This window comes from Camelus ferus, chromosome 18 (genome assembly GCF_009834535.1).
Source record: "Camelus ferus isolate YT-003-E chromosome 18, BCGSAC_Cfer_1.0, whole genome shotgun sequence".
NCBI lineage: Eukaryota > Metazoa > Chordata > Mammalia > Artiodactyla > Camelidae > Camelus > Camelus ferus.
In genome coordinates this window covers 11118233-11328892 of record NC_045713.1, presented here as the reverse complement: position 1 = coordinate 11328892, position 210660 = coordinate 11118233, and the positions used below count along the sequence as shown (strand labels likewise).

The 210660-nt window shown below is 55.9% G+C and overlaps 4 protein-coding genes, 2 long non-coding RNA genes, 1 other non-coding gene and 1 pseudogene across 17 annotated transcripts; 3 read left to right on the top strand and 5 right to left on the bottom strand.

Moving 5' to 3' along the window:
- The first annotated feature begins 3451 nt into the window (after window positions 1-3451).
- ACTB (actin beta) lies at window positions 3452-6862 on the top strand. The gene is made up of 6 exons (XM_032459979.1): window positions 3452-3594; window positions 4306-4434; window positions 4580-4819; window positions 5252-5690; window positions 5779-5960; window positions 6116-6862. The coding sequence occupies exons 2-6, from the start codon at window positions 4312-4314 to the stop codon at window positions 6257-6259; spliced, it is 1128 nt and encodes a 375-aa protein (XP_032315870.1). The 5' UTR covers window positions 3452-3594; window positions 4306-4311; the 3' UTR covers window positions 6260-6862.
- Window positions 6863-11005: 4143 nt separating this feature from the next.
- Window positions 11006-11075, bottom strand: TRNAP-AGG. Its single transcript has one exon. It is a non-coding gene; the product is annotated as a tRNA-Pro (tRNA).
- Window positions 11076-15210: 4135 nt separating this feature from the next.
- FBXL18 (F-box and leucine rich repeat protein 18) lies at window positions 15211-46673 on the top strand. Its single transcript, XM_032459978.1, is given in 6 exon segments — window positions 15211-15269; window positions 20024-20239; window positions 23180-24016; window positions 24018-24724; window positions 32723-32941; window positions 45734-46673. Coding segments are annotated over 6 exon segments (2184 nt in total). The 5' UTR covers window positions 15211-15221; the 3' UTR covers window positions 45891-46673.
- Window positions 46674-78014: 31341 nt separating this feature from the next.
- Window positions 78015-93590, bottom strand: LOC116657514. The gene is made up of 3 exons (XR_004312638.1): window positions 93534-93590; window positions 87118-87338; window positions 78015-79491 (listed from the first exon to the last, which is right to left on the bottom strand). It is a non-coding gene; the product is annotated as an uncharacterized LOC116657514 (long non-coding RNA).
- LOC116657513 lies at window positions 91279-93522 on the bottom strand. Its single transcript, XR_004312637.1, has 2 exons — window positions 92997-93522; window positions 91279-92510 (listed from the first exon to the last, which is right to left on the bottom strand). It is a non-coding gene; the product is annotated as an uncharacterized LOC116657513 (long non-coding RNA).
- A 210-nt stretch (window positions 93591-93800) lies between the features above and the next one.
- On the top strand, window positions 93801-179569 carry TNRC18 (trinucleotide repeat containing 18). Of its 8 annotated transcripts, none has more exons than XM_032459970.1 (30): window positions 93801-94194; window positions 96112-96541; window positions 114059-114214; window positions 116483-116608; window positions 117076-118797; window positions 125721-125823; window positions 126102-126307; window positions 126684-126830; window positions 127397-127587; window positions 128898-129324; window positions 130974-131960; window positions 137523-137698; window positions 138265-138401; window positions 138613-138741; window positions 140381-140552; window positions 141916-142300; window positions 145542-145817; window positions 150371-150619; window positions 160469-160890; window positions 164568-164720; window positions 165029-165170; window positions 167097-167214; window positions 167707-167782; window positions 167871-167979; window positions 170523-170639; window positions 171310-171474; window positions 171964-173282; window positions 177263-177499; window positions 177605-177679; window positions 178051-179569. In XM_032459970.1, the coding sequence occupies exons 2-30, from the start codon at window positions 96355-96357 to the stop codon at window positions 178255-178257; spliced, it is 8916 nt and encodes a 2971-aa protein (XP_032315861.1). In that variant the 5' UTR covers window positions 93801-94194; window positions 96112-96354; the 3' UTR covers window positions 178258-179569. The 8 variants fall into 8 exon arrangements, with proteins under 8 accessions (XP_032315861.1, XP_032315862.1, XP_032315858.1 ...); XM_032459971.1 differs by having other exon boundaries at window positions 128895-129324; window positions 141940-142300; XM_032459967.1 differs by having other exon boundaries at window positions 128895-129324.
- LOC102514510 lies at window positions 133316-133774 on the bottom strand (annotated as a pseudogene).
- Window positions 179570-184612: 5043 nt separating the features above from the next.
- On the bottom strand, window positions 184613-208664 carry SLC29A4 (solute carrier family 29 member 4). 4 transcript variants are annotated; one of them, XM_032459965.1, is made up of 11 exons: window positions 208574-208664; window positions 196735-196917; window positions 193512-193640; window positions 193118-193231; window positions 192543-192671; window positions 190741-190815; window positions 189233-189480; window positions 188308-188446; window positions 187979-188166; window positions 186858-187098; window positions 184613-185784 (listed from the first exon to the last, which is right to left on the bottom strand). In XM_032459965.1, the coding sequence occupies exons 2-11, from the start codon at window positions 196904-196906 to the stop codon at window positions 185642-185644; spliced, it is 1578 nt and encodes a 525-aa protein (XP_032315856.1). In that variant the 5' UTR covers window positions 196907-196917; window positions 208574-208664; the 3' UTR covers window positions 184613-185641. The 4 variants fall into 4 exon arrangements, with proteins under 4 accessions (XP_032315856.1, XP_032315855.1, XP_032315854.1 ...); XM_032459964.1 differs by lacking the exon at window positions 208574-208664 and adding an exon at window positions 200551-200777; XM_032459963.1 differs by lacking the exon at window positions 208574-208664 and adding an exon at window positions 197307-200523 and having other exon boundaries at window positions 193512-193637.
- Between the last annotated feature and the right edge of the window lie 1996 nt (window positions 208665-210660).

Here is a 210660-nt window from a genome sequence, read left to right as displayed (position 1 = left end):
CGGACATCAGAACTTGCTCTCTCTTGCTCTCTTGTTGGAGGTCTGTCTCAGGGATCACACCTGCTTTACTCAGGGTATTGCTCAAAACAGTGTCTGGTGCTCTTCCTCTCTGGAAGCACGCCTGGCTGGTTAGTGCTGGGACATAGGAGCAGCATGATCCAGGAAGTTCAGCTCCTGCTGGTGCTCTTGCTGTGTGATCCTGGCTGGGTTGCTTCCCCTCTCTGAGCAGGAAAGCCACTGCTGTTATGGTCGAGAAGGGAGGAAATCATGGTGGGCTGCCTGGAGGGGGGCAGCCCAAAGAGCTGGCCCTGAAGGCTGAGGAAAAATTGGGCAGGTGGCAGAAGAATTCCGGGTCCAGTCCCTCCTAGGACCTTAGGAATCTTGAGGTCCAGAATCTCCTCTTGAGACCATCCTAAGAGCAGGGGAGAAGGGCAGGGGAAAGAGTTGGCTGAGAGAGCAGGCTTGGGGCCTCAGGAACCATTGTTGTGTGACCAGGGCTAGTGGCTGTCCTCTCTGGGCCTCAGGAGATAAATGCTGAGGAGCAAGGTGGGACCCAGGGATTCAGACTTTGCCCCAGTCCCTGGGAACACGCCAGGGGACACATTACCTGGGGAGGGGCAGTGAAAGGCTGCCAGGGGCCCTGCACCTAGAATCCTTCACACTGGATCCTTTTTCCAGTCCAGCCTCAGTTTCCTCATCTGTGAAAAGGGTATGTTTGCTGGATTGTTTCTCCTCATTCATCAGTTGCCCCTTGCTGGGCACCTGCTGTGTGCAGGGTCTCTGTCCTCCTGGAGCCAACAGTCCAAACTCCCTTTCTTAGTCCCACCTCAGTTTCTTCTTCTGAAAAATAGGGCTTGGGGTCCCTGCGGGGCAGAGCAGCAGTGGGGCCAGGATACCCAGAGGTAGGAGGCTGGATGGCCAGTTTTGGAAGAAGGCAGGGAGTGGTCCTTTGGTATGGACTGTGAATGTCCCCTGGCCTGGAGGCCTTGCAGGGAGGGGAACCACAAGATAAAAAAAAAAAAAAAGCACCAGAAAGGCAAGTGCAGTCCCCATTGGCTGAGAGCTGGCTAAGGGCCCCGGGGGCTGTGTGCCTGCCCGGGTGACAGCTCTGAAAACTCCCTGCAAGGGAAAGAGAGTGGGGGAACCTGTTCACTTCCTCTCCCGCAGGTCTCCTCCCTCTTCCTCCGGCCGCTCCACTTCCTCTTTTCCTCCTCCCGCTGGCTTTCTCTCTTCAGCTTCTCCCCTCCCCCCTAGGCTTGTGGCCCAGGCCCCCTCCCAACCCTCCATCTTCCCAGGGTCCTTTCTCAGGGCTGAGGACATCCAGGCCACTTGTTCATTCAACAGATCAGGGTCCTGGGGAGGGTACGGTGGGAGGAGGTGTATGCTGCAGATGCTAAAGGCCTCCCCCAGGGAGGGGCCTTCTGGGATGTGCCCTGAAGGATGCATAGGAGACCACCAGGCTGCTGCAGAGAGCCAGTGTATCCCAGCCTGAGGTCAGTTGGGCTGGTGCTCCTGCTGGCCCCCGGTTGAGTAGAGGTGAGGTGGCAGCTCAGGTCCTGCTTGGGGATCAGACTTGCTCTCCATCTCATGTAGCTGCCTGGAGTCCCCCATCCATGCCTTGCCCTGCAGCCCTGGTCCCAATCTGCCCAGCATCCTACCAGTTTCAGTGAATAGCCAGAAGCAGCCCTCATCAACCAGCAGCGAAAAGGGCCACTCCCCCACCCTCACCCCAGTCCTTAATCACAGGGTTGGCAGGCCTCAAGGTGGCTGGCCAGACGCCCATGACTGAGAGACACAAGGCCAGGGACAGGGCAGTCCGGCCCCCAGGAGGCAGGGAGTGGACAGGGGACTGGGAACATTCTCCCAGGCCTGGGGCGGTGCCGGGGGAGCTGCTGAGAGCATGTGGATCTGGGCGTGTGGGCTCTGCTATGCGCTGGGAGAATGTCACCCTTCCTACCTGGTTGTAGCCTCTGCAACCTTCAAAGTGCCCCGCCACTAGCCTCCTACAGTGGGCTGGACTAAGCTGCCTCGTCCCTGGCCAGATTCCACATCCATATATGGACTACTCCTTTGCTGGTTTCAACACATACTCAGCGAGCACCTACTATGTGTAGCAAAGCCCTGGGCCGACCTGGGGCGCTGGAGAGAGACCTGTGGCGACAGGTCAGGGTCCCCACCTAGACCACCCTTCCCGACTTTCCTTTGTGTGAACATTCAGCTTGTCACCACCTCTGAGAGGGTGTGTGCTCCTCCAGGCTGAGCCAAATGCCCCTCTCGGGTTCCATGGCCCCTGGGCTTCCTTCTGCCACACAGACCACTGTTGGCCACTATCTGGGTGCAGGCTCTACCTGCCAGACTGGAAACCACCCAGAACACTCCGGGGCACCCAGGTCTGGCCCAGTGTTTGATGGAGAGACCCAGGGCAGGAGCGGGTACATGAGAGGGTCTTCTCTGAGGGGAGCTGGGCTTCAGCAACTGTCCCGGCTGCCCCGCCCCCTTCACTCTAACTCCTCTCTGGCACATTGAGTGTCCTTTCTTGGTCCTTGATGGCCTCCAGATGGTCTTGGAGGGCAGTTCAGCTGTGGGGACGACAGACGACGGAGGTGGGCCCTAAGCCCTAGAGCTGTGCTGAGTGGCCCTGCCTGCCGGCTAACGGCCCAGGCCAGGCCTTGGCTGGGTGTGACCAGGCAGCCCGACTCCACGGGAACAGTTTTTCTGTTCTACAGAGCCCACCTCTCCCCAGGCCTGCAGCAGGGGAGGCTTGGAGCCCTCCTCACAGAGGACTTCCAGCCACTGGTCCCTGGGGCCTGCCCTGTCCCTGGGGCCTGTGGTTGGAAGGCCCCTCTGCCTCCCCTATGCCACCCTGTAGCCCTCAGCCCCAGGTCTCTTAGCAATGTGCTCCCTTAGCAGGCGGAGGAGAAGCCCCACTTAGCAAGCTCAACACCCCGAGTCAGAGGCCCCCAAAGCAGACTTTCTGGGTAGTTGGCAAGGCGTGTGACCCTCTGACCCCTCCTTCCCACCAACAGCTGCTTCTTAAGCATGCACCCACAGCTACCGGGACCGTGGCATCCGTGCTGACCCTTGCCCAACGGGGCGCTCACTGCACCGGGGCATCCACACCCGGAGGGTCCCGGGGTTGGGGGGACCCGGAGACAGGCAGGCCGGTGCAGGCCTGGTCATGAGGGCCCGTACCGAGCACTGCTCAGCGGGGCAGCGGCGGCGGCCCAAGGCGCGCCCCCCGCCCGCGGGCCCAGCACCCCAGGGCGGCCAACGCCAAAACTCTGTCCCTCCTCCTCTTCCTCAATCTCGCTCTCGCTCTCTCCCAATCCATCTCCCCCCCTCTTTTTTTTTTTTGTAAAAGGAGGGGAGAGGGGGTAAAAAAATGCTGCACTGTGCGGCGAGGCCGGTGAGTGAGCGGCGCGGGGCCAATCAGCGCTCGCCGTTTCGAAAGTTGCCTTTTATGGCTCGAGCGGCCGCGGCGGCGTCCTATAAAACCCAGCGGCGCGACGCGCAGCCACAGCCGCGACCGCGTCCACTCCGCCAGCACAGGCCCCTCTCCGCTCCGCCTTCGCCGCCGGTCTACACCACCACCAGGTAGGGCCCCGCGCCGGCCGTGCCCTGACCGGCCGCAGGACCCGCGCCTCCTCCGGGCAGGCAGCCCCGGCGCCCCATGGACAGCCGCCGGGGTGCGAGGAGCGGACTCATGCGCTCCGCGCTCGGGGCCGGGGCTGCGCTCCCAGGGTGTTTCCGTCGGGGCCGGGGAGGCCTCGGGTCTTTGTCGGAACGGGCGGGCAGCTCGCTCTGCCCGCGGGACTGCGGGGCAGCGGGGCAGGAAGGTGGGTGGGTGGGTGGGTAGGCGCGGTGGGGCAACCAAGCCGGGTGGGGGCTGGGGACACCGGTGCGCGTGCTTGTGCGCGTGCGCGCTAAGCCCAGGAGGCGAGGGCGGGGCGGTCGGCCGGAAGGGGTGGGGTCGCCGCGGTGCGAAAGCGCCTGCGCGCACTTCCCGCGCCGCCGGCTCCCGCGGGTGTGGCCGCCGCGCGCCCGCCGGGTGGCGCTTTTTGGGCGGGGCGGGGCCGGCGCCCGGTGGGGAGGGGGCGGAGGCCTGGCTTCCTGCCGCGCGCCGCGGGGCCGCCTCCAGCCAGCGTTTGCCTTTTATGGTAATAACGCGGCCGGCCGGCTTCCTTTGTCCCCAATCTCTGCGCGCGCCGACGCCCCCTGGCGGCTCGATGGCGCTGCGCGCCGGAAGTGAGTAGGGCGGGGGCGGCCGCGCCCGACCCCCGGCTCACTGCCCTGCTCTCCGCGCAGTTCGCCATGGATGACGATATTGCTGCGCTCGTGGTCGACAACGGCTCCGGCATGTGCAAGGCCGGCTTCGCAGGCGACGATGCCCCCCGGGCTGTCTTCCCCTCCATCGTGGGTCGCCCCCGGCATCAGGTAGGGCGTCAGCCTCCGGTCGGACTTGGTGGGTGGGGCCTGCCCTCTCGGGAGCAGGCAGACGGGGAGGGGAGGCCTTGGGCTTTCCAGGTGAGGGTCGGTGGGGCTGTGGGGTGATGAAGGCGCCTTGCCCTTCCTTCCGCAGGGCGTCATGGTGGGCATGGGCCAGAAGGACTCCTATGTGGGTGACGAGGCCCAGAGCAAGAGAGGCATCCTGACTCTCAAGTACCCCATTGAGCATGGCATCGTCACCAACTGGGACGACATGGAGAAGATCTGGCACCACACCTTCTACAATGAGCTGCGTGTGGCCCCCGAGGAGCACCCCGTGCTGCTGACTGAGGCTCCCCTGAACCCCAAGGCCAACCGTGAGAAGATGACCCAGGTCAGTGGCCCGCTGGCCTCACCTGGGTGGCCACCCCCTCCTTGTCTCTGCCACACCCTTTCTCACGTGTTCTTTCTTCTGCCATTTTCCTAGGACTTTCTTCTCTGACCTGAGTCTTCTTTGGAACTCTGCAGGTTCTATTTGCTTTTCCCCAGATGGAATCTTTTTTTCGTGTTTGCCTTTCTGAGTAGGTTTAAAGCATAAAGTGCTGTGGGTGTAGGTACTAACACTGGCTTGTGTGACAAAGCCAACGAGGCTGCCATAAAGTGGTCTCAGTGTGTATTCAGTAGGTGCACAATATGTCTGGAGTGAGTCCCTGTCCCGGGATCCCCAGCACACCTAGCCGTGTTCCTTGCACTCTCTGCATGTCCCCAGTCTGGCCTGACTGCTCCTCCTGGCCTCTTGAGTGTGACCTGGCCCATCTCCCTCCAGATCATGTTCGAGACCTTCAACACCCCAGCCATGTACGTGGCCATCCAGGCCGTGCTGTCCCTGTACGCCTCTGGCCGCACCACTGGCATCGTGATGGACTCCGGTGATGGGGTCACTCACACTGTGCCCATCTACGAGGGGTACGCCCTCCCCCACGCCATCCTGCGTCTGGACCTGGCTGGCCGGGACCTGACGGACTACCTCATGAAGATCCTCACGGAGCGTGGCTACAGCTTCACCACCACGGCCGAGCGGGAAATCGTGCGTGACATCAAGGAGAAGCTCTGCTACGTCGCCCTGGACTTCGAGCAGGAGATGGCCACTGCTGCCTCCAGCTCCTCCCTGGAGAAGAGCTACGAGCTGCCTGACGGTCAGGTCATCACCATCGGCAATGAGCGCTTCCGCTGCCCCGAGGCTCTCTTCCAGCCCTCCTTCCTGGGTGAGTGAGGAGGCCTCATGCCCGCCCCCCAGCGAGGGTCACCCTGTGGCCACACTGGATGCTAAGTCTGACTAATGTCTCCCCCCAGGCATGGAATCCTGTGGTATCCATGAGACTACCTTCAACTCCATCATGAAGTGTGATGTCGACATCCGCAAGGACCTCTACGCTAACACGGTGCTGTCCGGTGGGACCACCATGTACCCCGGCATCGCCGACAGGATGCAGAAGGAGATCACTGCCCTGGCCCCCAGCACGATGAAGATCAAGGTGAGTGTCCAGCCTGAGCTGCCCTGGTCATGTGGCGGGTGAGATCCCACCTGGGTGCAGATGGACATTGAGGCAACCATGTTGGCGTGGGTCCCTCAGGTCCCAGGGCTGTGACACCCAGAACCCTCATGCCAACTGTCCTCTTCTCTTCCCAGATCATCGCTCCCCCTGAGCGCAAGTACTCCGTGTGGATTGGTGGCTCCATCCTGGCCTCGCTGTCCACCTTCCAGCAGATGTGGATCAGCAAGCAGGAGTACGATGAGTCCGGCCCCTCCATCGTCCACCGCAAATGCTTCTAGGCGGACTTAGTTACGTTCCACCCTTCTCTTGACAAAACCTAACTTGCGCAGAAAACGAGATGAGATTGGCATGGCTTTATTTGGTGTTTTTTTTTTTTTTTTGAATTTTTTTTGTTTTTGGCGCTTGACTCAGGATTTAAAAACTGGAACGGTGAAGGTGACAGCAGTCGGTTGGATCGAGCATCCCCAAAGTTCTACAATGTGGCCGAGGACTTTGATTGTACATTGTTTTTTTTTTTTTTTAAGTCATTCCAAATATCGTGAGATGCATTGTTACAGGAAGTCCCTTGCCTTCCCAAAAGCAGCCCCGCCTCTCTAAGGAGAAGGGCCAGTCCTCGCCCGAGTCCACACAGGGGAGGGTGATAGCATTGCTTTTGTGTAAATTATGTACTCCAAATTTTTTTTTAATCTTTGCCTTAATACTTGTTTTTGTTTGTTTTTTTTTTGAATGGTCAGCCATCATGACCCCCCTTTTTTGTCCCCCAACTTGAGATGTATGAAGGCTTTTGGTCCCCCTGAGAGCGGGTTGAGGCGCAGAGGCAGCCAGGGCTTACCTGTACACTGACTTGAGACCAGTTCAATAAAGTGCACACCTTAAAGAAACACATGGCTTTGTGGCTGGTGGTGTTGGGAAGAGGCTGGGGCAGTGGGGGTGCTTTGGGGCACTTTTGATCTTAAAGGATCTTGGAGACATGAGGGTTATGTAGGCAGATTCTGGCCTCTTGTTTCTAAATGAATTTCCTGGCTTGACCCTTACACACCTTATTTCTCACCGAGTTCTGAGATCAGATGCTTGAAAGGTGGGGAGCCAGAGTTGTACCCACACGTCAGCTGTTTTGTGTGCTGCTCCCTAATTTTCTGAGCTTGGTGTCCTCCAGGGTTTGGGGCTGGGGCTTCCCTGGCCCTCTCTCTCTCTCCTGTGCCTGCCCTGTTGAGGCCCAGGGGACATGAATAAGGCGTCAGCACTTAATCTGCCCATTCACTGGAGTGACCTAGGAACTGCCCTGGGGTGTCTGTAGGGCCGCCCCTATCCCCTCATCCTGGGCCTGTGGGCAGGGGGATGTTGGGTTGGCAGAGATGGTTGTGGTTGCCTCTGGGAGTACTTGGCCAAGATCTGGATTCTACCTTGTGAGTAGTCAGGGCCCAGTTGGAAGTGTGGATCTGGCCTAGTTCTCCGAAGACCCCTGTGTGGGAGGCAGCCCAGCTCCTCGAGGGTGGGGTCTGCCTGGCATTGCAGGTCAGCTAAGGGGAGGAGAGACCAAGCCTGGTCTCCCTGCTGCTAGATGCTGCAACTAACACTGGCAGAGGCTGGGGGGGAAGGGGGAGAGGCACCCCATTGGGGAGGCCCCTCCTTGCCCCGCCCACCTTATCATCTCCAGAGGGGGAGAGGCACAGAAACCAACCTCCAAATTAATCTCAAAATCCCCCAAATCAAGCCTCTCCCTTCCAGGAACCCCTGCTCCCCCAGGCTCCATTGCACCTCGGTGGGGGCGGTGATGACCAACTGCTGCCCATCTCAGGAAGGGATGCAGACCCTCAGAAAGGCACCCTTAGCCCAGCATCTCACGGGGCTTGTGGTCAACTCCAGGCCTGGAGGAACGTGAGAAATGTTACTGTTAGTACAAGGTGATTAACTCTGTTGTGGGAAGGAGACTACTTGACCTCGTGATGGCTTCCAAAACCAAACAGGAGCCTGCGGTCCCCCGGCTCACCCAGGCAGGTTTTCCTAGGTTAGTACGTGAAACAGCACTGCAGGTGCAGCGCGTGCCCTCCAGAAGTGGTCCTGTTTCGAGAGAATCCCAGGCTGCCTGCCTCTACCTGTGCACGGCAGCAGCACCAAGGATGCTTCGGTGGCTCCGTCCCCTGACCCTGTGCAGCCTTAGAGGTCCAGGAACCAGGGTCTGGGAAGGGGAGTCCCTCCGGGACAGTTTCAGCTCTTTTGGTTTAATTCAGGGGTGGTGGTGAGCCCTGGGTTCTGGGAGCTGCAAGTAAGTTTCCACCTTGGGCTGCTTGCTTATTCATTACAGATTAATAGTTGAGTGCCTACTGTATACTGATGTCTCAGACACAGACACTGCCCTGGAGGAGCTGTCGTTCTGGAACCTCCCTCCCTCCCACCGTTTGTGTTAGGCATTGCGCCAGGGAATGGGACTCAGTGGAGAAGAAACCAGGTGTGTTTCCTGCCCTCATGAGGCACTCAGCTTAATGGGAAGACAGAATAAATACGTAGGCAAACAAATGTACCATACCGACTGTGACAATGAGAAGAAAGAGCGGAGGTCGCGTGTGATACAGGACACGGGGAGTTGGAGAAGTTCATCACGTCGATGTGTCTTGGGTGTAGATATAACATCACAACTCGTCAATGAACCTGAAAAATACTTAAGAAATATGGATTTAAAAAAAGCAATCATCATTTTGCCTCTTTCAAAAAGCAAATAAGGTAATAAAGGACCATAAACTCGGCTGGTGGTGGAGGGGGACAGCCGTCTACTCTTGGGCAAGAGGCTTCTTCAGACGGCTTCCTGTGGGAGGGGTGCTTGAGCTGGTGCAGTCACCTGGCCAGGTGTAGGTGTGGGCGTGTGTGTCTCAGGCAGAGACCTTGACTGACTGAGGACAGAGGCCCAGTGGGAGGGTGTTTGGGGCCATATATCTTGTCTATGTGGCCCCAAGAAGTCACATTCCTGTCCATGTGCTCATCTGAGAAATGGGAACATTAGTAACACTTGCAGGGCTCGCTGAGCCCTTGTAAGAGCACTGGTGAGCAGGAGCTCCATCAATCTTTTCCTTTGAGAGGCTCTGGAGGTGCAGCTGAGGCACACGATTGACCCTTTAGGTCCTGTTCCTTCCCTCCCGGGGCTGCAGCTAGGCTGGTCATCTTAGCCAAGCCAGGCTAAGCCAGAGGATGCTTCATTGCCTCCCAGCTTCCTCTCAGCACCCATTTTACACATTAGGAAACTGAGGCTTGGGGAGGACAGGTCCGCTGGCCCCAGGTTAGCCACCTTATAAGTGAGGAAGCTGGAGTTTGACCCTAATTCTTGGGAAGCCTGACAGATCCACAGGCCAGATACGTCAAGGTTCAGACCAACACGATATCTTCTTGTTTTACAGACATTTGGCATCTCTGCTCTGACCCTCCAGCCACCTCTGCAGTGCGCCCTGCCCTGCCCTGGGACGGGAAGCTCCCTGCTTCCTCAGGTGGCTGGCTCCCCCGTGAGGCTGTCCTGACCACCTGAGGTTCATCCTCTTAATGGTCTGAAATCATCTCTCACCAGAATGTTCCTCCTCTGCAAAGCTCTCCCTGCCTGATGGAACTGCACTCCAACAGGCGCCCAAAGAGGGGGAGGGTCTTGGTCCCAGCGGGGGCTCGGAGCCCGGGGCTGTCTCCTTCCTCCCGACACGTCTTCCTGGAGCTCAGTGGGAAGGACACAGGGAGGCGGCTCGTGGTCGCACTGTTGCAGGATAGTCCTCTTCCTTGTGCGGAAACTGAGGTTCTGAGGCAGTTTGGAGCTGGCAGTGGCAGGATTTGAACACACGCTCTGCCCAGGAATCACCCAAGGGACACGGGCTGGGAGATTCAGAGACCCTTGCCACTGATTGGTGACTTCACTCCACATATTCATCATTCAGCTTATATTTCAGGCAGCCATTCAGTACTAGGGGGAAGGGGGCTCAGACATTGTCCCTGCCCTCAAGAGTTTACATCCTTGCTGTGCTGTCCCCTAGGGGGCCACGAGCCACACGTGGCTATTTAAATTGAAATGAATTACAATTAAGAATCCAGTTCCTCAGCGGCACAAGTCACATTTCAAGGGCCTGGTAGCCACCTGTGGCTAGCGCTTATCCCACTAAACACAGGTATGGAACATACCATCACTGTAGAAAGTTCAAGGGGGTGGCACTGGCCTGGTGGGACGACAGACGTGAACCCCAAACTCACACTGATGGTTCTTGAATTCTCCACTATGATGAACACCTTTAAGGAAAACTTGGAGGGATGGTGCCAGGGGATAACGGAACATGTGACCTGGTCTGGGGGAAGGGAAGGCTTTCTGGGGAAGGGACTTTGGGAGGGTGAGGAGCAACGAGCCGGAGGTGGGGTGAGAGCCCTCCGACAGAGGGAGCAGAACATGCAGAGGCAGAGGGAGCACCTTCAGGAGTGAGTAGCTCAGACAAACATATTTAAAAAGTGATAGACTTTAGGGGAGGGTAGAGTGCCTTCTTAGCATGCATGAGGTCCTGGGTTCAATCCCCAGTACCTCCAATTAAAATATATATAAATAAGTAAAAAAATTTTTTTAAGTAATAGACTTTAATTTTTAGAGCAGTTTTAGGTTCATAGCAAAGTTGAGAGGAAGGCACTGAGATTTCCCATATACCCGCTGCCTTCACACTTGTGTAACCTCCTCCATCCTCAGCATCCCCACCAGAGTGGTACAAGTGTCAGCACTGATGAACTTACATTGATATGTCGCATCACCCAAAGTCCATCATTTACATTATGCTTCACTCTTGGTGTTCACGTTGTATGGGTTTGGAAAAGCATCCGCCTTTACAGTATCATACAGAGTCGTTTCCCTGCTCTGAAAAGCATCTGTGCTCTGCCTAGTCAGCCCTCCCCGGCCGCCCCCCCAACCCCTGGCAACCACTGATTTTTTTTTTTTTTTTAGTATTTTCTTTTCACTCTAAAAATATTTTTTGTCTTTGTTTTTGTTTTGCGGGAGGTCATCAGGTTTATTTTTTTGATGGAGGTACTGGGGATTGAACTCAGGACCTCGTGCTTCCTAAGCACGAACTCTACCACTGAGCTATATCCTGCCTCTGATCTTTTTTTTTTAATTGAAGTATGGTTGATTTACATTGTTTCAGGTGTACAGCAAAGTGATTCAGTTGTACGTATGTATGTATCCTTTTTTTTTTCAGATTGTTTTTCATTGCAGGTTATTATATGATATTGAATACAGTTCCCTGTGCTGCACAGTAGGTCCTTGCTGTTTATCTCTTTTATATATAGTAATGTGTATCTGTTAATCCCAAACTCCTAATTTATCCCTCCCCTCCTCCTTTCTCCTTTGGTAACCATAAGTTTGTTTTCTATGTCTGTGAGATCACTGATCTTTTTCTAGTCTCCATAATTCTGCCTTTTCCAGAATGTTATATAGTTGGAATCACACAGCATGTGCCTTATCAGTTTGGCTTCTTTTACTTACTAATATGCATTTAAGGTTCCTCCATGTCTTTTCATAAGTTGGTAGCTCATTTCTTTTTATTGCTGAGTAATATTCTGTTGTCTGGATGGACCATGGACCACGGTTTATTTTTCCATTCATTTTCTGAAGGACATCTTGGTGGCTTCCAAGTTTTGGCCATTATGAAAAAAGCTGCTGTAGACATCTGTGTGCAGGTTATTTTTCTGTGGGAGGAAGTTTTCACCTCTAGATGGGCAGTTTCGTGAGGTCACTTTGGATGGGCTGGCTGCAGTGGGAGGAGCTTAGGCAAGGTGTGGTTCCTTCAAAAATGCTTCTGGTGGGATGCAGCCCTAGAAGGGGGACAGGGGTACCTTGATGGTGGCCTGAGCATGGAGGCTCTCCTGGTGGGCTTCATCCAAGGCCTTCTCCCTGTCTTGAACACCTTCACCAGGCTCCATCCACCCCTCACTGCAGCCTCCCGATGCCTGGAGGTCTTTTTCCCTCAATACAGTTAAGGAGGCAGAATTGGAGGCCTCTGGATTCTGGCATGGAGACAACATGGACTTGGTGGGGGGAGGGTGTATCTCAAATGGTAGAGTGTGCGCTTAGCATTCATGAGGTCTGGGGTTCAATCCCCAGTACCTCCACTTAAAAATATAAATAAATAAATCTAATTACCTCCTCCTACACCTGCAAAAAAAAAAAAAAGAAAAGAGACAATGTGGAATCAAGCCCCAACTTTGCCACTCGCGGGGACCTGTGTCCTCTTCTGCAAGATGGGGTGATAATAGGGTCTACCTCCACCAGGGTTGGGTGACATTTCCAATGGAGACCCAAGTGGAAAATGTTAGTTACACAAGCAGTGACTTGAGCACGGCAGCCATCATGATTTCTATTAGGAAAGAGCTGCTTTTCTCCAGACCCCACTGTTAGGTGGATCGGAGTGGGTAGGGGATAACAGAGACCACTCGTCTTCGCCTGCATCATATCTAGACTCTACCCCAGGCTCTCGGTGAACCCACGGGGTCCAGCGCTCAGACCTGGCTCTGGTCAGCCAGGCGCTGCAGGGTCGGGCTCTCAGAGCACAAGCCATTGGGGATGCTGTGACGAAGTGTCACCCAAACCTGGGAAAGCCTGTGACAGGGTGAGAACAGTGAGGCATCGGAGCTGACTCCTCACTCCAGTCTCCTTGAGCCCCAACATTTAGTGATTTCCAGCTCCAATGTTCCTTGGAATTGGGGAGGCCCAAGAAACACAGGACTCCTTCCTCCTTAGAACAAGTAATAATAGTTGTGGTTCCAGCTTCTGTGTATTGCATGGCTCCTCTGTGCTGGACACATACGTGTATCATCTCATTTCATCAATCATTTATTTCACAAATGTTTATCAAGGGACTGCTGCTGCTGGGCCCTGTTCTAGCAGGGGAGAGACAGTAAACACGGCTGTCAGAGGAGAAACATACCTGATTATGGATTACAGAGGAAGAGGAGGATGGGGCAGGGAGTCAGGAGGGCTGGAGGAGGGACCTGGGCCAATGTGCAACTCCCCCAGGTGCCTGCCTGAATCAGAGTTGGGCTCCAGCGTTGGGGCTTCAAGAGTAAACAACAGGAACCGCACGAACACGAGTGTCTTGTGCCTGAAGGCGTACCTAACTGTCGACTAAACCGTAAGCCCTTTGAGGCAAGGGCTGTGCCTGGCTGCACGGAGGCCCACCCACAGTAGGAGCTGTCAGAGGCCTCTTGGCACCAGCTGGCTCAACCTGATGAGGGGGGAGGGGAACGAGGCCCAAGGGTGGTTTGCTATGAAGCTGCATATCATAGGTTGAATAGTGTCCCCCAAAGACTCATGTTTACCTGGAGTCTCAGAATGTGACCTTATGTGGAAACAAAGTCTTTGCAGATGTCATTAGTTAAGATGAGGTCATGTTGGCCTGAGGTGGATCTTAAATCCAACATGACTGGTGTCTTTATACGAAGAGGGGAGGCTACACACACGCATGTGCGTCCACACCCCCACACACACACTTGCACACATGCATGTAAAGAGGGAAGATGGCCCCGGAGCCAGAGCTTGGAGTATGCAACCGTAAACCAAGGAACTCCAAATCCAAGGATTGCTGGAAACCACCAAAGGCTAGAAAGACACAAGGAAGGATTTTTTCCTTGAGCCTTTGGAGGGAGCATTGCGCAGTCAACATCTTCATTTCTGACTTCTAGCCTCCAGAATTGTGAAAGAATGAATTTCCAGTGTTTAAGCTCCCCAGTTAGCAGTACTTTACCACTCCCGAGAAACACACTTGCTTGGGTCACCCAGGAGGGAGTAAGCACCAACACTCAAATCCGGTTCTTTCTTTCCCCACGAATTTTTATTAGTAAATTGCAAACGCAGAAGGTTACGGGTGAGATCGTATCATCCACACATTAATGAATCCAGAAAATATTCATTCAGTGTCCATGTCAGGGAGTGTCCTAGGTACAGGGACATACAGTTTATTGGGGAAGGCCAGGAAAAAAAAAAAAAAAAAAAAAAGACATTAGATCGGATGGTGCTAAGAGCTATGGAGAAAAACAGCACAGGATAAGGGCAAGTGTAGGTGTGTACAATTGAGGACGGGGAGGAGGTCATGCTATCGTCTGCAGGGTGCGCAGGGACCGGCTCTCTGACAGGTGGTTTCTGAACACTGCAGGCAGTGCGACGGCACATGCAAAGGCCTGTAGGAGGCGAGTGCTGCGCCAGCAGGAGGAGGCCCGCGTGGCGGGAAAGGGGCGTGCAGAGGGCAGAGAAGTGGGAGATGAGGGCAGAGAGCAAGTACGGGCCACTCCCGGACCTCCCAGGCTCACCCCACGCCCTAGTGGGGCTTGGCGGCGCGCCGCACCCAACATGGCGGCCGCAGGGACCCGCCCGCGGACGAGCGGAAGTGCGTGTCGGCGGGCGCCGGAAGTTGCGGGCGGCCCCGCCTTCTGCCCGGGTCTGTGTGGAGCTGCGGGCGCGCCGGCTTTGAGCATCCCTGGCCCGCCAGGCGGGAGGTCCCAAAGCTGTGGCACCGGAGGCCGAGACTCGGCGCGCCCCCGACATGGCCAGCTCAGGAGAGGTATGGCCAGCACATGTCTCCCCTCTCCTCCCTGTCTGGCTGCCTCGGCTGGGATCGGTCGTCCCCACCTCGATCCCGGTCCCCCTGCGTCCTTTCCGTCCCGCCCCCTGCCCCGGTCCATCCTTCCCTTCCGGACTTCGGCCTGGCTCTGTGCTTCCCACCTTGACCTCTTTCCTGCCTCCGCTCGGTCCTTCCTACTGCGACCCTGGCGTCGGCCTGGTTTGGTCCTTCACGCTCCAACCCCGGCCTCGGCCTTGGCCGGTCCTTCCCATCCCAACCCTGGCCTTGTCCCCTGCCTCTTCCTTACCCCATTCTGCGCCTCAGGACCTGACCTGGTATCTGAAGGCACAAACTCTCTCAGCCTTCCGTTTTCCAGACATTCCCCAGTTCCGAATTCCTGATCATTAGACTTCTCCCCTCTCACCCCCTTCCCCAGAGTTTCCAGGCTGCTCTGGGCCTCTCAGGCCCTTTCCCCATACCCCTGTGCTCAGCCCTTGGAGCTCTGAGACGTTCTTCCTCCCTGCCCGCTTCACATTGCATCCTCTGTCTCTGAATGTTCAGTTTCAGTCCAGCCCACTTTTCTCTGAGCGTGCTTGTGTAACTTGAGGGGGTAGTGGAGGAAAAGCCATTTCAGCTGGAGGACTTATGACTTACCCTGAATTTCTCCCCCAATGCTCTACAAATGTGGTCCGATGGAGAATCCGACTGGGTTCCTGTAATGTGGTGCAAGGTATATTCTCTGCAGACCAGGGAATGGGGGATCTGGACTCTGACTGGGGCCTTTCCTTTTTGTTGCTTCCCACCTACCTCTTTGTGTACCTGTGTGCACTTGTGTTTATGTCTATCATTTGAGACTCAGACCGTTGAGTGTACTTCCTAAGTCTTAGCGGCCTGCCTACCTGTGCTCTAGGGAATAGGAGTGAAGGGGGTATGGCTACGTGGAAGGTGGCTGGGGTTGCTGACAGATCTTTATTTGAAGTAGATTTGGCCCCTTGATTGAGGGGGAGGGTAAGGGGTCCACCCGCATGCTGGTGGTAGGATCGAAGGGTCAGAGTGTCAGCTCCCTGAGGAAGAGTCCTGGTGGGTAGCCTCGCTGTGTTAGCAGATTCTGTTCAGTTGCATGTGCTTGAGGGGAGGGCGTGCTGACTGGTACCTTGGTCTTATGGGGTCCTGGCGCCAGGCCCCTCTGTTCCTAGAAGCACATATTGGGGACCTGGCCAGTGACGCCTCTTGTTGCATCGTGAGTGTCTGTCTCTTGGCTTGAGAGGAGAGAGGGGAGTCTTGTTCAATCCTGGATGTGGAGATCAAACTCCCTTTTTCTGGGATAATCTAATTATGGCTTGACTGAGGTATAGTTTGCATACCATAAAGTTTGCACTTTCATGGTATATAATGCAGTGGTTTAAAAAAAATATATTTGCAACCATTTCCACTTCCAGAATGGGGTGGACTGATTTTAAAAGTCCTTGCTGGCTTTAAAGTTCAGGTGCCCAGAACAAATCCCTGAGTCTCTGAGGAGCTGGGCTCTGCGTTTTTAATAGCACCCTAAATGATTCTTAAGCAGTGCTTCATTGACCCCTAGTTCAATGCCTCTTGGGCATTAAAAGGTGATCTCTGTTCTGGAGCCCTTCCTGGCCTGGTGAGGAGATAAGCAAGCAACAGATCAGTACAACTCACCTGGTGAGGCGGGGGCGTGGGCAGGAGGGTACCTGGGGCAGTACCAGGGGGAGGGGGGGAGGAGGAGGAGGAAGAGGGGTTGAGTGTGGCTGGGGGATGCTGTAAGGGCTTTGCCAGGGAGGGAGCGTTTGAGCTGAAGTTCTGAAAGTAGCAGTTGGCCTTGTGTGGTGGCATGTCTGCTGGTGGGAACAGCTTGCGCCGAGTCTTGGAGGTCTGAGTGCTGTGTATCAGGGGACATTCTGGAAGATGCCAACTCGAGTAGCAAAGGCTTAAGGGGGCAATATGAGAAGCGTCCTTCAGGTTGCTCCAGGGATTAAAAAAATTACAACGTAAAATTCCACATACTTGCCAAAGAGTGGCGCGATGAACCTCTGTGTACCCGTTGCCCAGTTTTAATAGTTAACAGGTGATCAATCTTGGTTCACCTGTGACCTTCCCACCTCCCCCCACCCCTTGGATTATTCAGAGCACATCCCAGACATCTCGTCAGTTGATATGTGAATCCTGTGACTTCTTTCGGTGCCTGACCGGTAAGCAGTTAGTTGGTAAACACCTGGGAGGTTTTTTTTTGGAGGGGGAGTACCTAGGTTTCCATATTTAATTTTGCTTAACTTGTTAAAAAAAATTGTGAAATGTTACACAGCCTAAAAAAGTACGTAAAACACAGTTGATCGAATAACTAAACCTTTTGAACCCCTACTCTTCAGGCCTTTTTCAACTGTCATCCTGTTCTAGCCAGATGGTTCCCCTCTGGGCCGATAAATATCACCTGGCCCTGAAGTGGAATTTCCGAAGACTCCAGGAAGTGCTTGGCTGGGCCTTGCAGGAAGCCCCAGCGGCCCTTTCCTGGTGGTGGTGGGAAGGGCACTATCAGGCTCAGCTGTTCAGGCTGTGCCTTGGGTGATGCCTGCTCTCTGACCTCGGGCTGCTTACCTCATTGTTTTAAAGATGGAGAGTGAGTCTGCCTCGGTTTCCCTGGTAGCTGAGAACACGTCCCCCGAGAGGCAGAGGGAAGCAGTGACAGGTGTTTAGGTGCATGTGGAGGTGGGCGTTGGCTGGACCACATTTTTGTTTCACGGATGAAGAAGCTCTGAGGCCTCTTCCCTCCTTCCTGGTGGGGGCTCCTGGTTTGCTGTTGCCTCTCCAGAGCCTGCTGCCTTTCTTGGGGGGAAGGTGCACTGTCTCAGATGAAGCCTCGGTTCCAGTGGAAAGACTCAACTGTCGCAAACCCAGCATCCTGGGTCCTCCTGGGATCTGCGGTCGGGAGACCAGGGGAACCAGTATCACCTGCCGCCTGGGCAACTGTTCCTCTCCCAGGCCCGCGACCCTGGAGTGCCCATCCCAGCCAGGGGGTGTATGGCCTCAGGACAGCACTGGGGCCCAGCACGTGGGAAGAAATGATTTGGTGGGAGGTGCTGAGACTGGACAGAAGGAGCTGGAACACAACTCCTTTTTTTTTTTTTTAAATTCTTGTAATTTCTAGATGGTTTTAAGAGAAATTCAGTATTCCATAGTGTACCTGTGGAAATTCTGTGATGCTGGAATTTCTTGGAGTGTTTTGTCCTGTGTTCTCTTTGTTCTGCAGTGGCATTCTTACGTTGACAGATCTGTATATTGGGGTCAGAAGAGGGTGAGCCTCAGGCTGCTCAGTGGAATTCAGGCCCAGCCACTCCCTCTTGTCACCAGGAGCTGTGTACACCAAGCTGGCCTGATAAGGGTCTCCCCTGGTTCCAGTTTCTCTCTCTCTCTCTGGAGTCCCTTGGGTTAGGGTGGGGCCTGGGAATCTGATTTTTAACAGGTGCCTGGGGGTGATCCAGATGGTTGGGTCTGGGTAATTTCTCAGGAAAGTCACTTATGGTTGGAAACACTAGATGCAGAATCCAGCGGCCCAGGGCAGCTGTGGACTTGGGTCTGATGACTGCCTTCTGCCCCCATAAAGGTGGGAGGAGGGAGATAGGGTCGAGGGCACATCAGATGGAAGGGGAGAAGGGAAATCACGTCTGCCTGCTGCGTCTTTGGAAGAAGGGAGAGTAGGGAGGGTTGATGCTGTTGAAGAGGTGGGCGGTATTCGTGGACACCTTTTCCTGGCCTGGTGAGGGTTTGGCTGGATGCAGAGCCTGCAGGGTTGTCACAGTCAGAGTTCGCGGGAAACCCCTGGTGCCTGAGTGGGGTGTGCAGACAGGCCCTTCCTCCCCAGACATCACGGTTGTCATGGAAGCAGCGGGGCTCTCCAAGCCTCCACACTTCCATCCCTGCAAATATGTACGAAAGAAGAGGCAGGCAGGGGCTTATAGACATAGTCATTGGAAAAGGCAGTAGAAAGGGTTCTGGGCATATAACTGAGTTCAAGCTCGTACTGCTCACCCCATGACAGGCCAGTTAATCTGAGGAACAAGTATTTGGTGCCAGAAATAGTGACTTTATTCGGAAAACCAGCTGGACTGAGAGGATGGTGGACAGTGTCCCCCAAAAACCGTCTTGCATGAGGTAGAATTCAGACTTCTTTAATACTAAAATGGGTGGGAATAAAGTCAAACATTTCCTGTTTCCGGTAAGCCTCCCAGAGAGGATGTTAATTTCATCCTTCCTGCAGCCTTTCCCAAGTGGTCCTGGTCAGGATGTTTCCTATGCGCTAAACAAAGGTACTTTAGCTTAATGCTCATGTTCTGGGAGGCAGGGTTCCCAGAGATGAGCCATTATGTATAATTTATGCTTATAGGGAGCAAGATTAATTTGTAGCAAAAGCAATAGAATACAAGGTCAAAGTGAAAGAAACAGCTCCAATATGGAGTCAGAGTTGTTTTTCCCTATTACAGGCACGCTCCTTGGAGTGTCAGAGAGGCACCCCCTCAGTGAGGATACCTTAGAGGCAGGAGAATCCCTTTCGTGGGGTATTGGGAAGATACAGGGCTTCCTCCCTCCATGGGCTCTTCCTAGGGCATCCCAGTGCCTTTGGCCTTGGCTTGGGGATTTCCTGTCACACTGACATAGGTCAAGCCCCTCTCTCTCTTGGTTGTACAAGCTGCTGACCCATAGGATGGGAAGCCCACATTAGGGCAGAAAACCTTTTGCAGATTTCTGCAAAAGCAAAATGAAACAATAAGATGCGTGGACGTCTTCTTGGAAATATCAGCACAGGTTTCTAACCAGAAAGTGGTAGGTGGAGATCAGTTGTGCCATCTCTATTGTTTGTTACTAATCTTAAGACTGAAAGATGTCATTGGTCCTGTGCATGCTGCTGCTTGTTTCTAAGGACTTGATAGTTTCACATTCTGTGATGGTTCCTCTCATTGCTAATGACAGGGCTGAAAAGAGCTACTGTTCTGAGGACTTGATACACAGTAACTCATTATTCATCACAGCAGCCCTGGGAGGTGAAGACACTGCTACTATTGGTAAAGACCCTTTATCATTGTTTCTTCTTGGAATTCACCTACCTAAGGGTTTGAAACAGCAAACAGCCTGACATTTGGGGCAGAGTTGGGGGATAGCAGCTTCCAGAGACTGACAGCCTTGGCTAGTGGTCATAAGTTGTTGGAAACCTGCCAGACTTGAGACCTGCAGTAGGAAAAATCCCTTTTAAATTTCAAAAAGTTTTTTGAGATTTCATTTCAGATCTCTTACGTTTGAAGAGAGCTCCTGGTGTGCAGATGGAAAAGGGGCTTTTGAAGAATGGCCTGGGTTCTTGGCCTGCAGCTACGAGTTTTGGTGAAAGCCCCGTCTTTCCCACAGGCTGCAGGGAGGGCTTCTCTTGGCTGAGAGCTGCCCTTGGGGATCCCGTGGGAACTCGGTGTCCCTTGTTTGCAGGACGTGTCCAACGATGGCGATGCGCCCCCGGCTGCAGCCTCAGTGGCAGACGACGCCCACCTGCTGGGCTTCTCAGATGAGATCCTCCTGCACATCCTGAGCCACATCCCCAGCACAGACTTGGTTCTGAACGTCCGGCGCACCTGCCGGAAGCTAGCTGCACTGTGCCTGGACAAGAGCCTCACCCACACGGTGCTGCTGCAGAAGGACTACGAGGTGAGCTGGCGCGGGCGCAGGTGGTGGGGAAAGAGCATAAGTTTTTAATTTTGGTGAAGCCCAATTTATTGGATTTTTGAGTGCATGCTTTTTGTATTCTGTTGAAGAAATCATGAAACCTGGAATCATGATTTTCTCCTGTGTTGTCCTCTTCTTTTTTCTTTTTAAATAACATTATCTTAGTTTCAGGTGTACAACATAATGGTTTCATGTTTGTATACACTGCAAAATGATCTCCACGTCAGTCAACATCTGTCACCTTATATAGTTACAACATTTTTCTTCTTGTGATGAGAACTTTTAAGAGCTTCTCATACAACTTTCAAACATGCAATATGGTCACGAGGCCCTACATTACATCCTCAGGACTTACTTATTTTATAACTGGTACTTTGTACTTTTTGACCTCCCCTCCCCCCATTAGTTCTCTAGATCTATGAGCTCGATTTAAAATTTTTTTCTTTTTTATTGAAGTATAGTTGACTTACACCATTATTATTAGTTTCAGGTATACAATATAGTGATTTGATATTTTTATTGGTAACACACCATCGAAAGTTCTCTATTTCCTGGCAACGCTTGTTATCTCTTGTCATCTTTTTTTTTTTTTTTAATGGAGGTACTGGGGATTGAACCCAGGACCTCATGCATGCTAAGCAGGTGCTCTACCCCTGAGCTGTACCCTCCCCTCCCCCGCCCGGTCTTCTTGAAGATGGCCGTCCTGACAGGTGTGAGGTGATGTCTCACTGTGGTTTTGATTTGCATCTCCCTGAGTCATCAGTGATGTTGAGCATCTTCTCATGTGCCTGTTGTCCATGTGGATGTTTCTTTGGAAAAATATCTATCAAATCCTCTACCCACTTTTTAATTGGATTGTTTTTTGCTGTTGAGTTGTGTGAGTTCTTTGTGTCTTTTAGATATTAGCGCTTTATCAGATATGTCTTCTTCCGTTTGGTAGGCTGCCTTTCACTTCACTGATGATTTCCTCTGCTGGGCAGAAGCTCTTTAGTTGGGTGTAGTTACATGTGTTTCTTTGTGCTTTTGTTGTTTTTGGTGTCAGATTTTAAAAAATTATCACCAAGACCAAGGTCAAAGAGCTTAATGCTTATGTTTTCTTCTAGGAGTCTTGTGGTTTCTGATCTTACATTCAAGTCTTTAATCCATTTTGGGTGAATTCTTGTGTGTGGTGTAAGATAGGGGTCCAGTTTCATTCTTTTGCATGTGGCTGTCCAGTTTTTCCAGCACCCTCCTATGTTGAGTTATGGAAGTGTATAGTTTAAGGTCTTACAGTCAGTCTGTGATCCTTTTGTGTTCCTCTCCGTGTGTGCTGTGGGGTCAGGGTGAGGCTCACTTTTTTGCACATTTACTTGTCACTCCTAGCACCATTTACTGAAAAGATGATCCTGTCATTGAATTTTCTGCAACCTTGGTTGAAAAATCAATTGAGGACATATCTTTAAAGATAAACAGAGACCTGGGCAGAAACTCAAATTTTAGGAGACTGGTTCCCACTGTTGTTTCCGGTTGTGAAGTGGTGCCTTTGACACGCAGCACGAGGCCCCTGGGGGCTCTGGCTCTTTCTGCAAGAGCGCTGTGCTCCTTCCTCACAAGGGCGCTGTGCTCGCCCCCTAAAGCGCCGAGGTCAGGCTTCCTGCCCACGGGGGTTCTTTCCTGGAGAGGAAGGGGCAGGTGCCAGAGCAGTCTGTCTGGAGATTTAGAACACGTGTGCTTTGCCAGCACCGTTCCCATGCGTGTTGGCCGTAGAGAAGGGGTCAGATGCACGAGCCTCGCGGATGTGTACAGATGCTCGATGCTGTGTTGTTTGTAGGTCGTGGCCGCCAGGCCCCTGACTGGCCGTGCGTGGCCCCTCGGCAGCCCAGGCCAGGTTTTTGAGGCACATCTGACGATGTAAAAGTGCATGTGATGTGAAGGAAAACAACAACCAAAAAGCAAGCTTCCAGGGTGTGATTCCACTGGGTGATGTTAAAAAACCCTGCGTGACATGAAACTTACCATCTCAACCGTTTTTAAGAATACAGTTCCGTAGCCTGAAGGGCATTCACAATGGTACACAACTGTCACCGCTATTTCTGAAACTTTTTTTAAATCACGCTAAATAGAAACTCTGAAACTGTTAAGCAGCAAGTCCTATTCCCCTTTCCCCAGCCTCTGGGAGCCTCTGTTCTCCTTTCTGGTTCTGATTTGGCCTATTCTGGATATTTCATATATGTGGAATCATGCAATATGTGATCTTTTAATTTTTTTTTTTTGGCGGGGGAGGTAATTAGGTTTACTTCTTTATTTTTAGAGGACGTACTGGGTATTGAACCCAGGACCTTGTGTATGCTAAGCACGCGCTCTACCCCTGAGCTGTACCCTCCGCCCCACAGTACGTGATCTCTGTGAGTGACTTTTCTGAGGGAGCATCATGCCCTCAGGGTTCGTCCCCATCGTAGCCGTGCAGGGACTTAGTCCCCTTCCCTGCTGAGGAGAGTCTCCCTGTGCGGGTGGGCCCCATTTCCTTTATCTGTTCATCTGCTGATGGACTGCTGGGCTGTTTCCACCTTTCGGTTACTGTGAACAGTGCTGCCGAGAACCAGGGTACAGGTGTCTGTCTGAGTCCCTGCCATCAGTTCCCTTGGGTACGCACCTGGCCGTGGAATTGTGGGGTCACGTGGTGACTCCATGTTTAGCTTTTCAAGGAAGCACCAGACTTTTTCACTGGGTCCATCTTCCATTCCCACTTGGCCGGGGCTCTTGACTGTTGGCTGAAGGTAAGCGCGTGGCGGGGGACAGAGGCGCCAGCTCTGCCCTCCAGTGTCCCTCCTCAGCTGGGCCCCTCGCGACTCCCTGCCCATGGTGGGGGAGGGTGCGACCTGAGGGGGTGAGATGGAGGAGACACCAGTGCCTTCAGCCCGCCTCCCCATCCCCATCCTACAGGCCAGCGAGGACAAGGTCAAGCAGCTGGTGAAGGAGATCGGTCGGGAGATCCAGCAGCTCAGCTTGGCCGGCTGCTACTGGCTGTCAGGCTCCACCGTCGAACACGTGGCCCGCTGCCGCGGCCTGGTGAAGGTGAACCTCTCGGGCTGCCACCTGACCTCCCTGCGCCTCTCCAAGGTGCTCTCGGCCCTGCAGCACCTGCGCTCCCTGGCCATTGACGTGAGCCCCGGCTTTGACGCTGGCCAGCTGAGCGGTGAGTGCAAGGCCACTCTGAGCCGCGTGCGGGAGCTCAAACAGACACTGTACACGCCCTCGTACGGCGTGGTCCCCTGCTGCACCAGCCTCGAGAAGCTGCTGCTCTACTTCGAAATCCTGGACCGCACACGTGAGGGCGCCGTGCTCTCGGGCCAGCTGATGGTGGGCCAGAGCAACGTGCCGCACTACCAGAACCTGCGGGTCTTCTACGCCCGCCTGGCCCCCGGCTACATCAACCAGGAGGTGGTGCGCCTGTACCTGGCCGTGCTCAGCGACCGCACGCCCGAGAACCTCCATGCCTTCCTCATCTCCGTGCCCGGCAGCTTCGCCGAGAGCGGGGCCACCAAGAACCTCCTGGACTCCATGGCCCGCAACGTGGCGCTGGACGCCCTGCAGCTGCCCAAGTCCTGGCTCAACGGCTCGTCCCTCCTGCAGCACATGAAGTTTAGTAACCCTTTCTACTTCAGCTTCAGCCGCTGCGCCCTGTCTGGCGGCCACCTGATCCAGCGCGTCATCAACGGCGGGAGGGACCTGCAGAGCTTGGCCAGCCTGAACCTCAGTGGCTGCGTGCACTGCCTGGCCCCCTGACTCCCTGCTCCGCAAGGCAGAGGACGACATTGACAGCGGCATCCTGGAGACGTTGGTGGTGTCCTGCTGCAACCTGCGCCACCTCAACCTCTCGGCCGCGCACCACCACAGTGCCGAGGGCGCCGGCAGGCACCTGTGCCAGCTGCTGGCCCGGCTGCGCCACCTGCGCTCCCTGTCCCTGCCTGTCTGCTCCGTTGCCGACTCAGCGCCGCGGGCCGACCGCGCGCCCGTCCAGCCCGCCATGCACGCTGTGCCCCGTGGCTTTGGCAAGAAGGTCCGCATCGGCGTGCAGTCCTGTCCCCACCCCTTCTCCGGGCAGGCGGGCCCGCAGCCGTCCTCCGTGTTCTGGTCGCTGCTGAAGGACGTGCCCTTCCTGGAGCGCCTGGAGCTGATTGGGTCCAACTTCTCCTCTGCCATGCCGCGCAACGAGCCTGCCATCCGCAACTCCCTCCCACCCTGCAGCCGGGCGCAGAGCGTCGGGGACTCGGAGGTGGCCGCCATTGGCCAGCTGGCCTTCCTGCGGCACCTGACGCTGGCCCAGCTGCCCAGCATTCTGACGGGCTCCGGGCTGGTGAGCATCGGCCTGCAGTGCCAGCAGCTCCAGTCCCTCTCGCTCGCCAACCTGGGCATGATGGGGAAAGTGGTCTACATGTCCGCCCTCTCGGACATGCTGAAGCATTGCAGGCGGCTGAAGGACCTCAGGTAAGGGGGCCTGGCAGCTCCTCTGTGGCCTCTACTGGCCCACTGGGGGCCCTAGGGGCAGCGGGGGCTGGGGGGAGTGAGTGAGGGGCACGGCCTTTCATTCAGCAAGCATTTGCTTACCTGCTGCGCGTCTGCCGAGACTAACCGGGTCCTGAGTCTCGGGAGTGGGGGCCTGACAGGAGACCGTGCAGTAGCAGGGCACAGAGGGGCAGAGGGCTCGGGGGCAGTGGTTGGTGGAGCCTGGGCAGTGTGTGCAGAAGGCGGTGCTGTGTGACCGTGGCTGTCTGAATGCTTGCGCTGGGCAATGCTGCCGGGTCCATAATCTTGTTTAGTCCTTGTGACCATCCCACAGGGTCAACTTGCTCTTGCATAGAGCAGAGTTGGTGAGTGAGGGAGCCAGGAGTGGAAACCAGGGCTTCTACCCAACTTGGCACCTCTTGAAGGTTGGGCCGGAGTCATCCAGGAGATGGGGGCCCAAGGCTTTCTGGAAAAGTAGGCAGCCTGTACAGAAGCCCCAGAGGCTCACAGATACGCCATGTACTCAAAACCCACATGGTTCTGAGGGGAGAGGGGGCACATCAGGTGAGGTGGAGGTGGTGAGGGACTTCAGCCCGCAGAGGGAGGGGCTGAGTTCCAGTTTGGAAAAGTCCCTCTGGGGTCCCAGCTGGGCTGGAGGGGCCAGGATGGAGGAGATGGAGGGATGGGCTCAGAAGAGGGGCTGTTGCCTGTTGAGATGGGACAGTGGCTGGAGCAGGACGGCCGGGCTGACCTGAGTCTGGGGGAGGGGAAGCTGTAGACCTTGGGCAGCTCCCCCGCCAGGCCGCTGTCCGGGGGCCACTGGCAGGGTCCAGAGCCCAGATACGAAGATGCTTCAGCAGGATTGTGCCATGGAGTGAGGGCCCAGCATCTAAAGGGTGAGCCTTCATTAACTGAAGACATTTGATAATCTTGGCAGATCTGATCTTAAAAAACTGCATTGTTGCCCAGAAACTCTGCAAAATGTTGTGGGGGCCTTTGACCTCAGCTCTACGAGGGCTTCAGGTGGGGGAGGAAGTGGCGGCTGGGCTTCGATCAATTAGCTGGTCTCGTAGGCTGGAGCTAGTGGGATGGGTGGGTGGGGGAGGCATTGGGGCCCAGGACATGTGTGCATCCTTGTTCTCGCATCGGTCAGCTCTCACTCTGTCTTCGGCCCAGGGCTTTCAGGCCCTCTCTGGTTTGACCTGCACACCAGCCAGGAGGCCGGCCCCTTCATGCACCTGCTTCCCAGGGAGGCAGTGGACGCTTGAGAGAGGGGCTGAGATACCCCCAGGCTGAGTCCAGAGCTTGCTCTTAGACCTCTAGCCACACGCAGTGGAGATGAGTGCTTCCTTTTCAGACCTCCATTCTCTCCCTCAGAAGGTGTCACGTGACAGGAAATGAACCAGCCAGCAGCGTGCTTCCCTGCTCCAGCCCGGAACCTTCCCAAGCCCTGCTGCACCCAGCACAGCACACAGGCTGCTTCCCAAGTTCCTTCTGGTCTTGGGGCGAGGGCCCGGGACCCAGCCCTAGCCTTCCACCTGGCCTGGGCCCTCTCCTGCCACATGGAGCCGGGGAGTCACCTACCCGCCAGGAGCAGGGAGGGGCTCTCACTGCAGCCCCTTCACCACACTTTGCAGGATGGGCCCAGGCCTCCCATTTTGGAAGATGCTGTCCTCCTCCCTGTCCTTCTCTCAGCGCCCTCTTTTTGCTGGTTTACTTCTACCCAGAGCTTCCTCCCACCTTGTCCCTCTTGTGCCTTCACTGTCACATCAGTGGCCTTTCTGGAGGGAAGGGTGATAAGTACGTGGTTGGTGGGCCATGCCTAACTTGAAGCTGCAGGTGGATCACAAAGTACATTCAGCAAACAAAAAACTACTAGGTCTGCTATCCTGTTACCTTGTTGGAGTCTCTCGATCAGGAATTGCATGTTCCTTAGTTTGGGGAGCTGAGTGAGTGTTTCAGTTAGAATTTAACTAAATTCAGAGCCAGGGTTTCTGGATCTGTCATGTTTGGCCTCCATTTTTTAGCTTTCTTGCCAACCCATTAGACCTTGGACCTTGTCTAACCATACTGTGGTCAAACTACTTGGTCATCATTGAGGAGTGTTTGATAAAAAGCAATCAGTAACAGTAAAATAACGTAATACATTCACGTAAACAGTTGGAGTGCTCAAAGGCAGATAATGAAAACTGGCCTCTCTCCCAGCATCCTCTCTGCCTCATATCCACAGTCTCATATTAAGTGTCTGCTGCCTGCAGAACCACCCGGAGACTCACCTGGGCTGCTGGGTTCGTTGCACCGGGCCCGTACTCGTCCCCTTCAGGGCTGTTCTGCCCGTAGAGAGGGAAGTGGGCGTGGCGCATGAGCTGGTTCTTGTCCCTGCATCTCATCCTCCTGCAGAAGGTGGGCCCTAACCCTGCCTCTGCCTTTGGGGTGGAGGGAGGTCCCATGGGGCAGGACCCACAGCAGGGGCCCTGGAGTCAGAAGGCCTGGGTGGACCTTGGGCTGTATGTGCCCAGGTCCTTTATCTGTGAAGTATGGCTGTTGAGACCAACAGGACTCGTTCTTACGAGGCACTGAGAGCAGGGCTCGGCACCTGTAACACACGTCATAGTTCTTTATCCAGTCACCAAATATCTGAGTACCTCTTAGGCCAGGCTCTGTTCTGGGCACCCAGGACATGGGACAAAGCAAAGATCCTTGTCCTTGGGGAGCTTACATCCTAGTAGGGAGAAGTGACCAACAGTAAACGTAGGAAATGAAGTGTATGGTGTGTTAGAGGTAAGAAATGCTGGGGAAGAAAAGCAGAGCAGGGTGTGAGGGATGCCTAGTGCGGGGGGCAGCTGGGATACGTTTTGTGAAGAAGCTGAGTTCTTTGAGCAAAGAATTCAAGGAGCCAAGTTAGAAAGCAGAACCTGGGGGAAGAATGTTCCAGGCCAGGCGGATAGAGCCGGTCAGCCAGTGCAGTGTCCATGAGACACAGGGGGCGACTTACATTTAAATGAATTACCATGAGATGAAACCAAGTATCCAGTTCCGCAGTGGCATCAGCCACCTGTCAGGTGCTCACTAACTGCACGTGCTGGGGCCACTTCCCTGGACAGAGACATGTGGAACACTCCTGTCTGCATGGGAGGTTCTGTTGGACAGAGCTGAATAGCGCCAAGGCCCTAAGATGGGTGTGCTGGGGTCTCTCAGGAGCAGCCAGGGGCCTGGGCAGCTGAAATGACACTTCTGAGAAAAGAAGGGAGGCAGGTCGCGCTGCTGTGTTGAAAACAGGCTGGGGGCAGGGCAGCCCAGGCCTGTGTCAGACATTCAGTGAGTGACCTGGTGACAGTGGGCTTTGTGGTGTGGCCAGAAACGCCAGACTTTGGCTTCACGGAGAATTTGCTGGTTGATCGGGTGCATGGGGTGGGCAGGCAGGCAAGGTGGGTCCTGATGGTGCTGAGACTTCTGGCCCAAGCAGTTGAACTGATGTGCTGCCATCAGCCGAGAGAGGACCACAGGGGTGAGGCTGTGCACGTGCAAGTTGGAGGAGCCTGTACCCTCCAGGGGGAGCTGTCTTGCAGCCAGTGCACGGACTGGAGGGACCCCCCCCAGCAGGAGCTGGTCAGGATGGGGAGGAATCAGCAGAGGAGACTGAGAGGAGCTCTCAGGGAAGGAGGAGGCAGGGGATGGACCTGTTCTGGAAGCTACAGGAAGAGACGCAGTGGCTGCCGCTGTTGGCTTGTGTCTGCACGCATGACGGCTGCCAGGTGCTCTGCCCCTGCTTATAGGTGTTTGCTCTTTTAACACCCCCGAGAGTGTAGTTATTGTCCCACTTTGCAGAGAGGAAAGTGGGGCCCAGAGGGTTGATGAACTTGCTCAGGTGACACAGCTGGTCTTCAGGTAGCTGGGAGTGCATCCTGCCTCACGGGTCTGTTGGATGGTGAGTGGGGTAACCTGGCAGCACTGAGTGGTCGCCGAGTGGCATCCGGATCTGGGATGTGGTCCTTGTGGCCCAGGTCTTCCCCGGGAGCAGGGCCGGGCAAGCAGCGTGAGTTTTGAGGCCTACAGCGCCTACAGGGCTCAGGAGAAATGGGTTTTATGGGCCGGGCTGAGAATCCGACCGCCCGCCACACATAATAGCCCCTCTGTGCACGCCGGCTGCTGAGACCATGTCTGATCAGAGCCGGGTACTGCCTGTTCAGAACAAACACCAGTTTCTAGAACTTGGCCAAATGGCCCCGTTCCTCTAGATTCCTGCCTTCTGGGGCAAACAGAGCCTGGGAGGAGGCTGGAGTGAAAGGAGCAGGTGGTGCCATCTGCCAGGGGCAGGTGCTTGGGAGAGGCTGGCACACCGCTGCCAGGGCTCGCCTCCCCGGGCGGCACCTGTACTTCCCCGCGGGATGTTCCTGAGCTGGCGGCCCTCAGGAACCCAGGTTGGCTGGCCACTGCCCCTGCTGTCCCTGTCAGTGAGGTCGGTGAATCAAGTTCTGTGCCAGCCGGGGCTCCTGGTGGGCGCTGCCTCTGCACAGTCAGGGCGGCCCCTGCAGGAGGCGGAGTCGGGATACATCATCCTGCTGGGGCGTCGCTAGGCTCTGGATTCTGGCCACACCTCGACAGGGAGAGTATTTCATGTTGGACAGAGAAGGGCACCTTCTTTCCCAAGACTGAAGGGAGGGGGAACGTTACCCTGAGTCACCCTGGGCCGCCCCTGACCTCGGATCCAGGGCAGCATCCGGGCGGAAGCAAGAGGCCTTCTTGGAGCCGGGCCCTGGAGGCTGTCCCAGGGCTGCCCCCAAGGCCCGGGTGCTGCTCAGAGCGGGGCCTGCCAGGTGGGCAGGCAGATGAGCGGGGTGGCCCCGAGCACCTGCCTGTGCCCACAGAGCCGTGGGGAGACCAAGTTATCTCGGGGTGCGGGCTTTGGGGACCAGATCCTTCCTGGTTGGGCTAGAGGACCCCCCCCCCCAGGACAAAGCCAGTCCTGGTGGATGCCTCTTCGTCCCCCTCTGCCCTAAACGCGACACTGCTGGTCACTCGCGTCAGATCAGCTCTGCCAGCCCACCACGTGGAGCAGGGGAAGTTGTGGATGTGCCAGCCTTGCCCCCGCCTCCACAGCTGGTGGAATGGACAGGACGCACCCCCCAGGACTACCCCACCCTGAATGCCTGTGACGGGGTTCCTTAGAGGACAAGAATCTGGAGGTGCCTGACAAGTCGAAAGAAATGTTTAAAAGCAGCTCCCCGGCTCTCCCCCACCTCTCTGCCTACTTGGGTAGCAGGATTCCCCAGCAGGTCGCACAGACCTGTGTCGCCCCCTAGTGACCAAGGTGCTGCGGGGCTGTCTCTTCCACCGGCCCGCGCCAGCGCTGCCTCCTCGCTGCTCTGGGTCCGATGGGTGGGGACTGGGCAGCTCGGCAGCCCCGGGCCAGGGCTTTTGCCCCCTCCGGGTTTCCCACTTCCACGTCTACAAAGGGATGCTCACTGGAGGGTTTTAAAAAAATACAGAACTGAATAATGTGTTCGAACATTTTCTCAAGAAACGTGCTTCTCTGAACATTTGGCTCGAGTGGCTCAGGGCCTCCTTGCCCGTGGCTGCGGTGAATCGGGCCCCCACACGGGCCCTCAGCCTGTTGGGCCCCGCTCTCGGATCTCTTACCTTCCTGGTTTGTTCAGGGATCAGATTCACTGAGTGGCACCCGGGGGTGAGGCACCTCTGACCACCTCGGCTGCTCCAGGGCCTTTGCCCTGGTGTCTGTGCCCGAGAAGCCCAGCCAGGGGGCTTCCTTCCTGCCACCCCTGGAACTCCTGTGGGGAGAGAACGTGAGGCTTTTCAAAATCCCACCCCAGGAGGACCTGGTCCCTCTATGATTATCATTAGGAGCTTCCCAGAACTTCTGCTCCACGCAGTTAAAATAAAATAAAGCAGCCTCACTGCCGCATCTGCGTGACTGGGGGCTCCCGTCCAGGAGGCACAGAATAGACATCTGTCATCGTAGACCTGGTTTTAAGCCCCTTCCCCCTGTGCTGTGACTTGTTGGTGTCCCTGGGGGTCAGGGCGATGCAGGCTGGAGCGCAAGGCCCAGGGCTCTCGCTTGGACCTGTGGACGGCCCCTCCCCTGCTCCAGGTCGCCCTCTCCCGGGGTATTGCTGCGCTCAGAGCACTTGGCTGTCCTTTCACCCAGGGGGTGACTCTGTCCCCAGCGCAGGCCTGCTGCCTTTCTGGGGTGGGTGTGGGCCTTTTCTTGCTCACTCTGGAAGCTTCTCTCCTTTTATGACGAGAGCCCAGAGCTTCAGACCACCTTCTCAGGTGCGTCCCAGGAAGTTACCAAGCTGGTGTCATCAGTTTACGGTGGGAAACAGGCCTCATGGGGTTCCCTGTGGGTCTTGCACATAGAGGGAGGTCTTGCCGGCTGCCCCATGCGCCCAAAGGGTATGTGTCTGTCCCGTGGGCAGGACCGAGGCTGTCAGAGAGACCCATGGTCCCAGGTCTGACACCAGGTGTGTACCAGGAGTGACTTGTGCAGTGCCTGGGCCTTGGGTGGTGGCCAGGCTCAGAAGAGACTCAGAATGTCAAGGGAAGAGGACAGTGTCACCCCGGCATGTGGCAGTGTCCCCACAGTGCAGGCCACAGCCAGGCCAAGCACTGTCCTGTGCTTGGCCTCCAGGGTCTGGTTGCTTGTGAGGGAGGCACGAAGTCCTTCAGTGGCCTTGGTGGCTCATTGAGAGAGAACCTTACCTGGTGCCCGGTGGCCGCCCTTTAAAGTGGCCGCATTTTCAGGCGTCAGGCTCAGGCGCAGCTCCCTGCAGTGCTGTTTCCCGCAGACGTCCCCTGGTCTCCATCCAAGGCAGCCCCCTTCCCCGCCCACCCAGCGCCGGGGCGCCTTCTGCCCACTTTGGGTGGACGTCTCCACCCGGCCTCTCCTGCGTGTGCCACCGGCCTTGAAACTGCTCTGGCCAGGTGACCGGGGACTCCCCACAGCAGTCAGACCGGGTGTTTGAGGGCGTCGAGTGACGCATGTGCGTGTCTGAGAGGGGCTGAAGGATGTGAGGGCTGTGAAACAGACACGCTTCCCTGTCTGGTTCTGACCTCCAGGGGTAGCTCCTGTCTTCCTGTGCTTCCTTCTGGGAAGATTTTGGGTGGACAGGCTACGCGTTGGCCTCTGTCTGTAAGACCGTCTTGGGCTTTCTGCGTAACTTACGTGGAACCGTGCTCTGCCAGTGCCTCAGCTCCCACCCCTCGCTCTGTTAGAGTCCTGGGGTGTCCCTGACCGACGACCACAGCCTGGGTGACTGAAAACAACAGAGTCATCCTCTCATAGTTAGGAGGCCAGATGTCCAAGGTCAAGTGTCAGCCAGGTTCGTTCCTTCTGGAAACTCTGGGTGGGAGCCTGTTCCAGGCCTGTCCCCCCGCTTCTGGCGGCCGCTGGCAGTGCTGCGTGTTCCTTGCCTTATGGCCATGTCAGTCCAGTCTGCCTGTTGTCACATGGAGAGCTCCCCGTGTGTCCCTGCATTGCTATACCTTCACATGGCCTTCTAAGGACCCCGGTCACTGGACTGGATCCCACCCCAATCCTGCCTGACCTCATCTTAACTCGAGTGCATCTGCAAAGACTGCTTCCAAATGAGGCCGCATGTACAGGTACCGAGGGTTAGGACTGCAGCAGACCTTTTGGGAGACACAGTTCAACTCCCTGGCTCCCCTCCCCGTCCTGGCTCTTAGGCATCCTGAGCAGGCGAATGCAGTGGGCTCTGGGTTCCAAGCAGCGACTTGGCTGGCTCTGTGGGTAGCTGGGTGCACAGGCCTGCAGGCCTCCCCACAAATCGGGGTCACTGGGGAGACCTGGGGGTCTGAGTCCTCACCCAGCACGCCCGGGGCCTGTGGAGACGAGGGGTGTGGGGACAGCTGGTCTGGGCCCTCTTGAGCATCCAGAGATGTGCCTGGGGGCCCGGACCAGGAGCCCCACGGACCTCATGCCCCTGTCCTCTCTCCCTGCAGGCTGGAGCAGCCCTACTTCAGTGCCAATGCCCAGTTCTTCCAGGCGCTGAGCCAGTGCTCTGCGCTGCAGCGCCTGTGCCTGGTGTCCCGCAGCGGCACCCTGCAGCCTGAGGCCGTGCTGGCCTTCATGGCCCGCTGCCTGCACGTCGTCGTGTGCCACCTGTTCACCGGGGAGTCCCTCAGCACCTGCCGGAGCCTGCAGCAGTCCCTCCTGCGCAGGTGAGTGGGCATCACCGTCCCCGCGGCCCATCCCTGAAGGGGTCTGGGTCGCAGATCCCCCCTCGGCTTCCCTTTGGGCCCGACAGTCATTTCTCAGCATTAAGAAGTGCTGGGCAGGGCTGGGGTGAGGACAGGGCTGGCCTCTCCTCACGGCAGAGCTGTCTCTCCCCAGACCCTCTCTCTGCCCCGTGGGCAACTTTCTGCGTAGTTGGAGCTGCCCGTTGGGTGTGGTGGGACCCAGTTCATCATCCAGCCTCTGGTCATGTAACCTCCCGTGTCCCATGGGGCAGTTGTCAGAGCCGGGGCAAGCGTGGTGCTGCCGGTCCGCCTGCAGCCCTTAGCATCCCGTCCGTCTCCCCATCATGTCCTCCTCCGGTTCAGGATTCACTTCAGAGCCTTCGTCATGCCTGGTTGTCGGTCTCTCTAGCCCTCTAGGCCGTGCCAGTCTCAGGCTTTCCTTGGCTTCCGTGACCTCGGCACTCCTGGAAAGCGCTGACCAGGTGCCTGGTAGAATGTCTCTCCATTGGCGTTTCTGTTAAAAACGGCGAGTTTGTCCTGTCACCTCTGATTCCAGCCCTGCGTCCCAGGATCATCGCACCCTGCCCTTGTCTGTCCCGCAGTCTGTCCCTCCAGCAGCAAATAGCCTGCTCTCGTCACCCATGGTGTGTGTGCCAACGTGTCCTCTGAGTGGCCGGCCGCCCCCTGGGAGGCAGGTCTGCTGCCTGAGGCGACACCTGCGCCTGCTCCCTGGTTTTCGCCTTGTGGTCTCTGGTCAGAGCACTGCCCTTGGGGCTCCTCGGGCTGGGAGTCTCTGCCTCCCCCAGCGTGGTCGGGCTCCTCGTTCACTACTGCCTCACCTCCATTTTGTGTCCACACCGTGGCCTGCTTTTCTTTTCTCTTTGGTATTTGCAGCCTCACTGAAGTTGTGAGGGTCAAAGCCATATAAGGTGATGCTTGGAGCTGCGCTGCCCCTCAGCCCTCCTGCCTGCCCCCCACCACGTCCCCCTCCTTCCACATCGTTCCCCCCAGAGACAAGCGGTCCCAGCTCTGGTTCACCTCCTGAGCAGATGCGTGAACGTTTTCTCCTGTCCCCACTGTCTTAGACTTGGTTTGTTTTTTTACTTCACTTATTTCATACAGTTCTTCCTCATTCTTTTTATAGCTCTGTGTGGCTTGTGTGTGTGTGTGTGTGTGTGTGGTAAAATACACATAACAAAATTTACCGTTTTAACTAGGTTTTTTTTTTTTTTTAAATTTTAAGTGTTTTCATCATTCCGAGCTGAGACTCTGTCCCCAGCCCCGTCCCCCTGCCACCACCCACCCTTCCGCCTTCTGTCTCTACTCCAGGGGCCTCCTGTGAGTACAACCATATAGTATTTGTCCTTTGGGTCTGGCTTTTTCTGTATTCCTTTTGATGTTTAAGGGACTTAAAAAATAGAAATAAAGGATCATCACATATGGCTTGAAATAAAGCCCCTTTGACTCCCTGAACCTCCCAGTGTGGGGTTACTTTCTAAATTTGGAACATCCATCCCCGTACCCATGAGAAGCACAGCGTTTTGCGCCATGTGCTCGCAGCGTCCGTGAGTGTGCGGTGTTGCGGCAGGGAGCGGCCCTGGGGCACATCCTGCATCGTTTTGAGGCCTGTGGTTTGTGGCTCGTGTGCAGCTGGTGCGTCCCTGTGAAGCGCCGTGCGGGGACAGATCCCTTCTGCTGTGTGTGTCAGTTCTGTTGATGAGATCCTGGTTGTTCCCATATTTCTCTAGCCCAGTGGGCATCCCTGTGCGTGCTTTCCGGGGTGCAGCGTGCAGGTTCCTGGAAGTGGCAGAGCAGGGTGTGTTTGACAGATGCCCAGTTGCTTGCTCTCCAGGGTGGTTCTTGCCGGCCCGGCCTCCCCCAGCGGGTGCAAGAGTTCTTGGCCCACGTCCTTGCCTGTCCGGGACACTGCCAGGCTTTCCCGGGTCTCCTGGGGGAGCAGGTCCTGCCATCTGAGCCTGCGTCTTGTCTGTTCCCAGGGGCATCGTTACTCAGTCATGACTCCTTGTCTGTGATCAGCTCCCTCAGGGCTCGGCTGTGGGGTTGCCTTCGGGAGGGGCCGGGGAGCTTGTCTGCGAGAGGCTGCACTGGCGTCCCATTGCCAGGTCCACGTCCTCAGGTCCTGGCCTTCCCTGCCCACCTGTGTCCACTGCTGACTCATGCTACAGCTGTGGATTTAGCGACACTCCCAAACACCCAAATCTTCCTCTTAAGTCGGCTGCTTGTCCTGTAGCCTGGTCTGAGAACCCAGGTAGCAAAGCCTCTTGGCTTGTGAGAAAGATACAGCTGACTGGCCTTTGAGTGATGGCCACAGGGAATCTCCCTGCGACTGCTGGATATGAACTTGGCTGCTGCGGGTGCCGGAGGTTCAGAGACTTCCTGCAAATGCAGATCCCGCTGAGTGTTTGTTAACTGAGCCTGTTGCCAGCTACCTTTGGTCAAGTGCGTATCCACTGTCCGCCAGCAGGGAGTGGTGAACTTGGTTCGTAGGGAAGCAGGTAAACGAAGTGATGTCCATAGGGTCCACTGCAGCAGAAAGTCGAAATTCGATGACTTCTCTCCCCGGTGTGCCTCTGTAGTTCCTGCAGATGGTCCCCTGGTCCGGGGGGGTCTATGTGAGGGCCGCTCACGTCAGTGTAAAGACCCTTGGGATTTCTCAGCCTTCCAGCTCACACTGGAGAAATCAGGGAGGGATGGAATTTAAGTCTCAAAGTACTTGACTGCAGTTACCTAATAATAGGTTACTCACCCTCTGTCTTAAGTTGTCCTAAAATGACTCACGCGAAGTCAGCCGTTACGAGGGCCGAAGGGTGTGCACCAGAGGGTGTCTGTACTGAGGTCCTGTGCGATGCAGAGGTCTTTTTTCTTTTCTTAAATAAGAGAAGATGGTATTTTTAAAGATACACACAGCTTCAAGTTTCTTCTTTTAACCATTTTGAGGCGTGCCATTCAGTGGCATCGAGTGCGCTGACAGCGTCGTCCGGCTGCCGCCCCACCCGTCTCTGAACTTGTTCATCTTCCCAAACTGAGGCTCTGCCCCCACTAAGCATGAGCCCCCCACCCAGCACCCCCGGCCCCTGGGGACCTCATTCCACTGCTGTTTCTGTGAACTGTGCAGAGGACTTATAAGTCTGAATTTTCCACGTCTCTGCTCTTCGTTTGGGTTTATCTAGAAGCAGCGGCTGCTTGGGGGGCTGTGGGGAGAGGCGGAGGGTCTGGAGCAATCCTCCCTCCTCGTGGGGCTGCGGGTGCCCTGCGTTAGGGGCCTTTGTACAAGGTGTGCGACCTGTTGCCTGCTGTTCCCTGCAGGCCGGGCCCATCTTCCCCTAGTGAGTCCTGGCGTTTGACAGCTGGTCCAGCTCCACTTAGATGGAGCCCAGGGTTGGAGCGGGTCTGGAGCAGCGCTCAGGGAGTGAGGACTTGGTGCCTCTCGTCAGCGCCGCCCCCAGCAGAGGCCTGAGTGTGGACCGGAGGGTGGCAGCTTTTCTCACCTAGCTTTTCTTTTTAAAAAAAAATTTTTTTTTTATTGAAGTACAGTCAATTACAGTGCGTCAACTGGTGTACAGCACAATGTCCCAGTCATCCATGTACATACATATATTCGTTTTCGTATTCGCCCAGCATTTCTTGTCCCGTGGGCAGGGGGACGTGACAGCGAGGAATTCCAGAAGCACCATCAGCCAGGAGGTCCCCAGAGTCACAGGCTCCAGCCGTCCTGCCGGACGGGCATCGTGGTGGGCACTTGTCTTCTCAGGAGAAGTCCTGGCTAAAGGTTCCCCTCCCTGGTGCTCATAGTGTTTCTTAAAATTTAGAATAGGCATCAAACTATTTTTCTTTAATTTTATTTCTTATTGAAGTGTGGTTGATTTTGCGTCAGAGTGTTTTTGAATGAAAGCTCCCCGTGGTCCCAGCAGCCGGCACGGCCGGCAGACCAGGGATGGAGGCGTTGTGTGTTCTGCGCTCTGGTTTCTTGACTTAATGCTACGTTGTAGGTGTCTTTGTCATTCTGTAAAGCTGCAAACAGTTGTGTTTAATGCCGTCTGGGCCCCGTCATCAGGGCCTTGTGGTGGCTCTGGTCTGGCCCACATAACTAACTCTGTGTGTCCTTGACTGTCCCTCACTTAGGCCTTGTTTTTTTCCAGCTGCGGAGCCTGGGGAGCGGCTGGGTGTGTGGGCGAGGGCCAGCGCTTGGCGCACTGTTCTCCACTCACCGTCTGTCTCCACCCCTCGGCATCCGCGTTCTGCGCGATGGAGCTGATACTGACGGCTGGGCTGAAGGGGGTTCAGGCCGGATGGCACCCAGGCATGGGGGCTTTGGGGCGGATGGTAGCTGTTGGGGAACCAGGGTGCTGGACAGGTGGTGCAGCCGCTCGCCCAGTGCTCTCCCTCCTCCCGCTCTCTGCCCACTGGTCTGGCGGCAGGTGGAGGAGGAGGCTGCTCCTCTCGGGTGCGGGGATGAAGATGTGGCTGTGCCCGGCTCTGCCCTCACAGATACCCCTCACCCTCCCCACTCGCAGTGGATCCTATTCGTGGGGCGCCGACACCTCCCTCCCTGGTGGGTAGGTTCTGCCAGAGGGGCTCAGACTGGCCTGTCAGCCCCCTCCTGTGTCCGAGCCAGGAGCTCCGGGATCCATGTGGGTTTCTAACACTTCTCAGCCCTGGGGGGACTCTTGCCATGGGGGAACCGGCTCTGGGCATTGCTGGTTCTCCCACCGTGTGTCCCCACGGGAGCCTCTCCCAGAGGAGAACGTGCGAGGGCACCAAGCAGTTCAGAGAGCTGTGCTTGTGGCGGAGAGGGTTGGAGCATTTCTCACAGGCATCGTTAGCGGGTGAGGCTGCTTTGTCCTTCCGATCCTCAGAATCCTTCTCGACACAGTGCTCTGGGCCAGTCGATCAGATTTGGCGCTAGGTGCTGCTCCCTGCCCTGAGCTGCTCTTTTTCAGTCGGTTCTGTTCACCAGGTCCCTGTCTGGCCCACCCCTCCTCCTTGTGGCCGGGCCTCGTGGCCTGCTCGGGTGCGGCCTCCCACGGGGCTGTGAGCTCGCCCCTCTGGCCTCCCGGACCGCACGCTGCCTGCCCCTTTCCTGGGGAGTGCAGCGCCTTCCCCCGAGTATCGTTACGTTCTTTGCAGCTCCTTTAGCTCCTGAGTTTTTGAGGGCCAGCGCACGACAGTTCTTTCTTACTTCTGGGGCCTTGGTGTATGGTGTTCGAGACCAGTCCTGAGGTCGGCATGCGTTACATGGGCTTCCTGGGCAGAAACTGCACGGCCCCCCTGACCCCCGTGTCCCAGCATGTGGCACAGGCCTGGGTCATGACAGGGACCCGCTAAGCGCGTGGTGCCGGCCGAGGGGTGCCGAGAGCCCTGTGCATGTTCAGGTGTGGCTCCCCTTTTGGGGTTCCTCCAGCAAACGTGCTTCGCGGCCCTGCTCTGAGCCCTGGCATTGGATGCTGGGGGAGCCACCCTCCCTTGGTTCTGGTGCCGGGTACCACCTCTGCTGTTGCCACCTCCCAGAAGCCCTCTGAAGTACAGTGTACAGATGGGGAGACCAAGGCTTGGGGGGTGGGTGAATGGTGCGGCAGGACCCCTGCACTGAAGGACAAGCCTTGGTGTCCCCCTAGGCCCCAGGCTGCCGCCCAGTGGGGTCCCTGCTGCTTTTCCGCTGGGTGCCCAGCAGATGGTGCCGTGGTTCACGGTAATCAGCTGCCTGGCCGAGCGTGCGTTGCCCCCCCGCCCCCCACCTGCGTTCCACCGGGACTGTGTGCAAGGGCAGAGGCTGGTGCTGTCACTCTTCCTGATTTCTGTGTTCTCGCCCTTTTCCCTGCCTCTAGGTTAGAGAATTATTGAAGCGCCTGCCCGCTTACCTGTGTGGTGTTGAGGTCTTTGCCTCTTTTCTGTGACTCAGCCAGTGGGAGCCAGGGCTGCGTCTGTGGTCCTGTCCCTGGGAAGGTGTCGCCTCTGCCTGGGTCAGCACCTTCCTGCCGGTTTGCACATCTGTCCACTTGGGAGCACGTCTCAGCCGGTGGCCTTTGGCAGTTGTTTTCTTGTTGTGGTCGTGCCCTCCGTGAGACCTGCGGTTCTGGCCCTGCTGGGGCCTGGGTTCGGGTCCCAGCCCCACCTCTCGGGCAGCGGCTGGCCTCAGGTGGGCTGCCTCGGGTTCCTCTCTTGACGGGAGGCGGCCGTCACGGTGGGAGGTGGTGCATGCACAGCGGCATCCTGACGATGTTCGTTCTCTTTCAGATCTTGATTTTGCTCTTCCAAGTTTGAAACGTAAGCCTCTGGACCTTTCTCTTAGGTCGTGTGGCAGTCGGCCACTAGGTTTTGGAGCTGCTTTCTTCTGCATCTTCCTCACTGGACCCTTCTAGTGGCCCCAGCACCCAGCAGGACTTAAGAGTTTGGGACAGGGCTGCAGAGACAGCGCCTCTTTGTGGCCGCCTGGGGGAGCACACCTGCCTCCCTCCCTCCCTCTCCTGTCCTGGGAACACCCCTAGATCGGCATGGGGTGTTTGCTCCCACTGACCTCGGGACACCCTGCCCAGTGACCAGAGCCAGCCTCTGTCTGTTTCACTTCCCATCTCTTCAAAAATCCTGAGTCCTCCTGTCCTGGCCGTGTTAATGCTGCTGATGCGCTGAGGGGGCTGTCGGGCCTGGTCAGCCTGCACCATGGGCAGTGTCACAAGCCAGAGCTGGGCTGTGTGGCCCCGGTCGCAGGACTGCCCTTGGCGTCTCCCTCTCCATGCTGTGCGCCCAGCCGTGCCTCTGTGGTCCACTTTCTCCCAGACATTGCAGCAGGCGGGAGGCCCTTCCCAGGGGATTTCCTATTTCCTTTGATTCTCATGTTCCTGAAAGCTTCCTGTGGGGGGCCCTGTGGCCTCTGGGGGTGGGGCGAGGGTGGGTCTGCCCTCAGTTCTCTTTTGGTTTCCTATATGGCATCTGTGGAGGCTGAACCCTCGTGCCCTCTGACCCCATGACCCAGCTCACGTCCTGGCCTCTTCCCTCCCCAGCTCTGTGACTTTGAGACTGTCACTTCCCTCTCTAAGCCTAGTTTCCCATCTGTAAAATAGCCATTGTCCCTGCCTCCCTCCCCACGCTGCTATCACCGTCTGGTGGTGGCTCACCAGCAACTCTGTGCCCTCCCTGGTGATGTTACATGGGGCCCCCGACAGTCACCTGGACAGAAAAGGCTCTTGCCCCGATGCTTCCCTGTCCGAGCTGTCCCAGGTGAGGACGTGCTGTTTCTGAAGCTTGGCCAAGTGCTTTCCACATGGCGAGGCCATGCGTGTTGACCTGTTGCTGACCACATGGGTTTGTCAGCCTGAGGGTCCCCCAGTCAGAGCAGCGCAGCCCCCTTTCTCTGGGACAGCAGGACCCCACCCCTGAGGCGGAAGCAAGTCTGGTTCTCCGGCCCCACTGGGGCCAACATTCCACTAGATGGGGTCACGCCTCCGCCTCTGAGGCCCATGTGGAAATTCCTTCCCCCAAGCTGTCGTGGACTGTGTTTCTCAGGAGGGTCGTGCTGGTGAGGAATGTGGGCCCGCGAGGCCGGCAGGCAGCGGCACAGGCTGGGCGGGAGGAAACGCGGGCGCCTGGGCCCCAGGCCTCCTGCTCAGATGCAGCGCTTAATGCCCCTTCTGAGATTGTGTTCTGTAAACGTGTGTGGAAGGAGGGGTGTTTACAGATGGTGCGATACGTTGTTTAAGTCTGGGGCACACCGGGAGCTTCAGAATTGAAAGTGAATTTTAAAACACAGAGTTGACGCTGTTTGGCCACCGTAATTGCGTTAAAGGGGCAGTGCGACTCCATCGCGTGCCGTCAGCGCCCCCCTGCGTGGTGGGGGCGGGTCTCTGGGGTCCATTTGTCCTTCCAACCTGGCTTGGTGCTTGGAGGGTGTCACCCAAAAGACCAGGCCAGCAGGGCTTCGCTGCTGCAGGACCACCTGGGAGAATCCTTGGTCTTGACTCAGAGCTCGGTGGCCGGCCAGTTCTGGCTCTGTTCTCGGGATGCCCACGGGGCTGGGGCTGGGAGCTGGCAGGCCTCAGGCCGCACACCGTGGGCCCCGCTGCACCAGCCAGCGGGTGGGGACGAGGAGGAACGTCAGCAGCCCGGCTCTTGCTGAGCGTGGGAGACAGTCACTGCTGGGCGTCTCCTGCGGTCATGGCCGTCCAGGCCGCCCGGGGGGTGTCCAGGGCTGTGGCTGCACCCGCTGCCGGGCAGGAGGCCTCCTCCCACCGCCAGGTGGTCCTCCTTGGCCATCTGGACGGAGCTGCAGGTGGTGCCTGGGAGCTCTTCCGTCTCTGATGCAGCCGTGTCCAGCGCTCACACCCTTGAGCTGACTGAGCTCCCGCCACCAGGCTTCGGTCCTGCAGACGGGCTTGTCTGCGTGGTTTGCTCAGAGCTCTTCAGGGTAGCGCTGTTCATTTTAGCAAGAGACTGAAAACCCCGGTGACCGTCAGTAGGAGACTGGAATCGTGAAGCATCCAGTCAATAAAACGAAACGTAACTGGTAGAAGACTGAGGAGGCGCTTGATGTCACCAAAGGAACTTCTTTCAGGGTGTGTTTCAAACAAAAGCAGGGGTGTAGTCTGTTTCTCTGCTTGCATGTGCACAAACAGTTCTGGAAGGATATGAGAAATCTGTGTCATGGTCCCCTGGGAGAGGCCCTGGGGTGTCTTGGTGGGTGGGGGGAAGGGGAGAAGCCTCAGGGACGCCCCAGACCCACCCCTGTGTGTTCTGGCTTCTCCTGGCCTCCCTTGTTTCAGCCTCTCTGGTGACAGCCTCATACTCGTTGCCCAGCTCCTGTGGTCCAGGCCTGTGGGTTTACAGCCCCTCTGTCCATGTGGGATCTGGGGGCCGCATTGGATGATGACAGCTGACGCTGAGTGTCTTTCCCGCCCCTCCCCATGTGTGAGGGCGGATGCCAGGCTGCTCTCTGGGTCGACCCACGGCTAGTGGGGAGCTCCTCGCGCAGCATCTGAGCTCTGTGGACCTGTGATGGGTGTTTTACTCTTGCCGCCATCCGTCTTTGTGCTTCTGGAAGATAGCTGTTACAGCGCGAATGGCTTTTACAAAATACTGTATGGCTTTGGCCTCTATAAGACCTTTATTTTGGGAGGAAAAAACTGTTGACTTTAATTTTTTTTCCAGTCTCTCAGGCAAAGAAACAAACCCAGCAGGTGCTTCTGAGATGACTGAGCCAGCCCCTCCGGGAGCCCTTTCTAGCTCTGCAGCACCTGCAGGGCCAGGCGCAGAGAAAGACCCAAGGTCCCTCCTGTCCCACCTCATGTACGCGGTGGGCGTCAGGCTCAGAGCTGGTTCCAGCGTGATGGCTGCACAGGACACAGCTTTCTGGGGCCCCTGTGTCCCCTGTGTGCCCCGTCCCCTTTGTGCAGGCACCAGGTCTGAGGTCCTTGGGGGCTGTGGCCACCGTGTCATCTGCTTGTGTTGGGGACAAGCTTGGAGCCCAGCCCCCTGACCAGGCCTGTTCTCTCTGCTCCCCTGGGATGGCCTCAGGCAGCCTGGAAGCAGGGAGTCCCACCCCGGCCTCCTTTCTCGTCACTCTGGAGCAGTGTTCTCTTGGCCCCGCTGGGGCAGGAGACTCAGCTGGCTTCTCACTGGCCCTAAGTGGTGCCCAAGTCCTTTGTAGGCCTCTCTCTTGAAGTGTAAAAACATTGGTTTGACCCAGTGACCCTAGTTCTGCGATTTATTCTGAGGAAACAGTTGAGAACACACATATAATTGTACTGTATTTAATGATGTTTATCAATATCATAGTAAAAGGAGTCCCTAAATTATGCCCTAGGGGAATGGCCAGGCAGATGGGGGGGCCCTGCTGCCTGGGGCGGGAGCCACGGGAAGGGGTGGCGCAGGCCTGGGCGCGGGGTGTCTCGTTGCTTTGGGGGCAGCGTGTTGGGCACAACAGGACGGGGAGGCCGGGCCGGGCCCGCGGGGGGGGTTAGAGCCCACAGTGTTTTCTGTCTAAACAAAGCAGTGGCTTTGAAGCAAACAGAAGACCTTGTCTGCTCCCTGGGGTGCTCAGAGAAGGCATCTGGGCAGCTGAGTTTTACAGCTAGCCCCAAGTCCCGTTTTGTGTCCCCTGGTGTGTTTTTAACAGCCTCAGGTAGAAAATTACCTTCAGCGTGGCACCTCCCTTCCAACTGTTACGAATGGCAGAGACTAAGTATGGTTTCACTTTTCTTAACCTCTGTGTTTTTAAAAGTCCTGAGTGAGAGCCCTCAGACCCTCTGAGAGGTGACCCTTGCTCGTGGTGTCTCCGGTCACCACATTTTGGGCATTTAGGGCCCCTTGCGGGAGCCAGGCGGCTGAGCTGGCAGGTGCCGAGTGTCTGAGCGAGTGCGCAGCCCCCGTCCTGGGCTCAGCACGTGGTCTCTGTAAGTCTGCCTCTTCTGCCCCCAGGTGACTTGCCAGGGAGGAGAGACCCCCTGGTCTGCCTGACTTAGGTCCCGGGCCAGTGTTGCCCAGGATGGAGTGGGGGTAGCCGAGGGCAGAGCCAGGCCTGGGTGGGCACGTGTGCTCGGGGAGGGTGTGTGCTGATGCCTGCAGGTGAACCCATCTGCCTGACCGCACAGGCCTGGCTTTTGTCCTTGTGACTCCAGGCCACAGGCTGCCGCCTTGGCCCTTCAGTGATTGATTAGTCCTGGTCAGGGGAGAGGTCTCGAGAGGTGACCTGTCCTGCCGGCAGTCATCAGCCCAGCCTGGCTTCTGAACGTGGGTAGCTGGAAGGAGTTTTACTTTCTTTCATTGTATCTTTTACTTAAACCTCAAACTATATTTGAACCATACGAATGAACATTGTGACATTAACATGTATGAGAGTGACAGAGCAGAAACCCCGGCGCCTGTGCCCGCCCCCCCCCCCCCACGAGCCCCAGCCAAGACCTCGCCTCCACCCTTGGGGAGCCCCAGCCCTGCACTTGGAAGTCAGTGATTTCTTTCTCTGCATTTGCCGCTTGTCCCCCTTTTCGTCACCGACTCCAGGCTTCAGTCTGAGTGAGGTCACCTCGCCGGTAGGAACAGTGAGGCTCTGGTTGGGAGAGTGTGCAGGCTCCCCGGGCCAGGGAGAGACTTCACAGAGAGAGGAGTGTGTGTGAGCCCTCCACAGCTCTGTCTGAGTTGGAGCTGGTCTGGGGGTCAAACCACAGAGAAACCTTGAGAGGGAAGTCGGTTTGACTCTGGGACGGTGCCTCCACCCATCACCCTGGGACTCCGTGTGTGCGTTCCTGGTCACCTGGATGGTTGCAGCCGCCCAGAGCTGCCCAGGGCTGCATGGAAGGGGCAGAGCACGCCATGCTCCTGGCTTTTGGTGAGAAATTAATCCCCCTTCAGTGTCTTGACAGCAGCTCATTAAGAGCCTAGGCGGGGAAGCGGGCAGGAGTGTTGCACGCACACCCCACATCCCATAATATTTTGTTTCAAGTTGAGCAGATCGCACAGCGGGTTTGCAGGTGAAGACTTGCCTGCGAGGTTCACGGTCGCAGGCGCCGCTGCCGGGAGCAGAAGGCCACGCACAGAACCGGGAGGCACTTCCTCGGCACTTTATTGCCAAAACATCAAGTTTTACGAGTGCCTTTCTGGCGTTCACTTTACATATGTCATAAATCCAGTGCAGTGTCGCTGGGGGCCCAGGGAGGAGGCCTGGACCGCGATTTCCTCATTCCTTGAAGCAGGCGCTGGGCTGGGGCCTGGCTTTGGTTTTGGCCGATCATGTGGGTACCTTCCTGCCTCTCGCCCTCCGAGACCCACCGGATGGAAGCATCTCTTGTGACCAGAGTCACTCTGGAGTCTGAATGTCTTCTGTCCCCTGTGTCCCCCGTTTGCTGCGAGCTCCCCTTGGGTCTGTTCTTGTGTTTTCCCTTGGCTGCTGCCCAGGGTGGGCGGGTGAGTGGGGACTTTGCGGTCACCGAAGGGAGGGGCCCACTCTGCTGCTGGCTGGCTAAGGGACTGCGGCCAAAGTGTCACCCTCTTGAGCCTGCTTCCCCGATGGGAAGCGGGATGGTTACCTTGCTGGCCGGCCACCTGGGGTTGTGGGGAGGGTGACATGAGGTGATGTCTGTTGGCTCCTAGTGCAGTGCCGGCCTGGCAGATGCTCCCTGGAAGGGGTCATCTGCCCCACAGAGTGGAGCCTGTCACCTGTGGGCGCAGCAGGCAGGAGGGGAGTCTGACAACCGTCTGTCACACGTTCAGGTGGAAGCTCGTGGCTGCTAGTGGCCACCTTGGTTTGCTCTCCTGGCAGAGTTGCTGCATCACCTGACTTGGGGGTTTTTGTCCCTCTGGGGTGGCCTGTGGCGTGCGGGTTTGGCCCCGTCCCCTCCACTCCCCTGCGGGTGGTCAGAGGCACAAGTTCTGGTTCTGCAGTCCCTCGGGTGGCCGCCTTTGGGGACCCCGGCCTGGCTGCCCAGGAGCGCGGGGGCCGGCCCTGGCACCTCCTGTCCTGCTCTCTCCCTGGGTGCGGGAGCTCCTGCGCTGGAGAGGCTGGCCTCCCTGGGCCTCGACTCTTCTGTCTGCTGTGCTGCGTGGGCGCCTCACGCGGCTGGACAGAAACAGGGCACCCTGCGCCCCCAGGCGAGGCTCCTCTGCCTGTCCCACCCCAGCCACTCCTCGACCCATGTGAGGGGCCCCGGAGGCACCTTTCTGTCCCAGCGATGCTCTGGGACACACCCCGTGCCATGTGTGAGGGAGGGCGGGGCCGGCTCTCCCTGTGGCCTCCCTCGTGGTCCTGCTAACTGCCTGCCTCTGGTTTAGTTTCCAGGCCGAGCGGCCCGCGCTGAACGTCGTCGTCTTCCCTCTGCTCCACGAGGGCCTGACCGATGTCATCCGGGACGTCCCCATGGTGCACCTGGATGAGGTCACCTTATTTAAAAGTAGAGTGGCCGAGGAGCCGCCAAACCTGTGGTGGTGACAGGAACGGGCCCATCTGCTCGTCACCGCCCATGGTCTCTGAGTCTCCGTGGCCGAGGAAGCAGGACCGCCGGGACTGCGTGTGGCCTCCAGCCTCTGCCACGGCTGCTGCTGCTGCCCCACCTGCCCCGGGCCCCCAAGATCCCCTGTGGGTCACGGGAGGAGGGAGGCCCCTTCCCTGGCCATCCCCCGGGGCTTCCTCTCGTGAGGACCCCATGCTCCGTGACATTCAGGCTGAGCTGAGGGAGGAGGATGAGGTGGGAAGGGCTGGCTACGGGGTGTTCTTGAACTAAGACACGCGTTGCCAGGGCGCTGACCCGTCCGGGGCCAGGTCCCCAGAGCCCTTTGTGGCCCCAGTGCTGTCCCCTCCCTCCAGACCCCAAGAATGTCCCTTTGCTCTTGCATTCCTGGTCACCTGCCGTCGGGCTCGGCGGGGGAGGGGGGGCAGCCGGGGCCCCGGTGCAGGGGGTGCCGTGCTTGTGTGGGTGGACACGCTCCCTGTGTGATGACCTGAGGCCCCTCCCTCGGCACCTGTGAGCCTGAGGCGGCGAGGGGCCTGCGCACGCTGTGGCTGCAGATTTGGGGCTCTCCTTCCTTTTGACCCAGTTGTGTCTCCGGTATTTCCAGCCAGATGACGGCAGGCGGGGCGGTTCAGCCGCCCACCAGTCCCGACTTCTGGCTTCAGCCGCCGCAGGCCCTTGTGAAGACCCGTGTTTCTAGGGGCACATGGATAGACTCACCTCAGTAGGAGAACTTGACATTAAAACCCGGAAAGGATGTGTCAGGCCGGAGTAGTGATCACATTACCCCATTTCAGATAGCTTTATCTAGCACTTTAAAAAAACTCAATGCAGCTATTCCAAAAACGAGAGTCTGCTCCCTGTGTCCAGGGCCTAATTCCCCGTGCCAAGCCCAGAGTGTCTGCCGTCTCAACTGGGAGACTCCCCAGAGCTGTCGTCCCTTTGGTGGGCTTCTGAGGGGCCGGTTGGGTTCCCTCCATCCAGAGTCTTGCCTAGACGCTCCTGGTGATGCTTCTGGAGACTTCCAGGGACTTGGCACCATCAGGCCACCTCCAGCCAGGGGCACCTGGGTCTCCACTGAGCCTGCCTCCCCGGCCCCCGGGTCAGGCTCTGTCCTGCCCCTGGCATCCCCTTGCGCCAGGCCGGGGGCGCAGAGTCCGCCCGGCCCTCCTTACAGGGCTGATGCCCCGTCTTGGCCGCCGCCTGCTCTGTGGCCCGCAGGCCTGCTGTCTTCCTGCTCTGTTCCGTGTGGTGTCATCCTCATTCTGTGTCCTACAGTTTGCCTGTTATAGGGCCTGGTCCCTGGTCCCTGGTCCCTGGTCCCTGGGCGTTCATTCACTTGCCCTTCCCTGGGGTCTCACGGGACAAGTAGTTCAGCAGCCCCCACCCCGCCAGGCTGAGGGGGTCCAGGAGGCCTGCGGTGGCAGCTGCGGGAGCCAAGTACTCCTAGGGTCGGGATCCCAGGACACACACAGGCCCAAGCCTCTGGTCGGTTCTTCCATAAGCAGTCTGTCTGCTCTCACCTCCCTTTGCCAGGCGGAAGGCGTGTTTGCACCAGTGGAGCTGGGCCCCTCCCCCTGCACCAGTGTTTTCTTGCCATGGGTGCATTTGTTTCCTGTCAGGAGCATAGGGTGCCCTGCGCCCTCCCCAGGCTACAGTTGGCTCCTTGCCTTTTGGCTAGCGGGACCGGTCTGCCAGCTGCATCCAGGTGAATGCCCTGCAGCGGCCCCCCCCCCCCAAGCCCACAGCCCTCCCCTGTGCAGTCCTGACCTGGCCTGAGAGCTGCAACCCAGGCTTGATCTCCTGGCCTTACAAGTCGCAGCCCCAGAGAGAGGGCCAAGGCCCCCGGTGGATCCACACAGCTGTAGCTGAGGGTCGCAGAGGTGGTGGGACATCCCACCCCACCAACTTCTGGGCTTTTTTTTTCAGATGACGCCTTGAGACCACCAGAAAGACCGGCGGTGTAGGGACTGACTGCTTCTTATCCTCAATGCAAGGGGGGGTGGCCAGCCACAGCCTGGCCAGCAGGGGGACATGGCCCAGGATGGGGGACAAGTGGCCTGGCTGACTCCGAGACCCCTGTGGCTCTGGGTACATGTCTCCTTTTGTCCAGAGCACCCCGGGCTCAGGCTGGAGAATGATCTTTCCACTAGGAGTTTATCCACAGGCTGCAGCTGTCCTCGCACTCTGGCCTGCATGGCCTGTTCTCCTGAGCCAGCAGTTTTAGCCAACAGCATCATTTATGCCAACAAACAGGGTGAGGCGGGGCTGTTCACGAGAGGCTGGGGCCCGAGCTGCCTTGGAAAGCAGCCCCCAAACAGCAGGCCTTGTATTTTTAGTGTCCCCCCAACCCATCCTTCACTTAGAGCAAGAATTTCCGCTGCTTCTACACCCAAGACAGGGCTCACCAGATGTTAATAATGTGCTTATTCTTGCTAAGTGCTGTTCTGGCACTGGTGTTAATTGCAATCTATATTCTGCAGCATTTTATGCTGGGAAAAGAACCCACCCTAATGGTCTCCAATCGGCAGAACTGGGCTGTTAAGTGGCGGACCATATGCTGCCTGTGGAGAGGGGCCCGGTCAGCACTGGCGCCTGCGTGTGTGTGCGCGTGTGTGCATGATGCGTGCCTACACATGAGTGTAGTCTGCTGTGCGTGTGTGGGTGTGTGCATGAGACAGAGACACTGAGGGAGGAAGGGGAGCGGGAGGGGGCGATTGGGCATTTATCTCTGTTAAAAAGAGAAACCCCTAACCTCCCCAGGCCGCGCCTCCTGCCTGGGCCCCCCCACCCCCACCTGGACCCTGCGACTCACTGCTCCCGCGCCCTCTCCGGCCCTGGACCTGCGGCCCCGCCTGCTCCCGGGGCTGCGGCTTCGCAGGGCTGAAGGTGCCCCCGGGAGAGGAGCGCAGAGACCCGCAGCCCCTTCCCTGCTGTCAGCGGCTTTTCTCATTTGCACATGTGAGTATTTTTATTTCCAAGCTGGGGACAGATTTTGTCCCTGCCTGTCAGCTGCCCTCCCGAGGAACCCAGGAGACAGGTCTGAGAGGGCCTCTCCACTCAGGCCTGGGACGGCGCCAGCTCCTCAGACATCGGAAATGGCCCCGGGACAGACGCCCCCTCCTCGGGCAGCTCTGCAGGGCTGGGGCTGGGGAGTGACTCTCCTGTCATCACCACCGCGCTGGGACCAGAGCTGCAGGCCACTTGGCCTGGGCGCAGGAGCTTGGCAGAGGCCTGGGCTGGGAGAGCCAGGCCGTGGGAGCCGAGGGACCTGGGGCTCTGTTGGCCAGAGGGTCAGAAACCAGCAATCACAGCCTCGATCTTGCCAGTGGCCTCCCCAGAAGTGGACCTGCCTGAGGGGCCCGCCCTCTGGCCCCCCGAGTGGCTCCGGGCAATGGGCAGCCTGCTTCCTCTGGTCCTGCTCATTTGTTCCTTTAGAATTTGCAAGTTGTTGAGACCTTGCAAGAAAAAAATAACCAGAAATTAGTGGGTGAGAATGATGGAGTGTGGCCTTGGGCAGCAGGCTGCAGCAGCTTCAGCCGTAAAACCCAAGGTGAGGGGGACGTGGACGCCGACACCCGTGGTTCCTGGGGCCTCAGCCCTGGGCTACCCTCCCCTTCTGACAGGAGAGGGCCGCAGCTGTGCAGGGGGGTTTCGGGCGCCCGGGGGTAGGGTGCAGTGTTCTAATCAGAAGTGTCTCAGGTCGACTGGGCAAGATGAGCAAAGAATATCCACAGAAATTTTTAAAAACTGCTGGTCTGACGCTGGCCGTCCAGTGCCATCTAAATTACTTCTAAAGCTCCCTCAGGAAACAAGTGTACGAGGGTTTGCATCAGTATCATAGGGTCAGGGCGCCCGCTGCACCCTCCTCCAGGCCAGCCAGACCTGGAGATGGAGGGAGACCCGGGGCCACTCGGCCCAGAAGCCCAGGTCTGAGTCAGAAGCTGCTGTTGTGCTGGACCTGCCATGGGAGAGACTTCGCGTCACGTCCCAGCGGGTCTGAGCTGGAGGCCTCCCCGCTCTGCTCACCGTGCGGCGGGCAGCGGGGTGTGCAAGGTGATGGTGGCACACGGGCATGGGCACATGACTCCCCATGCGGTCAGGGGCATCTCCGGCCCTGCCACTGGCTGCCCCTCTGACCACTGCCGTCCTCCTCATGCAGCTCTGACCGGACACGGTTGTGCTCGGCATGTTAACCTTCTTACGGGGGTCGGGGTGAGTTGCCAGGGTGTCTCATGGCATGTGTGTGACCAGGTGCTCCGTGACCAAGTGCGTGTCACCTGCCTTTTGATGACAGACCTCCCTGTCCTCTGGCGATGCTGCTCCTGAGTTTTGTGTTCCAACCACATCCTGAATGGATATTTTCATGTAAATTTGTGGCATGTGAAAAGTTTCAAATAAAGTGGACTTGGTTTAGAAAACCAGGCAGCTGTGTTGTCCTTCCAGCAAGGACACCCCTGACTTTTGTCCTGTCGCCCCGTCTGCAGCCCCTGAGGAGGGGCCGGGGCGGTGGGGCCCTGGTCACCCACTGCTGTTCAGGTGTTGAGGACAGACTCCGTGCTTGGCTGGTTGGGGTTCTCTGAATGGAGACCTGAGACGCAAAGTAGGGACCAGGTGCTATCTGGGGCCATCAGGAGGCGACTGCTGAGTTCGCCTTTGCAGGCTGGGGAGGCAGAGGCTGTGAGGAGGCGGGCAGGGGTGTAGGGACGCCGGGGTGGCCGGGAGCTGCTCTCTGCACCAGGGCTCCGTGTGGCCGGCAGGGACCGAGGCGGCGCAGGCGTTCTCTGGGGGCCATGGGGGCCAAGTCAGTTTTATTTGTATTTAATACTCATATTTGTATTTTTCAATTGTGGCAAAATATACATCACATAAAATTTACTCTCTTAACCGTTTCTCTGTGTACAGTTCAGCAGCATTAAGTACGTTCACATTGTCATGTAACCATCCCCACCATCCTTTTCCAGAACTCATCATCCTCCCCCACGAAAACTCTGCCCCACTGACCACCAACTCCCATCCCCCCGCCCCGGCCCCCGGCCACCACCCTCTGCTTTCTGTCTCTATGAACCTGACTCCTCCCGGGACCTCACATAAGTGAAATCATTAAGTATTTGTCCTTCTGTGATTGGCTTATTTGCTGTATGAGCTTTAGGCGGAAACTTCCTTCACCAGACCTGGGCTCTGGGACGGGGCTCTGCCCGCAGCCAAAGCAGGTGGGAGGTGGAAACCGAGGCAGGGACATCAGGGCAGGTGGGCAGACATCTGGGGAGGGAGGGGCCGTGGACAGAGGTGGGCCCAGGGACTGCTGAGGACAGAGTGACAAGGGGGCTGAGGTGGGCTGAGGAAGGCTCAGTGATGCCTCTTGAGCCCCCGGCTTGGTCCTTAAGCTGCAGTGGTGATGGGGGCAGGCGGGCAGGGGGGCGTGATGGGGGCGGGAGCCTCCATCCTTTCCGATGCTGCCTGAGCCGGTCGCCCAAGCATGGTGTGTACCCACAGATCTCCCCGTGATGGTTCACTTCCGGCCGGGAGCCGGGGACGAAACTGAGGGGACAGTCCTCAAGGAGTCAGCAGTGACCTTCCTAAGAGGGGCCGGACTGACCTCTGCCCTGCTGAGTCCAAAGGCAGCAGCAGGGGAGATGAGGCGGGAGCACAGGTGCGAGAAATCCCAGCAGCTCTGCTTCCGACACATGTGAGCCATGATCAGCAGGGTGACAGGTTGGTGGGAGTTGGTGGGAGGAGGGGGAGCAAAACAAAACATATTTGAGTTAGTCTATTAAAACAAAGTGTATACGGTCAAAAAAAAAAAAAAAAAAAAGAAAACCACACAACAAACTACCTCCAACTTGAGGGTGGAAAGAGCCTTTTGGGGATGCCCGCGCTTCCCTGTTGGGGGAAGAAAGATGTCCCGTGGAGAGAGGGAGACCAGGGGCAGGGCTGGCCCTTCCCGGGTCCCAGATGCCCGCCCGAGCCGAGCTCCTGGCTGAGGTAAGTGCCCCCCAGGAGGGGATGGCAGAGAAGGCGCCCAGTCTGGGCTGGGGGTCAGGGAGCCTCGGGGAGGTTGGGAGTCTTCCCTCAGACCAGGCCTTTCTCTTAAAAATGGCCCAGTCCCCCTTGTTTGGAATTTCTGCTTTGCCCTCCCTGTGGGACAGGCATCTTCCAGGTGCCAGGCCGGGACGCCGAGGCAGTGACTGGGCCCTGCCCTGGGGTCTCCTCTGTGAGGCTCAGCATCACGGCTGTCGGCTGTCGGCTGTCGCAGGGCTGCTGGCTTTTCTGTTAAGCTGAAACCCTGGCTCCTGGACTCCTCGGCAGGAGGGGAGTTGAGTGTGGAAGGTCTAGGAGTGGGGCGGCCACTCTGGGTCCTCACCGGGCACCCCATCTCTCCTGGGGGCAGAATGGTTGTACGGACATGAGGGCACAGCCCATGCAGACTGGCTGCCAGGGCTGGACTGTCCATCAGCGGCTGGCAAGGCCATGGGGGGCCCTGCAGCCCCTCGCACAGCATGTGTGGAGCCGAGCAGGGGCTGGGGAAGGTGGGCAGCCTGCCAGGGCATCGCAGCTGGGAGCCCAGTTCCAGGGCTGGAGGGGCCACCTGGGTGGGCAGTGGGCCAGGTTCGCAGGGACTCTGCTCCCCAGCACGGCGGGGCTGCCCCGCCAGGAACACGCCCACCCCTGCACACACTCACGTCCACTCACAACTGCACACAGACACAGATTCACAAACATGCACGCTCATGGCCTTACACTCAGGCGCACACCTGACATGACACCCTCACACCCTCACGGGCAGGTTCAAACACCCCACGTCTGTATTCGTGTCACACAAGGCTCACCAGCACATGTGTGGTTTCACACTTGCAGTCACAGACACACATGCAATTCACACTTGCACAGTCACACAAAATGCCCCCATCCATTCTGGTTTTTTTAGTTTATTTTTTATTCCCTGCCCCCCATCCATTCTGACTCACACTTGCCTACACCCTCACACGACTGTATTCACATGAGCACGTACACGGATTCACATGTACACATATTCACGTGTTTGCTCACATACCCACACGGATGCCCTCACACATTCTTATCTGTGTGGACACACCTGGACTCACTCTTCACACGTGCACACATGGTCACTGACGTACATTTCCACACACACCCACCCCCGAGATCCATAGCATTCGTACTCACACCTGCCCACCCAGTCACACTCTCACACACAACATTCAGACACACTCCAATTCCCCATCACGTGCACTCACACTCACACACATGTAACATGCACACACATTCACACACTGGCACCAAGGGACTGGATTAATCTTGCACACCGATCAGTTAACACAACCAATTCAATTAAAGGTAAAGTTTCCAATTATGTTCATCCCAGGGAGCCTGAAACATTCAAAGGGAGAACAAAAGTGGAAGAGAAGTCACCCGCGCTCTCCCGGCCAGAGAGCATCTCTGTCGTTGCTTTGGTTAATGTCCTTTGGAGCCTTTGTTCCTCACTTTTAAAAGCCATCTGTAGCTGTGATCATCCGATTTAGGGGCCTGCCTTCGCGCACCGCGATGAAAGCATCCCGCGCACGCGCTCCCAGGCTCGTCATTTTAACGATGCGGCTTGGCTCTCACGTGCCCGCTGGCCCCCCGCTGTCGGACAATTAGGTTGTCTCTAATTAGTCCCTCTTCCAAGGAAAGCGGCTCCGAGTGTCTGGTGCTGGAGTGCTTTCCTATATTTAGAATTATTTCCTTAGGAGAGACTCTTGTTAGTGACATTTGTGGGTCTGAGGAGGAAGTTTTTGAGGCCGGCAAGAGGCTTCCAGGAAAGCTGAAGAAGCAGGGCGCTGTCTGGGGAGCGGGCTCAGCACCTTCCCGCAGGGCGGCCAGACTCAGTCTCAGCCCCTGGCTTTGGAACGTGGAGGGCGTCTCCCCGCGGCTCCCTCCTTGGGTATTTTTATTTGCTAATTTCCCTGATTTCAGATGTGCTAATTCCCCAGGATGTCAGCGATCATTAAGGCATACAAATGAGCAGTGCAGAGAAAAACTAAAATTAATAAATGTAAGATGACATAAACCCTATCAAATGGTGATTCTCCATTTGCCTTTGCATCCAGGGTGGGTAGGGACCTCCGGCTGGTGTTCCATGCTGCAGGAGAGTGGTCTCAGCCAGAGCTCGGCTCCCCTGCCCCGACTCACCTCCGGCTCAGGCCCCAGTCCTGGCCTGGCCGCAGCATCGCACCAGGCCATCAGCGCAGGTAGAATATGGCCCCCAAGACGTCCGTGCCCTAATCCCCAGATCCTGTGACTATGCTGGTTCCTGACAAAGTGACATTCCATGGGCTCATAAGCAGGACTGGAGATGGGGAGGTTATCCTGCTGGGCCCAAAGGAATCACAAGTGCCCTTGAAAGTAGAGGCGGGGAAACAGGAAACCCAGAGATGGCAGCCTGAGCAGGACTCTGCCCAACGTGGCTGGAGGAGGGGCCCTGAGCACAGGGATGCAGGCAGCCTTCAGGAAGCTGGGAAAAGCAAGGAAATGGGCTTTCCCTCAGAGCCACCAGAAGGAACACAGCCCCCGGTAACACCTTGATTTTAGCCCAGTGAACCCTGTGTCAGACTCCTGACATCCAGGACTGTATGAAAACTGACTTGTGTTGTTTTAAGGCACTAAGTTTGTGATAATTGACACGATACCAGCCACAGGAATTGAATCCGCCATCAGAGGCTTTTCCTGTTCCGTCTCCCATCCTTCTGCGCTCAGAACCCACCAGCAAAGTGAGGGAGGAAAGCAGGTGAGTGAAAGAGTGATAGGAAGAAAGTGTGGGTTCGTTTTCTCTGAGTGGAAGGGCTTCTCTGTGTGTGACTTAATTCTCTACTTTTTCCGGATTTCCTACAGGGGGCATGGGTGAAATTAATTCTGAGATGTACACAAAACACACACACACATAAAAACCAACTGAATAAAATCATTTCATGAACAACGTATCCCAGGACAAAGCTCCCAGCGAGGACAGATCATCTCTAGATCTAGTAACACGAAACACTGTTCACGGTCTGTTAATCCCAAAGGCAAGTTGCAAGATGCTGTATAAGGTATGATGACCTATTTTGGTTAGAAAAAAAGTCCTTACCAGGATAAATTTGTGCAGAGCAAAATCTGGACCAACACAAGTGTCCACCAGCCATGAGTGGAGGGAGGGTCTTGGGGGGAGCAGCTCCCCAAAATGAGGCTGGATCCCATGAGAAGCGTAGATGGGGTGGTTCAGACCCTCCCTGGGGGTGGAGACTGGCCCTCCTTAAATTCAGATGGGATGAGGTAAGCCTGGAACCTTCCCTGGGCGGGGGTCCAGGTGCCCCTCCCTGGGGATGGGGGAGGGGAGCATTTCACAAAGCCTCGGTGGTATTTGAGGAAATTCTTCAAAGACATAGCCTGGTTTTCAGCACAGAGAAGCCATGAGCTTTGTGCATGGTTACCTCATTTTCCAGAACAAACCAGGGAAGCTCCCTTCTGACAGTGCTGCCCGCCGGCCATCAGCCCTGGGCCCCATGCCAGGGGACACTCCGCAGTTCCAGGCCACAGAGCATCACTCTTCTGCTCGGCACGGAGGGTATAGAAGGCCTGCGTTCCTTTTAATCTTTTCTTAAAAAAAAAAAAAAAACCAGAACAGTACCAGAGATCACAGAAAGCCGCTTGATGAGCTATCAGAGTCTCAAGAAGCAGAGATTTGCCCCTCGGCTACAAGCACTGTCCCTCCTGCCCCAGCGGGCACTGCCCCGCGCTGCTGCACTGACCGTCCCCTGCGGCACTGCGCCCCGCCTCACCCAGTTTTCGTTTGCGGTATCTCAGAGTCACGTCCGGAGGTGCCCACCCATCCCTTTCCTTCCTGAACAATTTCTGTTTTGGAGAGCCTGCGCCAGCTGACCTGGAGGACTTCCCAGCGCCTGGATTTGGCCGACTGCATCCCATGGTGTCGTTCAGTGTGTTCTATTATTTCCCACAAACTGGCAGCTGGATCCAGAGGTTTGATCAGACCCGGGGTCGACTCTTCATTGTTCAAAGTTATTCTCTTTTCGCTGATTTTTTATGTTTTTTAATTTTTAAAAATTTTTATACAACTTTTAAAGGTTTCCATTTATAGTTACTACGAGACATTGGCTCTATTCCCCGTTTTGTACGATAGGCCCCTGTACCGTCTCACAGCCAGCGGTTGGTGCCTCCCGCAGTCCCACCCCGCAGGCCCTGCCCTACGCTGGTAACCACTGCTTTGTTCTCTGTACCTCTGAGTCTGCTGCTTTTTTGCTATATTCACTAGTGTGTTGTATTTTATAGATTCCACATATAAGCAATATCATACAGTATTTGTCTTTCTCTGTCTTACTTATTTCACTCAGCGTAATGCCCTCCAAGTCCATCCATGTTGCTGCAAATGGCAAAATTTTGTTCTTTTTTATGGCTGTACCTATTCCATTGTGTATAATATCTGCATATACACAATACATGTGTGTGTATAAATATACACATCTTTATGCATTCACCTGTCCACGGACACTTAGGCTGCTTCCGTGTCTTGGCTGTTGTAAATAATGCTGCCGTGAACATTGGGATGCAGGTGTCTTTTCGAATTAGTGGGGGGGGGGGGGTTGGATATATATCCAGGAGTGGAATTGCTGGGTCACATGGTAGCTCTAATTTTAGTTTTTTGAGGAACCTCCGCACTGTTTTCCACAGTGGCTGCACCAGTTTACATTCCCACCAGTAGAGCAGGAGGCTTCCCTTTTCTCCACATCCTCTCCACCATTTGTTATTTGTGTTCTTTCTGATTTGATTTTGTAAATGTAATTTTTGGAATAGGAATATATTCATGTGATTCAACAGTGAATAAATATCAGAAGATTCCGGGTAAGCAGTCCCTTTCTTACTTCTGTCCCTCAGCCACTCACTTCACCACCTCTTCCTCTCTTGTCCCCAGGGAACCACTGCTTCAGTTTTTTATGTATCTTTCTATAGTTTCTTTATATACAAGCAAATACGAATATATATTCCATCTGCCTCCCCCCTTTTTAAGCCACTGTAAGCGCTCTTAAGTGTGCGGTTCAGTGGCATCAAGCACATTCACACTGTTGCGCAGCCATCACCACCGTCCATCCATGGAGCTCTTTTCATCATCCCAGACTGAAGTTCCATGCCTCCTCCCGCAGCCCCTGGCAACCACCATTCTGCTTTCTTTCTCTACTCTCGATAGTTCCTTTAAGTGGAATCACACAGTGTATGGTTTGAATGTTTGTGTCCCCCCAGATTTATAGTTGGAATCCTAGCCCCCAAGGGGATGGTATTAGGAGGTGGGGGCCCTGGGGAGGTGATTAGGTCACGATGGCAGAGCCCTCACAAATGAGATTAGTGCCTTAGGAGGGACCACAAGGAGCTCCCTTACCCACCAAGGACGTACGTTCCAAATATGTCAGAGCTTTTCAAAGCCCTCCTTTGGACATCTCATTCCTCAGCTATTTGGTTAGCCTATTATCTATGTATTATTTATTTATCTTTTATTTTGGTTAGTCTGTTACTTGTTCCAACTGTTATTCATTGTCTCAGGCAGCTGCAGCATTAAAACACTTACTTGTAATTGTTTTAGACAAATGCCCCGTGGTGAAAGGCTTTTTAGCACTGAGTGAGTTCTGAGGTAGGTTAAGTAAAGATAATTTTTTCCAATGGGATCTTCCAGGGGTCCACTGGACATGTCCAGTAGCGCCAGTTCTTTGGGAATAAGGCTTTGGAAGAGCCTCAGTGCCATTCTGCTCCTTCTGAGACTGGGAATGTGGGCTGTTAATTTTCAAAGCTGACACTGAGCTAGAGAAACAGACATGAGACAGGACAAGTTAAAAATCCACAAAGCAGAGGGAGGGCATATCTCAAGTGGTAGAGCACATGCTTAGCATGCACAAGGTCCTGGGTTCATTCCCCAGTACCTCCATTAAAAAATAAATAAATAAACCTAGTCACCTCACCCCCAAAATCCACAAACTTGCAACTGAGATTCAGTCAGTTTTCTTGAATAAACACTTCCCAGGTTGCTGCAAGCCCCTGCTTAATTTCTGGAGTTCTGAAGAAGTTGATTCTGATCATTTCTGCCAGTTTTTCCCATTGATTTTATGAGGGGTCGATTTTTGATGGTTCTTACCTGGTCATTTTTGCCTCTATCACCTCTTCATTTAGTTTTGACAGCTGTGTAGTATTCCACTGGATGGATGTATTATAATTTATTTAATGCATCCCCTGTTAGATGGTTTTCAGTTTTTTCTGATTACATACAATGCTGAAAATTAATAACTCGAATATTTGTCATTTGACACATATGCATGTATCTATAAAATGGATTCCTAGTAGTGGAATCACTGGGTCAAAGAGTGTATACATTTATAAATTTGATAGATACTCCTCAAATTGTCTTCCACGGGATTGGTTGAACCAGTTTACTTTCCCACTGACAAGGTACAAGAGTATCTATTTCCCGTAGTCTTGCTGAAAGACGGTGTTCTTTAACTTCTGGATTTTGCAAACTTGGTGGGTGAAAAATAATCTCTCAGTGCAGTTTTACTGAGCATTTCTTTTATGAGCAAAATTGAGCATCTTTTCTTTTAAAGGCCGCTGGGATTATCCTTTTTCTGTTATTTTTTTCTTATTGATTTGAGGCACTCTCTGTATTAGGAGATGAGGGCCTTCATTTTTACGTAAATAAATGTGTGTTTCCCAAGACTTTTTACTGCTGGCACATCTTGCTCTCAATGGACCCAGAGGCAGTTGAAGTACAGATGCTCTAAGCTCCCACACAGGCTGCTTCTGCCCTCCGGGGACAGGGCCAGGACCCCGGGCCCTCCTCGGGGGCTCGGCTGTCTGATGTGCCAGGCTCAGGGACACACACGGGCACTAGATGTCTCCTGTCGGTTGGTTGTGCTTTTCCCTCTGCTGGAGTTGTCCTTCCCCTCTTGTGACTGTGGCAAACTTCCATGTGTCCGGCAAAATCCAGAGGACTTTGAGGTTAGCCTAAGAGCGCTCCCCCCACCCCCCCCGGTCCTGGCCCTTCCAGACAGAAGGAACCACTTCTCTTCCTGCACCGTCTCTATACCTTGTTCAGATTTTCCCTGTTCATTTCCCTTATCCTACTAAATTCAGGTTTTAAATTCGTCTTTTTTTCCCCTAATAAAATAATGTTCATTTGGAAAATCTAACTAGCACAGGCAAACAAAAGGAAAGAGAATTTAGTTCCCAGTATGACTACTTTGGAGTCTATCTTTCTAGTCTTTCTCTTTGGACTTTTACGTGTCTGTATATATCGACAAAATTAAAATGGGATTAAATCCTGCAAACAACTTCACCCAATGCCCTTTTTGATGATTTCGGTGGTGCCCACGTTTCTGCCTCACATAACCTCCTACAGCATGGTTTGTGACAGCTTTAACTACTTATTTGAGTTCTTAACTGACCCCCGGTGATGGGACGACCAGGTAGTGTCTAGCTTTTTACTTCTGTAAACAGTGCTGCAGTGAGCATTCTTATAAACTTAATATTTGTGCATCGTTTTTTTTTTTTTTTCAGGACGGAAAGCATCCTTAGAAATAAAATTTCAGGGCTAGAGGGTTGGTAGAGCTCAGTGGTAGAGTGCGTGCTTAGCATGTATGAGGTCCTGGGTTCAATCCCCACTGCCTCCATTAAAATTTTTTTTCAGGGTCTCAAGGTGTTTAGAATTTGAGGTGTCAGTACACGGTGTTTTGCTCAGCCCCAGAAAGAACAGACGTTATCCCCCAGGTAGGGAACAGGAGTATGGCTTTGTATCACAGGGCCCCAGTGGCTCATCGTTCCCTTTCTGGATGGTAAGACCCTGCCCGCCCCCGCCGGAAGATGCTGGTGCGTCCTCCTGTCTGAGCACACAGGCTGGGCATGGGGCGGGCTGCTCCATGTCTGGGGACTTGGATTCAATCAAGGGGTGCAGAGAAGGCAGCGACTCTTCAATCCAGTTTGCCACAAGTCAGGCTTTGGGAACACTCATTGTCTGCTTAAAAAAAAAATCTGACGCTGGGGATTTTTGTTCCCAAAATGTATTTGAAGTTCTCAGTGGTACAACCAACCAACAGCAACCGCAGTGCACGCTGGACGCAGCAGTGCCGCCGGCGCAGGAAAGATGCGGTCCAGTCCCGGCTCGGCAGACCCTGCTCGGGCCCTGGGCTCCTCTGTGCTGCTTGGCGTCCGGGCCCCCCCTTTTTCAGGGGGAGATAATTAGGTTTATTTACTTATTTATTTATTTATGTATTTTTAGAGGAGGGACTGGGGATTGAACCCAGGACCTCATGCATGTTAAGCATGCGCTCTACCACTTGAGCTACACCCTCCCCCCAGGCCCCGTCACATGTTTTGTGTCCCCCCAGGTCCATCGCACAGTAGGTCATGAGTAATTGTGCAGGATTTGGGAGCGTGGCTGTGGGCACGTGTGTGGTCCCCCAAAATGACTCCAAGCCAAAGGCTGCAGTCCCCGCTGGAGGTGAGGGAACGTGGCCCAGATCCAGCACCTGGGCTTGGGGGGTTGGGGGGGCAGCCCGGGCCCCCCAGCGCCTCCCACAGTGGCCGCCTGCCAAGTCCCCTGAAGCCCCGGAGCGTTTGTTCTGTGGCCACCAAGCTTTTTCTCCCTCTCCCCCTCGCCCGTTATTTTTTTCTTCCCTTTTGGAAGCAGTGTTGTTCAGAGATAATAGTGCTTCTGGGAAACGGGGCTGAGAGTCTTGAGTGTTCGAAGAAAAATATTTTTCTGCCACGCACAAGGGCTGTGTTTACACCATAAATCGCCCGCCTCCGCTTCTGTCCTCCCACCCACCTTTCTTCTGGCGTCTTTCCTCACGGCGTGGACTTGGGCCCAGGCAGGCGGAGGTGGGGTCTTTAAGCCCGCCTTCTTAGAAGCCTGGCTGCACAATCATCCGCATCCCCGCTGCACTGGGGCCCGGGGGGGCCGGGGCAGCGCTCTGGTTGAGGGGGCCCTCCTCTTACTGATCACAGCTGGGATCCCCCACCCGGGGAGGGGCTCCCCAGCCCTAGGGCTGCCTGCGATAAGCTTTGCATATTTGTTCAAGAGGCTTGAGGCCTGACAGCTTACAAAGCTGCAGGGCTGGGTGTGTCGGGGCCTTTGGGTGGGGGACCCTCCGGCCTCTACCCTCTGCCTGGGCGCCGGGGTGATGTCATAGCAGATCCTGGCGGTGCCACGGCCCCTCCCTGGCCCCACTCAAGGCGCTGAGGGGAGCACCATCCTCAGGGAGCAGCTGCCCCTCCTCCCCCAGAATTCGAGCTGGAGGGGGCAGGGCTTTGTCCTCTCCCGCGCTGTGCCAGCCCCGCCCAAGGTGTGCAGCATCAAAGCCCACAGATGGCCACTGTGCACCCCCACCTGCCGGCCCCAACCAGTAAGGGTCCCACTGGCTGTGGCATCAGCGTCCTCCTGCGTGTTCCTCGGCCCAGCGCCCCGTCACCCAACGCCCTGTCCCCCAGCCACGTTTGTCTCCTGGTTCACCTGCTGATGCGCACTTGCCTTGTTTCCAGGACTTGGCTGTTGCCAATACAGCTACTCTGAGCATTGACATGCCAGATTTTGCCCAGGCGTTGGCTTTCATTTCTGTTGGGCAAGTACCTTGGAGGAGAAAGCCTGTATTGTGGTAGCGGTCTGACTTTCTAAGAAACTACTGAACTGTTCTGCAAAGCGGTTGCATCGTCTGCACTCCTACGGGCAGGTTCCCATTTCCCCACATCTCCGCCAGCACTGGGCACAGTGGGCCTTTCATTGTAGCCATTTTGGTGGCTGTGTGTGTCTCCTCGTGGTTGTCACGGGGGTTTCTGTAGTGACTTGTGATGCTGCGCATCTTTTCACGGCCTTATTCGCCATCAGTGTATCTTCTTTGGTGAAGTATCTGTTCAGCTCTTTTGCCTGTTTTTTTTTAATTGGGTCATTTGTCTTACTATTGAATTGTAAGAGTTTTTCTTTTTCTTTCTTTCTTTGTTTTTTTTTTCGCTGCTGAATGAGTCATTTGTCAGATATCTCTTTTCTCCTGGGCTGTGACTTGCCTTTTTGGCTTTTTTAACATCATGCCTTTTGAAGAGCAAACTTAAAAAAATTTTATTTGATGAAATCCAATTTACCGATTTATTTTCTTCATAACTTGGCTTTTCTTGTTTTTCAGAAATCTTTGCCACACCCGAGGTCCCTGAGATTTTTCTCTCATGCTTTCTTCAAGGAGTTGTGTAGTGTTCATCCTTCCGTTTAGGCCTATGATCTGTTCTTTATTAAGTACATTCACGTTGTGCAACCATCACTACCATCATCTCCAGCACCTTCTCATCTTCCCAAACTGAACCTCTGTCCCCATGAAAGACTAACTCCCCCACCCCCTCCACCAGCCCCCGGCAACCGCTGCTCCGCGTCCTGTCTATGGGAATGACTACTCGCGGGACTTCACGTAAGTGGAATACGTGGAATCACACAAGGTTTGTCATTTTGTGACTGGCTTATTTCACTCAGCATAATGTCCTCAAGGCTCATCCATGCTGTCGCAGGTGTCAGAGTTTCCTTCCTTTTAAAAAATGATTCCATTTTGAGTATTATTCCATTGTATGGGATGGACCACTTTTTGTTTATCCATTCATCCATTGATGAACACTTGGGTTGCTACCACCTTTTGGCTCCTGTGAATAATGTTGCGATAAACAAATATCTCTTCAAGTCCCTGCTTTCAGTTCTTCTGAGTGTAAACCCAGGAGTGGAATTGCTGGATGGTGTGGTAGTTCTATATTTAATTCTTAAGGAACCTCTGTTCCGTTTCCCACAATGGCCTCACCATTTTGCATTTCCACCAGCAGTGCACAGGAGTTCCCATTCCTCCACATCCTGGTCAACACTTGCTGTTTTCTGGTGTTTTTTGATCTGTTTGTTTGATAATAGCCATCCTAGTGGGTATGAAGTGGTATCTCTTTGTGGTCTCGGATTCCATTTCCATGATGTTTAGTGATGTCAAGCATCTTTTCGTTTCCTTACTGGCCTTTTGTCTGTCTGCTTTGGGAAAATGTCTATCCAAGTCTTTGCCCGTTAAAAAAAATTTTTTTAAAAATTTTCCCCTTTGCCTACTTTTTAAGTTGCTTTCTTTGTTGTTGCTGCTGTTAAGTTGATGATCCTTTCTGAATCCTACTCTTAACCACCCTCAGCTGTCCAGCCCCTGGGAAATCATCACCTCACCCCTGGGCGTCCCTCCCTCCTTCCTCCAGAGGTTGCTGGCTCCCAACCCCAATTCCTGCTGCCTTGTTCACACAGAGGCCACCTCCTCCTCTTTCCCTGGCCCATGCAGGCCTGGGGGACTTCATCTTGTGCATCCATGGAGGCCAGTGGGGTTTAGTTGAACAAAATATAGTTAGCCAGTGAGTAGGTGTCTCCATGTTCATTTTTTTTTTCATCTAACACGTTTATTTAATGTTAATTAAGTGTAAGATGCTGAGTGTGGACTAAAGCTTATATTCCAAAAGGAACAAAAAGACACCGTGTTGGCCAGCCTCCAAGATGGCCCCTAATGTCCCTGCCCGCTGGTATTAACTCCCCGGGGGGGCCCCTCGTGTACCGAATAGACCTGGCCTGAGTAACCGGATATTGCACAAATGATGGAGACTAAGTTAAAAAGGACAGACAGCATCAGCTTCCCTCCCTTGGACTGCTCACCCTAGGGAGGCCACCACCAGGCTGTCAGGGTGCTCAGGCAGCCGCGTGGAGAGGTCCGCGTGGTCAAGAGCTGAGGCCTCCTGCTGGCAGCCACGCACGCACCCGTCTTGGATGTGGAGCCTGCAGCCCAGTCAGAAGCCCCTGCCGGCAGTTGGCCGCAACCTCGAGAGAGAGCCTGAGTCAGAATCACCCAGCCGAGGTGCTCTTGGATGCCTTACCCACCAAAACTGTGTGGGATAATAAATGCTTATTGCTTTAAGCTGTTATGCTTTAGGGCAATTTACTGTCCAGCAATAAATAACGCATGCAGATGTCTATATAAATAACTATTCTAGGTAGGGAGTGATAAAGGTCACCAGAGAGGGACAAATAAACCCTTATAGGATTTGGGGTTTTTTTTGAGCTCTCCTTTTTAAAATAAATCAAATTAAATTAAATTAATTTTATTTTTTATTGAAGTGTGGTCAGTTCCAATGTGTCCATTTCTGGCGTACAGCACAATGTGTCAGGCATCCACATTAATTCATATACTCATTTTCATATTCTTTTTCCTTAAAGGTTTCCACGAAGTATTGAATATAGTTCCCTGTGCTAAACCCTTACGGGATCTGAGTGGTGGAAGAGGCGGCTTCCACGTACAGGAAGCAGGAGAGGCTTCATGGAAGCGGTGAAAAAAATCCCTACTGCTAACAAAAGCTGTGAGTTGAAGCATCACTTGGAGGAGGGCAGAGGGTGAAAGAAGACAGAGAAGCGGGCAGGAGCCAGGTGTGCAAGTGACAGATGTCACCCCATGTGTCTTCAGCTCTTGGCCTTTTCATTTTAGGAGTGTTCTTAGGATTGTATTAAATTTAAGTAGCTTGTAAGTATACTCACAGGGGCTTATGTTTCTGGGTTACTCGCTACATATCAGGTGTCATTTTGAACCTTCGCTCTCTACTAAGGCATTTGCTCTCACAACTTGGGAAGCCAAAGCCGTCATTTCTCCCATTTTCAACCAGCTGACTGCCAGCTTTTGCAGTAACATGGTCCCCGGGGCTCACAGCTGTAGGCCCCCACGTGACACTGAGTACCTTGTAGGTTTGGTTGTTTTTGTCTCATGGCTTTTTTGGATCAGCTGTACATTTGATTGCGTGACTTCTAGGCCCTGGTGCCAATGATTTAGTGGACCAGAGCTGGGCCAAGGTAGAGCCCTGTGTCCCATCTCTGCAGACCTGCTTCCAGAATGTCCATCAGTAGCCCCTAGTAAAATCTTGCCCTGCAGCCTGGGTTCCCAAGTCAGACGGGCATTTGCTTGTGAGCGCTTTCCCAGTGCCCTTCGCCTCCCTGGGAGCAGTCAGTGTTGGCATCTCTGCTCTGTTAAGACGGTTCATTGTTTCTGCACAGGTGGATTCCTCTCTTCTGCTACCCGTCCTGCTTGGCCCCCAAATACTTAGGGGTGCAACCTCTGTAGAGTGAGAAAGGTCTTGGGGAGCCCTGGGCCTGCTCGTGCCCAGCTGTATTCTGGGGGGGCGGGGGGATACCCCAGAATCACTGGGCACTTCTCTCCGCGACTTGTTGCCGTGTTGCCCAGCAACTGGCTGGCTGCTACTTATCAGCTCCCTGTCGAGCTCCAGCCAAATCCTGAAACGGTCCCACCTGTTTTTCAGTTTGTGGTTTAGATTTTTTTTTTTTTAGGAAGTGAAATGAACAACACTTGTTCTGGAAGGGGAAGATAAGGGCTTGGATCCGCCGGAGCAACGTCTGCTGGAAAGAAATCTCTTTTAACTTTTGGGCAGTTTTCCAGCACAGCTCGGGTGGTGCAGAAGCTGGCGGCACACTTACTGAGTGAGTTGGACGGCGGGCTGTGGGTGCGGGCCAGCCCGGCGCGGCGGCTGTGGTGGCATTCGGCTGGGACGGGGCCTGGAGACCTGGTGAGCAAGGGGCCAGACCTCAGACCCAGGCCAGCCACCTGCCCCACCTCCCACCTGCTCCTGGCCACTTGGGGACATTGTGGGGCCTTGCAGTTCTTTGCTATCTAAGGGCCAATGTCCCCAGACCTTCTGTTGCTTTTTAGAATATACCTTGATCCTCCCTGACACTGGAAAGTCACTTTTTGCTTTATGGCCATCTGGAAACGGTTCTGCTGTCTAGCTTCTGAGGTGGTCTCATTGCTATGTTGAGTCGCTGGGGGAATGCACTCCCATCCCCGGTATCAGGATGTGTTTGGAAGCAAAAATAGAAAACCATGCTCAAAATGGCTTAACAATAAAGGGAATTTATTGTAATAAAGGAATGGTATTGTAGACTTCAGGTCAGGATTGATCCAGTAGCTCAGTGGTGTCTCTAAGGACTGTTTGCGATAGCTACTGGCCAACTAGGCCGTGGGATTCCTTATTTATTCCTCCTCCTGAACTAGTCACTGTCACCAGGGGGATGAGAGCATCCTGGGTTGCTTAGAACAGTCAAGGCCCACCCAAACCATGGGGCTACCACAGAACGGGCGTGGAACAGATTGCATTTTGAGGAGCACATGGAGTCCCCTAAGTCCTTTTCTGATACACAGGTGTAATGACTATTGTGGCTCTGACTTGAGCAGACCTGAGCCCTTCTCTGACTGTCAGCCTACAAGTCTGTGTGATCTTGCAGGAGACAACCCTGTTCTGAGCCTCTGCACCCACGCTGCCCCTCTCCAGCTCGCCTTCCCCTCTGTGAGCTCCCCTCTGCTCCTCCTGTCTCCTTTCAAGTCTCCCAATACTCTGCACTTGGCCCACCACAGGGCCTTTGCACAGGCTGCTCCCTGTGCCTGGAGTGCTAGAGACAGAGACAAGGAAGCAGAGAGAAGTCAGATTAACAGGTTAACAGTGGATAGAGAGAGGAGGACAGAGGCTAGCAGGGAGAGAGGGAGTGGGAAGTGGAGCCTGGGAGGCTGGGTTGTGCTGTTGACCAGTCTGTGGAGCCTCTCTGGGCCTGACTGTTTACATGGCCATGGCCGTGGCCAGATATGGCCAAGTTCCCCTGACATTCTGGCTGCCTCCCCGGGTGGGGAGGGTGGGGAGGGCCTGGAGGCTCTCAGGGCTGCCATTGGACTGATGATTAAAGCAGGTCTGGCTATGAAGGGAGGACAAGAGAAGACGGTAGGTTTTAGCCCCTCTCTTCCTTTCCCCCCTCCCACTGTGGGACCAGCCTCCTCTTAGGGGCCTGTTGAAGTTCAGGGCTTTCACGAACTTCAGAGGCACCAGTGTGGGGGCCACCACCGGGCTGCAGGGTGTGAGGCTGAGGGCAGGTGCTGGACCAGATCCTCAGGGCAGCTGGGTTTCCCCAGCACTGGGTGGTACCCCAGGGCTTAGTGGGCATCTGGGGAAGGGCTAGTCCCCCCTCCACCACCAAGATCTGTCCTGGCATCACCAAGCTGTCAGTCACATGGGCCCAGCCTGACGAGCGCAGCTGGGGGTACTGAGGCCTGGAGCAGGGACCAGCCCCAAACCCCAGGGAACCTTGGGAAAGGACCAGGGCCCTGAGTACATTGGATCCTCGGCAGTCCTATGCGGGGCAGGTGGGGTCGGGTTATGTCAAGACTGGCCTGAGTCTCCCTGTCATCCCACAGGGTGTGGCCGGCAGCCCCAGGGAGACCCCTGGAGCAGGGGAAGGGGGCCTGGGGAAGGGGGAGTAGGTTTAGAGGAGTCAGTCCCCAGTCAGGCCGAAGGGAAGGGCCGAGGAGGCATCAGGTCAGCCAACACCTCCCAGTGCTGCCCTGGGCTCAGCTCCAACCCAGAGGGGACCCCACAGTCATGGTAGTGCCAGGCGGCACCTTGGCAGGGGGCAGAACAGTTTCCAGGTGATGCCTGGCCCAGGGATGCAGCTGGTGGAATGTTCTGGAAGGCTTTGCTGACGGGAGAGAAAGCTGGAAGAGTTGTGGAGAGGGGCACAGCATGCTCAGAGACCCACGTGGGAACAGCAAGTCTGTGTGGTCCAGCCTGAGGGAGGGTCTGGGCCACGCCGGGGCACAGGGTGTGTGTCGGGCCACAGAGGAGCTGGGCTGTGACAGCCACCCAGGTGAGATGTGACAGCTGCTCAGGTGAATGTGACAGGGCCTAGGTGAGGCTATAGAAGAGGAGGTGGAGTAAGGTGGGCACAGGCCAGAGCTAGCAAGGAGGGGAGACCCAGAGGGGCTGGGGTAGGCAAGAGGCCTCCCGCTGCCTTCTGGGGGGTCCAAGCTGGGTGAGAGGGGTCACTGTTCCTGAGAGGGAACCCCAGAAGCCTAGGGGGAGGTGATGATTGAACTGGGGCTCTCGGGTAGGGGGTTGGGTGCATACCCCCTGAGCTCTGGGGAGCGTCAGGCAGGAGGGGCAGACATGGGAGGTGGGGAAGTGGGACGAGGTATGGGCTGGGGTTGGGTGTAGAGTGTGGGGGCGGGGGGGGGTGATGAGGGTCGGGTGGGAGGCACGGAGTTGAACAGGAGTGATGGGGGCTGTCCCTGGAAGATGCATGCTGCTGCTGCTAGGGCCCCCTCCTGTGACTTCTCATCCCTCACCATCCGGCCTCGGGCAAGCCCCACCCCATCCGCCCCCTGCTGGGGGGCTGGGAGGCACAGCTGGGGTTGCTATGGTGATGGGACAAGTGGCCAGCAGGTGTCAGCAGAGCCTGTAGAATGGGGCGGAGCAGGTGTGGATGGGTGGGGGGCACCCATAGCCCCTCTCCAGGGGCCTCCTCCAATTGTGCCAGGAGGGACCCCTCCAACTCCACCAGGCCCTCAGATCCGTCTCTGCACGAACTTGGGACAGCTGTCCCGCCATTGCCATGGGGTGCACAGCTGGGGACAGCAGGATGCTGGGGTGGGGCCCTGGGGGAGCCCTGGGAGAAGTTTCTCCCCTCAACCCACCAGTGGGAACCCAGGCTCCACCAATGCGGGACCCCAAGCAAGAGCAAGGCATTGCATCGTGCTCTCTGCGCCCGGTCTCCGCCTCTGAAAATTGTGCCAAGGAGGGCGGTCCAGGGTTTACCTGGAACAGGGCCCTTGCTACCCTTGGGGCCTGGAGGCTCCTCTGGGGCAGAAGCCACTTTGCCCCAGGAAGTAAGGTGCACACGCACACGGACGGCCCACACAGGCAGGGTCTGTATGTAGTTCACTTCAGAACTGTACAGCAGGGTCACTGAGGCCCGGGGCGGGCTGGCCTGTCTCTGCTGTCCCCTGCTGTGCCCCTTTCTGAGCCTTGGGTGGGTCTCTGGCCCAGGGGCTCTGTGAGAGGGGCTCCAGGAACCCCTGATGCCTTACCCCAGCTGGTACACAGGACCCAGGCCGTGTGACTGATCAGTGAGGAAACTGAGGCAGGCCGGCCTCTGGCAGCGGTGGGGACCCCGGCTGGGGGCCTTCCTGCCTCCCTTTCCCACTGGTGCTCCTCTCCCCCTTCCCCTCTCCAGGCCCAGGAATGCTGCCAACCCTGGGAGGTGCTGAGGCCTGCTCTTTTCCTAAACAAAGTCTCCGCTGCCTGCCCCCGTTGGCTTGTTTTATACCGAAGCAAGTTGAAAAGGCTGCGGAGGGAGCTGGGTGGGGGAGGGGCTGCGCTGCGTCCACGGGTCCCTGCCCGGCGGGGGGTGGTGCGGCTGGCCTGCTGGCCTCTGGGGCCCGGGGGGGGGCCATCTGGGGCAGGGAGGCCGGGCTCATGGCCCTGTGGACCCCACTCTAGATCCCAGCCAGAGTCCCCGAGGACAAAGGACAGCATCCTCCCCTCCCTGGCCACACGAGAGAGAGGGCTGATTGCCTGGGGTCACTGGCTGCCCACTGTCCCCTACCTGGAGCGCCTCTCCCTTCTCTTCCCTTGTCTTGCTCCCTCCGTGGGCCCCTCCAGGTCCCACTTTCTTCCCAGGGCCTCCCTGGCCATGGCTGGGAGGGTCCAGGCCAGAGCCCTGCCTTGCTCTGCAGCCAGACAGGACATTGGAGCAGCTGGGAGCCTGTCACATGGCCGGTGTTAGCCTCTCCAGAGTACACACTGTGTCTCTAAGACTATATTATATGTTTGGGGAGGGTATAGCTGAAGTGGTAGAGTGCATGCTTAGCATGCACGAGGTCCTGGGTTCAATCCCCAGTATGTCCTCTAAAAATAAATCACCCTAACTTCCTCCCCCTGGCAAAAGTTAAAAAAAAAAGACTGTATTATAAAGGCAACTGTTTTCGCCATAGAAATGTTGGAAAACAGAGAAACCTAGAGCTAGGAGAGCAGCCATGGCCGCATCCACCCCTGCTCTGTCCCAGCTCGTGCTGCAAATCACTGGAGGAGGCAGGAGGGGCCCAGGGGCTGCAGGATGAGGCCCTGCAGGGCTGGGTTGCAGCAGCCGCCCTTCTCCCTTCTCCCAGCCCTCAGCAGATTGAAACATGCCGCGCTTGGAGGGAGGCCTCACCGGGAAGCTCCAGATGACACTGACATGTCCCAGACAGGCTGAGAGGGAGACACAGAGGGCGCTCCTCTGTCTCTTGCCAGGGAAGGGGGAAGGGGGGTCTGAGGGGGGTTTCCTGGGGCCCTATAGCTCCACTCAGCCTGGGAAGTGCTTGCAGGCCAGGGCCCTGGGCAGAAAGCACTGGTCCACCCACCCACCCCTCTACCCAGCCCCATCCATCCCCCATCTATCCACCTACCCCACCTACTTCTCTACCCATCCCCCCACCCCTCTACCCATCCCCACCCATCCACCTATTCCCCACCCATCCATCCTTCCATCGGCCCATTCATCTGCCCATCAGCCCATCCATCCATCCATCTTCCTTCCTTCTTTCATTCCACCCATCCAAGACTGACTGACATCTCCCATCTTAGGGCAGAGCCCACGACGGGGATTTTTGTGCAAGGATCCCAGTGAGGAAGGGCCCTCTGGGAAGGCCCATGAGGCAGCGAGGGAGGCAGGACCAGGAAGGGGAATGCCCGGCAAGAACGTGGCCTCGGCTGGAGCCAGTGTCCTTCACTGGGGAACTCTGGAGCGTGAATGGCCTCATGCAATTAGGACCCACCCCTAAAGACCTCATCTTGATGTTCTGCAAACACCCAAATTCCACATAAGGTCCCGTCCACAGGTACTGGGAGTTAGGGCTTCAGTGTATCTTTCTGGGGGGAGACACGAGTAAACCCACAGCATTGGCTACAGGCCGCTGTGGCTCAGGGGTTGGGGTAGGGCCCTGTAACCTCATGGGAAAGCAGGTCCCCGCAGCAGAGGGCAATTTTTGGAGAAGGGGGCAGCTGTGAGCTGTGAGCAGCCAAGATACACAGAAGCAGGAGATGGAGCAGCCCAAGGACACCTGCGGGGACACCAGCAGTCCCAGACCTGCTGGCAGGCAGAGAACGCTGGGAGCTGCAGAACCAATGAACTGAGCCTGGATGGAGGGGCGCTGGGTGCCTTCGGGGTCGGGTAGCTGTGTTGGATTGTGTGGTCCAGGTGGTCCCTGTCTGTCCCTCCCTGAGCTGTTTCCTCATCAGCAAAGTGGAGGGGCCAGAGCATGGCCATCAGCCCCCCGGGAATGTCCTAGAGGGGCAGGCAGAGTGGAGCCGGTGCTTTTGAAAGGTATTTTGTTTTTGGAAACTGCCAAGGAGATGGGGCCCCAGTGACCCATTCCCAGAGGACCTTCTGAGGGGCTGGGGTGTAGGGCCAGGGTAGCTCCTGGGGCAGGCCACTGCCTGCCCCTCCGGGCCCAACCCCGGATGGGGAAAGGGGCCCAGTAGGAAGGTTGGGGTGGAGGTGGGGACCTGGGAAAGGCCTAGCCTCAGGGGCTCCAGTCTTGCCCACCAGGCCCTGGGAAACCTGCCACCTCTTTTCTCTACCCTCTGCCCCATCCCCGCCCCAACCCCAATCTCAGAGTGCCCTGGGGGACGGGAACCCACTTTCAGAGGCCATTGCCCACCCGGCTCATTAGAGGAAAATCAGGACAGACAATGCTAGGAAAGGGGGCACAACCCCTCAACAGACCCCCAGGTCTCCCTCGCCCCCCAACCCCCTGCAGCCCGAGGACCTGGGCGTTCTCCTCCAGACTCTTCCCTTGGGTGAGAAAAGTGAAACCCAGTTTAAAACCTGTTGTTGGGAAACAGATTCCATGCCCAGCTCTGGCTGAGCAGCGGGAGCTCAGCACCCCCCGGTAACCCTCGGGCCGGGCCGGGGCAGGAGGGAGCGCGGAGATCCCTTCCCTAGCTCCCCACAGGGTTGGCTGGTGCACAGGGGGGCCCCTGGGGCTTCCTGGGGCTGCTGTAACAAATGACCACAAACCAGGTGGCTGAAAACCTCTGAGATGTATTCTCTTGTACTGTGGAGGCCAGAAGTCCGAGATCCAGGTGTCAGCAGGGTTGGTTCCTGCCGGAGGCTCGACGGAGAATCTTGCTCCAAGCCTCTTCCCAGCTTTGGTGGTAGCTGGCAATCCTCTGGATATGTCACTCCAACCTCTGCCTGTCTTCACACACCCGTGTGTGTGTGTGTGTGTGTGTGTGTGTGTGTGTGTGTTTCCTGTATCTTACAAAGACACTTGGCATTGAATTTAAGTCCAGCCCTAATCCGAGGTGATCTCATCTTGGGATCCTTACTTTAATTATATCTGCAAAGACCTTATTTCCAAATAAGGGCATATTCTGAGGTGGGCATTATCTTTTGGGGGGACACCACTCAACCTGCTACACCACCTGGCGGGTGGCCCAGGAAGCGACGTTGCCTGGACTCGAGATTTTCAGGGGTAGAAGTGGGACAGTGCTGGCCAACTGGACGGGTAGACCGGCCTCGGGCGGGGGCCTGGGGTTGGGGTTCGCACATCGGCGGTGAGCAGCGCTTCAGGTGTGAAGGGCTGGGCCCGGGCGGAAGGAGCGGCCCCCGTCTGCCCAGCAGCCCTCCAGCAGGGAGTGCATCGTGGGTGCTGGCCTGCCGGGGCCGAGGGCGCCCCACGCCCCGCCTGCGGGACAGGCGGCTGGTGGGGATGGCGGGGCGCAGGGCTCAGGAGACCTGGGCACTCCAGGCGCAGGCCAGGCACATGTCCCCCGTTCCTGTGGGCACGACAGCGGGAGACACTGGGAACTTTTGGGAGCCTCCCTTCAAAGATAAAAATGGTCCCAATTAGAATGGGAAGTTGGCATTGCCTCGGGCCAGGAGCTGGCCTTTTCCTCGGCAAGTTGGATGCTTTTAAAGCCCCAGAAGGGATTAGGTCTCCAGGGACAACGTGATTCCAGGAGGAAAGAAAACCAAATTAAACTCCCCAGGCCGCCCTCTCCAGGCAGCAGGATTCCTGCAGAAGCTAAGCACGCCCCCCTCCATCTCCACCCTGTGGAACCAGGCCAGGGGTGCGGGTCAGTCTGTGCTCCTGGAGGGTCCAGGGGACAAAGACGGGGTCGGGGCAGCAAAACTGGCTCTATGTCCATCCCCCGGAGGCTGCCACAGGGTAGACACTGACGGGGTCAAGTGTGTTCAGGCTGCTGGCCGTGGGTGCTGACGAGACTTGGCGCGGGGTGTCCTGGGATGCTTGCGGGGGTGGGGGTTGCAGCACCACTGAGGCCGGCAGGCAAAGTGCGTGCAGTGGACGTGGTTGGTGCCCACCCAGACTCTCTTAGAGATTACCCCCCCCTTTTTTTTACATTTAAAAAAATTGTGAGAAAATACATGTAACATAAAATTTACCGTTTTAAACATCACAAAGCGCACAGTTCAGGGGCATGAAGCATATTTACATTGTTGGGCAACCATCCCCACCATCCATCTCCAAAACGTTTCATCTTCCCGAACTGAAACTCCGGCCCCCAGAAACCACGGCCCCTCCCCCTCCCCAGAGCCTGGGGGGCCCTCCATCCTACTTTCTGTCTCTGAGTTGTGCCTTAGATCCCTGCATTTTTCTCGGAGGCCTGCCCTTAGGTTACTGCAGCTGCTGTGCCTGTGGGCAGAGCCAGGTCCCTGGAAGGTCCCCTTCCCACTACTTCTCGGGCAGCTTGAATCAAGGGCCAGCCTGTGCGGGTCCGGGGGCTCTCCCTGGGGGTGCAGCCGAGGCAGCCTTTAGCCGGCAGCCTGGCCCTGCCTTGTTTTCTCCCAGTGACTGGTCAGTGAACCAAGGGGTGGCTGAGTGTACACAGGTCTGGGACTGCGGCTGAACCCCACCAGGTGACCTCCAGCAGCCCCCACCTCGCTCTGGGCCTCATCTGGGGAAGGGACGTTGGTCTGTTGGTCTTGACACTACACCTCAGGGCCTTGGAAGAGTCGTCCCTCTCACCAGGTGGGACCTGCTCCCTTCCTGGGCTGGGGGAAGGCCCTCCAGGCCTCGGGGTGAGGTGGCTGGGGTCAGGCCTCTGCAGCCACACCTGCCCCGTGATGTGACGTTTGCGCCCCGTGCCTCTTCCCTGCCGACCAGGCCCCGGGGCGGGCGATGTGGGGGTCCTCCCCGTCCCTGTCGGAGTGGGAGCCGGCCACACCTGCTGGGAGTTGGACTGACCTCAGGGCTTCCTTTACTCCCGGATGGTCCTCCTTCTCGCCTCCACCTGACAGACGGGACCCTGAGGCCCAGAGATGTGGGGTGACCTGCAGGCAAATCAGCGAAGCAAGACCTGTGCAGTCCTGGCCCGGGCACCGCACGCCCAGCGAGGAGCCAGAGCCTCAGGCCCCAGGGTGGAGCCGAGGTGGAATTTCAGGCATGAGGCAGCAGCTGGAAGGCATTTTTAGTTGAGAGGGGAGAAGGAGGAGAAGGAGAGGGAGGGGAGGAGGGGAGGAGACGCCATGTGGTCCCCAAAGCTGGTCGGGCCCCTCTACCTGCCCCAGCCCTGTCATCAGCACCCCTGGGACCCCTTCTTGCTTCAGTGCAGCCTCCCCCTCCCCCTCCCCTGCCGGCTCCTCGGCGGGAGGCCTGTCTCCCAGGCTGAGGAAGGCCTTTGAATTCCCCGGTTTCAGATCTGGGAGGCTGTTTTAAGCCGCAGGATTCTGGACCTTTAATGAGCACGTTCAGGTCCCGGTTCTGCTCCTCTGGGTGGGGGGGAGTTGGGAGGAGGCCACGCAGACCTAGGCCTGGGCAGCCTAGCAAGGGGCTCCCCTGCATCCCTCGTCTCAGAGCTGACCAGCCCCTGGGCCTGGCAGGGATTGGAGGGGACCAGGTGGGTATCTGATGAGAGTTGCTGAGCCCTACGTGGACACAGCCTCCCGGAGCCTGCATGTAGGAGGTGCTCAATGTATGTCCGTCTCCTCCCTGGCTCATGCCACCCTCTTAAATCCTCACTGCCCCCCAGTGCCCCATAAGCTCTCAGACAGGAAGTTGGGCAGGTGAGACGGAAGAAAGACAGAACCAGCGAAGTTGTTAAAAGCACACGTTTAATTCAATGTCATCTGCTGCAGCCCCAGTGACAGGGGGGTGGGGGACCGCCTGCAGGGGGGCTGAGAAGGAAGTTAGGGCAGTGCCAGGCCCTGTCACCCCACTCCCCTGAATCACCACCTTTCAGCCACATTTCCTGTTCCAGATCATCACCTCTGAGAGGCGGTATCTTCAGCCCCATTTTGCAGATGAGGAAACCAGGTCCATGGGGAGCAGAGGCAGGGCTGGTTTCCAGCACAGGCCCAGGGCTCCCTCTGCAGACCTGGCTGGCCTGTGCAGGGACAGCTTGCAGACTGTGGCCGACTGAATGGTCCAAAGGCAGCCACAGCAATTCCTCAGGCCAGGGGCTGAGCCGTGACCGGATGGAGGGAGACAGGCGTGAAATCCACCTGCTCTAACCCGCAACTGGCGTAAGCGCAGCCACGTGATCCACTTCCGGCCAATGGGACGCGAGGCAAAGCTGAGCAGGGGCGAGGGGAAGCGTTCCTGCCCTCGAGAATAGGGGGAGAAGCGGCAGGAGTAGTTTTGCTCCTCCCTCCTTGTCTTGGACACCGTAGTCTTAGCTCAGGTTCCCCAGAGGCAGACCTGAGACAAGGATTTGAATTAAGTAGGGAAATGAGGCAGCAAGGGGAAGGGCCAATAAAAGGAGTGTTAGTGAGCACCGTGGGCACCCGGCGCTCAAGCCGCCTGGGAGACGGCGAAGAGCACACACCTCCAAGCTCTGCCACCCAAGGACGAGGGAGCTGGGACACTGACCCGCTAACTCCCATCGGTCAGGGTGGAGGGCTGCCCCTGGAGGGTGTTAATCCCCACCCAGTCAAGCCCTAGGTGCTGAGAAGGCCCTCAGAGGGGCTGGTGCTGGCTGATGGAAGTTCAGCTGGGCCAAAGTACACCAAAAAGGTAAGGATAAGGGGATGGGGGAATTGAACGTCTGGAGCTTCAGCAACCAACTCGTGATCGCGAAGCAATGGCCAAGAGAATGGCGTAAAAGCCTGAGGTAACTGAGCTGCTGAGCTAACTTGTTATGTGAGAACGTCAGTGCCTTTTTTGTGTAAGTGATTGGTAGTCAAGTTTTCTGTTTCTTGTAGCTGAAAGCATCCCAAGGGATAACGGGCAGCTCAGAGGGCAGAGGCCTGCCCGGGTGGTTCTCTTGCCCCAGGTCTCACACAACCTTCTCACTCTCTGGGAGCCCTTAGAGGAGTTCCTCTTGTTGCCCCATTATGGTCACCCCACAGGGTGTGGGGGCGTGGAGGAGCCTTCCAGGTAAGGACAAGCTTCTTTGGCCTCTGTGGTACCTTCCTTTTCCTTAACCAGCTGCCTATATCTGCTCAGAATGGCCATGACCTCCGTGGGGTTACCCCTGTGAGGCCCCTGCCACAGGCCCCAAATGCCTGTCCTCACACACACCCTGTTTTGACACAGGCTCAGGCCACATCCCGAGAACCACTCCTCCCTGGCGGAACCCAGCCCCCAGCTTGGGGCTAGCTTGTCTGGGTGACGATCAGGGTGACATTCACAGTATTTACAGCTGGCAGAAGCCAGTCAGAGGAGACAGAGCCTGGGTGAGTGTCCCAGGGGCCCCTGTTGGGCCAGGTGTCCATCCTTCTGCTATCAGGAAGTTTGGGGGTCCCAGGAAGGGCCAAGGTGGTGGCAGGTTGAGGGGGCTCGGGCCAGCGGCTCTCCACAACCTGGCTCAGGAATATTGTAAAAACTGAATCATTGGTTTGCTTGGATCCCACGGGCTGCCTGTTGTCACGGGCAGAGGCTGGGGGTCATCTGGTGCAGGAGCGAGTGTGGTCTTTCCTGCATGGGGCAGCCGCACCCACCTGTGTGCCTGGGAGCTCTGCCCCCGCCGGGTACCGGGTGGCACCTGGGAGGCAGAGAGGAATATGGCCATCACTACCTCAAGAGAGCCACAGTTGGGCAGGGGACCAGGCTGGGAGGGGGCAGCAAGGGGCTGGGGGAGGCCAGAGGAGGTGCCCACAGAGGCGGAGAAGCCTAAACTCAGAACCATCTGGAGAATATTTTTGTGGGTTGAATTATGTTCCCCCTCAAAAGATATGTCGCAGTCCTCACCCCTGCCCTGTTACCAGTGAACATGACCTTATTTGGGAAGAGGGTCTCTGCAGAGATAATCAAGTTAAGATGAGGTCATGGGTGGGCCCTAATTCAATGTGCCTGGTGTCCTTATAAGAAGAGGAAGAGGCAGAAACCTGGGGTGAGAGAGGCTGAGATTGGAGTCACGCAACTGTCAGCCCAGGAGCACCAAGGGGCACCCGCCGCCCCCACAAGCAGGGGCTGGCGGGGCAGAGAGGCAAGGACGGACCCCCCGCAGGTTTCCGAGGGAGCAGGCCCTGCTGACACCTTGATCTCCGACTCCTGCCTCCAGACTGTGAGAGAGGGCGTCTCAGTCGTTTGAAGCTGCCCAGTGTGTAGGAATAAGTCGTGGCAGCCCCTGGGAGCGGACCCAGATGTGGAGGTGGGGTTGGGCGCGGGGGCGCTGCTCTGGAATGACGTCCACGGGCTTCTCGGGGAAGCAGGTGGGTGGGCGTGCGCAATGTGTGTGCATGTGGGTCTCTGCTGTGCTCTGGGGAGGCTCAGGTTTTCCGCGTGATGTTTAAATACTGACATCAAAGCAGCCCGAGAAGAGGCAGGGCTGCCTTGCAGACAAAATAAAGGACTGCTGGCTGCTATTTTAAGCCAGGGCCCCTGGCCAGCCTGTCTTGGCCCCTCCACCCTGCGTCTGAGATTCTGTGGGGTTGGGCAGGTGTCGGTGTGGCAGCGGTGGGCTGTAGCCAGCCTGGGGTGGCTACTTCCCCACGCTTGCCTGGCTCCCGCTGTGGATAGGGTAGGGGGGCCTCTCCCGGGAGCAGCAGCTGCTGTGGCCCATGAGACCTCCCGACCCCCACTTGACAACAGTGTCAGCCTCTCCAGGATGTTGGCTGGTCAGACTGGTGTGGATTCGTCCAGTTAGGGGGTGGGTGAAAGGTGCTTGGCCTGCCTGGCCACCCTCCACCCCATTTCAAGCATCATCCCTCACTGGGCCTGGCGGCCACGCTGGTTACGATCACTGCGCCACAAACTGGTACAAAACGTAACTCTCGGCACCATCTGTATTTAGCTCAGGATTTCACAGGAAATCAGGGAGGTGCTCAGCTGGGCAGTTCCCGGCCTGGGGTCTCTCGGGCAGTAACAGTCGGATGACCCGGGCGCTGCAGGCATCTGAGAGTTCGGTGGGCCTGGATCCAGGAAGGCCTGCTGGCAGTAGGCAGGGCGCTCAGCTGAGGCCATGGCCTCTCCATGCGGCCAGTGCTTCCTTGCAACATGGTGGCCCCAGGCTCCTGGGACGCCTCACCCAGCGACTGACCTGCCCCTGGTGCAAGGACAGCCAGGCAGAAGCGGTGTGGCCTCTGGTGACCCAGCCTCGGACAGCATATGCAACACTTGCGCCCTACTCGATTGGTCAAAGCAGTCGTGGGCCTGCACTGGCTCACAGGGAGGGGCCTCAGATTCCACCTTTGGATGTGGGATGCTTGAAAACTGTCAGTAGCCACAGAGAACCCCTGCAATGTGTTGACGGCCATCCGTACTGGCCCCCATTCTTTGGTGGGCTGGGTCCCTGCCTCCCTTCTCAGCCAGACTCCAAGCTCCTCCAGGGAGACAGACTGGCGGATGAGGCTGGAGGAGCCGGGAAGAGTGGGTCCAGGGAGGCTGATCCAGCTGGAATCGTGCTATACCAGTTTCCTGTGGCTGCCCAAATTATCACAAAGTGCGTGGCTCAAAACAGATGTTTATTCTCTCACAACTGCAGAGGCCAGAAGTCCTGACAGTCAAGAAATTGAACAGAGTGCTCTCTCTGAAGCCTCAGGGGGGAGGGGGACACCCATTCCCGGCCTCTTTCCCAGCTTCCGGTGGCTGGAGCTCCTGATCCTGTAGCTGCGTGGCCCAGCATCCTTCTCCGTGTGTGTCTGTGTCCAAGTCTCCCAGTTCTGATATGAACAAGAGCCCCTGGATGGGGACCCCCCTAAAAACCCAATGTGACCTCATCTGAGCTACATTTGAATTGTAATCACCTTCATGACATCCACAAAGACCCTATTGCCCAAATAGGGACAATTCTGAGGTTCCGCAGATGTGAATTTGGGGGAGATGCTCATTAACCCAGGAGGTTGCTGAGGTGCCCAGGGCCCTCTACCCTGTGGTCCCCGTGGAGTGACTGACCTGCTCCCCGACTGTAGGTGTTTCAGGAGCCTCACCTCAGCAGCCACAGATGTTTTCTTCTGCCCAGTCACTTCCCTCGAGAATCGCCCGGTTCCTCGCTCTTCAGTCTGGGCCAAGAGAGGTAAGTCTGAGCAGCAGGTGAGACGATGATCAGGCGAAGCCTGGCCAAGCCTCGGGACCTTTGCCCGGGCTGGGTCCTCCGCCCTGGGAGCCCTTTTTCCGCAGCCACCAGCTAATGTCAGTCAGACCTTGGTGCAGGGGCTGTTGCAGGCTGAGCTGTGTCCTCCAAAAATGCAGATCTGTTGAAATCCTCACCTGCAGCACCTCAGAATATGACTATACCTGGAGATGTGACCTTTAGAGGGGTAATTAAGGTAAAATGAGGACATTAGGGTGGACCCTAATCCAATAGGATGATGTCCTTATAAGAAGAGCTTAGGGAAATGGGGGTGGAGGGGTAAACTGGGAGCTCAGGATTTGCAGGTACTAACTACTGTATATAAAACAGATAAACAGCAACTACCTGCTACAGAGCACCGGGAGCTATATTCAATAGCTTATAGTAACCTACGATGAAAAAGAATATGGAAAGAAATGTATATGCGTATGGGGGGAGGGTATAGCTCAACCGGTAGCACGCGTGCTTAGCATGCACGAGGTCCTGGGTTCAACCCCCAGTGCCTCCTCTAAAAATAAATAAATAAACCTAACTACTCACCCCCCAAAAAATATATGTATGACTGAAACACAAGATTGTAAACCAACTATACTTCAGTAAAAAAAAAAAAAAAAAAAAGGAGATTAGGACCCAGACACACACAGAGGGAGGACCACATGAGGACACAGGGAGAGGACGGCCGTCTGTGAACCAAAGAGGGAGGCCTCAGAAGGAACCAGCCCTGCCGACACCTGGACTGTTGGCCTCCAGCCTGTGAGAAGGAAATTTCTGTTGGTTAAGCTGCTCACTGTGTGGTATCCAAAGGAAAGATCAGGACGGGGCCCTGGTGCCCCCTGACTCTGTATGCTCCTGCTGGAAGCTTTTACACAAGTGCGTACGGTGTCGTCGTTGAAACTGAACAGAGCGTAAGACACTCCGTTCTGCGTCCCCCTCCTCTGCGATGCTGTCCTTGTCGGCAGCACCCCAGGTCGTGTTTGGGGCTTTCCCCGCAGACCCCGCAGGCCCTGCAGACCGGCTGCCCTTCTCTGTATCATGGCCACAGACTCTGCGCCTCAGGTCTCCCTCCCCACAGGTGAGGAGCTCCAGCAGCCCTAGGGCCAGGCAAACGGTCCAAGATTATCTGGTTTTGTTTTGTTTTTATTTTTTGGAGGGGAGAAAATTAAGTTGGTTTGTTTGTTTGATGGCAGTACTGAGGACTGAATCCAGGACCTCCTGCGTGCTAAGCACACACTCTACCACTGAGCTGTACCCTCCCTCTAAAGCTTATCTGTTGAGTGACGGATAGAAGTCGGAGATGGGAGGCACTGGGAGTGGCCTGGTGTCCTAGTTCCTAGCGAGAGAGCTGGCCCTTGAGCCTCACCATCCCCATATCCAAACATGCAAGAGCTGGGTGCTGGGTGTTGGAGCTCACGGAGGACCAGACAGGCCTGGGCAAGGGCCTGGAGCTCCGGCACATCTCCTTACACCCGGAGGTGGAGTCCCAGGTCCTACTGGCTGTCCTAGGAAGCACTTGGTGTTGACAAGGCTGGGGAACAGGGTGCTGGGCAGCAGGTAGAGGCCATCGATGCTGATGCAGGGGCTCTGACCTGCTCTGGATGGGCCCCAGGCATGGAGGGGAGCGCCATCTCTACCTGTCCCCTCATCCCTGCCCTGGGGGCACTGGCCGGCTCCATCAGGGAGCTGTGAGCCCTGGAGAGCAGTCGTGGGGGTGCGGCCTGAACTTCCCGCATTGGTGCAGGTGTGGCAACAGAGCTGCTCGGAGGAGGAGTGCCTGGGACTCACGGGGAGGGAGGGACAGGAGAAGAGAAGGTGCTAGAGGAGGCAGGTGAGAGGGACTCAGATTTAGGGGGCACCTACTGAATTTATACTGCCACAACGCAGCTGACCCCAGCCCTAGTGCCGTAAACACCATTTCATTCCGCCCATGGATTCCCTGGGCTGAGGATCTGGGACGGGCCCAGTGGAGATGGCCTGTTTCTGGTCCATGATAACTGGGGTCTCAGCTGAGAAGACTCAGAGGACGGGGCTATGCGAGTCGTCAGGAGGCATCTGTCTGGTGGCTGATGACGGCAGTGGGCGGGGGCCACGCCTGGAGCCATCGGCTCGAATGCCTCCTCGTGGTCTCCCTGTGTGGCCTGGGCTTCCTCACAACGTGGTGGCCACAGGGTGTGGGATGTCTTACATGGAGTCCGTGTAAGAACTTAGGGCACCACAGGCAGTGTACCAATGAACAAGGCAGCAGCTGCCATTGAAGTTACTCATTGTTACTTCTGCCACAATCTGTTGGGTACAAGCAAGTCACAAACTCAGATTCAAGAGGAGGGGGCACAGACCTTGTGTCTTGACTGGAGACATGGCAAGATTCTAGAAGACCATGGAGGAAGGAAGCTGTTTTTTGATGCTGACAGGAGCATCATTCTGATCTTTGCCTTCATCTCTACCTTCTCCTTTGGTGTGTGTTTGTGTCCAAATGTCTCAGTTTTGTACGAATGCCAGTCTTACTGGATTAGGGGCTCAGAGAGTCTTCTGGCTGGACTCATCTGAACTATTTACATCTGCAATGAACCTACTTACAAATAAGATTGCATTCTTAGGTCCTGGGGGTTAGGTCTTCCACTTAGGAAATTTTGAGGACACAACTCAGCCCATCACACAAGGCTCGGTCGTCAGAAAAGGTCTGTTCTCAGAGATGCTTGCTTTTGGAACCTGGAGCCACTCTGGGAGAATGCCTGACACTGCCACGTGGCCCACCACATGGACAGGCCACGTAGGGGTTCCCCCACAGCTCTGGCGGAGGTCCCAGCTGGTGGCCAGCACCCACCAGCAGACATGTGAGCAAAGGAGACCCCCCCTGGTATCCCACCCCCAGCCCCCAGCCCTAGCAACTTGTGGGACCATGACCCACTGAGGTCCCTGCTGCCTCCAGCGAGACTTGGCTTCCAGAGCATTCCGAGCCTCCGTCACTTGACGCTCAGGGGCAGCCTCCGACGGACGTGAGTTGAGCTGACACATAATTTGCACCTTATGTACGAAGAAGATGCGGTTGTTGTCAGAAGAGAACCTAAACCAGCCATGAATAATTCCTATGCTTTCAACACAACACCAATAAAATGAAAGTTTGAATAAATACCACTCAACCCATCCAGGCATGAAGGGGAAAAGAGATGCCTAAAATCATCTGAGCTGGGTTCCTGGAGGCCGAGGAGGGTAGGGCCCTGTTCCCCAAGGATGAGCCCCAGCTCAGGGGGTAGGAGGTCAGCAGGGCCACAATGGGCAGCCCACAGCTACTGTCGCCTGTGCTGACCCAGGGTGCCCAGTCGCCTGGGATGGGAGGCCTTGACTGGCTCTCTCCCCTCCACCAGGCCCAGCATGCTACCTGTGAGCCAGGAGATCCTGCTGGGGGCCCTCTAGACTTTAGCATAGGCTGTTCTTTCAGCCTGGAATGCCTGTCTCTGCCTTCCCTGCCTGGCAAACTTCTATTCATCCCTGAAAACCCTACCAAAATGATATTTCATTCATTCATTGAATGGACATTCACAGAGATCTACTGGGCTGGGTATGGGGGAGGAGAGTGATAATAAAGCAAAGGGCTTCTGGTAGGGGCTGTATTATGGACTGAATGTCTGTGGGCCCTCAAATATGTTGAGATCCTAACCCCCAAAGGTGATGCTGTTAGGTGGTGGGATCCTTTGGGAGGTGATTAAATCATGACAGCGGCACCCTCGTGAATGGGATGAGTGCCCTTGTAAGAGAGACCTTACTCCAGCCACACCATCTCCACCCCCAAGAAGCCAACAGGGGCTCAGAAAGGGCCCTGTGGTCAGGGAACATGGGCCAAGGGGATTTAGGTCACCCCCAGCACTGCCCTTACACCCCAAGACCTAAGTCTCCCCTTCTGCATCGCAGCTGCCTGGAAGACCCCAGTCCTTCTTCGAGTTATGTCCTGGCCCTGGAATGAAGCAAAGGGCCAAGGACCCAAGGTCAGGGTCGTGGGTTGAATTGTGAGCCCTACAAAGATATACTGAAGTCCTGACCTCTGAGACCTCAGTATGTGGCCTTATTGAGAAAGAGGATCATTGCAGATGTAATTAGTTAGGACGCGATCACACTGGAGTCAGATGGGCCTTTAATCCAACATGACTGCTGTCCTTATAAGAGGACACAGAGACAGACCCACACGGGGAAGAGAATGCTATGTGCAGACACAGACACAGAAGGGAGATGTGTGATGATGGAGGCAGAGAACGGGTCGATGCAACTTCCAGCCCAGGAATGCCAAGAATGCTGGCAGCCACCAGGAGCAGGGAGAGAGGCCTGGAGCAGTTTCTCCATCACAGACCCCTGGAAGGAACCAACCCTGCTGACACCTTGATTTTGAACTTCTGGCCTCCAAAACTGAGAGAATCAATTTCTGTTGTCCACAGCCACCCAGTTGTGGCCATTGTCATGGTGGCCCCAGGAAAGCAACTGAGTAGGCTTCAGTCCTGTCCTGGTCCAGAAGTGCTGCGGCAGTGGGCTGGGTACAGGGCTGACCATGGCCCACACAGTGCCAGTTGGGAATCCATCCTTTCCTGAGCACCTGCTTAGTACCCAGCCCTCACTGGTAGAGTGAGTGAGGTGGTGGGCACCCCTTGGCTACCTGAGGGCCTGCTAGTGTTCAGAACAACAAGCATCTCTCTCGGGACCATCTGTGCACTTGATTTAGGCACACACACCCTCACCTAATCCCAGGAAAGGAGGTTATGTTCAGCTCCACTTTACAGACGGGTAAACTGAGGCTCAGAGAGGGAAAATGGCTTGTAAACGTCACATACCAAGTAAATGGCAGAACCAGTATGTGAACCCAGGCTGGCTGGCTCCACAGTCCCCTCCTGCTCCCTCCCACGGTCATTCAGGCTGTATCACCCCAGCAAGGGCAGCCTGGCCAGGGATGGGCAGAACTGAGGTCGAACTCCAGCCTGGAAAGGCTGGCATTTCATCTCCTTTCCTGATCTCGCCTTGGCAGTCTTGGTGTCATTTCATGTGTCTGGTTAGAGACATACGGTCCCACCTCCCCTGGGAGGAATGTCAAGGTCACAATGTAGAAGGGACACATTGCATGACCATCCTCAGAGAATACGTGTCATGACAGCCACTCGGCCTTACGCCACACAGCATGGCATTTGATCATCTGGAGTTGGAATTGTAACCTGGTGTGCTGGTTTGGGCAGGATGCTGAGAGACACAGGGCGAGAACATGAGAGAAGGAGAAAGAGAAGGAGGGGGAGAGGAGGGTGGGGAAGCAGCTGGAGAAGCCACCAGCTTTGTGACCAGTACAAGCCCTGTGATGAAGTTCTGCCTCTTGGGCAAGGCCGTGTGATGAATCTCACCCATTAGTCGTTCCTCAGGTCTGATTAGATCTTGCCCTTGGAGAAGAGTGTGATGGGTAAAGAGTTTATTGGCAGTATGTTTCCATCCAGCATTATTTCTTTGACTACCTTCTCTCCTGATAAACCTTTGGGGAATTGCCTCTTTCTTGCTGCAAATGTGAGGCTGGTCATATCCTATAACACGTAGGAAACTGATGTTTGTAGGAGAGAATGGGGCCAGTGGAAAGGGAACTAAAATTGAGAGGGAGGAGGGTGGTATATGTCCTTGATCTAGCCATACCTGAAGGTGCTATACTTCTGAGCTTCCTACTTGTGGGACTTAGTATTTCTTTTATTTAATACAGTTGCATACCAGCCACTTAAAACATCTCTTTCCAGGTTTAGACTATGGTCCAGCCCCTTCCACTGCTCCCAGGCCTTCTCCTTGGCTCACTACACTTAAGAGTTCTCTGTGAACCAACTGTCCCTCTCACCGGACTGTAAGCTCTGTGAGGACAGGACTCTGGTCCAATGTATTTACCACTTTATCATTAGGGCCTAGCACAGAGCCTGTATTTGTTAAACAAACACAAGTGGATAAATGCAAGGAAGGAGAAATGCTCTGGCAGTAAAAATCCTCTGTGCAATGATGGCCTCACAGGGGGGTGGACAACTTGGGAAATCTAAGTGGCTTGGGATGCTGAGTTGCCACATGGCAATCAGCTGCCCTGGGGGGTTGCGCAGGCTCAGAGCAATGTGTCGGGGAGGATGGATTTTTGTCTTGTGTTAAGCTACTGAGATGTTGGGGATTTTTGTCACTGCCACATAACCTAGCTCATTCTGACTGATACACAAGTTTCCCATGAACAACAGCAGATCTGAGCCCTTGGGGATTACCGGCTGGGCTGTGCTGAGTCCTCCCCTCTAGATGCTGTCCCGCTTCTGCTCCTCTGTGTTTCCCACCCTTAAATTTGGGGTGGTGTATTAGTTTGCTCAGGCTGCTGTAACAAAGGGTCACAGATTGGGTGGCTTAAACAACAGAAATTTATTATCACTCGGTTCTGAAGGTTGGTAGCCCAAGATCAAGGTGCTGGCCATGGTGGTTCCTTCTGTGGGCTGTTCCAGGCCTCTGCCTGTGTCCTGTTTTTATAAGAACACCAGTCATACAGGACTAGGGGCCCACCTGACTCCACTGTGGCCTCATCTTCACTAATTACAGGTACAATGACCCTATTTCCAAATAATGTCACACTTGGAGGTACTGGGGGTCAGGATGTGAACATATGAATTTTGGGGGTATTCAGCACACAACAGATGGCCTCCTGGAGGAAAGCCCACAGGGCCTGGGCCAGGTGAGCAGGGCTGGACAGGGGAGAGTGGGGAAGAACCCACATATTTCCAGCAGGAGACAAGTAAGTAGGTCTTACTAGTATGGGCAGCTCTAGAAGGTTCTTAAGAGACTCCCTGTGGCCACAAAGTACGTGCGTGCACGTGAGCCTGTGTTGTGTGTGTTGGGGGGCTCCTCTTCAGGGTGGAGACAGACCGAGACACGCAGTGAAAGCGGAGGGGTGGGGGGGGGCCGTCGGGTTTGATCTGTGGGGGTTTGTGTTTGACTTTATGCTGACTCTGGAAAGGGACTGACATGGGGGTAGGGGCGAGAAAGGAGAGGGAAGCTTTCAAAGCTGTAGCCATGGGAAATGTTTTTATTTTCTGCTTGAAAGAAAATGCCAAAGAAGGATTAAAAAAAAGAAAAAGGGTGGGAGGGAGGTGAAGCGAGTGGGAGGCTCCTGTGTGAGTGTGTGAGTGTGCTGTGTGTGGGTGTGTGAGATGTGAGAGAGACAGAGAGACAGAGAGAGAGACATTCTGGGAGACTGTAGGGGAGGGAGGATCCCAGGAGACCTGGGAAGAAGGGTTGGAGCCAGCTATCCCCTCCCTCGGGAGATGCCACCATGGGCCGCAGAGCAGCAGCTGGGCGCGGGGAAGGCGGGGAGCTGGGCAGAAACGTCTGGCTGGCTTGTGCCACCTAGGCCGGGTGACCTTAGGAAGTCACCCCCTCTTTTGGCGAGTGTGTCTATAACAGGGGCACAGATGTGTGGGACAGAATGCGTGTGCAAGGAGCAGAAATAACACCTAGAGGAACGCCCAGAGACTGGGGCGTGTGTCAGACACCAGCAGACCCAGAGGAGATGTAAGTAAGATTCTCGGTCCTGAGCGGGAGCGCTGGCCCTCCTGAGCCCTGACCGCAGCCGCCTTCCAGCTGGGAACGCGGGCTGGGCTCCCCGCCAGCTTGACCTCACCCTGCCCCCACCAGGCCCAGGCCAAAGGGACTCCTGTTAACCTCTGACCTCTGCTGCCTCCCCTACAGGCCGGAGAGGGGTCCCAGGAGAAGGCAGGGAGGACTAACGGGGAAGGGCGACTGTGGGCAGTAGGGTGGTGAGAGCCTTCGGGTGCTTACCTTTTTCCTGAACTAGTCTTGGTCAGGCTGGCAGCTCCCTGGGGCGCTGGGGCTCCACATTTACATCTGTATCCCCAGTGCCCTGCCTGGCTTAGCTGAGGGTGCCTGCTGCCACTTCTTAGCTGTGTGAGTACGTTGCTTCTCTTCTCTGTGCCTCTGGTTTCTCGTCTGTTAAATGGGCCTGATGCGGCATGGTTCCCAAGCCAGAGGGCTGTCAAAGCCTGCACGAAGCAGGGGTTTGCATCAAAAGGAATTTTCAGACTGAAAGACAGGAAGTTGGGAAGTTTCTGCGGTGGGAGGGGGTGGCACTGGCTGGATTTGCAGGGGCCACTCGGGTCAGGGCAGCAGCAGGCAGGGACTGGGGCGCCTTGGGGGCCTGGCTGCCAGTGGAATTTGCTCCAGAACTCTCAGCATGCACAGGCCTGCCAGGAAGGGGTTCAGAGGCCCAAACAAAGCTGGGAACTCGCAGCAGCAGGAGAGGGGGGCCCCAGGAGATGGGGGGGCCCTCTCCTGGGGCACTGACTCCCCACCTAGGTGCAGCGCCCCTCCCCCAGCAGGCACACCCCTCCCCAAACCCACGTGCTGCCAAGCCTTCCATTAGTCACCCTGGCACTGACATACATAAATCCCATTAGTCACACCCGCACAAACTCGCTGGCAGAACACACCCAGGCACACCCAGACAAAGAAGGCCCCCAAAGAGGCCTTGTTTGTCCCTCGTGCCTCTTCTCCAGGGCCTAGAATAGTGCAGGCACCCGAGGCTCTCCGTGAACACGCGGTCAGCTTCCCTCAGAGCAACCGACTCCCAAAGTAACACCCCCCACCGCTGGGCACTGCCAGTCCCCCAGATAATCACGGCAGCCCCATCCCCTCTGGGCACACAAGGACTGCAACAAACGCCCACAAATGGCCTTGGACCAAGCCCTCTTTGCTTCCCTCTGGAGGAGGGCACGGCTGGCACTGTGTCCCCCTCCCCACGCCTGTCCTCTGAAGGGTCGAGCAGGAAATCCATTCCCCAAGGTCAGCAAAGCTCCTCAGCAGGCGGCCCCGAGTGCTGATTTATTGGCGGTTTATTTGGAGAAACACTATCGCTCTTGGATGGGGGCGGGGCGGGGGGATGCTCGCGGTGGACTTTAACCTTGGGCTGAAACCGCAGCGCTTTGTTTTCGGAGGCGCTTCCTGGGGCGCCGCGGGGCTGGGGCCCAGGGGGGAGGCACGGCCGGAATGCGGCTCAGCCACCTCACCGCTCCTGGGCTGGGCTGCGGCCGCCGCCGCCAGAGCCAGCGCTCCGATTCTCCTAGTCCGGGCTAGAAGGCCTCGGTCCCTTCAAGTGTGCTTCTAGAAATTCTAGGAAGGAGCCGAAGCTCACTGGGTGACAGTATTTCCAAGCGAGGTTTCCAAACCCTCCGCCTCCGGCGTCTGCCACGGCACAGTTTGCAGTTGTGTTACTGGCACAGTGACGCTCTCGGGAGGCACCCAGGAAGGGTGAATGCCTCCCCTTCCGTGATTGTCCCCACCCGAAGTCCCGAGCAAGATGGGGTTGTCCCGAGGGGGTTGTCTCCGGTCGCACGCACCGCCTGCTTGGCTGATGCGGGCCACCAGCACCAAGGCTTGTTCCCGGCCTCTCTGGCAAAAACGCAAACAATGCTGGTGACATTAGGCGTTATTGTTGCAAATACACCCTCTCTGGGGCTGCTCCCCCTCCTACCCACTGCGCCTCATGCTCCGGGTAGAAAGACTGCTGCCAGTACCAACCAATTCCTGCTTTCCTGACGGTCTGCCTCCTTGTGCCAGAGAGGGCGGCCGAGGAGGGCGCCAAATGGGCTCAGACAGCGAAAAGCCCGGGGTACCCCCGGCAAGAAGATGGGCTGGTATGGGGTGGGGAACCAGAGGAGCCCCCGCCACGACACTGCTTGGTCCTCGGACGCTCAAAAAAAAGTTCCCCTCTCTGCGTGGTGCGCCCGCAGAGGGCTCCAAGGGCAGAACCATAGAGCAAGATTAAAGCCGGGTCTGCGGAGAGGGGTGGCAGTCTGAGTCCTGAGAAGCCACTCTGATCCTGACCCTGGTGCCCTCGATGGTGGAGCTGGAGTTGGGGTGTAAGCGGGTGGACACGGGCCCATTCCAGCCGCACCTAGTCTCCCTAACAGTAAGTGCCCTGCCTGGGCACCCCTACCCCAGTTATCCCGAGGCACAGGACGTGTCTGGGTCCAGTGGCCACGGGGATGGAAGATGGTGGCAACGAGTGGAATGGGCAAGGCTGTTCCTCCTCTCTCTGGAGAACTAGGAAGCGCCTGGCTTGACTCCCTGCGGTCTTGGGCCCCCAGGCCCTGACAAGGAGAGCATAGGGCAAGGCATTGGGTGCTGTCCAGGACGTGGGGTAGACTGGGAGTACCCGCGAGAGAGAGAATGGGGAAGGGGGACCCTGCCCCGAGATTTATGGCCGCAGCCAGCCCTCTGTGCATGGAGTGTCTCCGTCCCCTTAAAGCCAAACAGTGGAGTGGAAGACCAGAGCCGGCCGAGGGAAGAGGCCAGGGCCGGAGGCGGAGCCGAGGGCTGCGGGAATCTAACAGGGCCGGTCCTGGAGCTTGGGTTCAGGCTCTGCCCGCTGTGCGCCCTGGTCCCTGCGGCTTTTGGGGCTCTGGCACCGCGTCCTTGGTCTTCCTGGCGGGTCTGGACGGATCTTGGCTGGGCTGGCCGAACCTCAGCTGGGCACCGAGTCCTGACTAGGCCAGCCGCAGCAAGGGGATGGCTAGCTTGGCTTTCCCGGGCGGGGCTTCTCCGGGTTTTAGCAGCACCCAGGCCAGAAGGTCCCTGGTTGCAGGACCTGGAACTGGAAACTGGAGCTTTAAAGACTGGGCCATGGTTTCCCGAGCGGGATGCAGAGGCCGGCCAATACCTGGGGACAGGCTGCTGGAGTGCGGGGACTTTGGTCCCCACCAGGAAAAGCGGCTCTGGGCGGCCGGTGGAGGTAGCGCGGGCGTCCTTGCCTAGGAAAGGATGCCGGTTTCTTTTCTGGGGAAGGAGTAGGGGAGAACGTGTGCAAGTCACCAGCAACACCAGGGTTCTGGGAAGTGCGGGGTTTAGTGCTGAATAGGGCAGGACTGACCGAGGCGCGGGAGCTGAGCCCGCGCAACAAAGGTGCAGCCGGGGAGAGCTGAGCCCAAGGTTGGCCTGTCCTTGGTTTTAAAACAAAGGGGAAGAATTTTGTCAGTCGGGCCGCGTCCACTGGAGGAGCTGGAGGCCTGGGAACACTCTAAAGATCTCGGCTCCGGCCGCCCAGGATAGCCGCGGACTACAGCTCTGGTTGGGCAGGTTCTCTGGGAACTGAGGTTGGGGGTTGCGAGGAGGTTCCCCCCTTCCGCCGATTTTCCGTCCAGCCAGTACAAAATACACACACATACACACTGCGTCAACACACTCTTTTTGGCCACGGATCCTGCCGAGTAAACACAAGTATGTAGAGGGAGGGGGTCAGAAGATGGCGGCCGGAGCCGGTAGGACTGCGGGCTGCACGCTGTTACCCGCACTAAGCGGGGCGCCCAGGCCTGGTTTTAACATTTGTGTGGCTTCCAGAGCGGAGAGGGTGCTTCCCCAGACCCCGAAGCCCGGCCAGGGGTGCCCTAAAGGCCCCCGATGAACGGTGGGGGTCTTAGAAGGAGCTTGGGCTGCGCCCACCACTTGGCTTGGGATCCGTCCCCCGCCCCAAGATGGCTCCCGGCCGCTGTTTACCCAGCGAGTGCGGGGCACCGGGCGCGGGCCGGGAGGGAGCAAAGATCAGGGCGCGCTGGGGTCGGGCGGCTCCTCGGCGTGGCCCCCTCGCGCCCTCACACACGCTGCAGCTCGGAGAACCGGTGCAGGCAAGGTCTGTCCTGCGAGTCCCGCTCCGCAGCAGGGAACCAGGAGCCGCCGCCGCCGCCACCACCTCCGTGTTCCCAGACCCTGCACCCTGGCGAAGCTCTGGCGGGAGGGCCCCGCAGCGACTCGCGCGGATTCGAGTGTGTGCAGGAAGGGCAGCCCAAGGGGGCTGCGGCCCACAAAGGCCCGGGATATGGGTGGGGGAGGGGACCTCGCCTGCCCCGAACCTCGGCCCTAATGAAATGCAGGCTTGGTTCGCCACGCCGACCAGGCGCACACTTGGAAAATGCAAACGCCATTGGCAAATCCAGGGCAAACAGGCAGAATTTTTATTAGCAACTAAATGATTTATGGCACAGATACCCCGCCGTCACAATTACGGAGTCTTGGAGCATCCAGGGGTGAAAACATTAAACATTTATAAAAATAGGCTTTTGTTTTTTTTCCACCCCGCAAGCCTTTTGTATTCCCCACCCCAACTCGCTAGCTCTCTCCCTCTATTTTTTCTTGAGATGTATTAAAGAAAAACATTCCAGATACCCCGCGGGGATAATGGAGTGGGGGGACCAGGGTCCGGGGTCTGAATGTTGAGCGTTGGGGGCTTGGGCGTGGGAGGGTTTACTAGGAACCCACAAAAGCCTCTGCATAAGACTTGAGAACGCTCGGCGCCCACCCGGGCTGTGCCCTGACGCACGGCCCCTTCCCTTGCCTTGGTCTGCAGCAGCCCCTTGCAGCTCAATTGCATTTATTTCTCTTCTGCAGTCACCCCCTCCTCCCCCAAGGCACAGAGACACAATACCTCCTTTCTCTAACCCCCCTCTCCTCTCCGTCTTTGCTCCTGGCCGTCCCGGGGCTGCACTGGGAGCCTCCCGCCGCCCCGGCAGCCACTGAGACCTGCGCGCCCTGCACCGCCGCTCGTTCCCCTCGGCTCCGGCTATTTTCGTTCCTTTCTTTCCTTCTCACCCCTCCCTCCCCCACGCGGAGCTCCAGCTTCCTAAAGAGGGCAGCCTAGAAACCAGCGCAGGAGGCTCCAGGAAGGGCAACTTGAAACTGCCCTCAAGAGGCTGAACTTTTTTCCTCAAATTTATACTGGAATTAAATTGGACACCCCCAGTTCGCTCTCGAAGCTTACCCCCCTTCTTCTAAAAGTGGAGAAAAGAAAATAGAACGAATGGGCGCTAACTAGCTCATTTCCCCCCTCCAGAAAAGTTGCCTTAAAAATGGATTAAAAAAAATAGAACGAGCGATGCAAAAACGCTGAGTCCGCAGCTCGGGGCGAAAGAGCGGGCTTCTCTTGTTTTAATTAAAATCTAATCACCGCGGTTGCTCTCCGAGGCAGGATCGGCAAGGATTTCTGTCCCTCCAAGCTTCCTTTTGAGGGTACGTAATGCCTAGCCGGGCACGGGTCCTTGCCGGGCTGCGGAGAGCGTGTGCCGGCCCCCAGGACTGCCCTTCCGACCGCGTCCGCACTCTTCGCGCTCACAGCCAAGTAGGTTGCTGCGGGCAGCTCCCGGCGACTCAACCCAGAAAGGATTTTGCTGAAAGCGCAAAATAAAAGTACAAAGTCTGGGGGTTTGGGGCTCCCCTCCCCCTCTGGCCACTGCAGCCAGCCAAGCACTTTTTGGGCTTGGCTGCTGCTTCCTCTGAGCTCAACAGATTTTTTTTTTTCCCGGTCTCGCCCTCCCTGGAGGGGGAGCGGCGGATGGAAGGCGAGAGAGGCCCCCAGCCAAGAGGTTTTTAATATTACACTTTAATAGGTTTCAGAAGGCCCCGTGGAGAAATGCTAATAGGCTGAAATGTCAGAATCGAGAGGGAGTCAGTTCGCGCTCAGCCGATCTAATCCTTTTTCCTGCTCTGATTTTTTTTGGGGGTAGAGAAAGGGAGGGGAGCGCCCACGCGAAGAGAGCCTTTGGGGAGGGGCGCGGAGTGCAAAGCGCCGCAGCCCCGGCCGGGGCGGGCGGGGTGAGGGGCGCACCCTGGCCCGCGTTTCTATAGGAACCCCTTTTAGAAGATTAGAGACTCACCCGCTGCCCGCCGCCGAGGCCTCTCCAAAATATTAATCAGTAACCATCTGACACCGCGTTTCAGGGAGGAACCCGCAGACCAGGGCTAGGAAAACGGCCTTCTCGCCTGCCCGTCCCACCCAACCGCGCTGCTGGGGGAGAGGGAATGAATCGCTGCTTTGTTTTAAGGCGGGGGGGGTGGGGAGGAGGGAAAAAGCAGCCCTTGTCTGTTTTGGCGTCTCCACCGCGCGTTCTAGAAGGCGCGCCCCACGGGAGGTGGGGGGCCTGGGGCCCGGGCACGGGGTGCAGCCCGCCAGGCCCCAAGCCCTTCCCGGCTCGCTTGGCTTGTCACCTCCTCCTGCGAGCAGGAAGCTGACAGGCGGCCCATTAAACCGCGCCTTGCAAAGCCCTGGATTGCGGCGACAACCATCTTCCTCTATTTTGATCACTCAGCCCAGACGCTGGGGGGTGGGGGAAGGAAAAAGGGAGGAGGAGGAAGGGGGGGTCCGAACGGTGGAGGGGGAGGGCTGCCTAGAAACGGCCGGGAAAAATTCTCACCACCAGTTTTGATCATTCAGCCCCGCGGAGGGGAGCCTGGAAACTGCTGGAGCCCCTTGGTCCGTAATTGGTTTTATAGGAATGGCTGAGGGCCAAGGTGTTTACATGCACTTGATTGGCGGCGCGCTTGGCCAATGGTTGGCGGCCGAGGGCCGGCCTGGGGGGAGGCGGGCACCCGGGAACAATGCGTGTTTCTTCGCCGGAGAGTGCTCCCCTCCCCCAGCCGCCCCTTCCCCCCCACGCTGGTTTTTTTTTTTTTTTTTTTTTAGATCCAGCGAGAGGAACTTGAAAGGGGGGTTGTGTAATGTACCTTTTCCAATCCCGCGCTGTATATGGAGATTTGGGATTCTTTAAACCGGCGCTACCTGGATTTTATTAAAAAGCGGGGAGCTCGGCAGGAGGAAAGCTGGCTTTTCCGGGGGCTGCGGGAGCCCGGCCGCGGGAGGGCGGAGGAGTTGGCGCGCCGAGCTCTCGGCCCGGGGAGCGGTTTTCTACCAAAAAAAGGAAAGGCGGGCAAAAAGTGTGAGGCGGTTGCGGGTGGCGAAGGGGAGCAGCGACCACGGGATGGCGGGCAGCAAGGGCGCCTAGCTGCGCCGGGAGCCGGGGCCGTCACCGGAGTCGCCGTCGCCGTCGCCCGGAGCCGGGAGCCCCGCCGCGCCAGGTACGCCGCCGGGCCGGCCGACCGCCCGGCCCTGGCTGGGCGCGATGGTCTCCAAACTTCTCCAGATGGCCCCCCACGCCGCCTCCCCCTTGGGGTGCGCCGGGGATCCCTGCAGCTCTCCGGCTCCCGAGAACGGAATTGGGGGACCGGGGCCGCTGAGGTGGGGCGCCCTGGGAGGGGTGGGGGCGAGTCCCTGCGCCCCGGGCGCCCACCTGAGCCCCTAGTCCTGCTCCAGCCCGCCTAGCACGGCCGAGGGGCGTCGGTTCCCTTCTCGGTTCCCGGCAGGCGGCGGGGGAGCCAGGGACGCCGAGACGTTTTCGATTATAGGCTGTTTTTAATTAAAAGCCGGAATTCAGCCATTTTAACTGCATTTAAGAGGGGGAGAAAAGTAGGGAGAACGCAGCAAAGCCCGCAGATGGCCGAGCCAGCCTCTCTACCAGAGCAAAGGTGTTCTGGGGGGGCTTCATCCCGAGTTCCCCAAAGTGGGGCGCCGGGTCATGCCCCGAAGCGCTGGCTTTTAAAAGACAGCTACACAAAGAACATTTTTTAAAAAATCACGGAAAGCTCATCGCCTCCTTAAGACATGTATCTTCGGATGTGGCGATCTTAGATTTTTTCCAAAGTAAACGCGGATCTGGTAACCAGAGCCTGATGGGAGAGATCAGGGGAGGGAGGGAGGGGGTGTTTGTAACCAAAACCGGGTTAAAATAAGCACCCTTAGCAAAGTTGGGGAGGGAGGCTGGAGGAGGCAGAGGGGTTTGCGGCTGAGAGGGTCTGCAGATCGGGGGACTGGGCGCCGGTCGCGGGGCGCAGGGCGGGCACCCGGGAGCCGGTGGCTTTGGCGTGATCGGCGGCTCTAGAAGCGCCCGAACCTCTTGGTATCAGGAATCCGAGCTGCTGCGGACAGACGGAGAGCGAGGGCAGAGTTGGCTTCCAGACCCCCTCCCGCCCCCACAGGAATCGGCGAACGACAAATCTTTTAAACAAACAGCTTTAAACTGGAACTACAGGGGGATTTGTACAACGCTGGGGGAGGCGCCCCTCGGTCGGCCGGCGCAGCAAACGTTTTCTTTGTAGGTTATTTTTGGGGTCGGGGGAAGCTAGGGTAGGAGCGAGACCATAGAGTCCCTCCCTTCCTCTCTGACGCCCCCCAAATCCCCCGCGCCAGGACAAGTTCTCGGGCCGTAGGCTTCTCAGGCCAGGGCGTTGGAAAATGAAACCAAAGCTTGTTTTGGAGGATTCTTTCCAGTCCTCGGGCGAGAATGCCACGTCTTGGGTCCTAGGACTTAGACTTTGCGACTCGCAGTGGCCGGAGGCGGGTGGTGGGTGGGGGCGACGAATCTCTTCAAAAATAATAAACTCATATAGCACCCTCTCTCTCGAAAAAAACTAATTCTGCGTCTCAGGGCGAGTTCAGGGGAACCAAACTCAGAAAAGGGAGACAAGGGCCCCCAAAGGTTAAATATTAAACTTTTCGGATCAGATAGTGACACAGTGTTTAGGGAGAGTTTTCGAACTGCTCCGGGAAAGGTTTCATCGTTTGAAACCCAGGAGCATGTGACGCCCAGTCGTCCACCACTCTTCGGAGGTTTGTATTGATGCGCTCCGGGCAAAGCCGAGGGGCCTTTCCCACTTTCGGGAGCACCCGTGAGCCGCCGAGGGAGAGTCCGGGCTCGGGCGCATCGCGCCACCGGCCACTTTTTGAGCCTGGTCCCCGTGACCCAGAAGCCGCCAGAGGAAGGAGCATGGAATTTTACTTTTTATGGAAAAGGGGCTACTCCCCATTTCATTTCTGGCCGCCAGATCGGCAGCCCCCGACCCCGAACAGCAAGATGATTTTCTGAACTTATTTTTCCCCCCCTCTTTTTCTTTCCCCCCTTCTGTTTCTTCCCCGGCCGGTCTCCTCTCCCCGCCAAGACGCCTTGTGCTCCGCTTCGCGCAGCTCCGCCTGGCCGCCCGGAGGGGTTCCATCGCTGGCCGTCTGTGCTCCTCGGGCCGCGGGCCCGCCACCGAGCGCAAGCCCCGCACGCCGCCGCCATGCCCGCCGCGGAGCCCCCGCCGCCCGAGGATTCTGGGACTACGCCGAGGCCGAACTTTTAGGTCCCACTGAACGAGGCCTGCGGGCCGGGTGGGGGTCTGGCCGCGGCACTCCCGCGGAGGATGGATGGCCGAGACTTCGGGCCCCCGCGGTCCGTGCACGGCCCCCCGCCGCCGCTGCTGTCTGGCCTGGCCATGGACAGCCACCGCGTGGGCGCGGCCACGGCCGGACGCCTGCCTGCCTCAGGCTTGCCCGGCCCGCTGCCACCCGGGAAGTACATGGCCGGCCTTAACCTCCACCCGCACCCGGGTAAGTGCCCTGCGCTGTGCCCGCCCCCTCTTGTCCCCTCCGGATCCTGGGCGGGAGGCTTGGAAGAACTACTAAGACTGTTCCCCTAAGCCGGAGTTCGCAATGGGGGTCTGCGCCTCCCTCTCCTTCGGCCGGTCCATGGGGTGCGGGCAGACTCAGCTCCCGGGGCGAGAAGACCCCTGGGCACGGGGCCGAGGCCAGTCTGGAGCACCTGGTGGAGAGGGGTGCGTGGCTTAGCTGCCTTCCCCGGCTTTCGAGGCTCTCCCAAGGCGCTCGAGTCTGCCGAAATCGGAGCCACCAGGGTCGGTTCCAAACCCTGGGCCCCTGCGGCTCGAGCCTTGGTTGGAGTTTTCAAAGTCTGGGCGAGAAAAGAACAAACCAGCTCCATACCCTTTGAGACATCTGCTCCCAGAGCTGGAATACTGTTCTTGGCAAATGTCCTTTTGGGCGCCGTGGGCCTGGGTTCCGTCTTTAGCTTCTCCTCTTTCGTGCAGGGTTTCCATCCAGCCTGGGCGCCTGCGGGTGCGGGAGGACGGAAACCCCAGCCCTGGGAACGCGGCTCCGGCGGGTGGGCGACGGCCCTCGGGAGACCCCTCATCCACCGGGGAAGAGAACCGTGGTGGCAGGACCCATATCCCGGGAGGAGGGTAGCAACCCTGGCCATGGGGCCCTCATGTTTTCCGGCGGGAAGGCGGGCGCGCGGCGCAGCGGGGATGCGGACACAGATGCCGCCATCCCGAAGCTAGGAGAAGGAAGCAGCGCGGGAGCGGATTCGCGGAGGGAACACCCTGGGTCTGACACACAGCTGCGGAAGGAGGTGGCCGAGAAGGCCCGCTGGCTTCTGCCATTCCCCGAGAGGGGCTGCCCAGGCTCGGTGGGGAGGGAGGAGCTTGCCCCCGGCGGGCCTCGGCTGCTCCAGTCCGTCTAGGTGGGAAGGGAGACGCGGGGGCCTGCCGACCTGCCTTCCGCCGCCGCTGGAGACCCGGTCTCTCCTCCCGGGCTGCCTCCAGCTTCTGTGCCTGGCGTACCACGCTTCGACTTTTTAAAAATCCACCTCTCCCCCAACAAAGTGTAGTCTAGAATTTGTGTGATTTCTCCGAGAGTCCCCGATGCTCCCTTGGCCTTGGGGTCTCGGAGGGGACACCTCTGGCCGCAGCAGCCGCCTTAGCCCTGCCCCATCGACCCTGCTCGCTCTGCAGCGCTGGCTGTTTTTGCCTCTCTGATTTTTTCTCTTGCAACTTTTCAGGAACCGGAGTCCCGGGGCTCGGCGGGACAAAGGACCTTTGTGAGGCGCCAGGCGGGGGAGGGGCGCGAGCGGGGGCCCGGAGCGCGAAGACCCCGCCTGCTGGGGTTCGAGGACCGGGTCGTGGCCTTGGGGCGCGCGCGCGTTCCCCGGGGGGCTGCGGGCCTCGTTCTGCCCTGGTGGCCCCGATGAGGGCTAGGATTTTCTTCCAAGTGGTGCGCTGCCAAGGAGGGAGGGGTGCCGGAGACCCTAGAGGAAGAGTTGGGGGCGGCCCTGGGGTACAGAGGGACACTTAAGCTGTCCCTTTTTGCGCGCCGCCGGAGGGTGCGGTAGTTTTTGCCTTTGCACTCATGGGTCACTCGGCTCCGCCTGGGGAGGTGGCAGGGTTCTAAGCCTTAGGAGTCAGACCCTGGGTCTTCTCTCCTGGCGGAGCCGTCACTCGGCCTCTGAGAGTCTGGGAGAGGGCAACGCGAACTCCCGATCTTCAATCTGGCTCGGGCCTGGCAGCGGCCATGTGTTCTAATCAAAAGCGGGGAAAACAGCCACTACTCAAGGGGGCCTCTGCGTGCGCGCACCGTGCCAGGGCCGCGCTGAGTGCAACCTCAGCAGCCAGACCTAACTTGCCCATTAGGGAGATGCAGAGGCTGAGACCGGGGGGCGAAGGGACTTGAGGAGGGGCAGGCATGACGAGGAAGTCCAGCGGGAGGTGGCCGCAGAGGCCTGTCGGGACACCTTCTGCTTTAGGAGCTGCCTGAGTTCTGCGTGCTTGGCAGCTGAGGTCATGGAGGAAATAGCAGACCCGCGCGGGAAGCGCTCGTTGCCCGGGAAGGGCGCGGAGGCAGCCCCTTGGGCCGTGGTCACGCAGGAGGGAATAGTGGCTGGCTGGCGCTGCCTCTTGTTCCCCGCTCCTTGAATGGCCTCGCTGAGACCTGGGGAGCCCAGGTCTACACCCAGAGCCCAGCCTTGTGCTAATCCCATTAGCCAGAAGGTGGGGAACTGCTCCCCATTCACTGCTTGGGGTGGGGCCGGATTACAAATTCCTCAAACCAGCTCCCCCCCCTTTCTTGCGGGGGTGCAGGTGCTAAATTTTCTCTTTATAATACGCTTCACCTTCTTGGCTGTCGGCTCCCTAAGTCTCGCCAGCTTTATCAGCCTCATCTTTATTTGTTTATTTTTGTACTGGGAAACCTGGAGAGGCTGAGCTATTTGCCCGAGGTCACACAGCGCTAGAGTGAGAGGCTGAATTACCTCTGGACAACAGCTTGGGCGGGAGCTCCAGGTGGATCCAACTCACTTAGGCAGAGGGAGCTGCCTGAGGAGAGCTCATAAGTTTGCAGGGACCCTGCCTGAGGGGTGGTGGCTGGGACCCTTACTCAGGCAGGTTTGGACAGGGGGGTTGCTGGGAGTGAGAGCCTTCTGGAGGAGATGCCTTGTACGTATGATTTCACTAGGCCAAGAGGGGTGGCTCCTTCCTCTGCAGAAGAGGAGGTGAAATGAAGAATAAATAGGGTTTGGGATAAAGGGTCTGGGTTATCTTTCCCATCACCTTGAGCATTGATAGGCATGTATGTAAGCCCTAAATGCTCACAGCAGTCTGTGAAACAGACAAGTAAGTGACAAGCACCTAGGAGACTTAGCCCTCTGTTCTGGGGTTGGGAGGCCTGGAGTCAGTTCTTCTCACCGTTGCAATTAAAGATCTATTAGCAGGATTGTATACTTGGATGTTTATTTTCCCTGCCCCTACACCGTGGAGAATATGTGCATGGAGGGTGGGAATCCAGGATCAGAATGGGGGGCCCTGCACTTTGGACTGGCCAGTGGACAACAGTGGGCCAAGGGTTTTCTCCAGGGCCTGATCAACTCTATCTCTGGAATCCAGCCCGTCAGCCTACCGGATTGATTTAAAAAGATTAATCAGTAGGACTGGCTGGTGGAGAGATGCGATCCCCAAGATAAGGGAGATTTGCTGGGTGCATCCTCCTCTTGGCAGAGGCACAAGGGAGGCCTAGGGGAGGAACTAGACTCTGGAAGGGCCTCGGCAGCCCCATGGCTCTCTGAGCCTCCTGATTCTTTAGCTCTCAACCCCAGCACTCTTTTCTTTCCTCACTTCTTCATTTGCTCAGCAGAGGATTTCCATGTGCCTCCTGGGTGTCCTGGGAATCAGCAGTGACCAAACACAAAAATCTTTGCCCTCTTTGGCGCTCCCATCCGCGTGACATAAGTCAGGCAGTAAACAGAAACCAGCAAAGGAGGTCATTTTAGAGAGATACAGGCTATGAAGGAAAGAAAATGCTGAGGGTCCTTTTGGGCAGAAGTGGTGAGGGGCTGTGAGCCCTGAGAATGGCCAGAGCTGGGGGGAGGGGAGTGGGACCCTGCAGGTCCCTGAAGGCCAGTAATGAGGTCTTGGAATTTCCAACTGTGAGGAATGAGAAAGCAGTGGAGGGTTTTAAATGGAGGGAGTGACTCAAACTGAGGGACATTTTTACAGAACTAGTCTGGACTCTTAAAAAAATTTCAATGGCGTGCAAAGACAAAGGAAGGCTGAAAACTGTTCCTGATTAAAGGAAACTAAAAGAAAAATGTGACAACAAAAGGCCAGGCTGTGTATGGCCGTCGATTGGATCTTGGATCAGGGAAGAAATTGCACTAAAAGACATCACTGGGGCAATTGACGAAATTGGAATATGGACTGTAGATTAGCTGATAGCATCAAATCAATATCATGTTTCATGAAGTTGATAACCACAGTGAGGTTACGTAAGAGAGCGTCCTTGCTCTTCGGAAGTAAGAACACTGAAATGTTTAGGGGCCGGGGATGTGCCCTCTGCAACTTAATCTCAGAAATGGCTCAGGAAGAGAAAAAAAACAAGATCTATAATTTATAGACATGGGAGACAACGATAAATCAGATGACTTCAAATAACACGTGCAGTGAGAAAGCACTTCACAATTGCCAGACCTAGGGAGGGTCATGTGGCAGCTAGATTCTTTGTTAGTTGTACTGTTTCAGACTTTTCTCTGAGTTTGAAATTATTTCCAAATAGGCATTTAACAGAATTAGTCTGGATTGCTGGCTGGAGACTGTTTGGTGGACGGGAGAGAGGCAGGGAACTAGTCTGTGGTGAGGAGGCTGTCAGGTAGGTGATAGTGACCAGGGAGGGAGGCTGGAGGTGGCCAGGGTTTGGTGCCTTGTGGAGGTGGTGCTGCTAAGATAGTGGAGGGGCAGATAAGGAGGACAACATGTGGATTTTGGGTTGGTGCTACTTTTGGAGGGATGGGGAGGAACAGATTTGAGGAGACGGCAGTGATTGGGCATTCTTGATTCGGATGTGGCCAGCTTGGGGTGTTCTTGGCTCCCAGCGTGGACTGGTCTGATTTCACTTCACTGTCACTGGGTCACTAGGAGCTCTGTCTTTCACCTAGACTCTACCCCCATTCTGGACCTCCCCTGTCCTTTACTTCCCAGCTTTTGAAGGGACCATCAGGAGCTGCTGTCAGGACAGGTCTTGGGCCTCCCCAGTGGCTGCGGGGAGTCCCAGCCAGTGGTCAGCCTTGGCCCTCAGGGCTACGGTCCTTGCCACCCTGGCTGCCCATAGAGACCTGGCCTCTGACTTTGGAGGAGGTCAAGGCCATTTGGTGGGAATCACAGAAGCTCCTCCCCACCTTTGCAGGCTGTGAATGCATTTACCCTCTGTATCCCAGGTTCCTTCATGAGCTAATGAAAGTGATAAATCTACTTCACATACTCTCACTAACAATTTTGCCCACACCGGGCCGTCATGCACAAGCTGAGAGGTTCTGTCACGCCATCTCCAGATAGCTGCTGGAGGCAGGAGGGCCTAGGGGCTGAGGTCAGACGGCCCGAGTTTAGATCTTGCTCCTCCACTTAGTGGGGGTGTGATGACTCTAAGCCTCGATTTTCTTATCTCTGAAATGGTTCCCTTAGTGGTACTGAATTCATTTGGTTGTTGTGGAGTTTGAGCAAGCACCAGCTAGGTGCCTAGTGCGGGAATAGCCTTCTGCAGCAGTTACAGTGAAAGTGATTGCTGTAATTGCAATCGTCATTAACCGATGACTCATGAATCCCTTGCTCTAATCTGGTCCTGTCTGAGGGCCTCTGGAATTGGGTATTTAACCCCTCTATCTGGTCCACAGGCTCCTTAGACTTCAGGGTCCTAAGCAGGACTCCTCTTTTTAATTTTTCTCATTTTGTGTGTGTGCGTGTGTGTGTGTAACAGATATTCTGTAAAATGTTTCACTCTTGAGTTCAATCCATTGCGGTTTTACAAAACACCCATGTCACTACTAGCATGTTACTGCCTGCTCAAGATCAGGACGTTTCCTGTATCCAGGGGGTACCTACTGCTCTCTCCTGGTCACGATCCACCGCACGCCCCAACATCATTCTTATTTCTCTTAGATTAGGTTTGCCTATTTTCTTTTCTTAAAAATATTTCAATTAAAGTATAGTCAGTTTACAATGTTGTGTCAGTTTCTGGTGTACAACACAATACTTCAGTCACATAGGAACATATGTATATTCATTTTTACCATAACTTACTACAAAATATTGAATATAGTCTCCTGTGCTGTACAGTATAAACTCGTTTATCTAGGTTTGCCTATTTTTGAACTTTCTATAAATGGAACCGTGCAGTGGGTCCTTTTTTGGTTTCTGGCTGTTTCCACTCAACACTGTGTCAGGTTGGTCCGTATCTAAGGCGTGAGGCAGTATTGGTTTCTTGGGTGGTATTATTCCACTGCGTTGAACACAGTGCATGCAGTCTACGCGCTCTTCTGTTGAGGGACCTTTTGGTTGTTTCCGGTGTTTGCTGTGGATAGTGCTGGTGTTGAACGTGGCCTTGCGGTGCACATAGGTACGCATTTCTTTGGATGTACCCTCACAGCTACGAAAGCTGAAATCTACGCACACTCTGTGACCCGTCACTTCCAGTCCTAGACACTGTGTGTAGATTTCAGCTTTCGTAGCTGTGAGTGTGTGCGTTCCCATCCCAGTGGCAGCTTCCCTGTCCTCCCAACACGTGGTGGTGTCAGTGCTTTAAAGCCTGTTCATTCTGGTGAGTAAGTAGTGGTATCTAATCGTGTGTGCATTTTAAAGTTTTTTTCTTCATTTGTTTTAAGCTTTACTGAGGAAAACTCCTACCGTAAAATTCACCCAGTAAAAGTGTACACGTCTGCTTTATGCTTCATATAAACTTGAGGGTAAAAGTTACATATCATTTTAAAAGTCAGATAGTGTTGGAAGGGTTATGAAGAGAGCCAGCGTCCCTTACCTCCTGTCTCCCCATTCCTGATGCTCAGTTTTAATTCTCTTGGTTTTTCCTTTTTTTTTTTTTTTTTTGGCGGGGGAGGTAATAAGGTTTATTTATTTTTAGAGGAGGTACGGGGATTGAACCCAGGACCTTGTGCATGCTAAGCATGCCACTCTACTGCTTGAGCTATGCCCTCCCCCCAGTTTTTCCTTTTGGGCTTTTCATCTATATTTCTCTGTAATATCCTGCTTCTACTGCTAGTTATTTTTCAGATTTTGAGGTTCTTTTCTGACTTCTATAGAAGAGGATTTTGCATAGACTGCCCAAGTTTGCATCTTGACTCTCCCCTTTATTAGCATGAGACTGTAGGCAAGGTCTTTATCTCTCATACCTTGGTTTTCTTATCTGAAAAATGGGGGATAATAATAGTGTCTATGAGATTGTTGGAAGAATTAAATTGTTAATACATGTAAAGCATTTAGAACACTATCTGGAATATAATAAGCACTTAGTAAAATGTTTACTGTTGTTGTCACCTCACCCTTTCCCCATTTCTATTTCCTCTATCCTCCCAGTATATGTGAAATACAGTTTTGTGTAAACCAGCTTTATTATTATGGCTTGGACATAGTAAATATTGGTCAAATTTGAGCCAGGTATAATACAGTTTATTTCTTTATTTCCTAAAGTTATTCACTCCCCCCCCCCCCCAATTTGTGGGGAATTCTTAGAATCAGAATCACTATCTTCTAATCTTTTGGTATACTTTTCAATTGCTTAGAGCTGTTGGGTGAGCTGCCTCCTTCTTTTGTTGGAGATTTCCTTCCTGCAATTTTCCATCTTTCTGCTCTAGTCTGGTTTGTCTGGTGCTTCGGCCATCATCCTTCACATTCCCTTCCTGAACTCTGTGCTGTTTTGCATCCCCTGTTTCCCGATTCTCATGCTTTCCTTTTTCCTGCTTTACTTCCTTGTTTTGGTGGAGCATATCTTGCAGTAGCTTTCTGTGAAAGAGTGCACAGAAGGCAGATTTTTTCTAAGGCCTAGTATCCCTGAAAATGATTATTCTACCTTCACACTTGACTGGCATTTGGGAAATAATTAGAAGGAAATGCAACATCACCTTCTAAATTCTAATGCAACTTTTGAAGGTGTGATGTTATTTTGATACTTGATCTTTTTAAGTGAGCCCCCCCCTTTACAAATGCTTAAAATCTTTTAGAGCCGCTTAATAGTTAAGAGCATGGGCTCTGAGATTCATATACTTGTTCCTCCACTTGCGAGCCGCACGTTACCTAATCCTCTATGCTTCAATTTTCTCTTTTGTAAAATGAATAATGTTTACATTTTATGGTTTGTATGGGGACTCTTTGAATTACTTTTAATATTATTGGTATTTTATAATTTCCTTCCCATCATTTTCACTGTTCTCTCTAGTGTTCCTATTAGATACTTGATCTCTTGAACCAATCATCTATTTTTCTTTGACTTCCTTTTCTATTTTCCATCTCTTTGTTTCTTCTGCTTTCTAGGAGACATTCTCAGCTGTGTCTTCTAAACCTGCAATGTGATTTTTAAATTAGGTGGTCATATTTTTAATATCTAGGGAGCTCTTTCTTATAATCTGGGTTTTCCTCTTTTTTTTTTTTTTAATAGCATCCTGTTCTTGTTTCATGAATACATTAGTTCTCATCACTTGGAGAATATTAATTATGTATTTTTTTCCTGGAGTTTTCTTCCCTCATGCATAGTCTCTGTTCCTCTGAGTCTTTCATGTTGGAGACTTCCTTGGGTATCCGGTGATTGGTTCTCTGGTGTCTCTTCCTATTTAAGAAAGAGGCGCTAACAAGGTGATGGCACTGGGGATCCAAGGGTGGGACTTGTTGACTGAGGTGGAACTTTCTGAATCTGTCTGGAAGTCTTCCTTTCTGCCTTCCTCAGTCTCCCAGACAGGAGTCCTGTTTCCTACCTACAGGGAGTTTAAACCTGATAGCTTTTCTTCTAAGAGGGTACCTTTTAAGGATGAAGATTTGTACTCAGATAACATTTTCATTTTGGTCCCCACACTAACCCCGAGAATCTAGCCCTAGACCCTCAAGGGCTCCATGGTTCCCCAGTAAACTTTTCCCTTTTTAAACTGTTTTCCTGTCTTTTTCGTGAGGTCCTGGCATTTGGGAAAGGATGTGTTACGAGAGATCTCTGTGCCACCACTCTGGGATCCAGCTGCAGCCCCTTCCCTGGCCTGTGTGCCCCGGACACCTGGTTCCTCTCTGCCTCCGCCTTCCCCTCTCAAATGCTGCCTGGCTTTTGCCCCAGAGTTCCTAGAAGGCCCTCCCTCCGTTCCTGCCTCTACTTCCTCTAGGCCTAGACCTCTGTTGAGGGGAAGAGAAATCAGTGGGGAAATCCTCTGTAATTGCTTTAGAATTGAGAAGTCTGGAGCCCTGGGGCGAGGCTGGGGTGGATGCATTTGCATATCATTGGCAGGGACGAGGCCTTGACCGCTCTCAGCTGCTTTGGGATGCCCTTTTATTTAGATTTGAGCACCTACTTTGTAGGATGGGCGTCTGGTCTGAGCGAGGCAAAGTCTCAGCCTGCAGGGGGCCCAGATTCTGGGGTGGGGGAAGGACCAGAGTTAAACCCAGGTTGCTTCTCACGCTGTGACCTCTGCCGGGGAGGAGCTGGGAACTCTGGGATGGCTGAAGGGTGCCTGTTGGGATCTGAGTCGTCAGGGCTGGCTCCAGCAGGAGGGAGGGAGGTTGGAGGTAGCGCTTAGGCTGGATGAAGGAGCTAGAAGAATAAAGCCCCTCCTGCCTCCCCCCGGGGCCAGTCCCCAGGCCTGGCTGGACCCATCCCCTCCTGGGGGGGCGGGGCAGGAGCCAGTTAATCTGGCCTGTGGTTCCTGAGCCTTTGCTTGGCTTAGAGGAATCTCTGCAGCACAAGAGTCTCAGCCACGTGTTCCGCAGGGATGGGAGCTTGGGGACGCTGGCAGTGGCCACAGGTGCTGTGGCCAAGTCACATCACCAAGACTGTGCAGGGTAAGCCCCTCACCCGCCACCCCACCCTCTAATTGTGTCCCTCAGCCTTTCTTGTCTGTCTTCCTTCCAGAGAGGAGAGTGCCAAGAAGCAGTCCTGCCCTTCTGTTTTACTTTAGAGGAAAGTAGGCTCAGAGAAGTTGTGTCACCTTCCCAAGGTCACACAGCAAGGAAGTGAGGGCTCTAGGGGCCAGACCAGAGCTACCTGGTGAGAAAGCCTGGGGCTGGGGACTGCTGGTATTAATACAAATTTTGCTTTTCCTTCCCTTTTTCCTTTCTGGGCTCATTAAAAAAAATTTACTTACTTGTTTTGGTTTTGGCTAATTTTGTCAGTGTGACAGTTCTATAAAAATTACCCCAAATATAATATTTTCCATGTTTGTGTTCAGATTGGACTCCCTCTGCCCCCAATTTGTGAAAGAATTTTTTGTAAATTGGGGTTTAAGGTGCACACAGAGATAAGCCCAGATCACAGATGTACAGCTCCATTATTTTTTTCCCAAATGGAACCAACCAGGTTGAGAAAGAAAGACCCAGGTGTCCTGTTCTGCCACCCTGCCCCAGGGTGGCCCCGGTCATGGCTTAACCCGCTAGCCCTCCGAACGGTCTCTTCACAGGCAGGCGTCCAGTGTGTCCCCTAGGGGCTGAGGCCGGGAGGTTCCCCCTGCCCGGATTGCTGTGGTTGTCGTTCCTTTTTGCTGAAGGGCTTCCCTCGGACGAGAATGTCCCGGTGTGTTTATCCGGCTCCTGTTGGACATTTGGGTTATTTTCTAATTTTGATTTGCAGTCTAAGACGCTGAGTACCTTGTCATGGGTTTCCCGGCCACTTGGATGTCCTTATCTGCCTCCCTCTTGTTGAATCCCGTCCGTTTTTACACCGAGGCATCTGTCTTTTTCCTACTGATTCGCAGTACATTTAATACACCTCAGTGTATCAGTTTGACCTTTATGGTTAGTGCCTTTGATATGGTCTTTAAGAAAGCTTTGCCTGCCTTTGGTCATGAAGGAATTTTCCAGTGTTTTCTTCTAGAAGCTTTTGCCTCGTCTGTGTGGATCTGCAGTGCGCCTGGAATTGATTTTTCTGTATGGTGTGAAGTAGGGGGTTAAGATTCAGGGCTTTCCCCACATGGGTGTCCACGCTGACCAGCTGTGTTTACTGAAAAGACCATCCTTTCTCTACATTCATTTCCAAAGTTACCTTGGCTATTTTTGACTTTTTGTGTTTCTGTAATTTTTTCCTTTAACTGGAAAAATCCATAAGAACATAAATTTACCACTATAACCATTTTTACATGTACCGTTCGGTGGCATTAAGCACATTGACTGGGTTGTGTAACCGTCACCACCATCCACCTCCAGAATATCTCCATCTTCCCAGATTGAAACTCTGTACCCATTAAAAACTCACACCCCCCCCCCCCCCCCAGCCTCTGGTCCCCACCCTTCTACTTTCTGTCTCTAGGAATTTGACTCCTCCTGGGACCTCATAGAAGTGCAATTGTAACAATAGTTGACCTTCTGCATCTGGCTTATTGCGGTTAACATCGTATCTTTAAGGTTCATTCCCGTAGGATCAGGTGTTCCTTTTTTTTTTTTTAAGGCTGAACAATATTTTGTTGTATTAAGATAGACCACATTTTGTTTATCCAGTAGACCCTTGGGTTGCTTCTACCTTTTGGCTCTCATGAATAAGAATAATGCTGCTGTGAACATGGGTGTGCAAACATCCCTGCTTTCAATTTCTATGTAACTTTTATCAGCAGTTTCTCAGTTTCCACACCCACCCCTGCCCCTGCTGGGGTTTGGATTGGGATTGCATTAAATCTCTAGCTCCACTGGGGTGCAGTGAGCATCCTAGGAAGTACATCTTTGACCCACAAGTTTGGTGACCTCCTTGGGAGGAACCCTCCGAAGTGGGTCTGGGCCTGGATAATCTGCTGATTTGTTTTCCAAAACCTGGGGGTGAGCTGGCTCTGTCTCCATCTTTGTGTGGCTTCTCAGGCCCCACCTCCCCCTCCCCACAATCAAACCAAAAACGTGCTAGTTTGATAGATGAACGTAATGGCACTCTGTTCTGATACTTGTTTGCGATGTAACTTTTTACTGAATTCAGCCATTATTTATGGTTCTTTATTTGTGAATTGCTTGGGTTTCTTATTGAATGAGAAGGCTCTTTTTTATATAAAAGGAGAGTATTAACCCATTATCTGGCTTGGATATTATAGAAATCTCTGAATCTTGGGATGTATGGGAATCTGAAGGTCATTTTTCCAGGGGTCCTCAAACTCTTTTCAGCTGCTGTCGTAGAAATGGCTAAGTCACGTGTCTGCTCTGGGCTAGAACGAGCTCTTTTTTTGGGCAGTAACCCTGGTCCGATCATGTTGATGAGATGCCCTGATAGCCTTTGGTGACATCTTAAGGGATGCAGGTCCTTTGTGAGGCCAAAACGCTTTAAAATAGGAAGGGCAGATACATTTGTTCTATATTGGTTTGGGGAGGGGGTCTTTGGGAATGAAAAGATGAAAATAGGGTCTTGAGTCTGGGTGGTGTGGCTGAATGGCAAAGGGTAGACTGTGGAGTCAGAGCCTCAGTTTTCTCGTCTGTTAAAGGGACAGGAATCCCCCCTCCCAGAGCTGATGAGGGATAGACAGGATGAACTGAATCACTTGAAGCCCTACGGTGGCTGTGCAGTAGGGCCCAGGAAAGGCTTCTCTTTGTCCCTCCCTCAGCACTAGCTGATCGTGACCTTGTCCACCCTCCCTCCCATCTGTTAGTATTAATTGAGCGCCTACTACATACAGTGCATGGGGCCCTGGGGATGGAGTAACCTACATGGTAACGCTGGGGTCTGCCCACTGGGGCCAAATCTGGCCCCCCCCCCTGTTTTTTGTAAATAAGGTTTCATTGGAACAAAGCCCAGTAGTTTTAAGTATTGTCTGAGGCTGCTTTTCCTCCTCAGCAGACAGAATAGGCCTGCAACACCTGAAGTATTTATTATCTGGCCCTTTCAAGAAAAAGCTCCTGTTCCAGAGGGTGGAGAAGGACAATAAACAAGAAACTACAATAAAGAAGGAACTAATGTGCATATGGTATGATAAGTGGTGATAAGCACTGTGGAAAAAAATAATTCAGGAAAGGGTGTGGGGGGTGGGCTGGGTTGCAGTTTAAGATAGCCCTGGTTAGGGAAGGCCGCATTCATCTGGTGTCACTAGGAGCTGTAAGACAAGGGAGTGAGATATATACAGCTGGAAGTATGCAGGTAACTTGCGGTATCTGGAGGGAGGAATGGATTCCAGGCTGAGGTGCAAAGGCCCTGGGATGCAGCCTGCAAGGCTATGCAAGGCTATGCTTTATCCCAGCCTGGGATAAAGTCCTCTGAGTCCTTCATTGTTTACTAGACCTTTGTACCCATTGTGACCTCATCCAAGTCCCCCAGACGTCAGGTGCCCATTATACAGTCAGCTTCCAGGAGGATCCCCCATGACACCATCCATTACAGAGGCAAGATTCCATTGGCTGGCCAAGGTGGCCTCACTGTTGTCCTCTCTGTAGGGCCTGCCAGGTGCATCTGGATGGGGCTGGGATGTTGGTGGGTTCCAGGTAGGGGAGGGCCTGTTAGCTCAGTGCTGGAGGGGAGCACAGATGGGGTAGGGGGGTGCCAAGGCCAGGTGGAGTAGGATGTCCATGCCCGCCTCCTTGCTGCTCATATTCCCTCAGGGACCCCGGACCCCTCCCCCAGGCAGTGACAGTGTCCCGTTGCCCCATAGCCAGGCCTTGGTGCCTCCTTTCTTGCCCCACCTGGAGTGCCCTTCCCCTCTCACTGGGGTCCAGAGAAGGGGAAGACCATTTTCCGAGCACCAGGCCCTGCGTGGGGGGCTTCCCTCAGTCAGAGTCGCAGTGACCGTGGCCCTACTGGAGATAAGGGCCCCACGTGGTGGGATTCCTGAGCCAAGGCCTTGGGGCGCTTGTGGCATCGCTGAGTGACTTGGCTGCACAGGCCTGGTGACCCCTCTGAGCCTCAGTTTCTTAGTCTGTAAAATGGAGGAGACAAGACCCCTACACCCTGGGCAGTGGGGGAGGTGCAGCTCCAGATTCAGAGGCAGAGAGAGGAGCTTATGTGTTGCTGCTTTTTTTTTTTTAATTGAGGTGAAATTCCCATACTGCGCAGTTCACTGTTGGAAAAGCATGCACTTCAGTGGCATTTAGTGCCTTCACAACAGGCAACCAGCAGTTCTCCAGTTTGAAAATGAAAATTTGATTTGAAGGAAGGACGGATGGAATTTGGGTAGAGTTATGGTCCCTCTCAGACCCTGACCTTGAGCAGTTGCTGGCCTTCTCCAAGCCCCAGGTTGTGTCACTATAAATAATGTGGGGCTTCACGAAAGCATTTCACAGACGTGAACTCATCTGATCTGTGCGTACACCGGGCTGGGGGTGGAGAGGGGGCATATGGCCCTGTTCTGCTGCACAGCCTGCAGGAATGAAGCACCTTGCCCAGGGTCACAGTGCCCGGGCCTTGGGGCCAGGATTTGTCTTTCACTGTCCCTTGGGGGTCCCTCTCTCACACCCCTGTCCATGGTCAGGGCCTGGCCTGTCAGAGGCCCCATCCCTGCCCCTGCTCCAGTTTCCAGCAGGGAGGAACCTTCAGCCCAGACTGGCTAAATTAAGTCTAAATTAATTAAAATTTAATAAAATTGAAGATGTGGTTCCTCAGTCTCATCAGCCAGTCATTTCAAGTGCTCAGTAGCCACAAGTGCCCTGAGGCTCCTGGGGTGTCCCGCAAAGGTCTAGAACAGGGGTGGACGCTGTCGGTTGTGGGCTGGTGGGTGTCCCTGATGTACCCGGTCCTAGTCTGTCCAGGATGGTGGGCAGGCCAGTGGGGACACACTCCCACGGGGGGCCTGGTGGCCTGCAGAGGGGTGTGGGCTGCGTGGCTGGGCTTGGGGTCAGCCCCAGCTCTGCCCCTGGCCCAGGGCTGTGTGGCCTGGGACTGTCCTCTGTAAAGGCTGGCGGGAAGATTCCACGAGTGTCTACGTGACAGTGTGTGGAGGCGCAGCAGTGAAGCCCTGTTCCAGCGGGGTGGCGTTGTCCTTTCTGAGTGTGAACCATGATACTTTATTCTGGTTACATTATGTTTTAGGTTTTGACAGGCGTGGACTGAGATACTTGTGTGGGTGGGAGGGTGGTACGGAGGCCTCTAGTAACTAGGTTGTCGCCTGGGGCCATGGGGGTGCCAGGCCTCGAGCTCAGCCCGTGGCCAGTGGGCTCCTGGCCTCCCCTAAAGCCTGCTCCCTTCTTGGTGAACCCAGGAGGCCACTGCTGGGGCCCCAGGATGTGAGGGGTGGAAGATGCGTACCTAGGCACGCGAAAGGGTGCCAGGTACGTTGGCGGGGCTTAGAAAGCAGTCTGGAGACGCCGGTGGTATGTGTCTGGAGGGGTCAGCTACCCGTCTTCCACTCCAGGGGGACAAGGTGGGACGGCCCTGGGTGGCATGTGCATCCTCGGGTGTCAGGGGCTTTGCGGGCCTTCTCTCCTAATCCTAACACACATCCGTCTGCTTTGGCCCCGAGAGGACCAGATACAATGCAGTCACTTAGGCCAAGACTTGACACCTGCTGTGTGCCAGGTCCCAGGCACCTCAGATGTGGCAGGAAGCGAGGCTGATGGTCCGGTCCTGCCGCTGGGGAGGGAATCTGCTGGAGGGGAACTCAGATCAACGTTTCCAAGTTATCCTAGGTGGAGGCCAGGGAAGGGCCCAAGGTGGGAATGAGTGAGGAGGGGTCTACAACGAGGCCTGGGAGCTGGCGTGGATGGAAAGGTAGGCAGGCAGCAGGGGTTCCAGCAACCGAGGTTTATCTCATTTGCTTCTGAGATCTGTCACTCTGCTGCTTCCCGAGCCTAGTTTGGGGAGGGGTGAGCGCAGTGAAGTTGTGTAGATTAATGCCACTGTAGTGCTGTTGTTCTGGCCCTGGTGGTGAGGTGGAGGCGGTGCGCCCATTTTACAGAGCCACACGCCGCCGGGGCTCTCACGGGGCACAGGCTGGCGGCCCGCAGTCTGGCCGGGGCACCAGCTCCCCTGCTGGGCCCGGGGGAGGGAAGTCGGGCACCGTTGAGCCCTGTGGCAGGTGGGAGCCGTTGGTGGCATCCGGGCCCCAACGCCCTGCCTGGCCTGGGGTGCCGCTAGGCGGGTTTCACAAGCCCAGGCAGGGGCAGGCCTGGGCCACTGGGCTTCCGCAAGGCCCGGGGCAGGAAGAGCTGGCGGCTGATGTAAGCCCTTGCGCAAACCTCTGGCTGCCGGCTTCCGGAGCCGTCCACCCGCCTGCCTGCCAAGGAGGAAGCCTGGGGCCTGGGGGGCCCGGAGGCCCCACTGCCTGGACTTGGCCCGTATGGACGGACTGCCTGGCCGCCATGGCTCTGGGTCCCCAGGGCTTGGTGCTGGAGTCTGGTGAGGGGGCGGGGTGGGGCTGGAGTGTGTGTGGGGATCTCTCTGGACCTAGGTTGGGGTGGTGACGGCACATGTGGCCAGAAGGTGTCCTCCCATCTCTCTGCTTTGGGGAACAAAAAAGGAGGCCCTGCCCCTTGCAGTCCCGGTTTCCCTGCGTGCACCCTGAAGGGAGTGGGTGGACGTGGGGGGCTCTTGTGCCCTCCAGAAGGTGGTGAGTGAGGACTTGTGGTTTGCAGGCCCTGCGTGGGGGGCTGCCAGGGACCCAGAGATTGGGTGGGGGTCTGCAGGCCCCTTGCGGGCCACACATTGTCTGTGAGCCCCCCGCAGTTGCTTCCCTGTCTGGGCTAGACAGACAGTGCCCGCTTCCCAGGGGCTTGGAGAGGTTGTCTGACTGGGCACAAGGGGGCTCCTCTTACCTCGGGCAGCCCGAGCTGGTGCTTGGTGGCTCTCCGTGAATGGGCTCTGCTGCTGTTGTGATTATTATTATCGTTAAATGTGTGCTTCCCCTGTCACTACAATTCTCAAGGGAGGCCTTATTAGCCCCATTTTGCTGATAAGCAGACGGAGGCCAGGTAAGGGAAGCCCCCTGCCCAGGTCTTGTAGCCCTCCCCCTGGCCTATGAACTGGGAGCCTGCCAGGGTCTGCCCCTGAAGGGTGGGGTGTGTGGATCTTAGGGGCAGCCCCCCTGGGTTGCCGGAGTGAGGAGAAGGCATTGCTGCGGGTGGGGCCTGGCCAAGTGGGGCGTGGCTGGGGTGGGTGTGGTTTGCACCCAGGCCCCTGCCATGCTGATTGTTCTTCCTGGCAGCAGGCGGCCCCCACAGCCTCATTTGAGGGACCCTATTGGGAGGTTCTGCTCTCTGGAAGGATGGCCCACAGGGCCAGAGCTCCCTGGCATGGTGCTCAGCTCCCAGGCCCACTGCTCTCGTTCATTCACGGGTTCGTTTGCTAGTTCTCTGTAGTTCTGGGGCACTCTACTCGCTGTGCATTCGATCACTGCCTGTGGGATCAGACACTGCTCATCTCCAAGCCTCAGCTTCCTCATCCGTTAAATGGGCACACGGTTCCTCCCTCACGGGGTTGGCTGAGGGGTTGGTCTGGGCCTGTCCAGGGCTACTGTGGGGTCCCTGGGGGTCCTTCTTTGACTCTCGGGTGTCCTCCCTGGTCCAGGAGCTCAGAACGTGAGTCCCTGTCCACTTCCTCACTCCGTGGCCTCAGACTTGAGGCCTGCCCCCCACTGAGCCTCAGCTTCCATCTGCACATGGGGAGAAACATTCCCCTGCTGGGTCTGGGGTGGTAACGCCCTCCAGCTAAGAGTGCTGGGTGCCCTGGAGGCACCTGGGTCTCACTTGACAGTTTTCTCAAACTGCCTGTCCTGAGTCCAAGGGGCTGGGGCGGGGCCGAGGAGGTTTCGGTGGGCTCCCTGCCCACGTCAGCTTCCGGATGTGGAGAGAGATGGGGGTCTCTGGGCAGTGGACTGGGCAGCGGTGGCCTGCTGGCTGCCTGACAGTCCCCCCCTTCTCTCTGCAGGCGAGGCCTTCTTGGGCAGCTTTGTGGCCAGCGGGATGGGGCCGTCGGCCTCATCCCATGGGAGCCCGGTGCCCCTGCCCTCTGACCTCTCCTTCCGCTCCCCCACCCCCAGCAACCTGCCCATGGTGCAGCTGTGGGCGGCCCATGCCCATGAAGGTAAGGAGTGAGCCAGGCGGGCGGGCCAAGGGCCGCTGGGGCACTGTCCCCAGCACTTCTAAAGTCTGCCCACTCCACCCCACCTCCACAGTCACCCCTCCACGCTGTGGCCAGTGGGGCCCAGCCCTGGTCATCCGGCCTCCTTGCTGTTCTTCCAGTGCTCAGCTGGTCCTCTTGTTGCTGTCACAGGGCCTTTGCACGAGCTGTTCCCTTTGCTTGCAGCCCCTCACTCCAGCTCACTGGCTATCTCCTGTTCATCCTTCAGGGCTTGGCTCAAACACTCACCTACTTGTGAGTGTGTCACTTGTGGTGACAGATTTATCTGTTTTTTCGTGAAATACGTTTTCCCACCAGAGTGCGCTCTGAGGGCGGGGCCTCATTTGTTCTGCTCACTGCTGTCTCCCCGGCGCACAGTCAGCTTGTCAGTAGTTGTGGGAGCAGTGGGATCAGGTGCTGCTGGGCTCCCTTATTGTCGTTCTGCAGTGATGCCCTTAAATGTGGGGGCTCGGCTGGCCTGGCTTCCTGCTGGCTTAGCAAATCCTGGGCCTCCCTGAAGCCTCAGTTTCCCCTCTGTCAGTGAAGGGATGGGCCTGGGGGAGCCTCAGCTCTTCCCTGAGCTGCAGCTCTGGTGGATTTTAGATGCTGGGTGCCAGCTCCCTCCTGCTTCCTCCTGTGGTGCTCCCGGGTCCTGGAAGATCGGGGCCTTGGGAGCGCCTGCTGTAGGCTCAGACTTTCCTGGGCCTTTCGCTGCCCACTGTATCCCCACTTCCTCTGTGCCAGTGTCACCGAGTGCTTCTGTCATTGTCCTGACATATGTGTGCCCCACATGGAAGGGGGGCCATCCTACCTCTAGGTCTGGGATGGTGGGCAGTCCTTCTGGGCTGGGGTCCCATCTGAGCCTCCCGCTTCTGCCCGCTAGGGCGGGGGCTGGAGGGGCCTGGAGAGCAGAAGTCGTCTCCGGGGACTGTGCCATCAGTGTTCTTCTCTGCCCTCCCTGACTCTCTTCTCCTTTGCCAACAAACACTAGTAATAATGGTAACAATAGCAAACACACAGTGTGCTTCCTGTGCACGAAGCACTGCATCCTTGAACTCACTTTATCCTTAGAACAAGCCGTGAAGGGGGGACTATTATGCCCATTTTACAGATGAGAAAGCAGTGTGACCAGTGCCTAGATAGGAGTGTTATTTCAGTAATGAGATAACGTATCAGCTGATCAGTATTGTTTTGTGGTTGTTAATGTTATTATCCGGTGGTGATGTGGGAGAAGGTGTGGGCCCAGGGTGGCCAGGGTTAGGTCCTGTATCTCTGGCCTCAGAGGGAGCAATTGGGTGGGAACATGTGGGACCCAAGTCCCTTGGGGATCTCCAATGCGCCTGAGGTCCTATAGGACCCACAGCCCAGGCAGAGAGGCAGGTCCCTCCCCCAGCACCTGCTTGGCCCTCTGGGCCCTGCCAAGCAGCTCTTGGACCTCCATTCCCCGTGTACCATCTTGGGCCTCTTTTTTCTTTCTGTGGTGACTACCCTTCCTGTCTTCTGTGCCCTGTAAGGCCCAGGTTCTGGGCATCACTGGTGGGGTCGGGGTGGGGAGTTGTGGGAAGTTAGGAGGAACCACGGCAGGACTAATTCCTCCTGGCAGTGCATGCCTGGGAGACCCAGCAGCTGGAGATGCTGGGTGGGCTGAGGTTCAGAGAAGGCAAGCGACCTGCTTGGGGTCACACAGCAAAGTTAAACCAGTATACCACTCAACTGGGTCCACATTGGGCTGAGGTTGAGTCCTGGTGACCTCAATTCAAAGCCAGGCTCCTCTGCTGTGTGACCTTGGGCAAGTGATCCTCTCTGAGCCTCAGTTTTCTCATCTGTAAAATGGGGATATTAAAGAGTATCTGACTCACAGGTTTTTTCCTTTGAAATGTAAATGAGAATAACAAAGGCAAAGCAGTTAAAAGGGCTTGGTCTGTGATTAGACCGCGATCTTCATCATCATCATCATCATCATTGCCCTTTGTTGGATCCAGTTTAATTCTCTTCCTGGGGGATTTGAGAGCCCAAGCCTCTGGGGGCTGCCTGGGACTGGAGGGAGGCCTGAGTGCCGGGCTTCAGAGGGGTAGTCTTTGTTCTGAGGAGCTGGCAGTAAACCACAGGGCTCCCACCATGGGGTGGGGGAGCTGACAGCCAAGAGACATTACTTCCAAGAAGAGAGGGTCGAAGGAAGGTCCCTGTGGGAGGCAGGAGATGTTTCAGCCCAGCGTCTTTTCTCTCTTCCAGGATTTTCTCACCTGCCCAGCGGGCTGTACCCATCCTACCTCCACCTAAACCACCTGGAGCCCCCAAGCAGCGGGAGCCCCCTCCTCAGCCAGCTGGGCCAGCCCAGCATTTTCGATACCCAGAAAGGTCAGAGGGCAGGAGTAGGGAGGCTGGTGGGGGGAGCTCTGGGATGAGGTTGGGGGGACCACTACCCAGTACTCCAGGCAGCATCCCAGCTGTGTTGTCCAAGGCTCCTGCCTTAGATGCTTTTCTGAGACCCAGCCCCTGAGCACCCACAGGCTCTCTGGGCCCGCCCATAGCCTGGTGCCTTTTCACTGTGCTGTCCTCATCTCATCCTGTTGGGCCCTCTGAGTAGCTCTCAACCCTGGCCTCTCCCCCTTTCACAGATGAGGAAACTGAGGCTCAGAAAGGTTAGAGGTGGCCAAGGTGAGCTTTCAACTTGGTTCTAGCCATTTCCAGAGCCTGCCTTCTACAGGGTTGTGCTGTGCATGGCCCTCCTGCCCTGGAGTCCAGGGTACCCTTCAGGGACTCCCGCTCTGTACTCGTTAGAAGGGAGCACTCGCTCACGGGCTGTGCTTTTTTTTTCTCCGCAGATGGCTTCTTCCTGCCTGCTCCTGGGGCTCCGGGCGCCCTGCACTCTCATGTGCCCTCCTCCTCCAGGACCCCAGGCGGCCACTCCTCAGGAGCCTCGACCAAAGGCTCTTCTCGGGACGTTCCGGCCAAGGAGCGGGCGGGCCGCGGCGGTGAGCCACCCCCACTATTCGGCAAGAAGGACCCGCGGGCCCGCGAAGAGGCTGTAGGGCCGCGCGGCGTGGTGGACCTGACCCAAGAGGCAAGGGCGGAGGGCCGCCAGGACCGCGGGCCCCCGCGCCTCCCCGAGCGCCTGTCTCCCTTCCTGGCCGAGCCCGGACCCCCGCGAGTGCCGGGCACGGCCACCACCGAGCCCAAGAGCAAGAACCCGCCGCCGCCCTCGGTGCTGAGCCTCTGCAATGGCTCGGGGGACCCAGGGCTCTCGGCACTGGTGGCCGAGGCGGCCCGTGGCGCCAAGGAGGCCACGCGCCAGGACGAGAGCGCGCGACTGCGGCGCGCAGAGGCCCTGCTTCCTGGGCCTTGCCCCTGCCCCTCACCGCTCCCGCCGCCGCCTCCGAGCAAGGGTCCGCCGGTCCCCGCGCCCCCCGCCGCCTCCGGGTCCTTCGCCGCACCGCAGCCTGCCCCCGCCGGCGTCTACACCATCTTCCCCCCGGCGGCCGCACGGGAGCCAGGCCGCGAGCACCGCGTGGTGGCGCCCACCTTCGTGCCTTCCGTGGAGGCCTTCGACGAGCGCCCGGGGCCCATCCAGATCGCGTCGCAGGCGCGCGACGCCCGGGCCCGGGAGCGCGAGGCAGGCAGGCCCGGAGTCCTGCAGGCCCCACCCGGGTCCCCACGGCCACCCCCGGACCGGCCCGAGAGCCTCCGCGAGAAGAGCTCTGTGATCCGCTCCCTCAAGCGGCCGCCGCCTGCCGAGGCCCCACCTGCGCGGGCAGCGCGCGCCTCCCCAGACCCCCGGGCCTACCTCCCCGCCAAGGAGTTGCTCAAGCCGGAGGTCGAACCGAGGCCCTGTGAGCGCGTCCCACGCGGGCCTGCCGCCGCCTCCCAGCAGGCCGCCAAGCTTTTCGGCCTGGAGCCCGGGCGGCCGCCCCCGCCTGCCGGCCCTGAGCACAAGTGGAAACCTTTTGAGCTGGGCAACTTCGCCACCACGCAGATGGCCGTGCTGGCCGCGCAGCACCACCACGCTAGCCGCGCCGAGGAGGAGGCCGCTGCCGCCGCCTCCAAGAAGGCCTATCTGGACCCTGGAGGCGCGCTGCCCCGCACTGCGGCCACCTGCTCCCGCGCGGGCGCCGACATGCACGCTGCGGCCCACGGACCCGGAGAGGGCTCGGCCATGCAGAGCCTCATTAAATACAGCGGCAGCTTCAACCGCGAGGCCGTGGCCGTGCGCCCTGGTGGCTGTGGCAAGAAGAGCCCCTTCGGAGGCCTGGGCACCATGAAACCCGAGCCTGCTCCCACGGCTGCCCCCCGCGCCCAGACCCGCCTCCCGCACCCCGGGGGCCCTGCAGCAGCTGGGGGCCGGCAGCTGAAGCGGGACCCCGAGAGGCCCGAGAGCGCCAAGGCCTTCGGTCGCGAGGGCTCCGGTGCCCAGGGTGAGGCGGAGGTGCGACATCCGCCCGTGGGCATTGCGGTGGCTGTGGCCCGGCAGAAGGACAGTGGCGGCAGTGGCCGGCTGGGGCCTGGGTTGGCCGACCAGGAGCGCTCCCTGTCGCTGAGCAATGTCAAAGGTGAGTCCTGGTCCCCCTCCCACACTTCACCCTTTCTTCCCCCTTCACCTTTGCTTTCCCTTTCTACCTGCCTCCTCCCTACCTCCAGCCCTCTCTCCCGCCTTCCTGTTCCTGTTTGTTTTTTATCCCACTTGTGGGCTGTGGCTACTTTCCGAAGTTTATTGCTTTTTCCGTTATGCACTTAGAAAAATGTTAAAATGCAGAAAGGGAGAAAGGAGAAAAGGGACCATTATATTTTACACCCCCCTGAACATTTTCACGTCTTTCCCAGATTTACTCTCCTGTGCATCTGCAGAGCTCCCCCGCGCGCCGCATCTCAGGCCCCTGCATTTTTCCTACATGGATGGGCTCCTCTCGCTTTTGCAAACTCTTTATAAGTATCATTTTTAATGGCCTTTACTATTCTGTCCAGAGCGTGCACCCTGGTTCACTTAGCCACTCCCTGGTGGCATTTCAGTTTTCCCTTTTCTGATGTTTTTGTGTTTAGGAAGCTGCATTGAATATTTTTGTGCATTGCACCTTCCTGATATTTTGAGTCATTTTCTAAGAATAGATTCCTAGGAATAGATTAGCTTTAAGCTTTCAATTCTAAGCCCTTGAGGGAGGTAACTGTGCCTTACTTACCTAGTTCAGTGTCCCCAAAACCTACCGTGGAGTCTGGTGCATAGTAGGTGTTTGATAAGTGAGTGAATGAGTGACCCAGTGTGATAGATGAAAACTAGGGTCCCAGCATTCCTATGGTCTTGACGTTCAGTGCCTTTGTGACTTCCTAGGTAATTAGGGATTTTATATGCTTGTTTATGGTCTGTTTCATTTTAGATTTCTCAGGATTGTGTTTTAATATTGTTAAAAAAGAAATTACTAAGCTCAGTAGGGAGGAATGGTGCGTTTCTTTTAATTACTAGTGAAATTGAATGTTTTTCCAGGACTTGGTTGATTGTTTACATTTTCTTTTGTCCCTTACGTATTTTGCTGTTGGACTCCTTCCTGGGATTTTGGAGAGTTGATGTTGTGGCATTTTTGTTGAAACTCTGGACTCCATCTGCCCAGAGAGAACCCACTCTTGAGCCAAGGGTCCCCCCTCAGGCACTGAGGCCGCCCTGTCCCCCAGGCGATGGTTAGTGTGCCGGTGGTAAGGGGCTGGCAGGCTGAGGGAAGGGCCCCAGAAGGCTGTGTCCCACTGCCCCTTGCTCTAGGGACTTCTCCGCAGTCAAACTCAAGCAGCTGGTTTCTTCCCTGTGTCTCTGTCCCTGCCCCCAGCTCAGCTCACTCCTGGGACTTAACCAGCTGCAAGCTCAGGCTTGGCTCAAGTCCATGTCCTGGGCTCCTGCCTGTGGCCCCCTTTCCTGTGTCTCCCAGATGCTCCTCCTATAAGCTACATAGGCATCTTGGACGCACATCTCCTGGATCCCCATCCCTCCCTAGGCCTGGTCCTCCTGTGCCTCCCAAGCTGACTCCTGCCTGGGCCTCATCCTCAGTCCACGGTGAGCAGCCAGTGCTGTGTCCTGTCCTGGCTGCCTCCTCCACCTACAGCCCCAGCCCTGCTCTCCCAGACACCCCAGTAAGGCTGAAGACCGCCCCGGGCCTCCCCTGGTCCCCGCCCATCTGCATGCAGCATAGCTGCAGAAGATCTTTATCAGGCCAGAAAGCTCAGAGCAAGTGATGCTTAGGAAATGTTTCTTGAATGACCGACTGAGCCCATTTCTCTGTGGGGAGCCCCTCTGGAGCCTGGGAGGCCTATCCTCTGACCCTGGGTGCTCACACGAGTTCCTGCTTTAGTCTAGGATTGAGGGAGAGGCTGGTGGCTCTTGGCTTGGAGGTGGCCGGCTGGTAGGTAGACAAGCCCTCTCAGTAGGTGAGAAGTTTGGAGCGGAAGGCCTCTCTGGGAGGCCGGACATCTTTTGGGGTCCTTTGTCTGGCATGATGCTCATGTGATATGATGTTACCACCCCTGTTGGGACTCACTGTCTCCAGAGTTCATCCTGGTGCCCAGGGTACCTGTCTGTGCCCAAGGGACCTGTGTTCATGCGGGGGGTGTGTGTGTGTGTGAGAATGTGTGTGTGTGAGAATGTGGGTTTGAGTGTGCACGTGTGTGCGTGTGTGAGAGAGAGAGGGTGGAGAGGGAGCGAGGATGGGACAGTTTTAGGCTGAGACCTCCAGGGCTTGGGCTGAGGCTGCCTTTCCTTGTTGGTGACGGTTGAAAAGTAAGAGACTTGATTCTTATTCTCCTTAAAACAAAAATCCCCATAAGAAGTGGTGATTTTTACCCAGTTGGGTGACCTCAAGGGAGGGGGAGGAGTTCCGGGTACCTTTGCTGAATGGTGGTCGTCAACCCTGGGCCCTGGGTCCTCCCAGCTTACTCAGTCCACTTTGTGGGGTGAGCCTGTCATTGGGTTCAGGTCCAGGCCCTGCCTCCTGCAGCTGCATGACCTTGGAGCAGAAGCCTCAGCCCTCTGGAGCCGGCGTCCACATTTGCTCCATGGAGGTAGGGAGGACTGCCTCCTTCCCTGATGCCAGGCATGTAGTAGGTGCTTCATAGATAGGCCTACCTTTTCTCTGCTCACACTCAGGTCCTTAAGAGCTCAGAGCTTCTGCCCGTGAGCCCTAGATCCTTTTTGAAAGGCCCCGAGGGCTCACCCAGGGCCTGGTCTGGCTTTAGGGGTCTTGGACCCTGAGATGGGTGAAGGTTGGGCATTACATCCAGAGGTGTCCACACCTGAGAGGCCAGCAGCCTGGCACAGTCCCTGCGGCTTAGCAGGGGGCCGTGTGCAGGTACCCCGGCCACCATCTCCTCCCCTGAACCCCTCCAAGGAGGATCTGTTATTATTCCAGCTTCACAGCTGGGAGAGCCGGGTCTGCGGGGTTGCAGTGCCTCGCCAGGGGTCACCTGGCTAGAAGAGGTGGGCTGAGCTTGAACCCTAAGCCCAGGCCCGTGCCTCCCATCTCTTCTCCTTGCCCGTCGTCACCTCTGTGGTAGAGGCAAGTTGGGGGCCAGATCTGGGGGGGAGGGGCAGTGACGGGGGTCCCCCCCCCCACCCATTATGCTTGGCAGAGCTGGGGTTGTGTTGGGTGTAATCAGTGGTGTTGACCACCGACTCTAGAGAGCCCTGAGTGGGCTGGAGGTGGTGGCCGCCCTAACTGCCGAAAACCTCAGATGGAGCCGGCAGGGGGTTGCCATGGGAACTGGGCCATAGCTAGAGCCTTGGCTGTTACTGCCGGGATTAGTGTGTGTGACCCATAGAGGGGCCGTCACTGCAGGGTTGCAGATTGCCCACCCTGCGGCTCTCTGTGGGGGGACTTGCATGCCAGTGGTCAGGAAGACCCACTTAGACCCCGATGCCAGCATGACACCTCCCTGCCAATCAGTGGTCTGATCTCCGATTCCTCACCTGGGATGGGATGATGGCTGAACCGCACCTCCTGGGTTTATGCCACTGGATGAGTGCACGCCTGGAGAGGGCCTAAGACCCTGCTGGGCACAGAGGCAGCTTTAAAATGCCAGAAGTTGAGGTTGGGGTGGGGGAAAGGTGTCACTCAGCAGTAGAGCGTGTGCTTAGTATGGCTGAGGTCCTGGATTCAATCCTTGGTACCGCCATTAAAAATGAATAAATAAAGCAACAAACCTAACTACCTCCCACCAAAAAAGTACCTAAAATTAAAAAAAAAATGCCAGATGTCTCCAGAGCTCATGCCTCAAGGGCTGGTGGGGGAGGGGTCTTGTGTCTCTGGGACCCCAGAGTAGGTGCCCCTCTGCCCCATCCGCCTGCCTCCTGGAGGAGCTGGTTCCGTGCCCGCCTGGCGCTCACACAGAGAGGTGGTGGGCCCTCTGGTTCACTTGGCCACAGGTGGCCGGAGGGAGGGAGGGTTTCAAAGCCTCAGTTGGGAGGGAGATCTGAGCATGTCTCATCCCTGCTCAGAGCCTCCTCTGGCTTCTCCTTTCACCTGCAGTGAAATCTCAGTCACATCCCCTCACACGGCTTACAAGGCCCTGCGGTCTGCTCCCCAGCCTTCATTTGCACCCTCTCTCCCCTGCACCTGGCCTTCTAGATGCTTCTTGACACACTCCTGCCTCAAGGCTTTTGCATGTGCTGTTTGCGCTCTCTGCTTAGCTCACTCTTCCTGAGGATATTCTTGTAAATTCATTCATTCACTCCTTGCATATTTATTGAGCAGCTTCCTCTGTGTCAGGCATTGTGTAGGGTAGAGGTGGACAGCCATGGAGGTTCTGCTCAAACCAGACTAACACACAATCTGACGGAGGAGACAGATGGTGAACAACTAACAAGCAAAATGGCTCTGTGTTGCGCTCAGTGCTGTGAGGGAGACAAATAAGGGATCATGATGGAGGAGAGGTGGTCAGGGAGGGCTTCCTGGAGGAAGTGGCATTCGGGTTGAACTCTAGGGTGGCTGAATAGTGTAGAGGAAGGGCATTCTGGGTGGAGGGAACAGTGTGTGTGGCCCTGGGTATGACTGGAAGGCAGACAGGCTGGGGGTACGCTAGAGTGGACGGCTGGGTGGCATGAGCCATGTTCAGGGGCATGTAGGGCTTTGGTTTCATGGAGCAGGCACTCTGTGGGAGGGACAGGTGTGAGCAGAGCTAAGAGGGAACAGGCTGACTCAGGAGGATGAGGGTGCAGCCTGGGGGTGAGATGTGGAGGGCATGTCACATTTCTTCAGAGACCAACTGAATTTGGAGAGAGTGGTCTGGGGCTCTGGCCTGAGTGACCCTGGGGATGGTGGGTGCTCCAAGATGGGCGGACCTGCATGCGGGTTTCTGGTGCAGGTGGGGTTTGGGGTGGGAAGCCCCTGAGAGCCTGTGTGGTGACAGTCAGGGCAGTGGAGAGGTGTCAGGCTGGAGGACAGAGGTCTTTAGGGCAGGCTACGCTCCAGGCACCTGTCCCTCTTGGAGACACCAGGAGCTCCGTGCCAAAGCCTGTCCTACACCCCAGGGTGGCCCAGAGGGTCTGAGGGCCCTTGGGGTTTCTGTAGGCCTGGGAGGCCATCCCCTCCAGGGGAAGGAACCTTGGGCACATGGCCTGGTTTTCTAGTCCAGCTGGAGAACTCCTGGGTGGCCCTGATCAAAAGCCTGGCTGCCCTTTGGGGCCTCATTCCTGGGTGGGGGTCCGTATGCAGGGACCCTTCCAGTCCTTTGTGAAGGGGGCAGGTGGACTCAGGATCCTCTTTGATTTGGGAACAAGGCTGACACTGGAGGCCAGGGCTCCCTGCCGGGACCTCCCCCTGAGTTGGCGCGGCCTTGCTTTCCCACCGCCAGCCTTTCCCCCTTCTTCCTTTACCTCCTGCCATGTGCCGGAAACAGTGGTGGTGACTTGGCACTGGCACTGACATGAAGTCTGCTCAGTGCCTTTGCTGACTAGGGCCGGCATGAGGTGACTTAGCAGGAGACCGGGGATGAACCTCTGTGACCCACAGGGGCCACGTCGGGAAGACGTCCTTGCCCACCCTCACTCCTGCCTGCTCCCCTCTGCCCGCCCCCCCCCCCCCCGTGTCCCAGCTCTGACTTTTCTCTGCTTCACCACGTGCACTGCTTCTCTGTTGTCCCAGCCACCTCTGGAACGTCCAGACCAGCCCCAGGTGGCCCCCCTGGCCCATCTCCAGCTGCTTCTCGGGGTGCGCCCCCTCCCTGATGCTAGGCTGTGCCCGCACATGCTCGGTCCATCGGGCACGTGGGCTTGCATGGCTGTACCCTCCCTGCGGGCTCCTCTCCTGTATTCCAGGGCCGGTGGGTTCCCACCTCCCTGAAGGGGAAGCAGATTTCTTCGCGTCCCTGAGCCTCTCCTCGAGGCTCTGTTCTTTGGGGGTACAGTGGGAGAGAAGTGAGGGGGAGATGGCCAAGGCAGCATCCCAAGTTAGGTTCCTACCCACGAGGGCCATGAGTGTGGGGCTGCTGGTGGACCCCTGGTGACATTTGTCTCCAGCAGAGTAATAACTGATAAAGTCTATGTGCCATGGGGGCTGGGGGCAGCCTCCTCCCTGGGCCCACCTCCTAAGACCCAGGCGGGAGGACACCTGCCTGAGGGCGGCTGACCCTGAGAGAAGTAGTTAGTCCAGCCTCAGCAGGTTTCTCTTTTGAGAAAAGTCTCAGCTGCACCCTGAGTGGCCTCTGCTGCTGGTGGCTATGCCTCCTGGGCCCTGGCCTGCCCGGGGCTGCCACATGTGTGCTGATTTATGGCTCATGGTGTAAAGACGCCCAGGAAGAGGGGCTAGGGCAGGGACTGGAGCAGGTGGCAGGGTGATGAGGGACAGATGTGGGGGCCCTGGGCTCCTGTCTGTGTAGAGCTGGCTGTATGCCCAGCTGGGACTCGGACCTGCCTTCTTTGCTCTGGGGCAGGTGGGGAGCTCATGAACGGTGCAGCTGGACCAGCCACAGGGGGGGGGCACCCCCTGGGCACTGGGGCAGGGACAGGTGACGGGGCAGGGCAGGCTGGCAGCTCCCACATCCTCCACTCTCCCCGACGTGGATAGTGTTCTCTGGTTTCATTTTTCTGTCTTGATTTTGAGATTAACCACGTGTCTGAGGCAGAACCGTGACAGGGCCTCGGTGTGGGGGCTGACCGCCCCCCTCCCAACCGGGCTCTGGCGGTACTTTTGAATGGTGACTGCTTTTTTGGGTTGTGGTTTCCCTCCATCTTGACCCGCCCCCCACAGCCTGCCTTTCTGGCGTTAAACTAGTAAAACAACGTCAGTAAATGCCATTGGATTCATAGTGTGTTATTCCGTGATCTGTTTTACGATGCTTTAGTACAGCATCCTGGTTACCTGTGCGGGTTACAGTGGGCTCTTTTGGGGGTGGTGGAGGGACGATTCTGCACAAGAGGACATCTGGCCAGGGTAAGGGAGCAGCTCGGACACTGAGGGCTTGCCGGGGCTCTGAGCGGGGCTCACTCTCTGCCTGCCCCACTCAGGGCACGGCCGGGCCGACGAGGGCTGTGGGGATGAGCGGGCCAGGCAGCGGGAGGAGCGGCTGCTGGGGGCACGGCTGGACCGGGACCAGGAGAAGCTGCTCAGGTGAGGGCTTGGGGGCAGCCCGGGAGCCTGAGGGTCTGGGAGCCCCTGGGGCGAGGGTGGATTGGCTGGTGGTCCCAAGAGTGGGAGCCCCAGCCCATCTCCAGTGAGTGTGGGAGGGTCCCCGGAGGAAGGCCCGGGGCCTGGCTCATCTGTACTCTGGCGCTGGCTTGTCCCAGCAGTGCCCTGGTGTCCCCCTTTTACTTGAGGTGCTACCCCTTCTCTCTCTCCCATCCCTGGGGCCGTCCGGGCTGTCACCAGTGCCTCTGTTCCCCTTCCAGAGAAAGCAAGGAGCTGGCCGACCTGGCCCGCCTGCACCCCACCAGCGGTGCTGCTAATGGCCTGAACCCCAACCTCATGGTGACTGGGGGTCCGGCTCTGGGGGCCTCGGGTCGCTGGTCGGCCGACCCTGCGGCCCATCTGGCCACGCACCCCTGGCTGCCCCGCTCAGGCAGCACCTCCATGTGGCTGGCTGGACACCCCTATGGTGAGTGTGGGGTGACTTCTCCCTTATCTGGTGGGAGGGCAGGGTGGTGGGTGGGGGATAGTAGGCCTGATGTGGTCCTTGCTGGAGGGCAGTGCTGGTGGCTGGGGGCAGGGATGGGACTCCTCTTGTCCCCACAGTCCAGCTCCCTCCCTCACTGTCCCAGCAGGGTCATAATGGCACCAACCCGATGGGGTTCCTCTGCCAAGCCTGCTGGTGGGCAGTGCCCAGGAGGGGGTGGCTGTGGGCATGTTCACAATCAGGCTGCCCTAGTCCTCGACTTCCTGCTTGGAGGCCCAAGAGAGGGGCACTGGGGAGTGGGTGGGGTAGGGGCTGGGCTTGGGCCCCCAGCACTGACTTAGGCCTGCGTCTTTCCTAGGCTTGGGCCCCCCATCTCTGCACCAGGGCATGGCGCCTGCCTTCCCACCCGGTCTGGGGGGCTCCCTGCCGTCGGCCTACCAGTTCGTCAGGGACCCCCAGTCGGGCCAGCTGGTGGTCATTCCCAGCGATCACTTGCCTCACTTTGGTAAGTGGCAGCCCCGTGGTGGGGGGCAGGGGCTGTGATGGCCTTGCCTAGCACAACTGTCCCAAACATCATGGGCCTCCTGTGTGGTTGGCGGGGGAGTCCACTTAGCAGAACAGGGTGGGTGTGTCATAAAGCCACAGGGGTCCTTGTTTTGGGTGAGTCCCTACCCAGAGAGCTCACATGGAGAAGCAGAGCAGGCTGGCCGAGTGGAGGGCCCGGTCTCCTGCCTTGTTGCCCCCACCCCTTAGGAATTCACGTGGCAGACCACTGGGTGTAGTGGGAGGAGGAGGAGGAGTTCCCACGTCGGCACGCTCCAGCCGCAGCCTCAGGGACGTCCCACGTGGGGTGTGGACAGGACCCGTGTGCCCTGGGCCTAGGACGCGTCTGCCCGTGGCGTAGGGAGGATAGGCCTCCTGGCGCCCAGGAAGCAAGCAGGGACCCAGCTAAGCCCAGCTCCACCACAGTGTGAACTAACGTTCCATCCTGGGGCTCCGGCGTTCCCATCTGTAGAGCGGGTGACAGGCGTCAGGCGGTAGGTACAGCCTCACCGTCTTTCTTGCCCCCAGCGGAGCTGATGGAGCGGGCCGCGGTGCCGCCGCTCTGGCCTGCCCTGTACCCGCCGGGCCGCAGCTCCCTGCACCACGCCCAGCAGCTGCAGCTCTTTTCCCAGCAGCACTTCTTGCGGCAGCAAGAGTTCCTGTACCTGCAGCAGCAGGCGGCCCAGGCCCTGGAACTGCAGAGGAGTGCCCAGCTGGTGGTGAGTTGGCGTGGGGGCAGTAGAGACCCCTCCCGGAGCCCCTCTTTGATGGTGAGGCAGAGGGGTCAGCCAGCAGAAAGTCCAGTTATGGACCTCGAGGGAGAAAAGTCTAGAGAGGCTGGTGGTCAGGGAGGGCCTGCTGGAGGAGGTGATGTCTGCCCAGAGACCTAAAGAAGTCAGTTGTGGAGGAGTCCTCCGTGGAGAGGCGATGGTGTGAGCCAGGCTGAAAGGTGAGCAGAGCTTGGCAGGGGCAGTTTGCCGGGAGCAATGGGGAAACCAAGGCAGGAGAGGTGGCCTTGTGGACTGGAAACGTTTGCATTGGAGCTGAAGGGATCCCAGTGGGCTCCTGCTGTTTCTTGAGCCCAGCCTGGCCTGGCTGGACGCTTGATGGCCCTGGGCTCCCCTCTTGGGCTGGGACTGGCCTCCAGCCACATGGCCTGATCCCATAAGATAGGTGACATTAGGGGTCCCCCTCTGTGGGTGGACTCCCCAAAGCCTGTGGCCCTCCAGCCTCCTTGAAGGTGTTCCCCGACATTTGTCCTCTCCTTGGCCTTGTCCCTTCTTTCTTGTGTGGCACCCACTCTGGAGGAGTCAGCAGAGGTGACACACTCAGCACATGGCATCCTGGGTTTGAACCTTAGTTCTGCCACACCTGGCTGTGTGCCCTTGGGCAAGTGAATTCATCTCTCTGGGCTTCAAGTTTCCTCTGGAAACAGAGGCTAGTAATTCCTGTGTCATCAAGTTGTTCAGTGAGACTGAACAATCGTGAGAGTGGCTGGGGCTTGGAGCCTTTCTTCCCAGTGTGTTTGTGTGCCGACTGCCTGGCCTCCAGGGAGCATGGCTGTTTTTGAGCTGGCTTCCTTCCATTTCCCCAAGTCATCAAAGATGAGAAAAGGCTTCCCCTGCCCACCTTGAGGTGTTTGGAGACCCAAATATGGTAAGACAGGAGAGTGCTCGCAGGCAGGGAGTTCTCTGTGTAGGTAGTGTCGTGACACCATGGAGGAGCCGGGCAGTGGGCAGGTCCCTTGTCCTCAGGAGCCTCATGTCTCTACCCGGTACCCCTGCCCTGACTGTGAGGTCCCAGCGGGGCCAGGGCCTGGACCGGAGGTGCCCCCAGCCCCGTCTGCTGGAATTCTACAGGGAATGCTGTGCTTGTTACGCGTGCTGTGATGGAATGTCTGGGAGGTGGGCAGCCTTCAACCTGTCTGAGGTTCTCTGTCCTGTGGGCTCAGGGGGCCCTGAGGGCAGAGCAGGTGCTGGGTGATGGGTCCTGCTGCGCTGACCCTGCTGGCTGGCCTCCTCCCCAGCAGGAGCGGCTGAAGGCCCAGGAGCAGCGGGTGGAGATGGAGGAGAAGGTGAGCAAGCGGAGCCTGGAGGCCTCGAGCAAGGCTGGCCTGGCCACCGCGGGCCCCGGGCTGTTGCCTCGGAAGCCCCCTGGCCTGGCTGCCGGCCCCGCCGGCACCTATGGCAAGGCCATGAGCCCACCGCCATCTCCCCGTGCGTCCCCTGTGGCTGCCCTGAAGGCTAAGGTCATCCAGAAGCTGGAGGATGTGTCCAAACCGCCCACCTACGCCTACCCCGCCACGCCCAGCTCCCACCCCACCAGCCCGCCGCCAGCCTCCCCGCCGCCCACCCCTGGCATCACCCGCAAGGAAGAGGCCCCCGAGAACGTTGTCGAGAAGAAGGACTTAGAATTGGAGAAGGAAGCCCCCAGCCCCTTCCAGGCCTTGTTCTCAGGTAGGAGCTGGTGAAACGGAGCCCCCATCTGTTTATTCATTTATTCTTTCACTCAATTCGTCTTTCCCTTCTCTGTTGAGCACCTACTATGTACGTGGCCCACAGCTGAGCTCTGGGATAGATACCTGAGCACACAGTCAGACATAATCCTTCTCCAGCCTTCCCTCAGTAGGAGGGGCAGAGAAAATGGGTGTGATATTAGAACCTACTTCAGAAGGACCTGAGCTGAGCATTAAACAAAGTAAGGCCTGCAGGATATTCATCGCCATGCCTGGCGTGTAGTAGGTGCTCAGTTGTCACGCTGATGATAATAGTGTAGCGACGCCCATTCTGCGTCGTATCCCCACCCCATGTGCTGGGGGCACACCCCTCTGCCCCACCCTGTGTCGGCAGGGCCGTGCAGCAGGTGGCCTTGGTGGGGCCTGAGGCTTGGGTGCCTCTTCCTGTGGGAGGACTTGAGTTCCAATTCCAAAATTCAGACTTCTGCCACCAGAATGCTGTGTGTGATCTAGGCCAAGGGGCTGCCCCTCTCTGGGGAGATTAGATGTCTTGTTACTCAGGTCACATGTGGGGCACATGCCCGGCCCTGGTGCAGGGTTGGGGGTGCTCTGTGCCTCTGGCTCCCCCAGTCAGCTTCTGACTGCACCTGCTGCTTGCCCAGCTCTGGGCAGGGCCTGGGAACACTGCAGAAAGTCAGCTGCACCCCATCCTGCTTTCAGGGAGGTTACCCTCCAGGGTGGGGAAAAGTAGGGGAGGGGAGGCCGCACTGGATCATTACTGAACGCAAGTTCATATGCCCAGCGCACAGTGAGGCCAAGCAAACTGAAAGGGCGGAGTTCGGAGCAGAGAAAGGTTTATTGCAGGACTGGGCAAGGAGAACAGGTGGCTTATGCCTCTCAAACCCCGAACTCCTTGAAGGGTTTCAGTGAAGCATTTTTAAAGGCGAGGTGAGGAGGGTCCCAGGGTCTGTGAGCAGCTCACGCATGGTTCTCTGATTGGCTCGTGTTGAGCTAACAGAGTGTTAATGTTACCAGTCCTTAGGTGCCAGAAGGTCACGTGCTCATGATCATGGCATAGTTAATGTCTTCCATTTGGTAGTGGTTTTAGCATCTGAAAAACTCAAGAAATACGCATTAGATACTGTTACGTGTGTCCCTCAGAGAGGAGCTAAAGCAGAGGATATGGGGGGGTGGTCTGTGGCGGGAAGGTCCCTTAGGGTCCTGCTCGGTTACAGTATTACTATCATTTTTTGAACAACTTGAATCCCCCAACTCTGCTTTAATGGGGTGGGGTGGAGGCCAAAGACAGCACACACTGGGACCGTTTGGGGTCTTACTAAACATTTGCTTCTGGTCCCACCTTGTACTGGGTGCTGAGGCGGGAGGGACTCAAGAAAGAGCCAATGGGGGTTTCTGCCTCTGAGACCACTGAAGACCCTCGGAGACAGGATGTGGATGGTGGCTGCCTTTTCTGTGGCCCAGCTGTGCAGAAGGGCCCTGGGGTTCCTCAGATCCTGTCTGGAAGGGATCCAGCCTTGCAGGCTGGCCGAGCAGAGAGGGCTGGCTGGTAGGTGGGTGTTGATGGGGACACGGGGGATGTCAGATGTGGCAGGAGAAGGGGCCCCCACTGACCCTCAGTGTCCTTGGCAGATATCCCACCCAGGTACCCGTTCCAAGCCCTGCCGCCACACTACGGGAGGCCCTACCCATTCCTGCTGCAGCCCACAGCGGCCGCCGACGCCGACGGCCTGGCCCCCGACGTGCCACTGCCGGCTGATGGGCCTGAGCGCCTGGCGCTCTCGCCTGAAGACAAGCCCATCCGCTTGTCCCCCTCCAAGATCCCAGAGCCGCTGCAGGAGGTCCCAGATGAAGAGCCGCTGGTGGACCGGGAGGTGAAGGCGGAGGTGGAGGACATGGACGAAGGCCCTGCAGAGCTGCCCTCCCTGGAGTCCCCGCTGACCCTGCCCCCCGAGGAAGCCCTGGCAGCCCCGAGCCCAGTGGACAGCTGTGGCGGTGGCCTGCTGGAGGCCCAGGTGCTGAGTGCCGGCAGCCAGGGGCCCGCGGAGCCCTCCGGGTGCCCGGACTTTGCGGAGGGGCCCGAGGCGTGTGTTGATTCGCCAGGCCGGACAGAATCCTGTACAGCTGCCCCGGACCTGGGGGGGCGGCTGACGCCCGAGACGCTGGTGGAGGCCAAGGAGGAGCCAGTGGAGGTGCCCGTCGATGTGCCCATGGCAGAGGCGGTACCCGAGGAAGACCTGGCCCAGGTGGCCCCAAGCGAGCCCCGGCCCAGCCTGGAACCACCGGACTGTGATGTGCCGGCCGAGGAGGGAGAGTGCTTGAGCCTGGAGGCCCGGGAGGCCGCACCTGTGCCAAGCAGCACCTGCTTCCTGGAGGAGGCAGGCTCCGACCAGTTCCTGCCCAGCCTGGAGGACCCACTGGCTGGCATGAATGCCCTGGCAGCGGCGGCAGAGCTGCCCCAGGCCAGGCCCCTGCCCTCCCCGGGCACTGGAGCCCAGGCCCTGGAGAAGCTGGAGGTGGCCCAGAGCCTGGTCCTTGAGCAGAGCTTCCTGCATGGCATCACCCTGCTGAGTGAGATCGCTGAGCTGGAGCTGGAGAAGCGGAGCCAGGAGGTGTCAGGTGAGCCATGCTGAGCTGGGCGGGGGGGTTCTATGGGGGACTTTTTCCCTTTTTTTTTCAAAAAAGCTTTAATAAGATTTTTAAATTTCAAAATTTTCAGGCTATGGTTTATTCATACTCACTTTTTAAAGAAAAATGGTATACTATACCATTTTAACTTTTTTTAAGTGCAGTGGTATTATATGCAGTCACGTTGTGCAACCAGTCTGTGGGTTTCTTAGTGGTGAAAATTTTCCTCTGTCAGTGGTGAGTTTTCTAGGAGCAGGATGCTTTGGATTGCAAGGGACTGAAACTCTCACTTTGACTAGCTTAGAAAAGGGCAGAGGAAGTTTATTGGCTTGTGGAACCGAAGTATGTCAGTGATTTGGTAATTAGTTTCAGGTATGGCTGGATCCAGGTGCTAAAACCAAGTCATCAGGAGTTGGTTTTCCCTCTCCGCTGTCCCCTCCCACCCCTTGCTTCATTTCCTTCTGTTGGCTTCATTCAAGGCAGGCCCACTGTTGTTAGGGGGGGTCACTGATAACTTCTTCCCAGACCCATGGGCCTGCTCAGCTCAGTGGACACACAAAAGAGGCTACTTCCTTCCTGTTGGCTCTAATAAAGATTCTGTGAGTCGCTTCCATTGGCTGACTGGGAGAAGCAAACCCTGTGGCCTGGGAGATGGGATGCACCAGGCTGATCATGCCCAGCCCTAGATGCGGGGTGGGCAGTCACCTCTGGGATGTAGGAAGGGGCTGGTTCTCAAAAGGAGTGGGATGTCTTCAGCAGAATGAGCAGTGAATTCTGGGCTGGCACAAAACCACTGATGTTCATGGGGGTAGGGTATAGCTCAGTGTAGAGTGAGTGCCTAGCATGCACATGGTCTTGGGTTCAATCCCCAGTTACTCCATTAAAATAAATAAATAAGTAAGTAAACCTAATTACCTGCACCCTGCAAAAAACAAAAACAAAAAAACCACTCATGTTCAACATAGGAAATTGAGGTGCGCCAAGAAATGTATGAAGAGGCTGTGCCAGCAGGCCATGCTCCGCCCAGAACCGGCACAGAGGAGATGCCCGGGCGACAGCTGTCAAGGAGATAACAGCAGTGCCAGATGTTTTGGTGTATTTCCTCCAGAGCTTTTCCACACGTGGCATGCATTTCTAAAATTAAGATCATTTTGTAAACAGTGTTCTGTAACCTGCCTTTTTCACTTAGTATATATCCTTTATGAAACGTTTTTCAAAGCTGTATGTTATTAAAGATTTTTTTTAGGGACTGCCCAGTTACCTGCCTGGTGGAGGCCCTGGCTTTCAAAGACCCAACCTCAGATTGTTGGGCATTTTAATTTGCCTCCCTTCCCTTTTTTCTTTAATTTTTTTTTTAAATACTGAAAAAAGTTAAGTTTATTATAATTTATTTTATTTAACAATCTAGGAAGTTTGCAGCCATCAGCAGTTCCAGTGCAATTTTCAGGTGCAATTGGGAACTCAGGACTTTCCGTGGAGCTGTTAGTATCCTGAACCTTGTAGGTAAAATACATGCATACTTTTGATAGCACATGTGAAGGGATCTCTCTATAAAACTGACTTCATGAGTTTCATTCTTGGCAAACTGACCTGGGCCACTCAACATGGCCTTTATTGTTCTGGTGTTAGCGCACGTTCTCTTTTTACGATAAATTCATGACCATCCAAAGATATCAATTTAAGATACATGGCATCAGGCCTTCGCAGCCACCATAGGTTTTCTCTTCTCCATCCATCATGTTCTTATAAAATTCGACTTTGTGTCCACAGGAACTTTAGCAGTTTCTCGTCGGCCCCACAGCCACCGCAGCCACCGTGTCGGGTCTCCGCACACCGCTACAGCCCTACACCAGGCTCTTTCTTTCTTACTGTTGTAAATAATGTGATGATTACTCTTGAAGAGAAATCTTTGTCCACACCTGGTTTTCCCGGGGATTTATTCCCCGGGGGTAGAACTGCTGGGTCAGAACAAGGCCATAGTTTTGAGGCTTTTTCACCGTCATGGTCAGATGTCCCCCTTCCAGGAAGCTTGGACAAGTGACGCCCACTCCCCCGCAGGCATCTGTTGTTCTGTTGTTGTTCTAAAGCTATTTATTTTCTCTCATTTAAATAGTTTGGCACACAAAAAAATTTTTTTTCCAGAAGAAAGTGAAAACCCTCTTGATCGAACGAACTGGTGGGTTTTCAGTGGGGACCACAGAGGCAGGGGTGTCTGGGAAGGTGGGCGCTGAGGATGGGTCACGCAGTTCGAGGCTTCTGCTCACTCTTGCCTCTTTTTCACACTCCTGCCTTGTTCACCTTGTTCACTTGTTAAGCTCCTGCTGTGTGCCCAGAATTGTCAAGTGGTGACCGGGGTCAGGCGGAAACCCTGGGAATGGGACAGGGCAGAGGTGGGAAGGGTGGTCTCCTACGGGGGATAGCCAGGGAAGCCCCTCTTACAGGCGGGGGAGGAAGATTCTTCTGGGGAAAATCATGCCAGGCCCAAGAAACAGCAAGTGCAAAGGCCCTGAGGTGACGGTTGTGTTATGTTAGAACAGAGGCAAGGGGGCCAGGAGCTGGAGTGGAGTAGGAGTGGGGAGTGGGGGCAAGGAGGTCTGCAGGGTAACCTGGGTGGGCGATCCCAGTGGGGTCTTTCACTTGGAGTGAAATGGAGAAGCTGCTGGAAGATGGTTTTGAATTGGAGTGATGGGCTCAGACTTAACTGTGGTGTTTGGGGGCTGCGTGGAGAGCTGTCACAGGAGCAGGGGCGGAGGTGCAGAGCCCCAGGCCGAGGGGTTGGGGGCACACGGGTGAGGATAGTTGGATTCTGGGTGGAAGTTCAGGTAGAGCCAGCCGGTGTTGCTGATGCACTAAGTGTAGGTGTGAAAGGACAGTTCCAAGGTTTTTGGCCTGAGCTGCCGGATGCCTGGAATCGCCGCCCACCTGAGAGCTGGGGAAGTGGTGGGAGGGGAAGGTCCGGGGGAACCCAGCAGTCGGTGTGGACATGGGTGTTCGCGATGCCCTTCAGTGCTGTGCCGTGGAGGCGTGCTGGCCCAGCGCTGATCTGTGACCCTGGGCTGGGGGCCGAGCTAGGGCTGCAAAGTGCCCTTGGAGGCACCGGTGTGCAGGGATGTGTGAACCACACAGGCGAAGGAGGCCCTGGTGGCCCTGTTCCCTTCACGTAGTTGCTGACGGACACTGAGCATCGGTCCCCTGCAGCTTCTGTTCAGAGCCGGGCAGTGAGTAGTCCCGGGTCGCACAGCAGGCCCCAGGCGCCTGGGCTGTGTTAGAGCTTTTCCCAGGGCCCACCCACTTCCTGGAGCCACTGGCCTCCCGCTTTCCCCACCCTGCCCCACGCACTGCTCACAGTCAGTGAACTAGGCTGTCCCCGGGTGTGCTGGCCAGCCTTCCCTCCCTCTGGTGCTGGAGCCTCTGTGACTGATGCTTGTCCCATGGGGGTTCCAGTGCATGTCTGGCTTCTGTTCCAAGGTCACTGGTAAAGCCACAAGGTTGTTGTACTGGTCAGCTCGGGCTGCTGTAACAAACACTGCAGATGTGGTGGGTGGGGCTGGGGTGGGGGTGGGTCTTGGATAACGGAAGTGTATGGCCTCACACTTCTGGAGGCTGAAAGTTGAAGATCAAGGTGTCAGCAGGGTTGGGCTGGTTCCTGCTGAGGCCTCTCTTCTTGGCTGGCTCGCTCGCTGACAGCATCTCCCTGTGTGGTCACATGGTCTTCCCCTGTGCGTGTCTCTGAATCCAGATGTCCCCTTTTTATAAGGACACAGTTGTGTTGGGTTGGGGCCCACCCTCAAGACCTCCCTTTAACTTGATTACCACTTAAAGACTCTACGTTCTGAGGTCCGGGGTTGGGACTTCAGTGCATGGATTTGGGGGCAAATGATTCAGCCCATAGCTGCTGGCCTCGCGTCATCGGGCTGCCCTGGGCTTTCGGTCATGAGCGCCTCGGCAAAGCTGGTTTGTTAGAGGGTGAAGGCGGCGACGGAGGCCCTCTTTGGTCCCCTCTGTGACAGAGCAGGTCTTACCCAGCCTTACCCAGCAACTGCAGATCTTACAGCATGGAGGACCTTGCAGCGGGCAGGGTGGGCTGGTGTCACTTGGGGGCGGGCCACATGCTTGCCCAGTGCCAGCCCCTGGGAGCTGATGTGGTTCACTGCTTAGCGACCTCTGTGTAAGACGTGGAGGAGCAAAGCCAGTGACTCAGTTGGCCACCAGTGACCCTTGGTTGTGACAGCTTGAGGGGAGTACTGCTTTCATCTAGTGGGTAAAGGCAGGGGACCCTGCCGAACACCCTGCACCACGCCCGGGACAGCCGCCCTACGGCAGATACCTGCCCACGGTTTGACCAGCGCCTCGGTTCAGAAGCCCTGATCTGAGCGATACAATTATTGACGCCGATTTTATGGAACTTTACACGTTGAGAGTAAAGAATACGTTCTTTTCCCGTCAGGCGCACATGGAACATTCACAAAAATTGGTCACGTATTAGATCACAAATAAAACAAGTAAATGAAAACTCATGTTACTTGGGTAGAAAGATTGTAGAGAAATAGGCTCCTAGGTACGACTGTTGAGATTCTGAGCTGGTGCAGACTTTCTGGAAGGCGGCTGGGACATTTATCAGAGATGAGCACACACACCTTGACCACATTAATTGCATGGGTAGTCTTCCTGACACTTCCGTCCAGGCTGTGCGCCTATCCATTCACTACAAAAAAAAAAAAAAAAAGAAATCAGAAACAACCTGAATGCCGTTCACGGGGGGTCATTAGAGAAACCAAAACTCAACATGAGAGGAATTCAGGCTGCTGTCACTCAGTTTGGCCAAATAGAACTGCTGATGCTGTTTATGACCTACAGAAATGGCAGTTTTGTAAGGTTTGAGCTATAATATGAATATGCATTTGTATTTCTGTGCTAACGTGAAAAGATGTTAAGTAGAAAAAAAGCAAAGCGTGACATGGTATGTACCGACTGAGGCCATTTTTACATTTATAAAGGATGCCTGGGTACATTATGTATGTTTGAATATGTATAATGTTTCTAGAACCATCTTCCAGAAACTGTCAGCAGCAGCGTCTCCAGGGAGGGACCTGTGTGTTAGCGAGGAGGAAGGTTTTTGTTTCATCACACCTTTCTGCTTGGTTTGTGGGTTAGTTTGTGTGCATGTTACTTTGACCGTTTACAAAACTTAATTTGGGGCTCTTTTTCTCTGATTATGAAAGCCATGCATGTTCGTCATGGAAGATTTTAAAGACAGATGAGCAAAAAGAGCCACACTGTTGGAACACATCTCTGCTGGCCTTTGGTGGCTTGCTGCACATTCTGTGCACAGACATTGGGAAGGACAGGACCCCTAACTGTTCTCAGCGCTATTTCCTGGATCTGGGAAAAGTCCATGGTCTGTCAGCATCTTGGGGGCCATGTGGCCTTGGGCCAACCATGAGCTCTCTCTGGGCCTCATCCTCTTCCCTGTTTGGGGTCTGAGGCTACAATGCCCGTGAGTCCTGCCCCCGCCCACAGGGGAGCACAGGCTCACCTGCCTCCTGCCTGCAGGTGCAGAGCGGGGCCTGGTGGTGCGGCCCTCACTGGAGAGCCTGCTGGCGGCCAGCAGCCACATGCTGAAGGAAGTGCTGGACAGCCCATTTGTGGATCCACTCAAGAACCTGCGGCTTCCACGGGAGCTGAACCCCAACAAGAAGTACAGCTGGATGCAGAAGAAAGACGAGCGGGTGAGGTGTCCTGGGCCTGGCCTGTGGAACAGGGTTGGGGGGTCCCCCTACAGATGCCATCTTGCTGGGGCCTCTGCAGGCTTTGGGTTCCCAAGGGCCGGTTCTGCATCCAGCTTCCACCACCAACTTACTGGGTGGTCCTTGGCACACTGCTTCCTTCCTGGGCCTCAGTTTATCATGTAATAACGTGTTGAGTGTGTCCCTTGGGATCAGGAAGAGCAGACCTGGCTGTGCTCCTTGCTGCCTATAAGCCTTGGACAAGTGGCTTTACCTCTCTGAGCCTCTGTCTGAAGGGACAGATGATTCGATGGCCAGCTCTACCTGAGCAGTTGTCTCGGGCTGATTCGGCCTTGACACAGCCTTGCAAAGTTGGCCTTCCAGTCCCTGTCATGCAGATGAGGAGTCTGGTTTGCTTAGGGCCATGGCTAGTGAGTGGCAGAAATGGAGTGTGACCTGGGCCCCCGGTCCACATTGTGAGGTCTCACCATCTTGGACAGAGAGCAGGTGCCCAGCCAGGTGGTGGGAGCTCGTGGGCAGCAGCATCCTCACCCTGCCTCTTCCCACAGATGTACGCTATGAAGTCATCCTTGGAGAACATGGACGCCATGGAGCTGGACTTCCGGATGCGGCTGGCAGAGGTCCAGCGGCAGTACAAGGAGAAGCAGCGGGAGCTGGTGAAGCTGCAGAGACGCCGCGATTCCGAGTGAGTGTGCACCCTGCAGGCTGGCTGGGCGACCAGGCGGTGGCAGGTTGTGCCTTGGCCGGGCTCTCATAGGCGATGGCGCTCAGTAGGTCGACCGAGGCAGGCCATCAGAGGTGTGCGTGGCCCCGAGTGACATGTGCGCGCCGTGTGTCCTTCCTCTGCGCCCCCGCCACCCCCCAGGTTCACAGCCAAGCGTGTGATTCTCTTTAAGGGACAGGCGCGAGGAACCCCATAGAAGCTTGGCACGCAGAGGCCCTGGCAGGCCGCGGAAACGGACCCACGCCCTGAGCACACTGTCGCCCCCCCGCAAGAGAGGGAAGAGCCGCATCAGTAGCGGAAAGTAAGGCTGGCCCCTCGGTGGGTCGGGGACTGGCACAGAGCTCGGAGGGGAGGAGCACGGGCCCACGCGGGGCCTGTGTCGGCGCCGGGGACCTCGAGTCCCTCGGGCTCTGACCCACCCGGATCAGCAGCTCTTGGGCAGCACGGCGTGCGCTGCCCAAGGCAGGCCAGGAGGGTGAGCCGGGCCAGTGTGGAGCATACGGACAGGCAGACCTACCCTGGTGAGCGAGTCGTGTGCCCCCTGAGCGTTGGGCCCATCTTCCTGCTGCACCTGCTTCCTCCAGGCTAGGGACCCGTCCCCACGCTTCCCCCTGCACCCCTTCCCATGAGGGCCGCACTGAGCCGCCAGCCCTGCCGGGATGGGATCCCACCTGCACTCTTGCTCGGTTCTCTCTGCCAGACAGTGTCACTCCTGTTCTTTCTCCTGGTCCCACCTGCTGGCTCACTGTGCCTGAGCCTGCTCCCTGCGACCTGGGCCGCTGCCTCTGTGTGCAGTGGGGACAGGCTCCTTAGGGAGCAGCAGAAGCCACATGTGGCTGGAGTGAGAGCTATTCCTCCAGGCCAGGTGGGGATAGGAACGATGCTGCTGGTGTCGGGGGTGGGGTAGCACAGGCTGAACCCGGCCCATTATGGGAAGGGGCTGGCTTTGTGGCCCAGTGCCGGCTTGAAGAAGCAGAGGGGCCCACAGGGCGCCTTCAAAGACACAGGAGAGGCAGTGAGTTGGCCACAGGTCTTCTCAGGAGAAGACAGCCCCAAGTGCTCCCACATCTTGCATTTAACCTTCTTGGATGTTGACTGAGGAGAGGATGGAAGAGGAAGAAACATCCCACCACCAGCCACAGGCGGGTAGGGAGAAGAGAGCAGAGGCTGGGGCTGCCAGCATGGAGGGGGACCACTGGTTCGGAGTATGGACTCCAGAGGTGGGCGCGCACCTCCTGCTTTTGAGTTCCAGGCTGCCTCTCACTGTGACTTCGGGCCAGGTGTTAGCTTTTCTGAGCCTGAGTTCCTTCATCTACAAAAGAAGCAGTATACAGAACAAAGCATTGTTCTGTAGTTAAAATATAAAGCACAGACATGGAGCAAGACACGTAGTAAGCACCAAGTAAAAATTACTATTATCACACTACTTACCAGCGTTTGGCTTAGAGCAGGCAGAAGAGGCCGTCGAACCAGGACCGTGTCCCGACTGCTTATGCTCCCCAGGGCTCAGGAGACCAGCCAGAGGCTCTTCCCTTCATAGAAGCGCTGGATCTTAGTACCCCTCCCGTCCTGGTGGATTTCTGTGGCATTCCTGATTCTTGTTCTTGGCACGTTTGGGTACAGATGTATCTGACCACATAAAGCTACGTGTATGAGTGTGTGTGTGAAGGAGCATGAGAGAAAGAGGCCAGCAGAGGATACACTGCTTTGGAGAAGTTCTTTTTTTCCCATTAAACTCTCATTCTGCCTCATTCACAAATAGCCCAGAATCCTGGCACTATAGTTTTACAGGCTCCGCCTCCCAGACTCGTGACTCTGTCATCACGGTCTGTGCTTCGACATCCAGAGCCCACCCTTCAGGGCCACGAGGACAGACCCCCCCCCCCCAGCCCTGGAGTGCTACCTGGCCGAGGTGCTGACAGGGTGCATCTGGGTTTCAGGCTGAGCAGCAAGCCCCTGCTGACATCAGACAGCTACGAGCTGGGAGCGGGGATGAGGAAGAGACACAAGGGGCCCGAGGAGGACCACGATGCCCTCAGTGGAACGGGGAAAGCTAGGGGGAGGAATCAGCCTTGGGATGAGCACGAAGCCTCTTCAGACTTCATGAGTCAGGTCAGTAATCCTGTCTTCTGGGTGTGCTGCCAGCTCGGGGTGGAAGGTCTGGAGGGGATGCCGGAGGACACGCCCCACCTTTGCAGGTCCGTTGGCCCTGTTGCTGCATAGAAACCATAGAGATGGTTGCCTTAGGGCCACAGCAACTCTCCTCCAGTCTTCCCCACTGTACAGAAGGGGAAATTAAGGCTTAGGGCAGGTCAGAGACTTACCGAAGTGACAGCCTTAGGTGCAGCTGAGACTGAAAGCCACATCCTGTGTGTGTGCTCTGTGACCCTTTGCTGAAGCCAAGAAGAGACTGCAAGTTCTTAACCAAATAATGCAATTACTCCGTTGTTTAGCAGGATAATTGTTTAATGAGCTGCTTCACCATTCTTTAGTTCTAAGAAACAAGAGCTTGATGCCATTGTAATTTCCTCTGAGAACTCTCCTGAGGCAAAGGGGTAAAAGCCAACGCCTTGATTTTTCTTATATCTGCAGAGCACTGAAATCATCTTCTTAAGGCCCTTGTCACTAAATACTAACGTACGGTCTCATCCTCCCAGTAAAGCCCTGCGGGAGGGGGCTGTCCGTCTGAGGGAAGGATTCACACGAGGGAGACTGGATCCAGGGGGAGGGAAGAGAGTCTGTTTGTCCATTAGGATCCTTTATGCTCTTGAATTGTGATGGATACTTTAGTCATTTAATTGATACTATTCCAACTTTTCTCTCCGTATGAAATGTTACCTGATTAAAGAAAATAGAAATAAAATGTTCAAATGAGGGCCTTCAAAACTGCGTATTTCAAACAACAAATTACTACAGTTGACGAGGGATGCACAAGCAGGAATTTATCTGTGAAACCTCTAATCATTCTTTCTGCTTTGGCATCCGAGGCACACTCAAGGCATTTTCTTGGCAGCTTCAGCCCACTGAGCTGGATGGGCTGATTTAGGCTGTGCGGCTGTCTTCATCAGCTGCTTTAGGTGGTTGAGATAAGCAGATCGGCTGCACTGTGATCTGGGTTTTTCATCTTGGTTCTGTCCCTCCGCCCTTAATCCAGCCAAGTTCCTGCTCATGGGCAGCGCTGCTTGCTTCAAGTGCTTCCTCTAGGCAGCACCAGACAGCGCCAAGTGTCACGGATAACTGTAACCACAGTAACAGCTATTTAATAGGTGACTCATGCGCCTTATCCGGGCTCATCATCAGAACAACCTGCTGATGCCCGTACGTAATTATCCCCATTTTGCAGAGTAGAAGAACTGAGGCTAAGAGGAGTTAAAGCAACTTGCCAGAAGCCCCAGAGGCAGGGAGGATAGGAGCCTGGGTTCCTCAGCTTGTGTACTGAGACCCACTGTCCCGTTTTGCTTAATGTCTTAACCAGGGACTTCCCAACTTCCCTTTCCAGCTAAAGATTAAGAAGAAGAAGATGGCCAGCGACCAGGAGCAGTTGGCAAGCAAGCTGGACAAAGCCCTCTCCCTCACAAAGCAGGACAAGTTGAAGTCTCCCTTCAAGTTCTCGGACAGTTCTGGGGGGAAATCAAAACCGAGCGGGGGCTGCGGCAGGTTCCTGACGCCCTACGACAGCCTGCTGGGCAAGGACAGGAAGGCGCTGGCCAAAGGCCTCAGCCTGTCTCTGAAAGCTTCCCGAGAAGGTAAACACAAAAGGGCCGCCAAAGCCAGGAAGATGGAGGTGGGCTTCAAGGCCAGAGGCCAGCCCAAGTCGGCCCACTCCCCGTTCGCCTCGGAAGTGAGCAGCTACTCCTACAGTAAGTAGTGGGCCACGCCGCTTCAGGGCCGCTCTTCTCCTTTCTTCTCTTTCTGCCTCGAGCGCTCGAGAAGGTCTTTCTGCCTATGTGCGGGCATCAGGCCGGAAGGGGAAGTGCCGCCCGAAGCGGAAGTGCCTGTGATTGGCGGGTGCCACTCTGGGAGGTTGCCTATGATTGGTGGGAGCTCGTGATTGGTGGGCAGGTGGGCGGAAGTTGGCGGCTGCTCGTGAGAATCTTAAAGATGACGCTCCCTGGCCTGCAGGCGGCTCTCTGTTATTGGGCCGAGCGTTAGTACGAACAACGTCAATGGCGCGCACACCAGGGCTGTCCGGGCGACAGCCCTCCAGGTGGTTACGTGTTTTGTCCGCGAGGTTAGGTGCTGAGGCCAGGCGGGAATCAGGCCCGCCTGTCAGACTCAGCCGCACGGGGCTTCCTGCCAGGATGGATGCGGCCTGTGCGCTGCCCGGGACGGCGGCCGCCAGCCCATGCGACTCTCGGGCCCCGGAAACGTAACAGTCTGTAGGCCTGGAGAATTGAGCTCTAACCGGATCTGGCGGCCTCGGAGCGCCTTCCCTAGGAACTCGGGCATGTGGTTTTCCTGAAACTGGCAGCCTTACCCGCCCCCCCCCCCCGCCCCGCCCCGTTTCTCCGGGGCCTCTGGTGGCCCAGAGCCCGCTGTCTGGTGTGTAATAGGCGCTCAGTAAGTATTTGTGGGCGGAACATCTAACGCTTGGGATGGATGGGTGCTAAGTACCGAGGCCGCTGCAGAATGGCCAGGGAGGGGCTTATTGGCTCCTGGCATCTGTCAGCGGGGTTTGTTCTGGGAGACCCCAGGCCGCGGCTGGCGTGGAAGGCTTTTTGGTGGGTAACTGCCTGGATTTGTGTGTCTCGGCTTTTGATTGGCTCTGCCTGGTTCCTGGGGTTGGGGGTGTAGGATGTTAAGTGCAAAAAATGGACCCGTTTATAGTAACGTGTGTTTTCTTAAGGAAAGAAAATGAAGTTTTTATGAACTTGGAGTTAAGATATCATTGCCTGTTTCACCGGGCTGTTGGGAGCTCTGAGTGCATTCACTTGGGTAAAGAGCTGGATGTGGCCCCTGGCATGAGATTAAGCCACTGCTGATTTTTTTTTTTTTTTTTTAATATGTTCGTGTTTCTGGTTACTCTGAGTCTTCAGGGTTGATGCTCAGATGGGTGTAGGGTCAAGCAGCTCCTTTGTGCCTTATGTACTGAGGACGTGTCCGATGGCCAAAGCTTTTCATCCCTCAAGATTCTGATGCGTGTGAGCCAAGCAGCAGTGTCCAGGCCCCTGGCCGCTGTGGGCCAGTTTAGACACTTGTACCTTTGAAGGAGGAGGGAAGGACTTTCCTCTGCTCTTTCATTCTCTGCTTATTTTGGAATAATGAGAGAGCCAGGAGGATTGTGGCTCCTTTGAGCTTTCAGGGGAGAGAAGTTGATGGATGTGGCCTGGCTGGTTGCTGGAAGAATCCCTGAGTCCTTCCTACTTACAGGTGAGTGTGGATGGGGTACAGCTGGAGAGGCCAGAGATCAGCTGGGGCTCTGGGGTGCTCTGAGATCCTAAATGCGCTGCAGCAGCGTGTGCCTACACGTGAACAGTTATAAATCCCCCGTCTAAGTCCGTTATGCGTTTGTCTAAGACTCCACTGTCCAGGAGGGAGAGATGGTTGATACTGCCACAGGGAGGTCAGAAGGCCTCTCCAGCTAGGTGATGGCTATAATGTGCAGCTGACTGTGGAGAATGCGCTTCTCTCTCTCTCTTTTTATATTGGTTTTTCTGCCATTCTCAGTAACGGACCATGTGCAGTCACAAACAGGTCGAGATGTTCCCTGGCAGAGACGCTGTGCCAGCAGGAGATGGGAAGAAAGAACGTTACCGTCCTGCTTTTTCACTTTGGGTTGTAGGGGTTGGGTGGCATGCTCGGTGGGTTTTGGTGGGAAGCCAGGTTGGTCATTGTCATGCACGGGCATCTCGAGCCTGGAGCTCCATCTCCTTTGTGCTCCATCCTCAGGAAAGATGGGATGGAGCACATGGGAGGAAGAGCTGTGCCTGGGGTACGGGCAGAGGCTTGTCCTTGTCCTACCCAGAGTTGCCAGGCCATCCTGCAGTTGGGGTTTTGGAGTGGAAAGCATAGATGTTGGAGGAGTCAGAGGACGCTTGCCCCCAACACACACACGCGCGCGCGCACGCATCTGTAGTTTCTCTTGGACTTGGAGACAGCAGGTGGTGCCAGAGCTGTAGCTTTGTTCATGAACATTCCTCGTGTTTGGAGTGGATTTTATCAGATCAAGGGATTACAGTCTGGCTGCAGAGCCCTTTCGTCTGATGAAATCTTGCTCAACAGCCTCATGTGTAAAATGAACCAAAGTGGTGTGAGTTTGTTTGTGTGGTGGATGTTTGGGGTGGGAGAGCTGTGCCCACTTGACAGCTCCCCTCCCCAAAGCTGGGTGATCCTCTCCTAGGAAGACCTCACCTGTGTAGTAAGGCTAGAGACTTGTGGGAAGCCAGCAGCAGTGTGCTGGTAACCTGGCTCTCTGGTAGTGAAAAAAGGTGAGGGGAACCCCAAGTTGGAATAAGTTTTGCCAGTTTCCTTGGTGTAGCTGTTTCAAGCCATCACTGCCATCCTGACATTGCTGAGCCAAGGGGCTGGGAAGGGGTGTGTGCGATTGCCTTCGGGAGTCTGTGCATGCTGCTTGGCGCACCACTGGGAGCTGCCGTTTGGGGATCGGGCTTTCTTTACCTGAGCCTTTCCCCTCCTGGGCCTGGCCCTGGCCCCTCCCCAGAAAGCCTCTGGGCTGGGTGCAGCCCTGTGGGATAGAAGGGACTAAGCGGGGACCTCCATACCCAGGGGAGAAACCTCCCTGAGAGTGGGGCTTCTGCCTACCCCCGGGCTTGGAAAGGCTGTTTGCTGAGTGACTGTGTAGTGGGTGATGCTGGCAGCGCCCAGCCTAGAAAGGGCCTGGAGTCCAGGCCCAGGAAAGATGGGCTGTGTGATGCCTGTAGTTCAGAGGCCTCCCAGGTGAGAGGGGAGGCTCAGGGCGGGAGGAGAGCTCCAGGTGGTGGAACTCAGCTGGTTCCCTGGCCAGCTGGCATTTGGACCTCTCTGTTCTGGCACGCAGCAGGCTGTTCTCAGAAGCACTGAGAATAATGAAAGAAAGGCACCAGGCCCTCCCTCCTCTGGCGCTCTGTGACTTACCTTTATTAAAAACTACTTTGACTGCAGATACGGACTCAGAGGAGGAGGAAGAATTCCTGAAGGATGAGTGGTCTGTCCAAGGCCCCTCCAGCTCCAAACTGTCGTCTTCGCTCCTGTGCGGCATGGTGGCGAAGAACAGCAAGCCAGCTGGAGGCCCCAAGCTGACCAAGAGGGGTCTGGTGGCCGCCCGGACTCTGAAGCCCAAGCCAGCCGCCAGCAGGAAGCAGCCGTTTTGTTTGCTGCTTCAAGAGGTCGAGGCCCGTTCCTCCTTCAGCGATTCTTCGGAGGACTCGTTTGACCAAGGTTACTAGCTCCAAACACAATACCTTCCGTGTTTCCGAGCGAGAGAGTGAGTGCGAGAGCGAGAGAGCGGGAGCGGGAGCGCAGGGAGGGCGGATGCCGTCTGTCCGTCCGTCCGTGGGATGGCCCGGCCAGGGCGGCCGTCCAGGTTCTTGGCAGCGTAGCCTGCTTTATCAGCCTGAGTCTTTTTATTTTTGTTTTTATTTGTACCTGTATCATTGTGATAATACCATTGGCTAGCTCTTTTTGAGCTTTTATATGGACTGTTTTTGGTCTTCACCCTCCTCCACTCTCCCCTCTCCGCCCCGCACCTCCCTCGCCTCCTCGACCCCTCTAGACCGCAGGCCTGGGTGGGTCCTCTCGGCGTGGGCCTGTAGAGGCCTCCCGGGGGGACGTTTTGTAAATGGAATTCTGTCGTGTGGGCGTGTGACTTGATGTTTGTACCGCGATTTTGGTCATACCAAGCTTTATTAAACATATCGAGTTCATTTTTAACTAAACCCGTGTGCCTTGTCTCTCTTGCTGTGTCCTTACTAGACCATTAGGTTGCCGCTTCCCTCGTTTTGTGCCTCCCCCTCCCCCTCCCCCCCAGAAGGGGTAGATGGAATAACGCAGTCTGCCGCTCTCTGTTACTCAAATATCCCTGGTAGCTGTTGGCATGCCTTTCATTTTTCAGGTTTAAAGTCAACTGCTTTCACCTCCAGCTTCATCCTTTTTTTTTTTTTTTAAGCTGCTTGTTTGTCTTTTATTTTCTTAAAGCTCTATCCCTACGCAACAGTGGTTAAAAAATACTTACAAACACTCGTTTTCTAACACATATTTCTGTTTTGAAGGGCGTGTAGGCAGTGCAGGGTCAAGACCATTCTCTGTCCCCGAGTTTTGTTGTGAAATTCAAAGGCTTCACTGCCTCATGGAGGGGCAAAGCTCAGTGCCCCGGGAACAGCCTGGCCCGCGGGTCGCGGGCCAGTCTGCTCTCAGGTCCTCCCTGGGCTTGCTGGCCTCGCAAAGAGAGGGCTGGACTCAGTGCCCCCGAGAGCCCCCTGGCTCTGGCTTCTCTAAGGACTTCGGGAGTTAGCAGTGTCTCCCAGCACCTCCAGTAGAAATGTCCTGGGGTGGGGTCGGGGGTAGGCAGCCAGTGGGTCCTTAAATGCTTCTCGCCCTGGTTTAGGATTTGCTTCAGGGCAGACCCCCTTGGGGGATCCCAGAGCCTAGACCCTGATGCTCCGGCTGGGATGCATTTTGGGTGACCAGGAGATGGCTCGGTCTGGGCTGCTGCCATGCCGGAGCGAGCGCAACCCGGGCCACAAGCTCTCCAGCTAGCTTTGTCTCCTGAGGCCTCCCCTAGCGTGGGCCTCTGTGGATGAGTCTGGCTAGTTTGCCATCTCCCTCCCCTCCCCTTCCCCTGGGCTGGACCCCAATGCCTCCTCCCCCTTAAAGCCAGACTTCCAGCTGCCTAGGTTTTTGAGCTCTCTTGCCCCAGCTCAGACCCCATAGAGAGGCAGGCAGCTCCCCCAGATCACATAGCAGAGTGCCCAGAATCTTCAGAGGAAGCCAGGGCCCCTCAAACCAGGGCCAGACACAGCAGTGGACAGAGTCCAGATAGGGGGAGTGCAGGGTGAGAGAGGAGGAGTCCCTGCTGCACCCAAGACCGCTGGTCAGGTCTTGAAAGGGGCATTTGGGTAATAGGGTCTCATTGACATCTGGTTACTAAAGCACCTGATTGGCTTGGCTTTTCTAGTGTGTCTGCTCTCTTTCCCCAGCAGCTTGACCATCCCTTCACCCTTGACCCCTACCCATGATGCTTTGAATGTCTGTTTTGGTCTCTTGCATTTGCTCTCACGCTGCACTCTGGACGCAAAGCGAAGGCTGGGAGTAGGGCAGACGGCGCAGCGGGTCACTGAGCTTGGGTCCGAGCCTGGCTCGTTGCTCCGTAGGTAGGCAAAACCCTTTTCTTTGTGTCCCCTCTGCACCCCTCCTCCTCGGGGTTTGCCCCCATCGGCTATGGCAGCAGCGGATCGCTTTGGCATTTACGGATCGGGTTTGAGAAAACCAACTGACAACGGCCAGCCCCACATACTGAGCCCAGAGTTTTTTTCTATTAGAAACGAAGTTTTTCTGCATTTCCTCAGGTTTCTTTGTTGGGACTTTTTCTGCCCACCCTTGGCAAGCTCTGTTGCCTCAGGTGTGGACAACTCCAGAACGGCCTTCTTGGTCCTGTGGCGCTCCTCTGCTCCCCCTGCCCCTCAGACCCCGGCCCAGGCACACTGGCAGCCCCGGCAGCCCCGTCGGGCTTGCTGGAGTGGGAGGCGGGGAGGGTCTCAGGAGACCGAGAGAATCTGCGGCAGCATTTCATGGAAAGCACTCATTTTTGGTTTTGGCTTTGGCCTTCCAAACATTATCCCATCTCAGGGTGCTGGGTTGGGGCCACTGCTGCTTTTGGGGATCTGATGTTTGTCATTCCAGACATCAGAAACCCAGAGCCAGACTGACCCCGCCGGGCCCCACCAGTGGAGTCCTTCGGGATGGGAGAGTTCTGGAGTCTCCACACCTGAGCGGCCCCAGGAAGGGTACCTCTAGAAGGGAAAGCTGGCCCCCACCCAACCCCGTACCCCCACCCTGGCCAGCCCCCTGCCCGCCACCCTGCTCAAATTGGCCGGCCCCACGGTGGGCCTGATGTGGGGGACCCAGGCGCTGCCAAAAGTCTGCCTACACTTAGCCTGCTTTGCCACTGTGGCCCACTGGGCGGAGACAGAACCATGTGACGTCCGCAATGTGAATGGATCGCAAGTGTGCACTGCCTGCCTGCCTGCCGCCTGCCCGCCCCGCTGGCCTCCATCCCGCTGCATCTGTTGCTCTGGGAGCCGGGTCTCCGTCTTCTCACCTCTCTTAACAAACCTCCTCTCCCTCTGCCTCCTTCCTCTTTTCAACTCCCTTCGGGCATCCCTCGAGCTCATCACCGCCTCCCTCCCCGAGGGCTCCCTTGGTTGAGTGAACAGACAGAACCCCTGCCCTCACTGGCACCCCTTGGGGCTGCCAATTTTGGCCTCTGGTAGTGCTCCAGCAGGCAGGCAGCTTGGGCTGTTGGCAGGAGAATGTGGAGTTGGCCATTGTCTAGGACCCATACACCCCCTAGACTCCCTGCCCCCAGATTAAAGACAGAAAGAAGATGGCTCATTTTCCTCCCACCTCTTCTTTGTTGGAGAGAGTTGCCTCCAGCCTAGCCTGGCTCTGCCCTTGGCAAGTGGCCCCAGAGCCACTGTCACACACACCCCCCCGCCCCACTCAGGGCAGACAGGCACCGTCCGGTAGGTGTCCTCGGCAGCCCCTTGGCCAGGGCACCTCATGGCACAGCCGGCCCTCATGGGTTTAGCTGGGCCATCTCCCTAGAAAGGCAGGAAGCAGGCCTGGGCTTCCAGACAGACTCTGATTTTGGTGGAGGGCTCAGCTCCCATGCAGAGGGCATCGTCCTCTTTGCTGTTCCTGCCAGCCCCACTGCCTGCCCCACCTTTGTCCTGACGGCCCGAGCTGGGCTCCGGGCTGCAGGTCCTCGAGTGGCAGGGCCAGTGCCTGGGGAGAAGCCTGTCCCTGTTCACCAGCTGGGGCAGCCTTAGAGTCTCTGCCCACTAGACTGTGGGTGACGAGACAGCCAGCCAGCCCCAGATTCGAGTCCTGCTCTGCTGCCTGAGCGCCTGACCACGCCCCTTGGCTTCAGGAGCAAAGCGGGCTGACCGCCAGCTCCCGTGGGTCAAGAAGTGTACCTGGCTTGTGGCTGTGGGGACAGCCCAGTTGGTTTTCTTTGTAGAATGAGGTGGTCTTGTGTCTGATCCTTTTCACACTTGCAGAGTGTTTTCTTCTATGCATCTGGGGTCCTGTTTGGATCCTCCCCTTAGCTGGGTGGGTAGGGAGGGCCACCTCTGCCACAGATGAGAAAACAGGGGCTCAGAGAGGGCCAGGGATTTGCTTCAGGCTTCCCAGCTAGGGCTTGTTGCTGGAAGTCAACTTTGGACCCAAGAGCCTACTCAGGGTTTCAGTCATGGGGGCCTCCCACCCCGTCAAGAAGAGACCAAACCCTGCCTTCTCCTGCCACCGGCCCCCAGGACCCCAGCCTGAGCCCCCAGGGCCCTTCCACCTGACTCTGCCTCACCCTTGCCTCTCTCCTTCTCTCCTCCTGCTTCCTTCCCCAGCCTTCACGTTGTGTGTTGGGGCGTGTGTGTGCGTGTGTGTGCGTGAGACCATGGAGAACGCTATCTCCAGTCCTTGTCTGTGTGTCCGTCCCCCTCCCTACAGCACAGGTGCATGTTCGTGCTCCCCCTGAAGATTCACACTCGACTCCCAAAGCTGCTGCCCACCTCTGGGCTGTCCAGGATGCCCAGGTCTTGGGCTTGCTTTGATGGGGGCACTGGGCCGTCGGGGGGACTCGTGGGCTGGTGAGGCATGAGGAGCTGGGCTGGAGCTGCAGCCCTGCCTCACTGGTGCTCCGGCCGAGTAGGGGGCGGTGGGGGGTGGCGCAGGCTCAGGCTGAGGCTCTGACTCGCTCCCTGTTTTCTGCACGCCAGATGAGAGCTCCGAGGAGGAGGACGAGGAGGATGAGCTGGAGGAGGAGGAGGACGAGGCCACCGGTGGCTATAGGCTGGGGGCCCGGGAGCGGGCCCTGTCGCCAGGCCTGGAGGAGAGCGGGCTGGGCCTGCTGGCCCGCTTTGCAGCCAGCGCCCTCCCCAGCCCCACAGTGGGGCCATCCCTGTCAGTGGTGCAGCTGGAGGCCAAGCAAAAGGCCCGCAAGAAGGAGGAGCGGCAGAGCCTGATGGGTAAGTGCCAGCAGGTGGGCTGCAGGGAGGTGGGTATCACTGCCCCATCCTACACATGAGGCACCAGAGAAGGGTAGGAGTAGATCTGGGAACCCTGCCCCTACGGGGAGCCAGCCCTGTCCTGAGCAGAGGGGAGCTGGCGATGGGGCCTTGGCCTGCCATTCCCCGGGAGGGGTCTCCAAAGCCGTGTGGTGACCTTCACCATTGATGCTCCAATAAACAGGACCTGATTCCTCTGCCACTTCAGGTGCCCGATGTCAGGCAGCTCTGGGAAGCAGAGGTCTTAGACCTACATCCTGGGGGGCTGTGGGAGCCCATGGGAGGCCTGGGGAATCAGGGAGGTCGCACAGGTTGGCAGCATCCTGGCTGAGCTGTGAGAGAGAACTGGGAACTGGCTATGCATCTGCAGAAGAACTTGAGGGGCAGGTGGAAGGAGCAGGCCCTGCAGAGGTTTGCAGGAAGGGGTGTCTACTTACATTTGGGGCATTAGAGGGGATTCCTTCAGTGAGATGGGTTGGCTCAGATAGGGCAGGACTTGTGGGGCCCGGAGTTGGGGCCTGGAGGGGTTCATCAGTGGGGGTAGCCAGGCTCACCATCCCATTGCCTGTGTGGGCAAACGGAGGCAGCAGGCACTGCTCCGGCAGGAGGCTCAACCTTGTCCTGGCGCTGCTTGCTTCCTCTCTGTGTCTCCAACCATATTCCCGCCTTCTTGGGGCAAACAGACGCCTTGGGACCTTCATCTGACATTAGTGTTCAACACTGAGATGGTTCTGCATGTGTTCAGGCTGTGAGCTCACCTGGCCTTAGCAGGGGCTGGTCCTCAGCCTGGCCTCCTTGCCCTTTGCCAAGCCTCAGCAGTACCCTTGAGACCCTCCTGGCAGGGGCTGGGGCATGGAAAATGGGCACTGTGGTGCTACCCTGCTGCCCCCCAGGCCTCCCCCAGCCCCCCTGACTTCATGCACCCCACAGGCTCCAGGACCAAAGCTCCATTCCCAGTGGCCTGTGCCACCTCCCCGGACTCCATCTCTGGGGCAGTCTCACTGTCTCCCCTGAGCCCACACCAGGCTCCAGGCCCTGTTCTGCCCCCTTTCCCTCCCTTCTCTTTGTGTCTCGCCCCCGTGTCCTGCCATGATTCCCCGGGGGGCTTTGGGCCTGGCTCCCCTGAACAGTGGCACTGACCTCCCTCCAGGCCCAGCCCTCTCAGGTGTTCTCTATACAGAAGCAGCTGCAGGGCTTTTCCTCAAAGCTCGCACTTGACCAGGCTACTTCTCTGCTCAGAACCTCTCACCCACTCCCCATTGCCCTCTGGAAAGACTGCACCTGGCCCTCCACCTTCAGACTGTGGCTGCTCAGACAGCATCATCCTGTCCACAGCCTCCACCCCACCTCATTGTGCCTTCTGCACTTGCCCCAAACAACCATTTCATCAAAAGTTGTTAAACTTACTGGCAGAGAGTTCACATTTTCTCCTTTTCATACTTTCAATGGCTTAAGGGTCTGTAGTGATGTTTCTTTTTTCATTGTTGGTACAGATAATTTGTTTCTCCTATATTTGTTGATCAGTGTGGTTAGAAGTTACCGATTTCATTGATTTCTGTTCTTTGTTATTTCTGTCCTTCCTTTTTCTTTGGGTATAATTTGCAACCACTTCCTCTTTCTTAAGGTGCAAGTGTGGGTCATTGACTTGGGGCCTCCTTTTCTTCTAGAGGTATTTAAAGCCATAAACCGCGCCAAACACTGCTTTAGTTACATTTCACACATTTTGATATGCTGTCATATTTCACTGTTACCCGATTCACAATATTTTCTAATTTCTCTTTTGATTTCTACTTTGATCCAATCATTATTTAGACCAATGTTACTTATTTTCCAAATGTTGGTGGGGTTGCTTGGCTATCTTACTGTTATTGATTTTTAATTTAATTCCCTCTTGGTCAGAGAACATCCTTTGTATCATTTCAATCTTTTAAAACCTTCAGGGCGCATGGTCTTTCCTAGTAAATGCACTGTGTGCACTTAAAGAATATGCATTTGGATGTCATTAGGTAGAGTATTCTATGACTCAGTCACTTCTGTCAGTCAAGTCAGTGTGATTGGAAGTGTTAAGGTCTTACATATTTTTACTAGTTTTTTGACTGGTTCTATCAGTTTCTTAGAGATGGGTGTTGAAATCTCCAACTATTATTACAGAATTCTTTCTCCCTTTAATTCTGTCAGCGTTTGCTTCACTTACTTGAGGCTCTGTTATTGGGTACATACATGTTTATGATTGCTATGTTTTCCCCTTGAATTGACCCTTTTGTTATTACAAAGTGTTCTTTTCTATCTTGTAGTATATTTTGTTTTGAAATCCATTAATCTAGTATTAAATAGTCACTCCAGATTTCTCATGCTTACTATTCATGTGGTATATCTTTTTCCATCCACTTACTCTCATTTTACCTTTGTCTTCATACTTAAAGTCAGTCTTGTGTAGATAGCTTATAGTTGGGTCCTTTTTAAAAAAATTCTTTTTGAAATCTCTGTCTTTTCATGGCAATGTTTTAGTCTATTAGTATTTAATGTAATTATTGATAGGGCTGGGTTTGAATCCACCTTAAAAAAAAAACAGCTTTGTTGAGATATAATTCACATACCATAAAATTTACCCTTTAAATTATGTAATTCAGTAGTTTTTATTGTATTCACAGAACTGTGCAAATACCACTACTGTCTAATTTCAGTACATTTTCTTCATCCCCAAAAGAAATCCCACACCCATTCCCCCAAGCCCTCAGCTCTAGGCAAAGACTACTTTCTGCCTCTATGGATGTCCCTTCTCTGGACAGTTTACATAAAAGATGTCATACAATATGTGGCTTTTTGTGTCTGGCTTCTTTCATTTAGCATAACTGTTTGAAGGTTCATCCATGTTGTAAAGTGTATCAGTACTTAATTCCCCACCTTTTTAAAAAGTAGACTTTCTTTTTTAAGAGCAGGTTTAGGTTCACAGCAAAATTGATAGGAAGGTACAGAGATCTCCCATTTACCTGCTGCCCCCACACATATATTACCCCCCTGAATGATCAACAGCCCCCATTAAAGTGGTCCACTTGTTAGACTTGATGAGCTGACACTGACACCTCATTATCACCCAGATCCACATTAGCATTAGGGCTCACTCCTAGTGCTGTACATTTTATGGATTTAGACAAATGTGTAATGTCATGTACCTGCCATTATAGTGTCATACAGAGTAGTTTCATTGCCCTAAAAACCCTCTGTGCTCCATCTATTCATCTATACCCACCACCCCCATCTCTGGCAGCCACTGATATTTTTATTGTCTCTATAGTTTTTGTTTTGTTTTGTTGTCTCTATAGTTTTGCCTTTTCCAGAATGTTGTAGACTTGGAATCATACACTATGTAGCCTTTTCAGATTGGCTTCTTTCACTTAGTCATACACGTTTAAGACTCCTCCATGTCTTTTCATGGCTGGATAGCTCATTTCTTTTTTAGCACTGCGTAATAGTCCATTGTCTGGATGGACCACAGTTTATTCAATCATTCACCTACTCAAGGGCATCTAGGACGTCTGGGTGGCATCCAGGTTTTGGCAGTTTTGACCAAAGCTGTTACAAACATCTGTGTGTAGGTTTTTCTATGGACATGTTTTCAACTCCTTTGGATAAACACCAAGGAACGTGATTACTGGATTATATGCATATGGTAAGAGTATGTTTAGTGTTTTAGGAAACTGCCAAACTGTCTTCCAAAGTGGCTGTACCATTTTGCATTCCCACCAGCAATGAATGAGAGTTCCTGTTGCTCCACATCCTTGCCAGCACTTGGTGTTAGGGGTTTGGATTTTGGCCTTTCTAGTGGGTGTGGAGTAGTATTTTGTTGCTGTTGTAATTTGCATTTCCCTAGTGACATGATGTGGACATCTTTTCAGTGCTTATTTGCTGTCTGTATATCTTTAACAAAGTGTCTGTTAAGGTTTTTGGCCCATTTTTTAATTGGATTGTTTTCTTAATATTGAGCTTTAAGAGTTCTTTATATAGTTCGGCTAAATAGTCCTTTATCAGATTTATCTTTTACAAATATTTTCTCCCAGTCTGTGGCTTGTCTTTTCATTCTCTTGACAGTGCCTTTCACAAAGAAGAAATTTTTAATTTTAGTGAAGTCCAGCTTATCAGTTCTTTCTTTCACAGTTTGTGCCTTTGGTTTTTTTATGTAAAAATTGACTGCTAAACTGAATGTCATCTAGATTCTCTCCTATATCATGTTTTAGGAATTTCATATTTTTGGGGTTTACATTGAGGCTTGTGGTCCATTATGAATTATTAATTTTTGTGAAAGGTGTAAGGTCTGTGTCTAGGTTCATTTTTTGGCATGTGGATGTCCACTGGTTCCAGCACCATTTATTGAAAAGACTGCCTTTTCTCTGTTGTATTGCCTTTACTGCTTTGTCAAGGATCATTTGACTGTATTTACAGTAGGCTATTTCTGGGCTTTGTGTTCTGTGCCGTTGATCTGCTTGTTCTTTTGCCAGTATCTCACTGTCTTGATTACTCTAGGTTTATACTAAGTCTTGAAATCAAGTACTGTCAGTCCTTTGACTATGGTCTTATCTTTAAATATTGAATTGGCTGTTTGGATCTTTTACCTCTCCTATATGCCTCTCCTTATATAACTTTAGAATTAGTGTGTTGATATCTACAAAATGACTTGCTGGGATTTTTTATTGGGATTACATTGACTCTATAGATCAAGCTGGGAAGAAATGACATCTTGACAATATCAAGTCTTCCTGTCCATGAATATGGAGTATCTTCTTTGACTTCTTTTATCATAGTTTTATAGTTTTCCTCGTATGGATCTTGTATGTATTTTGTTAGATGTAACCTAAGTATTTCATTTTGGGGGTGTGAATGTAAATAGTATTGTGTTTTAGATTTCAAATTCTACTTGTTCATTGCTAGTATATAAGAAAGTAATTGACTTCTGTTTATTAACTTTGTATCATGCAACCTTGCTGTAATTGTTAATTATTTCCAGTAGATTTTTTTGTCATTTTTTTCAAATTTTCTATTTAGATAGTCATGTTATTTGTAGACAAAGACAGTTTTATTCCTTCCTTCTCAATCAACATACCTTTTATTTCCTTTTCTTATCTTAATTGCATTAGCTTGGGACTTCTAATATGAGATTGAAAAGTAGTGGTGAGAAGGGACATCCTTGTCTTCTTCCCGATCTTAGTGGGAAAGCTTCTAGTTTCTCACTATTAAGTATGATGTTAGCTGTAGGTTTTTGGTAGATATTCTTTACCAAGTTGAGAAATTTCCCCTCGATTCCTAGTTTACTGAGAGTTTTTATCATGAATGAGTGTTGGATTTTGTCAAATGCTTTTTCTGCATCCAAGACATGATCATGTTTTTTCTTTCTTCAGGTTATTGATATATTGGATTACATTAATTGATTTTTGATTTCTGAACATTGAACCAGCCTTGCATACCTGGGTTAAATCCCACTTGGTTGTGGTATATAATTATTTTCATACCTTTTTGGATTTGATTTGTTAATATTTTTTGAGGATTTTCCATTTATTTTCATGAGAGATACTGATCTCCGGTTGTCTTCATGTCATGTCTGTATCTGGTTTTGGTGTTAGGGTAATGCTGGCATTAGGAAGTATTCCCTCTGCTTTTATCTTCTGAAAGAGATTGCAGAGAATTGGTATGGCTTCTTCTTTAAATGTTGGTTTGAATTCATCAGTGAACTCATCTGGGCCTGGTGCTTTCTGTTTCAGAAGTTTAATTGTTGATACAATTTCTTTAGTAGATAAAGTTCTCCTCAGATTGTCTATTTCTTCTGTGTGACTTCATTCCTTTTTATGGCTGAATAATGCTCCATTTTATGGGTAGATCACATTTTGTTTATCCACTTTTTTGTTTTTGTTTACACCTTTGGGCTATTTTGAATACTGCTGCTATGAACATGCATGTATACATTTTTGTGTGGACATGTTTTTAGTTTTTCTGGGTACAGATCTAGGAGGAAAATTGCTGGGTCATTTGGTAGTTACCTTTTGAGGAACTGATAAACTATTTTCCAAAGTGGCTGCATCATTTTATATTCCTTCCAGCAGTGTATGAAGGTTCCAATTTCTCCACATCCTCTCCAATACTTAGTTATTATCTGTCTTCTTGATGATAGTCATCCTAGTGGGTGTGCAATAGTATCTCATTGTGGTTTTGATTTGCATTTCTCTAATAACTAATGGTGTTGAGCATCCTTTTATATGCTTAGTAGCCATTTGTATGTCATCTTTGGAGAAATGTCTATTTAAATTCTTTACTCATTTTTAAATTGTATTGTCATTTTGTTGTTGCATAAGAGTTCTTTATATATTCTTGATACAACTCTCTTATCAAGATACATGGTTTGCAAGTATTTTTTCCCATTCTGTGAGTTGTCTGTTTCACTTTCTTGATAGTGTTGTTTGAAACAAAAAATTTTAATTTTGATGAAGTCCAATTAATCTATTTCTTCTGATGTCTCTTGTACTTCTGGTGTTATGTGTAAGAAAGTATTGCCTAATTAAAGGCCATAAAGATTTTGTCCCGTTTTCTCCTAAGAGTTTTTATAGTTTAAGACTTCCATTTAGGTCTGTGTCTAGACCCTCAGTTCTATTCCACTGATCTGTATATATGTCTTTATGCCAGTACCACATTGTCTGGACTCCTGTGGGAATTATTGTAGCAAGTTTTGAAATTGGGACATGTGAGTTCTCCATCTTTGTTCTTTTTCAAGATTGGTGCCTCCGAGTCCCTTGCATTTCCATGGATTTTAGGATCAGCTTGTCAGTGCTGCAAAAAAAGGCAACTGGGATTCTGATGAGAATTATGTTGAACTGGTAGATCATACTGGAGAGTATTGACATCTCAATCATTTAAGTTGTTCAATTCATGAACATGAAATGTCATTCCATTTATTTGGGTCTTTAATTTCTTTCAACAGTGTTTTGCAGTTTTTATTGTACAAGTCTTGCACTTCTTTTGCTAAATTTATTCCTAAGAACTTACTCTTTTTGATGCTATTGTAAATGGAATTCTTTTCATTTTTGGAGTGTTCGTTGCTACTGTGTACAAATACAATTGTATCCTACAACCTTGCTAAACTTATTTATTATAATAGTTTTTTAGTAGATTCCTTAGGATTTTCTATATACAAGACCATGCCATCTGCAGATAGAGATAGTTTTAGATCTTCCTTTTCAATGTGTTTGTTTGCCTTTTATTTTTCTTGCCTAATTGCTCTGGCTAGAATCTTCCATGCAATATTGAATAGAATTAGTGAGACTAGATAGAATAGATATCTTTATCTTGTGATCTTAGGGAGAAAGCATTCATTCTTTCAACATTAAGTATGATGTTAGTGATGGGGTTTTCATAGGTGTCTTTGCTCAGTTTAAGGAAGTTTCATTTGTAAAATGATAAAAATCAGTTAACAATTGCTTTTCTGTGTCTATTAATGTGTCCCTATGTGGTTTTTATCCTTTATCCTATTAATATGGTATATTACATTGATTTTCTTTTAAGGATGTCAAGCCAACTTTGCATCCCTGGGATATATCCCACTTGGTCATGGTGTATAACCTTTTTTTACAGGTTTCTGGATTATTTTCATATTTGTTTATAATTGTTATGTCTTCTTGATGGATTGACAATTTTATAATCTGAAATTTTAAAAATGTCCTTCTTTGTCTCTAGTAACAACTTTTGTCTTAAAATCTATTTTATCTGTTATTAGTACAGCCACCACAAAAAGCCAGTATCACAATAAAGTGAGTCACACAAATGTTTCTGTTTCCCAGGACATATAAAAGTTATGTTTATATACCATAGTCTATTTAGTGTGCAGTAGCATTATGTCTTAAAAAATAATGCATATACTTTACTTAAAAAATACGTTATTGATAAAAAATGAGAACCATCATCTGAGCCTTCAGTGAATCACACTATGTCACCAAAGATCACTAATCATAGATCAACATAACAAATATAGTAATAATGAAAAGGTTTGAAATATTGTGAGAGTTACCAAAATGTGACACAGAGACATGAAGTGAGCAAATGCTGTTGAAAAAATGGTGCTGATAGGCTTGCTCAACACAGGGTGTCACAAACCTTGAATTGTAAAAAAAAAACCGCAGCATCTGTGAAGTGTGGTAAAGTGACGTGTGTGTGTACGGCTGCTCCAGCTCTCCTTTGGTTACTTGTATCTTGTATCTTTTTTTACCCCTTGAATTTCAATCTCTTTTTGTGTCGTCCTCTCTTCTTATTTTTTGGCCTGTTTTTAGGTCTATTTCTTTGTTCCTCTGTTCCTCCTTTACTGCCTGTTTTCTGGGGGAAGAGGCTGTTGCACAGGACGCTGGGTGGGGGTCAAGGACGTGGGTTCAGCTCCCTGCCCCGGCCCGCCTTCCCTCTCTCTGGGCTTCACGCTTGTCCCCCCTGCAGGACCCTGACAGACGCGGCTCCCTCTGCCCCAGGCACCATTCGTGCTGCCTTACTGGTCTCATCATCACTTGTCTTCTGACCTGGTCTTACCCGTGCTGCTCCAGTCTCCCCTCTTCCAAGCGAGTGTCCACTCTCGGTCACTGCTCTGTCCAGTCTCGGACTCGCTTCCTTGCAGTGCATCTTCTAGGTTTTCTGGTGCTTTCATGCAGGGTGTCTGTTGTCATGTGGGGTCTCATTCCGTCATACTCAGAAGCAGAACTCTCAGGCTGGTGTTTTATGGCCTGTACCTTAATCAGCCATGAAAGCCCCCAGCTGCCTCCCCTGCAGCAGGAAGTCTGTTAACAAAAGATTAATTAATGGGATCATTAAGCTTTGCAAATGGCTCCTTCCCATGGAGTGTGCCCCCTCCCCTGGCTCCGCCCTTACTACTGTGGCTGCATCTGCTGGGGTGATGGAGCTGGGCCTCCCACAGGAGCCCTCCTGGACAGTGGGCCTGGGGTCCAGCCCTGGCTTCTCAGCTCACTGCTCTGGGACCCAGGGCAAGTCCCTATCTGGGGTGGTCAGCCCAGGGCTCTCACAGACATTGCATCCCTGAAGTCTGCCTGGAGGAGGAAAGCCTCCTCATGTCCCATGTGGTGGGTACGGGGTGAGGCACCTACCAGCCCCTAGGTCAGATTCTTTCCCTGGTTTGGATTCTTGGCCTGGCTCCCGTCTCTGGGCCTGGCTCTAAGCAGTGGAGGGAAGCTGGCCTCTTGGTTGTGGGAGGGGGCATTTCCACCAGGGTGAGAGGAGGGGCTGGGCCCCAGGGCGGTGTGAGTTCTGGTGAATCCGGTTTTCTAGAAGGGGGAGTGGGTGCCAGGGACCGCCCAGCTCTAAGAAGTGGCACCAGGAAGCAGAGGAGAAGCCCCACCGGGCTCGGGGATTTTGTGTGGGCTTTCCCACCTGCCTCCTTAGAGTGCAGCCCTGCAGGTGTGGGGCCCTCCCCAGCTCACCTGCCCTGGCTTCGGGATTCCCCTGGGGCACACACGTGCTCAGGCAGGAATCTCCACATTCCCAGATGGTGCTCTTGGGGTGAGGCGTCTAGAGCAGAGTCTGGGCAGACAAGGGGGGTTTGGGACAGGCGTGAGGCCAGCAGGACCTACCACTCACAGGCATGTGGCTGGTAAGTCCTTCCCTCTCGGCCTCCGATTCCTCCCAGGAAACGGGGAGAAGCCTCCCACGCGTGGTGAGGTCCCCTGCAGGAGGAATGGGGCTGTGGCCCTTCTGCTGGTGGCCAGGGCAGCTGGGTGGGAGAGGAGTGAGGACCCAGGAGCCCCTGTCCACAGCCCCTCCCTCGCCCGCCTGCAGGCACGGAGTTGGAGTACACCGACTCGGAGAGCGAGGTCAAGGTGCGGAAGCGGTCGCCCGCCGGGCTGCTGCGGCCCAAGAAGGGGCTGGGGGAGCCAGGTCCCTCCCTGGCGGCGCCCGGCGCCCGGGGCCCCGGCCCCAGCAGCCCCGACAAGGCCAAGCTGGCGGCCGAGAAGGGGCGCAAGGCCCGCAAGCCACGGGGCCCCAAGGAGCCTGGCTTGGAGGCGGGACCCGAGGCCAGCGACGACGACCTGTGGACGCGGCGGCGCAGCGAGCGCATCTTCCTGCACGACGCCTCGGCCGCCCCCGCGCCCAGCAGCGCCGCGCCCGCCGCCGCCAAGCCTGGCCGCTGCGGCAAGGCGGGCCCGCCGAGCCCGCGCAAGGACACCGGCCGCGCCAAGGACAGGAAGGACCCCCGGAAGGTAGGGCCCGGCGCGGCGCGGCGCGGGGCGGGGCCGGGGAGGGGGGCCCTTTGTCCTACCGTCTCAGTGAGATTCTGAGACCTGTGTGAGATGCAGGGACCCCAAAGGGGAACAGTGATGCTGAAACACAGTCACCCACGAACCGAAAACCTCTATTTGTGATGGGCACTCCGTGTGCCCCTTTAGGTGTGTCTCTGATAAGGACACCCGGCAGCCAGGCTAGTGAGTTAAGTGCCGTCGTTGGAAGTGATGAGCTTAAACATTTCGAAGTCTCTGCAGTAACTGCCATGCGCTATGTCACAGCGATTTTTGTTGGTGACAAAAGTCTTAGCTCTCACCTGAAGGAAAACCTCATCTCTCCAGAGCTTAGTGAAAACACAGATAGGATTTCCTTCCCCCCATCCAAGCACACCAGCTCCCTGAATTCCCACCGCCTACGTGGCAAGCTAAGAACACTGGCTTTTCAAGAACTCTGATGATTAGACCTGTTTCCCTTCTTGCACTGGCTGCTAGGAAGCTAATGGCCAGTTGTTCCCCATTGAGGTGGTTGCATTGAGACCTAACAGCCAGCTCTGGACAGTGGTCTTTCTGACTCAGGCTTCTCCACCCTGTGTCCCTGATGAAGGGCAAACCCTCAAATAACTGTCATTCTAGAGAAAGCCACAAAAAGGGGTGAGACTCGGCATTGGTTTCCTGATAATGGGTGGTAATGAAGGCAGGGCTGCATTCGAGTGTCCTCCACAGGCACCTTGATTTGTGCTCACCTCTGGTTTCCTCACGGCTGAAGCCGTCTCAGATTTTTCTGGCCCCCGGAGAGAAGGTGCTGGAATAATAAATAATGATGATGATTAGACCAGGTGACCCATGGTAGGGGCCAGGCATGTTCCAACCACTTTTACCACATTTACTTGACTTGTTGGTAAAGGAGAACTTTGACTCTGCTCATGACACGTCTGACACTAACTACCCAGAGTTGGTGCAGACCCCTCAGGTGAAGGGCTCAGCCCCCAAGGACTGCCCACCCCACCCCCACTTCAGACGCCAGTCGCCGAGTCCCAGATTATCACCTATGCATTTTGACCAGTTGGCTATAAATCAGGGATTTTCATGACCACCTCTGTGGGCTGATAAATCGCCAGAATGACAGAACATGGGAAGACACTTTACTCACATTTACAGTTTATCGTAAAGGATGCAACTCAGGAACAACCCATCGGAGGAGACGCACAGAGGCGTCATCACGGAGGCACGGTTGATGAGTAACTCAGTCTTGTCCCTCGCCTGTCCCTGGAGGATGTGGGGGTGGGGCTGAAAATGTCATGCCTCAAGTTGTGGCTGGTCTTTCTGGTGACCAGGCTCCATCCTGAAGCCATGCAAGGGCTCACCAAGAGTCACCTCATTAGAACAAAAGACCCTCCTGTGACTTAGGAAATTCCAAGGGATTTAGGAGCTCTGGGTTAGGAAAGGGGGCCGAGACCAAATAGAAATTTCTTAGGATGTCACAGTCGAATACTCACAAAGCCACGTGAGTAGGTTACTCATATTAACTGCACTTTACAGGTAGGCCTGGAACCTGCCCAGGTAGCCCAGCAGCTAATGATCATCAGAGCTGAGCTTCAAACACTGTGGGTCCAGAGCCAGACCGTGGGCCTTAACCATAGGGCCACCCTGCCTCTCTCGGCCTTTCCCGAGATGGCATCTTCTGGTGGGGAGAGAGAGGACCAGGGGCTCACCCGATCCCAGCCTTCTGATGATACAGTAAGAGACTGGAACAGAATACATTGTCAACAAAAGGAGAAGTCAGGCATCAAGGAAATTACTCCAGGAACAACCACTGTTCATAGTTTTGTGAGATACACTTTTGTATCTTGCTTTTCAGACTTGGCATTATAGCTCGTGCATTTCCATATACCATAAGCTTTTATTTTACTTTATTTTTTTAAAAATCACTATCTCTAAATGGCTGAATAACATCCCACCATCTGGCTATCCTGTAGTGGTTTTCAGTATCTCCCACCATCAACCATGCTAGCCGTCTGTGATTTGGTTGACGATGATATTTTGCTGTCATAATTACTACAAGCACTGAACATCTCTGTTCTGTGTACAGAACTTGTCACTTTTGGAATTACTTTCTTGTTAAAAAAAAAAAAGTTTCCCAGAAATGGGCTTTCTGGTCAATGAAAAAAGAACAGTTATCAGTTTTATCTGATTGTAACAGTGATTTGGATGATGAAAAGGAAGAAAGTGAAAATCCACTCGGAGATGACTTTTCTTGCTGTTGACTCCCCCTGCCCCTGTGTGTACAGCTGCGGAGACGGGCACCCTAAGATGAACTGTTATGTGGTAACAGAAGTAGGGGAAAAGGAGACATAACCATGTGAAAAATGATCCTTCAACCCCCAAGGTGCCTTCTGATCTCAGAAGTGATACTAGGATTAAAATATGCATCGGAAACAAGAAGATACAATGTGTGTTATATATATATTTTCCTCCCCCCAAGTGGGGATTAAAACGCATAGCTTTTGTCCTTATAACATTTCCCATTTTGTTCCTTTTAATGCTGTTTGCTTTGAATTTCACTAGTCTAATGTGGAAGCTGTGAATTCTGCTGTTGTCTTGGTAACATTGGCCCAGTCTTCCATTTTCCTATTTCTTAATTTTCCATCTCCCCTGGCCCCTCGACTTGGTCGTTGGATGTTAGGCACGTCTGTTTTAAAAGGCATAAAGTGACCCCCGACCCCCGCCGCCCCGTGACCTCTGTAGCCTGAGCCTGCCTCTTGCCCAGAGTAGCATCACTTCACTTCCCACGCCAGCGTCTCTTCCTCGGAAGGGACTCTGGGCCACTGCGATAAATCTTGTAACTGTATCTGTGGACGCACCAGCTTGCTGGACATCTAGGTTGTTTCCACTCCTTTGACAAATGGAGCTGTGCCCCGGCCCAGCTTGCGCTTCACCAGTGCGGGGAGCATCCCCAAGCCACCCCAGGGGGTGCTGAGCTGGCGCAGATGTGGCGCCCCTCCACTGCTGGACTATTGGGAAGCAGCACAGGTGGCAGCGGTGCGGTTTTAAACGCTCCTTCCAGGAATGTGCCTGTAGGATGAATTGGTTCTGTCGTTTTCTGTGGCCTCATTTGGAAGAGGGAAAAAAGAGGCGGCCTTCATGTCCACCATGAGGGGGTGGTCACGTGAATTTTGGATCCCCCCACTGAGGCACCTTGGGCAGCTGTTAAAAATTAAAAGTGAGGCCACCTCTGTGTATAGTAGACATGCCAGGAGGGGAAAGTTGCAAAGTGGAACTTTTGGTAAATTCCAGTCTGTGTTTTAAAAATAAAAGTACTGGGTGTGCACAAATGTGACTGCATAGCCTGCGTGTTTCCATGATGATACGTGCTTGTGGAAGGTTCTGGAAGGACACGCCATGTTGTTACTGGTCCCTCTAGTTAACCTCTGCGGTTGGTGGCATCCTTGGAGAGGAACTAATGTTTATACACTTTAGTGTGTTGTCTCTTTAAAAAAAAAAAAACAATAGGTGATACATGGCAGTAATAAAACAAGATTAAAACCAGAAATACTTGCCGGGGGTGGGAGGGTGTTTCGTTCCTCTCTTGCGAGGGTGAGCAGCGGGACCTGGGCCTCCCCTACCCTCTGACGGCCACTCTGTTGCTCCCTCCCCAGAAGAAGAAGGGGAAGGAGGCAGGGTCTGGAGGCTCACTGCCCCCGCCCCGCGGCCCCGCCCTGGCCCCCGAGGCCCGGGCCCCTCACACCAGCTCCCCAGCCGCTGCCAAGAGGAGCAAGGCCAAGGCCAAAGGGAAGGAGGTGAAAAAGGAGGTGAGGCTTGCTGGCCACAAGGCAGGTCCCTGCTCCCCATGGGCCCGGGCTTGGGTGAACTGCTCTGCTTGCTTGACGAAGGGGGGCCTGCCTGGGTGTCCCCTCAATCTCACCCATCCCTCATGTGGCTGCCTCAGCCCATTTCGTCCTTCTCCTGGCCTAGGGGGTGACCCAGCTGGGGCCCCACTGCCCACATGGCAGACCCCATCATGGCCTGACTGTGACCCCAGATTTCCAGGGAGGGTCCTGGCTGGGCAGGACTCGGTTGTCATGCCCTAAGCAGATGGTCTGTCCTTCTCTGTCCCCAGAACCGGGGGAAGGGGGGAGCCGTGAGCAAGCTCATGGAGAGCATGGCTGCCGAGGAGGACTTTGAACCCAACCAAGACTCAAGCTTCTCTGAGGACGAGCATCTGCCACGTGGCGGGACTGTGGAGCGGCCACTAACTCCGGGTACCTGTGATGCTATGTTGACTTGGGCCTGGAATATGACAGTGCAGGAGGTTCCCATGGAGCAGTCACCAGGGCCTAAGATGGGCTAAGCTAGCATGGAGATGGGTGGGGAATAGAGTGACAGGGGATGGCATGTGCAAAGGCCCTGGGGTTGGGTGGGTGCACAGTACCACCGGTAAACTCAAGGAGGGCCAGCCTGACTCTGGGTTGGTAAGCAGGGGGTGAGAGAGCAGCCTTGGGCTAGGGAGCAGGCAGAAGCAGACCACCCAGAGTCTCGAGGGCCTGGGTAGGAGTTTGGTCCTCGTCCTGATGTAATCACAGAGCTGTCAGAGGTCGTAGGTGGGAGATCAGTGTGGTCAGATCAGTTTAGAAATGAACTCTGACTGCTGAGTAGAGGAGGAGTTGGAGGGGCTGGGGAAAGGGTTGGTGGGCAGGGAGCTCAGTTGAGAGGATTGTTGTAAGGATCCAGATGAGTGATGGTGGGGCTGCTGTGGTGGCAGCAGGGAGGGAGACAGGGTGGGTTTGAGCTCATTAGGAGGGAGATCACGTGGGCTGTGGGCTGGGCTGTGTGAGCAGGTGAGGGGAGAAGAGGTGTGGATGGGTACTGGGGGATGGGGAGCAGCTGTCATTGAGATGGATCACAGAGGGGAGCAGGGGATGATCATGTGCTGGGCTTTGCTGGCTGGAGTTGGGGCTGCCCAGAGGGTATCCCAGGATTGTGACATTCAGCAGGCACTTGGACCTGGGGACCTGGAGCTGGGAGGAGAGACTGAGGATATGAATTGGATGGGGATGAGGATGGAGAGAGAGGAGGAGCAGAGTCAACCCTGAAGAACTTTGTCACCTGGTTTAGGAGTGTATCTGTCAGCTACTGCTATGTAACAGCCAACTGCTCAGACTCAGTGGTGGGTGGCAATAAGTTGTCAGCAGGGTGGTGGGGCTGGCCTCATCTAGGCTTGCTCCCATAATGATGGGATGGCTAGGGGTCCGCTGATGCAGGGACTCCTCTGCCCCCCTGCCACTTATCCACCTGGACCACTGGGCTGGCCAAAGTGTGTGCTTCTCGTGGCCCTGCAGCCAGAGCTTCAAGAGGGAGAGTAGAAACTTTGAGGCCTCCTGAGGCCCAGGTCCAGAATCAAGCACTTCCTAACCTTGTCCACTGTCCAGAGGAAGGTATGTGGCCATGCCCAAGGTGGAGAGGTGGGAAGTCCACTCCACCCACGGCGAGGCTGTGGCCGGGGTGGAGGTTCAGGCAGGGACCAGGAAGTGGGCCCATTGTTCTGTCTGCCCAGCGGGCCGTGGGTCTCTGTGTGAGATAACAACGAGGAGGGGCCAGACTTAAGGTCCTGCAGGGAGAGAAGAGCAGCCCCCAGGGGCCGAAACAGCGTGGCGGGGCCCAGAGGAGGAGAACTGAGGGGCGCCTGGGGCGGGGGTCCCAGGAAGGGATGGTGTAAACCGGGGAGTGGCCCTTGGCGGCGATAGGGAGTGGCAGCCTTGGGCTGAGGCCTGGGGGAGATAGGGGAGTGGGGAGGGGAGTGCGGACAGCCTGGCTGTGGGAATCGGTTTCCACCAGAGCAGACAGCTTTCCAGTGGGACAGCTAGTGGCACAGCCTTGGGGGTGTGGCTGAGGGGGCGGCGGTGGAGTCTGAGGACGCAGAGCCGGGGCCCAGAGGGAGGGGAGGGGCAACACATGCAAGTTGTCACCCCGGGTTCACAGCTGCCTGGGATCTTGGCAGCCACTGGGGCTGGGAGGGGAGCCCGTCTGTGCGGGCGCACAGTGGTGCAAGCTACCCACACACAGGCCTGCAGGCACCCTGGGCCTTCCCCTCTGGGAGGGGTGATGAGGGTGACCAGGCTGGCTTGGCAGAGGGGAGACACGGGGAGGGAGGGTCTCACGCTGCCCCTGCCTCACTGCCCCCGCCGCAGCCCCTCGCTCCTGCATCATTGACAAGGACGAGCTGAAGGACGGCTTGCGCGTGCTCATCCCCATGGATGACAAGCTGCTGTATGCGGGGCACGTGCAGACCGTGCACTCGCCGGACATGTGAGTAGGGCCGGGCTGGGAGCCCGAAGACTGTCACCCAGTCCTGTGTCCAGGGGGCCTGGCTGGGCATCTCCAGGCACATAGCTTTACCTCTCTGAGCTGCAGCTTCCCCTCCACAGGGCTGGGCTAGTGGTGCGTCCCTCGCAGGGGCTTGGGCCAGCTCGGAGGACTCTGGGAGGACAGTGCACTCTGAGGGTGTGCCAGCGTGGGCACGGCGGGCCCCCAGGTGGCAGGGGCTCAGTGGGAAGGAGCAGGGGAGAGCGTGCAGGCCTCTCGTGGATCTGTGGCCCCTAGCTGTGCCGATGAGGAAATGGAGGCCCAGAAGGGGAGGGACCTGCCCCAGGTTTACACAGCAAGTCAGAAAACCCTCAAGCTCCAGCATGGCATCCTGGTAGTCCAGGAGGTAGAGCTGGTGCTCACTGGTGGGGCCGGGAGTCTGGGGCACGGGGCTCCCCATGGGAACCTCACAGCACACTTGCCCTGGCCTTGCAGATACCGTGTGGTGGTGGAGGGTGAACGCGGGAACCGGCCCCACATCTATTGCCTGGAGCAGCTGCTGCAGGAGGCGGTGAGGGGGAGGGGGAGCGGGGCTGCTGGGAGGATGGGGCTGGGGCTGTCCCTGTTACCACCTGGCACTCAATCCTTCACCTTCCCAGATCATCGATGTGAGGCCGGCCTCCACTCGCTTCTTGCCGCAAGGGACCAGGATCGCGGCCTACTGGAGCCAGCAGTACCGCTGCCTCTACCCGGGCACCGTGGTCCGAGGTGAGATGTTCCCCTCTCCTCAAGACCCTCCCTGGCACCCGGTTTCCTAGCCTGTCAGCATGGATTCATTCAGTTCCTGAAACCCAACTCACATGGGCTTACGCATAGTTTTATCAGCTTGTATAAACGCAGACAGACAGGGCCTTTGGGCAGGGTCGGACCCTGGTACTGTTCGCACAGTGTCTTCAGGACTCAGCTCCCAGCATCCATCAGCCCATGGTGCTCTCGCCCATGCTGGCTTCACACCGGACTCCTGGGGGCTGTATCTCACCATCTCAACAAACCCTGCCATCAGAGAACTACCCCCTTTTCCCGTGCGAGTCCTGGGATGGAGCCCCACTGACCTGGCTTGGGTCACGTGGATTTCACTGACTGCCATGAGTCTGATCCGCCGGCCCCGGTCTTGTGCTCGTCTTTGCTCACGAGTGAGACTGATGTCCTCATTCTGTGTGTGGACCGAGAGATGGGAAGGTGGCTTCCCCAGGAAAGCTGACGTTGTCAGCAGATGAGAGAGATTGGAAGCCAGGCAAAATAGCAGGTAGCCCAGAAGCCGTGGCTCTGGGCGTCAGACAGACAGACAGACGGCGCGCCCCTCGGCGTTGCAAAACCTTGTCCAGGAGACGAGGATGTGGATGTTTGTTATATCCAGAGAACAAAACCAGGTGCCAGGTGTCGCCTGCCTCTTGGCCACCTGACGTCACCCGTACAAATCCAGAAGGTGGGGACTGGGGATGCTGGGCAGGAAGTCTTCTTAAAAAGGTCAAAGTGCGTCTTGATGCAGCTCTCCCAGAGCAGTCTGTCCCCCTGCTGCCTCACGGGTGTCACCCGCGGGACTTTCCTGCGCGTCAGTCTGAGCCTTCCAGTCCTCTCTCTCCTGTGCCACGCCCCCCCCCCCCCCCCCCAGCGTGTGGCTTTCTGAGAAAGGGTCCATGGGAGGTAGGTTCCTCCAGTACACGCGTGCCTCAGATCGCCTTGTTCCAGCCTGTTCTTCGGAGTGACTTGAGCTGGTGTAAGTTCTAGGCTGGAAGTAATTTCACCTCACCTTTTCAAAGTCACTGTTCCATTTCTACCTAGATTTTGATGTTGGAGGCATTCAGCGCCAGGGTTATTCCCACATCTTCATGAAAAACTGGCTTTTTAAAAACCTCTGGAAAATGAGAATCTTCTCATAATTCCTAGATGGAATCATGTGCTTGCTCTGTGTGTGTGTGTGTGTGTGTGTGTGTGTGTGTGTGTGTGTGTGTGTGTGTGTGTGTTTTGTTGGGCGTTTGGGGGAAGGGGGCTTAGACTTTGAGGCAAATTTCCTTCATTCCTGGAAACTTCCCTTGTATTCCTTCTTTGAGATTTCCATCTCTCTTACTCTCTTTCCCCTGGAACTCACACATCTGGTGGCCCTCAACACTGGTTTTTATTTTCCCCCCAATGTTGTCTATTTCTTTATCTTTTTGTTAAACTTTCTGGAAGATTTCTTCAACTCTTACCTTCTCTCTTCCATTGAATTTTGGATATTTCTGCTGTCATTAAAAAAAATTCCCAGCAGTTCTTTCTCATTCTCTGACTGTTCTTTTCTTTTATAACCTCTTTTTGTTTCACGTATACATTTTCCAAGGATACGTCGTTTTCACGTTACGTTTCTGCTTTTCCCTTCCTCTCTCTGTGGGGGCTCTGTGCTTGTTCTTTGAGTTCCCAGAACCTCTCTGTTCTGTGTCTTTTATTAGAGGCTGTTCTTTGGTCACTGGAGCTCCTTAGCAAGCAGGCTGTAAGCTCCATGTGTGGGCAGGCCCTCCTGACAGCGGTGGCAGGAACGTCTTGTTGGGGGACACCAAGTATAAGCACCTGTGGCTCTTCTCCCATCAGATGGCCCAAGGCCTCTGTCCTCGGGGATCCAGATTCAGCGCCTGGCGCTTGGGAATGAGGCTGGGGGTCATCCTTAGTGTGGACTCCCCATCACCCCTGGTCAGCAGGGTGCCCACCACCCTCTGCTGTGCTCAGTTTCCAGGCATAAACCTCCCAGCTCCTGCTGCCATGTGACCCCTGGTTTGTCCAGTGGTGGGGTCCCCCACACACCTGCCTGCAGAGGAGCTTGGTGCTCAGCAGAGGGTGTCCCAGGGCTCCCCAGGGCTGAGTCTTTCCAGGGTTCGCCTGTGAAAACCGGGTTCCTTCTCGGTGGTGTCGCCTCCTTCCAGGCCCCTGACCGAGCAGAGAGCCCAGAATGAAGGCAGTTCTGCTCATCCACACCAATGTCTTCCGGAACGCAGGCACTGTCACCACCACTAGCCCCTTGACTGCTCCCTTTGTCCTTGGTGGTCCCACCCTAGCCGTGCCTTTGTTGGTCTGGGGGTCTTGGGAGTGGCACAGGCATGTGTCCCAAAGTTGGGGCACATTTGGCTGGAACAGGGGAGCCTGTACCCCGCCAGTACTGTGTGGCTCTGAAGACACTTTCTGCTCCACTGCGTACCCACCCTTGTACTCCCCTCCATGCCCTGTGCCTGCTGGGAGCCACAGGTCCGCCCGCCTCCCTGACCCTGCCCTTCTTCCACCAGGCTTGCTGGGCCTCGAGGATGATGGGGACCTGATCACCGTGGAGTTCGATGACGGGGACACTGGGAGGATCCCCCTCTCCCACATCCGCCTCCTGCCTCCTGACTATAAGATCCAGTGTGAGTGGTGATCCTGCCACCCAGCTGGGGTGACCCCTTCAAGCCGGCTCTTGGCTCTTTCTGCAGTTTGGACCGTTTGCACCCACGGGGGTGGAAGTGGCAGAAAGTGTGGGTGGGGACCCCCAGGGTGGGATCCCGAGGACTGTCCCAGGGCTTCCCAGGTCTGCATCCCGAGGCCCATGGGACCAGCCACAGGCTGGGCGGTCCCAGCCAGGGCAGGGATCAGTAATGTTACTGACACTTATACTCTCGTGTGTCCGTGATAGTGTCCAGGTCTTGTCTGGTCCTATGTGTCTGGAAGTTCCATCACTTTGACCAATATGAAACTGGGGTTTAAGGAGGTGAAATGGCTTATTCAGGGTCCAGTGACTAGTTAGAGGCAGAGGCAGGATTCAGATGCAGGACTGCTTGACTTCCAGAACATCCTTCAAATGGATCATTAAAACCGCAGAGTGAGCCCGGCTCATTCACTGGAGGAACCCTTGTGGAGCCTGTGTGTAGACACCTGAGCTGCATCCCCGCTTCGGGGCCTCCCAGCTATCCGGGCAGGCCAAATGGGTCTGCCGTGTCATCGGGTTCCTCCCCATCCCTTCTCCCCACAACAGACGACACTCTGGGGGCCAGGGGAATGGAGACCCAGGCCTGAGCCACAGTCTGTCCTGCCCGGCAGGTGCTGAGCCGTCCCCGGCCCTCCTGGTGCCGAGCGCCAAGCGCCGCAGCCGGAAGACCAGCAAGGACACTGGGGACAGCAAAGATGGGGCCACGCCTGGGTCCGAGGAGTCTGGTGCCAAGGCGCGGGGCCGTGGACGGAAACCCAGCACCAAAGCCAAGAGCGGTACGTCGGCTGTGCCCGGCCCACCGGGACACCAGGCCTGCACACACGGGCCTCTGCACGGAGACCGCTCCCCGCCTCTGTGGGGCTCTATGTCACCAGGCTGTTCAGACTTTTTGACAGATTAGGGAACTGAGGCTCAGGGAGGCATGTTGATCTGTCGGAGGCAGAGCTGAGATTCATCCAGCCTGTGCTCCCACTGGATTCCAGAGCAAAGTGCTTCAGGCTCAGGGGCCAGATCGGGGCCAACATGCGTGGACGACAGTGTGAGAGAGCCACTTGTCTCCAGACCCCAAGCCGCTGCCGCCCACCCTCTGCAGGGCATGGGCACCGGCGCCTTCCTGCCCAGGGAGTGGACCGAGGAGCGGGCCTTGCCCGCCTGCTTGGGTACCTTGCTGGGCAGGGCCGGCGGGGCGGAGGGACCGGCGGCACCTCGACAGAAGCCCTGGCCCTGGCCCTGGCCTCAGCGTGCATTTTACTTCTCTCTTCTAGACAGAGCTGCTGTCCTGGAGGAGGGGGGCTCAACGGATGAGGTCCCCAGTACCCCTTTGGCCTTGGAGCCAATCAGCACCCCAAGTTCCAAGAAGAGCCCCCCAGAACCCGTGGACAAGCGGGCCAAAGCCCCCAAGGCTCGCCCAGCACCGCCACAGCCAAGCGTCGTGCCATCCACCTTCGCCAGCTGCCCAGCTCCAGAGCCCTTTGGGGAGCTGCCGGCGACCCCCGCAGCCCTGGCTCCCGCCCCGCTCGTCACCATGCCCGCTACCCGCCCCAAGCCCAAGAAGGCCCGCGCCGCTGAGGAGGCGGCCTCCAAGGGCGCCCGGAGGCCTGGCGAGGAGGCTGAGCTGCTCGTCAAGCTGGACCACGAGGGTGTGACCTCGCCCAAGAGCAAGAAGGCCAAGGAGGCCCTGCTGCTGCGGGAGGACCCTGGGGCTGGGGGCTGGCAGGAGCCCAAGGGCCTGCTGGGCCTGGGCAGCTACCCGCCGGCAGCGGGCGGCGGCGAGCCCAAGGCGGCCCGACCCAAGGCCGCGGATGGCGAGCTGGCCCAGGAGCCCGGGGCCGCGCTCTCGTTCGAGGACTCGGGGAAGCCCAAGAGCCCAGACAAGGGCCGGGCCGAGCAGGACGGGGCCGAGGAGTCGGAGAGCGGCGGCGGCAGCAGCAGCAGTGACAGTGGCAGCAGCAGCAGCAGCTCAGAGACCGAGGGCGAGGAGGAGGCCCAGGGCGGCGGCGGTGGCCGGAGCTGCGGTGCCTCCAGCTCCAGGGCGTCCTCCTCGTCCTCCTCCTCGTCGTCCTCCTCCTCATCCTCCTCGTCCTCGTCCTCCTCCTCGTCCTCGTCCTCCTCTTCATCTTCTTCCTCGTCCTCGTCCTCCTCCTCGTCCTCGTCCTCCTCCTCCTCTTCTTCCTCGTCCTCCTCCTCCTCGTCCTCCTCCTCGTCCTCTTCCTCCACCACAGACGATTCTTCCTGCAGCTCAGACGATGAGGCCGCCCCTGCCCCCACGGCTGGTCCCTCCGCCCCACCGGCCCTGCCCAGCAAGGCACCCAAGCAGGCGGGCAAGGCCCGCTCCTCGGCCCACTCCCCGGGCAAGAAGGCGCCGGCGCCCGCGCCCCAGGCCCCCCCACCGCAGCCCCCGCCGCCCAAGGCTCAGGCCGGGGCCGGGGCCAAGAGCCGACCCAAGAAGAGAGAGGGCGTCCACCTCCCCACCACCAAGGAGCTGGCCAAGCGGCAGCGCCTGCCGTCCGTGGAGAACCGGCCCAAGATCGCCGCCTTCCTGCCTGCCCGGCAGCTCTGGAAGTGGTTCGGGAAGCCCACCCAGGTAGCTCGGTGTTGGAGGGGCCGGGGGTGGGGGGGTGTCCTGAGCACCCTTCCCCAGCCCTCCCAGTAGCCCCACAGTGAGGGGGGGTGACGGGCGTGGCTTCTCCCTGACTCCCCTCCCTCTAGTCCCCAGGCCCCAGGTCCGTCCCCTGCGGAACCCAGGTGGCCCACGCAGATCCCTTTCATGGGCCTTTAGTTACCGTGCGGCCAGGTCTCTCAAAACAGCTTGCCAAGCAGCCTGGCTTGCTTTCCCTGAGCTTCATTCCCACTGAAAACGAATGGCTGGAGGCTGCCGGCCGGCCAGCTTAGCAGTCACGGCAGAAAGCACTTCTTTCCCTCTGTTTGCCAGGATTGGGTCTGCTGGGCCTGGCTGGATCACTTCCCACCCCTGAGCTAATCAGTGTGGCTCGAAGGCAGAATGTTCTGGTTGGCTGTGTCTGAGTCTTATGGCCACGGTTGTTCTGCAGAAGGAGCCCCTTGGCCCTCCCTGTGCCTTGTGCACACACAGACACACGTGCATGCACACATGAACGCACGTACACACACACATGTAACTGCATATACGTGCACACACACACAGGTTCTGTGTGCAGAAGGGGGACAGTGTGGTGGTCACCAGTCCACCCCAGGCCCCTGGTCCACAGGTGTAGCCCGCTGGTTCACCCACAGCCTCCGCCATCACCACACCAGAGCTGGGCTTGGAGGGGGCACCCTGCTGGTTCTGACGCCAGTTCTGCCAGGCAGATTTTAGGGGTTGGGGTTGACAGTGATGAACTCAAAGGGTCTCTAGCACTGTACCTCTGAAGAGCTTGGGAAGCTTCTGGCATGTTTGTATTAGTCAGCTTCCTGGGGTGCGTCAACAAGGCTGGAGAAGCGGGCAAGGGGGGGTGTTCTGAATCAAGACTGGCTTGGGGGATCCTGTCTTAGCATCAGCCTTTTAGGGCCCCCACTCAGGCTGCACCCCAAAGGCTCTTGAGAATAGGGTGGGGTTCCCCCCTTTGTCAGGCAAGGGGTGCAGAGCAGGAAGTCGGGGACCTCCCCCACAGCTCCTGCTCTCCTCTGGCTCCCCTGCCTCTGAGGCACCTCCTTGACTCTGGGGCAGATGATCCGCTTCTCCAACCCTGCAGGGCGTAAGCTTATCTGACTTTAAACCCCCCTGGATTGCTGGCTCCTGGCTGACACAGGCTCTCTTGGCAAGGTCCCCACTGGAGACAGCAAACTTGAGCACGTAGATTCTTGTAGGAGCTTTCCTGACAAGCCCCACTCTGACATTCCAGACCAGGCCCCCTGGAGTCCTGATCCTGGCAGGCACTTTATCCAGGAACAAATCAAGGAGCCATAGCTTCTGAGCTGAGGACAGGCACGTCCTCACTGCCCTGCCCCCATGGTGATTGGCCTGTTCCTTATCTTAGCATCTGCCATTTGCAGGTTCCAATGTCAGTGTCATTGAGAGTGCTTACTGCTGCAGAGGTTAGAGCATAGGGCCAAATTCATTTACCAGAACAGTCCAGGGTGGTCAGCTTCAGGTACAGCTGGATCCAGGGGCCCAAAGGCCGTCTTCAGACCCACTCTTGGGCCTGTGCTTCAGGCTTCAGCTTCTCCTTCCTTTCTTTGTGCTGGTCTTCTTCTCTGGCAGCCCCTCCCCTCTTGGCAACAGGGAGCCCTTCACTTTCAGCTGACCTGCCAGCTCAGAAGTGACGGTAGGAAGGATGTGTCTTTCTCCCAGGGGTTCAGGCTAAAGTTGGTGGGACATGTTTGGCTTAGGTCCTGAGCCCATCCCTGAGCCAATTACAATACCCAGGAAGACGGTGGGATGTTTGGATTGGCCAGATCAAGTCCTGTGCCTGCCAGTGGGGGCCGGGGTCAGCCCCACTAGGGAGCCCGTGGACCGAGGGGGACATCTGTGAGTCCGTGCGGAGAGTAGTCATGGATGCCAAGAAACATAACTGTTGTCAAAGATGAGTTGGTTTAGAAATCTTAGCCGACTGTCTCACCTTGAATCAGCTTATACCATGCCTTGAGCTGAAAATAATTTGAGCAGTTTACAGAACAGTAAGAAATCAGTGGCTTGGACATCAAAAGATCTGTCACTACCAGGGATCCAGTGATAAGAGTAGAAAAGGGACAGCTGGATAAAGTAGGAAATTAGCACGTAGGTTTTTCCTGTTTAGGCCAAAAAAAAAAAAAAAAAAAAAAAAGCAGGGGGAGCTTCAGAGCCACCTAGTGGCCAGTATGAGAAGGGAAATGAGAGTTTTAAAGCAGTTTGAGGTGAACGGGTGCTGGCTCCACGTGAGGGCAGAGCAGAGCTTTGCTCAGGCCTGGCTTCTCAGACATTTTCCCCTGGGTGCGGTGACATCCCAGAGCTGCCTGGTGCTGTGGTGAGTTGGGAGTTTTTTTGGTTTCTGATTTTTTTTTTGAAGTAGAATTGATTTACAATATTGTGTTACTTTTTGGTGTACTACAGAGTGACTCAGTTATACATATATATGCATTTTTTTTCATATTTTTTCCATTATAGTTCATTACAGGATATTGGATATTGTTCCCTGTGCTATACAGTAGGACCTTGTTGTTCATCTATTCCGTATATGGTGGTTTGTGTCTGCTAATCCCAGACTCCTAATTTATCCCTCTCCCTGCTTTCCCCTTTGGAAACCATAAGTTTGTTTTCTGTTTGTGAGTCTGTTTCTGTTTTGTAAATAAGTTCATTTGTATCATTTTTTAGATTCCACAAATAAGTGATACCGTAGGATATGTGTCTTTCTCTGTCTGACTTACTTCACTTAGTATGATAATCTCTGGGTCCATCCATGTTGCTGCAAATGGCATTATTTCATTCTTTTTTATGGCTGAGTAGTATTCCGTTATGTATATATACCACAACTTCTTTATCCAGTCATCTGTTGATGGACATTGAGGTTGCTTCCATGTCTTGGCTACTGTAAATAGTGCTGCTGTGAACATTGGGGTGCAGGTGTCTTTTTGGATTAGTTTTCATCTTTTCTGGATACATGCCCAGGAGTGGGATTGCTGGATCATATGGAAACTCCATTTTTAGTTCTCTAAGGAATCTCCACACCGTTTTCCATAGGGGCTGCATCAATTTACATTCTGTGGTGGGTTTTGGATTCTAATGGCAGGTCTCTTCCCTCTTTGGAGTCTGCATGTCTGTCTGTCCCATTGCCAGCCCAGGCTAGGGCACCAAGGAAGCTTTAGGAAATGTTTGTTGAATGAATTTAAAAAAACAAACAAACCCAGACACATCATGGGCCTGGCAGATGTGGGCCCAGTGCCAGACCCTGCAGGCCACAGGCTCTGATCTCAGTCAGTGGCTTTCCTGGAGAAGCTAGGGGGTGGGGCAGTTGGCCGTGCCTGGGGGTTGATACTGTCTCAGGGACAGCCCTCAGCCCACGCCCCACTCCCTTGCCCCTGATCAGGCCACTTGGGGGGCTGACTGTTACTGAGCCCTTGCGCCACTTGGGGTGGTGTAGACTGAGGCTCTGCAGTGAGTGGCCAGCTGTGTCTGTCACCCCGGGGCGTGTTGAATGAATCTGCTTTGTGGCAGCCCCAGTGTGCGAGGCAGCGAGGGGACGTGGAGTGATGTGCTCTGTCCAGAGACGCAGCCATGAGCCCCTTGGATTCATGGCCCGTGTCTCCTCCCTGGACCTCCCTGTCTGGAAATTGGGGGTCAGCAGGGGCCGGCTGTGCCTCAAGGGCTGGCATCAGGCCCCAGCGGGAGGGGTGGGGATTCTGCTGGGACATCCACAGGCCCTTGCCAGCCTTGGGGGCCAACACTGTCCCCAAGAGCAGCAGACTCCTGCGTTTATGGGAAGCCCCTCTTGGAGGCCCCATCTGCCCTGGGTATGGACAAGGGCTCCCCAGTTAGAGTACGCAGGGGGTGTCTTGCCCTCCTGCCCGCCCCTGTGGGGCCCCAGGGTTTGGGGAGGGGCTCCTGGGCCTGACCCCTCCGCCCGCCCGCAGCGCCGTGGCATGAAAGGCAAGGCCCGCAAGCTCTTCTACAAGGCCATCGTGCGCGGCAAGGAGATGATCCGCATCGGGGACTGCGCCGTGTTCCTGTCGGCCGGCCGCCCCAACCTGCCCTACATCGGCCGCATCCAGAGCATGTGGGAGTCGTGGGGCAGCAACATGGTCGTCCGCGTCAAGTGGTTCTACCACCCCGAGGAGACCAGCCCCGGCAAGCGCCTCCACGAGGGCCAGGTGAGCGCCGCCCCGCACGCGCGGGTGTGCTGGGGGTGATGGCCGGCCCCGGGGCTGGGCCCAGGCTCACCGCAGCCCCCCCCCCCCCCCCGTCTGCACACACAGCACTGGGACCAGAAGTCCGGCCGCAGCCTCCCCGCGGCCCTGAGGGCCTCCAGCCAGAGGAAGGATTTCATGGAGGTAAGAGGGCACAGGGTGGGTGGGGGCCCCTCTGCCAACCCTCCCCAACCGGCGCAGGAGGGGCCCGGGCTCCCGTGTCCTCAGCTTCCCAACCCCGTGTCTCTGAGTCTGAGCTGTTGGCTCCTGGTCTCTGTCTCTCCCAGTCTCTGCATCTCTGTCACTCTTGGTCTCTTACTCCTCAGGTCTCTTACTCCTCTGTGTCTCTTTTGGTCTGTGTGTTCCTTTCTGTCTCTCAGTCTCTGTTTCTTAGTCTCTCTGTCTCTGTATCAGTCCCTGGGTCTCTTAGTCTCTGTCCATCCTGTTTCTCTGCTTCTCCCCGGGGGCTCTCTCTTGGGTCCTCCCTTTCTGATGCCCGCCCGCCTTGCCTGCAGCGCGCCCTGTACCAGTCCTCCCACGTGGATGAGAACGACGTGCAGACGGTGTCGCACAAGTGCCTGGTGGTGGGCCTGGAGCAGTACGAGCAGATGCTCAAGACCAAGAAGTACCAGGACAGCGAGGGCCTGTACTACCTCGCGGGCACCTACGAGCCCACCACGGGCATGATCTTCTCCACCGACGGCGTGCCTGTGCTCTGCTGAGCGCACTGCCCGCTGCCTTGCGCCCGAGGGCCGCCGGGCCACCGCCATCACTGCCACGGCTCGGGGCCACGTGCGTTGGTTGTGTGCATGCAAGTGTGCCCGTGGACGCCCTGGCACGTGAGTGTGTACATGTGTGTGCCCGTATGCATGCACGTGTGTGCGCACGTGTGCACACGTCTCCAGACCCCCTCCCGCAACCCCTCGGTGCCCCCAGACAGGGGCTCCTCTCAGCTATCAGGGTATGGCTCTGCCGGCCCCCCAGGGCCCCCCCCCACCTTGTAAGCACTTGGCCGGGCTGGGCCCCCAGGACCCCGGTGCCCCCAGGCTGATGCCGACTGGGATTCAGAGGGGAGGGGGCTTCCAAGGAACCAAACTGACGCTGGCTCGGGGGTCCCCACTGCTTGTGGGTCCTCCCCGTGCCCAGCCCCCTCAGCATGGAGCCCACCCCGAAGCCTCCCGCCGTGGGACAGGGGCAGCCCCACACCTGCCAGCCTCACTGACCAGGCCAGGCCTGCTCTGGGCGCTGCCAGAGGCCCGGCCTCCACCCTCTCAGGATGGCCTGGACTCGGGGAACAGAGCCAGGTGGGGGTGGGACCCAGGAGCACCGGCCCGGCACCAGGTGGAGGGGCTGCGCGCCCTGAGGCCCCACCCCCCGGCCCAGACCCTCACACTACAGACAACCCCGATGGTGCTGAAACCCTCATCCCGGCCCCGGCCAGCCCAGAGGGAGGCGGCAATTCTTAACCTGTACAGTTTTATTGTACCAAGAGACTCTCTCCCCTGTATCATACGCCTTTAAATGGAGTCAACTTTTTAATTATATATATAAAGATAAATATATATAAATATATATAAATATAAACTTTTTAAAACTGTGAAAAAATAGCTATGAAATTATAAAAAAAAAAAGCGAACACATTCTGACGTGCAGAATATTATTTTTTATTTCCTGTTAGATTGTGAGTGTCTAGCACCCAGCTTCACGGCCCCTTGTCCCAAACGCACCCCCCGCTCCCCCCCGGCCCAGGTGCACTGTACTTGCCCCCAGGATGGAGAAGGACTCAGAACAGAGGCTGAGGGAGGCGGAGAGGGAGCCGGCCGAGGGCGGCGGCCCTGCTCGGCCCACAAAAGCACTTAGCAGCCCCCGCGCCTCCCAGGGGACGGGAGGCCTCGTCCAGACAATCTTAAGGGAAGGAAAAGCCAGACTTTGGTTTCGTTTTTTGGGGGAATTATTGTTTTCCTTTTTTTTTAAGTTTCTTTTGGAATTTTTTGTTTGTTGGCGGATTCTGTGTGATCTTTTTCATAAAAAAAAGAAAAAGCTATAATTGGAAAAGTATGGTTGTCTGGAGTAGTTCATTTCTGGGGCTGGGGTGGGCCTGGTGTCCAGAAGCGGCTCCGGGGGGCAGTGTGGGCATTTCTGGGGGGACAGCAGCCTCTGGCCACATGCGGCTGTTTACACAGGAGTTAATTTAAAAGAAAGGAAATGAAAGATTTCTTGGTTGCACCAACCATGTGTTTGGTGGTCAACAGCCAGCCATGGCTAGTGGCTACCGTACTGGGCAGCCAAAGCTGGACCGTGTCCGCCAGTGCAGAACATTCTCCTTGGCCAGGTTGGGGCTGGAGAACTTGCATCTCCTTTTTCTAACTTTAAAACGCGGAACTGGAGACCAGCCAAGGAGGCGGAGCAGAAAGACCCTGAGCAAAGTCACAACTACGTGCACAACAGCCATCGACGGAAAAGACTGGAACCTACCAAAAAAGTCTCCAATGACTAAAGACACAAAGAAGGAACCACACTGAGGCGGGTAGGAGGCGGGCGCCCCCCAGGCTGGAGAATAACTGCACTGCAGAGGTTCCCCCAGGAATGAGGGTGCTGAGCCCCACGCCGGCGGCTCAGCCTGGGGGTCCTGCACTGGGGAGATGAGCCCCCAGAACATTTGGCTCTGAAGGCCAGCGGGATTTAATCTTGGGAGTCCCACAGGACTGGGGGAAATGGAGACTTCACTCTTAAAGGGGCGCACACAAAATATCACATGCTCTGGGACCCAGGGTGGAAGCTGTCATTTGATAGGAACCTGGGCCAGACCCACCTCCTGGCTTTGGAGCATCTCCGAGAGAGCTGGGGTCAGGGGAGCAGCTGTGGCTCACCCTGGGGACGCAGTGGTGGCGGCCATTCTTGGGGGCTCTGTCTAGTGCATGGAAGCTCGTGCAGGCGGTCTCCGCTGTGGGATCCTCCCTCTGGCTCATTAGCGCCAAGACCTGGCCCCACCCAACAGCCCTTAGGCACCAGTGCTGGGACACCTCAGCCCAAACGCCTGACTGGGTGGGGATACAGCTGATGGCCCACCCATCAGCAGTCAGGCTGCCTAAAGGCCTCCTGAGCCCACAGCCACGTCTAGACACGGCCCTGCCCTCCAGAGGGGCCAGGACCAGCTCTACCCATCAGTGGGCAGGCAGCAGCCCCAGAAACTCCTGGGCCCTGGCTTGCTCTCCAGGAAGCTGCTCTGGCCTCTGGCCCAGCCTCACCCACCAGGGGGCAAACACCAGAAAGCCACAATCCTGCAGTCTGCTCACCCAGCCCACCCACAGTTAAGGGATATATAAAATAATCAGACGTAAAATATTATAACAAAAACAGTCATTGTGAGAGAAGAGTACAAGTGTAAGGTTGTTAAAATGCATTTGAGATTCAGAGATGAGCAATTTAATCACATGTCTACAGACTGCTACATAAAAACCTCACAATAACCACAAACCAAAAGTTGTAATAGATACACAAAGAAAAAAAAGGAATCCAAGTAAATCAGTAAACGTAGTCATCAAATCACAAGAGAATAAAAAAAAAAAAACCTACAAACACAAGCCCCAAACAACAAACGGCAATAAGAACATACATACCAGTAATTACCCTAAATGCAGATGGACTAAATGTTCCAATCAAGACACAGAGTGGCTGAACAGATATAAAAACAAGACCCGTATATTTGCTGCCAACAAGACTCACTTCAGAGCTAGAGACACACACAGACTGAAAGTGAGGGGACGGGAAAAGGTACTCCATGCAAACGGAAATCAAAAGAAAGACTAGCAACACCTTTATCAGACAAAATAGACTTTAAAATAAAGACTGTTAAAAAGAGACAAAGAAGGACACTACATAATCATCAAGGGATCAATCCAAGAAGAAGGTATAACAATTGTAAATATATATGCAACCAACGTAAGAGTGCCTAAATGCATAAGGAAAACATTAAGACATAAAGGGAGAAACCGACAGTAACATAACAATGGTGGAGGACTTTAACAGGCATGGTGTGCAGGAGACAGGACACCACACATGCAAAACCCTAAAGAAGCGACCAGAAACCTACTAGAACTCATCAGTGAATTTACCAGTTGCAGGATACAAAGTGAATATACAGAAATTAGTTGCATTTCTATACACCAACAATGAAATAAAAAAAAAATTAAGGAAACAATACCATTTACCATCACACCAAAAAGAATAAAATACCTAGGAATAAATCTACCCAAGGAGGCAAAAGACCTGTACTATAAGACACTAATGAAAGAAATTGAAGACAACAGACACAAATGGAAAGATATACCATGTTCTTGGATAGGAAGAATTAATATTGTTAAAATGACCATACTATCCAAGGCAATATACAGATTCAATGTAATCCCTTTCAAATTACCAATGACACTTTTCACAGAGCTGGAAAAAAAAATGCTAAAATTTTTATGGAAACACAAAAGTCCCTGAATACGCAAAACAATCTCGAGAAAGAAGGGAGCTGCAGAAATCATGCACCCTGACTTCAGACTATACTGCAAAGCTACAGCAATCAAGACAGTATGGTACTGGCACAAAAACAGACACATAGGTCAATGGAACAGAATAAAAAGCCAAGAATTAAACCCAAGCATTTATGGTCAATTAATCTATGACAACGTTGGCAAGAATATACAACAGAGAAAAGGCAGTCTCTTCAATAACTGGTGCTGGGAAAACTGGACAGCTACATATAAAAAGCCTGAAAGATTAGAACATTGTCTAACACCATATACATAAAGACTTAAAATGTAAGACTGGAAATCATAAAACTCCTAGAAGAAAACATAGGCAGAATGCTCTTTGACATAAATCGTAGCAATATTTTTTGGATCTGTCTCCTAAAGCAAAGGAAATAAAAGCAAAAATTAACAAATGAGCCTTAATTAAACTGAAAAGCTTTTGCACAGCAAAGGAAACCACTGACAAAATGAAAAGACATATTTGCAAATGATGTGCCTGATAAGGGGTTAATATCCAAAATATAGGAATAGCTCATACAATTCAACATAGAAAAAAAAAAAAACAATTAAAAAATGGGCAGGAAAAAAATGGGCAGAAGACCTGAATAGACATTTTCCCAAAGAGGACATACAGATGGCCAACAGACACATGGATCGATGTTCAACATCACTATTCATCAGGGAAATGCAAATCAAAACCACGGTGAGGTATCACCTCACACCTGTCAGGATGGCCATCATCAAAAAGAATAGATAACAAATGTTGGAAAGGATATGGAGAAAAGGGAACCCTTGTACACTGTTGGTGGGAATGTTAATTGATGCAGCCACTGGGGAAAACAGTATGGAGATTTCTCAAAAAACTGAAAATAGAGCTACCATATGACCCAGCAATTCCACTTCTGGGTATATTGCTGAAAAAAACAGTAACACTAATTCAAGAAGATAATGTGCACCTCAATGTTCACAGCAGCACTATTTACAACAGCCAAGGTATGGAAGCAACCTAAGTGTCCATCAACAGATGAATAGATAAAGTAGATGTGATAAATATACACAATGGAATATTACTCAGCCATAAAAAGAATTAAATGTTGCCATTTATAGCAACACAGATGCCATTTGTAGCCTTGAACGCTATTTCGCTCAGTGAAATTAGAGAAAAACAAATACTGTGCAATATCTCTTATATGGGAATCTAAAAAATACAACGCCTTAGTGAATATAACATAAAAGAAACAGACTCAGATACAGAGAACAAACTAGTGGTTACCAGTGGGGAGAGGGAAAAGAGTGGGGGTAATACCAACTTAGGGGATTAAGGGGTACAAACTAACATGTATAAAATAAGCTACAAGGGTATTTTGTACAACACGGGGAACATAGTCAATTTTTATAATAACTATAAATGGAGTATATCCATGAAAATTGTGAATCACTCTATTGTGCATCTGTAACTTACGTATCATACATCAAGGATACTTTAAAAAATAAAAAAATAGGAGAAGAGTGCAGGAGGCTACAACTGAGATGACTTTTATGAAGAATGAGACAATAAGAAAATAAAAAAAACCCAAAATGCATAGAGCTGAGCGCTCCCAGCCATGCCCACACCCAGAGCTGACAACGGGGCTGATGGTCTGAGTGGCCCTGAGCCAGTGCAAAACAGAGGGACGGCACTCCAGGCGGCAGGGGGTGGGGGTGGGGGTGAGCCAGGTCCTGGCATGGTCACCCCCAACTCCCAGCCCAGGACACTCCAGCCTGACCCCAGGGGTACATGCCCTGCGACCCAGTGCACTGGGCGTGGACAGGACACGGATGTCGTGGCTTTGCTGTTTCAGGGCAGTGTGGCGATCATGGAGGGCAGCTAGCTCAGTGTCTGGCCAGAAAAAGGGCTTTGCGGGTCCTTTGGTTTCAGAGAAACTGAATCACGAGGCCGTCTGCCCCCGCCCCATCCCCGCAGTCTCGGGAGGAGCGGCGCGCTGGCGCCACCTGGCGGCTCGTGTGGCATCGCCCCGCGCGGTCTTGGCCCACGTGGTAACAAGCTGGTCTCTGTCCTGAGTGGGGGGGCCTCTTGGAGGATGCCAGCCTCAGACAGCCGTCTCCCTCCTCCCCTACTGCCCTCCAAGGGAGCCACATCAAAGAGTGGGCCAGCCCCGCTCCCTGGGGAAACTGACACAACAGTGAGGGAATTTGTCCAAATCACACAAATCAGCACTAGGGCTGGGACTCCATCCCAGAACCCTCAGCCTTAGGTTCTGGCTCTGATCCCTGGGGTCAGGTGGTAAGCTGCCTCCCCTCTTTTCCCCCCTTTCAGGTGGGTGGGATGCAGCCACCCTCCCTGACCGTCCTGAGGCTCAAAGGGGCACCAAGGTATCCTTCAAACCCCAAATGCTTCCTGGCCCCCTCACCATCCACACAAACCTGTCCCTGGCCTGCCAGGTGTGTGGAAGGAAGTCTGGGGTCCCAGCCAGGCAGGTGGGCCCCGTCCTGCCAGGGGCCCTCCTCCCACCCCAGTGCCTGAGACGGCGGCATGGACACTACTTGGAGGCAGCGGTGGGGCAGTCGCTCTGCCTTCATCTTTAATGGCCAGTGCGGTACAGTTAGTGGACAGACGGGTGGACAGGACACAGAGAGGCTGGGTGGTCACAGCGGTACCGGGGTGTGGGAGGGCGTGTGTCCTCCCCCTGGAGAGGCCCGTCTTTGGCAGGAGGCTCCCAGAATCCCCCCAGCTCAGGGCACCGAGTCAGCGGGAGCTCTGGAGGGACCCCTGTCCCTTCCTACTTGCCAAGGACTCCTGGGCCTATCTGGACAGGGTTCAAGGCTGAGGTCAAGAGTTGACTTTGGCAGGGTGTGGGCCCTGCTTTGTGGCCCCAAATTGTATCAGACAGGGAGGAGCCAGAGAAGTGTATGGGGGTCCCCAGGCAGGCAGAGCCCTCCAGGCCTGAGGCATTAGGTGGGTGCCAGTGTGCATAGGGCGTGCTGGCATGGGGGAGGCCGGCACCAAAGCTGGGGTTGCAGAAAGGCCAGCACAGGCCGTGCTCTGAGACCATTCAGACCCAGGACTACAGCTCCTTCACAGCGAACTCATTTTGTTTGGGAGAAGCAGTGTTTAAGAGCAGGGCAGAATGGGGAAGCCGGTGGGGTGGGGTGGGGTGGGGTCCTCAGTGAAGGGAGGGGCTGGGTCAGGTGCTGCAGACCGTGTGATCGGGGCAGGGGGCCCTCAAAGTAGACGCGGGTGAGGGTCTCCAGGAAGAGACACCGGCTGGTGGTCTGCTCTCCCCGGTGAGGACGGCAGTGAGGGACCCCACAGAGCACTGGCTTGGCTAGCGCTGGGACCACGGACACAGGCGGAGGGCGGGGGGCAGGTGTGAGACGAACAGAGGGCACAGTGCTGGCAGAACCCTGGTGGCCGCGACCCATCCAGGCCTCCAAGAACTTGGCAGGACCCTGGGGCTGGAGTGATGGCAGCTGGGTCCAGAGAGGGTGGCGGGGAGGATGCGGGGCCCCGCAGGCACTGCAGGCAGGGGTTTTGGGGGGGGGGGCCTGGCGGCCCTCCCTGGGCAGCGCAGGGCGCGGGCCTGGCTCAGGGACTGGCGGGGGCCGAGGCGTTGGTGGTGGAGGTGTGGAGGCAGCTGCTGGGGGCGCCCCGGGTGAGGCTGTAGGTGCAGTAGGCCACGGCCGAGCCCAGCGTCAGCCCCGTCATGTAGGACACGGTCATGGTGTTCCCTGCAGACAGGACGGGACCTGAGCGGGAGGGAGGCTGCAGGGCTGCGAGAGGCCCCGGGTTGGGGGTACAGCAGCCAAGTCCCGCGCACAAGTCCAGCGGCCACTTAACAAAGGGCTGGAGCCCGAGCCTTGGGTTCTCAGGTGTGAAGCAGGGACCGCTGTCGGCTCCTGCCCGAGGAGGCGGCCGCCCACAGGCCGGGGCCCCAGGCCTGGCCTGCGCCTCCCCCACTGCAGTCTCCCATCTCCAGCTGCTTCCTCGTCACGGACGCCTCAGGATGTCTAATGGGCTCTTGAACATACTTTGTGCAGAACCCAGCTCCAGGGCCCCTTCCCCATCTCAGCTGACGGCAATCCAACCTTCTCGCTGAGCAGCAGGCCTAAACTTGGGAATCCTCTGGACCCCCGTCCCTTTCTCCTACCCTATCTCCCAGTCTGTCCAATGGCCCTGTGGGCCCTACCGTCAAAACCGATCCAGAATCCAGGGCCTTCGTCCAGGCCCCACCCACCTCTTCATGCCACTGCCCTGGCACACACGACTGCTTTTGCCTCTGGGCCTTTGCACATGCTATTCCCACCACAACACTCTTCCCCCACATTGTCACGAGGCTGGCCCTCACTAGTTCCTCCAAGTCTTTGCCCAAGTCACTGCCTCAGTGAAGTCTTCCCAGACTGCTCTGCCTCCCTGTGAAGCCCCCACCCCTACTCCCCCATCCTACTGCCTGTTTCATATTTCTTCATCATACCTAGCACCATCCAAAAGATTACATCTTTTTGTTACTTGTCACCTCTGGACTGTCAACCCCACAAGCACAGGGGTCACTGTTTTGTTGCCACTGTGTCTCCAGCGCGTAGAACAGCGCCTGGTGCACGGCAGGGGCTCACCAAGTAGCTGCAGGATGAATGAAGGGTAAGTGACTGACAGATGTCCCCACGCCTGTGAGCTCTGAGGCTGACGTGCTCTGGGACCCAAATGTACCTTCTCGCTGTGTGGCCTTGACTTTCATGGGCCTCGGTTTCCCTGCCTGGCAGCGGACAGCCCCGCGGGCAAGGGGGGCATGGGCCGGGGGCCTTACCTGCCAGCTCCCGCTGCCTGGGGCTCACTTTGCCCGCGGCCAGAATCATGGGCACACTGCCGAAGTAGCCGTTGCTGATGCCCATGAGCAGGGAGAGGACGCAGGGCCAGGCCGGGTGGCGCAGGGCGGGCGTCCCGCTGGGGTAGACGCACAGGATGAAGAGAGGGATGAAAACCACGCGCAGGCAGGAGCAGGCCAGCAGATGGGTGCCCCGCCAGTCCATGGGCAGGGCTGCCAGGATCTGCGGGGAGCCAGACACGTGCGTTCCTACCTGTCCCCGAGCCCACTGCCCTCGCATCTCCCTGGCAGCCTCCAGACAGCCCCCATCCTGCCTGGTCCCTGGACACTCCTGGCTCGGCCCAGCTCATGCCGTGTCCCCACCCTTTCCTAGCTGTATCCACAAAAACCCACCAAATCCCTTGTTAGAGGCACACAGTCCTTGCTGTGCACCCAGCACCCAGCTAAACACAACGGAGGTGCTGCCTGCTCAGTCCTCACATCACCCTCGCCAGGTGGGGCTCTTAACCTTATTTGAGAAACGAGAACACAGAGGCCCAGAAGGTCAGGGCCACGTGCATCCACTCGCAGGAAGTGGCAGCAGCTGGACCCACTAACTAGCCTCGCTCCCTCTGGAAGCAGGGACTTGAGGGTTTCTCAGACCTCTCAGCTGTGTGACTCCAGGCAGATGGCTTTCCCTCTCTGGGCCTTATAGAAACCTCAGCTTTGGTTTTGCCGGAGCCCTGACCCCAACCTTGCCTGCACCCATAGCACATGATGCTCTGCCTGGGTTCGTCTGGCCCCTGAGCCATTTCTAGGTGCTCCTGTCCCCTGTACTTCATGTGCCTGCACCCCTGATGGTCATTAGAGACCCATTAACTAGTGAGCATGGGGTGGGAGGGTGAGAGCCGGCCCTGGCCAGACCCCACAGAGCTGCCCTGTGATCACTTGGGGCGCCCCTCCTACCCTGCGCTGGCCGTTCCTGCTTCCACCCTCCCCACCCGGAGACCCGTGCATCCTCAGCTCGGGGTCGGCGCCTCCCCGGGGACCCTCCCTGCAGCTCCCACGACCTCCCCGGCATCTGCTGCCCCCACCCACGGTGTCCTTCCCGCAGGGGGGCCCACCTTGCCAACGAAGTCAGAGAGGTTGAACACGGCCATGATGAGGATGGGCAGCCACTCGCCCAGGATGCAGTGGCGAATCTCGGACTCGAGACCCGGGAACAGGCACAGCGTGATGAAGTAGGTCACGGCGATGGACAGCATGTCGGCCCAGATGACGCGCGCCACGACGTAGCGGTGCAGCAGCAGGGCTGTGGGCACCAGGCGGGGGTCAGGAGGCAGCACCCCGAGGACCGCCCCCTCCCGCCGGAGCACCCCAGGCGTGCAGACGGGGCCAGCGAGCCCGCGGGGGTGGAGGCACCGATGGGAGCGTGGGCCCAGCCCGCCCCCACCTCTGAAGGAGGGCCAGCTCCGCCGGATTCTTGGCCGAGGCACATCGAAGCGCGTGTAGGCTCCCCTGCTGCTGGTCACTTCATGGGCTGGGCTGTCCTTTGGGGACCCGCCGTTGGACAGGGTTGGGCCTTGGTGCTCCTGGAGGGAGGACGGAGCGGGAAGGGGTCTGGGTGGAGCCCCCTCGCAGCCTCCCGCCTGCCCTGGCTTCCTCACCACCCCACAAGCACGCCCAGCTCCTCCCAGCCGCTGAGCCTTTGCGCATGCTCTTCCCTCTGCCCCAACGCCCTTCCTGTGGATCTTCACCCCCCCCCCCTCAAGGCTCCAGTCTCAGCCCAGAGCCACTTCTCGGAGAAACTCCTTGACCAACAAGGGGGCCCCCGTTTCTGGCGTAGGCCTTGTCACAGCACGCCTCCCTCTAGCCGGTCTCTGGCTCGCTGCAGTGTCCCCAGCCCAGGGCCCAGGGAGGGTGACTCGCTGTAACAGAGTCTTTGAGAACATTCTGGCTCCCCCTGCCTGGCCCTCCTCGTGGCCGGCACACCTGCCATCCCTGGACCCTCTGCGGGATATGCAGCCCTGCCGCCACCAGAGGGCGCCCCAGCCCCCGGATGCTCAGGTCGCAGGTATGAGCCATCACCACCAGGGGGCGCTCAGGCCTCAGCTGTAGATCACAGCCAGGGGGCTCAGGCCGCAGATCTGGGCCATCACAGCCAGGGGTCTCCGGACACAGGCGGGTGGTGGCACCAAGGGACGAACCCTCAGACCACAGAACGAAGAAGGGCCGGTGGGAAGGAGCCTCGGGCCACAGAAGGAGCTGGCGCCTGAGACTCCGGGAGCGGGAGGCGCAGCTGTCGGAGCCCGGCCGGGACTGGGCGGAGGCTGTGCCCGGGGCCTCCCGGCTGCCCGCCCCCCATCTGGGCGACTTACAAAGTGGACGTCCTCGGTGCTGACGTCGTGGTGGATGCGGTAGCCGGCCCCGCAGCCCGGGCGGCTGGGGCGCGGCCGCGCCGTGTGGTAGAGCACGAAGCGGCTGCGCCGCACCAGCAGGTGCAGCAGGAAGCAGAGCAGCTCCAGGCCCACGGAGACCAGGAAGAAGATGAGCGTGCCGGCGCGCTCGTCCGGCAGCAGCAGCTTGGTGAGGATGCGGCTCAGGGAGACCATCACGCCCGCCGTGCCTGCGGGAGCGCCGGGGGCGGGTCGGCCCCACCGCGCACAGCCGGCGGCCCCGCAGTGCTTCCGCTCAGGCCGCCCCCCTCCGGCGCCACCCCCTGCTCACACACACCCCCGGAGCATTTATCGGGTGCCTGTTGTATTCCCGGCACCATCCCGCCCTGAGGACACGGGCGGTTTATACACACGGGCCCTTCCTTCCTGGGGCTCTGTGGGGGGAGGCCACAAACAGGTCACAGAAAAATGTCGAAAACTGCATGATTTGGGGGGATAGGCAGAGACTAAGGGCCGAGCATCCCTGGCAGAGGGCTGGCACGAGCTCTGTGCGTTTGTGTTTGAGGTGAAAGAAAGTAATGGGCCTGGAACCACGTGGGTGAGGTCCTGAGGTTACAGGGGAAAGTAGTGGGGGTCACTGCAAGCAGGGTACCTTCCTGGAACCCAACTCCGTAGACACAAGGCTTGGAGCTCTGGGGGCATGTGGTCGACCTCACTGTATGGTAGAGGGTGCAGAGTACCCCCAGAGGAGAAACAGGGACCAGAGTCCACGTCGGTCCTGGCCGGGGCCCAGCCTCCTGCCGGACAGCACGGCTGAGCCGGGCCCATCAGGCCCGGAAGGGAGACTGAGGACACCTGCAGGAAGGTGCTTCAAGGTGTGGGGCCCGTGATGCGTGGGGCTGGGTTAAGGGCTGAAAAGGGGCGGCAGGGAGAGAGAGGGAGTCAGCTGCCTGAACCAGGAGCTGGAGCAAAGGAATTGGCCTGGAGGGCAGGTCCCCAGGATGGGAGAAGGACTCAGTGTTGGCTAAGTCTGGGGTTTGAGCAAAGGGGTGCCATTCACTGAGCAAGGGCGGGTGGGAGATGATGAAGTGGGCTTGGGAAAGTTAGTCTGGGACGCCAAGCAGCGGTGGCTTGTGGATCTGGGGCTCCAAGGGATCTTGATCCTTTAGGGATGGCACTGTACATCAGGGGTGTGGATGGGAGGACCCACACACACACACACATGCAGACATGCAAAATGCATACCATGCACAGGTGCACCGGCTCTCCAAGACACCCTGAACCCATGCTCAGAGGGGTGTGTGCTTCCCACATCACATAGGACCGCACACTCGAGATCACGCACATCAGAGCCATGTCCCTTCCATCTGGGAGCCCCGCCCCCCACTAGCCAGGGGATCCCCAGCCCCACGCGCCCAGAGCTCGGGAGCCCTGCCTCAGTCCCAGGAAGAGGGTCCCAGCACCCGGCTCCGGGGGCTGCAGATACTCACTCTCCCCCGTCATCACCCCCTGCGTGTACCTCTTGGGCAGCATCCCCGTGTACCCATAGAAGCTGGATTGCTGCACTTGAGAGAGAGAGAGAGAGCAGTAACCGTGAGACACCGCTTATCTGTCCGCGCAGAACAGAATTCGAAAGTTTGAGAGCACTGTGTTGGCGAGGGTGCGGGGAAAAGACATTAACACCGCTAGTGGCAGAGGGGTCTGGTCCAGCCACCTCGCAGGGCATGGTGGAAACAGCAAAGCCCACTGCCTACTGCTGTACTGTCCCCCTCGTCCCCGCCACGTGGGCCAGCCAGGCTCCTCCTCCACCTCTGGTCACTGAAATCTGAGCAGAAATGACACGTGTCACTCCTGGACGAGGTGAGAAAAGCCCACGTGGTCTTCCTCCCAGTGCCTCTTTTCCCAGCGGTGGCGACAGAAGAGGCTGCATGTTATACACAAGGAGCGGCCGTCAGTCCCCAGTGACTGTGTCAGACACAACCCAACTGACACGCAGGACGCGTAGAAGGAGCCAGAAATAAACCTGAGATTTCCAGGCTCATTTGTTACCACAGCATAACCTCTCCCATTCTAACCAGCAGGTCAGAAATGCAGCATTCTCTGGGGAAATCAAACCGCACTGACTCTTGTCCTAGCCTCGCCCACACCTGGATGTGAACTCTGGAGCAGGGCTGGCAAGCTGGCGTCTCCTGGTCCTTACCAGCGTTTGTTGTCAACGTTGTTGGTTAATGAAACAGAACAGGACAACACAGACCTGAGTACAATGCCTGGACTGAGAATATTATTTCACGAAGACTTGATTTCATTTATAAACACACACACACACACACACACACGTTTGCTAGGTCATAATGTGAAATGCATTTCTCCCTGGATGTCATGGTCAAAAAAAGTTTGACAGTTGACAGAACAACCGAGCTGGACCTTTCCAAACATCACTGCCACCAGCGACAGAAGAAGGCTGGATTAAGACATCTGGATTAAGGAAGACTGAAGATGTGACAGATAATGCGGTGTGTGCTCCTGGGCTGGGTCCTGCATCAGCAGAACCCAACTATAAGGATGTTATCAGGATGATCAGTGAAACTTGAGTATGCACTGTAGATTAGATAATAGTATTGTATCAGCGTTAGATGTCCTGATTTTAGCAATTATAAATGTGGTTCTAGAGTAAATGTCTCAGCTTTAACTGTTAAACACTCTGAACTGTCAGTGTTTAGACAAGAAGGGTGATGACGTCTGCAACTCCCAAATGGTTTAAGGGGAAAATATATATTATTTCATATTTATATATATATATATTTAAATATATATATATACACACACACATACTTTAGAAGGTGGAGGGGGTGGTGGACAGAGAAAGCCAGAGAGGGAAAGAAAGCAATTAACACTTGATGAATCTGGGCGAAAGACACACGGGAACTCGTTATATTATTCTTGCCACTTCCCACAGGTGTGAAATAGTTTCAACACAAAAAGTGAAAAAAAAAAAAAAAAAAGTTGGAAAGCTACCACCCAGGAGAAACACCATGACACGGTGCCACGGGCAGGGGAGTGCTGAAGCCCAGTTTATAGCTGAGCAAACCAGGGCACTGCCTGCACGCCCACGCGGCGCGTGGGGGCCTGCGGGAGCGCCGTGTGCGTGCACGTGCGGAAGCAGACACAACGCTGCGCGCGGGGATGCGGCCCCGCACCTCGTGTTACACGCCCCGCCCTCAGCAAGCGAACGGGGCGCGGGCGACGGCCTGCAGGGGGCGCTCTGGGGCCAGTCCCCGACCTCCGGCCCTACCTGTGCAGCCGAAGGCCACGGTGCCCACCGCCGCCAGGTTGATGGCGTAAGCCTGGTCACGAGAGAAGAGCTGCAGCCACACGTCACAGACGCTGATAAAGAGGAGGGGGCCCAAGGCTAAGAGGTAGCCTGTTGTGGGGAGAGGCCAGAGAGGGGGCAATGAGCAGTGGGCTGGGGAGCCCCCGATCCCACTTCTCCCATAGGGCCAGGTCTGAAGTGCCCCCTCTCTGCCCTTCCTCTTAATACTGGGAAGGTGTGGACACCTTAGAGGTCTAAGAAGGGCACCCGGACGGCTCCCTGGAGGAGGCGCCATTAGAGCTGGGCTTTGAAGCTGAATGCTACCATGGAGACGGAAGGGCTAGGACGAGCAGACTAGGCTGAGGGAAGAGCAAGGGCCCGGGGACACACTCGGGGCGCACAAAAGCCTCCCCAGGGGGAGTATCACGCCAGCCTGTGCTGCACGCATCCAAGCCTGATGCGATTTTCATACAGGAGGTGTGCCTGTTTTACAGACAAGGAGAGTGAGGCACAGGGAAATGGAGGGGGTGAGGGATGGGCCTGGGTGGGCAGCGTACCCGCCGTGATCCTGGTGTGCAGGCTCAGTCTCTCCACCAGTGCGTTGTTCAGGAGCACAGCCACCAGGGCCACCAAGATGTAGGTGAGACTCATGTCAAACACAATGGAGGTCCCTGCAGGGGGCCGGCCAGCAGCAGGTGCTCAGGCAGAGCCCCACCCCCTGCACCCACCCCCGCCAGGGACTGCCTCCGCACTCTGCCCAAAAGGGGCTGACGGCCCAGAGAGGGTGAATGGCTGTCCTGGGGTCACACAGCAGTTCACAGCTGAGCTAGGATTTGAATAAAATAGGCTCCCTGAGCAGGGTACTGCCTGTGGGGCTACTGGAAGGCAGGGGGCAAGAGCTGAGTGTGCAAGTCAGCCTGTGGTGGCAGGACAGGACTGTGGGGGGCCCACCTGGGTACTTGTGGTGCAGGTAGTCCACGTCGGTGATGAAACTGTTGTATGGCAGCAGGAAGCCCACACCAGCCAGCAGCATCGCAAAGTAGATGGCGTGGTAGCGGTCATCGGGCACCGGCTCCTCTGCCGATAAACCCAGACACCAGGTGGGAAGTGGACAAGCCCTCTCCAGGCTGCAGTCCACCGGCATGGCCACCATTGCCATGGCCACAGTCCACCACAGCACCCCCATCAGGACCACCACAGCCACAGGCACTACGGCTATCACCCTGACCACAGACACAGCACCTCACCATCCCACACCACCATTCACCTCTCACTGCCACCAGAACCACTGCCAGCTTAGCCACCGTCATGACCTTCATCACCATGGCCATTCCCACCATATCCAAATCACCAAGCCATAATGACCATGGCCACTCTCCATCACTGTGGCCACAGCTGCCCACACCACTGCCATCATGGCCATTATCAAAAGTCACCAAACACCATGGCCACTGTTACTATTGTAGCCCCCATCGTGACCACCATCACCATAGCCATGGTCCATCATCATGGGCCACTGCCACTGCACCCACCAGCATCAAGGCTATCATCCCCCTGGCTGCCATCCATCCCCACAGCCAAGGTTGCAAGAGCCACTACACCACGGCAGTGATCGTCACTATCACAGCCACTGCCATCGCCTTCACAGCCACTCCAACCACAGTCACTGTCACCATGGCAGCCATCCACCTTCACGGCCACAGCTGCCCCAGTCATCCGAGTCATGGCCGCGAGGCGACATGTACAACTGCCAGCACCACAGCCAGTGCAACCATCACCATGACCACTGTCCACCACGACCATCACCATCACAGCCCCTGAAGCAGCTGGCTCTACAGAATGACAGAATGGCCTTTTGAACACTCAGCTATGGGGCCAGACGAGCGGGAGAGGAAGAGCAAACCAGGCGGGACTCGGCGGGGCTGAGGCGGCATTCTCCGCGAGGCCGCATGCGCTCTAAGTCAGCGTCCAGTATACGGGCGGCTTCTCCCACAGTCAGCATTCACACATCCAGAAACCACGCGTGGAGGTGGGAATGGGGCAACTCACTATGACCTTCAGAGATCCACTTCGCTTCCCACCCCTACGACCCGAGGCTCTGCTGGTCCACGGGACTTAGTTCCAGAGGGAGGAATGGTTCTACCCCGAGACACAGTGACATAGTTGATCTCGAGTCTAAGACTGCCACTGACTGGTCTGGGCGCCTCCTGCCCCAGTCTACCGGCCGAGGAGAGGGCTGCTGTCCTGGCTGGGGTGACTGGTCCTGACTATCAAGGGGAAGTCAGGCTGCTCCTAAACTGGGAGTAAGAAAGAGTATGTCTGCAAGACAGGAGATCCTTTATAGCTTCTCTTAGGACGTCCACGGCCTGTGGTACAGTCAGTGGAAAACTACCAGCCCAGTGCCAGCAGGACTGCTAGTGGTCCTGAGCTTTCAGGAATGAAGGCTGCATGACCCACCAGGAGAAGAGCTCGGGCGAAGGAGACACGGGGTGGGTGGTTATAGACACTGGCTGCCGCCACGTGACCAGTCCCAGACACGAGGAGTAAGTGTTATGAATATCTCTTCCTTATTTTGATATGAGTATGTTCGTGTGTATGTAATAACCAAATATTTTTGTTTTATTCACTCTCTGATGCCTTTCCCGTCTAACATAAGACGTGCATAACAGCTGTCTTTGTACCTCAGTATATAAGGTACGGGGTGTCAAAGGAGAGGTATGAGCATCGCACAAGGACTTTGCTTCTTCTGGGGAAAGGGTGAGTGTGTTTTCATTAGCACAGGGCTCAGCTGCATCACGGTTGGTGGGGGTTTCACTGTTAGCGTCCTTATTCGGAGCTTAACTATGGTTTAGGGAGCTGTGTGTAGGAGCCAAGCTGGCGGGGTGGGGAGACTGGGATGGTCCATTTACAGGCCAACTTGGCAGCTGAACCACAGTTGTTTAATCAAACACTGGCTGAGGTGCTCCTGTGAAAGGATTTTGCAGATTAAAGTCTCTCCTTAGTTACGTTAAGCTAATCAAAAGGGAGGTACCCAGGGTGGGGCTGACCTAATCAGGCAAGACCTTGAGGCCTTCCCAGAGCTCAGGGACCCCAGACAGCTCATGCCTGTGGGGTTCCAGCCTGTTTGTGATCTTCCATCCTGACCACCTGCCTTGCGGACTTCAGACTGGCTTAGCCAGCCTCCCCTCTAGTTTGTCAATTTCCTGTAATAAATCCATAGGAATATTTATATATTGATACCTGTATCATATCTTCAATACTGTCTATCTCTGTCTGTCTGTCTATCTAGCTCCTACTGACTCTGTTTCTCTGGTTGAACCTTGACTGATCCAGCCACCGTCACTGAAGCCATTACAGTTAAAACCACCACTGCCACAGTCACCAAGGCCACCAACCACTTCCACGGCCACTGCCACATGACGCCCACTGCTATGCCTGGCCAGAAGTCTGGCATCTTGGGAATGGGCTCCAAGCTGACTCTCCATGCACACGGGTGCCGGGAGATTATCCAAACCCAGCACACAGCTCGGCCAGCAGGACCCCCACTCCCCATCTGCAAAGAGAGGGGATGGGACCTGAGAATAAGCCCCTCTTTCTGGGCCTGAGCTGGTACCAGTATGACCATAGCCATCCGAAAACTGGCTGTCACCTACAGGGTTGGACCCAAACCTGCCTGACTCCAGACCCGCACGCAGCCCACCTTGCAAGTCTGATCTCAGGCACCTGGCCTGTTTCCAGAGGTTGAGACACTTGCCCACGGTCACAGAGCAAGACAGAAAACCAGGTCTTTGAACCTCGCATCAATCCTCCTCTTTTCAGGCACTCTCCTGCCTCCACTGAAGTGAAGCATGGCTTGCTCTGGCCAAAGAATGTGACCAACACCGTATGTGCCACTTGCAGACAGAAGTTTATGCACAGGTCAGCACAGGACTCACCGTGTGCCCAGCGGTCCTGGAAGCCCATGTTAAGATGGAACCTTCTCTGGACACGTGGCATTAGTGAAGGCAACGGGATGGTGGGCTTGTTTGTTACCACAGCTCATTGAATCCGTCCTGACTGATGCTGCCTCCCAGGCTCAATGACCACCCACAGCTCCCCGTCCCAGGAAGGCTCCTGAGGGCTCGCACAGAGCCTGCTCTGGGCAGACGCGTACCCTGGCCGCACCCTCACTCACCAGAGTCTGTGAAAATTGGGATGCCCCTGGCCCTACCGCCCGGGGTCTGAGCTGCCCCTGTCACCGCCTCCTCCAGCTGGCCACTGTCGAAGCTGAAGCTCATCACCACGCTCCTGTGAGGTGTGCCCGCCACGCTGGGCTCCTGGAGGCGCTGGCTGCCCACGGAGCCCATGGTAGCCCGTGCTGCCAAGAAAGCAGAGGAAGCAGGCTGGGGGACCCAGGAGAGGACTCCCCACCCCCTGCCACGTTGCCAAGCCTGTATGCCTGGGGATCGTCCTCTCTACTCATCCTACCCATTTCGAATTTCTATTTTATTTAATTAAAAAATTTTTTTGAGGAGGAGGTAATTAAATTTATTTATTTACTTATTTTCTTATTGGAGGTTCATGGGATTGAACCCAAGACCTAGTGCGCGCTAGGCATGCACTCTACCACAGAGCTATACTCTCTCCCTGAATTTCTATTTTACTTTTTAAAAAAATTTTTAACAGAGGTACTGAGGATTGAACCCGGGACCTTGTGCATGCTAAGCAGGTGCTCTACCACTGAGCTATACCCTCCATCCCACCCACCTTGAAGCTGTGCACTGGAGCACACAAACTTCTGCGGACGAGTGATGTCACATGATTTGCGTCTCCCTGGCCATGGTGGAGAGCAAGGATGGAGATGTGCACGGTGGGGGGCGGGGGCGGGGGGCATGGCGAGAAATAGAATTGAGGGGGGTGTCGGGGAGACATATTGTGAACACTTTGTATGGCAGCGCTGCACTTGGCTGCCCCACGAAACATTTCCCTCTGGGAGGAGGGTCCGATATTCCCTCATTTGACAGCCGAGGAAAATGAGCGTTGGGGGGGTGAACAGCCCTCCTGCCACTACCCCGACGCCCGTCTCAGTCAGCAGTGGTGCCGGGAGTCACTGCAGCGCTCCGTTCTGGGGCCGACCCCCTGCAGCTGCAGGAAGTCCTTCCTTTGGTCTTCCTTGGTTTCTCTTGCTTCATTTTGAATCTGTAGCCCTTCCCTCTTCAGAGGAACGTAAGGTGCTGACTTGACTGATTGTCGATGGAGAAACCCCTACTGTATAGGTAACCCTGTGTGTGTTGGAGGAGGGGGTCTAGCTTTTCCCTAAAACATCCATCAATTTGTTTTTCTAACAGCCTTTATTCATTTATCTGATTGCAAAAAGGATACACGCTTATGGGAGAGAATCTGAGACAGTGATGGGACATGGCAGCGTTGGGCAGTGGGGGTGGCATCTCTGCTTCCTTAGCCCACCCCGAGCACATGTAGGGGAGCCAGGGAAGAAGCAGGGGGCAGGGGAACCACTCCCACGTGCCCAGAGTCACTCCCATGCTCTCTGAGGTTGGCCCATGCCACGCCCACCTGCCCCCTTCTGCTTGTTTCATCTAATTTCCTCCAGCAACCCTGCCTCAGTTTACCCGCTCCCTAGCCTCCTGACGGTTGTGCCCACCAATTACCGAGCACCCTCCAACCCCAGTCCTGTGTTTTCCCCGTTCCTAGCTCCCCACAGAGAGTCTGAGTTGGTCCTGGGGCCTGGGGAAACTGCCCCTGCCAGCTGGGGCCTGACCTGGCTGATGGGCACCCAGGAGCAGTGGAGAGAAGGGTAGTGGGCTTTTCCTTTTCCTTCTAGGGGCTGGGAAGCCAGGCGAGACCCACCATGCTCAGTGCTGGGCCTCCTGGCACACCTGGAGCTGGGGGCCAAACAGGACTTAGAGCTCAGCCTGGGTCTGAATGACCGTGGCCTTGGGCAGGATCCCGCACTGAAGGCTTGGACACCCTCGGGCCCTACCCATCCACCTCCCTCTGCAGACAGGAGGGGCTGCGGGAGGGGCCAGCAGCAGAGCGGAGGTCAGCAATGATGGAACACTCCTCCCTCCGGCCCTGGAGGAAATCCGACCCTGAGCCCTGGTCTGTGTTCAGCAAAGGTTCCCAAGACAGACGTGGTGCCCACACACGCCTGGCCTCTGAGCTGAGGGTTCCGCCCCCAAGAGGCCACGCCACCCGGGAAGGCGGACGTGCTCAGCATCAGCCAGGAGGCGGCCCCTCTGCTCCCTCCCATTCCCTGGCGGAGGCAGCAGCTGCCACCCACAGTGCCCGCCTCAGCCACTGTCCCCATGTGCCCCTCCTGGCCCCCTCTTGGGAGGTGTTCTGGCTGCCTCGGCTGAGGCCTGGTGAACCTTCACACGACCTCACAAGGTGGCAGGGCAGAGGGTGCACTGAAGAGGCTGTTCCCACCTCTCCTGAGCTACAGGCACCCAACTCCCCTCCCCCAGACTCCCCTCCACTCCACACCAGCAGCCCAGAACCTCAGCTCCTCCCCAACACACTCCTCCTCTTCCCGGGTCCTTCTTTGATTAAAATGTAAGGACAGGGACAGGGAACTTCTCTGCTCCCCCATCCTGTGGGGACCCCAGTCACTGCCTCCATGGGTCACACCTGGGCCTCAGTTTCCCCATCTCCTTGTGGACAAGGAAGGTGAGAAAGTGCTCCATGAGTGGGTGAGGGGTGGTTAGTAGGGCAGGCCGGCTGCACACAGGAGATACCCAGCAACAGCCTCCGCTCCAGGGACCTGCTGTGGGCTGACCGCAGCCATCCTGAAGGCCCAGCTCATGCCTCCACTTGGCAGAAAGGGATATTGAGGCACAGAGAGTCAGGCCCAGGGGTCACGCAGCTCGTAACCGGAGCCACAGCAGGCCCACCACCTTGGCTCCGCCATTTCAGCCGTGACCGAGTGGACAAAGCTCTGACTGTGTCCCAGGGCACTGCAAAGGGCACTCACTAGATGTCTGACCAGGCTGGCCCCTCTCAGGGGCTGTGCTCTACCCCCATCCAGAGGGGACAAGGGAGCCTGAATTTTACTTGGAAACCCAGTCTGCTAGCCCTCCCTGGGCTCCTCGTGAGCCCCAAGTCCCTGTGTGAGCCCCAAGCCCTGGCTGGCGGGATGCCCTTGGATGGCCCTGGGCCCCTGTGCCTGGGCTGGCTTATGAGTTCTCTGCTGTTCTTTCTCCAGCCACACATCCTGGACCACCCCAAATCCTCCTCGTTGGTTCTGCCCACAGGAAAGTGCGTTTCAAGACCCTTGGGCCACTCCATTTCTGGATTCTTGGGAGGATGTGTGAGGGCACTGGCCACAGGCGCTGGCTGGCTCCTGGGGTGCCCAGCCCCAGCCTCCTACCCCTGGCCTTGGTGCTACAGTTCCCCTCAAGCCCCAAGCTCCTTCTGTGAGACCAGCCCCATCAACAACAAAGTTCCCAGGCCTGTGCTCCTAGGCAAAGGACAGACTCCCGGGCCACTGGGAGGTGACCTCTGGGAACAGGCCGCACCTCTTCCAGCGGCTTTCCCAAGAGCTGGGAGGGGGCTGGCTGGGGGAAGGGGCGAGGTGGGGCGGAGGGGGTTCCAGAGAGGAACTTCAGGTGGAAGAACGCTTAGGGAGTGTCCGGGGAGCAGGTGGCACCTAGAGCTGGGCATGGCCTGGAGCCGCCGGCCACTCTCACCCTTTCCGTGTCTGGGTCCTGCGCTCGCAGATGGGCTCGTGGGGGCTGGCCCGGTCTGGATGCTGGATAGGCTGGAGGTGGGAGCCTGTTCATTCCGGAAGGGGGTGGGGGCTGGAGGCTCGGGGTGAGGGGGCGAAATGTTCCCTGGGGGTCACGTGACCCTGGCCCTGGACTCGGCCGGAGCCGGTGCAGAGGGAGAGGAGGCGCGGAGTGGGGACGCGCGCGCCTCAGACAAAGGCTCCGACAGGTCTCCTTGCCCCAGCCGGTCCCCGCCCCCGCCCGCCGTCCCCGCGGTGACCGCTTACCTCGGCCGGGCCGGGCCCGGGGGTCCTCTGCGCGCGCGGTCCCGCCCGCGCCCAACGCCCCCGCGCCAGGACCCCTGGGCGCCCGCGCCCCGGCCCGCTGCGCCCAGCTCCCTGCACCCCGCCTCGGGCCGGGCGTGGCCGGCGTCCTCCGCGGGTTCCGGGCCCGCGGGCCCCCGGGTCGGCGAGCGTGTCTGGGGGGCGCAGCAGCATCGGCGAGCACAGCAGGGGGCCCCGCGCTCCGCCCCCGCCCGCCCCCCGAGCGGAGCCCCGCCCCTTTCTCCCCTCCTCCTTCCCCGCCCTCCTCCGCCCTCCCCCGCCCGTTGCACCGGCAGAGGCAGGGGAGGGGCAGAGGCTGAGGTCTCGGCCCCCGACACCCCGGGGAGAGTACGACGGCCCTGGAGACCCGGGGTGACCTGTGACTGATGTAGCCGCCAACCCCCATGCCCAGCTCCCCGTCTTGGTGCCCAGGCCTCCAGTCCCCCTTCCCTGGTTCACTCCCCTAACCCGGGTACCCTAGCGGGGGGAACCCTGCGGTGCTCGGAGGGTGGGTGAGACAGGGCACCCGGTGACCTGATTCAAGTTTTGAAGGATGAGTCGGATTCCGCGGGCAGGAGAACGTGCGGATTCCAGACAGGTCTAGAGGCTGCTGCTGCGCTCTGTGCCGCTCCGTCGCCGGGTCCCCAGCCCTGCTCGGTCTCCCCCACCCGCAGCCTGGGGTCAGACCCTGATTAGGTAGCTTCCTATCCAGAAGCCTCAGTATTCTCCTAGGCAGATGGAATTATAACCCTTCCCCAGGGCTGTAGGTCCCAGCGCACACTGCCCTCCAAGCCTCAGTCTACTCGCCTGTAATGTGCCTCTAAGAGAGATGGTGCCGAGGCTCAGGAAGCTTCACCCGGGAGGGGCCCTCCATGGGGGGCAGAGGGAGGGAATGTTCCTTCCCAGAAAGTCTGGCAGCAAGGTGAGAACAGGAACCAGGTGGGAGGTAGAGGAGCCTGCCCCTGGGAAGGAATCAGGTGAGCCCTGTCCCCACCTAGGGCTGAGCACCGCCCCCCGCCCCCCGCCGTGGAATCAGCACAGGTGCCTGCCAGGGCTGTGCCAGTCCCCTACCTGATTGCCCTTACCTCACCTTCCACCAGACTGGCTTCTCCTCCCGCCTGAAGACCCACCCTCGCCATCAACCCGGAGGCCAGCTGCCTGTGGCAGGGGTCAGTCTCTGTTCTCAAGGACCCGCCTGTCTCTCCTAGAAGACTGGAAGCCCCCTCAGGGGAAGGGTCTGCTTTATGTTTCTCTGGCTCCTGGGTGCTCAATGCAGTGCCTAGCTTTCGGCCGGAATAAAGTATTGTTTGATGGATGGACTGAATTTGGTGTTAAATATGGGTGTGTGAAGTGAAGCGAATGGGAAATGTGCTGGGGAGGGTGCTGAGAGCATGTGGGGGTGGGATGCGGCCCCCTGACCTTCGTCTGCTGCTGTCTGGGCTAGGGGGATGGCCAGTTGTTCAAAGTAATTAATCTTACAGTTAATGAGCCTGAAGGCTCCCTTGGGTCTAGAGCTTTGAGAGGGCCAATGTAGGAAATCCATGCAGAGCTGCCCTGGGTGTAAATAAAAGTTACTTGGTGCCCGTACAACTGCATTCTAGATGCAGTAAATAAAAGTTATTTACTGCCCGTAAGACTGGGTTCTGGATGCAGGGGACACATCAGGGGTTGCACAGGCAAATAACAGGTACAGTCATTTCCGGAAGCATCCAATGCCTGGAAGACTGGGAGACGGTGGTGAGATAGACAAGGGCATGTGCCTGTGGGGATGGGTTGGCATCATTGTCAAGTGGTCAGGGAAGGCCACTCTGAGAAGATGACACTGGACCTGAGAGACTGGCCTCTTGTTGTGAGGTTTGTGGGAAGGGTGTTCTGGGCAGAGGAAACAGCCAGTGCAAAGTCCTGAGGCCAGAAAAAGCTCATTCTATTCAAGAACAGAAAGAAGGCCAGCGTATCTGGAAGGGAGGAGCCACTCCAGGGGGAGGAGAAGTGGGCGAAGGGCAGAAACCAGCCCACAGGGGGTCTTGTTGAAGCCCCTGGAGTGTTAGTCAGAGGAGGGAGCGTGGCCTGACCCAGGTTTTTAAACGGAGGTAGCTGGTGGGAGAGCAAATTGAAACAACCCTTCCTGAAAGTAAATTGGCTTAAAAGACATGCTTACCCTTTGATCCAGAAAAATCTAGCCTAAGGAAATAATTCTAAATACAGAAAAGGCTTTATACACAAAGATGCTCGTCCTAATAGCCAAACATCACAAGTAGCCTGATTATCCAAGAAGACAGGATAAGGAATAATTATTGTGGCAGGGGACAGACGCTATATTCGGAAAAAAACAAGAAAACTAGTGGAATAACATGTAAATCACTGCTAGGAGGCATGGTGATGAAGTATTTACAGTAATGTGGGAAAATGGCAGTGTGAAAGTAAGGGACGCAGAAACAGGACATGGGAAGAAATACAAAAGATACTTCGCACTTTGTGCCCCCAAATTGCAAAAACTGGGTAAATGATTTTCTGGGAAAATACAAATGAAAAGACAAGCTGCAAGCAGACGAGAAATAAATCTCCACTGAATACTTGCTGGAGAGGAAATTGAGGATTTCCTTAGAGAACTCCTCCTCCTCTGCTTCCAAACCCCAGGAGTGGACAGTTTCACAGAATTATAGAATTCTACCCACTTTCAAAGAAGAGAGAGCCACATGCAACTTAATCACTCCAGAGCACAGGAAGAAAGAAAAGGCTTCCTACATCGGACAAAGATTTCTCCAGGAAAACAGCAGACTAGTTTCGCCTGTGCATATCAGTATAAAATCCTAAATAAAAATATTAGCAAACAGTGATTACTTCTGAGAAAGGAGATTGGGGGGCTGGGGTCCGAGAAAGGATTTTTTTACTGTACCCTTTTGCACACTTTGAATTTTTTAACACTAGGTGGACAAGCGTGCGTACGGACAGTTATGCATTCGGTATAGTCACGCTGCATAGAGAAAAGGCTAGAAGGAAACAGCAGAATAGTGCACCGTGGTCCTCCCTGCACGTGGGGACTGGAGAGGGATTGCCTTCCTGTTGTTCTGCCTTTTCTGTAGTAAGACCATTTCAGTTTGTAATGCTTTTCACCAAGAACACATTTATCATGAGAAATTAAAAATCTTTCTGTGTGTAGAGACAGAGACGTCTTGTCTGCCTCACCTTCCCGGTTCCCACACTGTCCACACACCCTGGCCCCTGTCAGCATCAAGCTATATGAGGACTTGGGGGTGAAGGACCTTTTGGTTTCAAAAATGTCTGCTTAGATGTTGCAGAAACTTCGGGTTTTAGATGAAGGCCAAGGTCTGGGAGGATGATATGTGTTGCCCAGTGTCCAAAGGACCTTAGCAGGGGCTTGTGGTGTGGTGGGGAGTTCAGGGCTGCGTTGTGCGGACTCTCAGGGGGCCAGTGGTGGCAGATGCATTTCAGGAGGGCTCAGAACTGACAGGAAAAGACCACCACTATAGCTTGCCATGTCAGGACCTTTCCTCAGGGACAGTCCAGCCTTGAGCTCTGCAGGGCCACCTGAGACGTGAAAACCACACACACTCACTGTCTCTTCTACTGACCTTTAGGGAGGTTTGTTACATGGCGTTGCTGTGGCAGTGATAGCAGATAAACTGACTCCAGCTGTGGCTCTGAAAGGACTATTGTGAGGGGTAAAAGACATATATCACACTTCACAGGGGGGCTGACACTCACTAAGCCCTCAGACATGGGTGAGGATGACTTTACAGACATCCTTCCATTTAATTTCCCAGCTGCCCTATGCTGTGGGACAGCTACTGTTATCGCCCAGGTCATGTGTGAGCAGACTGAGGCCCAGGAAGGTCCCCAGCTGGTAGGTCCCAGCTGAGGCTGGCAGCTCCGCACCTTGTGAGTGTGCCGCTGGGCACGGAAGCCTCTGGGCGGGGGGGTGAGGGGCAGACCCGGGAAAGGGTTCTCGGCGGCGGGTGCCGGGGTGCGCGGGGCTCAGAGCCAGGCCCGCAGCCCCTGCTGTGACACCCACGCCTCAGGGACCACAGTGCGGACTCTGCTGATCGACGCCTGTCCTCCAGCCCCGGGTAGCAACCTTCCCTTGGAGAAAAGCAATCTGTCAGGACGAAAAATGCAGCCAATGAAGGCCCCAGCCAATGAGCAGGTGACGGGCTGTGGCTGGGACTGAGGGAGGGGCCCGCAGCCGCCCCTGTTCTGTCATCTGGGCTCCGGAGGGCAGCCGGGCTGGTGTAGGGAGAGGCTGTGGAGGGGTCTGCGTTGTGGACAGAGTGACCGGGGTTGGGGTGCCACTGCCAGGGACCAAAACAAGTGCCGAGCACTGTTCTAAACAGCCTCAGACACTCCCCCCAAATTGTCTTTCAGAGGGTGGCCACCATGGCCCCTCCTTGGTCTCCCAGCTTCCCCCACGGCGCCCTCCAGCCCACCTCTCTAGGCAGCCAGAGTGAGCTTCTAGAAGGTGTCCTCCTCGCACTCACCCTCCCCCATGATTCTTCAGGGCCCGCAGGGATAACACCCAAAGCCCAAGGCGTTCAGACCCCGCTGACCTCTCCCCCGTTTCCTACCACACACTCACTTCTAAGGAACGGGCAGCAAGGCTGGGTACATGTCATGGTCAGCTTCCTGTGCCTCAGGTCCCACCAGCAGGGATTCAGCTCAGCTGCTCCCCCCGAGCTGATATAATGACCTTAAAAATCTTGTGGGCTTCCTGTGTATCAGATTATAATCCTCCACTAGGTAACAGCCACACCCACACATCTCTTTGAGACATCTTCTCTCTGTCCTGGGTGGTGGGACAAGACCCTTATGCTTTTTAGAAGCTCTCTAGTCTAACAGAGAGTCAAAGATGCCTGATTTTAAGATTCTTGGAAGCCTTTTGTTGAGCTGAGAGCATTTCGAGGCACTACCTTAAATATTCCTAAGTTGTGTCTTTTACTCCTGACAGTGGCACCTGGAGCATCTGCTGGGCCTGAGGCCACGTTTTATGGGCAGCACTCTACGTTTAATCTTTGCCTTTAGGTGACTCCCTTCCCCAAGTGCTCTTGGGTTTGTTACTCCTGGTGGCCTAGCCAACCAGCCCTCCAGGTGGGTGCCCTCGTCTCTGATCCTCAGAGGAGGCACTTGGGGACCAAGGTAGACTTTTTAGAATAACTCCACTGTTGTAGTGACAATAGCTACCAGCCTGCCCACCCCTGGCCCATCCCTTCCCAGAGAGTAGGAGCCACCCCATACTGCCACGTCCCACCAAGGCGACTCAGTGTGGGGCGATGCGCCCACCCAGAGACCAGCGGGTGGACTGAGGTATTTTCCTGTCTGCTCCAGCTGCAGAGTGGGCTTGGCTTGCTTGGGAGCAAGGGGAGCCTCAGGATCGTCTTGAAAATAAACTCAATGCCCGCAAAAAGACATACACAGGTTTTACTCATAATAGCCTGCGGCCTTTCAAGGGGAGGTGGTTAAACAGACGGTGGTCCACCCCTACAAGGAGCACTACTCAGCAAGACACAGAACACATGTGACGTTCTAGAACAGGCAAAATGTATCCAAGGTAATCGAGACGCTGATTAGCCTTGGGGAGGGTGGGGGGCAGAGAAGGTGAGCAGTGCTCTGTATCTTGATAGAGATTTGGCTAATCCAACGTGTCCATCTGTCAGAACTCAGCAAATGTTCACTTCAGCTTTGTGTCTTTCACTGTTTGTAAATTTCGCCAAAAAAAAAAAAAAAATCCCCAAACCCAAACCAAATATTGACCTCTGGCTAACGATACGCAGGGTTAGGGGTGAAGTGTACCGATGTTGAAAATTGACTAGAACTGCATTAAAAAAAGGAAGGTGGATTGGTGGATGGTTGCGGGTGGGGGCTGGAGAGACAGACTGCTCACCGAGAAACAGCCAAATGCAGTCAGGGAGCCTCTGAGGGTTCCCTGCGTAATTCTGCTTTATGTTGAAAACGTTCACAATGAAGTGTTGGGGTAGGGGGAGAAGGAAGAGAGCCCAGTGGTGCACCCCCACCCCCTTCCCGCCCCCACCCCGCCCCCACCCCCACTGCTGCTCCCACAGGGCCTTCCCAGGCCATCTGCTTCCTGCGGAGCTCAAACCTAATTTACTCCCAACTTATTAACTTAAAGCACATTAGAATCTTCCCATCAACCTGCACATGCAGCCAAGAGCCAGACAGAGACCAGAGTGAGGGACCTGCCCAGGACACAGCCGGGGAGGGAGGAGGAGCCGGCTGGCTGGGTCTGCAGGTCTCTGCAGGGCAGGCTGGGAGGGGGCCCACAGGGTGCTTTCTGGGGCCAGCCACCTGGACGCGCTGGGCAGGGCCAGGCCTCAGCAGATCGTGGGGAGGTGAGGGTCTCCCCCCTGATACAATGAGTGGCCTTCATCTGCGTCACCTCCTCTGATTCTTACAAGGACCGGGGTACCCCAGGAGCCCCCTTTCAGAGATGAGGAAGCCAGTGGGGGAGGATTCCCTCTGGGGAACCCTGGTCACAGTCTTAGCTGTCCATGAACTGGATTTCATGCTCACAGCAACCCCAGGAGTGTTGTTGGTCACCTTAGGGCAGGCCCAGGGACCCAGCCTTCCCACCTGGACAGAAAGGCCCCCTGGGACTGCCCAGGCCCCGGGCCCCAGAGGAGGAGGCCCTGGCTGGTGTCACCAGCCAGGACACAGTCAGTCCTGTCACTGCCTTTGCCTCTGCATTCGAGCACTGTGTCATCAAACTCAGGAGAAAATAGAACCAACCATCTGGGCAGAAAAGGCAAACTGAATAAACAAAACCCCAGGAATCTCTCCTAAGAGGGCAAGGATGGCATGTGTGGTCCTGAGCGGGACCGGGTGGGGGCTGGCGCTTACACAGACAAACTAGGAGCCAAGTGCATCGTCTGCTCAAATCCTCACAGCGACGCCCGGAGGAAACCATCACAGAGGGGAGGGGCTGAGGCTCAGAGCCCTGACTTGCCTCACCCAAGTCACACAGCGAGGCCAGGCGGATGCGGGTCCCTCCTCAGCCACCCCATCTATCCTGCAGCTGGTGCTGCCCCCGCACCCCCCCGCCCTGCCCCCTAGGCCTGGGGATCAGAACAAGTCACACCCCGGGCCAGGTTTCCCGGACTGGGATCCCCGAGCCATTTGTGGTGTCTTGGGCCTCCGTCCCTCAGGACATCCCAGGCCAGCCAGCGAGCTGGGATAAACGCTTCCCGGGGCCGCTGCTGGAGGCTGGCCGGACTCCAGGAGCTTTTAGCTGGAATAGCTCTTCATTACTGCTGCTGAGGACGAGGGGTGGGGGCGGGAAGCCTCAGGGGACCCCGGGCCTGCTGCTGCACCGGAGCGCCCACCTCCTCCCCTCCTGCAGCTCCAAGCCCTTCCACCCTCCTGCCCACCTGGGACTGCCCGCCCCGCCCCGCCCCTCCCGTGAGGCAGCAGCCGCACCCAGTCTCCTGCAGCGTCCCCTCCCCTGGCAATGAGGCCACTCTCTTCCCAAGCTTTATAACCACACACCTCCCGCCACATGGAGGGCCTGCCCATCAACACACTCCCTACCCCCACCAACTCCTAGTCATCTGCAGATTCTCACCATCGCTGCCCCCTCCTCCAGGGAGCCTCCTCTGTCTTTGGCATGTTAGGGGTGACCCTGAGCACTCCCTGGGTATCAGGTATCACCGGACCCTCACGGCCTCTGAGACAGGCTCCGGGACACCCCAGTTTACAGGTGGGCACGAGTCCTAGAGGAGTGAAGGCATTTGCCCAAGGATGGCCAGCTAAGGGTGACCAGACTCTTACAGATACTCCCGAGTCCCAGCACGCCCACACGATGGCTCACGTTTGACTCCTTTGTAATTAGCACGCCCATTTCACAGATGAGAAAACAGATGCCCGAGGTTTCCCAGCCAGGCTCCCGGGAGTGGCAGAACCAGGACTGGAACCTGGACCAGCCACACCTGGGCCTCACCTGGCCTTACCTGAAGCTTACCTGGGACTCGCCTGTGTTCCCTCCGAGGCCTCTTCCCGTGGAGTCAGATTTTGCCCATCAGACACGCCGTGCGAAGGAGCCTTTGTACTCTCTATTTACAAGAGGACGCTTGTGAGCAAATTAGCAGGGTAACCAGGGAAAATGTTTGGCTTCTGTGGGTGGGAGCTGGAGCCATCTGTTCCCAAGTGCTGAGAAAACACCCGAGCGCCCAGCAGAGATGCCAAGAGCGCTACCAGCCTCCGCAGGCTGTGTGTCCCAGGGCAGGGCCCTTACCCTCTCTGGGCCTCAGTAGCTGCCCCTGGAAAGCCGAGGGGGCCTGTCCAGCCTTGTGACTCCAGGATGCTCCCTGTCTGCCTCCTTCATCCTCATTGCCCACCCCTACTGTGCAGACTGAGCCCCGCCCAACCCGGCAGAGGGAACCTTCGGACCACAAGGAGGACAGTTCCAGCCTCCCTAGTACTGGCCTTTGGGGCTTTATTTACCGTTGGACTCATTTGTTCCCAAGCTGAAAACAGCTTTTTGGTTTCCTCTGATTATGAAGATGGTAATTTGCCAGTCCAGAAATGCATGGCTGAGAAAGGTAAGCCGAGAGAGACGCCTCTCCTTGGACGGAGGACATCTGTCCAGGAGAACATCTGCCCAGACCGCTCTCGGAGCAGCAGGGGCCCTACACATGGGGTGAGGGTGCTGACTGGGGTATTTCAGAGGTGGAGATGGAGTTGGGGGGGTTCCCGCCCTCTTGCCCTCATCCCGGGACAATTTCACTCCCTGCTAGGTCCCCGGAGACGGTGCCCCCAAACCATGTTTTTCCCCCACTCGGGGGAGCAGAAAGGTTGGGTTCGAACTGTCAGATGAATCTGGGTTTGACCTGAGCCTTCCGCCTCCCAGTCATGTGACCTGTGACATCCCTTAGCCTCACTGAGCTGAGCTCTGTTACCTCATCTGTAAAATGGGGGTAACAATGGTAGCTGTGTCTTGGGATCATTGCTAATTACATTAATAACGTGTGAGGATCTGCGAGCCGGGGCTGGCCCTGTGGCTGTTGGCTGCAACCAGCAGGATTAACAATAAAATGCCCTGGGCATCTTGCCAGTCGGTAACAACTGATCGTGCAGGGCATGCCAGGGGGGCAGGACTTCTTGGTGAGGCGGGACCACCTGACCTGAGGACAGACTGGACTTCCAGGTTGTTTCCCGAGGTTGCTGTGTTCAAGGGAACAGCTCCGGCAAGAGGGGTGCCTGTGACAGCTGACCAGTGACCTGCGTGGTCTGGTGGTGGTGGAAACCCCTCCCCCCACAGGCAGTTCCAGAACATCCAGCCTGCAGGGTAGGGGAACCAGGGACCAGGGCAGGCCCAAGCTGGGGCCCCCCACCTCTTGTAGTGGGGCAGGGTCACTTAGGGTGTGGGCTGGGATTCGGGGGTCAACACAGGACGTCTCCACCTGGGACCCATGTCAGGATCTGTGGGTGTGGTTGGCATCTGGGGCCAGGCTTTCCCTCAGGCTGGATGTGGCCCTTTGGGGAGCAGGGGGCACAGCCCTCCACATCCCACACCGAATCGTGCACTTAGGAGGGAACATTCGAGATGCCACACTCACCTTCACAGTTCCCACCGGCTCTGAGAGCCATTTAGTACATTCTGAGGAAATTTTGCTCAACAGTTGTTAAACTCAGCCATTATTAAAAATTAAGTAAACCTATCAAGGCAATCCCTATTGAGAACCAAGGTCATACATATTCATTGTGTCCTAATTATTTTACCATCATCCGTGCTTTCGAGGTCGCTGACGCCCACTGTATCCAGCAGGCCGGCGCGCCACAAGACCGCGGGCTACTGCATGTCTCTTCCCAGCTCCGCCCACGACGTCGTGTTGGCATCCTGAAATCGGCCACGGTGGGAGCATTCACGCTGCGGAAATTGGCCAAGGCTACAAACCAGGGCCTTCCCCACCAAAGAAAGAGCCGGTTGTTCAGCACTTACCAGCACACCACCGCTTCTGCCCCGCCGCGCCCCACATCTAGGGTCCTGCAGTCCTCTCCTCTGAGGGTCCCCCAAACACATCCCGCACTTCTGCGCCCTGGACTTCA

Bases quoted from the DNA above. Each gene is read 5' to 3' on its own strand.
- ACTB (XM_032459979.1), top strand. From the start codon at position 4,312: ATGGATGACGATATTGCTGCGCTCGTGGTCGACAACGGCTCCGGCATG. The intron at 4,820-5,251 runs GTCAGTGGCCCG...ATCTCCCTCCAG, and splicing joins ACCGTGAGAAGATGACCCAG to ATCATGTTCGAGACCTTCAA. The intron at 5,691-5,778 runs GTGAGTGAGGAG...GTCTCCCCCCAG, and splicing joins CTTCCAGCCCTCCTTCCTGG to GCATGGAATCCTGTGGTATC.
- TNRC18 (XM_032459967.1), top strand. From the start codon at position 96,355: ATGGATGGCCGAGACTTCGGGCCCCCGCGGTCCGTGCACGGCCCCCCG. The intron at 137,699-138,264 runs GTGAGGTGTCCT...CTCTTCCCACAG, and splicing joins TGCAGAAGAAAGACGAGCGG to ATGTACGCTATGAAGTCATC. The intron at 138,402-138,612 runs GTGAGTGTGCAC...ATTCTCTTTAAG, and splicing joins CAGAGACGCCGCGATTCCGA to GGACAGGCGCGAGGAACCCC.
- SLC29A4 (XM_032459963.1), bottom strand. From the start codon at position 197,556: ATGAGGGAATATCGGACCCTCCTCCCAGAGGGAAATGTTTCGTGGGGC. The intron at 189,481-190,740 runs GTGAGTATCTGC...GCGCTCCCGCAG, and splicing joins GGGGGTGATGACGGGGGAGA to GCACGGCGGGCGTGATGGTC. The intron at 188,167-188,307 runs GTGGGGGCGGGC...TGGTGCCCACAG, and splicing joins GAGCTGGCCCTCCTTCAGAG to CCCTGCTGCTGCACCGCTAC.